The 287144-nt window shown below is 33.4% G+C and overlaps 20 protein-coding genes, 2 long non-coding RNA genes, 1 other non-coding gene and 1 pseudogene across 63 annotated transcripts; 13 read left to right on the forward strand and 11 right to left on the reverse strand.

Moving 5' to 3' along the window:
- Positions 1-3436: 3436 nt before the first annotated feature.
- Positions 3437-5769, reverse strand: LOC103503798 (pectinesterase-like). Its single transcript, XM_008468160.3, has 3 exons — positions 4938-5769; positions 4318-4690; positions 3437-4217 (listed from the first exon to the last, which is right to left on the reverse strand). The coding sequence occupies exons 1-3, from the start codon at positions 5565-5567 to the stop codon at positions 3523-3525; spliced, it is 1698 nt and encodes a 565-aa protein (XP_008466382.3). The 5' UTR covers positions 5568-5769; the 3' UTR covers positions 3437-3522.
- Positions 5770-13664: 7895 nt separating this feature from the next.
- LOC103503825 (uncharacterized) lies at positions 13665-17778 on the reverse strand. The gene is made up of 3 exons (XM_008468192.3): positions 17214-17778; positions 14788-16318; positions 13665-14694 (listed from the first exon to the last, which is right to left on the reverse strand). Exons 1-3 carry the CDS (start codon positions 17488-17490, stop codon positions 14505-14507), a joined length of 1998 nt encoding a protein of 665 aa, XP_008466414.2. The 5' UTR covers positions 17491-17778; the 3' UTR covers positions 13665-14504.
- Positions 17779-33758: 15980 nt separating this feature from the next.
- Positions 33759-40665, reverse strand: LOC103503835 (uncharacterized). 7 transcript variants are annotated; one of them, XM_051090345.1, is made up of 11 exons: positions 40403-40664; positions 40089-40245; positions 38298-38392; positions 36747-36996; positions 36318-36626; positions 36057-36227; positions 35698-35880; positions 35233-35363; positions 34683-34851; positions 34353-34482; positions 33759-34250 (listed from the first exon to the last, which is right to left on the reverse strand). In XM_051090345.1, exons 5-11 carry the CDS (start codon positions 36579-36581, stop codon positions 33970-33972), a joined length of 1329 nt encoding a protein of 442 aa, XP_050946302.1. In that variant the 5' UTR covers positions 36582-36626; positions 36747-36996; positions 38298-38392; positions 40089-40245; positions 40403-40664; the 3' UTR covers positions 33759-33969. The 7 variants fall into 7 exon arrangements, with proteins under 7 accessions (XP_050946302.1, XP_008466443.1, XP_008466452.1 ...); XM_008468221.3 differs by having other exon boundaries at positions 36318-36640; XM_008468230.3 differs by lacking the exon at positions 36747-36996.
- A 1683-nt stretch (positions 40666-42348) lies between these two features.
- On the forward strand, positions 42349-44814 carry LOC103495047 (beta-galactosidase 7-like). The gene has a single exon (XM_051089568.1). The coding sequence runs from the start codon at positions 42349-42351 to the stop codon at positions 44812-44814; it is 2466 nt and encodes an 821-aa protein (XP_050945525.1).
- A 12970-nt stretch (positions 44815-57784) lies between these two features.
- Positions 57785-57866, forward strand: TRNAS-AGA (transfer RNA serine (anticodon AGA)). The gene has a single exon. It is a non-coding gene; the product is annotated as a tRNA-Ser (tRNA).
- A 39930-nt stretch (positions 57867-97796) lies between these two features.
- On the forward strand, positions 97797-100599 carry LOC103503869 (multicopper oxidase LPR1-like). Its single transcript, XM_008468257.3, has 3 exons — positions 97797-98187; positions 98670-100127; positions 100209-100599. The coding sequence occupies exons 1-3, from the start codon at positions 98002-98004 to the stop codon at positions 100260-100262; spliced, it is 1698 nt and encodes a 565-aa protein (XP_008466479.1). The 5' UTR covers positions 97797-98001; the 3' UTR covers positions 100263-100599.
- Positions 100600-100702: 103 nt separating this feature from the next.
- On the reverse strand, positions 100703-105515 carry LOC103503880 (uncharacterized). Its single transcript, XM_008468269.3, has 3 exons — positions 103667-105515; positions 102679-103118; positions 100703-102536 (listed from the first exon to the last, which is right to left on the reverse strand). Exons 1-3 carry the CDS (start codon positions 105155-105157, stop codon positions 101066-101068), a joined length of 3402 nt encoding a protein of 1133 aa, XP_008466491.1. The 5' UTR covers positions 105158-105515; the 3' UTR covers positions 100703-101065.
- A 7180-nt stretch (positions 105516-112695) lies between these two features.
- Positions 112696-126048, forward strand: LOC103503900 (putative F-box protein At1g65770). 8 transcript variants are annotated; one of them, XR_007823750.1, is made up of 5 exons: positions 112696-114116; positions 114216-114306; positions 118355-118636; positions 118735-119516; positions 125762-126048. XR_007823750.1 is itself a non-coding variant. In XM_051090346.1 (3 exons), exons 1-3 carry the CDS (start codon positions 118492-118494, stop codon positions 120023-120025), a joined length of 1350 nt encoding a protein of 449 aa, XP_050946303.1. In that variant the 5' UTR covers positions 118356-118491; the 3' UTR covers positions 120026-120161. The 8 variants fall into 8 exon arrangements, 2 of the variants coding, with proteins under 2 accessions (XP_008466513.1, XP_050946303.1); XR_007823748.1 differs by lacking the exon at positions 125762-126048 and having other exon boundaries at positions 118235-118636; positions 118735-119574; XR_007823747.1 differs by lacking the exon at positions 125762-126048 and having other exon boundaries at positions 118735-119574.
- A 4373-nt stretch (positions 126049-130421) lies between these two features.
- Positions 130422-132842, reverse strand: LOC103503919 (BTB/POZ domain-containing protein At3g19850). The gene is made up of 4 exons (XM_008468312.3): positions 132666-132842; positions 131913-132583; positions 131246-131714; positions 130422-130970 (listed from the first exon to the last, which is right to left on the reverse strand). Exons 1-4 carry the CDS (start codon positions 132714-132716, stop codon positions 130506-130508), a joined length of 1656 nt encoding a protein of 551 aa, XP_008466534.1. The 5' UTR covers positions 132717-132842; the 3' UTR covers positions 130422-130505.
- A 10420-nt stretch (positions 132843-143262) lies between these two features.
- Positions 143263-150799, forward strand: LOC103503935 (uncharacterized). The gene is made up of 6 exons (XM_008468331.3): positions 143263-144600; positions 145772-145827; positions 146450-146680; positions 148223-148514; positions 149345-149541; positions 150319-150799. Exons 1-6 carry the CDS (start codon positions 143443-143445, stop codon positions 150473-150475), a joined length of 2091 nt encoding a protein of 696 aa, XP_008466553.1. The 5' UTR covers positions 143263-143442; the 3' UTR covers positions 150476-150799.
- Positions 150800-153381: 2582 nt separating this feature from the next.
- Positions 153382-159061, forward strand: LOC103503945 (uncharacterized). 21 transcript variants are annotated; one of them, XM_051090347.1, is made up of 11 exons: positions 153394-153549; positions 153639-153931; positions 154047-154092; positions 154508-154903; positions 155392-155491; positions 155895-155948; positions 156551-156668; positions 156771-156859; positions 158016-158080; positions 158179-158274; positions 158510-159061. In XM_051090347.1, the coding sequence occupies exons 4-11, from the start codon at positions 154569-154571 to the stop codon at positions 158565-158567; spliced, it is 915 nt and encodes a 304-aa protein (XP_050946304.1). In that variant the 5' UTR covers positions 153394-153549; positions 153639-153931; positions 154047-154092; positions 154508-154568; the 3' UTR covers positions 158568-159061. The 21 variants fall into 21 exon arrangements, with proteins under 21 accessions (XP_050946305.1, XP_050946317.1, XP_008466574.1 ...); XM_051090348.1 differs by lacking the exon at positions 153639-153931 and having other exon boundaries at positions 153382-153549; positions 158019-158080; XM_051090360.1 differs by lacking the exon at positions 153639-153931 and having other exon boundaries at positions 153382-153549; positions 156551-156653; positions 156777-156859; positions 158019-158080; positions 158608-159061.
- Positions 159062-167065: 8004 nt separating this feature from the next.
- LOC103503980 (protein HIGH ARSENIC CONTENT 1, mitochondrial-like) lies at positions 167066-168582 on the forward strand (annotated as a pseudogene).
- A 177-nt stretch (positions 168583-168759) lies between these two features.
- On the reverse strand, positions 168760-170166 carry LOC103483025 (peptidyl-prolyl cis-trans isomerase CYP21-1-like). Its single transcript, XM_051089570.1, has 5 exons — positions 170022-170166; positions 169566-169589; positions 169301-169483; positions 169124-169175; positions 168760-168907 (listed from the first exon to the last, which is right to left on the reverse strand). The coding sequence occupies exons 1-5, from the start codon at positions 170164-170166 to the stop codon at positions 168760-168762; spliced, it is 552 nt and encodes a 183-aa protein (XP_050945527.1).
- A 4515-nt stretch (positions 170167-174681) lies between these two features.
- LOC127150876 (uncharacterized) lies at positions 174682-180150 on the forward strand. Its single transcript, XM_051089571.1, has 9 exons — positions 174682-174712; positions 174823-175260; positions 175461-175642; positions 177915-177990; positions 178088-178164; positions 178802-179318; positions 179421-179590; positions 179684-179758; positions 179977-180150. Exons 1-9 carry the CDS (start codon positions 174682-174684, stop codon positions 180148-180150), a joined length of 1740 nt encoding a protein of 579 aa, XP_050945528.1.
- Positions 180151-185046: 4896 nt separating this feature from the next.
- Positions 185047-186632, reverse strand: LOC103483026 (uncharacterized). The gene is made up of 2 exons (XM_008439463.1): positions 185576-186632; positions 185047-185465 (listed from the first exon to the last, which is right to left on the reverse strand). The coding sequence occupies exons 1-2, from the start codon at positions 186630-186632 to the stop codon at positions 185047-185049; spliced, it is 1476 nt and encodes a 491-aa protein (XP_008437685.1).
- Positions 186633-195252: 8620 nt separating this feature from the next.
- Positions 195253-196146, reverse strand: LOC107990346 (uncharacterized). Its single transcript, XR_001761852.2, has 2 exons — positions 195997-196146; positions 195253-195369 (listed from the first exon to the last, which is right to left on the reverse strand). It is a non-coding gene; the product is annotated as an uncharacterized LOC107990346 (long non-coding RNA).
- Positions 196117-204390, forward strand: LOC103503988 (phytosulfokine receptor 1-like). The gene is made up of 2 exons (XM_008468414.3): positions 196117-196265; positions 202084-204390. Exons 1-2 carry the CDS (start codon positions 196156-196158, stop codon positions 204098-204100), a joined length of 2127 nt encoding a protein of 708 aa, XP_008466636.2. The 5' UTR covers positions 196117-196155; the 3' UTR covers positions 204101-204390.
- A 14343-nt stretch (positions 204391-218733) lies between these two features.
- On the forward strand, positions 218734-224460 carry LOC103503999 (putative pentatricopeptide repeat-containing protein At2g02150). Of its 6 annotated transcripts, none has more exons than XM_008468438.3 (3): positions 218734-221373; positions 221611-222971; positions 224097-224460. In XM_008468438.3, the coding sequence occupies exon 1, from the start codon at positions 218782-218784 to the stop codon at positions 221143-221145; it is 2364 nt and encodes a 787-aa protein (XP_008466660.1). In that variant the 5' UTR covers positions 218734-218781; the 3' UTR covers positions 221146-221373; positions 221611-222971; positions 224097-224460. The 6 variants fall into 6 exon arrangements, with proteins under 6 accessions (XP_008466660.1, XP_008466646.1, XP_008466653.1 ...); XM_008468424.3 differs by having other exon boundaries at positions 218734-221333; XM_008468431.3 differs by having other exon boundaries at positions 218734-221333; positions 221611-222747.
- A 3058-nt stretch (positions 224461-227518) lies between these two features.
- On the forward strand, positions 227519-232126 carry LOC103504040 (uncharacterized protein At2g02148). Of its 3 annotated transcripts, none has more exons than XM_008468467.3 (9): positions 227519-227674; positions 227813-228058; positions 228157-228280; positions 228394-228735; positions 229372-229534; positions 230474-230597; positions 230957-231022; positions 231365-231619; positions 231815-232126. In XM_008468467.3, exons 2-9 carry the CDS (start codon positions 227876-227878, stop codon positions 231914-231916), a joined length of 1359 nt encoding a protein of 452 aa, XP_008466689.1. In that variant the 5' UTR covers positions 227519-227674; positions 227813-227875; the 3' UTR covers positions 231917-232126. The 3 variants fall into 3 exon arrangements, with proteins under 3 accessions (XP_008466689.1, XP_008466691.1, XP_008466709.1); XM_008468469.3 differs by having other exon boundaries at positions 231371-231619; XM_008468487.3 differs by having other exon boundaries at positions 231745-231890.
- Positions 232127-245265: 13139 nt separating this feature from the next.
- Positions 245266-246850, forward strand: LOC103504062 (protein SLOW GREEN 1, chloroplastic). Its single transcript, XM_008468497.3, has one exon. It carries the CDS (start codon positions 245509-245511, stop codon positions 246538-246540), a length of 1032 nt encoding a protein of 343 aa, XP_008466719.1. The 5' UTR covers positions 245266-245508; the 3' UTR covers positions 246541-246850.
- A 9453-nt stretch (positions 246851-256303) lies between these two features.
- On the forward strand, positions 256304-258581 carry LOC103503127 (pentatricopeptide repeat-containing protein At5g13770, chloroplastic). The gene has a single exon (XM_008467284.3). The coding sequence runs from the start codon at positions 256500-256502 to the stop codon at positions 258324-258326; it is 1827 nt and encodes a 608-aa protein (XP_008465506.1). The 5' UTR covers positions 256304-256499; the 3' UTR covers positions 258327-258581.
- Positions 258582-263928: 5347 nt separating this feature from the next.
- Positions 263929-265765, reverse strand: LOC127151046 (uncharacterized). The gene is made up of 2 exons (XR_007823752.1): positions 265328-265765; positions 263929-264471 (listed from the first exon to the last, which is right to left on the reverse strand). It is a non-coding gene; the product is annotated as an uncharacterized LOC127151046 (long non-coding RNA).
- Positions 265766-267398: 1633 nt separating this feature from the next.
- On the reverse strand, positions 267399-269127 carry LOC103504070 (defensin J1-2-like). Its single transcript, XM_008468508.3, has 2 exons — positions 268981-269127; positions 267399-267821 (listed from the first exon to the last, which is right to left on the reverse strand). Exons 1-2 carry the CDS (start codon positions 269030-269032, stop codon positions 267649-267651), a joined length of 225 nt encoding a protein of 74 aa, XP_008466730.3. The 5' UTR covers positions 269033-269127; the 3' UTR covers positions 267399-267648.
- Positions 269128-270783: 1656 nt separating this feature from the next.
- On the reverse strand, positions 270784-271052 carry LOC103483028 (defensin J1-2-like). Its single transcript, XM_017043348.2, has one exon. It carries the CDS (start codon positions 271011-271013, stop codon positions 270843-270845), a length of 171 nt encoding a protein of 56 aa, XP_016898837.2. The 5' UTR covers positions 271014-271052; the 3' UTR covers positions 270784-270842.
- Positions 271053-287144: the final 16092 nt, after the last annotated feature.

The raw sequence follows: 287144 nt of genomic DNA on the forward strand, positions 1-287144 counted from the left end.
CATACACACATACATACATAATTGAGGATTCCCTACTCCAGTCGGGCCGGGTATACTTTTTTAACACTAAAACATAAAATTGTTCCTAGTCACTTTAAACTTGTTTAAAATTAATTAAAGATATGTGTTCACTCATTTTTCTTTGTTAAGCCATTTTAAGATCACAATGTTCACACAAGATTTTCAAAGAAACTTGCTTCGTAGAGAGTTGAACTTGAGTTGATGTTGATTATGATTAGGTGTGGTTTGTTTTATAGTATTTGTTCCTCTGATTCTCTCGATTAAATATCTATGCTTGATTTGAGAAAATGGAGCGCATGATGCTCTTGAAACTAGAGTCTTAGAAGAAAGATTGGATCTTCAGACTTCAAGGAAACTTCAATCTAGCTTGTATCTTCAAAGAATGATCAATCTTCAAGGGTGTGGTCAGCTTCAAAAGTTAGGGCGTCTACCGATTCTTGAAAGAATTCTCTCGTAAAAAAACATTTATTAAGTTCTCTGCTGGTGGGCTTTATAGACTTGAGCTTTGTTGGTCGGCTTTATGAACTTGAGCTTTGTTGGCCCATGTATTAAACTCAAGGGCTCAACCACATGTATTTGGGTTATATTTAGCATTTAACCTCTAAATTAAGGGGTTTTAACAACTATAGCCTAAAATAAAATGTCTTATTATAAGTTTGACCTAATATTGTCAAATTTTTCATAAATGTCCCAATGAACTTTAATTTTACACAAATATAAAGCCCAAACTACCCATATTTATTATTAATAATATATTAAAAAAAACTAAAAAAATGAAACAAGGAAAAGTGGACCAAAATTTGCATTTATTAGATATCATATGTAAATATGGTATGTAATTAATTCTATTATGGTAATATCATAATCAAAATTATCCCATAATTAATTTTCTTTTGGTGATTTTGTTCAAAAATTCTTCACTCCATCCGATCTCTCTCCATTCATTATTTCTTATTCCGTTCATCTCCTTCAAATTTTTTCGGTGAGTAAGGGTTTATGGTCATATACAAAATTTGTTAGAGTATATGAAAAATATATAGTATATTATGTAGTTCATGCTTCGAAAATTTTTTAGGGTATACGAAAAATATATAGTATATTATGTAGTTTCCAGTCAACAAATTATAGTATATGAAAAAATATTAGTTTATTTTGAAAAATATATAGTATATTATGTAGGTATATGAAAAATATAAAAAGTGGGAAAGAAAATGTGAAAAATTAGATGAAATTGTGATATATTTGTTTAAAATTATCTCTAAAGTGGGTGATTTTTTAAAAATATTTCTTCTTCTTTTTCTTATTTCATCGTAATTAATTTTAAAGCACAGAATAATTATTGTTCTTATTATTCCAACACAACCTCCCTTCTCACCGTTTGATCTTCATTCCCGACCATGATCCTGAACGTCTCATCTCCCGTGGCGATGATGGAATCTTACTCGTTGATTTTAGCTTACGTGATGGCTCCCACATTTACATCTTTTTCTCTGTCCCCTTGATGCCGATGATGGTGATGACATTGAAGCTCGCCGATACTTCTTTACTTCTTCTTTCGACACCGATGAAAATTGATGATGTTTTAAGTGGTGATGAAAATAATATCGATGATTTATTATACGTTAAATTTAATAAATAAAGTATTTCTATATTAGAAAAGATTTTATTTGCAAATCTACCAAAAATGATAATGTACTATTGAATATGATTAAAAGTGAATTTTAATTATTAGCATAAGTAAGGGAGTAATAAATATAATGTAAATAGGGAAACTTTCCTAAATATAACAAACTAGTGAAATATTTAAATATTTCAGGTTTGTTCTTCCATCTTTTTATCCTCTCCACGATTTTTTATTCTTTTTTTAGCTTCGATTTCTTCTTATTATTTTTTTTTAGATTTGGGTGACCAAATCTATTTATTTCTATCCTTTTTTTTTGTGTAGCCAAATATAAACAATCGTGTAACCCGTTTGTGTAACAAATTAAACAATAAAATTGAAAAAACAAATCTAAACGATCGTGTACCAAATCAAATCTAAACGATCATATATCAAATCCGTTACTAGGATAATAAATACTTCGCCATTTTCGGAATTGTTCTATGCAGTGTAAATACTTCGTCGCTTTTTTATATTTTTGAAAAGACCCCATGTAAATAAGGAAATATTTTGTATTTAATTTCAGAAATCATTTATAACTAATAATTATAATAAGGTTATAATTGTCCTAAAAATATACTAAGTCCTAATCGATTCTAATCAACATAATAAATTTTATTTTAGGACATTTAGTGAAATTTTATAGCAAAACTATGACTTTTCTCTAAATGTTTCCTAAATTAACTTTAGCCAAAATAAATAATATTTAATTGAAACAAAATAATTGACTTATTCAACTGTCATAGATGACATCATCAAAATTTGTCAATTTATGTCTTTAAATTCAATATGACATCATTATGATTGATCAATTTATATCTTCAATTTCAGTTTTAGACACATGTTAATTTTTAATTAATCCCAAATTCAATTATTTGTATTTATAACGACGTGTCAATTTGTGACTGGTCCAAAATTTCACATTCAAAATATAGAACTTCATCCTAATTGCCTTTTTACTAGAGAAAAACAATAAAATAAAGGGTAAAAACATGCCATTTTTGAAATCTATCTATAACATAATATTAATCATTGCGTTGCAAACATATCTAGTATAAAATTTCCATCGAAATCTTGAAATTTCGAGGGGTTCGGAATGTAGATATAGAAAATTTTTGTTTTTCCCCAGATTTCGAGGAAATTTTTTAAAAATGTTGAAATTTCCCAAATATTTCGAGATTTTCTTTTTGTTTTATTCTTCTCCCATTTCGATGATATTTCGAGATTTCAAAAAATTTCGAGAAATTTAATCAGTTACGTCATCCTAGTTTAAGATTTTCAAATTTGTGATACGTATAATACATGATTGTATAGTCATAGACTCATATATCAATGTCATTTTGTCAAAGGATAAACTTGTATAACCTACTACTTCTTCTAATTTCCACATTTTCAAATTTCATATTTATTTTCAATTCAAAACTTTCATTTCTAAAAGAAATTAAATTTGAGAAATCACAAAAAAAAAAAAAAACTATGATTATTTTTAAGCTCATTCAAACATTTTTTTGTTATATTTTCATATCATCACTTCACCTTAAGTCTGAACAAATGTAAAGCATGCCCCAATTAAACGTGTCGCAAGGGTTGACCTTAGCTAGTAATCGAGGTGCGGGTTTGGTAGCCCAAGCCAATCCCCCTTCTCCTAGCTAGGCTCATTCGGGTCTTTAATTATCATTTTTGGCATGTATTGTTAAGCATATTCTTTGAATTGGTGGCACCTTGTAGCCATATGATATATATGGAAGTAAATAATGAATATGAAATCACATTATATTGAATATGGAGCCCAAACCATATCGCTCCAAAATGAAATAAAAAAGAATGAAATTACATTGTTTTCAATTCTTGAGCCCTAAGAGGTAAGGTCCACCAGTGGCTGGAAGCCAAGCTCTTCCCAAAAGAAAAGGTCCAGCAGTGAATTGCATGGCTTCATTTCTTCCTATCACTCTAACTCCCTTCCACCTCACTCTCCTTTTAGTGTTAGCCCCAGGCCCTCTGTTCCCATACTCAAAATACGAACAAGTTGCCAATGCAAAATCCCCAGACCAAGGCATATATCCAGCCGGCTGAATAAAGTCCCCCAATGTCGTCTCCATGATCACTGTTCTAGCATATTCCTTCCATGGCCTCCCCAAGAATGTTGGAATCTTGAACCTCTCAGCGAATAGCTTCTGCTCAGGAACGATTCTGCAGTTATGGATCACCAATCCAGAGATTTCTTTTTTATCGGCACGACCGTTGGCCGTAACAGTGTTCTGTTGGTTGTCCATTGGACGGCGAACAATGATCAATGAGTTTTGGATGATGGTGTTTGAGTCGCCAAAGATGAAATCTACGGTACCAGATACGACACAATTGCGGTAGAATTGACGGTGAGTTTGTACGTAGAGAGTGTCTTGGTAGCCATCCATTCTACAATTAAAGAAGGCAGATCTGTCGGATTGGACTCTGAGGGCTACTGCTTGATGGCCTTCGGGGCCAGCTGTGTTGGTGAATCCCATGGATTTGCAAAGAAATCCTTCTCCGATGGCAGCTGCAAGAGGTATATAAATTTGTATTTTTAATCATCGATTAGCTAAGTTGAAAATTTAGTATTATATCATTCAACCACACATAATTTTTGTGAGACTTACCAAAAGTTGCGGTGTTTTGGGTGTTGATGCCATCACGGTTGCTTTTGCGACCGGTGACAATGGTTTTTCTTGGGCCATCTCCATACATGAAAACATTTTTCATGTCTTTAGTGACAATGATGTATTCATTATAGATCCCTGCTTTCACGTAGATTACATATCTTCCTTTTAGGGCCTTTGGGTATGCAGCTAATGCAGCAGCAATGGTCTTGTATTGTCCACTACCGTCCTTAGCCACCACTGCGTTCGGTTTCACTCGAACACCTCCTCTTTTTGCTGCCAACAACTTCCTGTCTGCCCCCGTCAACCACGTCGGGAACCCATCGTTATCTACTTCCGTTGTTCCAAGTAGCCTACGACCACTTGGTTGGACCTGGAAACATAAAATAGAAATGAAATTTTCAACTCTACTTTATTGTTGGTCCCGTAGATCCTACCACTAAAAATGTCAAATTTTATGTTTTATTAAATATGACATTTTATGTTTTATTAAATAATAGTTGTAAATGTTAAATGGTAAAGGTCGAAAATATTTATAAAATTTTGAGTAAAATTTTAAATTCAATTAATAACAAATATTAATAACTGTGAGTTTAATAGAAAGTGATAGTAATTTATACCTTTAATTGCAAGCCAAGGCTTTTGAGAATATCAGAAACAGCATCAACAATAGCAAGAGCATTACTAGTAAGCTTGGCAGCAACATCAAGACCACCTTGCATCTTTTGTTTAAGTTGAGGATCAAATTCCTCAAGTCCATCAAGACAAGATTGTTGATAAGAAATAACAGCGGTTAGCCAATTCTTAATATCAGCGACACGGTCTTCGTTAGTATGCAAATCGGGATCGCCAACAGTAGAATAAGATGCATGCAACTCATCAATAGCAGATTGTAATAAATCCCTACAATCATCAACAGTCATTTTAATTGAAGCATTATTAGCTGCCTCAACCATAAGGTTATCAGTCAAATTATAACCCTTTTTCATCTCTTCAATCGTAGCCGTAATCGCGGCTTTAAGGAACTCTTTCGGGTCATCTACCGACGAATTATGTCCAACATTACCAAGTGTAGTTTGACATTCTTGTTGGTAATCGGTATTAGAACAAATAGATGAGACAGCCTTCATTTTTGGAGACATATCCGCGGTTTCATCAGAACTATGGTTCTTGTTTACCATAGCGAAGACAGCGAGAACTACACCGACTACAAGAAGGGAAGTTACCGCCATGACCACCTTCGCAACCATTTTTATTTTTTATTTTCTTTTACCTTACTATTTTTATCCTCCAAAAATCAAAACCCGAATGCAAGAAAGCTTTCCCACCATAGAGATGGGAAAACAGTACAAAAGGTGAGGGTTTTGATTTATGTATTTGTTTTCTTTTTCCTTTTCCTTTTTTTTTTTTTTTTTTTTTTTTATTGGGCTTTTGTAGTGATCCGAATGGAGGCCGAGGGTGATGAGAAATTGGTTAGGATGAGCAAGATTATATAGTGGTAAATTTTGCCTTAAAATAGGAGCTGTCTGTTTAGGAATTCAAACACAAATTCAGGGGAATATGTATGATTTATTTTTAGTGTTTTTGAAGTGAGTTGGGATAGTCAATATCTCAAATACACCACAACTTCCTAACAATAACTATCCAATTCTAACCTTTATTGTTATCGTTTTTAGGGACATAATTAACCACATTTTGTCGTTGAATTTTATCTGTATTCACGGTATCCGTTTGATGGTTAAAGATGAATTGAAAGTTAATTATTGGAGTTAACTTGAAGGATGTCCAAATTAACGAAAAATGGAAATGTCTCTGTTTATCATATTAGGTGGAAGTATCTGGATTTAGTGGTTAAATATGAATTGTTATATAGTTGTCATCTAACAACAAATCTCACTGATTCAATACAAGTTAAAGCATATATTTTATTTTATTTTTCTCTAGTAACCAAAATCTACCTGTGAATCACATTTTCTTCTTTTATAATAGTTCAATATGTGCTTATCACATTTTAAGAACCGGTGTTATACTGCATTTAATGGTGTAAAATTCTCTACTATTTCATCTATGTTGAATGATTTCTTAAACATATTATTAAACATGTGTATTTTCATTATTGCATATCATACGAAAATACGTTTATGCTCTAAACCTCAAACATTTTGTTTTTAAATCAAATAAATAATTTTATCAACCACGATTTACTTGAACCAAAAAAACCTAGTTAATTAGGTATTGGATTAACCCAAGCTGTTCTTATGAAATAATATAAAAGAGGCACTTTATTTTTATTTATTGTAAATATTCTTTATTCAACTTTAATATATTGATATTATTTACTTTGCTAATTTTTAACTTTCAAACTCTCTCCCCCTCCCTATTCCCTAACCCCTTTCTCCTCTTTTTGTACTTCCAAATTTCAATTTCCCATTTTCCTTAAATCTTTTGTTATTTTGTTATTTTATTATTATTATCCCTTGTTTTGTCATTGCTAATTCAATATTTCACTTTTTACTTTTCTTTTTGGAGTTAGCTTATGCACATTGTAGAACAATTTGCTTAACTCTACAGATGGTGTGTTCTTCGTAGGTGGTTGTTACCTGCTATAGGTTACCTTTTGAACCAAGAATCATGAGCCAAGGGAAATAACTCAGCAAAATCAAAACAATAACAGTCAAGTGAAGTCAAAGGAGCCTAAGTACATACCAATGGACCAAAATGAAAATAAGAATTACAACTGACAAGAAGAATAGTAAAATAGAAGGTTTACTTTGGATAAATGACAAATTTTTATTTAAATTGATAAAATAGCAAAATCAGAAAATATGTAAAACTAATTGTTGGAATAATGTCTTAAATGTCCCTACCTAACTGAAAAAATTGAATCCTAAATACAATTATTCAAGAAACTACAAATACCATATAATTAAAATCAAACTCCTAACACATGATTATACCACATCAAAATCAAACTTTCATCTTGCAGAAACTATTGGAGCTTCCAGCTCATCTCCTTCAAATTTTCGTCTTGCTCCTTCTTCCCTCTGATTTCTTCCTCTTTGAACCCTCACTACAAGAAATCAGGGCTTTTCCGATGCCAAAAAGGACGTCAACACAAAGAACGTTGGGAATAAGGATATTCTCGACGCTGGACAGATGATCGTGAAAGTCGCGTCGAAGAAAACCCTATTCCCAACGCCGTAAAGGGGATCTCCTGACGCTTTCGTACAGCGTCGGGAAATCCCATTTATAAACGTTTCAATTTTGTTTTACATAGAACTGAAAACGAAAGGGAAAGGGAGAAGAGAGAAAAGAAGATTCATCGTCGTCCGTAGCTCGCCACCATTTGTTTCGTCGTTGTTGTCGGTCCTCGCCGCCGTCTGTCGTCGTTCCGCCGCTGTCTGCCACCTTAGGTAAGTTTAAATATAAAGTTTGTTTAGTTTAAATATAAGTTTTAGGGTTTTTTTTAAGAAAATTGTTTTAAGATTTTGTTTTAGAATAGATTTTTGTTTGTTAAATGTATTTTTGTATAGAATCTGTGTAATTTGTGGTTGAATTGAAATTTAGAGGATTTAGGGTTTAGGATTTATAGTTAAATTGAAAATTGAATTGGGGTGGGGGAGGGTTATAGTTAAATTGAAATTGGAAGGGTTTAGGGTTTAGGGTTTATAGTTAAATTGAAAATTGAATTTGGGGCGGCCGGAGGGTTTATAGTTAAATTGAAAATCGAATTGGAGGGGGGTGTTATAGTTAAATTGAAATTTGAAGGGGGGTTTACTAGCTAAATTGAAATTTGAAGGGGGGGGGGGGTTTACTAGCGCGCTAAATTGAAATTTGAAGGGGTTCCTAGCTAAATTGAAATTTTTGCCGTGGGTTATGGTTGGATTCAAATTGGGGGGAGGGGGGAGGGGGTATGGTTGCATTCAAATTTGAAGGGAGTTAATGTTTTGAATTGAAAATGTAATATGTGTGTTAAGATTTGTTTTGGCTATCCTGCAATTATGGTAGTCTGTTTGTGTTGAATAGCTTATTGAATGTTTTTTTTCTGTGTCCACAGTCATTATGTCATCGTCATACCCATGTAATAATTGTACGGAGACGGACGCTATGTTCCGCAGTACGTATATATGTCTCCATTATTCTTAAGTTTTTGCAATGATAGTATACAATGAACATATGGATATATGTATACTAAACTTAGTTACTTTTATCATTGTAGGATCGAAGGTGTAGAATGACACGTATACGCTTCGTTGGGAGGCTTTTTGTTATGTTTGTGTTTTTTTGTATTATGAGAACTACATTTTTTGTATTAAACTTACTAATATTTTTTGAACTTATTCGTATTATTAATTTTAAATCTTTTATTTTAATTTGTGTTTGTATTTCTTAATTTATTAATTTATATCGAATTTGTTTTGATTTAATCTAAAACGTCGGAAAAAATATTTGAGCAATCCGAATGTTGTTGTGAATGTTTGAGCAAAATATTTTAGGAAAAAAAATTAGAAATCACATATTTAAAAAATATATAAAAAGGAATTCCCGACGCACAAAAGAGGTTGGAGAAAAACGTCGGAGAGGCATTCTCGACGCCGCGTCATGCGTCGGCATAAGGTCCATCGGGAGAGGAACTCCGATGCCACTTTGGCCGACGCATGTCACAGCATCGAGAGAGGCATTCCCGATGCCGTGTTGGTACGGTATCGGGAACGCCTCTCTCGACTCATTTCTCCCGACGTTATTTTTGACGCCGTGAAAAACGTCGGCATATCCTTTTCCGACGTTTTTTCACTTTATCTGACATTTTTGTGCGTCGAGAGTACCCTCATCTCTTGTAGTGCCTTCTCAAATCACTCCTTCACCATCCTCCAATCCTTCAATTCCTTCAATCTCAACAACCCATCTCTTAGATTTCCTCGAAGATCTTGCCGCCGTTGCCTTCAGCTAGTTTTTGGATTGAAGAACATGCTTTGGCACATTTGGGATAGAACCCAGAACTCGAGCTCGTTTACTCCTTCTGGTAAATGAAAGCTTTGAATAGGAAACAAGTCGATGTTGACAAAGAGTAAAAATAGAGGAGGAGAGTAACGCATCTTTGGTGGGCTGTACGCATCTTTCATGAAGGAGATCGTCGAAAAAGCAAAGTTTTGGAATGCCATTCCGCCGGTTCTTCGGATTACCGCCATCATGCCGGAGGAATTTGCGATTGAGAGTAGGCTGATTAGAGAGAACCTTTGCCAATTCGCACAGGATTTGAAAATTCGATTTCATATAGATCTCGTCCCACTTCGAACTTTCCAAAATTTTTCTTTCAAATCGGTGAAATTCATGGAAGAAGAGAAGTCGATGATTCTCTTAATAATAAGATTCAATTAATTACAAAAATGCCATTAAGGCATATTTAAGGCCATTTAATAAATTGTTTAAAATATAACAAACCCCATAATCTTGTACATATATTTGCATCATTTAGGGATAATGTATAAAATTTGAATTCAAAATAACAATTTATAAAATTATTTTTAAATCAACAAAATTTAGGAATGAAAATGGTGTAAATGAAGTTTGTTGTTTTAGCATTATTTTAGGGATGATAATCTACAAATTTAAGTTTGGTATCTTTACTATAATTTTAGGGATTCAAACTAATTATTTAAAATTAAAGTGTAAAAATTGGATTTAAAAATAAGGTTAAAAATTGAGATTAAAACTAACTATTTTAGGGTTAGAGATATATTTCTGAACTCAAAAGGTTAATAAATATATATTATGTATAATTTATGTCTATTTTTTGATAAATAGTTTGAAAAATAAAAAAAGCGAAAGAGTTGAGAAGTAAAATTTGAATTCAAATTGACGATTTTAGGGGATAATATAAATTGTAGATTAAGATTGTTATTAAAGTTTTGTAATATGTATTATTTAATAAATTTTTGATAAATAATATGAAATATAAAAAATTGTGAATTAATTGATTTAAATCCTAATAATTAAGGGTGTTAAAACTAAAGCCATAGGGATGTTGGTGAAATCTTATGCAACAAGAAAATATTTTTTAGTTTAGTTAAGAATTACCAAAAGTGAATGTATTTACAAATAATATTTTGTTTGTTTTTTTTACCTATATAAATACTATGCAAAGAATTGCCCTTTGTAAAGGGTATGCTCAAGCAAAAAAAATTGGAAAAAAAAATATCCAGTAAGCGGTTTTGTCATATCTTTAAGGATTGTAACTAATGACATATGTTTAAGGATTGTAACTAATGACATATCTTTAAGGATTGTATGAACAATAAAATATTTTTTTTATTTAGTTAAGAATTATCGTAAATAAGTGTTTACAAATACACTGTATTCGTGATATGTGATATTTTATTTGAATTTTTTGATCTTAACAAATAATCTGTATATGGACAATTGTCATCCATGGTGGGGTAAATTCGGGCCAAAAAGAGTTGGATAATATTTATGGCAGTTAGTTTTGTCATAAATCAAAATAATATAACAATTTGCTATTTTTCTTTTTTCTATCTTCATATTTGCTATTTCTATGGATTCCCCCAGAATTATTAGCTTAACCTAATTTAGATTCATTATTTTACAATTATCTTAATTTCAAGATTTTTTTCCATTAATAAGACTTTTGAATAAGAAATTTTGGAACTAATCACATGTCATTTACTAAAATAATTGAACAAATTAAAATTAAATCCATAAAGTGACCAATTCTATGATGACACGTGGCGATTATGATCAAATTAATTATTTTCATTTATTTGGACTAAAATTCAATTGAGAGCTTAATTTAGTTCAAAGATTAAACATAAGTGCATAAAAACCTACTGGAGAATGAGAAATTTTTTACTTTAGAAGGTTTAGAGATAATTCTCCCAATATTTGAAGCTCCTGTAAGCTTTCGAATATACAAACTTTCTTCAAGAACATCAAAGAACCAGCTGAGCAAATTCTATCAACACAAGTACAACATCAACGCAAATTTAAGTTCACCAATCAGATTTCTCAAAAAATCTGGTGTGAACAAAGACTTTACTATTTTTTGGACGAATATTTATAATTAATTTTTTAAATAACTATTATTACAGATTTCATTATATTAATTATAATTTTTTTTTTAATTTTCAAAAACCGACCTTTTTAAGTACTAATTATTTAATATTTGATTTGTTTGATTTCATTTAAAATATATTTGAAGGAACATATCCTAACTAAATAGGGAATATATCTTATATAATACAAGTAAGTTAATTGTTGTTCGATCTAATACAAACATATCTTTCTTTTTATTATTTGTTTTCGTTGCCTATCCATTCCCTTTCACCATTATTTTTTCCTTCGGATTTTTCTGCCGGGGAGTTGATCGCATTTTCTAGGATTTAATATTTATTTTGTCAGTGAGCTTATAGTATTTCATTCCATTTATTCGGCCGTTTTCATACTCGATGGCTACATGGGTACATATGTTGTTCTACAATTAATTCTTTCTTTTTGTTAATTTATTCGTTAATTTTCTATTATATGTCAATATTATATTCTTAAATTAAAGTTCTATTTTCAATATATATTTTTCATATATATATATATATATATATATATATATTGAATGTGTAATGAATACTATGAAAAATATAGAATGATGTATATGTCACATATTTTTGTTACAATATGTATAACAAATATATTACATTCATGCAACAATATTATTCATATATTTAAAGTCTTTTTTCTAAATTAACATATTGAATTTTTTTTTATATTATTCGTTGAAGCCAAAATGAAACTACACCTTCAATAATACATTAGCATACGAAAAACTCAATATATACAGTAAGTGAAACAAATATATTACAGTCGTTACATATAATTTTATTACCTAAATATTATTTGATCGAGTTAATTGGATGTTCAAGATATACCAGGTTTTATTTAGAACGTTACAATTGTTTATTATATAATATGAGGTATATATATGCAAAATAATTAAATATTCATGTATATATATGAGAAAGTATATAAAGTATATATCTTAATATGATGTATGTATTATTATAAAACTCGAGCATCATAAAAAACATAGGAACGAAAAAAAAATATGTAAAAAATCATATAACAATGATAATAAAAAATGAAAATAAATAGAATTTGTACGGAAAAGAAAAAATAAATCAAATATTTAAAATTAAACGGAATTTCATAGGATTAAATAAATACATGTGTTATCTCACATTAAATACAATAAACTAAAATGAATAAGAAATTAACTCAATAAGGAAACTAATTTTCATTTTTTTTCAGTTATTACGATTTCTTTACTTTTTAAAATAAAACTAAAAAAAAACGAGTAGAAATTAATGAGATATTATGATCATTTCGACCTGACTTTTGTGTAAAATGAAAGTTCATCGTCTCTTTTATGTAAAAAAGAGTATATTAAAGTTATGATATAATTTAGTCTATATATTGGTAAAAACCCCACAAGAAATGATAATTACAATGGATAACAATTTTTAGAATAACTAGAAATATTTTTAAAAATTACAAATATAACAAACTTTATCATTGATAGACTTTTATTGTTTGATAGACTCTTATGGTTTATCAGTGATAGACCAACATTTGCTACATAGTCTAGACCAATATTTACTACATGGTCCTACAAGTAATAGACTCTTATCATTAATAGATTTTGATATATTTGTAATTTTTTAAAAATATTAGTATATACTTAATTATTTTGAATATAATTACTATATTTGTAACTATCCAAAAAAAGAAAAACTAGTATCACCAAGGACAAACACACCCGAACTAAACAACAAGGTGCCAGCATTATCAAAGCAAGCTCATCTAAGTACATCAACTCGACATCCCGCTCCCACTCCCAACCCAAAGTAAGAGGCCTAGCATTCCAACCAAACCCTTCCACCAAAGCAAGAAGCCATCACAAGTCATCTTGTATCGCCAAAGACAAACACGTCTGAACTACACCCACAACAAGGTGCAAGCATTATCTAAGCAAGCTCATTCGAGTAAATCAACTCGACATCCTGCTCTCACTCCCCACCCGACCAAACCCTTCCGCCAACTTACCCTCCTCTGAGACAAGCCTTTTTCCATCCTTGGAGGCTTCCTTCCTATAGGCCATGATCCAAGTCCCCTTGGAGGACCCCAATCCTTCTTGGATTTAAAACCTTAGGTCCACCCCACTGTGGGGGGAGGGGAGGTCATAGGCAAACCCGAGGGAAGTTCTCCCCACTTCTTGCTTGCTCTAAACCAAGGAGAAAGAAGAGCGATGCATAATAAACATAATTAACCAATCACAATCATAAACGGACGGTATGCTCATTTATTCATAACATCTCAAAAAAGTGAACCAATTCCCTTATGTCCACGTTGTCTTATAACATAAGCTTCAAAACACATAAAAGTTTCATCTGTTCTCGAAAGTAGAAAGAAGTACAGATAGTCAAGGAATACCACTGTGCCCATACAATCAAATCCCATAGCAAGAACAGAGCATAGAAACCTAGGGTAATACAAATAAGGCAAAACCATTTTATGTGCTAAGTCGATATCTATGGGGCCAAAAAAATAAAAGAAAAAGAAACCTTTGGAATGCTCCATGTTAATTTGTTGGCTGACTTCTTCAAGCTGATCCACCGGCAGTGCATTCCTTTATGTTAATATCCTTCTTGAAGTAAACATGACATGGTGACATACAAAGTCCTGAAGCAGCTTAGCTAACTTTGTGTAGTCAAAACAAAAGAACATCCAGCGCCATAGATGACAAACTTATAGCGTCCCAAAACAATCAAATGTACAACTTGCTGAGAAGATGAGAAAAACACGTGAACAAAGCAATTCCTTCCAGAAAGAAACATAAAATGGTAGTCCTGAACCTGGGATGATCTTCGTAGCCTAGTAAGGTGACTTGATTCCAAGTTTTTACAGGCACTTCAACACGTGAAAATTTTCTCCAGTACCGTAAAAGTAAAAGAACAGAATAGGCAAACCTTGAGGTTTTAAACATCTGTAGTTCCAGTAGCTTCTGGTATCATTTGTAATAATACTCCCTCCTTCAATGTGATAATATTTCGCCCTAATCAGCCTTCATAGCGGCAGTTCGAGGGTATTTTTTTTTTTAACTAAATTGGTATTTGTGTTGATCAATCAAGTTCGGTTCTTGAACTTGCATCTGTATTACCTTCTGCTAGTATAATATTAATTGGCTGCCATCCTGAAATATGATGAGTAATCCATTTCTTCATTGAGGTTATCATATGCAAAATCTGCAGCACATCGCCCAAGGCAAAATCTGTTAAGCATTCTTTCTTCAGAATCAATGCTGCTTCATATCTGCAATTCAATTGAAACAGAAGTTATTATCGAAACTAGAACCCAACAATCTAGAAAGCTGGATCAGCTCGTGATGACCAGAAATCACATCACCTGCAACGCGAAGCCATCATTGCAGAACGACCAGCTGGAGAAGCTAAACAATTACGAATCTTATCCCATATAGCTTTTGGGTACTGATTAGGATAACCACCTAGAGGGTTCACACATTTCCACAGTTTTTCTGTTTTACCAACATACAATTGCACTGCTCCTAAGTTCTGCTTCACTACCATATTATGCTCTACCGCACTATCTAGTGCCATTTTTACATCAGTATTGCAGTTTCTCAAATCTCCATATCGGATGCAGTCAGCTATATTTGCCTCAATTGGCATAATTTTTTCCACTTTCAGGGTGTTCAATGCAAGAAGAATAACTCCAATGAGGCCTTGAATGTACTCTGATGGTGGTGGTTGCCCCTGAGATCCCCAGCCATCGTTATGAGATAAACTTCTAGTAACTATGGTAGAAGATGAATGAGGTGCATACTCTACTGCATCACGGGCATGTCTTTTATTCAATGCATCATGATGGAATGATTGGCCACAATGCTGACTACGGCCTTTGTCTGGTGCATTAAAGTTAGCAGGATTTTGAGACTTAGAATGTGGTCTAAATTCACCAGTTTGTTGATGGAAATTTTGAGAATTTATAGGATAATTGGGATAATCAGATATATGTAGCTGACTAATATTGGGTGCAGAGAGTTCAGGTTGACCAGGGACTGGAAAAGAATTATGATTAAGAGAGTTAGGAGGAAAAACATTATCCGGTCGAAAAGGAGGATGGAGCTGCATGTTGTTTTGCCTCATGTGAGGAGGTTGGTAACTTGAGGAATTACCCATTGAAATATTGCCATCAGATCTAGCATGATTCAGGTGAGGAGGTTGGTGAAATGAGGAACTACCGATTGAACCATTGGCATCAGTCCTAGCATGGCTGGAATTTTCAATAAACAAGTTTGGAGTAGATTGACTAGAAGAGCCTACAGGATTGCTATTTCCAAAGAATTCGTGGGGTGCTTTCTTAAACTGCTTTGCTTGCATATGATTTGGTTGGTTTAAAAAATTAGGGTTTTTCTCTTGCATAGATGCAGGTGAGCTTAAAGCTCTGGATATAACTGGTTGGTTGGAGCTTTTCTGTACATATTTACCTTTATGTTTATTGTCGCCCGTCCTCTCGGTAGAATAAGATCTTTGGTTTCCCAAATTGACATTTTCAGGTTTGTGTACTATAGCTTGTCCTGTGTGCATATTCTGATCAAATCCAGAGGTCTGAGATATTTGAGGTTCAGAAGTAGGAATACCATTCACAAGTTGAGATGATTCAGTACTGGACATTGGAGGTCCACCAGCTACAAGACTCATCCAAAGCCAAACACTCTTTGCTGCTGCTACTAGTGGTGCAGAAGCCTTTTGTGGTTGCGCAAGAAGAATATTATATCTTCTCATTCTTAATTGATGAAGTGCGTTAGAAAAATCCCTATCACCCGAAATTAGCAAATAATTTGCAGGAGCAGGGTTATCAACTGCCCAAAACAACATATCGACTAGAATCTTCTTATCACTTGCATCTTTAACACCTGTTAGAAGAAAGCTTAACAAATTAGAGTCCAAAAAGTCCTTCAACTTTGCAGTAATTTTTCATGAATTGTTTTAAAATCAATGAATGAAGGATACATCAAGATCACACATCTATTAGATAGAAAGAGTGAAACCAACATAAGACTAATTCAAAGAACAGCACAAAACAGTACAACACGATCAAAAAACTACAAAGGCAAAATTAAAATTTCAAAAGAATTCAGAAAATCAAATTTCAGAAGAGTAATTAAAGATTTCATAAAAGAACCAGTTACCCTACTTCTACAATGCATAGCAGAAAATTAGCAAAAGAATAGACTGAATTTTACTATAAATATGGCAGTCGCAACAAAAATAAATAAATAAAGAGAGAGAAAAGAGAACACAAACATGACACAACTAGGCACATTCGGCTTATATAAGCCTACATCCATGAGCGAAGACGATAATTTTCATTATTATCCAGGATGGGATTACAAAGAGCAAGTTCAGTCACTCACTAATTAGTAATTCTAAATGAAAATGGGAATTATTTGAAAGTTGAACTTCAAAAGCAGTGCAAATACACTCTAAAAATCAACATGGAAATGAAGAATGAGAATACGAGTCCCTCATTTTTCTTTTCAATTCGTAAATTGGAGTAAGTAAGAGCAGCGTTCCACTTCCATTCATGCAATCATACAACCCACAGCGAATTGAGAATAACCCGTACATGGATTCAAGCATCACACCGGGAAAATCACATCCGATCCACAATTCAGTGGAGAAAACCAAATCCATCAAACAATAATCACAGAAATAACAAACAGAACGAACAAAAAAAACAAACAAAAGAAACCCTAGGGTTTTCATAACCTATAGAACAAGAAACAGCAGAAAGGGAAAGAGAGTTACCAGCAGGAACATGATTCAAAGCGATGCCAGTACTAGAAAGAGCCTGTTGAATAGAATTAGGAATGCGATTAGTATCCCCATAAGCGGAAATGGAAACAGGGCCACAATAGTTGATTTTGACGAGGGCAGAACTGATATTTTGGGCGATGGCGTGAGGATCACATCCCTTAGGGACCTGACAGTTCTCGATGTCCCACCAAACAGAAGTCTTAGCCCTGATGTATTGGGGCTCGGCTGAGGCGGCCGGAGTGGCGGCCGGAGCTACATCGCCATTCATGGGCGGGCAGTGAGAAAATGTGGAGGGAAAGGAGATGGAAATGGGAATGGGAAGAATCAGCCGCAGAACAGACCACTCGTCATATTATTACGGTCGTGGTGAAGAGTGTGTGATATTCATTCATTGCAAACCCTTTTTACACGTTGGTCGTGACTTCTTTTTTCCTTCTTTTTTCTTTTCTTCGTGGAAAGGGTCATCAAGTGAGGATTTTTTATCTTTTAGTCCATTTTTCACTCCAATTTCGAGTCTTATTGGTCAAACATTTTTGTTTTTTTGACCTCTTCCAAAGATACTACTACATGGATACTCTTGAAACTCAAAAGGTCAGATTACACCCAATTATTCAGACTAACCAACACCACAAATCTCATCCCCAACTCAAAAACTCCAACAACTCTCCAATCTTAATGAAAATGATGCTAATAAGATCAACACAATCAAACTCCAATCTGATTGGGAGGGGAGCTTAAAGCAAATCTATCGATAAAGACTTACAAGAATGGATCTCAGTCGAACGACTTAAGTACCTTGATGATTAGTTGAACCTAACCCTCCTACAACCAACGAACAAGAGATAAGTTAGATGAGAGATTAGTTGATAAGTTTTAAGCAGGTGAGTGTGAGATTTGAATCTCTAATTTCATTGTCACCAAGATATGTTTTATATTAAATGAGATTAGTTCAGTGAAAACTAACATAATTTTCCTTTTTTAGAGGTTCAAGATTTGATTTATTATCTCTTTGGTTGTTGATCTAAAGAATTGTTTTTAATTTATGTCATGTGGGGATGGAGAATCAAATATTTAGCCTCCATGGTAAGTTTATGTTTTTTTGTTAAATTCTTTGAATTCCAATATCATTGATTATAAAGCTATGTTTTAAATTTTTTAAAAAATGTTCCTAATATTACATTTTTATTAGAAAATACCCTTATTATTGAGAAGTTTTCCTATAAAGAAAAACTATCAAACTATTTAAAAAACAGCAAAAAAAAAAAAAAAAAAACATTAATACATATTGATAAACTTCTATCAATGACAGATTTATATCAATTTCTATTAGTGATAATATCAATAACAAACTTTTATCAATTTCTAATTTCTATCACTGATAGACTTCAATGATTAATAGTCAATGATATATTCTATCAGTTTCTATCGTTACTTATAAAATTTACGTGTCTATTAGTGATAGACTTGATAACTTGTAAACCTAAGATATTGCCTATAATCTTGAATGAAACAAGTATAAAATTGGTTAGAAGGTAGGATAAAAGGTCAATTTACTTGGTCAAAGTCTGCATAATTCCACAAGAAGTATTTAACATTTTCTATAAGTCATAGAAGTGTTTAAAGAATGTGGGGTAAGCTTAGTGAGACATTTGGGGTTGACTAAATATTTGGCTTTTTCTCATAATTTTTTTAACTCTACTTACCATATTTACTATACTGTAACCATCCTCTCTTTTAAAATAATTTATGTTGAAAAAATATTTTATGACACATTTACTCTCTAATTTGTTTTAAAAAATCCATCTATACCCTCATCCAAATGATTTTTTTTCTTTAATTTTCTACTTAATATTGTTTAAAATTCCATCTATACCCCATCCAAAGGATACTTCTTTAAAAATTTATGCTTAATATTATTCCCACTAAATGGAATTTATTATAAATTTTATATATGGTTGGGAAGAAGAACGAGAAAGAAGAGTCAAAAGATTCGTCTTACTGGGAAAGAAGCCTACTCTCTTTTTTATGGGCCTATTTAGGTAGGTATTTTCATTGGTAGTCGTGCTCATCCGGAGGAGTTTAATTTAATCAGCCCTTGTTCATTGACTCCTTCCCTTCTGGGAAGAGCGCAGTTGCTCCTCCTTTAGGAGCCTGTTATATAGGGCCATCCACGGCTCTTCTCCCTCCCCGCTCCGCTTCTAAAATCTCTGTCTGCTTCTTTTCTTCTCTTTTTGCCTTTTCCTTTTCAAGGGGAACTAGGGAAAACAGAAGCACATTCATTTCCATTTTCTGTAATTGAGAGACTTGAATATCCAAATAAGGCTTTTTGTCTGTCGCCTTGCTGGTGCCTTATCGCTCAAATGAGGATTTCTTCCTTCCCCTTAAAGGAGAGAAATGAACAAGTCCTCCGCCTACTACACCTGAAAGGTGCGAAGTAGCTCGACTAAGAAGGAGAGGCACAAAGTATTTGTGGAGAAGGAGAGGGCTCGACTGAAAGGAGAGTGAGGCGGAGTAGGCGCGAAGCGAAGCGACTGTTAAAGAGTGCAAGTTGAGCTACTAAATAAGGTGCGAAGCAGCTCGACTAAGAAGAAGAGGTAATAGGGAAAGTCTTTCATACTCCTAGCATGCCTCCACGTCCTCAGGCAATGCACCACGACTCTCATCTCTTTCTCTGTCCCGAAGGAGAGCTACTTTTAAGCAGGTAAAGAGCTAGCAAAAATAAAGGTCCAGGCGAACCTCTTTCCGGTTCAGCTGCTCCTTCGATTCACACTAGTGGGACCCAACAAACTCATCCTTTGTCAGGGAAGACTAGGTACGACGCGAAATGTAACGTCCCAAAATTTGGAATTTAATTTATTATGTTAAGTGTAGTTATTGAAATTTTGGATGTTTTGAATTAAGTGATTTATGAACATTTGATTTTATTAGACATCAAGAAAATATCTAATGGTGATATTTATTTGGGAAAAAGATTGAGGTGATTGGTTGATTTTGATTTTTATAATGGAGATTGTTGGGTTTAAATAAGAAAGAGATTAAGTGGATTTAATTGATTAAATTAGGGAAAGAGAAAAGAAGAATAATAATAAGCATATTATTATTATTATTCTCTTTAAAAAGGACCATTGGGACCCGTACAAACCACCATCCCCTTCATTGAGAAAGGAAAAAAAAAAACCCTAGCCGTCGCCACTCCACCGCCGTCAGCCGATTGCACAGCCCTAGCCGCCGTCGACTCGCGCCTATCCAGCCGATCGCACAGGCCTAACCACCGCCAGCTGTGCCTACCCAGCCAATCGCGCAGCCAAGTGAAACGCCCGTTCACCCGTGCTTCCAGCCGCCCGTCCTCCGCAGATCGAAACCCGACCCGTGTCTCCTCCGCCTGGAAGTCGTCGTCGAGCGGCCGCGTTCCGTCTTCGCCATCGTCCGAACCTGAAATCTCAACCAGCGTGTCCGCGACTCCAATACCGCGTGAAGTCGACCCGACCCGCGTCTCTTCTCCGTGACCCGAGTCGCGCCTGCACCTATCCGCGTAGAGCGTGCACGCCCCTGTCGAGCTGCGCCGTCTGCCGCAAGCCGCGCCTGCGTCCAGCCCAGCCGCTTCACCTCCAGTCGAGCCGCCAGTCGGTTTTCCACTCTCCAGTCGAGCAAGTTGAGCCGCTAAGCTCCTTTTAACCCTATTTTGACCCATATTTTTCGGTAAGCCTCGGTAAGTTTGATTTGGTTCTAGTCTATCCAGCTAAGGTTTATTTTGAACCTAACTAAGTTAATTGTTGGATTAAATTGACTATAGTTGATTGGAAGCCGAGCTGGGAAATTGTTCAACTAGATCCAAACCGAGTTCGGCCTTGATCTTGGGTAAGTCACTTCAAATGAATTTTGGACCTAAATTCTTTGAGGGTTAAATTATTAAATTGTGGTTTTCTAACCATTTAGGGCTTTCGCTACTTGGGGAGCATGATTTTACTGCTAGGACCCGTTGAGCAACCTCCAGGTAAGAGATTCTTCTACTAGACCTCCGAATTACATTACAGAAACCGCATGTATGAGTATATGGTTACGCACGATTGATAGCTAAGTATATAACTCGAGGTTATTGAGAGAGAGGCTAATATTGAAATTGTGCTTATCGGTTGACTCTATGGTTAGCATGATTAGTACATCGACGCTATCACCTTTGCCCTAATGACATAGTTTTTGTGGTTGAGAATGACGTGATATGATATGTTATGGTTTGATATGTTATGGCATGATTTGACGTAATTATGACATGTTATGATAGGTTATGATGTGATTGATGATATGTTGTGTACATGCTATGGGTAGGGTGTATGTTAGCTTCTTATTAAAGTCGTACCCACATGGGTGTCCTTCGGGATCACCACTATTATGACACAGACATGATGGAGAGAACCGACGGGGTCGCTCACGCTTATGACTGCGTATTTCGACGGGATTACCAGTCTGACATTGATATTGACATAGACATGATGTGAGTGATCTGAAGGGACCACTCACCGCCCGATCGTCTTAGGTGTCCCTTTGGGTTCACCAAAGACCAGCTTATTCCTACGGGATCACAGATTGCACGTGTTCGAGGATGTGCCAGTTTAGGGGTACCACTATTCAAGACTCTAATAGGAAGTTAACAGACACCTAGTGGGACTAGTAGTGGGTCTCTTACTAAGTATTTTATACTCACTCTTTCCATTTCCATTTTTTTCAGGCAGAGGTAGAAGTAAGGGCAAGGGCAAGCTGGCGAGCGACCATAAGTGATCGTGGCGAGCCATAGGGATCTTATGCTTCCGCTTCACGAGATAGTTCAGACCTTAATGTTTGTATTTTAGTTCATTCTTTATTTGTCATTTTATCTCTTTAAAATTTAGATAGGGTTCGAGTTAGGATTTCATTTTTCTGTTTGTCTCTAATCATATTTATCCATGCTTTTAAATGAAAATTTGAGGTTTTTGTTTTATTTTATTTTTCCAAACTTTACAAATTTATTTATCTTTTAAATTAGTAATGACTTCGACTTAGTATAAGGAGTTGGGTCGTTACAGTTGGTATCAGAGCCTATGTCCTAGGTTCTGTAGACTGACTTACAATGTGAGTCTTTGTTTTGGTTTGTTTTACCCCTATGGCTATACGGTCCGTCGTCACTCGCCGGGTATGTTCTAAGACCTTGTTAATATTATAATTATAACCTTGCCTGTTGAGAGTAAATGTAGGTAGTATAAGTGATATGACTATTTTGTGAAAAGTTTCTGCTGGTAGAACTTCAGGAAAGATGCCGCCACGTAGAGGGGGTGGCAGAGGGGGCAAAGGAGGTGAACGTACCAAGCCTGAAGAACAGCCTACCGTGCAAACTGCCAACCTCACTACGTTTGTCACTCAGACAGACCTCGCTGCCATGGAGAAGAGATATCTGGATATATTGAGGGACGCGCTAACACCTTGTCATGCTACCTAGCAGACCCAGGCCGCCCCTGCCCAGACCCCAGTAGTACCTCAGGTCGTACCAGACCGTCAACCAAGGCTAAACACCTGAGGGACTTTAGGAAGTATAATCCTAAAACTTTTGATGGGTCCATGGACAACCCCACCAAGGCTCAAATGTGGTTGACGTCTATAGAGACTATATTCCGATACATGAAGTGCCTAGATGACTAGAAGGTGCAGTGTGAAGTTTTCTTCCTGGAGGATAGAGGCACTGTCTGGTGGGAGACTGTTGAGAGGATGTTGGGGGGGGGGGCGTCAGCAAAATAACCTGGGAGCAGTTCAACAAAAGTTTCTACGCTAAGAGTTTCTTTTCCAACGTGAAGTACGCTAAGTAACAAAAGTTCCTGAACTTGGAACAAGGCGACATGACTGTGGAGCAGTACGACCCTGAGTTTGACATGTTATCCTGCTTTGCTCCCGATGTGGTAAGGGATGAGGCTGCCAGGACCGAGAAGTTTGTTAGAGGTCTCAGACTAGACCTCCAGGGTATCGTCCGAGCCCTCCGGCTAGCCACTCATGCTGATGCACTACGCCTAGCACTGGACTTGAGACTGCACGAGAGAGCTGATCCGTCCAAGGCTGCAGGCAGAGGGTCAACCCTTGGTCAAAAGAGGAAGGTTGAGTCGCAACCTATCTTGGCACCGCAGCGAGACCTGAGGTCAGGAGGTGTCTTCCAGTGGCATCGTCAGGAGCTTGCTGCTGCAGGAAGAACATTGAGAGAGCTACCTGTTTGTGGGAGGTGTGGAAGAGTTCATGGAGATCGTTGCTTGATAGGGAGCGGAGTCTTCTTCAGGTGCAAGCAACCAGGACACACCGCTGACGTTTGTCCTCAGAAACTCATTGGGACTACCCCGCACCAGCCTCCCGCTTTACAGCAGAGAAGAGTTTTTGCCACTACTCGTCAGGAGGCCGAGCGAGCTGGTACTGTAGTGACAGGTGCGCTCCCAATCTTGGGGCATTATGCACTTGTACTGTTTGACTCTGGGTCATCCCATTCTTTTATATCTTCAGTTTTTGTTCGACAAATGGGTTTAGAAGCTGAACCGTTGGGTAGTATACTGTCGGTTTCTACCCCATCGGGAGCGGTCATGTTGTTAAAGATAAAATAAAGGCATGTCAGGTAGGGGTAGCGAACCATGTGTTAGATGTGACCCTACTAGTGTTGGATATGCACGATTTTGACATGATTTTAGGCATGGATTGGTTGTCTGCCAACCATGTAAGCATAGACTGTTCCCGCAAAGAGATAATTTTTAACCCTCCTTCAGCGGCTAGTTTCAAGTTCAAGGGGGGAGGGGAACTGTAGTCCTACCTAAAGTCATTTAAGCTTTGAAGGCCAGTAAGCTGCTGAACCAGGGCACTTGGGGCATCTTGGCCAGCGTGGTGGACACTAGAGAGTCGGAGGTTTCCCTATCGTCTGAGCCGGCGATGAGGGAGTACCCCGACGTTTTTCTTGATGAGCTTCTAGGACTCCCACCCCTCAGGAAGGTTGATTTTGTCATTGAGCTAGAGCTAGACAATGTTCCTATATCTAGAGCTCCGTATAGAATGGCCCCAGCTGAGCCGAAGGAACTAAAGGTCTAGTTACAGGAGTTACTAGACAAGGGCTTCATACGACCTAGTGTGTCACCTTGGGGAGCGCTAGTATTGTTCGTGAAGAAGAAAGATGGATTGATGCACCTTTGCATTGATTACAGAGAGCTAAATAAGGCGACAGTCAAAAATCGTTATCCTTTGCCCAAGATTGACGACTTGTTTGACCAGCTGCAAGAAGCCACTGTCTTCTTTAAGATCGACTTACGTTCGGGATACGACCAACTGAGGATCAGAGACAGTGATATTCCTAAGACTGCGTTCCGTTTCAGATACGGGCATTACGAGTTCATTGTGATGTTATTTGGTTTAACTAATGCTCTCGCAGTATTTATGGACTTGATGAACATAGTGTTTAATTAAGGACTTCTTAGACACGTTTGTTATAGTCTTCATTGGTGATATCTTGGTTTACTCCAAGACAGAGGTCGAGCAAGAGGATTACTTGCATTAAGTTTTGGGGACTCTTCGAGCTAATAAGTTATATGCCAAGTTTTCCAAGTGTGAGTTCTGGCTGAAGAAGGTATCTTTTCTTGGACATGTAGTGTCCAGTGAAGGAGTTTCTGTAGATCCAGCAAAGATAGAAGTTGTTACTAGTTGGCCTCGACCGTCTACAATCAGTGAGATCCGTAGTTTCTAGGTCTAGCAGGTTATTATAGGAGGTTCGTGGAAGACTTTTCTCGTATAGCTAGTCCCTTGACTCAGTTGACTAGGAAAGGGACTCCATTTGTTTGGAACTCAACTTGTGAGTCTAGTTTCCAGGAGCTCAAGCTGAAGCTTGTGTCTGCACCAGTTCTGACAGTACCAGATGGATCTGGAAATTTCGTGATCTACAGTGATGCCTCAAAGAAAGGACTGGGTTGTGTTCTGATGCAGCAAGGTAAGGTAGTTGCTTATGCCTCCCGTCAGTTGAAGAGTCATGAACAGAACTACCCTACCCATGACCTAGAGTTGGCAGCAGTGGTTTTTGCACTGAAGATATGGAGGCACTACCTGTACGGTGAGAAGATACAGATTTTCACTGACCATAAGAGCCTAAAGTACTTCTTCACCCAGAAGGAGTTGAACATGAGGCAGAGGAGGTGGCTCGAGTTAGTGAAAGACTATGACTGTGAGATTTTGTATCACCCAGGTAAGGCAAACATAGTAGCTGGCGCGTTGAGTAGGAAGGTTGCACATTCAGCAGCGCTTATCACCAAGAAAGCTCCCTTACTAAGAGATTTCGAGAGAGCTAAGATTGCAGTCTCAGTAGGGGAAGTGACCTCACAGTTGGCTCAGTTGACCGTGCAGCCGACCTTAAGACAGAGGATTATTGTTGCTCAGTTAAATGATCCTTATTTGGTCTAGAAGCGTCTATTAGTGAAGGCAGGGCAAGGTGAGGATTTCTCCATATCCTCTGATGACGGACTTACTTTCGATGGACGCTTGTGTGTGCCAGAAGACAGTGCAGTCAAGACAGAGCTTTTGACTGAGGCTCATAGTTCCCCGTTTACTATGCACCCCGGAAGTACGAAGATGTACCAAGACTTGAGGCGTGCTTATTGGTGGAGGAACATGAAGGGAGAAGTGGCAGACTTCGTCAGTAGATGTTTGGTGTGCCAGCAGGTGAAGGCACCTAGACAGAAGCCAGCAGGGTTGTTGCAACCCTTGGGTGTACCAAAATGGAAATAGGAGAGTGTATCGATGGACTTCATTACAGGATTGTCCAGAACTCTAAAGGGCTATACAGTGATCTAGGTTGTTGTCGACAGACTCACAAAATCAGCTCATTTCATTCTAGGGAAGTTCAGTTACACTGCCAGTATGTGGGGGACAGTTATATATGACGGAGATAGTGAGACTGTATGGAGTACCCGTATCCATCGTTTCAGACAGAGATGCTCGTTTCACATCGAAGTTCTGGGAAGGACTTTAGCTAGCCTTGGGCACAAGGTTAGACTTCAGTACAACTTTTCATCCTCAGATTGACGGTCAAACAGGGAGGTTGAACCAGGTTTTGGAAGATATGCTGCGAACCTGTGTTTTAGAGTTCTTAGGGAGTTGGGACTCTCACTTGCACTTGATGGAATTCGCCTATAATTACAGCTACCAGGTTACCATCGGCATGGCACCATTTGAGGCTCTGTATGGTAAGTGTCGTAGATCTCCTGTTTGTTGGGAGGAGGTTAGTGAGCAGAGAATGCTAGGCTCCGAGTTAGTTCAGACCACCAACGCAGTCATATAGAAGATTAGAGCTCGTATGTTGACAGCACAGAGCATACAGAAGAGTTATGCTGATGAACGACGTAAGGATCTCGAGTTTGATGTGGGAGACATGGTATTTCTGAAGGTAGCACCTATGAGAGGTGTTCTGAGGTTCGAGAAGAAGGGGAAGCTAAGTCTGCATTTTGTAGAGTCATTCGAGATATTGGAGCAGATTGGCCCTAGGCTTATCGCTTGGCGTTGCCCTCATCATTTTCTGCAGTGCATGACGTATTCTATGTCTCCATGTTGAGGAGGTATGTCGCAGACCTGATGCATGTAGTTGACTTCGAGCCATTGCAAATTAATGAGGACTTAAGCTACGAGGAGCAACTGGTTGAGATTTTGGCAAGAGAGGTCAAGATGCTCCGTAATCGAGGAATCTTACTGGTCAAAGTTCTTTGGCGAAACCACGGAGTTGAAGAGGCCACATGGGAGAGAGAAGAGGACATGAGAGCCCAGTACCCCAAGCTGTTCGAGGATTAGAACTTTCGAGGACGAAAGCTTTTCAAGGAGGGAAGATTGTAACTCCCCAAAATTTGGAATTTAATTTATTATCTTAAGTGTAGTTATTGAAATTTTGGATATTTTGAATTAAGTGATTTATAAACATTTGATTTTATTAGACATCAAGAAAATATCTAATGGTGATATTTATTTGGGAAAAAGATTGAGGTGATTGGTTGATTTTGATTTTTATAATGGAGATTGTTGGGTTTAAATAAGAAAGAGATTAAGTGGATTTAATTGATTAAATTAGTGAAAGAGAAAAGAAGAATAATAATAAGCATATTATTATTATTATTCTCTTTAAAAAGGATCATTGGGACTCGTGCAAACCACCATGCCCTTCATTAAGAAAGGAAAGAAAAAAAACACCCTAGCCGTCGTCACTCCGCCGTCAGCCGATCGTACAGCCCTAGCCGCCGTCGACCCATGCCTATCCAGCCGATCACACAGCCCTAGCCGCCGCCACCCGTGATTACCCAGTCGATCGCACAGTCGAGCGAAACACCGGTTGACCCGTGCTTCCAGCCGCCTGTCCTCCACAGATCGAAACCCGACCCGCGTCTCCTCCGCCTGGAAGTCGTCGCCGAGCGGCCGCGTTATGTCTCCACCGTCGCCCGAACCCGAAAACTCAACCTGCGCGTCCGCGACTCCAATACCGCGTGAAGTCGACCCGACCCGCGTCCTTTCTTCACGACCCGAGCTGCGCCCGCACCCATCCGCGTCGAGCCGCACGTTCGCGTGAGTTGCGCCGTCTGCCGCAAGTCGCGCCTACGTCCCGGCCTAGCCGCTTCACCTGCAGTCGAGCCGTCAGTCGGTTTTCCCTTCTCTAGCCGAGCCAGTTGAGCCGCCAAGCTCCTTTATTACTATTTATATTTTTCGGTAAGCCTCGGTAGGTTTGATTTGGTTCTAGTCTATCCAGCTAAGGTTTATTTTGACTCTAACTAAGCTAAGTTAATTGTTGAATTAAATTGACTATAGTTAATTGGAAGCCGAGCTGGGAAATTGTCCAACTAAGTCCAAACCGAGTTCGGCCTTGATCTTTGGTAAGTCACTTCAAATGAATTTTAGACCTAAATTCTTTGAGGGTTAAATTATTAAATTGTGGTTTTCTAACCATTTAGGGCTTTCGCTGCTTGGGGAGCGTGATTTTACTGCTAGGACCCGTTGAGCAACCTCTAGGTAAGAGATTCTCCTACTAGATCTCCGAAGTACATTACAGAGACCGCATGTATGAGTATCTGGTTACGCACGATTGATAGTTAAGTATATAACTCGAGGTTATTGAGAGAGAGACTGATATTGAAATTGTGCTTACCGGTTGACTCTATGGTTAGCGTGATTAGTACGTCGACGCTATCGCCTTTGCCCTAATGACATAGTTTTTGTGATTGAGAATGATGTAATATGATATGTTATGGTTTGATATGTTATGGCATGATTTGACGTAATTATGACATGTTATGATAGGTTATTATGTGATTGATGAGATGTTGTGTACATGCTATGGGTAGGGTTTATGTTAGCTTCTTATTCGAGTCGTACTCACATGGGTATCATTCGGGATCACCACTATTATGTCACAGACATGATGGAGAGATCCGACGAGGTCGCTCACGCTTATGACTGCGTATTCCGACGAGATTATCAGTCTGACATTGACATTGACATAGACATGATGTGAGTGATCCGACGGGACCACTCACCGCCCTATAGTCTTAGGTGTCCCATTGAGTTCACCAAAGACCAGCTTGTTCCTACGGGATTACAGATTGCACGTGTTCGGGGATGTGCCAGTTCAGGGGTACCACTCTTTAAAACTCTAATAGGAAGTTAACAGGCACCTAGTGGGACTAGTAGTGGGTCCCTTACTGAGTATTTTATACTCACTCTTTCCATTTCCATTTTTTTCAGGCAGAGGTAGAGGTAAGGGCAAAGGCAAGCGACCAGAAGTGACCGTGGCGAGCCATAGGGATCTTATGCTTCTGCTTCACGAGATAGTTCAGACCTTAATGTTTGCATTTTAGTTCATTCTTTATTTGTCATTTTATCTCTTGAAAATTTAGATAGGGCCCGAGTTAGGATTTCATTTTTATGTTTGTCTCTAATCACATTTGTCCATGCTTTTAAATGAAAATTTGAGGTTTTTGTTTTATTTTATTTTTCGAAAATTTACAAATTTATTTATCTTTTAGATTAGTAATGACTTCGACTTAGTATAAGGAGTTGAGTCGTTACATGGAAATAGTCCGAACTTGTCCAAAACTGTTGTGTTAAGAAAATGAAAGATGATTCCTACGCTCCAGAGTCGATTTGCGCTTGCACTCCTGAAATGTATTGTTCGCTTCTCATATTGAATTGAGCCTAGAGCTGAATACCTCATTCTAGAATTGTTTTTGATCCAATCTGTAGGAATCAATAGAAAAGGCAAATCCCTTATGATACACTAGATCCGGCTCGATTATTGATAGAGTGAATAGATCTAATATCTAAACTGTTTTTTTTTTTAAAACAACAAGAATATATTTTTAAGGTATGATCATCTACACAAATGACTTTAAAGATTCTTAACAAATATTAATAAGCAATTGTCGTTTTTTTTAAAATGGTTAATTGAGTAATAACTAATTCATTTATTGTTGAATAACAATATAAATTCATCTTTGTTAAACCAAAAATGAAAATGGAGGAAGGTTTGCAATTGAACATGCTAGTTACAAAAGTATATTTCATCTTTTAGTACATCTTTTCTTTGATGATCGCGATTCGGAATTTAGAATTTGGTTCTTTCTATTTCTATTGGCTCCCTCCATCATAATTAATTTCTATTTTATTGAATTACAGTATATAAATTCAGATTTTATTCTAGCAATAATGAAAATTAATGAAGGTTTACATTGAACATGATAGTTTTAGAGGTATATTTCTTCTTTTAGTGCATTTTTTCTTTCATATGATCATAATTTGGATTTTAAAATTTAGTTTTCTCCTTCTTTTTGTTGGTTATAGATTTGAAGGTTGAAAATATTGAAAGGAACTTGAAAAACAAAACAAAGTGTAATGATACATGAATAAAGTTGTGTGGACAATATTTGGGTAAACAAGGACAATCTAACTATAACTCTAAAGCAGAAGAGATGAGAGAAAGAAGATAACGTCGGAGGGAATTGTGAGTCCTCAATTGAGAGGTTGGAGATGGTGAGATTGGAAGAGGACATACAAATTTTGTTTATTATTCTTTAGTTTAATATGATTATTCTTTATATTAAACAATTATCGTACCAACTTAATATCATTTTGAGTTTATTTTCTCATAATCTAATGATAGAAAATCACATTCCTAAAAATAATATAAAATAATTAGCTATGAGGTGGAAAGAGAAAAGAGATTTAGAGACTTAAGAACTAGCGAAAAGGAGTGAGAGATTAGAACGTTAGACTATAAAAGAAAATACAATATTTGTTTAAATCTCTTTTATTCTATTTTAGTTAGAGGGTACTATTACTTTTTATATTAAAAAGTTATCATATCATTTTGTGTTATTTCACTCATATTCTAGCAATAGAAAATAATATTATCTTGAAATAATAAAAATTAATATTATCAGCTTTTATTTTTAGATTTTGTAATTACAAGTTAAAATGTTCTTTTCATTTAGAGATAATAACATTCAATATTTTTATATTTATTGTCTTATTTAATCCATGAAAATTGACCTCTATTCTTCTACCACTTTAAAATATATTTTCATAGTAAAAAAAAAAAAAACATTCAACTTTACTTCCTATCATGAAAAATTAATTTAAACAATTTATTTTTATTCAATCAATTTGGTAGAATTCAAAGGGTTTTGAATATAAAAAGTTTTATTTATGAATTGAAATATATTTATATATGACCACTATTCATAATGCGTCAATCACTATTTTAAAATTTAATTTTACGATGGTAAAATTTCTATGTTTTGTTGTACAATGATAAATGTCGAGCTATTATCGAGTAAGAAATAAATAATATTATACTTTTAAAAATGGTAAATACATTTTTTATGTAAAAAAGAAATAAATCATTGATAAGTGAAATAGACAATAACAGGAAATATCTTCCCAACGGAAGAGGAAGAAAGATAAATTATAAGAATTAAAATTAGACTTAGAATTTTGCATGTCTAAAAATCGTAAATACATTTTAAAGAAGAAGTTTGCATGTATATATCATCATACAACCGTTTGCTCGCCTTTTTTAATTGTTCGTATAAGGTTGTCATATTTATATGTTTAATTTATTGTTCAATATATATGTTAATAGTTGAAATTTAAATGGTTACATGTTTTATTCTAATGACCAAGATAATAAATCTAAGTTTGTTATCTATAAAAATAACAACATTAAATTGTAACTTATACGTAACTATGTAAATTAAACAAAAATTTATGTAGTAGGAAACAAAAGGAAAAAAAATAGTTATACTAAAGAAGAGAGAATAAATATTTGGAATAAAACTGAATAATATATTTATAATTTAGGTAGAAAACACACGTGCATTTGCACATGGTAATGAACTAGTTATAATAATTATGACTATAGTAACTGACTCAGTAGCACTTAAATTTTCAATTCAATATCAATTGATTAAGGAATAATCAAACACAAAGTTATTAACTGAGGTTTGTTTGGTAACCGTTTTGTTTTTTGTTTATTATTTTGAAAATTAAACCTATAAAAATTCATTTGTTATATACATCCTACCAATGGTTTTAAAAAAACCAAATATTGAAGAAAAAAATAGATTAAAAAAAGGAAAATTTTTATGAAGGTAACAAAACACTAAACTATTTACGGCCCGTGTAACAAAGTTCATAAAATTAGTCAGTTTTTAAATATTCCAAGTTTGCCCTTTCGTCCTGTTCTCCTCTTCACTGCGATTTCTTTTATCGTCTTCCTCCTCGCTGCGATTTCTTTTATCGTCTTTCTTCTTTTCCTCTTCTTTTTTTTACTGCGATTTCTTTCCATCATCTTTTTTTCTTTCTTTACGTCATTTAATCTTTTCATCATCTTTCTTTTTTTCCTGTTTTTTTTGCTGTGATTTCTCTCCATCGTCTTTCTTTTTTTCTTTTTTTTTCATTGCGATTTTTTTCATCGTCTTTCTTCTTTTCCTTTCTTTTTTTTCCTTTGCAATTTTCTTTCCATCATCTTTTTTCTTTTCTTCTTATTTTTTAAGTCGTTTAAATTTGGCTAATCAAATCTAAACTATCGGGTACAAAAAAATAGCAGAATCTAAAAGATCGTGTATAAAGAATCTTGAAAAAAATCATTTAGATTGGAGTAGCCAAATCTAAACGATCGTGTAACCAAACTAAATGATAGGATTAAAAAAGTAATTGCCAAATTAAATGACCAAATTTAAACGATCGTGTACCAAAAGAAAAATAATTTGTCTACCTAAATCTAAACGATCGTGTAACCAATTTTGAACGTAACCAAATTAAATGATCGTGTAACTAAATTAGATGATAGAATTAAAAAAATAATTGTCAAATTAAATGACCAAATCTAAACGATCGTGTACCAAAAGAAAAACGATTTGCCTACCTAAATCTAAATGATCAAATCTAAACGATCGTGTAACCAAGTTTAAACGTAACAAAATTCAACGATCGTGTACTAAACAATAGCCAAATGTAAACGATCATGTAACAAATATATTACGCGTGCGTTTTGTACCAAATATATTACGCGCGTTTGTTGACGGGACATTTTTGTTATTTTACACGATGGATCTGAGTTTTTTTCATTTTCAGAATTGTTCTATACAATGTAAGATTTTGCCACTTCGTTCTATTTGTAGAAAGACCCTTACAAAAATTGTTTTTGAATTTAGAATTTGGTTAAAAATTTAATTATTATATTTAAGAAAGAAGCAAATGGTTGAAAGATATAGAAAACAAAAAATGTACTTTATTTTAAAAAACAAGAGCAATACACAAAATGGTTACCCAACAAGGCTTGAATAAATAAAGACACATTTGACAACTATTTGTTTTTTGTTTATCATTTATTAAAATTAAGTAGGTCTCCTCTTAATTTTTTACATTAGAAGAAATCGAATACTAAAGCAAGTTTCAAAAACAAAAATTAATTTATAAAAACAACTTTTTATAACTTTTAAAATTTGGCTTGATTAACGAAAACTTTGTTAGTAAATAATATACCAAGAAGTTTAGAGGTAAAATTTTATGTCTAAACTTAATTTTCGAAAACTAAAAACTAAAACCAAAAGATTTACAATCCATTTAGTAACCATTTCGTTCTTTGTTTCGGTTTCTTAAAACTTTGTTTATTTCCTCAACTCTTTACAATGATTTGCATCATTTTAAGTACAATGATTGAATTCAACCAAAATTCAAAACAAAAATAAATTTCTAAAAGACGTTCAAATTGTGGCTTAGGTTTTTTAAACCACCAACAAAAGATAGATTGCAAACAAAGAAATTTGTAGATAAAAATAGTACTTGTAGACTCAATTTTTAGAAACAAAATAGTTACCGAACGATACCAACAAAATTAAAATTTTAGAATGAACTTATTTGAAAACCACCTTGAACTTAGTAATTCAACCCATATTTTGTTTTCGAAAGGGAGGTTTCAAACCAATCACGCTTTGAAGTTCATACAACAAACTCAATATCTCAAGATTATATTCAAATGATACATTTTCATTTTCAAATTAACACCAATAACAGTTATACAAAAGCTGACTCAGTAACAAAGAGTAGCAACTTTGCAGTAACAAATTTGTAAACCAATTTCACTAAAACCTTTAACGTTGAAGTACATATGGCAACCAAAAGAAGAAGGTTACATTGGGCTGGCATTGCCATTCTAAACTGCTACATGAGAATGCACCTAAGAAATCCCAAGCTCCATGATTTTTGAATTCCTCTTAGAATTCGATTTTTGGTTCGCATCCTCCTTTTCTACTTCTTCTACAAGCTTTAGATTTGATAACGTAGAGCTTAATGAATCGTCACAAACTACAACCACTGTTTCACCAGTTGCAATATTAACCGCAGATTCTGATGTCGATGCATCAAGGATTTGGGCTGCTGTTAATTCCAACTCAAGCTTCTTAAACACCTCCTCAATATCTTCTTCATCATTCGGAATTGAGGCAGATGGAACTGAATCTATGATACCCAAAGTCGTGTTCAATCAGAATGAACAAGTTTTAAGTTTTAAGAGATCGTTTAAAGATTAGAAACTGGGCAAAATAAAAAAAACACATGTACCTATAGTATTTGCAACTTGCTTTTGTATATCAATGCTTGTTTCTAGTTCCTGCAAACTATGTTGGAGTTGATCCCAATTAACCTCGTGTTCTTTCATTACTCGAGCACCAATTTGAATAGCCTCAGAAACCTGCCAACAAAGTATGATATTAAGTATTAGTAAATCTTAGCTACATACCAAAACAAGTTGTACTAGTGGCTCAAAATTTGTATTTGTTTTTTAATGGTTTCAAGCTAAGAGTTTTTCAATTATGTCATTTTTAGAGAGGCAAAGGAACGGGCAAAACACATTCCACTTATCAAATAAGAAAGCTGAAGATGGTAACCTACTGATTTTGTCAATTCGGCATCTCCAATAGCATTAAGGACTTCCTCCACTCTGTTGAAGAGAGATGCAACTTTTTCCCGACTTTCTGTGGTGATCTTCAACTCTCTTGCATGTTTCAATGCGGCTTTTTTGTTTCCAGACTTCAAAGAAACTAATGCGGATTGTTTCGACCTGCAACAAAAAATTAGTTTAATCTTGTAAAGATAATGAGCTATCTAAAAAGTTAAACTTTACGAGCTTGTTGAAAGATGAGTTATTTGTTATATATATTATACAGTCATTACACTCATCTTACTCCCAAATATCGAAAAGTTCCATCATGCCTTCTTTTTAACAACCAGAAGTTGATTGCGGTACATTTCAAGGGAACATTTTTAGTCCATGATAAAACTGAACACTCTTGATACAGGCTCAAGTGTTTCACCCCATCTTATTGTGAACTACTCATAGACTTCTTATCAAGTTAATGATGGGATTCAATATGTATGCAACCATTACTAAAAGGATTTAGTACAATTTATAGAGAAAGTGTCGAGAGCCATAAATAGTTACACATCATAACGCTGGTTAATCGCATCAAGTTGTTGCTGAAGCTTTTCTGCTGTCCAAACTAAGTGCAAAATATCATAATCGAGAGTTGTGATTCCAGGAACTGTCGTTGCTGAAAAAGAGACCTTTACACCCTAGTTATTACAAGGAGGAAAAATAGGAATGAAAAAGAGCTCAAAAGGTGATAACTCATTGAAAAACTAAAAAAGTCGATACAAATTTAAGACCGGTAGCATGTAAGGATCCTATCATGGTACATTGTTTACATCCTTTAGCATTCATCGGAGTTTAACTTATTTATTTCTTATCTTACAACCACTTTTCCAGTAAAGTCAAGTCCCTAAGCTGGCTGGACAGCCTTACTCAAAAATCAGATCAATTTAAATTTTTATCTTTATAAATTATAAAAATAATCCAAGAATGCGCTTATATGAAGAATGAAATATGGAAAATGACATAATGACATACCTCTAGAAGTTTCGTTTTTCCCTTGGAGAGAAATTTTGCTTTACCACACTCAATCAAGTAACTCAAGATAACAGTTGCTTCATCAGGTCCTCCACAAATGTTTTGGAACTTCACCATTGTAATGATATAAGACGAGGTCCAATTACTAAGAGATAAACACTTGATAACTTCAGTTGCTCTATCCTTGACATGGAAATATTTCATATTAAACTTATATGAGTAAGAATCAAAAGTGATGAAAAATTAAGACAAATTTTAAAGTAAATTCCAAAGCAGAATTTAATGATTCAAGTCTGGAAAAAGTAGAGAACCTAAAAAGGATTTTTAAAAGAAAAGGAGAGAAGAATTAAAGCATATACTTGTAATACACAAGCAAGAATTATATAATCATCACGAAGCAAACTCTCAGGATTCTTTTTAGATGTACCCATCAAATTGCTTAGTCTTTTAAACATGTAGGAGAGTTGGCCACTCCTCGGATCCAGCATGTCACTACGTCTTATGATATCTCCCCCAGTATACATTAGATGCTGAATGAAATGGTGAACTATTCAGATAAAACAATAACTAAGTGCAATAAATTAAAAATAGAAAACAATCATCTTAGTTGAAAGAAATACCAGAACATGATCAAGGCACAATGGAGTCAACCCTCCTCGAGAAAACCATTGATTCTTTATTTCAGAAGGTTTTATAATAAGGAAGTTGAGTTGACGGGCAACTGTGAGTATCAAATCCCTCCAAAATAAGTACCTAGGTTCCCAATCAGATTTTTGCCCACTAAATGCCTTAAACCGAGCTGTAGCCACCACTTCGTCATCCCAGTCTAGGACTTTTTCCCTGATGAACTCTCTTACACAAGAGCCCTTTGATTCCTTTTCCATTTTGTTACCACTGTTCACGCCAAAGAACAGCGACGGAACTGCAACCTAGCCAAATCGAACTGTGTAAACCATGAGTTAGCAAAAATGTGTATGATAATTTCGGAAACTACCTTTACATGTTTTCAAGTAATTTCAAATTGTAGGTTAGTACAAAAAGATCCTGACCTTCCTATTGTTCGTCAAGCATCCAACACCTTCTAATCACTTAAATAAGATGCTTAACACGTCATACCCACCCAAAGATAATTCCAACTAATAATTCCATTGTGTGCAGCAAATATAATTCTGAGAGAGCATTAAGTGTACAGAGAAAAAAGTCCTTGCATTGAGAAAAATTCTCCGCTACTTGATGCCAAAAGTTGGTAACCAACAATAAAGGCATCTGGAGACTGGAAGATTCAAATCAAAGAAATTCCTACAGAAAGCGAGAGAGACAGGGAGAAAGAGAAATAAAGACAAAATCAGTACACCCCGCAACTATGAAACACCTAACCTAGTTTCCCCCATGGAAAAGGGAGATCACTAACCCATCCCAGAGTGTTCAACTTCAACAAGTATATAAATCTTTTAACACATCCTTAGAACCCAATGATAGAAATACAACCAATAGAATGGATTTTGATTACACAAGGTCATTAAACTTTTTAAATATATTCATTATTTAAGCACTCTTCCTTTGGCTTAGATATTTGCAAATTTGATCATTATATATGCTACCTGACATCACTACTACAAAAAAAAAAAAAAAAAAAAAAAGTTTACTCTATGCTTTTTACATGTCAAGTATTTGTTTACTCAATGCTTTTCAATGCATCAAAATCTAGTGTCAAGAACAAGGGAGGTTTACTTGACAGTTTTTAAGCATCAAGTAAATTATACTTGACACGTATAAACTGTCAAATATATGAGATTACTTGACAATTTTTATGCGTCGAGTAATCTGGTATCAAGAATAAGAGATTTTTTTTTACAATTTTTATGCGTCAAATAAAATTGTACTCAACAGTTTATGAACATCAAGTATATAAGATTTGTTGATATTTTCTATATGTCAAGAATTTGTTTCTTCTTGACATGCTTTGCATGTCAAGTTTTTTTTTTCAAATGAAAAATTATATATTTCTAAATATCCATATAATTTATCATGCACCTATTTTGAAGTCCAACAATGACAAACATAAGTAAAGCAAGAGAGTACACAAATGTAATAAACTGCACATTTATTGAATAATTGAATCAACTCAAACTTCCCATCAAAGAACTAATTATATTTTAAATGATCCATACATATAGTTGGTCATTACATGCTTAATTACAACATATATGTGCAGCTCAAACTTCTAAAAATAGTCTAAACTTCCCATCTATGTCCAATATTAACAAAATATACGTGTAGCCTAAAGGTATACCATATCAACACTTGTCTTTCACTTATATCCAGTATCAACAAAACCTATCTATCTAACTTAAAATATAATTAACATAATCATATGTAGCCACCCAAAAAATCAGCAAGCTACATTTGCACTTCATCCAACTCAAATCGATATATGAGCTCCTTGTATCAATTTGATATGAAACCCAAAATATTAAAATTAATACTTTGATTACTTGAATTGTATAAAATAATTCAAACAATCATTTAAACACAACATAACGAATTGTAGGTCAATATTGATCATCAATTGTTTAAGGAAAGAAAAAATCAAGACATACTTGCGGCAATGGGCAAGTCTAATATTCTGTAAATGAGGAAGATCCAGAGAAAGAGAAACATAAGTCAAAAGACTGCAATTATCAAGCTCCAAAACCTGCAATAAGTCTCCATACCATTAATAAACAATGGAGCAAGCCAATGCAATGAAGCGGTGAGTACATTTCTTAGTAACCATAGAGATTACAAATTTACAGCTATCCACTAACAACATTTAAAATTCATTTAGTTAATAAGAAAAACAAACTTTTTGTTGCCTAATTTTCTTGAAAAAGGATTAATTTTGTTATGACGTTCTCTCATTAGTGCTTTTATAGAGAGAAAAATGAACTTTTTAAACACTATATTTATATATATACTTTCATTCTCAAGATGTGCACTCAAGTTTGTTTGTGTATATAAACACCATATTCTTAAGATCAATAGTTATCTCATATTTGATAAAAAATTGATCAAGTAAAAAACAATAATAATGATCGATAATCAACCATTGAACATAAGCAAAGAGAAATCAGAAAGTTCTTCCCCCTCTGTTACCTTCCCATTTTCTATTCTTAAGATCAATATTTATCTCATATTTGATAAGACATTGATCAAGTAAATAACAATAATAATAATAATCAACCATTGAACATAAGCAAAGAGAAATCAGAAAGTTCTTCCCCCTCCCCATTTTCTTGATTTTTCATCGCTATCATTTCAAAAACTGAAAAAATATTGAATATAATTTACTACTATCACTTTTCTATTGTTGATATAACACAATCAATTTCATAGAGGGAAAAGAAACTATTATGATCTTTTCGTACATAAGCTTAACTTCCCAATGATTTTACACGAAAATTGAAGAACAAAACACCCTAAGAAGTATTTTTTGAGACATCATCAAACACCTTACAAGCATAAACCAAAAACCCACCCTATAAGTAAAATCCCCCATTTTTCAAATTTCTTAACACAAATACCATATAGCAATAATAGAAATTCAAACCCTTTCAAGGGACATATAAAACTAGAATAAGGTCAGCTTAGCAATTAGCCACTGATTTTCGAGACATTTCATCAAACATCTTAGAGCATAAACCAAAATACCCACCATGTATGTAAAAAGACCCATCTTTCAAATCTTTTCACACAGACACCATATATAACTCCAGGAGAAGTTCATTCCTCACTCAAAGAAAAGGGAAAATTAAACAAAAACACCATATGAATTAGCCTTTGATTTTGGAGACATTTGATCAAACATCTTGCAAGCATAAACAAAAAACTTGTTACATTGTGGAGACCAATTTTACCTAAACCAATGGCACAAGTTTAATTGTGCTGAAAAATCACTCACATTGGTCATTTGCACTAGGAGAAGTTTAGTCCCCATTCAAAAAACACAAAAAATTAGAACAAAAACACCTTATGAATTAGCCTTTGATTTTGGAGACATTTGATCACACATCTTGCAAGCATAAACCAAGAACTTGTTACATTGTGGAGACCAAATTTACCTAAACCAATGGTACAAGTTTATTGATTGTGCTGAAAAATCACTCACGTTGGTCATTTCAATTACAAAGCCAATTCCTTATTTTTTTACTTAACATTTAAGAAAGATTGTGGGTGGTGAATTAATCTCATTGAAAGAAGAAAACCAGTGGCAGTGAACACATCTATAAGAGAAAATCCAAGTGTACAAGGAAAATATAATCCGTAATATAATTCAATTAAAAAGTTAAAAGAGGAACATACAAAATCAATTTGTACTGAATTCAAACGACGGATAATGAATAAACAATTACCTGGTGCTTTCTGAGCCTTCTACGAGTGGCCCTGGTCTTCTTTAGGCGCAGATCAAGCGGTAAAAGCTTCTTCTTATTGTAAGCTTCCCTCAACACCGCCTTTTTCTTCTAAGAAATTACTGTCAATACTTGAGCAATCGACAATCTCACTACCTTGCTGCAAAATAAAAAACATAGAAAAATAAGATAAACTAAACAATAAGACGCATTGTGGAGGACTAATTCTCAGAAGCCACCGTTAGGGTTTCAGAAAGTGATCCACACCTACATTACGCTTGCGAATGAGGTAAAAAAACCACGCTAATAAGACTAACCTCATGTTCTTCGTAGTGAAATCGACGTTGGGGGACAAATGGATTCGCTGCCGTTGGAAATCTTCGCCGGCCTCGAATCAGTGGGCAATAAGGGAGACGCCGACCGTGGTGTGAGAACAATCGACGACCAGGCGTGCGGGAACGTTCGTGGCGCGAGAATGCCCGACGACCAGCCGTGCGAGAATGATCGACGACCTGGAGCTTGGGTGGTGGAGTGAACGACCGTGCGATTGGAAAATTTTGGTAAGAGGAAGAAGAAAGGTTTTCGGGAAATCGGGGGAAAACGAGAAATTGGGAAAAAAAAAGGGAGTTTTTTTTTTTTATTTTGAAAAAAGAAAAAAAAATATTTAACCATAAGTGTTACTTGAGATTTAAAGTGTCTGACTAAATAAAATTAATCTGCACGCTTTTAATCTATCAAGTATCAAAAAAATAAAAAAGGGTTCAAATTGACGAGTGTACATGACAATGCATCGCTATGTACACACTAGATATGTGTACTTTCAGGTCAGCTAGATTTGTGTACTTTCAGGTCAGCTAGATTTGTGTGCCTAATGGCCAACCAGTTTTGGTTTTAAAATTGCATGCATAGTAGTAATGACCCTGGTTAAGGACCTTAAAGAATCGGGTTGTTACATGAAAGATATTTAGTTCCTAATTGTATTGATATCTCTAACTTGCAAAGAAGGCGATGTGAAACTAGGTGTAATTTAATGTTATGTCGGCTCCTTCGAATTTTGTAGTTTGTCTTTGTTGTTTTCTATCTACTTGATTATATCTTCTAGTGGGCTCATTATTGAAGAGTAGGCAATAAGTTTAGAATGATATTCTGCTTTTGAAATATTATGGAAAGTGTACCCTTTGTTCTCCCTTCTCTTGAAAGATATTGCCAACTTGCACCAACGTGGTTTAAGATAAACTCTTGAATCATCACTTGGATTTAGCAGCTTTATTATTTCCCTCTATGGTTGCCATTAAAGGTGAAAAAAGGGAGATGCATCATGCTTGCAAAACTTATGGAGAAAAGGTTATCCAGAAGTAAAATTTTAAACTGACAAAATGATGACGACAAACTATCCTGTTACAACTGAACCCTATTATTTTTGGTTTTACTGTATTATGGTTTTGATGGTAATTGAAGAGGATTTCTCGATATTGACATAAATTAAATTTTCAACCGTTTATCTTTTTGTAATTTTGTTTGCTCCCTGAAGTCTTTTACTTCCTATTATTTGGTTGATCATCTCTTTTTTTGTTTCCTCTAGGGTCACTTGGATTTATTTACCTTCAATGTTTCAACCATCACACATCACACATCACACATCACACATCACACATCATGATATGTAAATTAAAGGAGTATTTTAAATAATGAAACAATATTTTCACTAAACAACTAACATCTTTAATTAATTGGAACATGAACTTTAATTAATTAGTTTTTTTCATGCTAATTGAGTGTAATGAGAAGGATTAAAATCCACATTTTTAGAGGGTTGTTAAATAAATATCTTGATATGTCATCTTTACGTTTGGTGCAAATATAATATCTATCTATCTATTTACATTCAATTGCTCATAGTATAATAGCTTAACATTATAGTTGATGGCTTACAACATGAGGCCAAATGTGAAAAATGGAAAATAGAATCCTAAGTTGTCCTGGGGAAAAGAAGACAATTTTTTGAATTGCGTACAATAGTTGTAATTCGGTAAAAGGTTATTTGAGGGATAAGGTCAACTAGAATTCTTCAATTTCAGAGGATGCAACTCATATCGAAAAACTTTTGTCAGTCGCTTTTCTATGTTTAGAATTGATCAACAACCTTGAACACAAATATAGATAGGAAAGAACTCTCACCTTATCACTATATGTATTCTATATAAATAAACACATCGATTCAGGAAACATAAATAAACCAAAGACATAAGTTGTGGGATCAAATATGTTTAAGCTTCAATGGCTTGTTGCAACTCTAGCTTGCTTGACTTTTTGCATAGGGGATAATGTTTCATATGATTCAAATGCGATAATTATCAACGGAGAACGACGTATTATCTTCTCAGGCTCAATTCATTATCCACGCAGCACTGAAGCAATGTGGCCTGATCTTATTCAAAAAGCTAAAGATGGCGGACTTGATGCAATTGAGACATACATTTTTTGGGATCGTCACGAGCCACAACGACGAAAATATGATTTCTCTGGACGTTTAGATTTTATTAAATTCTTCCAGCTCATCCAAGATGCTGGACTTTATGTTGTCATGAGGATTGGTCCTTACGTGTGTGCCAAGTGGAACTACGGAGGCTTTCCAGTGTGGTTGCACAATATGCCAGGAATCCAACTCCGAACTAACAATCAAGTCTACAAGAATGAAATGCAAACTTTCACGACAAAGATAGTGAATATGTGTAAACAAGCCAATCTCTTTGCTTCACAAGGAGGGCCAATAATATTAGCTCAAATCGAGAATGAGTATGGAAATGTGATGACACCAGCTTATGGAGATGCAGGAAAAGCATATATCAATTGGTGTGCTCAAATGGCTGAGTCTCTCAATATTGGCGTTCCATGGATCATGTGCCAACAAAGTGATGCCCCACAACCTATCATTAATACATGCAATGGATTCTACTGTGATAACTTTACTCCAAACAATCGTAAGAGCCCAAAGATGTTCACTGAAAATTGGGTGGGATGGTTTAAGAAATGGGGCGACAAAGACCCTTACAGAACTGCAGAAGATGTAGCATTTTCTGTGGCAAGATTTTTTCAATCTGGCGGCGTCTTCAACAATTATTACATGTATCATGGAGGCACCAACTTTGGAAGAACATCGGGAGGTCCATTCATCACTACATCTTACGATTACAACGCCCCACTTGATGAATATGGGAACTTGAATCAACCTAAATGGGGGCATCTCAAACAACTCCATGCATCAATCAAGTTAGGAGAGAAGATTCTCACTAACGGCACACGCTCAGACCAAAACTTTGGTAGCTCTGTAACTTTAACGAAATTCTTTAACCCAACAACAGGGGAGAGGTTCTGCTTTTTAAGCAACACAGATGGAAAAAATGATGCCACCATAGATCTACAAGCAGATGGAAAATATTTTGTACCAGCTTGGTCTGTGAGCATTCTTGATGGTTGCAACAAGGAGGTTTACAACACTGCAAAAGTAAATTCTCAAACATCTATGTTCGTGAAGGAGCAAAATGAGAAGGAAAATGCACAACTCTCGTGGGCTTGGGCTCCAGAACCTATGAAAGACACACTACAAGGAAACGGTAAATTTGCGGCAAACCTTCTTTTGGAACAAAAAAGGGTCACGGTTGATTTCAGCGACTACTTTTGGTACATGACGAGCGTTGACACTAACGAAACATCTTCACTTCAAAATGCGACTCTCCAAGTGAATACAAAGGGTCATGTGCTTCATGCTTTCGTTAATAAAAGATACATTGGGTCGCAGTGGGGGAGTAATGGCCAGAGTTTTGTGTTTGAGAAACCGGTTCTACTAAAATCAGGAACCAACACAATAACTCTTTTGAGTGCCACCGTTGGGTTGAAGAATTACGATGCATTTTATGATATGGTGCCAACGGGAATCGATGGAGGTCCCATCTATCTAATTGGAGATGGAAACGTGAAAACTGATTTGTCATCAAACTTATGGTCTTATAAGGTTGGATTAAATGGAGAAATGAAGCAAATTTACAACCCAATGTTCTCACAGAGAACAAATTGGATTGCAGTAAATAAAAAATCTATTGGAAGGCGAATGACATGGTACAAGACTAGCTTTAAGACACCTGCCGGAATTGACCCAGTAGTCTTGGACATGCAAGGAATGGGAAAAGGCCAAGCTTGGGTAAATGGGCAAAGCATAGGCCGATTTTGGCCATCTTTCATTGCTGGCAATGATAGTTGCAGCGCAACATGTGACTACAGAGGTGCATACAACCCTACCAAATGTGTGGGAAATTGTGGAAATCCTTCTCAAAGATGGTATCATGTTCCAAGATCATTTCTTTCGAGCAACACAAACACATTGATTTTATTTGAAGAAATTGGTGGAAATCCACAACACGTGTCGGTTCAAACAATCACAATAGGAACTATATGTGCAAATGCTAATGAAGGAAGCACCTTAGAGTTGTCTTGTCAGGGAGGACATGTCATCTCTGAAATCCAATTTGCTAGCTATGGAAATCCAGAGGGAAAATGTGGTTCGTTTAAGCAAGGTTCATGGGATGTGAAAAATAGTGCTCTTTTTGTGGAAAAAGCTTGCATTGGCATGGAAAGTTGTTCAATTGATGTATCCGCGAAGTCATTTGGATTAGGCAATGCTACAAATTTATCTGCAAGATTGGCAGTTCAAGCACTATGTGCACAGAATTGATGAATAATAGTGTAATATATGTGAATAAATATTAATTTTTTAACCAACTATGTACCTTTATTTCCTTCTTTTTCATAGAACATGGTTTCTTAATCACAAACGTATAAGAAACTATAAACACCTTGCGGTCTATTAATGATAGACCGTACTGAAAAATATTGGTCTATCACTGATAGCCCATAAAAGTCTCGATTGGAGTCTATCATTAAACTTTGCTACATTCGAAACTTTATTAAAACGTTTTTATGTATTTAATTTTTATTTTTAATTAAAAGAAATATAGCCATACATGCCAAACCCCTCCCCCCTCCCCCCGAAAGGGAAATAGAGGAATAAATTATGAATCTTGGGCTGTAGCGTGAAACCCCCAATCGTGACATCATCTAGCTTACTCTATCTAACCCTCTTGACGGCCAACCACCGAACGCAAACTTTATTGCCGCAAGCCACATCGAAACGTTGCTCTACTGTCGGTATGGCCAGACCACCGTTAGTTTTTTCTCTCTCACTCGAGACCTCGCCACATCCGCACGCCATAATCAGCCAACAATCGCCTCCAACCATCGTTTTCTTTTACCAGTCACCGATCGGATCACTGCCGGTCGCCCATTCTCTCCCTTTGGGAGTTTCTTTCTCTCACGTGTGCAGAAGAGAAACCCACGAAGTTTCTACCGCAATCTTACGCCGATCTGCATCCAGCTACCATGACCCACAGTTCCAACGGATTTGATTTGAGTAATCCACTTCGTTTCAGTGTTGGAATTGAAAGGTAGGAAACATTTCGAACCTTATTTAGCAAGGTTGTGCCGTTCTATATGAGTTTCTTTGGTGGTGTTGCTCCAAGTCACTTTTGAGCTCAATTTTGATGCTATAATTTGTGTTGCCATTATTAATGGTTCCGAGACAATTTCTTGACAAAGGACAGCTTGGGTAAAACATTCAAAAACTTTTTTTTATAATGAATTTACAGCTTTGATCAAGGGGTATGAAAGTTGAAATTTGTTTTGGGTCCATATTTTAGAATTTCAAAAGGGTTCGGTAAGCCAAAGGAAAGATTATCTAGATATATATTAAGTTTCAACCTCCTAGAATGCCTTTGAGATAGGAAAAATGTAATGTAATTAAATTTTAAGGCATGCTGAGAAACTTTATGCGATGGTATGTGTGGTTTATGACTGACAATTTATAAGAACGTGCTATAAAGTTATAAGTTACTATGATATGATTATATAATGTGAGACCCCTTGTTGCACGTTGCGTGTATAACTCAGTGGCAACTACCCTTCTACTCATCGCTATGTACACACTAGATATGTGTACTTTCAGGTCAGCTAGATTTGTGTGCCTAATGGCCAACCAGTTTTGGTTTTAAAATTGCATGCATAGTAGTAATGACCCTGGTTAAGGACCTTAAAGAACCGGGTTGTTACATGAAAGATATTTAGTTCCTAATTGTATTGATATCTCTAACTTGCAAAGAAGGCGATGTGAAACTAGGTGTAATTTAATGTTATGTCGGCTCCTTCGAATTTTGTAGTTTGTCTTTGTTGTTTTCTATCTACTTGATTATATCTTCTAGTGGGCTCATTATTGAAGAGTAGGCAATAAGTTTAGAATGATATTCTGCTTTTGAAATATTATGGAAAGTGTACCCTTTGTTCTCCCTTCTCTTGAAAGATATTGCCAACTTGCACCAACGTGGTTTAAGATAAACTCTTGAATCATCACTTGGATTTAGCAGCTTTATTATTTCCCTCTATGGTTGCCATTAAAGGTGAAAAAAGGGAGATGCATCATGCTTGCAAAACTTATGGAGAAAAGGTTATCCAGAAGTAAAATTTTAAACTGACAAAATGATGACGACAAACTATCCTGTTACAACTGAACCCTATTATTTTTGGTTTTACTGTATTATGGTTTTGATGGTAATTGAAGAGGATTTCTCGATATTGACATAAATTAAATTTTCAACCGTTTATCTTTTTGTAATTTTGTTTGCTCCCTGAAGTCTTTTACTTCCTATTATTTGGTTGATCATCTCTTTTTTTGTTTCCTCTAGGGTCACTTGGATTTATTTACCTTCAATGTTTCAACCATCACACATCACTCATCACACATCACACATCACACATCATGATATGTAAATTAAAGGAGTATTTTAAATAATGAAACAATATTTTCACTAAACAACTAACATCTTTAATTAATTGGAACATGAACTTTAATTAATTAGTTTTTTTCATGCTAATTGAGTGTAATGAGAAGGATTAAAATCCACATTTTTAGAGGGTTGTTAAATAAATATCTTGATATGTCATCTTTACGTTTGGTGCAAATATAATATCTATCTATCTATTTACATTCAATTGCTCATAGTATAATAGCTTAACATTAAAGTTGATGGCTTACAACATGAGGCCAAATGTGAAAAATGGAAAATAGAATCCTAAGTTGTCCTGGGGAAAAGAAGACAATTTTTTGAATTGCGTACAATAGTTGTAATTCGGTAAAAGGTTATTTGAGGGATAAGGTCAACTAGAATTCTTCAATTTCAGAGGATGCAACTCATATCGAAAAACTTTTGTCAGTCGCTTTTCTATGTTTAGAATTGATCAACAACCTTGAACACAAATATAGATAGGAAAGAACTCTCACCTTATCACTATATGTATTCTATATAAATAAACACATCGATTCAGGAAACATAAATAAACCAAAGACATAAGTTGTGGGATCAAATATGTTTAAGCTTCAATGGCTTGTTGCCACATTGAACTTTATTGCTGGCAGTAGATACCAATAATATTAATGAATTATTGCCGCAAGCCACATCGAATGCAAACTCTATCACTTTTGACTCTCACTTTAGATACCAATCCAAAGTTTTTAGCATTTAGACAGCTCGAAAGGTCAATAATAAGAATAGGAAAGGGTCTAACTAGTAGTCAGAAAAAGACGTCAACGAGTTCTAGTTCTTGTCGCGGAGCGGGGGGAATTTCTTCCTTTTTTTATAAAGGAGTCATCTCTAGCTACTATTGCTGAAAAGGATTCTTTCCAATTCTATGCACTCCCTTATTGTTTACCCATCATTTTTTTTATAGTAATGGCTCTAGATTCACGAAAGCAGAAGAGTCTCTATTAAGAGTGCATCTGCCACTTAAAAGTTGATAGCGATCCCACATAGCAATTTTAGAGCATTGATGAACCGTCTGGTGCTTCAATAAAGACCATTAATAAGGAAAGAGGGACTACCACTCTTAACTAGCTTGTCGCAGATTGGCTGTTAGTAGGTTCATTGCCTTGGCCAATCACAACTGGAGGCAATAAAAATAATCAGACTCGACCAATCCATAAAATGAGAGGTGAAAAGAATGTTGACGAATGCCCACTACATGGAGCACAATTAATGAACAAGGTCTGATTTATGGCCTCTTACACCATCTCCTCTAGTTATAAGGACTCAAATTTTTTGATCCTCCTCATTTTTTCTTAGCGACGGTAGACTTGAATTTGACTAGTAGATTTGGAAGTAAAGCCTATTCTAATCTCTGATTTATGAGAGTCAATAAAACAGAGCAATTCAATTCCATAAAAAATAAGTCCTTCAGATGGGTCTTGAGCTGTTGCGCCCCTAGCTTTATTTTAGCCCTTAACAGACTGGGAGATCTTAAAAATCAAAAAATGAAGAAATTAGACGTACCGAGTGCCAAGTCATACACCTCTCTTTATGCAATCCATCAAAGTGGTGCTTCTAAAGCATGATTTATGGCTTTGATGTTTACATCTCTCAGATAAAAGAGGGGTTCATTCTCGAGATTCCATGGCGAAGACCATTTTCCACATTCTTCAAGACAAACCAAGGAAGATGAAAATTAAGGAGCATTAGTCCCCTTTTCCTTTGTACGAGCTCTTCCCTTTGGTTGGGGTCTTTGTACATAATGCTCTTCTTGTACTGAATCTCTCTCCCTATATGTCTCTCCTCAAATTCTTTAAGCCTCCTCCTTTTAGTTTTTTAGTGGTTCGAAGGACTTGTCCATATTCATATTCATCTGTTTCTCCTCTAGAGCCATAGTTAGGAGTCTGAAGACTTCCCGACTTGTTTATATCCATATAACTTGTGAAAGTCGTCTCCTTTTTTCTTAGTAGTTTGAAAGAAAGGATAGCAGTTTGAAATTGAATCAAAACCTAGTGAAAAAGAGAATGAGCACTGGAAGTCTTCTCTTGAATTCGGATCTTATACCCTTCCGTGAGGGTGAGGATAGAAGATGGAAAGTCTCATCTTCATCCCTTTCCTTCTACTCTACCAGACCTTTACCAGCTTATTCGACCCCGTACGCAGGGTACTACTGGGAAGAAGTATTGGGCACTAGTTTTTCGAAAGAAAAAGATCACAATCCGATCGATAGACCTAGAACTACTAAAAAAATTCATTCATTCACTTATGATTTTTCTTTTTCTTTCATCTCGAGTTAATTCATTAATTCTCAAAGAACTTATTCTTAGCCTTAGACTAATATATTATTCAATCTGCACCTACAGCAAGGGATGCTTTGTGGGCTTACTTTTCTGCGAAAACTGCCAGCTTTTCTTGTTCCTCTTTTGGGCAATTGAGTGAATTATGAGGAATGATCATATACTTCTTTCTTTTGTATTCTCGTACTTAGATGGGTTGAGAAGGGCCTTCACCATGTCCAATCCCCGAAATCAAGCCCTTGTTCATTGATTGCGCTCCTTCGATCATACTTTAAGCCTTTTAGTCTCTCCTCAAATTCTTGGAGCCTTTGGCTTGATCTTCTCATTGACTTATGGGTCTCCTTTCCTTTCAGTCGAGCCCTTGTTCATTGACTTGCTTCAAAATTCTCTTTTTATGGAACTACATAGATTATTCTAATATTGGTTTTTTAACTCATCAAAATAGAATATGATCTCTTTCTGACTTTATTAAGGGAGTTAGGTTTCAAATTCTTTGAAAGTTCTATCTCCTCTATATCCAAACTCATGAAATTTCTGATTTTCATTAACAATGGGCCCACAGAGTGGTTTGGGTGAATTCTTCTTCAACATTTAAGTTATACAAAGGGAAAGCCTATCCCACAACAAATGAAATTCCATAGAGAGGTCCCACAAAAATAAAATTCCATAGGGAGGTTGACGGTAGGCTTTCTTCTTTTTAGTAGGTTTCCCACGGGATGGTAGGCAGAACACAAAGAAGGAGATAGAGAGTTGTAGATACGGAGTCTTAGTGAGACTTTCCTTTCGCAACTAGGAATGAACTCCACCCTAAACCCATTAAAAGTTGCCCTTGGTGCGCTTTCAAGGGAAGCAGTCCTTTCAGCTCTTCTTTTGCTTGATAAGTCGCTTAAAAAGCTATTATGAAGATTACTATGGTATATGATGAATGATCAATGAACAAGGAAAGTTCTAAGCCTTCATAAATAATCAGTGAGGAATAAAGTGAGGAAGGGACTCTACCCTATACTGCCGAAAGACTATGGAAGGATTAGTGATTAAGTATCGGTGACTTAGTTGACAAGTACCTTGGATGGATCGAGGCGAAAGTAGATCCACCGATGATAGAGGTCCAAGGTTCAATTTTTCCCCTTCACATGTAACATAGAACCTAGCAAATTTGAAGCACCAAGTATAGTATCACAAAGTCAACTTTTAACCGAGACGTAAAGATTACCAAGAAATGGTGTGATAGTGCTCAAATCAGAAAAGAGGGCATAATAACCACAAAGTGGGGGTTGTCCATGCATAAACGATAGAATTTTCTCCTGCTTGACCATAAAAGATCTTACCAAAAAGATACTCAGTCCTAATGTGTCATTGATGATTGAAGAAGGCAGGACTAAATCTTCTTTATGTATCTTAATTCTGTATGTGTTGTGAAAGTGGGCACAATTGCAATCTGAAAATCGAAGGCTCAAAGAATGATCGAAGGAATATCAATCAATTTCTTGATAGGACCCATATAGTTTCCTATAGCAAATATCCCTCTCTTTCCCCTGTCTTCAATGGACTAACCTAATCTACGGCATCGTCAGTGGGGCTGTGGATCAAAGGCACCAAGGACGGACAAAAAGAGTGAACCCATTCCACAACATGATAAGGCATTATTTGCATATTCAATAAGATACCTTTTAAAAAAGCCATACAAAATCTAGCCTTTACAGGCACTCAATTTCATCAAGCCTAGGCTTTCTCTTTCTTCCTTTTATTTAAGTAGGGAGTGGATCTTCTTACCAAGCCAACAGAATTTGAATAGAATGAACTAGACGCCTTTACCCAGTTCCTTCTTAACAAGATCAGGGTTATTTTTCATTGCCTTAAACGAGGGCACCCAATTTAGTCCAAGTGCCAAAGGGATCTTTCAAACTAGTGGAAGACCTTTTTTAGATAAAAGACATATATGTCCATTTCACAAGGCGTATAAAGAAGCGAAGTGGCAGTTTCAATTTTATGAACAAGTCCGACTATCCACTAAAAGTAGTAATTCTTTTCTGACTAATTGATTTGGCCAAAGAGCCTTCCCAATATAAACCATGACAAGATCAACCGACCTATATGCCCTCTTATCTCTGAAAAAAAGCTTCTTTCTCTCACTTTTGAGGAATATCGGTATACTGTAAAGTGGGCAGCTCCTTGCAACAAAAGGTACCTATACCTTTAAGTGTGTATTACTATTGGCCAAAAATTCAACTAGTAAGACATTACATTGTCTAAGGTATAAGGCCATAAAAAAAGGATGCACCGAATGTGAATGATCTGGCTTCAGACCTCTCCCTTTAGTAGAAAAAGCAGCTGAGCACCTGTTTGATCGACCAACCTTGGAATCTCAGAATTCTAAAATCTTTGAAGGTCAATGTTAGGAGAAGTTAGCATTTTCTTAAGATATGAGTTGAGGACAAATACCCGATTGAAGCTGACTCCCCTCTGGATTCATGTTCGACAGACAAAAGAGAATAAGTTGACCCCCGCCCTTTTTTATGCCTAAGTCGTAACTGTTTAGGACTATTATTCCCTTGCCCCAATTCGAACAAGTCTTGTCGAGCTGCTTTTATCGCCAAAGAAGTCTTGCTTCAATTACCCACATAGTAGGTTACCTTTCATTGATGGTGAGCGCGTACGATTGATGGATCTCTATTTTAATGGTAAAGCTAAAGAATGAAATAAAAAGAACTTATGCTACCTCTTCTTTCCTCTCCTGCGCTTCTCTCACCTTGTTCCTCAACAAGTAATATTGTCTGGGAATGATCACACTCTTCTCCTTTTCCCTACGCACCGATTTTGAGTTCATGTAAGCTTTTAACTGATGATCCAAAGAGATCATGAAAGAGGGCACTCGTTGATGAATGTGAAAATGGACTCAATTTCTAAGTTTTGATATGAATGCTACTTTAGATTGGCTAGATGAATAGTTTCATCTTTGATTTAGTGGATAAAATGGAAAGCCTATTTAGTGGATAAAATGGAAAACCTATTTAATGGATAAGTCAGTGGACCTTTGTTTTTGCTTCTATGTCTGAAATCTACCATATTCATAGTAACAAGTTCCGCAACAAGATTCATATGGTACAATTAAAAAGTCCTTCTATATATTAGTGGAATTAACAAAGACTGAGGACATCCTTCCAAAGTATATAGGTCGAGTCCTCCAAACTCATTCATTCCACTAGAACAAAGAAGGGGGGTTAATGGAATGAAAACAAGGATAGAAAGAGGATGCTTGCATATGAAAAAGACATTCGTACAAATACTCAATTGAGACTCGCCAGAAGATGGTGAATGATAGGAGATCGGGTTCGTCTCTTTACGCAACTCCTAGCCCTCCACCTGATCGAACCAAGGCCTCAATTTCACACTCAAATAAACTACAGAAATCCTCCTCCAGACATTGTCTTCACGAGCGATCCGATTTTAGTCTTTATGCTTTTATAGGTTGAGCTCCCTCTCTTGCTTATGTAACTAATGCCTTTTGGACTATAAACAGCCCTTGTTCATTGAGGTGGCCAAAACCCCATAGAGCGGTTACGAAGAAGAGGAAGCCCCTACCAAGGCATCTGGCTGGTGAAAGTCCTATCTAGAAACTATAAAAATTAGAAAGACTTTCATGCTCTCCATGGAAGAATTTGATTTGACTAAGATTCAAGGACCAACCTCAATAGCAAACTCCATCTTCTTGGTCATAAGGGAGGCACATATAAGATCTGCAGTTCGGGTTAAGGAGAAGTCGAGGTAAAAGGAAGCGTCTGCTTGACTGAGGGAGGTCTTCGTCATCAACGCTGGTAAGATGATATTCAAGCCAAATAAGGTGATTGAAATCAAAGAATTAAGAGAAAGAAATCAACCTTGGTAGAGGCTCAAGAGATCTCGTTCAAGGCCCATACTAATGAAATGAAATAAGGGAAGAGGGCTCTCTACCTCCGGCTTTCATATTCTTCTCTTTTTTTAAGAGGCTTTTGTTCCACTCCACTTCCTGACTGTTAGGTTTTATATCCTAAAACTCATAGATAGTAAATATAATCCATTGACCATTATTAATAAAGTGTTATTATTATAATTTCAATAAGTGTTATTGATTTTATTGTTAGTTTTGTCATAATAACCCAAATCCAATAAACTAACATCCTAAGTTGTTTGATAAGTCTTGAACAGTATGTAGAGACATACGGGGATCAATGTTAAAAATCACCTTAAAGGGTCTATGGTATAGGAATAAGGCTGGGTATCTTATCGTGGTAACACTATAGATACGGCTCACTTTGCATTTAATACAAACACAATGATCCAACGCGTTCGTGTAAGTGACATGCGAGTGAGGATATCCTATGCAATGAGTTTGCATAAGACCGAACCGCAAAATAGTAACCATTAGATGTAACTTCGTTAACTATTTAGGTTTCTATTTCATTTGGATGACCTAGGTAACTTAGTCTTAATCCTGAGTGTATTATGAACTCTTGTTTGCAAGGGATTATCCTTTGATTTGTAGGGTGAGAGTGGCCAGATTGTCGACTCAATATGTTTATCATTTTGGGGACAAGACCGAATGGGGAGCTATGAACATAATCACACAAGATGGAATTCACTCCTTCCTGACTTTAAGGTAAGTAGATAAGTGTTTCCTTAAATGGTGTCTTTCGGACTTGAGCAAATGACCCTACCCTCTCTATCGCATGAGAGGGTTTTCTGTTTAATGGTTAGACCATAAATAGGTTGTTCATTAAAGGAGCACTAGTATTTAAGGACTAGAAGTAACCTAGGGGTAAAATGGTAGTTTGACCCAACTGGTGTTACGAACACTTTTGAAGGACTAACTTACTGGTATTGGTCTATATCCATGGACAAAGAAATATATCTACAGTAAGAAGAGTTCAGCTGTGAGTCTTTAGTGGAGTGTATATACAGTTAACAAATATTGATTAATGTGGCTAATGAGATTAGCCAATCAATCTCATATCGTTGTTGCTTCTAATCTGTAGGTCCATTAAGTCCCTTTCCTAGCTCGTAAAGGGTAATGAGATTTAATTATATTGGTTGTAATTTGAAATGATCAAATTTACTTTGGAAATTAATATAATGTATGGTGATACATTATAATATAAAGTTTATATATTAATTAAACTTTATTATATAATTTTGGATATGATTCAAAATTAATTTATGAGAAAATAAATATTTGAATTAGTTTAAATATTAATTTAATGTGAATTAGATTCATATTAAAACTATAGGTTAAAATTTAATGTGTATATGACACATATTAAAACTATAGGTTATGAGAGAAATTTATATTTGAATATGATTCAAATTTGGATTAAATTAAATATACGATATTTAATTTAGCAATTATTTAATTGGAGAAGTAATTAATAGTTTAGGAAAGAACAAACTAGTGAAATATTTACGGCTCATGTAACAAAGCCCATAAAGTTAGCCATTTTTTAAATATTACAGGTTTGCCCTTCCATCTTTTTCTCCTCTTTATCGTCTTCCTCTGTACTCTTCTTTTTTAGCTGCGATTTCTTCCATTTTTTTCGTTTACCCAAATCTATTTCTTTCTATCATCTTTCTTGTTTTTCTCTCTTTTTTCAGATGCATGCATATCTTTCTTCCTCTTTCTTCTTTTTTTTTTCATTCACTGCATGCATCGTGTAGTCTTTTTTCCCTTCTTTTTTTTTACGTTTAGATTAGGTAACCAAATCTGATGGTGTATAAGAATCTTGAAATAATTGGTTAGGCATTTAAATTAGGGTAACCAAAACTAAAATATTGTGTATAAAGAATATTGAAAAAAATCATTTATACCAAATTTTGAAAAAAGAAAATCATTTAGATTTGAGGTAGCCAAATATAAACGATCATGTAGCCAAATCTAAACGATCGTATATCAAATTTTGAAAAAAAATCGTTTAGATTTGGAACGCCAAATATAAACGATAGTGTAGCCAAATCTAAACGATTGTGTAGCCAAATTTTGAAAAAAAATCGTTTAGATTTGGAACCCCAAATCTAAGCGATCGTGTAGCCAAATCTAAACGATCATATATCAAATTTTGAAGAAAAAAATGGTTTAGATTTGGGATAGCCATATCTAAACGATCGTATACCAAATTTTGAAAAAAAAAAAGATTTAGATTTGGGGTAGCCAAATCTAAACAATTGTGTAACCCAATTAATTAAACAATCGTGTAACAAATTAAATGATAGAATTGGGAAAACAAATCTAAACGATCGTGTACCAAATCGCATTACCAAATATATTATGCGCGCATTGTTGACCGGATATTTTTGGTATTTTACACGTTGGGCCTCTAGGCTTTTTTTTATTTTGGAACTGTTCTATACAATATAAATACTTTACCGCTTTTTAATATTTTTTAAAAGACCCCTTAGTTTAATTTTATTTAATTAAATTTGATTTAGTTAAATTAATTAAATTAAAACTATAGGTTATGTGAGAGATATTCATTTAAATATGATTTAAATAAAATATTAATTAAATATGATTTAATTAATTAATGTTATTTTAATAATACTAAATTATTATTAAAATTAATAGAGAACGTGGGTGGTTTTCCCACGTTTCTAAATTGTCTCTCAACTTCCCACTTCTTCCGTCTGAAGAAGGGGGAGTTATCTGCGTAACAAAAACAGAAGAGTTTTGTGATTTTTGTAGACTCTCCAATTCTCTCTGAAAAAAATCTCTGTACAAAAATTTCCTCCCAATTGGTTCCTACAAATCATCTCAATCCAGAGAATATGAAGGTTTCCAAGTAATGGTGTTCCCCAATTTGGAGTTTTGTATATACAGAGATGTCAACGATCGTAAGTTTTCAATTCTCTATATTTCTCTATTATTCATTATTTCTTGAAATCATGTTTAGTCTTAAATAAGGTTTTGCCAATGTGCTGGTATTTTTTAGGTTTCAATTAAAATTGGGTTATGGTCTCTGTTAATTTTCCACGCGTAAGGCTTTCATCCCTTCAATTGGTATCAAAGCCATCTCAATTTTAATTGAGAATTTTAAAAAATTTGCATTGGTTAGGTGGGATCTCTGCATTATGAATGTGGCTTTTTGCAATTGAATGTTTCTGTAATTTTTTGCCATAGATTTACTGTTTTTGATATGATCAAATGTAAAGGCCCCTGCATTTTTTGTCATTTTATGTTGTAAATCTGTAATTTAGAGTCCAATTTTTGGAATTGAAGTGTTTTTCTTAGTTTTTCAACACTAAATTTGCCCAAAACGGACAACTGGAAGGCCTCCAACGGTGACTTTTTGGCATTGTAAGGAAACAGAAGTGTAAAAAAATCCACATCTGGAGGTTGAAGAAGGGTAGACACTAAAGAGAGTGTCGTTCAACGGCTTGGCATGGCTCGGCTTGGCTTGCACGGATGGCTTGCGATCGGCCCCGATTGTTGCTGGTTCAGTCGGTTAGCGCTGGTTCAGCTAGTTGGCTCAATTCAGCTCTGGTTCTTCGTCCAATGTCAGTTCAGGCTGATTTTGGGTTGATTTTTCATTCTTTGGGCCGATTCTAGCATTTTTGGGTTGGTTTAAAGCGATTTTTGACTGGTTCTAGGTTTTTGGGTCTGGTTTGATGCTTTTTGAAGGTTTAAGATTGGTTTTGGAGCTTTGGAAGCACTTTTAGGATAAATTTAAGGCTTTATTATTGTAATTTTTGCTCTATTTTATCTTAGGGGTCAATTTTACAGGTTCAATTGTTATTTAAATGCTTTATGGATGTCATTTAGATAAATCTCACCTTCAGTTAAGCATGTTCATGCATTTTTATATATTATAAATGTTATAATGTATGGTATTAATGCATGATTGTGAATTTCATGAGTAATTTAAAATATAGTGATATTTTAAATATATGAAATTAGATAAGCATGATGCATGACATTACTTAGTTAAATATTATTTGTTATATTAAAATTAATCTCTTGTGCATGCTTGATTGATTCTTATGATTTTTTCTTTTAATATAAGTGTTATATTAATTAAGATGAAAATCAATTTGCATTGAACATAATACTTCCATAGTTTAATATAATCGTTATATTAATGTATTGTTTTGCATGTAATATGGTTTTATTTAATTATGATTTGATTTTAATTAATTAAACCTTAATATGCAAGATTATAGAGCTAATTAACTAATTTTATAATAGTTATAAAATTTGATAATTAGAAACCGTCAATTTATAATAAAGAGTTGCATGCAAACATAGGATCTTAGGATTAATTTGGTTTCATTTAAATTGTTTAAAATTAAATAGACCTAAGATCGCATTAATTCTAATAGGATTAGAATTAAGTCTTTTTTAGTTAAGTGAAACTAAGTAGGACAAATAGGATTAAAGGTTATAAGGGAACTCCTCCGGTAAAGTTCTGTCGAAGAGATGAATATATTAAAGCCATTTGAAAACAATATTAACAACTCTTATGAATTCCAATGAGTGGGCGTGCCGGAGTGGTTATCGGGCATGACTAGAAATCATGTGGGCTCTGCCCGCGCAGGTTCGAATCCTGCCGCTCACGTTTTCCCTTTTCTTATCCTTTATTTACTGACGTGGGTTAAATTCATTAAGTTAGTAATTAACTTTTAATCATGATGCTATTCAATAATAAAATATAGTAATTAACTATCAAAATGCATTATTACTAAAATAATAATCCTACTAAATATATTGAAATAAGAGACCACATGACGTAAATTTAGAACTACAGGAGAATTTGGAATAATACAAAAGTAGTTTGAGCTTCTACCTATAAAACAAGGCCACATGCTTAATCTAAATTTAGGTTGACCATCAATTTTGTGTTTATTGGTAGTTCGTCAATATATAATTTAAGTTTCAAGTAACATGATTAAAACCTCTTACTATTTTCCACCCTCTTGAGTAGGTCTTCCAATGTCTTTGATTCATCCAAACTCAACCAAATTGAATTAGGGTTAACTTTAATATATATTACTCTTTATTTGTTTATTACTATTATTTTTTCAAAATTGCTTTGTTAAATATTATCATCTAAAAATTTTAAGTCTTGAATATTGATTTATTTAGCTTTAGCGATTTCAAACTTATTATAATTTAATTTTTGATCTTTTAACATATAATTATTTAGTCTCTTTATTTTAAATTTGTAACACATAGGTTAGTCAATTTCTTTTTCACCAAACTTAATTGTCATATTTTTGTATGTAGACTTAAATATGTGTATATATAACATATTTAAAAAAAAAAAAAAAAGAGTTAGAAGCATAGTGTGCAAATGACACAATTTTGGTGCAATTTTGGAAAAATTACACATTTGCCGATGTGAAATCTAAATTCATTAATCCATTTCTTTACATCAAAAGGGCCCAATGGGCCTTTAAATTTCATTCTCCAAAAAATCTCTAAAACCCCACGTGTCATTTTCTTACTAAATTTGCATTTTTTTAATAATAATAAAAAATAAATAAAGAAACACAATTTTCCATCTTCTTCCCTCCTTCGCACCTCAACTCACAAACCCTATTTCTTCGGCCAATTCCATCCCTCAATCCAAAGTTAGTATTTTTTATGTCGTTAGATCACATAAAGGTACTACGTTTGTTTAGCAAGTTGCTAATTTAACCAACGCGAAGCAAAGACGATGAGCTTCATATTCATCATCTTTTTTGAAGCTCAGCTGGGAGGGGTAGAGCTTCCTCATACATTTATCATCATTCTCATCTCATTCTATGAAGGATGCTGGAAGAGGAAAGAAATAGGAGGATAAGGTGGACTTGCATGCTCTCGTTATTCTTTAGAAAGAGAGAGGTAGGCTTTCATTCCTTATTATGAACATAGAATAGAAGCTTATTTGCGCTTTGTACTATCAATTTTCTACTTGAATGAAGAAATTTGCTCTACTCTCAGGCTAGGTCAGTAGGTTCCTCGAAGGGGAACTCTATCTATCTATGCAATTTTTCATATCAAAGGCACAACCTTTCCGCTATCAAAAGAATGAACGTTAAATGGTCCGTGAATATGCTTTCTCGATAAGTATTGGTGAAGCTTGCCTAATCTATCTAGTTCTAGTTAAGGCTGCATTGTATATTTGACGGCTAGGAAGAATATGAGAATGCTAAAAGTAGTAGGAGTTTGGCTAGTAAGAGTTGCTCGTAGTCCCTTACTATACTAGTCAAGGGACTAAAATCCTTCTTTTCCCTTTTGCTTCAATCTCCCTTCTGTCTTCCTTCTTTAGTAAGATAAGAAAGGAAAGCCTGGCCAAACAAAGGAAGAAATACTACTTACTTAGCCTACTGATTCAGAGCTATTAAGGATAGGAGTGGACTTGCAAATGAGCTACTTTCCGCTAAAAGCCTACTTATCTCACTTTTAGTCCAGAGATAGAAGGTCATATAGTCTTCCTTCCATATATGAAAAAAGTAGTAGGAGACTACCTCTTCCTTCTTCTTATTCCGATTACTTTTTCTGTTTTAACATCCAAGACATGAACAAAGAAGGGGGAAGAGTTCTATTCTTCTGATCCACTCTATAGGAATATAAAGTCAGTGCAAAAGTGGAATTCATAAGAGCATTAACCAGCTCATGAAAAAGAATCCACGACCCAATTCTATGAGAAATTCCTCACTGCTAGCTGGCCTTTTGCCTTTTTGGAAGATAGGCTGGATGATAGACATTAGGTTTGGAAGTCTGATGCCTCAATGAACAAAGGAAGGGTCTTATACAAATTATGAATAGGAATTAAGAAAGGTTCCAAGTCAAACTTTTGAGGGTCTAGAGTGATTCCCATAATATATCATCTCAAAACTCTTGTTTTGAAAGAGGAAAGCTAAAACTCATAATTTAGAGTAGTAGATATAGATCGATGCAACTAACCCTAGTACGGGATAGGTGTTCATTCGACCGAGTGGGAAAGGACACTCCCAACTTGACCTATGGTATGGGTCGGATAAAAGGATGTGGAGTTTCCTCAGTCACTAGCTAAGAGAATGAGATCTTTCCAGAGTGGACATAATATCTAAAGAGGAATATGCTTAACCTACGGAATTGAAGGAAGTAGTTGATATGGATCCCCTCAACCTAGAGGGGAAGCTTCCAATATCTCAGAGGAAGCATAACGGCCATGGATAGGATAATTTGTCATACTTTCATGATCAATTTCCTCCAAGGTAGAGTCATTATCTCTAGTCACTATGTAAGAGAAAGCATCGATGCAATTCAAGAAAACGAAGCAGTCCTCCGGACTAGCTTTCCATTTGATCCACTCAAACAAGTCAAGAGGTCTTTAGACTTCTAACTATGGCTCTGGATGACAGACATGAATATGTCCTTATCAATAAGACCACTAAAATACAGAAATCAATATGAATATGAAACTGTGGACCTTCGGAGGCTAAAAAATAAATAGGACTAGTTCGGAGGACTCATCCATTCCAATTAGCTATCTTTTGAGCAGTAAATTCATCACCTTTGGCCTTACCCGAGATAGGGGAAGATAGGCGAGGAAAGGCCGCAAGGACTGCAGCAAGAAGAAAAGGAAGAACTTCTCCTTCCTGAATTAGTCACTTCTAACTCAGTTTACGGATGAGCTACGAGGTTTTCATCCTATCTTGGCCCCACAAATCAGGTCAATCGGCTGGTCGACTTTCTACCTTGCGCAAGGGAGTCTTTTCTTTCTTATTCAGAGGGCATTCTCGATCTTACCTTTCGACCCAAGTGCATGGAGATGAGATCAGATCCTTGGCCTTTCCACTCCTCATGATTTTAGGTACTCCTAGTTAACTCAGCATCTTCAGCTGGAAGAACCCTGCTCCAAGATGCAATCACTTTGTGAGTTCCCTAGCCTTTCTTTTACACTTTTTTTCAGTTCTTTTGCTATCAAGCCTTCACTACCTTCCCCTCGCTCCTTTAGTCAAGCTTCTAGGTGAGCAACATTTTCAACCGAGACCAGTTCAAAATTGAATATGAATATGTCCTTATCAATAAAAGCACTAGATAAAACTTTGATTCGAGCGGGGAGGGATTTTATCATTCTTTCGTACTTTCCTTTTCATACATTCCACATGCAATGACCCGACTTCTTATGATAAGGTAGGAGGTCAATATTCTTATGTGATGGTTGATGAAATTGACGGATTGAGCCCACGAGTGAAATCAAAGGCAAAACAAGTCGCCAGATCAAAGAAAGAAGAGCACATCGGTGAGACTCCCACCGACGTATAAAGAAGAAAATTCTTCTAGGTCATGCCCAAGGCAAGCAGAGGAGTCATCAGTTGATCTTGAATCTCTTCTTCTAGCTCTACGAGAGGAAGAAGGAGATGTTGGGGTACTCGTCTTGAAGCCGAGCGGGTTAATGGAATTTCATGAGTCCTCTAGACGGGCAAAGGACTGGTATTTCATTGCATTTCTTAAAGGCTAACCTTGACTCTACCTTTCGCACTTGGCTAATAAGTGATTTCTACGATTTTCACTCTCGATCTCGCATAGAAAAGCAAAGATAGCTCCAAGGTTTTTTACATTTTCCTGAAACCCAGTCTTTTTGTATTCGTCCAAGCAAGGTTGTGGATCAAAGGAGGCAGAGGTCAACGGAGCAGTTATCAGACTATATTCGGAGAATAGGTAGGTTCCTCCTTACTTACATACATAATATCTCAAATCTCAATACGAGATCGAGATCGAGAATGAGAAAAAAATGAGTGGGTAGAAGGTATGAATAAGATCTCATATACTCTAAAAATTCTTTATTTATTGTATCAATTCAGAATCAAGGAGAAAGGTGCGAAGGAAGGCTCAATTAATTTGAGGAGGAGGAGGAATTTTTCTACTTAATTTTTCCGTAACTAGATATAAACAAGTCCTTCGAACGAGTAAGATCATGAAGAAGAATAGGGGTGGACCCCTCCTTCGAGGTCTGAAATCTACCATTGAATTTGATAGGAGGACCTCATTCGTTGATTTGAAAGAAGAATGATCAGTTGTGCACGAGAAGGATTCCTAGCCTCAAGCATTCAATTCCCTGAAACTATTTACTAAATAACTGGTTGAATCGGAGGCAGAGAGAAAAATAATGGCTCAACTTTCTTAAATTTTTTGAGCCCAGAGATAGGAGTCATGAAATTCCATATTCACCTCATTGATAAGGAAGACCATAGGAGGAGTATATAGCTCAGTTAGGAGTGTGAAGACCTCTTGACTTGTTTATATCCATATTCACTTCTTTTTGGGAGTCTTTTGTATTTTGGCCATTAATCGAAAGCTAAAAAAGGAAGTTTAGGATCAGTTCCTCCCATGCAATATGACATGGCTCGCTCCTGACTCATTGAGGAAGAGGTAGGGGCAGAGATTATGTGAAGGACCCTAAAGCAAGTTATTTCATTTCTCCTAACCAAAGAAAGTTGATCTATCGATTACATTAATCTTATTCTGACTCTGATTAACTCCATGAACTGTGAAAATATGATTTGAGAATAGATAGTTCGCGCTTGAGCTCTCTCTGACCTTTCTAGCTTCTCCAACTCGAGAAAGATCTAAATCAGGTCTACCTTTCGAGACAGAAAAGAACAAGTTGAAACTTTCCATCCAGCCCCTATGTCAAAACCTAGTTCAAGATCGAATGAGCGCTGAAAGTCTGACTCGAGCTAATTCATTATGTCTTTCTTATCCGTTATATACTCCATATTCTATAAGTTTATAAAGACTTTTAGCAAGTGAACAAGAAAATGGAAAGTCTCACTCTCAGAAAGTTATCCATCTCTTGATACTTACCATACCTTTATCTTATCAACTTTCATCAAAACCATTATTATATTCTTTCTGGTCGTAGAAGAAATCAAAATTCAATTCTTCCAACATAAAGTCTGCTAGATCAGCTTTAGATCTTTCTATGTAAGAAGAACTGGAGAAGCCCACTCCGCGGTTGCTTTCGTTGAAGAAGTGGTTATAACACTTAGGCGCGAGATCATGTAAAAGACCTAAGGCCTGGCTTCTTTCTCACGTAAATTCTAAAGTTTTGAATTACTAGTCAAGCTTTCGTATTCTCATCCATAAGAGGTTCTTGAATGAGAAAGAGAAGGTTTAAAAAATTTGAGAAGCAAGAATAAGTTCATATGGTAGATTTCAGACTCCAAAGGAGGGGTCTGAAGGATAGAAGTGAATATGGATAACTCTGCCTTCTTACACATCTTAACCTTCTGATAATGCCCATTCCTTCTTTCTACCAATTGTGGCTTTTCTTTTTCTTCTCGTTAATGATGATAGCTGACTGAAAGAACTTATCGTCATACTCAGACTAAAACTCCATGGGCCTTGTAACCCTCTACCGAGATGGGCGATCAAGCCTCAACTTAGATATTATGTCACTCTTGCTTCAGGAATAGAGAATTCCCCTCCTGCAAGGGATGAGGCTTAGTCAACTGCGCTTGTAGCAAGACTCTTCTAACAAGAATATAGTGATAGAGCACTTCCTTGGGAGGCTACCATGACTAAGGACCCTTTTCGCATCAACTTATTCCCTCAAGGCATAGGGGATCTCTCTAGCTTGCATACCTGGGTCCTAAGTCTTCGATTAAAAAAAAAATTCTAAATAAAGATAGGGATGGATCAGCCCACGGAGCGATTGTACATGAAAAAGGTAATTCGTAATAGTCTCAGGCAAAGCGACTAGGCAGAGTTAGCGAGGCATTTTTTCGTTTTGATAGACGGTAGGAAGTTAGTTGCTCCACTTTAATGTGAAGAGGAATGAACTCCACCTCTTTTCAAGGAAATAAGTAGATCCACACCCACATCAAGGGTATTAAATATGCGAGAACAAAGCAAAAGGGTTTAACCTCTTATTGTAAGTCCATTGTTTTCATCTCATTCAAAAAGGAGATTATTTATGAGTTAGATTCCATAATTCAATAATTTCTTCTCCTTTGTACAGAAAGAAAAAACAAAGAGTTCCAAACCTTGAATCTTTCCCTAACCGTCTCAATAAACAAAGGCAGAAAGGGATGCTCATCAAAGTGGGCCTACTGCCCCATGCTGCAGTTTTCCTTGGAAGTCCCTATTCTCTTTTCCCTCAGATTCAGAATCATATCCATTCTACTACTATATTAGTGTGCCTATCGGCCTTAATTGAAGGTCTTAGACCTAGTCCTTTCTTCTCCAATCCCTCAAATGTAGGTATCCCTCAAAGTTCCTATTCTCCTTACCTTCGGATTAAGAGAAAGAGTCAGAAGCCCTAGATTGACTAGACTCTTCAATCAATTGTGAAATCAGATAGAACATGAAATAAGTGCAAGTAGGAAGACAAGACAGGAAATTAGAGGTCTCAAAAGGCATCAAAATAGAACCTGTTTTTCTTGTTATTTCTCCTAATAAATGATGAGGAAAAAGACAAGAAAGATAATCATAGGTATCAGCAAAGAAGTGAAGCGGGCAATTACTCATTCATTGATCATTATGATGAACGAGTCAAATGGAACGAGGGATGAACTATAGACAGGGGGAAAACTCCTAACAAAAGAAACCTACGGAAAGGAAGGAAAGCCTATCCCTTACTAACCCCTAACCCCCTATCATCGGAAGGGTACATCTACATCTGCCCTTTTGAATCCGCCGAATAAGAAATGCTACGCTAGACGCGCCTAAAGGGAAAGCTCAAATACAGTCATCAGAAGACTAAAAAAGGGTAGGATTCCTCATTTGTCCATTAATGAGTCAAAATAGAGAAATAGATCTCGAACTTGAATCAAGAGACCAATTAGGGGAGAAGCGTAGGTTAAATGGAAGAGTGCGCAAATTAGATAAGACTGACTAGCTATACCATTATGGAAGATATAGATTTTTTCTACCCTATCTTTATAGAGGAGAATATGCTTAGTTTCAAGTGTGATCGTCTCACTGACATCAAAATTCTCTGTTATGCCAGAGTCAGAAAGGTGAGAAGCCCGCTCTTTTGAGTGTATCCTCCATTTTCTCGGTATGAATAAAGCAAACTCTATTCTAAGGCTGCATAAAAGAGAAATCTGTCCTGGATAGCACTCATAGGGATCTTGTTCCCATGGGAGGAGAAAAGAAAGACCTAGCTCCCGAGGTGGACAAAGTGGAAGAAAATGCGCTTACAAAAGCAGTAAAGGCGAAAGGTGAAAGGGCACCTTGTCCCTCTTGGTCTTGAATATCTAGCTAAGTAAAGGCCTCTTTTCTTTCTAGGAAAGGAAGAAAGGTCAGGAAAGAGAAGTCAAATAATAAGCCAGAAGACTCAAAAGGAGGTGTGAAGTGACAAACAAAGCTAGATCAGATCCATTGAGGCGAAAGGAAAAACGATAAACCTTCTAAAGAAACCCTAAGGCAAGGATTACGAACTGAGACCTGTCCTATAGATAGGCTTTTTGCCTTTTAGTGGTCTGAAGGTTATGAAATAGCTCAATTGAAATGAGGGGGGGAGAAGAATTTAAGAAGCGACGGTTAAAGAGTGCAAGTAAAGAAATCCATATTCGTCTTTGGATTCTTCATTATCGTTAATGAGCTCATTTTCTTTTATTTACATAAAGTCTTCGTTCTTATTTACTCAATATAAAAAATAATGGATTTCTACTCCTCTTATAAATGATGGAAAATAACAAAGCACTACAGACATGCAACAGCAGAATTTAAAGGATCATGCTTTACTCTATATGCATCTAAACGATTTAGAAGATAACATGCATCTACGATGGACTTAAACGAAAAGCCAAAAGGTTCGATGTTCTTACCTTTTTAGTTCTGAACTTCTTCTTTAATCCAACGCTTTTTTGCCTAAATATCACAAACAAGGACAACCACCAAGCTGACCTACTATTTTCAAGACCAAGAACGGAGTTGTGGGACTCGGTTATGTAAAGAGAATTTTAGAGAGAGATGAGGAGTGAATCGTTTAGGTGTTTTTCAGAGAAAGACTCATTATTTTCTCATTCAGTAATGAGAAGTTCTATATGAAATTTACATGCAAATTTGCATGTAAATTATTTCATATCTTATCAACACCTAATCAATTCATTAACTCTTTAATGAAATTAGTGGCTTCAAATTCATAATAATTTGCCACATTTCCCATTAACCATTAATTAATAAAGTAATTAGCCAAAGGGGTATTTTGGTCATTTGACCAACTTAAGTCAAAGTCAAACTTTGACTTTTCTTAGTCAAAAGTCAACTTTTTGACTTTTTACTAATTTTCCCATCTTGACTAATTCTAACCTCCCAAGTATGAATCCAAATTCATTTCTCTAAAATTCAAATCATATTTGAATATAAATCCAGTCAAAGTTCAAAATCAACATGTGGACTTTTTTACCGTTCTCTAAACTTTTCAAGCTTTTAAATATGAATCTATATTCATATTTATTTAAATCACATTTAAACACATAACTTAAAGTTTATTTCTATCGACTTATATCTTATGTATTTGTCGGTTTCTCTCTCTTATCTTTATTCGAACAATTCAAATTACTTCAACATACTTGTTCTTAGTTGAATCCATATGAGCTAGTAGGGGAACCTAATGGAGTCATAGATCATGGGCTCAAACGATCCAAGATTAATTGGCTAAACTCTTTTAGACCATAGTTAATCAACATTCATTAACTAAAGAGTCATTTCACTAAAGACTCTTAGTTGCACTCCCCTCACTATAGATATAATTCTGTCCACCTGATATAACCATGATGGGTAAGTTGATCCTTCATAGGTTGTTCGTAATCTTGGCTAGGTCAAAATACCGTTTTACCCTCGAGATTACATCTTGCTCCTTAAGACCCACTGATCCACTATTGAACAAATTGTTTAAGGTTCAACCTAGAAACCAGAATTCTTCTCGGGCCAATGAGAAGGTGGGGCCCCTTGTTCAAGGCTTGAATTCAGTCCTTAAGGGAACAACCTATCTACTATCCCAGAAGTGGATAGGAGTGAATTCCATCTTGCACCCTATGTCTCTAGTTATCCTCTCGGTTACCCCTTAAATGGGAGCCTTATTGGGCCAGCGATGTTGAGCTGCCCTCACCTATGCAAATCTAAGGATACTACCAAATGAACAGAAGTTCATAGTTAGCTCAGGATTAAGATCAAGTTACCTAGGTCATCATAATTGAAATAGTCAGTTTATAGTTTACGGTGTTATAACTAAAAGTGACTACTTCATGGTTCTAGTCTTATGCAAACCATTTACATAGGATGCCCCCACTTCCATGTCTATACATGAACGATTCAGGATTACATCGTTTGTGCTAACTACGGAGAGGGCTATTAACCATTTACATAGGATGCCACGCATCCATAGTGTTTATCCAGAATAAGGCGTTCAACCTTATTCATACACTATAGACTATTTGGGCTATTAACCTGAACTTAATCCATGTTTATGTCTATATATAAAGTTCAAGTGTATTTGCTCAATAAAATAGCCTCGGGACCTAAATTTATTGGTTTTTAGATTATAGCGTTCAATAATAAATTCTATTGAATCAAACAACAAAGTACAAGCTTTAGGACACAAATTCCAACAATAAATGAATTGCATAGGAGGACGGTCTGAAAGACGAAAGAATAACCGCTATAAATTCATAGCGTAGGGGGATCAATGAAATATGAGAAAGAATTCTCGAGAAATTTCAAAATGAAAGAAAAGCTTCATTAAGATTCGGTCGGTGTTCACTATGAAAGAAAGATAAAGAGCTTGATAAATTAAAGAATCTTGTCTTCTTCTTATCTCTCTTTCATGCTCTGGAGATTAAGGGTCAGGCTTCCAATCCTCTTCTACTTACTTTCATTGAGGTCTTCCCTAAGAAAAATCAAAGAATTAGGATGTATGAAACTCCAATCTCGATCATTTGATCTCACACCTTTCCATCCAGCAAGCGGTATTGGCTTTTCCTCTTTTCTGGGATAAGGAGATTACCCTTTCGTGGGTAGCCATTTTTCCCTTTCCCTTGAGCCCTCTATCCCTATTGATAAGGTGTTCCTTTGAAACCATGAACGCCTTTCCCCCAACCCCCTCGAGTGAGAGACACCTTTGGCTTAGGCCTCAGGCTTGATGACCAAGGATGGTATGTCCTACGTGAAGGGATGAAAACCCTTTACAGTGGAATAATTACAGAAACCCAATTTTAATTGGAACCTTAAAAATACCAATACATTGGCAAGAAATTACAAAAATAATTTTTTTATGGTTAAACATGCTTTGAATAAAAAGTACAGAGAAGAAAACTTACGCTCGTTGACGACTCTGAATCTACCAATCACCAATTTGGGCACCACCACTTGGAAACCTTCCTATTCTCTTCAAGAGATGGTTTGTGGGAACCAAAAATTGGAATAAGGGAATGGAGAGAATTTTTTCAGAGAGAAAAATGGGAGAGCATAATTTTTTCGCAGAACTCACTCCTCGTTACGCAAAGTATTCCCACTTCTTCAGACGAAAGAAGTGGGAAGTTGGAGATAATAAGTGGGAACGTGGGAAAGCCACCCACGTTCCCTATTAACTTAATAATAATTATTAAGTTAATATATATATATATATATATATATTAAACTAATTAATTAATTTAATTAAATAATTAATTTAATAATTAATTAAATCATATTTAATTAATATTTTCATTTAAATCATATCTAAATGAATATCTCTCGCATAACCTATAGTTTTAATTTAATTAAATTAAATTAAATTAAATTAAATTAAACTAAACTATTAATTAATTCTCCAATTAATTATTTTCTAAATTAAATATCTTATATTTAATTTAATCCATAATTTGAATCATATTCAAATATAAATTTCTCTCATAACCTATAGTTTTAATATGTATCATATACACATTAAATTTATCTTATAGTTCTAATATGAATCTAATTCAAATTAAACTAATATTTGAACTTATTCAAATATTTTATTCTCTCGTAATTTAATTTTGAATCATATCCAAAATTAAATTTATATAATAAAGTCTAATAAACTTTATATTATAATGTATCAATATACATTATATTAATTCCCAAAGTAAATTTGAACATTTCAAATTACAACCAATATAAATAAATCTCATTACTCTTTATGAGCTAAGAAGGGGACCTAATGAACCTACCGATCAGAGGCTACAACGATATGAGATTAATTAGCTAAACTCATTAACTACATTAATCAATATTCGTTAACTGTGTGTACATTCCACTAAAGACTCACAGTTGAACTCTTCTCACTGTAGATGTATTTTTGTGTCCACGGATATAGACCAATACTCTTTCTCTAGCTAACAGAGGAGATAGATCTAAAGTCAAACTACTAAGTGGGATGATTTCAGAAAGACTATAGGGTCAATTTTAGTGCTCTTCCAAGAAAAGCACAAAGACAACTCTACACATTTGAATGTGTTCCTATTTCATGAGAATGCAACTCGGTATAATGCCATAAATGACATTAGGCACATTTTTCGAGAATAGGAAGAAGCTAGTACTAGGTCGCTTTTCACAAGGGATGGGGATCCCTTTGTTACTATGTAACCAAAGAGGACAAGCAATCTGATGTCTGGGGAAAGTTCTCCCTACAGCAAATAATGGCTTAGGTCAGGCTTTCAAAGACTAAGGATGGTAGGTCCTACGGACGACTTCCCCCAACCCTAAAGGGGAGCAAGATGGTTGGTCCACCATACTTCTTTGATCGAGAGAGCAAAGTAAGATGGTAGATTCTATGACAAGGAATGAACGACTCCTTCAGATGGAAGCAAGATGGAAAGAATTATAGGTCCTACAGACTATTTAGATCGGGGGGCAAGAGGGATAGAAGGGTGTTGGGGTCGGGGTAGGGCACCCCTCTCATAAATGAGGCACCTAATCTCCTAAAACACAACTCATATCTAAAAGTCTTACGGGAAGAAACACTTGAACATGCAGACTGCGACTGAGTTGGAGTTTGACAAAGAAGCTTGGGGAAGTCGATGTGGCATGTCACATTAAATCAAAATCTTCCTCCCCATTATCTCATATATTCAGAACGCCCTACTAATACAAGTCAAGGATTGGAAGGACCAATGAAGGCAAATATCCTATCCCATAGGCCTGAGTGCCCTCACAACCCAAGCACAACGACGCAATTCTCTGGGGTGCACTCTACCACTGAGCAAATAGCCCTAAGTGCGGGGCTCCCATCAATTCCTTTGAGTTTCATTCTTCCAAATGTACTAAAGGCGAGATACTTATCTAACGAGAAAAGATGTTTTTTTACTGCAAAATCGGTTCTTTTTGTTTCTTTCTTGCTACATTCTTATATATGTCAAGAGTGAAAAATGACTATTGGATTTCCTTACTCAAACAAATAAAGAGAAAGCATAGATTGAATAGGACAAAGCAGGAAGAAAGAATTGGAAGATTGGCTTCTTAGCAGACTGAAGCTCGGCTCACCTTTGGGTTACTTATAGGTTGCCCAAAGCAACTTCTTGCCTAGGAACGAAATTAGAAAGCTGACTAGCGTCTAGCCTTCGCAACGCAGATATCTAGCTTATGCAGAGCTCACCTTTGGAGGACTTCTAGCTTACTACGCGCAGAACATTATTACACATATGAGAGAAGACGATTCGAAGCGTTATCTATTATCGATGAATTTTCTAACATCAGAGTCCATACCACTGAAGGATTTCATCGCACACTTGAAATATAACCTAATTGATCCAGACTCAAACTTGCCCATCCTTTTGGGCATAGGAACTAGAGAACCAATCCAAGTCAGGAAATCAAGATTTAGAAAATCTACCATAGTAATCTTTGGAATAGTCTTGATAAAAAAGAAAAAGTGCAAAGTGCGAAATTCATAATCATCTATAATAAGTAATCGATCAGAATTGGCTTTTTTCTTATCTTGAATAGATCTTTATCTCTCTTTCTCTTATGGTCTTTTACTTCATTTCATTAAGCCTTGCTAACCCACCTTTCTGTCTTGATATGAAGAAGAATAGCTTTGTAATTCAGTAAAGCGTAAAGAAAGCTCAGATATAAAAATAAATTAGAATTCCTCTCTCATAAAAACCTTCTCAACATGACTTGACTTTCCTTCCAAGCTCAGACTAGTGATTGATCTCATACTAGTAGCCAAAGATGATTTGCGGGTTCTGGAAGAATGTGATCTCGAAGATTTGCTAGCAGCTAAGTCGTGAACAACTACCTATTCGCCCAAGAAAATCCTCTCTTTGCTAAACAAAGTAGCAAAACATACCTTCGACCAGGCCTTCCCCCATTACGCGGTACATGAATAGTAGAGAAAGGAAAGAAATGGAATCTTGAATGTGATTCCTCAAACTATTAAGGATGTGAGTCTAGGTACCTCAGGGAATCCCCCAAGGTCCACTACGTGGTATCGGTTGAGTTCTTTTTCATGAGTTAGCAAGTAGATATGAATTAGGCGAGTAGTCAGATTTTTCGTAGGATTTTTAAGGACTTAATAGATTCATTCATTCATTACGGGGGGTAGGTTCATGTTATTTGAGTAGGAAAGTTAAACAAGTTATCCTGGTTTCACACATGATTCATTTGATTCAATGTGCTCTATCATCTTTGAATAAAGGCATCCCTCCTCCAACGCCTTTCCTTCCTTTCCTTCTTCTCTCTTATTTCTTTGTTCTCTTCCCTCGTTCATTGATCTTTCTCTTTCTTATCTCTTTCTTCTTCTTCTAACCCTACTCAAAATAAATAAGAAAATTCACGCTCCATCTTTGACTTAGTGGATAAAATGAAGAAAGAACACCTTATCCATCTTTGACTTAGTGGATAAACAAGGGTCAAAACAACCGTAGGAGGAGTATATACATCTTCCAGACCTCTTTGATCCTAACTACGGGCTTAAAGAATGATCGAAAGACTTCAGACCACTAAAAGAATATTGACGAAGCAAATCTACTAAACGGAAGAAAGCATATCCAACAAGAGACAGCTTAGAGATGAAATGAAGAAAGAAAGTCGTAAGAGGAGAAAATAATGGGAAAGTACTTCGAGCAATTCGAACAGAAGAATTAGAAGAAAAGAGAACTACTCCTTATCTTTCATTATGGCGGAGGGAGCACACTAAAGAAAGCCTACTACGCCTTCTCCTAGGGCTCTGCTCCTTCTCCGTCCGACTATGAACCATTTTTACATGAAAAGTAAATTCAAAATTAGATGCGTTAGCAGTCTCGCAACAAGGGTTCCTTGGTATGCTAGGCTGATGGAGACTTTGGAAGCTCATTTGCATCAACTCTACTTTAGCTACTAATCTATTCTTTGTCTCCTTAATCTATACTTCGACTGGCGTCAAGAGGCTTTCTATGTATTCTATAAAATGCCACCGGTGGGGTAAGCAAGAACCAAAGGAGGTATCACAGTTCCAAGTGCTATGGATGAAGTATGGTGTAACCAGTTAGCATCACTATCATACGTTCAGCTCGGCAACCATGACGACTGCAGCCTTTCACACGAGATGCTACCGCCTCGTGTGAGAACCTAGGCCTTCTGTTCTAAAGTGGGTGGATAAGCACATTGGGTCCAGAAGACTCATTCTACCATCCCAAGCTCTAGGATCATCTTTAGCAGACACATCTATGTTCATTCTATCTACTAAGCGCAGGCACTTTGCGAAGGGTGAAAGATTTGTAAATATGCTTAGGCCCAACTCTAGGCTTATCCGATCCAATCCTTTCTTGGTAAGCTCTTTCAAGCCTTTTCTCAATTATTACTACTTAGAATGCTCTTATCCTTAACTAATATGAGAAAAAACCTAGCCTTTTCAAAAGAGATGCTACCTTCACTTTTAAATCTCAAGGTAATGGTCTAACCTTCCACTCTTTTTCAAAGACCGTTTCCTTTCCTATTCAAGAGAGAGAGGGCATCTTCCTCTTTATCAAGTTCTCGTACTTATGAATGAAAGGTGACCTTTCTATTAGTACTTCTTCCTATTCCACTTAGATAGAGACAGATTCCCCCCTTTCTTTGGATGTTTCCCTTCGTAGTTACTCTTATTAGATAAAAAGAGAAACATATTAAGCTAATAAAAGAGTGAAAACCTATACCTCACATGGATTCCTCTTACCTAAAGAGTTGCTTTTCTCATTCTCTCTTCGATCTCTTCACTATGCTTCATAAGAAAAAATGGGGTCTTAGACTTCTTCTTCGTAGAAGTTAACTCATCTTGCACTTGAGCTTGAAGCCAACCTTTCTTGGAGTTAGAAAGAAGAACTTATAATCCTCACTCAAATAGTTCTATCTCAGCAGCTATAAGTGGTCTTTCCTATCTTCTGACTTACGAGATTCGACGCTTGAGCTCTCTCTTACGTTATATTAATCAATCGTCTATTCACGCCTCTCCAAACGGATTGATAGCCTCTGCTTTGCACCTATTGGCTACCCTACAGCTACCCATGTCCCCAAAAGACCCGATGCTTCCTTCTTTTCTTGCCCCCTAAATTGTAATACCTTCTCCAAGCCAACTCAACTGCTTCAATTGAGACTAACGACTCTGTTAATTCCTTGTCTCTCGATTCTTTTGACCATTTGCTGTCTCACTACGAATTTGACATTGATTTCAATCTTAGCATTTCTCCTACTAATGGGAATATTAAGTGAATATATGATCTTTTATTAGAATAATAGCTTTGAGAGAAGAATTAAAACTGCTACTAAAGAAACTTGGACTACTTCTCTGTCTGCCACTCTCGAAAGAGATAGAGACTTCTTCCCTTTACTCTTTCTTATCAAATTTCATTGAATTAATTAGCCATTAGCAATAAAAGGAATCTGACTAGACCTACAGCTGACCCACGTAACAAGAGAAACGAAGCGCATTTATCTAAGAAAATCAGAGAAAACAAATCCTTCGCTTTCAGACTCCTAACTCCGCGGTCCGGAGGACTCATTCATTCCATAAGCACAAATTGATTTTTCTTCCTTTCTATGAAAACCTTGAACTTCTTCTTTGAAACTACTCCTACGAAGCCTTTTACTTTCTATATCTGATTATTCCTTTCATCTTCTTCTTCTTTTACCTTTCACCTTTTCTTCCTTTAAGTAGGCTTAGGAGATCTTGTTAGTAGGTTTTTGGCTCTGCAAGGAAAGGTGAAAATGGGGGTGGGGTGTATTCTAGGAAGGTTTTGTATGAATCCATAGCAAGAGGGATCTTAGCCTAAAGTAGAATTCTATAAATGCAATGGAGGTCCCTCAACAAAAGATAAGAAGAATTAGTGGTCCGAAGGGTCCGAAGGACTCATGAATTTCATTAAAATCAGTCCATTGATCTTTAGACTTCAAACTACAGGTTGAGGAGGACAAAAAAATTAATATGGATATAAACAAGTCCTTCGAACCACTAAAAAACTAAAATCCATATGAATATGAAACTGAGGATCTCCAAAGGCTCAAAGAATTTGAGAGGGCGTATGAGCTCTTTTCAAGGAAGAAGATAATAAGAAGTAGCTCAACGAAGAAGACCTATATAACCTCCTATCCAATAGAGTTTCTTCAACTTTGATATGGTCTCACGCTTTCCTTTCTTCCTGTGGTTTCTTTCCCATGTTCCTCCTTGCATAAGTTAGTTCTCAGTTTCATCTTCTATTCGGTACAACATCTTTCTCCTCCTTCGGGGGAGTTGACTCCTATTCTTATAGTGGAATTTCATGAGTCCTTCAGACCTCTACAACTCTGGATGACTTTTCTTATTCGACCCTATTAAAGAGCCTCCTCTCTCTATAGCTACGGATTTGTCTAGATGTTAGCCTTCTTCTGACGCTTCTTCCTATTCTGTAGGTGAATCTAAGAATTCTTCTTTGTTCTCGAATCCGTCATGTGTAAAGGTTAGGTCACTCTCTCTTTGCGTGGAATAATACCTGATACGCAACATCTCTCTCTAACTTTTCCCTACAAACTTCTTGAAACTTATACTCACAGGAACTCAGATTCATGATCTTATGGCTATGAAAGAGTATTCCTCAGTCTCTTGCTCTTCGTAAATTCTCATGAGAGAAGGTCTAGCCTTGAAGTTATGAATGAACGAATAAAAGAACACCTTATCGCTCCATATCCATACCTACGCAAGGGGAAGCAGCTTCGCTCTTTCTCACTCAAGAGCATACCGATCAACTTCAAAGGGGCATCCTCAGCAATAGGAAGAAGAGTAGAAAAGGCTACAGCCACAACTAACTACCGCTGAAAGAAAAAGATCAACCTTTTTTCTCATCCTAAATAGAGTTGGATATCAAAGAGGAAACCTCATATCTTCTTTAGAAAATGGAGGGGAACCCCTTCTAGTATCTTTGTACTCCCATTCCTTTTCTCTCCCTAAACTAAAGAGCTTCTGATAACCTTGATTCTAAGCCTACTAATTATAGTTGAGATCCTTCCTCTATTTCCTCTGATAAGAAGAAGAGAGTAACAAACTGTAAATAAGAGACTAAAATAATGCTACATGGATGAATAGGATAACGATCAATCGGCCTTTCTGGTTAAGAGATATCATGAAATCCCATACCATGGATGAGGCTTATGAAAGAGAAAAATCAAAAACCCTAGCTGATACCTCAACTCTAACCTACTTCACGTTTCGGAATGAAAGAACCCCAAGGGAATATGAATCTGTACCAGCCTAGCCAGAAGAAATATTCAGACTCAAGAGTGCTCTTTCAGTTCCTAACTTTAAGTGGATATAAAGTTTCACTCAGTTTGTATTCTCTCTTTCGGAATTGAAAGCCTCAAATCTTTCGTCAGAGGTCTCAGTGGATTCCTGAAAGAGTCAAAATTCTCCCTTTCAGTGAGTAGGACTAGTGCATTAACTATCTATTTTCATAGAGTATGATAAGGCATAATATCATCAGAAAGAAAGCAAAGCATACCCTATTATTCGACGATTCCTCTAGCTTTCCCTAGCAAGAGTAAGTACTAATCAAAGAGATGAAACAAGAGAGAGAGAATTTAACCCTTTCTCTCTCTCTACAAGACTCGAGTGGCTTCACTAGTACTCAACCTCAACAGATCGAGCCTTATTAATTGATCAAGACTAGCGCATGAAAGAGAAAGATCAACTGAAGACTAAATAGATCCTACTCCCTCTTTTAGTGCCACAGCTCTTCCCCCTTTGATCCCCTCTCCTTCTCATTCTTCTAGAAGTCCAGTTTGATCAACTCTTTCTCAAATTCTTCTCGAGAAACCTATCTTTACCATCATTCTGAATACCGTTGTGCCTTCCTATAGAACGAGAGGCTTCCCTAGTCGTCTTTATCTCTTCCTGTCTATAATTTGTGTTTCTCCTCATCGTACTCAGGTCGAGCTGACTCTCGAAGTTACACAGCCCCACTTACAGTCTCTTTTTCCTATACAACACTCTTTTCTGATTCTAACCTCTACTCTTTACCGAAATGGATCTATTACGCTGGAGGCTAGTGAATACCTCTCTGAGACTCCTAATCTGACCCTTGTTTGAACCTTCTTTCTTACTTACTCTTGGAGTTCATTCCTACTCTTGTGAAAAATAGAGTAGAGACTTGCGCGTACCAGTAAAGCATATGCTCCCACTCCTGTCCCGTGGGTTGACCCTTTCTAGCCGATCAACCCGGATGACGATTTCTTCTTAAACTAGTTGAGTTATTTCTAACTCTATTTGCCTTAGCTTTAAGAGATAGGGTCAAAGCTTACCGATCAACTGATGACGCAACTTCTCCAAAGAAGAAAACTTTTCTAATTCCTTTTTCCATGGCTTCATCGACAGCCTTTGTACATTAGGGTTGAGATTCTTATACTAACTTCCTATTTAATCATGCATTCACACTCTTCGGAGGAAAGATGAGATTTCCCTACTTTCATCCCTAAGGTTTCCTTATCAAAGTGAACACGTCAAATCCCTGATTTTAGGGGAGAAGTTCATATGGATAAAAAAGTCCTTAGACAGAAGAAAGTTTAAAGCCTTTCACAAGAGACTATAGAAGGAAAACTCGAAAGAAGGAATTGAAACCCCTAAAAGGAAGAAAAGAAAGCAAAGAAAGCACTACACCTTTGAAGGAGTTGTCTTCTTCTTATAAGCCTCTTAAGCGGGTGGAAAATTTCTCGGTGGGGATTGACTTATAAGAAAGACGGAGCGGTTCCATCTAGAACAAGGTGAACCAAGAAATGAGTACTAGAGGATAGGCAAACCTCTTTTTAGAATATTGCTCGAGCGTAGAAGGCGTAGGAAACTTCAGGATTACTAGTAAGCCTATAGAGCGGAGGAAGACTCAAATATCCTTTGATGATATAAAGTCCTTAAGGAACCTGACAACAAGGGATTTTTCTCTTTATGCGAAGTTGCTGTAAAGAGAGGTGTGAGTATGCTAGACCATACAAAGTTGGTCAGAAGAAACAAGACTGGTCCTACATATAGGCTTGATTTGAACAATGTAGATGTATCAAAGATAGAACTAGAAGAATTCGAGAAAGAATTAATCAGACTTAGAAGTTAATCTGACTCGACCCTATTTAAAATCAAGATAAAGAAATAGAAGGTGGCTAAGTCGATCTCTCTGAATTCAATCTTTCATGATCTTTTTAGCTTTCTTATCTTCTTCTTGAGTTCTGTATATCTTCTGATTTCTTGAGTAGGAACGATAGGCTTTCTTCCTTCAATTTCTTCAATCTGGGCTTTTTTCTTGGGGATAGTCTTGAATCTTTTTAGTAGATTTCGAAGGAGCACAAATCGAGACATCCTTCTACACCTCCGAATGCTCCATAGGACTTGAAGATTCCTTGCCTTCGGGATAGGTTTAGTTGGTTTGGAATAAAAAGAAGACAAAGACAAAAAGAGCTCAAATTCTTTTAGCCTTGTTCATTGAGGCGTCTGAATGGGAAGAAAAGTAAAAGTCACGACAGTAGACTCAGAGGAGGAGGGCACAAGGACGGAAACTGCAACTTCATCAATGGAAGGGGATGAAAGAGACTAAATCATATCGCGATATTTAAATTCCCACTAAATTGAAAGAGAAAGAAACTCAAATCTACAATGGGGATTCACTAGCAGGCATATACTACTAGTTTCGCTACCGACCTAGAAGAGGAAGCCTAGCATCCAGACATAGTTCAAACCATTCCAAATGGATAATGAGCACAAATGAGTCAAGGTTAAGATATTTCTATCTAAAGAAATGAAGAAAGAGTGAAAGCCTAGTGGAAGGATCATATTCTATTTTGATGCCATAGGCTTGATTTAGTAGGTTTGGATTCTTTCTTTCTAGATCTTTTCTTGGAAGTTTCCATCAATCTTTCACGCATTGAATTATCAATATCGGTTCTAGAACTTAGGAATTGTGAGCGAGCGAACCCTTGTTATCTCCCAAAGCTCTTTCTCATATTGAATTGAAGAGGGGCGAACCCACGTACGACCCATGTAGCGATGACTTCACCAAAGAATGGAAAAACATTGTACTAAAACCTATTGTTTGGAAGAAAGCCTATCTACTTTGGCACACAAAAGTCTTTAGATTCGTCATAACTTCACCCGATGAAGGCGGAGATCCCAGGATCAGAAAATCCTTCAAGGGTAGCTCTTGGTAATTCGGTCACTTAAGAAAAGAAAACCACCTCATTTAAGAGCGAGCGACCCTCTCTTTCATAGTCAAATAAAAGCCCAAAAAAAAGGTCCAGATTTGAATATGAATATGGATTTCAATTTTTTAGTGGTCCGAAGGACTTGTTTATATCCATATGAATTTTTTTGTCCTCCGAAGCTCGTAGCTAGGAGTCTGAAGACCTCTTGACTTGTTTAAGTGGAATATTAGCTTTCTTTTCACATCTCCTTGGACTGATTTATTCTACCATATTCATTTCCTTAGATTGATTTATCCATATTACGAAGGACTTATTTATATCCATATTCACCTCTTCTTGGACTGATTTATACATATTCACCTCTTCCAAGGACTCCTATTCAAGATATTTCTTTTTAGATTATAGTACTTCTTCAACGGAGACTGAGAATACCCTTTCTTCCCTGCCACTTATCATACTCCCTTACGAAAAGACACTCTTTGAGTTACTCTTTTTCTCTCTCACTCCACTTTCTAGTCCTAAACTGAGAAAGATAAGAACACTACAATAAGGAACTGCCTCTTTTAGTTCTAACCGATCAATCCCACCCAATCTCTCCTATTCTAGCCTACAATTGATGTACCAATCATGAAAGAAATTGAGGAGACCTCCTCTAGTTTGAGCATATTCATGCCACATAGTGGGCCAAAAGATCTAATGCCCTTCTGTTTGCGTGTGCAGGTCGCCTAATGGAGTTTCTCATCCATGTCTACAATTTCGTGGGACCCTATAACTAAAAGTAATCTCAAATATTAGCTTAAAAAGATGAAAAGTGTGTAAACGAAACTATTACGACTGGTGCAACCATAACTTCCCTTAAAAGAGGGACAAGAACTACTACTGCAACCACAACGAAAAAAGGTGATGGGGTTGGGTTCCCTTTGGTGGGATTCTCGAGCTACCAACTAACTGATAACCTCTGATCGTGATGTCTAGTTCATAGAAAGATTAATTCCTCAAAGTTTGTCTTTTCGATCGATTCGGTATGGGGAATGGAACGAGAAAGGGTGCTTTCATTAATAGTTACTAATGCTACTAATCTTTTCTTAGTCTCGTTCAACAAGACCTCAGTTTCACAACCCTCCATTTAGCCTCTAATCCACCTATTCTGTTTCTTGGAATTCAATGATTTTCGATTGAAGCGAATGAGATCGCCTCTTTTCTCTCTCCTTAGAAGTGAAGGCGGTCTCACTCCTTCTATCCTTACTCAAAGAGTCAGAGAAATCCAGTTAATTAAAAGTTGATCTCATAAAATGCCCTACCAAAGGTAAGGCTTGAGGCCTCGTACAATCTCACAACTGAGATTGAATTCTTAGACTTCCTATCTCAACTTTCACTTATCTTTCTTCTTCAATTCTTTGAACCTCTCCTTATCGTCTCGCAACTTTCTCCCTCGGCCATACTCTTAAGAGAATGAAGTAGACTCAACTACAAACCTTGAAGCCGGGCCTCTTGCACAGAAGTTTGATCTCATATTTTGATTCAGAAAGGTGAGATCTTTTCCGTCATTGTAGCCTACCACCTCGTCAATAGTTGTATGCCTTTGGACAAATGAAAGAAAAGAAGATGCTCAAAGAATTTAAGAAGGACTTCATCTGCAGCTTTAAATTCCATAAATGATATACTAATGTTTTGAATAGTCTTTTAGTGGAAACTCCTCCGGAGTCTCTAGATCACCATTCAAACTTGGGCTCCAGACTTTGTCTCTTATATAAATACACTTCGCATGCGTCCGTTAATATTCTTTGAACCTTACCGCATAGAAGGATCTTTTAGAGTTGTCTAGTTCTTCTCAACTTATATAGGTTTCCTTTGGAGATGTCTTGTCTTATGAATTTATATAACCTCTTAACTCAAGGATGGAATATGAACTAGCATTGAATGAGAAATGAATGAATTCAAAGAATGCATGTGTTAAGCAAATGATCATAGATCCAACTCATCCTAAAAAGTTTACATTTTCTCAATTTTTTTGTTGCAAAATGTGAGTTTAGAGACTGATCTTGTCTAACGATAATAGTCGTTTTTTGACTGAAAATAGATCTTTTTTCCATCTTTCCTATGTCAAAACCTAGCATTTTCTTCATTTTCACTAATAAGCAAATGCAAATCAGCTCCATTCATAAGTCCCGCAACAAGAAATTAATATGGTAGAATGAATATAGGTTGACTCATTCATTCCATTAAAAGGAAAGGGGAAAAGAATTTAAGAAGTGGATGGATCCGACTTTCCTTAGGGCGAAGGCATTGATCTCATAATCTATAAGTAGTTAAAAAAGCTATTCTCTTTTTGAAGTTGAGTATCAGATATTTGAGAAGCTTGTCTCTGGCTGACTCGGATGATATGCCTCCCTTTGTCTACTATTTTCATTATTTCTTCTAATCCAAACACTCCTTATCTTCTTTGATGAGATAGAATGAAGCTCTGGCCTTGTGAAATAATAGTGGAGCCCTCACACTCAGTAAAGCACTATCTGATCTTTTTAGTATGCTAGGAGGCATTCCTCCTTCATAACCTCTGCATTCAGTCCCACCTTAATTATATGCTTCCTTTGGCAAAGGAAGATCCCCTTCCACTCTATAAAGTCGGTCTCTCACCAACTCATAGGTCTTCTATCCGCTTAGTGTAAGAAGAATGAATTTCTTGATTCTAGTTCCCCCATGCTTCCTTTCTTCATTCTTTTTATGCTTTATCTCTACCAATGATGAAAGAAAAATGAAGTTTCTCCCTCTAAGTGAAAGGAAGAGGTTCACTTATCATGTGTCTACTAGCTACTTCCGCTTTCTCTTCCTTGATCCTAGTTGGTTTTGCTTTCTCTTGCTTCTCGGTCGATTCCTGCTCTACCTATGCCTGGCTTCTATCTCTATACGCTTCATAGAGATTTAGGTTATCAAACTCTTGGTCTAACTTGGTCTAAGAATGAAATATTGCTACGTGGGAAAATGAAGATTGAATTCAACTTCTCTTTCTCTCTTTATCTTGATTCTAAACTCGGATATGAAATCAAGGGCTCACCCTTTTCTCCTAGCACTTCTAATCCTTGTCAATCTCTTCTCAATTAGATCTCTCCTCTCCTTCTACAACTAGCCTATAGCTCGATAAAATGGAAGAAAGATAGTTGAATCACATTCAAGAAGCAAATGAGTGAGAAAGAATCACAGTGAATTGAGGGAAAAGCCTCTCTTTTTGCCTTAGGAAATAGCAATAGAGAAACTTCTCCAGCAAGACAGAATCATGAGGGAAGAATTGGAACAATAGCCACGCAACATCTACAACCCCATCTCTTAGGACTTCTCGCCCCATTACAAGAGGGAAAAAAAGCCTCCTCGATCGACTACGAATGATATTCCACTTTCTTTCATGGAGCGGGTCAAGTCCTTTTAGTCGATCCCAAAACCTCACTTTTGAGCTACTCTTTCTCTTCTTACTTCAAGAGAAACCTTATTTGCAGTCCTATAAATTTCTCTCTAACCTTGAGTACTATAAATCTGACAAAACCTCAGATGGTAATGGCCCGCCCAGGCCTCGCTGTCGATTCTTTGGTTACCTCTGAGATAGATGCCTCCGCCTGAGAATACGTGATTTCTCTTATGTATCTCCCTCTTTTGATTTTATGCATCTTAAACGCACCCTATTGATTCAAAGAAAATGAGAAAGAGCTAGGGCAGTTAGTTCCAATTGTACTTCCCGTCTACAAGGACTTTGAAGTTAATTCGTATTCAACTTCCTACTTTCATCCTATATATTAGTGGACCTCTGAAAAATTAGAATTTCGAATCCCAAAAAGGTAAAGTAGGTTAAAACTCCAGTACTTGCACGAGTATTTGCTTCTCAAATTCTTCTAGTTCCATCTTTAACTTAGTGGATCAAAGAGCTTCGACCTGTCTATTGATAAGGACATATTCATTTACCTTTTGAGCTAAATTCAGAGTGCTAGCTTGAGTTATACACCTTTCTTTGGAAATGGATATGAGCCAAGGATCGATCTAGCCATCATACGACTGTATATATATCTTTATTCTCAGTGTCGAAGGTCTCCATTTCTCGGCCCTCGTTTCATTGACTCCCTTGGGATCGCAGAGGAAAAGTGGGAATACAGTTATCGATGCATTTCATAGATTGAAAGAGAAGCCTTTATGCATGAATTGAGTCAGCACTCGAAGACCTTCTTTTGCATCCACTCTCTCGCCTTCTTTCTTCAACTACTATATTAATCAATAGAAATGTTTGTGAGTGCTCCGAGAATAGTTTCAAATGCTAAGTTTTTCACCAAATGGTTTTTTAGGCATTCTTTTAAGTCAAATACCACTATGGAGGGGTTCGAGCAGGCACGGTGATCTATCTTAACTTCCTTCCCTTTCAACTTTAGTTGATGAGCAGCCTCGTTTAGCTAGACTTTCTTCCCCCCTTTGATTTAAGGGTTGCTTTCTAGTTGTCGAAAGCTTTTTTACCATTTAGAGACGTAAATAATGGCTAAAACCCTTTATCATAAAAAGGATAGATAGACGAGAAGTAGAAAGAAGTTAGGGGCGGTGATAAGGAAAGATGGAAGGCTTTAGAGCCCCTAAAAGACTCTACTTGCATAGGTCGGATGGGTTCAAATAAGAGAAAATATCATTGAGCCTATATGAGTGCCAAAAAAAAAACAAAAATAGCCCAATTAACTTTGGCTTTGGTTGACTATCTTAGGAAGCTTTTATTTTTCTTTCGTGCCTCCAATTTAGCAGTGATTGACAAATTTGCATGGAGGGTATTGTGAGCTCTTTTCTATTGTTAAATATCTACTTTCATCTTGTAGTCAATCCTTAAAATTTTCTCAATTCATGTTTATGTAATATTGAATGGTTGTGAAACAAAGTTAGGGGTGGAAATCTTGGAGGAATGTTAGGATGAGGATTTAGGAATTAATTTCTCTTTCTTAGAAGAATCTTAATCTATTCAAAGGTCTTCTTTTTTATTTTCAATCATCTGAGATAATCTTGCTAGTTCTTTAATTCTTGTTGGAAATTCTAGGATACTATGAGGTAATTTTTGCTTTCTTAATAGGTTTTGTTGCTTGTTTTCATGCCTTTGTTGAAAATCCCGAGGTTTTTTTTTATTGTTCCCATGCTTGGTTTATCACAAGAACTTCTTGAGTGTTTCCTGGTTGATTATCAACTATTCTACCTATTGGATCTAAAACCCAAATGTCCATACCGAAAGTGAAATCTTCTTGTGGAAGAGATTCTTCCACGCTAATTTTCCATTTACCATACAGGTGGTCTATTTTGGAATTCAATGGACTCAACTTGAGTTACTCTCCACCTTACAGTCATGCAAATCTCATAATTCACAAAAGTTTTCCTCTTTTGTTTCAAGTATTCGAAGAAGTTGAATTTCTCTCTTTCTCTTTCAGTTGTACATAAGAGAAGGGATAGAAGATTTCTGAAGGTAAAATGATTAACAAGTAGAAGAAAATGAAGAGAAAGGTTAGGGAAAGAAGAAAGAACACAGAGCTTAACTGGTTTAGCTAGGTTTATCTTCTTTATTACTTTTTAGTCTGTGAAGAATTTTACAATGAACTCCTCTCAACCCCATTTCTGACTTCTTTTGCATGTAGAAATTTAAATGATATGCTTCAATATTAGGCCTGATGGTTACATCAGAAAATAGGTATTTTGTTTTCATTTTTTTCTTTTTGTTTAACCAACTTGGTCAGCATGTCGAAGCATTGCCAGAGGTATGGATCTTGATAACTTAGGTATTTTTTATTTATTTATTTTCGGTATCCACCTTTACAAGCAACATGAAAACCGCTACATTGGTCTGCTTTTCAAGTATATCAAATTCAATTACATTAAGGCATCATATGAATTTTTTGTTTAATGACTTGGTCAGCATGTTGAAGCATTGCCCAAGGTATGGATCTTGACAAGTTCGATTTCTCTTTTCTCAATTTCTTCTCTAATGAAGTGATACCTAATATTTATATGTTTTATTATGTTGTGAAACTAATGATTCTTAGTTAGATAGATTATGCTCTAGTTATCACAACATATTTTTATTTTTCTTGTTTGATTTTGAAATCATTCAATAACCCTTTATTTCTCCAAGTTTTAAATCTCCACACCACATTTGACTTATTTGTCAACTAAAGAAACTCCATGAATATTGATTGAGATATTAGGATTGCAAATCATGAATATTACTAAATTGTCCCCTTAGCTGCATGGCTTATGGCCACATGGCGTTCCTTCTTGGCTGCATGTCAATCTCTTTAGAGGTTCTTGACATTTCCTAAACGCCTAACTTATTTGCCTAGCATACTCTTGGCCATCTAGCCTTGTCCTATAGAGGTTGTCTTGATGTCTCTCGAAACATACCACATCTCAACCTTTGGTCGTCCAACTTGTCTCTTCTGGACTCTTTTGGCCGCCTAAAGTATGCAACATGCCTTAGCCAACACTTGGCCAATCTTAAAAAATTATTTAGGCCTTCCTTTGTTACGATGACTTTTTTCTTTTGTCATCTTAAAAACGACACATCTTCCATAACACTTGAACTTAACCATCCAATCTTATTAAAGTTCATTTCTAATCTATCTTGGAGCAACAATCTTAAACCATCTTTCTCCTAACCTCAACCTCTAATCTCCTCTTGAGTTCCTTAAATGACTTTGGGATTCTTGGCTTTTAGGGTTTACATGCAAGATGCACGTCTTCCTCCTTGAAAATATGTATAATAGTGTGTGGAGGGGAGTCAAATATTACTTGAAAAACAAAGGTCCAGGTGACTGGTCGAACCTTTTTTATCCACTAAATCAAAGATTCTACCAGTTGACAATCGTCCGCGTCGAACTCTGAATAACGGGGCTTTTTAGAGTCTGAGTGGGAGATTGAGCTAAAGCGAGAGGTTTCCAAAGTCAATATGGTTCATAGAAAAGAATAAGAAGAAAGAAATCAATGAACAAGGGGTTGATTTTAGGTTAGTGGTCTGCGCCTATCCAACCGTTCCAAGATGGTACAATCTCTTAGATTAGTCATTCACCACCCACTAGATCCAGGAATCCCATCGCCTCAATGAACAAGGGTCTCAAATCGCTCGATGGATTGGCACTCTTATAGGCTTAATGATATTCTCTCTTATCCAAACTTATCCGACCTATGCAAGTAGTGCCCTTCAAAGGCTCTAAAGCCTTATCACGCCTCTAACTTGATTTCGACAGGTTGAAAGGTTACGACGTTTCGACGACAGCAACTGGAAAAAGATTCCGACGGCGTTGCGACATTCCAAAGTTGGACAGCGGTGGTTGGAGAATTCACTCAATACGGCAGCGGTTTGAGGAGTTATTTCTTAATACGCGCTGATGGTGGTGACTGAAGAATTGACTCAATACGACTGTAGTTTGATGGCATTGTATGGTTGCGGTCGCAGTTCAACAACGGCTGGAAAATTTACGCGGTGTGCCAATGGAGTAAGGAATCAATGGTAAGGGTTTCTCTTCGCTTCAGATGTTACACGGTGCATCCGATAAATTTCAACGACGGCTGGAGTAAGGAATCGACGGTAAGGGTTTTTGGATGTTATAGCTATGGATGGTGGTGGGTAAGAGTAGAAGATGATGGTGGATCGACGAGATGGGTATCTCGCAAGATAAGATTTCTTGGCTGCATAAAGTGCTTCACTTTAGAGAATCGAAATTGAGAGATAGGAAGAGTGAAGATTTTGAGAAAGACGAAGGAGACAAGAGAGTGAGAGAGGAGGGGAGGAGGAGAGAGAGAATTACCCGTTGAGAAGAAAGATGAGGAAGAAATTTGAAATGTGAGAGAAGCTGTGAAGGGAGAAATGAAGAGTTAACCAAGAGAGATGAAGATTTTCTTGAAATTTGAAATAGAGTAACTCTCATTGTATCGTACAAAAATTTAAACATTTATTTGTAAACATAAATGAATTTAAATGTTTTGTCATTTTTGGTTTAATGAATGTTTCGGACCTTCTCTAAATTACATTTTTTTTTATTTTAATTCAGAATTTATAGGTATAAAAATAGAACTAATTTAACAGAAAGAAATCTACATGTTCTTAAACTTTTAAAAATATTCAAAAACACTCTTACGATTAGTTTGAAATGAAAACCGTTAAATTTTGTTTCAAGAATACCTTTAGTTTAAAAAGAGTTCAAGAATATTTTTATTAATCTAAATTTTATACCAATTTTCTCACTAACTAAAATAAAAACTAAAAATTTAAATTTTAAGTTAAAATCATAGTCTTAAGTTTATTTTACTATCAACACACAGTAATTGATCACAAACAGAACCAATTTTTATAGTTGTTGTAATTAATACAGTTAAATGTCAAATAAAAAAGAAAAATTTTCATAAATATAACAAACTACTAAAATATTTACGGCTCGTGTAACAAAGCCCATAAAGTTAGCTATTTTTTAAATATTTCAGGTTTACTCTTTTGTATTTCATTCTCCTTCTCGCTGCGATTTTTTCTATCTTTCTTCCCTTCTTCTTTTTTTTCACTGCGATTTCTTTCTATCGTCTTTCTTCTTTCCCTCTTCTTTTTTTTACGTCGTTTAAATTTGGGTAACCAAATCTGATTTCTTTCTATCGTATTTCTTCTTTTTCTATTTTTTCGTTATGATCTCTTTTCATTGTCTTTCTTCTTTTCCTCGTCTTTCTCATTTTTCTCTTCTTTTTCCCTGTGATTTCTTTCCATTGTATTTCTTCTTTTTCTCTTTATTTTTATGTCGTTAGATTAGGGTAATCAAATCTAAAATATTGGGTATAAAGAATCTTGAAAAAAAAAAACGTTTAGATTTGAAATCGTTTAGATTGAAGTAGTCAAATCTAAATGATCTTATAAAAAAAATAAACGATCGTGTACCAAAAGAATAAAAAAATCGTTTAGCCAAATCTAAACGATCATGTACCAAAGAATCTTTAAAAAAATAAATGATCGTGTACTAAAAAAATATTGAAAAAAATCGTTTAGCCAAATCAAAATGATTGTGTAACAAATTTTGAAGAAAAAAATCGTTTAGATTTGGGGTAACCAAATCTAAACAATTGTAGCCAAATTTAAATGACCAAAGCTAAACGATCATGTAACTAAATCTAAACGATCGTGTAACCAAATTAAACGATAGAATTGAAAAAATAAATTGTTTAGATTTGGCTATCCAAATCTAAACGATCGTGTACCAAATATATCACGCACATTATTGACAGCAGTTGACGAGACATTTTTGGTATTTTCTATTGTGGGCCTATGGACTTTTTCTGCTTTCGAAATTTTTCTATACAATGTAAATATTTTGCCACTTTATTATATTTTTTAAAAGATCCCAATAAAAAATGTATTTGATTATTAACACTCTTTTGTATGACTAATTACAGTAAGTTTTTAGAAGAAATTTTCGTTTTAGAATTTTGTGAGATTTTGTGAGATTTTGTGGAGTCTTATGTTTTAACCAAGGTTTAAAATATCGATGTTAATGGATATATCAAAGTCTTGATTTTTCGATTTCAATGGTTATTTTTGAAAAAATTATTTAAAATATTCAAAAAATAAAATGATACCATTAAATAAATATTTTACTATTTTCAAATAAGTAAACATGTTTATTATTTATAATATATTTACATTATATTTATATTTGTGTCATTTGATGTTTATTTTATGTGGTCGTGGTGGATTTTTTAGGATGTATTGAAAATATCGATTCACCGCTTCTATCGGTATCGAATCCATGGAAATGTAAAAGTATCAATAGAAATATCGACATATCGATGAAAATTTAAAAGTATGGTTTTTATTATCAGTGTAAAAATTGGTTTAATGAAAATATTTTTGAAAGCTTAAGGAATATTTATGGAATTTTTCAATAATTCATGAACCTTTTTTAAACAAAACTTTTCAATAATTCAAGAGTATTTTTTAAACAAAATTTTAGCAACTTTAATTCAAAACTAAAGACAATGGTATTTTTGAACTGTTTTCGAAAGTTTAAGGGCATCTTTTAACTTTTAAAAGTTTAGAAACATTTCTGACATAAACCACTAGGGGTATTCTAACATCGACAACACAAACAACCCAGACTATCCATCCTAAATTTCTAATATTATTACAAAATATATTTTTTAACTTATAGATATGTTGAATTTTGATATTATGAAATTTTAGTAATTGATATGCGTTGTAAACAAATTTTAAGTTAATCAAGAATACACTCCATTTACAAGGAGTCCGAAAAGATATTAGTTGTGTTTGAAAAATCATGAAATGATTATCTGTATAAATCGATTGTTAATACACGACCGATTATAGCTTCCACAAAAATGATAATTATAAATCATCAATTATAGCAATTTTCATCTAATCTTTCATAACTTTGGTAAAATATTTCACAAAAATAACACCACCCATAAAATCAGTCAAATTTAGCGTATCTCCTCCTGCTCCTTTATAAAACTAAATTCATTTGAGAAATTGGACTTTCTGTCTCTCTTTAAATAGCTTAATTTGCTATTAAATTCTTCAAAACGTGCAACGTACAGTGTACATGTATTTCAGTCAAAATTAAGATTCATCACTCGAGAGGGTGTGGCTGAACTAAGATTTATGAATTAGTCATAAATTTTCATAGAACAAAGTCCTTTTTAAAAAAAAGTACAATCAAGTGAAATGTTACATAAACTTCACAACATAGTTAATAAGATAACGCAATATTACAAGATATTGTTTACACATATACCGGTGATAAAAGTAAAATTAGATTTGAACGTAAATTTAAACTAAAGTTATTCTATTCACTAGAGTAATAAAATAGCTAAAGAGCCCAATAGAACAACAAATGTGTTAGTACTTTGACACTAGATGCTCAACCATTTGAAGAAAAGTTCCAAAACCACGGATAAAATAAACCATACTAAATCACAAGGAAAACAAGAGAATGCAAACAAAGCAATGGAAAAGCACCCTTCAAAACATCTGACTGATTTATACAAAAGTGTAAATTACAAGACACCAATACAATGCTAAACATTCTCCAAAACATGATGCAACATACAGTTCATTAATACATAGTGGATGCTATGAAGGCTAAAGTATCAAACTCCATTAGCCATTAAGTTTTGCTATCAATGGTTATTGGTGCTACCTCTTGCTTTCCACCTGAATTCTGCAAAAGCCATAATTATAATGTTTTATTTCCAAAAGGGTTCGTTTCAAAATAAAATAAAATTGAGAAATTAGCTATTTGGTTTTGTAACTTACAACGGACTTTGCATGCTCCATCTTGTTCATTTTTGTAAAAATGTTGTCATAAAATTGTGCATCTCTCTTGTTGTATTCCCTCACCTTCTCTTTCAATTGCCTATATTCAATTTCATGTCCCTGCATTAACAGTATACACTACTACAAAATCTGCTTTACTTGACACTAGTAACTTTTACATACTTGACGTTTTTATTAAAAAAAACATCAATTATTGACCATTTTAAAGAAAAAACGTCAAGTATAGTTTTAAAAAAGTGGAATTTTCATGGAATTTTTTGAATTATTTTATGTTAGCTTTTACTTGACGTTTTTTTCGCGTCAAGTATAATGGCGATTTTACTTGATGTTTTTTTCGCATCAAGTATAGTGAACATTTACTTGATACAAAAAAAAATGTCAAGTATAGTTTTAAAAGGCAAGTTTTAACAAAAAATTTCGAACTATTTTATGTTAGATTTTACTTAACTTTTTTGTCATGTCAAGTATAGTGGAGGTTTTACTTGACGGTGTTTTCACATTAAGTATATGGAGATTTTACTTGACTTTTTTTTTTTTTTTGCGTCAAGTATAGTTAACATTTATCTTTATAAATTGAGAGTAGTTTGTGGAGAGACATGAATAGTCATACTACTTGTATTATTATTGTAAACTATGTACACATATGACTTATTGTTGAAGAATGAAATTACTGTTGACTAGAGAGTTTATTTTGTTGATGAATCTGTCTTTATTTGAATGAATGTAATACAAAAAATGGAAAATGGGAAATGAGAAATGTAAAAAGTGTCAAGTATACTACTTTACTTGACATATAAAAAGAGTCAAGTATATTATCTTACTTGACATGTAAACAACGTCAAGTATACTTGACACATAGAAAGGTATAATATCTTAGTTGACATGAAAATGACAACAAGAAATATAATACTTGACATTTTTTTAGTGTCAAGTAATAGGACTATACTTGACAGTCGATTACTTGGCGCTTTTTAAAACGTCAAGTATAGGTTTACTTGACACTATATAAACGTCAAGTAATCCAATTTTTGTAATAGTGATAATGATAAATAGCATTGTGTTAGACCTCCAATTGTGTTGCAATACAGTCGAAGAAAGAAGAAAGATAGTGCACATGTTATTGAGGAGGAAGGCACACTATGTGTTAGTGGGAGTGAGGGCAATACAAGTGGGGACCATAGTAGCGTTAGGGAACCATAGTTAGTTAGAGGAAAGAGGTAGTTAAATATGCCTAGTTTGGGAGAGAGAAGGGGGATAGTTTGTAGGTAGATTTTTTGCACTCTTCCTTGAGAGAGAGGATAGACATTAGGATGTAAATGGGTTGGGTTGTCGAGTTGCATTATTATTATTTTTTTCATTTCTAAATTTTAATGTTTGTAAATGGAAATCATCAAGCAATATAAATCAAATATGTTTTGCATCAAGTGAAGCAAAAAAAATTCTCAAAACTCATAAAAAAAATTTAACTTTTATTAAATAAATAAATAGTAATAAAGTTATATATATATATATATATATATATGCATATACATGACATGTACATGCATATGTATATACATACATATATATGTATATATTATATTAATTCAGGTTGGGTTTGGTTGACTGGAATTTTTTAAACCCTCCAACACGAGACCCAACCAACTCACATTTTAAACTAACCCAACCCAACCCATATAACCAAAGGAGGATGATGGAAACCGAATTTGAAAAGGGGGAAATACAATACATACGCCTTCGAAACGATGAAGAAAAAATGGTGAAAGACGAAACAATGAAGATGAGAACAGTGAAGACGAAAATGGTGAAGACGAAAACAATGAGAAACGAAAACGATGAAGACGAAATTAATGAAAGACGAAAATGGTGACAGATGAAAACAGTGAAGACCAAATCGGTCAAAGACAAAAACGGTGAAAACGAAGCAAAATAACCAGCGAAAATGAGGGAATCACACTCGGACTAAGGGAGGGTTGGGGAGGGATTACGTGGGATTGAAGGGGGAGAGGGAGGTTGGGGGAGTTGAAGAGGGATTGAGAGGAAAGAAAGAAAGGGAAGACGAGTTGAGAAGTGTAGGGAAGGGTTATGAACCCTAATACAAAGGTTATGATAACCCTTTCTGCAAATATGGGTTGGGTTTACATAACCCAACCCCACATATAAACTGAGGCCAAACGGCCCCTAAAAGTAAACCTTTTGAATGGATATTGTAGACTTGAAATTTGAATGTACAACATATATATATGTCACCTTGCAAATAACAATTTGTTTCCTTTGCATATTGAAAAACAATATGAAAAATTGTCTAAATTATGGAGAGATGAAAAAAGAAAAAAACAAACCCAACCTAACCCGAATATTTTGGGTTGGGTTTTGACCCTTGCATATTGAACCGATAGGGTTAATTTTTTGTTAGCCCAGATACTTTGGGTTGGTCCATAATTTTCCTCCAATCCAGCCCAACCCGACTTATGTACACTCCTAGTTGGTGGTGGGGGTTGTGGTTGTCAGATGTAGCAAGAAAGTTAGTCGACAACAACCATGGTAGAAGTAAGAAGGAATTTTCATAATTTTATGCATTGTTTAAATTAGGGAGAGGATCAATCATTACAAATTCAAAAATTAATTTTCTAAAAGTTGATTTCAATTATTGGTTTCCTAATAAATTATTTCATAAACTTTTTTTTCAAAATTTATTTTGAGGGGTTGTAATTTTAAAAAAATACTAAACATTTGAAAAGTTAAACCAATCACACCTTAAAACATGATCTTCATTTTGTCGTGTTTGCTTTCTAACTAAACATTACAAACTAAAAATGAACAGTTTCTAGTTCTTACTTTTCATTTGCTTTATGATTTGTGATTTATTACGTGTTGAGCCCCTCACTTATAAGTCGGAGTCTGCCATCGTAAAGCAACTAAGTTAGACTACTAAGGAGCTATTTAAAAAAAACTATAATGTAATTAGAATTAATGAAAATTAGAGGAGTGTTAGGAAACTCAAGTTATCAAAGAAAGAACAAAAATGAAATCGTGAAGCATGAAAATAGTGAGAAAGGTGGTTGGATTGATAACTGTCAAAACGAAGTGAGTTTTAGATTATGAATCGGGCCTAAAACTCTCAATCCAAACATGAGTTTTGAATTACCATGGAATCAATTTGAAGGTTTTATGAGAGAGAGTATTTTTAAGGGTGAAGGGAAGCTTGCATATTACATCACACTTGCTCTCTTTAAATAAAGGAGAGGAGAACAAATACAAGGATAAGATCTTACAAAGTACATAATCATACTAATTAAAGAAGATTAGGTGGAAGAGTAAAAGATAAGAAATAAAAGACTGCCTACTTTAGAGTACAGATGTGGCCTTGCAAAACAACCTCAACTAACTAACATAACAAGGAGTTAGAATGGAACTACGTAAACCTTTAATAGTTATGTCTTTAACAATACTACATTATAAACTCATTCTATTCTAGACCACCAAACACTTCTAGTGTTTATAGAAAAAGAATAACGTTAAAATTATTAAGGCATGTTTGGAAGACATTTCAAAATGTTTAAAATCATTTCAAAACATGTTTTTAATCATACGAAATTAATGTCGATAACATTGAAAATTGCATTTAAAAGTATTAGAATTAAATGATGACGCTCTGATCTCGTCTACACTCGTTGTCATTCTAGGCCCTACGTGGGTTACTTTCGGTTCGCTTCTCTCGATCTTGTCTCTTTTTCGAGTTGACTAGCATAAAGGAATTTTGCACTGATTTTGCATCAAGCCTAACATATTCCAATTCTTAAGTTAGTGTAGGAAGTGTATATTTCAGCTACTCTTTCCTTTTAGATCATTGAATGAGATTATTTATAATGCTCTTCCTCTAATAATTGCCTGTAGTAACATGTAACTTTACTAATATCGAGGTTGTTTTCTACGGTTGAGGTTATTCCGATTGGTATATAATTATTATATTCCTTGATTGACCTAAATGTCTAAACTCTAACTTTTCACTTTTGGTTTATTCAAATAAAGGAGGAGAAGAAGAAGAACCTTTCCCTTTTAGAAAGCTCGTTTCCTCATGTCTCCTCTAATATTTCTTTGGCTTAAGCCTGCTCTATAAATCTTGCTTTAGAGTACAACTCTTAACATTAAAGTATTAAATTAATTTTAAATGATAAAAAAAAAACATGTTTCAAAGTTGACAAAAGCAAATTTAAAAATATCAAAATCATTCCTAAAGATACACTAAATTTATGACAAACATAGAAGTACATTAAATAAATAAAGTTACTTGTTGAAGTCCAGCCAGATTGTTCATCTTTATCATCTAATATTAGGTTTTCCCACTTAGAAGAGTATTTTTATCCAAAACACAATTAAATCAAAAGCACTTGTGAAATGCTAGAGATTCAAACGAAGAGAAAGAAAAAAGCAATTATTCAGTACAACAATAGTTTTCATTTCTTATATAAAAAATGATATATTGTAGAAGTTTTCATAATAGCATTTTGTTTAAACACTAATTTATTCAAAGAGTATGCTTGACACACTCTTAAAAGCACTTAATATTACAATAAGCACTCGTTCCCAAATTTTAAATTCTCTACATGACTTTTGTGTGTATTTATTTATTTATTGGAAACAACTCAGCATACACCAACCCTTCCATATGGACAAATCACAGAGATTTATTCAAATATATAATGATGTTATTCATTACATTACTTTTCATTCAGTATTTTAGGCATTTAGTCCACCAGTTTTTACACCATAAGCAACCTATAATCCCTAATAGAATATTAATTATTCAATTCAGAGAAAAAAATATAATGAAACTTTCAAAATATGATTATTTCAGTGATTTGAGGTCGACAGTTAATTAAAGAGTGTGATTTTTAGGTTGGTATTTGATTAATGGAAAATTTATTTCAAGTAAATTAAAAATATTTATAGATATAGTAAAATTTTGATGTTCTTGAACTTTAATATGTTTATTAATTTCATAAAATTTTAAGTTTTGTCATATTTTATAATTATTTTAATTCAATTAGCTATATTATGAAACAGCTATGATTATATATATTACATGTCACATTATTTTGTGTGTTTGTGTTTTTTTTTTTTATAATACCTAATATTTTCTAGAGGTTAATGTAGTATTTTTCATATGTATATATTAAAAAACAGATAACCTAAATATTTGAAAAGAAAGTAGATTTAATATAAACTTAGAACGTTTAAGGGAAAAACGTTACATTCCAATATGGATTATTTTTTAATATAGCAAAGAAATTGAAACTATTTACAAACTATTATAAAATCTTCAATTTCTCTATAACTGATTTGATGGTTTTTTTTTTCTTATATATTTTGTAAATAGTTTCAATATTTTTTATAATTTTTCTTACAAATATATTATTTTTTTCTCTCAATTTGTTTCATTTTAGCTTCTAGATATTTAATTGTCTAATTTTAATCTTCTAACTTTCGATAAATCTTAAATGGAGTCCTCTGTTAAAATTGATCAACTAACCAGAATACTTTTTCATTAAAAAAAATTAAAATAAGTGAATATGTTTCAAAGTTTATAATAAAAAATTTTGATATAACAATTTCTTTTTTAAAAAAAAAACAACCATAAACTAATATTTAGATCTAAATTTAAAATTTATATAAAAATATAATAACTAAAATTGAGGAATTGATAAAGATTGAAATTGAATGACTTTTGAAATTTATTTTTTATCTTTCTGAAAAGTTCAATAACTAATATCTTTTGGAATTTTCTAGTTAAGTAATTGAATCTTATTTAATTTAAAAAATTTTGAAAAAAAAAAAAACATTATAAATATCTTTCCCACTAAAGCATACTTTACCAATATGTCACATACAAAAGTTTCAACAATTTCCTCCTTACATTTTTCCTTTTATCCTAGAAAAAGTATTTGGTCCAAAAATAGAAGAAAAGGTTTGCATTATTTCTTTATGTTTATTAGTGTTATCTAGTGAAGTGTATAACTTAGGTTAAATTAATTTATTGATAAAGCAAAATTTGCAATCAAGGGAAGAATGGGACTCTTTAAATAATGAAATTTTCTTTTTACAAAATAAACATAATTTATGTTTAGGAAATTGTTCGCTATGATAAGGTCATAACAAAAGAAGAAAAAAAACTACCATTTTGTTACGATATATAACTTTTTGTTTATTAAAATATATTTTTATATTATTTTTTTCAATTACTAATTTTTTCAAATGATTCGGATAAATACTAGCTCCATTCTCTCAACTTAGAAGAAATTTATTCAATTTTAATTTCTATGTTTTTAATTGTCTAAAGATTATTATTTCTCGTAATTTCAATAAATCTTATATTTTGTTTCTAAATTCAATATTTATCAAAATTGGTTAAATAATAACAAATAATAATCTTGCATGCAAGTAAATAAAATATATGAACATTATTGTTTATCGTCAACTCCAAAACCCAATCGTTGTTGCGTCCGATAAATTCACTATCTTAACAACAAAATTTGATACAACCTTAGTGCTAAACCACATTTGTGGGTTCCTCTCCAAATTTAATACAATGTTCCAATTCAAGCATAAAACTCGTCAATAAAAGAAATGGAATCGATAGAAATAGGACAACAAGTGTATATATATATATATATATATATATATATATATATATATATATATATATATATATTATATTGTTCCAATACCAATAGTTGTCTTTTTAAGGGGGAGATAAGAAACGTTTTAAACTTTAATTGAAAGATGGATTTAGAATTAATTGAAGAACTAATTTTAAAATGGTAATAAAAATAAATAATAAAACGTTATAGGTGACAGAATGATTTTAATAAGTCAACAATAAAACATTTGGCATTCCTGCTTCTGCTCAAACATCTTATTATTCCAAACATCATTGAAATCAATGGATCCCATAGTTATGTTGACAATTTCACATTTTGTTTTCTCATATTATATTTCAACGAAATTTTAGAATATTTTGAGAAAATTTTTGTTCTTTTAGAAATTATCTATGTTAGTTTACTTAAGATAGACACAAATTGTGTAGGGTCACATGTTAATATCATTTACATCCAAAGATGTAACTTTGTCAACGTGCTATTTCTTCTTATTTCTAACTTTTCTCTATTCTTCAACTTCATTTTCAATCCAAAATTCATTACCAAAGAACTGGCATTAAGAAGATAAAAAACCACACAAACAAACCTATGATTATTTTCAACACAATTCAAACATTTTATACCAAATCTCCCCATCATTTCACTTCAAAATTGAGCTAACATGAATTTTTATTTCTTTTACTATTTAAGTTCTAATCTATTTCATATTCCAAGCCAAAATGGTCAATTAAAATTAAAATATATATATATATATATATATATATATATATATATATATATATTTGTAAATAATAAAACTATTGAAAAATATTTTAAAACAATGATTGAAAATATTGTCTATTATTGGTATGATTTAAATTTTTATTTATTTTTCTTATATTTGAAAATGTTAATCAATATAAACCATTAAAAAGGAATGTATAAAAGAAGGAGACTAATGAAAAATCAAAAGGAAAAAGGTTAAGCGAAGACAGTGCCAACAAGGCGTTGTTATGCACTATCTCTCTCTCTCTCTCTCTCTCTCTCTCTCTATCTATAAAAGTAAAGCTCAATCACTTCCTTTTCCCACTCTCTCACACACAAAACCATTAATACAATAAAATCTCCATTTACAAATCCAATTCCAAATCTAAACCCCCTTCATTCTTCCAACTATGATTTCCCCATTTCTATTCATATTTTCTTGTTTATCATCAACTGTATTTGGTATTTCCGATGAGCTCATAAGCCCGAGGAAGCTGCCGATGTTCGTGGATGACCTCCCCGATATGCCCAAACTCCTCGGCTTCCATGGCCAACATCCTAATCATCTTCAGATTGGCATGTTCCTCAAAACATGGGTAATTTCTTTCACTTTTCAATATTTCTTTATCTCTTTTTCTGATGTTTTGGTAAGTCATATTATAAATGGGTGTTTTATTATATTTATTATTATTAATTTCTCTTCCTTCATTCTGCTTTGAATTATTGTGGGATTTGGAATAGTATACGATTCTACCGTATGAGACATTATTTTTCTTAAGAGAAAAATAAAAATATCTGACTTTGAGAACTTGTATTGACTTGTTAATGGGAAATTATTGCAGACATAAATTCAATTATGATATATGATGATGATTCCAAGGACATAATTCTAGAACAAGGAAGGAATTCACTTGTCCAGTTGTCTTATAGTATTGGGTCATCATTAAATACTCGACAAAACTTTTTCATCTTTTAAATTACATTTTAGGGGTTTTCCAAAAACAAAAAATATATTATCTTTATTCGATGGTTTAGAATAATTTGTTGATTTTATTGTGTTTTGTTCTTTCAATGGTAGAAATTTCACCGAGATCTTCCCCCTACTCCTGTTTTTGCTTACGGAATTTCCAAGGACTCTGCCACAGTTCCTGGTCCCACAATTGAGGCCATCCACGGAATCTCCACGTATGTGACGTGGCAAAATCACCTCCCTTCAAAACACATTCTTCCATGGGACCCCACAATTCCGACCGCCATCCCCGCTGGAAACAACGGCGTCCCAACGGTGGTTCATCTACATGGTGGCATCACCGAGCCGGCTAGCGATGGCCACGCCACCTCATGGTTCACTAATGGCTTCAAGAACAAAGGACCTTCGTGGACCAAGAAAACATATCATTATGCCAATCAGCAACACCCTGGCAATCTTTGGTACCATGATCATGCCATGGGGTTGACTAGAGTCAACCTTCTTGCTGGCCTCGTCGGAGCTTATATAATTCGCCACCCCGACGTTGAGGCCCCACTTCGGCTCCCTTATGGCCGTGAATTTGACCGATCGTTACTTGTCTTTGACCGAAGCTTCCTTTACAATGGTTCTATTTTCATGAATTCAACAGGCAACAACCCCTCTATACATCCTCAATGGCAACCTGAATACTTTGGCGACGTTATCGTGGTCAATGGCAAAGCCTGGCCACGGATGAGAGTACGACGCTGCAAATATCGATTTCGCATCATCAATGCTGGCAATGCTAGATTTTACAGATTCTTCTTCACCAATGGTCTTAAATTCATACAAGTGGCATCTGACTCGGCTTATCTTGCAAAACCTGTAGTATCCAAAGCTATCCTACTAGCACCATCTGAGATTGCTGATGTGGTGATTGATTTTTCAAAATCAACGACTAACACGGTCATCCTAGCCAATGATGCAGCCTACCCTTATCCGTCTGGCGACCCCGTCAATGAAGCTAATAGCAAAGTGATGAAATTTTACATTTCAAAAAACAAAGAAGTTGAAACACAGCATGTTCCCAAGAAACTAATACAATATCCAAAACCAGATTTATCTAGCGCATCATATACTCGGTACATTGCCATGTATGAGTACACGAGCGACATTGACGAGCCAACGCATTTATACCTTAACGGGAAACCATATGAAGCGCCTGTGACAGAGAAACCAAAGGTAGGGAGCACAGAGATATGGTATGTGATCAATCTAACGGAAGATAACCATCCATTACACATTCACATGGGGCTATTGGCCGCATTGGAACAAACGGAGTTGGTTCACCTAGAAGAATTTAAGGATTGTATGACGAAAAAGAACGATGCAGTGAAGTGCAAAATCAAAGAACATGCACGTGGAAAGAGAATAAAGGTAAATAGTCATGAGAAAGGGTGGAAGAATGTGTACAAGATGATGCCTGGATTTGTGACAAAGATACTTGTGAGATTTTCCAATATACATTCCAACGCATCATACCCATTTGATGCAACCGCAGAACCCGGCTACGTGTACCATTGTCACGTAAGTAGCAAGTTAATTTCTTCTTTGACTAAAGTTTTTAAAGTGAGAAAAGAAATAACTAGTGTTGTGTTGTGAATGCAGATCCTGGATCATGAAGACAATGCTATGATGAGACCATTTAAGTTGGTTTACTGAGAAAAAGCTGCAGAGACAAGGACCAACCCAACTCAACCCAACCTAAATGAATGTTTGAATTATGGCTTATTAATGAATTACTGGTTAGCTTTTGTACTGTACCCTACCCAATAAACATAACAGAAAGCCAATTAAAATGGAGAATGCAATCCACAAAAAGGTAGATCATGCTAGTGTCTTACCTTGAGCAAGCGTTCCCCTACATGAAAACCCAAAATCCCAAACGCTTGAACCTAGCAAAAATAATACAGAAACCAATTACAGATGAAATTCAATACAATGTGTATTTGTTCAAATGTCAGTGCCAATGAAATAAATGTGAAACACATTCTATATTGATTTGTTTAGCCAAACCAACAAGCCGTTCGTGTTCTCCAATATCATTCTTATTAAAAACAGAACTTTTTCTTCTGAGATATAAATGTAATAAGAAGAAGACAAGTCTCAACACAAGAAATTATACATGTGGCCGTATGCATCGTAAATACAGCTCTAGTTTACATATGCAACTTTTAAGCCTCTGGCATAATAACCCAACTTAAAATCCTAAAACCACTCAACTACGAAAAGAAGAAAAGAATTTATCGGCCTCCTTGGGTCCACTTAGAAAGAATACAATTTGAGCATAAACTACAAATGTATTTACTAGTTTTGTATATCTACTAAGGGTTTCCAAAAAAAAATACCCTCCCCCCTGCAAAAGAAAGTGCCCGAGCATCTTTCAAGTGTGTCTACAGCAAAACCAGATGAAATGATCTGGATAGAGTATTGCCAAGATGATAGTGAAACTAATTGGTTTCGTCCTATGCAAGAAACAGAGCCTCCAAATAATCATCAACGTAAGCCAAGCAAGGCCAGTGATCAGTTCGAATTCGGACTAACGTTGAAAAATCCGAAACTTCCATCTGAAAGAGAAGGTGAAACCTTGGTGGAAGAAATATCAAAATATGGAAGTGACCCATGTTTCTCTTATAACTACTGACAAGACTTCCCATTTCATCTTCATTTGAAAAATATGTAAGACGTAGTGGGCCTCTGTCAAGATCAGGTACTGAAGAGGTCGCTTGTGAGAAGTTCTCAGATGCCATGTCCTCCCAGATGACATTCTTGATAATATTTCGATCCTTCACAATTTGAATGAGCTGTTCACCCACAACGCTCACGATAAAAGGAGCCAGGTAGAGTTCAGCAGCCTCAATTAAAGAAGCCACTGAGACTTCGAGTAGTTTGACTGATCTGGTTCCCCCAATAGCTGCAACTCCCTTGCCTCCTTTCAGTGAAAATGTCTCCCGCCCAGTACTGGAAGACGTCCCACATGCCTCCCATAGGGCATTGAATAAATCGGAATAATAACCAGGGATTTCATCCATTGATACATCTGACGGGACAACAGCTTTAAGAAACAAATCTTCAAGTCCAACCGTGATACTCTCAAGCGGACCACGAATGATCTGGCCACTTCCTGCTGTAGATTCAATTGAGACATCAACAAATCCTGGTGTGGGCTCCCTTGGTTCCAATTCAACTGCGACCAGAGCCTTAAATCTTTCTTCTTTTCCATAACCATTCTGTATAGGAACGATGTCCAATGAGGAGACCCCCCTCGAACCAGTATCTTCATCCCCAGGAGACTCTCCCAAAATAAAAGGTATATGACGGGATGGAATAGGACCAAATGATGCAGAAGAAGAAAACTTGAGCACAGTTGCATACATTGCAGGATGATTACCCATATCATCCAATTTCTTAGCAAATGTATCACTTCCCCAAATACGATTAAATGGCTCTGAATCAAAACTTAAACTACAAAATATTGTAACTTTAAGCCCTGGCATATGTCTGTAGTCGGGAATGCATGAAAAATGTCTCCTTAATATATCCAAAATCCTGGAAATCTTGGAGTCCATTACACGCAAAGGCTCCTGAGGTAGATTAATTTTTTCAATATTAGATGAGAATTCAGTCACCCTTTCTTCAACCACAGTTTCAGTGTCCATGATACCCTCAGGAAAACCAGACTTGTCATTTTCAACTCCTAGAGTTGATAGAGATAAGGACCAAGAATGTTTTACAAGTAATGGAATTTTTCGTCTTAAATGTATATAGGATGAGATGTTTCTGCACTTCTTGAGATCATGAGAAAGTCGTGGAGACTGGACATTGTATAAAGCGCCAGAATGAAGAGTCTGTGAAATGCCGAAGGGTTGATCTCCAAGTTTTAGCAAGTCCCTAAGCTTCTTTCCAGGTACACAAGTCAGCATACGCAGGTAGATCCTGAAATATACCAAAAATTAAGAAAGATTCAACGGAACAGTAAGTAAGTCTGCATTACTATCTACATCGTTTCAAATTGTGCAACAATCTGCATAAAAAGATGGAAATTGAAAGAACATGAGACAATCTTGAACTTAAATACCTTGCATTATCACGAACTTCCAAGTCAGGAAAATATAGGCAAGTAAATGCAAGCAGATGAGACATTTTAAGGAACAATCGAGAGCTTTGGTGATGCATCAACAATGTCCGGCAAATGCCAAGTACCTTACTTCCAAGAGACCAAGATTTTATCCCCGTATCTGGTCCATGTTTCTCAACAAGAAACAACATGAACTTCGCAAAAATTCCTAGCAATCCACTGGGAGGTATCGTATCATTTTCAGCCATTCTATTGAATACTGAGAAACAAGAAACTAATTGGTAGTTGATTGCAACTTTCGGAAGCAAATGCTCGTCAAATTTCTGGAGTAGGTTCTCTCCTAACCATCTGTGTTTTTGACACCCTAACAATCGGTCAGCAAAAGCAACAATGACGGGAACCAATCTCTGACTTTCCAATATTGACTCCACAAGCATCTCCTGCAAGGTAAATATTGAAGACATCAAAATACAGTTGAGTTTCTTTTTCAGTTGACCACCACTCCCCATCCTAACAAATAAGCAGAAAGAGAGAGAAGCCTTCAGCTCTTTCTCATGTATGTAAAGGCCTCTAATGGCTAGGAAACGATTACCTCCCCCAACTCCTCTAGATGGAAAATTTTTCATACATGCTTTAAACTTCTACCCCATTAGAGAAAAATTGAGGTGGTTTCACACGCTACAACACCAGAGAGAGATATCCCTAGAATTGGATACTGTTCTATTAGCTCGTGATTCTAAACCTCATATATATATTTGCAAATGATGTTCTATATGGTTCACATTTTTCATAGTTCAGACAATTCTCCAGTAGAACAACACTCAGTACATAATACTGGAAAATAGAAGTTTAATAAGAGTAATAAATTTAACATAAGAGTAGTAAATTTTCTTGAAATTTAATAACAATTCACTTTGACTTACTACTTAGTAGTTAAGAAAATTGTAAATTTAAACAAAACAGCAACAAAAATATAGCAGCGAAGAACCTGCAACATATGGAAGATGTTGGAATCCACAAGACTTTTGATGGTGTTCGAGTCAGAGACAGAATGAGATGACGACCCAATCAAGAATTTATGGAAGGCACGAAAAGCAACAGCAGTTTCTGTGCTTCCTGAGGGTAGCCATTTGAAAGCTGATACGCATACCAGACCATCTTGAAGAAGCTTCACCACTGACTTCCCAGATTCTGAATCTTCGCCTGAAACAGTCTCTGCTTTGTGCACTGTGCTACGAATTGAAGTAAAGGCAAGAAGGTCAAGCTTCAAAGCTTTAAGAGCAAGCGGATCAAACACTGCAGGATAGAAGCTCAAGCCCATTTCAGCAACAGAATTTATCTTTTTTCCAAGTGAACTATCAATCCTGAATAAACCCAACAACCAATGGAGTGCAAGCAAACGGAAAACCAGATGTTGCTGTGTTTCTTTAGAGATCGACAAAAGACGGCGAGCAATCTCGCGTTCTTGCTCATCAAATGCATCTAAAAAATGCAAATACATCATCAAAACAACATGGCACAGTAATGGATCAAAGGAATATATCATTCCAAAGAATTGCACCTTCAACATTGACGCCTGCAACTCCAAAGCTGAAGCTACAGGCATTATCATAGCCATGAATTCCACCATAGCAGGCGGAGTGAGAATTTGTGGTGATTCAAGCAAGAACGCTATTGCCCTCCTCAATTCCTTAGAATTCAATCCAGCTGAAACCTCTCGAATTGAACTCGAATCTGGAGCAAGAACAGATTGCGGAACGTTGAAAGGAACCAAAGGAATAGACGTGCTGAGTATCGAGACGCTTGATCTTTGTGCAACGATATTACTGATGACGGTTGTGAAAAGCAAAATATAGCTCTGGGATGAGTGCGTGCGCTCGCTTTGGCACAAACTCCATAGATGTCCCACAACATGGGACAGTAAACAAGGGTAAGCCTTCTCCAATTCCCTCAAGCACTCACACGCAATTGCTCGAGCCTGCCTATCAATCCCATGATTAGGGCGGTTAACAACAGTAAGCAGCAATTCAGTCAAGCTCTCATGCAATCGAACATCGAAATTCCGCAAAGCATCAACGGAAATGAAAATGGAGGTAGTGGAGACCATAATTTGCTCCTTGAGAGAGAACGTGAAAAGGCCATCAGAGTTCGGAGATTGTAAAATCACACGAAGGGTTTCAACCAAACGCTCGAGTATGGATTCAGACAAAACAGAGTCGGAAGAATCGGGAAAATCAGAAAAGGAAACAAATTCATCGATGAAATGGAGAAGCTGAAGCTTGAGATTAAGAGGGAAATCCCGCTTGAGGATGGAGGAGAGAACCAAGTCGATAAGAGAAGAAGCGGTGATGGAAAATTGAGAAGACCATCGGTGAAGACGAGGGCCGCCGCTGTGGAAGTCCTCGATGAGGGATTCCCAATCTTGAAGGGGAAGGGACTTCAATGGCGGTTTGCTATTGTCGGAAGTATGATCAGTCATACTCTAATTCTAATTGGTCGTGAGGTCCAGTTTGGTTGATTATCGATGAGAGAAGACGATGGAAAGGCTCAACGGAGTTAACATAGCGACGATTCCAAAAGAGAGAAGGAGAAGAAAGTGGAGGGAAGTTTGATGAGGAGGAACGAAATCTGAAGGGGGAAAGGTGCCATTGTTGAAATTTGAGAGGAGAAAATTGTGAATATTCCTACTAAATCGGATATGTCACCGTTGTTTGGTAAGAAAAGAAAAAAAAAGAAAAATGGACGGACGGCGAGTTTTGGAGGGCACGGTGGTGGTGGCGATTGAGTTAAAGGTGGAATGAGGATGGGAGAATCGTAGGCCAGCAGTTGCGAGGCCTGCCCCAAAACATAGCAGATTTCGACCACTAAAGCTCTAAGCCCAAAACAATATAGAAGGGATGTTTTAGAATAGGTCCATAATAACAATTTTAAACTTGTCATTTTGAGGTAAAATTTAAAAAAAATACAATAAATAAGAATTTGCAAAAATCCAAATTATCTTTGTTAAGCTAAAATAAAATAAATACACTTAAATTAAAATTGAAACATAATTATAGCTAGGGGTGAGTATGGTAGGCTGAAAAATCGAAACGAACTACCGAAAAACGAAGTCGGGCAGTTATAACAGTACATTGGCGCTCAGGTTTCGGTTCTAGAAACTCAAAAATCGAGAGGTCGGTCGGTTTGAACCGACCCATGTATTTTAAATAATATATATATACTATATTATATAATTATAAGTTTAGGTTTAAAAAGAGAAATAAAATAATGTAATTCTTCATTTTTAAAATCTTTTATCAAAGAAAATTTTACTCCAACCATAAACCACATAATATTTGTAAAAGGAAATTCAAAGGTCAAACAAAAAAGAAATTGAATCTATATATTTCACATTTCAAAAAACAAAGGAAAAAAGGAAAAGAAAAAAAAAAAGAAAGGGAGGAAAAGAAAAGAAAGTAAGAAACATAGGAGGAAGAAGAAGAAAAAACCAAAACCGATCGACAGACCGATCGTCGGACCGGCCGGTTTTGTTGGAAGCAGCGACTAAAGTCGGTTTTACAACATATGTACCGACTTTAGTCAAGTCGATTTGGAGGCGGTTTGGTGCTCGCTCACCCCTAATTATACAGGGGATACTTGTCCAATCAAAGTTAGAACCTTTCATCTCCATTTTCCAGGCCCGTTGCAATGATCTTCATTTTCCATTTTTGTTTTTTGATTCTTCATCTTCCATTTTACGATTCTCTATCTTCCTTCGTCTCTCATCTTCTTCAAGCGAACAAACCTTAATCTTTCCACTTTTGAGAGGGCAAACCCCAATCTCCACCCTCCCTTTTGCAAGTTACCATTCCATTGGCTTTAGTTTCGTCTTCAACTTCATCGATCATGTATTTTTAAGAAGAAGAATACAAACATTTGAAACACGCAAATACTATCTTCATTTTCCAATACAATAATCATGCTTGGGGTGGAATAACAAAAGCCTTCACTCCAAGAACAAAGATACAAAAGTTGTATCTTCTTTGTCAAAAATTTTAGTTGATTTTTTTAAAAATTATTTATATTATTTAATTAATAAGATGCAGATGAAATTTAGGAGATTTTATCTAAAAATGCAATATCTTAGCCTATTTTGTTGGAAAAAATTTAAATTTTAAAAATAAGTTAAGATCTTAATATGAAAATTAATTTTAATTTCCAAATTAAATATTCAAATTTAAAAAATAAATTAAGATCTAATCAGAAAACTAATTTTAATTTCTAAATTATTAAGGGTCGAAAGATTCAATTTTTTTTTGAAATAAAAAAGGTTGAGATTTAGGTAATAAAAAAATAATAAAATGGTTATTTTGAAAAAAAAATGAATAGAGTTGTTTTAATCTTCAATAAAATGGTTAAATCCCGAGAGATATTAGGAAGAGGTTATAATAGTGGTTGTATACCTAGTTAACACATCGAAATTAATTACAGACTCATAAATGTATATCACCAATTAATTACACTAGAAAGTTTTTTTATGAGAACACATATATTGAAATAATTACCGTTCGCGAATGTGAGTATTTTGGTATTGTATAAAATACCATGAATATGTGACACTCTGATCGATTTGCAAATATTTTGAGATTTAATCGATTAATGTTATTTTAATATAAAATCTATCGTTGATATTCTACGAACTAAAAATTAATAATTTGGTTATTTTGAAACGAATAAGATTGAATGAAGTTGTTAAAATATTGAATCAATTAGTTGAGTCCCAAGATATTGGGAAGAAGTTATGATATGAGTTGCTATATCTTTACCACGTCGAAAAATAATTAAAGACTCATAAATGCATAACATAGATTAAAATAATTACATTAAAAAATGTGGAATTTTGGTATTGTATAAAATACCATGCACGTGCAAAAAAAATGTCATTTGCTAAAATCAAAAGAAAAAATGGTTTTACCATTTTCCAAAGTGACCCCTAAAAAGCATGTTATATCCCTTATTATTCCTTTAGCAAAAAATTGTTGCAAATATTTATAATATACCAAAAGTTACTTGATAGACATTTATCATCTTTCTACCCTCCACTAAATTATCCAATCATATTTTGATATGTGGCAAAAAATTATTCATTTTTTTAAATATTTTAATCATTTGTAGTGTAGGTGATGCACGAAGATATTATCCATGATATAGTTGCAATTAATTTTGGGGTTTTTTAAAAAATATAACAAATTGATAAAATATTTACATGGTATAGAACAATTTTGAAAATGGAAAAAGCTCGCAGTCTCACAATGAAAAATATAGAAAATTGCCTAATCAATAGGCGATTAACCAGCCACTCGCACGTATTTAATTCTTCTTCTAAATGATGTAAGAAATAATACGCAATCGTGTAGTTCATGATACACGATTGTTAGTTCATGATAAATGATGGTTTTGAAAAAGTCATAATAAAATGATCGTATAGATTATGATACACAATCGTGTGTAGTTCATGATACACGATCAAGTAGTTCTTGATAAATGATGGTTTTGAAAACCTCTAGTAGACGATCGTGTAGATCATGGTACATGACCGTGTAGTTTATGATAAATAATCGTGTAGTTCATGATATACGATCATGCAGTTCACAATAAATGATGGTTTTGAAAAGCCCTATGGCAAACAATCATGTAGTTCATCTCTGTCTATGACACATTGAAAAAAAATAAAATAAGATTAACGATTGATTAAAAATAAAGATAATAATAGTATAAGTATAATGAAAAAGAATAATAATAATTGTAGAACAATGATCATGATTTAAAAAAATATAAAAGAAAAATTACAGAAGAAGAAGAGAAGGTTATCGTTATTGTGAAGAAAATAGAAAGAAAAAAGGGAAAAATCGAAAAAAATTCAAAAGTAACAAGAACAAACTTAAAATATTAAAGAAAAATAGCCAGTTTCATGGGTTTTTTATTTGATTATACATACCATAAATATTTTGGTGCTATGTTATATTTATAAAAATTAACCATTAAATTTTGTACCTTTTCAAACTTTTAAAAGTTATTTTCGTTCTTAAATTTTTGGATGAAACATTTTTAAATATAGCAAAACGAAATAAAATATTTACAAAATATAGCAAAAATTTGTATTGTCATTATCTATCTTGATGAAGTCTGAAATTTTGCTATATTTTGTAAATATTTTCAAGAGTTTGATATTCGCAATAATTCTCTTTTTTAATAGGTGAATTACTAAAATATTTTCTTTTTGAATTACTATTTAGGCATGGTTTCAAATATAAGAAAATGATTTTAAAAATATAGCAAAATTTTAGTATTTATTAGATAAACTCAAATAGAAAATTTTACCCTTTAAAACAATTCTCCTACCATCTATATCTATAGTATATATAAAATGATGAAACTGGATAAACTTTTTAACCTCATTTTACCTTTCATTATAACTTTTTTAATATTGCTTTGGTGGCAATTTTGTCATTCATATAGATTTAATGTTTGTGGTCATTTTCACATTTAACAGTTACATCTCGTTAACTTTTCATCTCCTTATTATAACTTTTCTCAAAAATTTAAAATTTTTTCTCCAATTAATTAGGTCATTTAAATTTATTCAAATCATTCACATTTCTTTCTCCTTAATCTTATATCTCCCAACTCTTCAAATTCCCTTATCTCATATTAACTTTTTTGTATCTCTTTCAACCTTTCAAATTCTTCATTTTCAAATCTTTGGGTATAAATATATTATTCTTTTGTTTTCATTCATGTTCACATATCACAACAAAATGCTAAGGATGAAAAAGAAATCAAATCATGCTTTTCTATTCTCTTCTATTTTTTCTTTTATTTTGTTGTCTATTTTTTTGTATAGAAGTATGCTTGTATATATTACTTCATTTATATTATGCTTGTGTATATTTTTTCACTTATGGGTTTTTTTTTAGTACATAAGAAGTTGGGGAAACTTGAACCACCAGTTTCGTGGTTGAAATGTACCTATGTCTATGTTTTTCATATTTAAATCATGTAATTATATTGAAAATCTTTTTTTCATGTAACCATGACAATCTAATTGCTCATGTTTTTTTTTTCATTTAATGTTTTTTATTAAAGTTATTTAATTGATGAAATGGTTGAGTGACGTATATTTGGATTTTGTTAAAATAAAGTAAATACCGGCACATACTCAATCTTTCTTTTAATCTTCTTATTTCCTACTAAAAAGAAGAAAGCCTATGGTTGGTACTCATTCAAGACGAATCCCCTTTCTTTCTTCCTCAAGATCTCATTCCTATTTCTTTTACTCTAGAAATTGAGTCTACTTTTCTTTGAAGGATACTTGATATAGGGTGGAGCAACGACCTCAATGAACAAGGAGCCTCTCTCCTAGGCTAACTATCCCGATTCCCCTTTCTTTGATAAATAGCATACGATTGATAACAAGATCTATCTCCTAAAACATAGGCTTCCTTTGGCCTGAAATAAATGTATAGGGTTTTCTCTTTTAGGGGTCTTTTTGACTCAAAATTCTAGGAATTATGGAGCAACGTAATAGACTAGTTAATAGCAGTTTTCGAAGAGTCAGAGGCCTAGGAAAGGGACCCCGTTGAGTTGAGAGCTTTTCAATAGCTCGACAACTAAGAGGGAACGAGATTAGATCTCGGAGTTTCAACCTTAGATTAATAAGTATAATTATCTTTCGAATCTCCATCCGTTTGTCCTTTCAAGGTTATCATATCTATCCTTTCAAGGTTATTGTATGTTTTTGCTTGACTTTGTTTACGAGTGGAAAGGATCAGAATTAGAGCTGCTGCTTGGGAACGAGTTGGGTAGGCCAGTTGAGTCCTTCGGTACGACTGGGGCTCTTCTTCCATTTTATTGATGCAATTTACGAAGTATACATAAAGGTAATAAGATGTATAAAGCAAGAAATACTAAAGTGTTTCCTTTAATTTTTTTTACCTCAAATTCATTAAAAAAAAATGATTTCACATTTATAATTTCATAATTTCAAAAGAAATATGATTTTGGTGGATGTTTTGCCATTTTATTGTAACTTTTTCTCAATCTTGCTTCTGGCAATTTTTTCATTCACATAGATTTAATGTTTGTGACCATTTTCACATTCAACAAGATAGTTAACTTTTCGATCTCCTTGTTAAAAAAAGGTTTTGATTCCATAACCGATACTAGTTAATGTTCTATGTTATTAAGGTCATAATGTAACTTTTCCATCTTTCATAACTAATATTACATAATGCTTTTATGTCATTACACAACTAACAATCTTTCTATCTTCCACTTTATTTGAATATATATATATATATATATATATATATATTAGATGGTTAAGTTGTAGCGTATAAGCTCAAGATGTTAAGAAACGAAATTTAAATTGTGCAAACAAATCAAAGTAAAAGGATTATTTAATCAATGGAAAAACAAAGAGACATAGGAGAAGAAGAAATATTGAAATGACTGTCCCAATTTTACGGAGTTAAATTAAAATATAATTTTTTCGTATATGATTTTCACGTGTATCAAACGCGTTGTTTATTAGTTTAACTAAAAGACAAAAAAAAATATTCTTGTAAAAATAATAGCAAAATTTGGATTGATTCTAGTCAATATCTAATTGCATAAATCACCCTTAAACCATGGGGTTGATTGCAATAACACTCATGAACTTTGAACGTGACCAATTATGTCCGATTTGGTTTTTTATTGGTTGCAATCAACCCTTTGGATTTATATATAATTTTTATATATATAATGAACTTGCCATATACTAAAAGAAGAAACTTGCATAGAAAGAAGGATTTACCTTGAAGTTGAAATTTACTTTTAGAAAATCAGACTGAATTTGAGTTTTGAAAAAATCTCATTATCAATCTACATTTGCACCTTGAGAAGGATTTGTGTCAATTAAGATAATTGTGGAAGTCCGATGGTTGTAGCAAAAAAACACCCAAATAACCAATCACTTTAATTCGAGATTCTCAAATTTGGCTGTAGCAAATCCATTTATACATCTAAGTATCAGGTTTGTGTCTTTCTCCAATTTAAAGTATATATTTCTGTGACATTTTTACTGTTTGGGTTATTGGTAAAATCCTTATTTTTTCACCACTATACTTCTTTTGTTACATGGCTATGAAATTTTATAAATTTGGAGTTTGAACGTGAGTTTTTTATATTTCCACCACCATTAATTTTATAATTATTCTTCCTTAGAGATTGAGGAAAGTAGAGAAGACTATTAATATTTGTTATATTGCATCGACATTAATTTGAAATTCTTTTAAGTGGGTTTATTTTATTTAATTTCATTTCCAAGTGCTGGATATAGATATGGTTAAAATTCACATGTTTAAAAGCCATTAACACCTCTCGAATTATCTTTATCATTCCACAAAAGTCTCAGCCCTCCTTCAAAATCCATCGGTAAAACTAGATATAATGAATTTCTACACATTCTAATACACCTACCTTCATCATCATTGTATCCATAGTTTTAGATATGGATATGGTATCAAAATTGCATTTATCAATTTTATGCATTTGCCCCGATAAGAGATGCTTTTCCATTGCCATGGAAGACAAATCGACCCTCGTAATGTATACTCACAGTTTGAAGGGGTGAAATACATGAAATATAATATATATATATATATATATATATATATATATATATATGTATAGAGTTTGAAATTCTCAAATCAAAGTGATTAGTTATTTGGGTGGGTGGGTTTTTTTTTTTTTTTTTTTTTTTTTTTTTTGAGAGTAGATGCCCAACTTCAAGGTACGTAAATTACAGAAATTGATGATTAAACAAAAGGGGTGATTGCAACCAATAAACAAAAAAGGACCACAGGAAAATAATTGATCACATTGAAAATTAAAAGATTTCAAGAGTGGGTTATGGAGTTTTGGGTGTATTTCCAGTTTCTACTATATTTATAAAAAGAATATTTTTATAAGAAATAAAAGGACTACACTACACTACACTATACTATATCTCAATTTCCCATCAATCATTGAATTACTCCTATTTATTTATTTGTTCCAAAAAAAAAAAAAAAAAAAAAGGAATTACTTTATTTATTTATTTATCTAATAATCAGGAGGATTGTGTCCACACAACACTGACGTCAAAGTCAAATTCCTTCCGCCAATTAAAAATGGACGACGCCGGAGTACCCTGGTCGGAACTCCCCCCGGAGATCTGGCCAGCTGTCGGAAAACACCTCCACACCTACATCGACGTCCTCCGATTTCGCAGCGTTTGCCGCTCATGGCGCTCCTCTCTTCCTCCTTTCACCCAAACATCTCCTCCTCTTCCTCTCCGATTTCCTTCTCCATACATCTCTGCCAATCTATCCGTCGATGCCTTCCTCTCCCAAACCATCATCTATCGTCTCGCTCCTCTCAACCACGAACCAAGCCCCAACGTTTCCTCTTCGTCTTCTCCCCCTCCCCGGAACGGCCGTCTAGTGAAGGTGGAGAAATCGGAACTAGGTAAGATGCGGTTTCTTCATCCTCTGTCCAAGCAAATAATCCGATGCAACTTGGAAGATCTTTCGCAAGGACACAACGAATTGAACTTACTGGATCTTCGAATGGACGAATTGGCCGTATCTTATTCGCTCAAGTACAGCGATACCACTTGTGTTCCTGGAATCTCTAAAATCGTTGTATTCCCAAATTCCTCTGGATCAGACGTTAAAGATTGTACCATAATCGCAGTGTTTGAGTGCGGGAAGTTAGGGTTTGCCAGATCTGGTGATGAGAAATGGACTCTAATCGATGAACAAAATTTCCACTACGACGATGTAATTGTCTACAATCAACAGTACTACACAGTCGATAGATGGGGAACGGTTTTCTGGATCGATTCATCAATGCGATTAGTACAATTTTCTCCTCCTCTGATCGGTCTCGGCCACCACAAACACCTAGTGGAATGCGGCGGCGAACTTCTCGTAATCGATCGGTTCCTCGACAAAGAGCGTCATTTTCAACCCGCAATCGCCGCCGTGGACGACGCAGAACAACAACAACATCATTTCATGATTCCAGTTCAACGGCCACCTTACAGTTCATTACCAAAAGCAGTTGATTTCAAAGCTTATAAGCTGGATCAAGAATGGGGGACATGGGTGGAGCTGAAGAATTTGGGAAATCGATCGATTATTTTGGGGAACGATTGTTGTTTTTCGATCGAAGCATCGGAGTTTGAAGGATGCAAAAAGAATTGTGTTTATTACACGGATGTGACAGAGGACGCATTTTCTAAAAGAAGTAGGAGTCGTGTGTTTGATGTTGAAGGAAAAAGGATTGGAAATATATTGGGATATCCTGGACGGATGATCGGGATCTTCAACACGCCGCCGATATGGCTCTCGAAATCTATTCCTCCATTGAAGGTATTGTAGTGAAAATTTTGATTGTTTGAACAAATTAGGATTTGAATTTCATTTGTGGGTATGAAATTATTTGTGTGTTGATGTTAATCATTGGTGCAGGATATCTTGTTTGGTTCTACACATCGCCATGAAAATTAGCAGTAAGAAATTGGGACCGACGCTCTTATTTCTGATGTTTTTATTTATCACGGTGAGTTCATAAAATTTGCTCTATACGTAACTGTTGTAGATTTTAATTATTGTTGTTATTTTTGTTTCATAGAAATCAATTGTGGGAAGCAAATTAATATTTCGTCACTTTCAGTTTTAATCTCAAAATTTGATAGCAAACTCATTTTTCGGATCTTAAATTGAAAATTTAAAATGTATTGAACATTTTATAAAACTATAAAAGATGGTATATAAAGACGGTAGGAAATTGATTTTTTATTTTGTCTATATATATTATATATATCTATTTTGAGTTCTTTTAAAATATTTACACTCTATACCATTTTGAAAAAGGAAAAAGTCACAACCTCAAATAACAAAAATATCCCCGCGACGTCACACACACTTGAAAAATGATTTTGTAAGCAGTCTAAACGATCTTGTATCCACCATAAACGATCTTGTATATAGTTTAAACAAACCAAATCTAGATGATATATTAGTAATGATGGTATATCTTTGTTTATCCAAGATAAATAAATAACTGTTTGGATATTGATACATAATCGTTTAGATCTTGTACCAATATCATTTAGATCTTGGACTAAGAAAAAAAAAAGGTGAAGAAGAAAGAAGAAATTTTGGATGAGGAAATGAAGAAATTGCAAACAAGTGTAAATATGAGGAAGAAGAAGTAAAAATATGAAGAAATTAATAAGACGAAGACGAGAAGAATAACTCGCAAAGAAAAAGAATTAAAAAAGAAGAAAAAGAATTGAAAAAGAACTGAAAAATAATATTATATAATAAATAAGAAAATATGAAAAATAATAAAAATGAAAATCTCAAAATTTTCCACTTTCTCTAAGTTCTTTAAAATTTCTCGTGTCTATGTAATCTACCAAATACCACTATTTATAAATAATTTGACAAACATGAGTAAATTACATGACTAGTAAAAGATGACATCTTTAACACACATGTCAAGGGTGTGGGATGATTAAGAGTGTGCCACGTGACTATGGACACTAAGGGCTCATTGGATAACATTCTTGTTTCCTGTTTTTTGTTTCTTGTTCCTTGTTTACTGTTTTTTTTTTTTAGAACAAGAAACAAGAATGTTTTTTATAGTTGTTTCTGTTTCTTGTTTCTCGAAAAAAAAAATAAACGGAAATAGAATATGTGTTTGATAACTATTTTTTGTTTTCTGATTTTTTTCGAGATTTATTTTTTATTTTATTTATGTTGTTTAATTCACATCTAATTCAATTAAACATTAAATAAAAATATATGTCCTTTATTAAACATAAAAAAATAAATTTATCAAAAATTTATTCATCTAATACAAAAGAGTACCAGTGAACAAATAAAAATAATAACATAAATATAAAATTGTATCCATTTTTCAAATGTTGCCAAAATTTGATTGGCAATATCATCTCTCGCTCAGGCCATTTTTCTTAGATGATGTCGACTCACTCCTTAATCTATCAATTTTAACAACCTTATCGATATTTTGTGATATCTAGAATGCAATATTAATTTTAAAGTAAATTATTATTTCCTCAATATTCAGAATTGAAAGAAACAAAACAAATCAAAACTTAACCTTTAACTCTACTTCCTATAATACTTTACAGAAAAACCCACAACAAAAACAAGATAAGCGCAAAGAAGAAGACGAAAACTATGGATCCAGCGAAGAGGAAAAGTCGGGCAAAAACTTTGTATATGGCGAAGAGGAAGAGTCCGATTTGTAAAGGAAGACAATGAGAGACAAAGAGGATGGTTAATTAAGGAAGACGGTGGAGATTAGAGGAATAAAAAGAAAATCACGTAGAGATAGAAATGGAAAAGGAAAAGGAAACAAATAGACAAATACTTGAGAAAAAAGGAAAATAAAACCAATAGAAAAATAATCAAGAAAAAGGAAACGAAAACCAATAAAAATAACTGAAAAAAGAAAAGGAAATCAGTAAAAATTATTGAGAAAAAAATGAAACAAATAGAAATAAATTGAGAAAAAAAATGGAAACCAATATAAATAATTGAGAAACGGAACAAAAGAAACTACTTTTTTTCTCAATAATTCTTTATAAAATGAGAAATATTTCTACCTTCTTTAAAAGAGAGAAACAAGGAACATTACTAAACATAAAAAAAATGAAACAAGAAATGAGAACGTTGCTAAACGACCCTAAGCATACTAATGGGCATCTATACGTAAATTTCACTCGATTATCCAATCATTTTGACATGTAAATTTTTTTTTTTAATTTTAGTCCTTTTTAGCGTGAGTGATGCACCGAGGCATTATCCATGACTTAGTTGCAATTAATTGTGCAAATTCATGTTTGCATCTTTCTAAACTTTTAAAATTATTTTCTTTGTTAGGTTATTAGGGAGAGAGCATTTTTAAATATAAAAAATGAACAAAAATATTTATAAAAGAGGAATCCTTGAAAATGGCAAATATAAGAATGGAATTTGTCAAAATAGCAAATAGTTATTTTATTTTTATTTATGGCAAAACCAACTACGTGGGTAAATTTTCCACTTTTTTCGATCGAAAATGCCCCTTAACGTATCAAAACTGTCCTAAATCAAATACAGTATATTTAAAGAACCTGAAAAATCAAATAAAACATAACATAGCCAATTACAGTGTATCTATAAATACACCCACTTATGTTAATTATTAACCAAATCAAATAATTATTATATTATCACAAAGATCCCTAACCATGTTTAATTGATTTCAATATCCCCTAATTATTCCCATTTTTCCCTTCAATAATTATATATTCAAACTTTAGCTACCGATTTTTCCTTCAATAGCTATTAACGCAATGAATAGCTTATAGAATTTTAATGCAATGAAGTATTCCTTCCTAAAACGATGATAAACATGATGCAATATTTAACCATTTACGAAAAAACATTAAAGAACGTAACCGAAAAGCATTTACAACAATCAAAATTCAAATCTATAAAATTCAAATTTCAACTGCACCAATCTCCTAAAATTATGACAAATATAATGGGAATACTTATCTTTAGATTCAAATCTCAACTATCCCTAAAATGATGTCAAATAAATTGTCATCTATATCTTTAATGTTACAAACAAACCACAGTTCGTTAATGGAAATCGAAACACAATCTCAAATCTGAATATATTACGAAAATACAAATTTCACCAAAACGTTCATGGCCATTAAAACATAAATTTTAACGAAGAACGAAGCAAAACATATTCTTTTTGAAATTTCAAATCTTTATATTCTAAACTACTTTAGAAAATAACTAACATTGCCTTCCCAACATTATATTCATAAGATTATGCTATATACATTATATTCATAAAATAAAACAATAATTTAATATTCATCCCTCCTATATACAATCTACCACTTAATACTTTATTCGATAAACCTGTTCCCTTTGAATTGTTTTGATGGCTTTGCAACGAGTGAAGACTGTATTCCATGGTAGATGGATTGAGTCATGCCGATATATTGACTATCGCCTCCTTGATGTACATGTTCCAGTTTCATCCTCGTTTCAAGAATTTGTAAATTGTATCCAACATAGACTTTTTCCAAATTCAGAAGTTTCTATCTGTAGTTTGACCCTTTACTGGAAAGATGGCAACAATTCGAAACTCATTCGGATTGTGGATGATAAGGATGTGTCTTGGATTATGTTAGTTTTATCAAAATTGCCGGACAATGATCTACTCATTGTTGTCGACACCGCACTTGCTACGGATATTGGAAATACCCCTTATATGAGCAGCAAACTACCTAGAACCGAAGACTCACGTACTGAAAATGTAATTATTGATTTCAATGCATTTGAATCACCAAATACTGTTATACACATTAGAGTTGGATCCATGTTTAGACAAAAATCAGTTTTAAAAAAAGCTATTTATATGCTCGCTTTGAATAGTAGCTTTGAATTAGTTACTGTTAGGTCCAACCGTACATCATTCGACATTAGATGTAACGATCCATCTTGCCCCTAGTATCTACGTGCTTCGGTATTAAAAAAAAGTGACATTTGGATAGTTCGTAAATTCACAGATACACATCTGTGTTCTGTTGACGTCGTGAAGAATGACCACAAACAAGCAACATCCTGGATTGTATCTAAATGTACGAAATTAATATTTAAAACGAATGATAAGGCTCCATGTCGTCCTTCGGATGTTATAAATTATATGAAGATTCACCACGGTGTGAACATAAGTTATGATAAAGCTTGGAGAGGACGTGAAATTGCTTTGAATTCCATTAGGGGTACTCCGGAGGACTCATATGCCATGTTGTCTGCCTTTTCGGATGCACTGATCCGAAACAACCTAGGTATCAAAACTTTCAATTACCCTGTATTTTAACAGATACCACAAGATCCATATAAAAATACAATGTAATTCTAAACTACTTTATCTGACTGTTTTTAGGTACATATACGGCTGAAGAAGCAGATGATGAAGGTTGGTTTAAATTCTATTTCATGGCACTAGCTGCTTCAATTGATGCATGGAACTATTGCGTACCAGTTATTTCTGTTGATGGTGCAGCTATGAAGAACAATTATCTTGGTACCCTCATATCTGCTTGTATTATTGATGGGAACTCTCAAATTGTGCCACTAGCTTTTGCTGTCGTTGATTCAGAGAATGATTTGTCATGGTCATGGTTTTTTCGAAACCTTAAAACCGTTTTTGGGGAACATAATGAGATGGTAATTGTTTCTGATGTTCACAAAAGTATAGAAAATGGGTTTAATGTCGTTTATGAAATAGCTGAACATGGATTATGTGCATTCCATTTGTTGAAGAACTTGAAAAAGAACCATAAATCACTTCCCATGGAGGACTCATTCAATAAATGTGCCAGAGCGTATACACCACTGGAATTTGAGTACTACATGAGGCAACTCGAACAACTATCTCCATCAATGAGGCATGAGTTGGAAGCAGTGGGAAGACATAAGTGGGCCAGGGCATTTTTTAGGAGAAAAAGATACCAGGTTATTACAACCAACATCTCTGAAAGTATGAACGCTACCTTGAAAGAACAACGAGAATTGCCTGTAATTGGACTTCTAGAATCTATCCATAGTTTGATTCAAAAATGGTTCTATGAACGTCGTACCAAATGGAGTTTCCAACGCACACAACTTTCAATATATGCAGAAGATATGATTCGAGAATTCTTGGCGCATAGCCGCTCAATGAATGTAAGTTATTTAATATTCAATAAATGCAGTAAATGTGTAGTGAATTACTTTTTTTGTACATGATATTTGTTGTATTGGTTTGACAGATATATCCTGTAGACCAACATGAATTTGAAGTCCACCATCGTAAGAAACAATTTGTCGTCAACATTTTAAATTGGACATGTCCATGTCGTCAATGGGACCTTGATTTGATCCCTTGTTCACATGCATGTATAGCATTGTCCACAAGGAATCTTAATCTCCATTTATACACCGATAAGTTCTACTATGTCTCAAATTTGATAAACCTGTACAAGAAGGGGACGCGTCCTATTGGTACTGTAAACCAAATTAGGAATACCCACCAAGGTGGTAATGATGGAATACTTCCACTACAGGTTAAACATCCAGCTGGAAGACCCAAAAAGAAGAGGTTTACTTCATTCTTAGAGAAGAAAGCCTCTGTTCGTTGTAGCAGGTGTGGTAAAAAAGGTCACAATTGCAGGTCTTGTAAAGAACCCATTTAGTAATAGCGATGTTTAAGAAGTAAAAGGGATAATTAGTTTATATTCATAGTTGTATTTTCTTATCAAGTTGGTTGAATGATTCGTTCAAATAAGATCGTTCTTTTGTTCACTTAAATACAAAGTATTTAACCACACTGTATTTGGCTATTTTAAACTCAATCACAGTTATGTTCAAAATCCAATGTAATCCAGCTTACATAACAATTATCAAATAAGCATGAATTTATAAGTTTTGTAAAAACAAATACCTTAGTTCAACGAAAACATGTTAATTCCAATATATTCTAGACCCCTAACAAAAAAGCATAAAATGAATATTTCAAGCTTGACTTAGATGCAGATCAAACGATGGCCATTCTGAGAATGAATTCTCTTTATCTTTTCTTGGTTCAACTACTTTTCCTCTTAAAGCATCTATCCATATTCCCGTTGAAACTGGTGTAACCTCTCTATACTCTTTAGCATTTGATCTTTTCATTCCTAACCCTTCCTTTGTGTTGTTTAGCTAAAAAAAATCCATGAATAGGATAACAAGTTATAAATTACATATAAACTAGATCGTATGCTTACATGTTTTAGAACAACCCTTGCTGTTGCTGTATTTTTTGCCATATTTGAAACCCTATCATTACTCGGCATTTTGCCTATAATCTACAAGTTATTGGCAAACAAGTCTCTATACTAAGTATGTTATTATCATTTTCGAAATGTTGAACCGTCATTTATACTAGATATGTTATCACCTTGGCCATCTGTGGTCTATGTTTAATTTTGTCAAATGTTGGTTGCACGTTCCTCAACATTCTTGGGATTGAATTCAATGAACATTGACCCGTGCATTCTTTAATATTTCTCGGGTATTAGTTAAAGATACCATTCATATACAACAATTCACAACGTCCCGAAGGAATATGTAGTCACACCAAACCTACAGCCATTCACATACTTATATGCCAGATTTCAAATACAGTTGAAATGTTATCCCAATTGCCTAGATAGAATAACTATATACTCATTCAACATTACACCTATCCATCCATTAACTGATCTTCATAATGTTAAATGTTTCACAGCAAGCCATTCAATCATATTCATAATGATAAATGATATTCAATGATATCCCTAATGATAATTACCCAGAAGGGGACCGTAACCAACACATACATAGTAATTTCCAGCACAAAAAACAGTGGCAACTTGTAGATAACCCCAAAAAATATTCATGTCATTGATCCCCATACACTTAAACTAACAGGCAGCCTACTACCACAGTTAAAGCTACAAATTCAATGTAGTTTATACCACAGTCATTAAACATACACAGTCATTTAGTATAATAAACATATAGAGATCCACAACTATACCGTTCTTCTCCTCTGTTCTTTTTTCTTGATCTCATCATATATAACACTCTCATCAATTGACCGTATCAGCCTGTTTATCTCCTCATTTGTTTCCTCCAGGACCTATTACAAGTATGTACATATTAGTCTATAATATGTATTATACACATTCTCAACATTTTGATTTTTTTCTTTACCTTATACTGCGAAGACTCTTTATCTCCAGCTCTTGGTGGTGTCTCTGATTTTGCCACTTTAGATTGACTACCGTCGTGCCCTCTTGAACTCTCTCCTTGACTTTCATCCATAAGCCTTTTTCCATCCTTGTCTTCATCGTCATCCCTTTTTCCAAGCACAGTTCGATTTCTTGTATCCAAGTTCAAATCTTCAACATCATCTTCTTCTTGGTCCTCCTCCACCTTGTCAAGGTGCTCTTCAAACGCCCGTGCTCCCTGCGCAACATATACAACCAAATACATTGTATTTGGTAAGACTATTTACAACCAGATACACTGTATTTGTTAAGATTTTTTACAAATACAAACCAGATACACATATTATCAAAGTCTACACATCATGCTTACCATAAATTCATGCCTCTTTGTTGCTTCCATTATTCCATTCATCTTCTGCACTAGTTCTTCAAACCGATTATTCATTTTCAACTCCACAGATTTAAGAAACTCAAGAAGACCTTCCACACTCGTCTCCATCCTCTGTTGGCTAATCTCAGTCTTCTCTACCATTTTCCTCAGGACATTAATCTCACTTGTAGACGACATGTCTCTATTCAACGAAACAGAGGCTATGTGGTCAGAATTCTTGTTCTTTCGAAGCTCATCCTCTGCTTCTTTGAGTATGTCTTTTTGTGTCTCGATGAATGGTGCGAAGAATGCCATTCCCACTTCATCTAGGGTTGCCAGCATTGGAGACACTTCAAGCTGTTTCAAAAATGAAGAAAATACAGTATAAACAAAACTATTATGAATATATAAAGTACTACAAATTACGAGATCTACATACCGTTGGCGAATAGAACACTTTCTGTTTTAAGTCCTTCCATTTGGGTTGTGTGTCAGCTGTCCAATTTATAATCCTAGGGACTTCATTGGAGATCCTCGTTGCAAAAAAGTTGGGCGGAGTACTTAATGTTGGGATTACCTCGTAAGCCCAAGCGAGAATGGGGAAAATAAACCCCCCCATAGAAATGCCCGTTTGCCCCTTGCTACAGACGGCCCTATTCATGAAGTCCACTAAGAGTTCAAAAGCAACTTTACCCCACGGGTATCCATCAAATACTTCATCATCGTCTACCATAATGATATGATCTCAATCTACACTTAGACATTTTTGTTTGGGATCAAAAAACTCTCCAGAAAGTACAGCTTGGCCATTTTTATCCTATCATCATCAGTTCCAGCGGTACTTATATTGAACATAACATTCAAGTACTGCCTCGTCACAGTTTTAAGATTTTCAAAATATACCCCTTTTAGCCGCCCACCACCCTTTATATCCTCATGGTTAATATCAGGAATCTCATGACATCTTAGCCCTGTTATAAGTGCAAATTCTCTCCATCCAAACCTCAGAACCCTTCCTCCTATTAGAAATTGAAGCTGACTAGTCGACTTGGATTTGCACATTCGCTGAATAAGGTGCAACAACAATTGGGAGGATTGGTTTGTTATGGAGAGGTTTAGAAAGTGCCCAAATATCCCCTCCCTAAATCTATTAATAAGCCTATCTCCAAGATTTTCCTTAATTTTCTCTATTACTTTGCTCTTAATGTGTAGATTGATTTTTAAAGGCTCGTTTCTTCTTTCAGAACACATTAAGTACACCGAGTCCTAACATGATTTGAAAAAATCATCAGTAACCAGGCATATATCTATCACACATATCTCATATGCATTAAACCGATAAATACACCATAAACATAAAAGACAACCAACATATATAATTGAATAGACCATCAATATAAAATAACATACAGAACATTTATACTTTTCACTACCAATTTACACATACTCTATAACTAACTACATCTCATTCAATCAACTACCTAACATACAAAAGACAGAAGCCACAAATACAAAACACATACAACCCAAGTACCATACATTACATATGAAACACTACAAATACAGAGTATCTAAACTTAATATATGAAACAGTCTATGTTACCTTTGATTTCTTCGGATTCATTGGAGCTTTTCCCTTTCTCCTTCTATCTTCTCTTGCCTTTTCTTCCTTTTTAACAGCCTTCACCTAGTTTATAAAACTAAGATTTGAGCTATGTATGTAAAATAACATACACCAATATGAAATTACTTGCTTACTTTCTTTCCCTTTTCTCGAGTCTTGCTCCTTTTCCTAGTATCTGGGGGTATCTCACTCGTTGATGAATTCGAATCTTCACCCACTGCGGTCTCGCCTTCCTCTTCTTCATCCTGTTCTTCTTCATCTTGTTTTTCTTCGTCTTCTTGATCATCAGCTTGTTAATCTTCTTCCACTTCTTCGTCTTCATGTACTTTCTCCTCCTTTTCGCTTTCGCTTTTCGTATCATCCTGTTTGTCAAATTTACAATTAATATATATAGCACATAATTCATCCATAACAAATGTATGACGGTTATACCTTTCCTTCAACCTTCTTTTGTTTTTTTCCTTTCCCCCTATAAACTCTCTTCCTCGAGACCTAAACAGGGAACAATATAAATAAAAAGCTTATTTGAATTACAAGAGACCACAAGTAATTGAAGAATAGATTTACACTTTACCAAACTCTTAATCCGTTGTTTCTTCTGGACAGTGGCTTCCTCTTTTTTCGTTTCAGTTCTCACCCTCTTTTTTGAAGTTCCTGGACTCTCTCTTTTGCCCCCGGAACCTTCTGCCATGATATCTTCTGTTCTCTGACATTTATAGAAAAACATATAAACATCTATAACTTGTTTGGTAATTACAGAAAACATTCATTTGTACCTCCTCAGAAGAACTAGATAGGTTTTGAATTCCGGTTGGCAATGATTTCCTAGAACCAGTGATCCCCGCGGCTCGTAACCGATCACTTGTCCTTGTTTTGATTTCTCCCCTCCCCTTTTTCATCTTTATATTCTATAAAATTAAAAAAAATTCCAAAAACCAATATATTTATATATAACTTCAGAACAGATCCCAAGTAACACTCCTAAAATAAAGGGCGTATCTGTTCACACTTTATGCCCTTTATTTTAGGAAACAAAAATCATGGAATTAAAATATAAATACGACATTCTATGCCATTTGGAAGCGGGTGGGAAGCAATTTGAAATTTAAACAAATTTTAGAACCGGAGAATTAGAACTCGGTATTTTTTTCACACAGCAAGAATCCAAAGCTTGAATATGCAGAAAACACATACATACAGAAAACAGAGCAAGAATCCAAAGATCAGAAGGAACAACTCACCGATACTTTGCACAATTCGCGGTGCAAATCGATTGAAAGAAGAAAGGCGTGCAGACGGCGGAAAAACGACGGTGCAACAGCGACTGTGGAAGATAAATTGACTCTGAAAAAACCAAAAAGGAAGATACGGTCGGAAAACAAAGGGCGTGCAGACGGCGGAAAACCGGCGATGGAAAAGCGACTGTGGAAGCTAATATACGGAAGAAGACGCAGGGGTGAAAATTCGAAGGAAGACTTTAAGCAAGTGAAGGAAAACCAGGGTTTTATTTGAGCTGGGGAGTGGTTGCATGCAGAAGATGTGATATTTTGCAGAGAGATGGTTTATTTATTTCGGAGGGAAAATAGAAATTTGAAGGCAATGTGTATTAAGTATAGAGTATTTGCAATTCTGCCTACTATTGTATTTAAAAATCTATATTTTAAATTAGATAGGGGCATTTAAGGCATAGTTGTCTCATTTATTATATGCAAATTAACTGTTTTGCTATTTTTACAATTAAAATTTTTTTTGTCATTTATCCAAAGTAAATGTTAAATTTTGCTATTCTTCTTGTCGCCCCTTTATAAAATATAGTAAAATTTCACACTTATGGCTATTGATGTATAGAATCTGAAATTTATGACATTCGCAATAGTTCCCTTTTTTAATTGTTGAATTGCTAAGATATTTTCTCTTTGAATTATTATTTAGGCATGATTTCAAATATAAGAAAATGAGTCGTGTCCTTTAGCAAAACTTTAGTTTTTATTAAATAAACCAAAATAGAAAATTTTACCGTTTAAAACAATTTTCCTACTATTTAACTAAAAGACAAAAGAAAATATTCTTAGTAAAAATAATAGCAAAGTTTGGATAGATTCTAGTCAATATCATTTCACCAATAATTGCATAAATCACTCCTAAATTATGAGGCTGACTTAGAGATTGTCCATTTAATCTGTAGGGACCAACCCCGAATGAGGCGGGGAATCCCCGAATACATGGAGAATGGAAGAGGGAGGGGACCCACCTTGAACATAAAAAAAAAAAAAGCGAAGAATGTTTCCGGGAACCCAATTGCCGTGGAATCCTCACGAAGAAATTTGTGGGATGGTAATGGGATAGGAAGCGGGGATGGGGATGAGAAGTGACATCCACGTCCCCGCCCTGCCCACGACCCAACCCGCCCTGTATACATCTCTAGGTTGATTGCAATAACATGCTTGAAGTTGAATGTGATTAATTATCTCCCATGTGTTTTTTATTTGTTGCAATCAACCCTCTGCTGAGTCAATTTGTTATTTATAAATAATTTACGTAAGGAAACTTGTCATATACTTAAAAAAGAAAAAAAGAAAGAAAAGTTTAACTTTTAGGAAATCAGAGTGATTTCGAGTTTTGAAAACATCTCATTATGTTCCACGGCAATCTAGATTTGTGTCCATTCTTTGAGTTGTGAAGATAATTGTGGATGTCTAGTGGTTGTAGCAAGAAAACACCCAAATAACCAATTACTTTGATTCGAGATTTTCAAATTCCGCTGTAGCAAATCGTTTACATCCAAGTATCATCTGCAATTTAAAATTAAAAAATTGGCAAAATCCTTATTTTTTTCACCACTGTACTTCATCTTTTTAGTTATGTGGCTATGAAATTTTATAAATTTGAAGTTTCTAACATGACTTTTTTATATTTCCACCACCATCAATTTTATAGTTCTTTTTCATTAGAGATTGATGGAGGAAAATAGAGTAGAGCAACCGATTGGAATAATAGAGGTAAGATCCAACAATGAGAACTCACCAAGTGAAAGCGAGCTGATGAAAAAGAAAAGAGTCCGCCATTGAAGAGGAATAAAAAGCTTGAAGTTCCAATCTAAATGAAATATCATTTTGCTCATTGCCCAACAATACCAAAAATAAGATGTTTTGTTGTTAATCTGAAAACAAAACAACCAAAAAATGGAAGAAAAATATATGTATCAGATTGAAATTTCTGGAGATAAAATATATACTAAATGAATGCTTCTAAACATCGATATTGTATATTGCATCTACATTAATTTGAAATTCTTTCAAAATAGGTTATGGTAATATGGATTCATTGTCCATACTGTATCTATGTTAATTCACAACCCCTCTTGGCATTTCACCGTCACTCTTGCCGAATCATTTTTAACATATACCAACTTATGTGCATTCCTTATCGAGTATTATGTCAAAGCAGCTCTTAACTCACCTAATGTATCAAAACATCATCCCTAAAGATAAACTAATCTCTTCCTTTAAAATAGAAGTGTTACATTCAGGATACTTTTTTTTTTTTTAATTTAATTGTACATCATCTTCTTTACATTGAACCGGTGAGCTCAAGTGACTAAAAAGTAAGGTTTAACTCATTAATAAAGTCCTCCAAATTCTCTTCTTCTTCCTCGTTAATGTGAGCATCCTCACTATTTTTATCCCACTCTTCCTCACCTTCCACATAAACTAATTTTTATTCAAACAATTAGGCATCATCCGCTACACCTTCATTGTTTGCTGTCCACTACTATCACTGCTATCACTCTCCTCAACTTCATTCATCATTACCACATGCATTCTCATGACTTTGTTGGTTTAGTTCCAAGGTTGGTTTTGTTCGGAGTTTCCTTATGTTTACGCCCTAAATGGATTGGTCTGCTTCGCAGGAAGAAAATTCGTTTATATTAACGATATAATTTCAAATTATATTTTAGATTAGATTTTTTATTTTCAGCACAAATTACGTTTTGATAAATTTTTTATTGCTTTTTATTTTAAAAAATTCTACTTTAGTGGCCGTACAAATTATGTTTTGACGAAGAAGATATTCTGGCAGAAAGAAAATCATTTGCTTTGCGTCGGATGGATGAAGACTTTGAAGAGTTTGAAGGAGACGAAACTGAAGGTTCCAATGATTTCTGCATCTGCTGGAAGATTTTGAAGGTTTAAAAGACTTAGAAAGTTTGGAAAAGACAAAGTTTTGATGATGATGATTTTTTTGCTTTTAGGAAGAAGTTAGGATTTTAATAGGTATTAATTGATCTGATTGTTGATTAGTGGTAGAATTAGTTTGATTACTAATTTTTCTTTTTTATTCATAATAAACATTTGATTGATTGTTTGGAGAGAATTATCCATTTATATCCCACTACTCACATGTTTTAGTGTTTTGGATTGGATGTTTTTATTTTTTTATTTTTAAATCAAATTTTAGATTTTAGTTTGTTTTAATTTTGTTTATGGTGTTTAATTTTTCTAAAAGTAGCATATTTTTTTTAAAATGTGTCACATGGGGGGTTATTTTTGTTTATTAAGCTATCTAAAAGATTCTTTCAATTATGTATTTGACTCCCTTGTACATACACACCAAGTGTATCATCCATCTTTCAAAACTCTTGTCCAATATTTTGGTGCTTCGAAATTGGGATGTTTTTTAAGTGTAATATAATTCAAAATACACGTTTTCATCAAGCGTTTTGGACTCGATTTGTAATACGAAACTTATTTCGTTACGAAAGTTTTCACATTTAACAATTTTTCTTATTGTTTTCATTCTACGACACTTCTCTAATCCTAGTGATTCCAATGACTCTTTATTCTCATCTAGCTTTCAAGTAAAGCAAACATAAAAAGAGTAACTTATTAATTTGGGGTAAACCTAATCATATTTACTAATTTTTTATCAGAAACCAAATTTGCCTATCATGGTCGTTTGATTAAACATTGATATAATTGACTAACATATTTAATGTTCGAATCTTCTACTATCACACGTTGTATTAAAAAATGTCAGAAACAAGTAGATTTTATTGATAATATAGAAACCAAGATTAGATAATAAAAGATACAACAACTAACTAGAGTCATCACCGATTTCAAAGACCAAAATAATATAATTTTGATCATTTTGTAAGTTTAAAAGAATTATTAAAACTGACATTTTAGAAAGAAAATACAAAAATGGTTTAGCTTTAAAGGAAAAGAAGAAGAATGTATTTAATGTATGTTTTGTAGGGAAGAGAGGGGAGCCTCATTAGTGGGCAATTTGCAAATAATAATAATAAAAAAAAAAAAAAAAAAAAAAAAAAAAAAACATTATATTTTTGGTTATGGTCCCTCCAACTACAAACATCAACAAATCACTTTTTCACAAAACAATCTACGATTTCAAATTCATCCAAATTCCAAAATCACCAAACATTATTTATTTCTTCTTTTATTTATATACCCACCAACATTATTTTTGAATGATTAAATCTTGTTTGTTTTCTTCAAATTTCATGTGTAGACTATATACTATGTATATGTATGTTTCACTAACATATATTTAACGTCACTAAAAATATTTTTAAAACTATATGATTTAAATATTTCATACTAATAAATTACTTATTTATATATTATATGTTTTCAAAATAGAATTTTGAAAATTATGTCTCCCTTATTTACACAAATTATTTTACTCACTTATAACATATGATCAACTAAATTATTTCTTTTTCTTTTAAAAAAGAAAAAGCGAAAATTAATCTAAAAACATACCGTATGTTAAATCCATCGTTAACTTATTGAAAGTGTACTAAAAAGGATGATTATAATAATAATAATTTGATTGTTATATTTGTAAGTATTTATTTTCTATTTTTGAGAATGAGATGTAACATTTTTTTAAATATTATATGAAAAGAGCCAAAAAGTTGATTTGGATGTATAGTAATTATTGGAAAATATTTAGACGTCTCTCGCAGACATTTTCTTCAATTATAGACACTTTTTTTTGTTTTTAATTTTTTTTAAATTTTTATTATTCTTTGTTATTAATAATGGTGAATATTCCAAAAAATAAAATTAGAATTAATTAATCAAAAGGAAACTACTAAATCAGCTTCATATTGGCCAGTGGTTTTGATTACAACACAAAACAATCTGATTTTATTATCATTAGTTAATTTTGTTTTGCAATTTCCTGTCCCTCATTCAATTTAACAACTTTGTCCTCTAACTCCTCTCTTTCTCTTCCCTTCTCTTCCCTTCTCTTTCCCCTTCACCAAGATTCTCCCACTTGAACTTATTTATCACTTAAAACTAATTAAGAATCACATTTTAAAACTAAATCACTTCTTTCGATTCTCAACTTGCCTTTTCTTTTTTCACTCTTTTCAAACTTTGCTCAAAGGATCTTCTCTCCCTCTCTCACTCTCACTCTCACTCTCAACCCATTTTATAATTTACTCTCAACCTATTTTATAACTTAAGTAGTTGTACGACACTGTTCGTTTTGAATCTAACGCAACGTGAATTTGTTTTCTAGTTTGTAAAAAATAATCTTTATCACACATTAAATATTAGAATGTTTGAAGTCGTGAAGTTTTACTTTGTATGCATCAAATTAACGTTATTTAAAATTTTGACCCAAATATCCTATATTAACTTTAAACTCTAGAAGTACTTGTGGTCCTTCATTGAAATTATTCACTCTCTTCGTGGATTTTTGGATTTTTGTCAATTTCATAACAAAATCGATTCAATCGACCAATTTCATAACAAAATCGATTCAATCCAGATTATCAATGAAAAGATTTGATGAAAAAAGATATAATGTTGTGGAGGGAATGAATTATTATTGATGTGTACATATATAAATATAAATACAAATACAAATAAATTATATATTCATATACATACTTAACAAAGTCTTGGTAAAGCCCTATGGTAAGTAGGTGGGGAAGTGATGGCACTTTGCCTAACCAAACTTGACATATTACTTTTCATTTCTCTACAAACTTTCTCCAATTCCACTACTCTCCATTGCATCCTTTGCAAATTTAGTTTCATTTCTTGGTTGTTGTCTTGCCCTGTACTGCTGCTGCATCCTTCTGACTCGAAGCTACTGCTTGATAAAACCCTTTGACACTCACTGTAATACCCACTACTGCTCTGATCATCCTCCTCCCCGGTTGCCGTCGTCAACGCTTCCTCTTCCCCTGAACACCCACCTCCCCTAGCTTGACACTTCAAAGCCTCCACTGCTGTCCTCGGCGGCACTCTTGGGTTCTTTGCCAATGCCTTGCATGTTTCCAAGCTCAACTTCTCGTGGTTTAGACATCTGCATAGCCTCGACCTCTCCTCCATTGAAAGATTGGGATGAGACTGAAACACACAATAATACAAAATAAGACCCAATTAGTGGAGATCGAATATTAATTAGCAACGAAGTAACATGAACTTCTTGACTCGCCTGCTCTTTATACTATGCTAAATTGATGGTTAATTCGATGGCTCCCCTGCTCTTTACACTATGTTAATGCTAAATCAATGGTTGACTAAAAAACTTATGAAACCGAATTTAACATCATATCATCTCACATATGGAAAAAAAATGATACAAAAAATTGGTTTATGAGGTTAATTCTAAATCTACTCACCTCTAGATAGATATCAATTGCTCTGTAAACTCCATCAAAGCAGTCTCTAGCACAGTCCGGTAAGCTCTCAGCAACACCCAAGAATTTGGAGATTTTGAGGTTTTGATCGGGAGAAATCTCCCCCAAATACTTATCCACAAGTTTCCCCACCTTCTTCAGCTTGTGAATAGAGTAAGCTCCATCGCTGTTCACAAATACTCTGATCAATCTTATCACTAGATTCACATCATAAGTACATTTATGGTGGCCGGAGATCAACAAATCATCCAATTTGGCTTGATCCAGCATCCCACCAATCATTCTCTCCAACCCATTTCGACAATCTCTACTCAGACCAAAACCAGACACCACTCTCAACACCCAGAACAGTCCCCGGCAAGAAAACATACTCTTCCCCACCATTACCACCCCGTGCACCGCCGTGTCGGCTAACCCGCTGTATTCCCCCCTCGGTCGACCACTCCCATACCTGTTAATAACAAGAAACAACCATTCAAACAACCTTTCAATCTCAGCTTCAACATTCAGTGTAGGAGTTTCGTTTAACACATGTTAACCAGAGATTCTCAATCAAACACTCGAAACGTTTCATTCATTTATAAGTTCTTGAGTTCAATCATAAGGTTATGTGATTAAAAGGGGTTGATGCAAATTAATCAAAACGTACCCAACAGTGTTCTGAGCAGCGGTTTTGAGGTAATGGAGGAGAAATTTGGTGAGAATCAAACTGTTGTTGCTACTTCCGTAACTCCCCATTCCTTGTACGACTTTTTCAATGATCTGAACAGGCAATAACGACATGTCGTCGAACCACCATGATTTGGTAGAGACTCTAGAACTACCAGACGCATTGTCGGGAGAAGAAGAAGAAGAAGATGAAGAAGGAGTGACGAAGCTCGCATTGGAATTCTGAGCAATCTTAGCCAATAAAGCACAAACAAGCTTCTGCAATAGTCCCGAGGAATCTGCAAAAGCGAAAAAGGAGTCGCAACTCTGAAGGCATAAAATCAAATCACTCCATGGCCAATAAAAGATTCCATCAAGAAAATTCTCCGTCTGCCGGATGAGGTTACCGGCGGCGACATCCTCCGTCATTCCGAGGAAGACACCGCAGCAATGAAGTAAAGCAACGTTAGAGACAGTGATTTCGATTCGAGCGTGGTTATAACAGAACCTAGAAATAAGCTCGAACGCACTCCATCCTCCAGGGAAATCATCGATTTCAATGGGGGAATTGGAGAAATCATCACCGTAACTGGACGTCGTTATTCGCCTTCTGGCTCGTCTATGCTGTTTGATAATGCGGCGGAATCTGGAGGAGTAAGCCGAAATGATTTTCTGCAAAAGTAAAGAGAAAGGGGATGAGAAAAGAGGGGGGGAATTATGAGAAATGGAAATGGGGGAGGAAACTTGAAAGTACCTCGTTGAGGAAGAAAGTGTGGTGAGGGGCGATGTGGATTTGAAGAGTCATAGCTGTTGAGGTTGGTTGCAGAGCAACAATGGCGGGGAGAGAGAGAGAGAGAGAGAGAGAGAGAGAGAGGAAATTCAGGGATGGAAGAGAAAGAGAAGCATATTTGTGGGGAGCAACGGAGAAGGATTGGTTTGTAAGGTTTTTTGTTTTTATTATTTTTAATTTTATTAATATATATTTCTACACTTCCCGTGAGCATTATTTATTTGTTTATTTTATAATAATTATGATTTTAATTATTAAGATTCAAAAATCCCGTGAATAATTCAACCAGTCTCCAAATTCTTAACTATTACTAATTTACTATTCCCCCATTCTTAACCAACTTCTAATCCTAAATCAACTAACTTATGTTATGTCCATGTTAAACTACTTTTTTATTTCACTTTTACAAATTACAATTACTGGAGGAACAAAATGCTTTTATATTATTATTATTATTATTATTATTATTATTATTGACAATTTTGAGATACATGAAGGTTTTGCCAAAAATGATATTTGGTTTGTTTGGTTTATTGAGGAAAAAATGGGGGAAAATGATAAAAGGGACAAAAGGGGGAAGAATTGAGGTAAAGGAAAAGACAATGAAATGATTTATTTTTATTCATTATTAATTTAATTAGGGTAATATACAAAAATAGTGGGATATTTATTTAAAAGGAAAAAATATATATATATATATATATATATATATATATATATATATATATATATGTAATATGTGTAAGTAAAGGGTGTGGGGGGATTGGGTGGTGACTGGTGAGAGTTAGAAAGAAGTATTGAGATTTTTGTCATTTGAGTAAACAACATGGGAGTGAGAGTTTAGGGACACGTGAACACTGGACCCCACACCCCTTTCCCTCCTCCCCCTCCACTTGTCCATTCATTCAGAGATAAGAACCTATTGCCACCTCATCTGCCACGCTGTCACCTCCCCCCCCCCCCCCCCCCCCCCCATTTATTATTATTATTATTATTATTCCATTCCGCCCTTTCACATCTTCCCCCTAAACTCTTTCTATGGGCCCTTTTAACTGGGTTTTTCAGGCCCAATTTTCATTATGGTGGGTTTTTCTCTACTGGATGCCCTCTTTCTTATATTTCATTTTAAAGTTTTTGGTTTTGTTATTTTAAAAATTTGGTTTAAGGATTAGACTGATTAAAAAAAACAACATATTTTGTTCTCTCTTAATTCATGATCAATTTTCATTTTCTTATTTTCCTACATTTCTAAAATATTTTCAATATTTTATCACTGAAAATAATCTATATTTACTAATTAACATTAACCTTTTTTTTTTCCCTTTTTTGGAGCCCCTTAACATTAACCACTAATATACATGTATTTGACCACTCAACTAATATAAAAGTGCTTAAATTATGTTCTTGTTTCTTTATAAAAATTCCACCAAATTTTTCCCTTTCTTTTTTTTTTTTTAAAAAAATAGTTTTGAACTCTTTTGATACATAACATAGTCAATTAAATAAAACAAGAAAAAGCTATTTGACTTGTAAAGTGATAGTAATAGAAAATTAAAAAAGAAAAAAAAACTTTTATAAATATTTTAGTTTATTTAAAATAACAATAATATTTTTATTAGGTTTTGGCATGGGAGAAGTATAGGGTTAAATGTGCATAATCCAATATATAAAAAAGCAAAAAGTATTTGTAGTTGGAGGAGGGTCCATTGGAAATTGAAGTAATTATGGAACAAAAATAAGAGAGAGAGAGAGAGAGAGAGAGAGGAAGAAAGGATGGAATGGAGAAAGCAATATTGAATTGTGTGGTTGGTTGGTAATTGGTAATTGGTAATTGGTAATTGGGATTGCATTTGGAAAATGATTTTGGTGACTTATTTGACTTTGATTTGATGTGTTTGAGATATTAAGATTAATACAATCAACACGCTTTTCCCCTTTACTTTCCACCACCACTCACGCTTATCTTTTCATCCCATTTTCCACTAATTGTTCTAAAACACCTATCCATTGTCTGGGAATCCTTCTCAAATCAAGACTATCATGTTTGTGACACCTTTCCCATCCTCCTTCTACTAAAACTATAATAACCATCCTTAGATATTTTGTTATCTTCAATTATATACATTTGATCTTATTTCAAAATTCAAAATTCTCATTTTTTACGATTTTTATTATTTTACTTTTACTTTTTCGTTATTTTTATGATGTTTACTATTTCTTTCTCAAACTAAAATAGTTCACCTCTTAAACACAAGTTATTATAATTAACTCAAACATAATAACATACAACTATATTAACCAACTCATTGTCCCAAACATTTTTCCATTTTGCATATAGACACATTTTTAGTGTATGAACATCAAACGTATATTAGTAGGGTATCAACTATCAAGTATATATTAATAGTGTACAAAGAGTATTAAATGTATTACGTGTATCTCTACTTTTTGTTATTTCATAGGTTGAGCTTATTTGTTGTCATTTTATCAAAGTAATAAATATGGGTTATAGACCTAACATTTAGAACTTATTTTACCAAATCTTATAAGGAAATTTAGATACAAGGTTGATTTGTAGAGACTGGAGATGATAATAACGGACAAAGAGTTTTTTTTTTTTTTTTTTTTTGTGATTTTATAATAAAACCTTTGAGTTGGTCAGGACTTAGTTTAGTTTGGGACATATGTTAATTGGTACGTCCATGCATAGCAACAAAAATCTAATAAAAATAGGAAGAGGAAGAAAGAGGAGAGAAAGGTTTGTGAGTAGAAGAAGAGTGGGTGTGGGATAAAGGTTTTGAGTGCATACATTTTGTTTTGGTTTATTTGTTTAAAAGGAAAAGGAGTTTAACTTTTTTGGGGGAAAAGTTCTTATTTATTTATTTTTCTTTTCCTCAGCTTTTATATTAAAATTTTAAGCTTTCAAAGGTATTTTAGCTTTTTACCCTCCAATGTCATTCACTCTTACAACATTTATCTTTTCTTAAATATTCTCACTTTCATTTTCAACGATCATGATTTAACATAAATATTGATTTCTATTTATGATATTTTACTCTACTTATAAATATTTTAATTCATTTGGTTATATTTAGAATCATTTTTTTTATTGATTTGTTAAAAAATAATAATTTATTTATTTTATAATTAAATCAAACCATATTTGAAAGCGAGGATTTTGACTTTAAACCATCAATCCGGTTGAAGTTACATCTCATGTCTTAATTGTTGATTTAGCAATTTCATTCCTTTATTTATTTATTGTTGAAATTAATATAAGTATAAGAAAGAGATGCATAGAATTATAAGGTTCACATTAAATTTTATTTCATGAAACTAAAAATTAATCTAACGATCAACCTATGTATATTAGTTCAATACTCTTTCTCTTTCACATTTTTGAGTTCTATGATAAGTAATTAATAAATAGAATTTTAGTAGTAACTGTGTACATGTTTTTTATTTTTTTATTTTTTTATTTAAATAATGACAACTTTTTTTCATATTATGAATAAGTATCATATTTTAAAATTTTAACCCTTTTGAATTTAAAAGAGGGTTATTTATTTAATTTATATTGATTTAAAATTATAAAGACCTACTGTATCTAGAGTTTACCATTTTTGTTTTTAAAGTTTAATCAACTAATTATTAATTAGGTAGTTCCCTAGCTCATGATATATATGATGAAATCTATGGAAACATGTTGACGTACAATTTGTTTAATTTAAAGTAAGTGTTCAAAATATCAAACATAATAGATGTATTCTATAAAAATGAGTAGGGCACCCAGGAGTAGTATAATTGAGTTCATAATTTGTAGGGGCTAACAAGCTTTAACATTTATGAATTAAAAGAGAGTTAGAATATTATTTGAACCACCACATCACTTCCAAATCCCTCCTACAATCATCTCTATATACTTATATCACTCCATCCCACATCTTTCAAAAACAATATAATTAATCTTAAAGTTTCTAAGTAACATTTGTAAGACTAATATTTAAGTTCATACCAACGTCTTTAAAAAAATGCAAATATGTAACATAATCTATTTGTAATAAGCCCAAAAAAAAAAACTTTGAATCTAAAACTGTAGTATTGGTTTCTAATTCTATGTTTAGAAATTTATTCAATTTTGGTCCATATACTTTTCAAATATTTAATTTTAATCCATATAATTTTAATGAATCTTAAATTTAGTCCCTCAAAATTAAAATATATTAAAATTAGACATTTGGAAAAAAGATGGATAAAAACTAAAGACAGTTTTATTGTAATGTAATTGGATAATGATTAATATAATAAGCTTAAAATTTTGAGATTTAACCTTCAACGACTATTAAAAAATGACATTTTATTGCAATTTTTGTATGTGGTTAACAATAATGATAATGTGTGTTAACGTCATTTATCTCCTTCTGACTTTAAACCAAACTCTTTTTCTTTGAAAAATATCTAATTTTGACCCCAACTTTGATTCTAACACTAATATTTTTTAATTTTTATGTAGTTTTCGTTTTTGTGTTTTCTTTTCTTTTCTTTTCTTTTCTTTTCTTTTCTTTTCTTTTCTTTTAGATATTTTATGTAATAGCTTTTGTTATCATCTCAATTTTGATTCTTCAACCCAATGTCTAAATATTTTTAAATTATTATACGTATTCCACGTCAACTCTTCCCAGCTGCCATGACCATGACCCCAATTTTAATTATTATTTTTCTTTTTTGTTAAAATAATTAAATATAATTATCAAAATCACTATAAAAAATTACATATATTAAAGATTAATAAATTAATTTGTCTTACGAAAAATGTAGGCGGTCGATATTTGTCTGGAATCACTTTTATGTTTGCAAAGGCAAATGTTACATTTGGAGTCATCCTACTTTTTATAATTATTTTTAGAAAAACTATTTTATACATTAACTCTGTTCCATAAATTTTAAACTTAAATACAGTCGCATTTTAAAATTACAGCATAATTAAATTTTAAATTTTTTTATATTTTATAAATATTTTTAATAATTTTACTAATTTTTTTTATTAATTTTTTTAAAAATATATTATTATTCTATATGTGTATATATTGATATTTAATATATGAAGTTTTAATAACGAACTATTCATACTTTTCATAATTTAAATTACAAATTATATTTTTAATTGTATATATTGAAACTATATATATGGGGAAAGGTTAGAACAAAATTACATATATAAAGTTTGAAATGAATAAATGTTATTCCAATTTGTGTACAAAGAAATTTAAGGAAAAGAAGTAAGATTGATGCTACTTATTTTACTCTACTTGATAACAACATTATATTTTAGAGTTAATTAAAATAATTATTTTGAGGAAAATTGTCAAAAATAGCACAGTTATGTTTCCACCTTAAAAAACTAGTACGGTGAAAACTCGTTACAGTTGTTGTTCTTGGTACATCTCTCGAAGATCGACCATCAAAAATTACAAAAAGAAGTAATTCTTCTAATGTTATGGATTGGTTTAGCTTTCTTATTAAAATCTCGGCAAGTATTAAACTTGAGATCCTATAATTCTTCAAAAAAATTATATAATTATTCCAAATCATATAGCAAAGTTTAACTAATTTTTTAAATTTTCTCAAAATTTGACGATTCTATCAAATCTTATATTAATTTTTTTTACATTTTTTAAAAATATTTATCCTAATTTAAAAGTTCTTTAAATTCTAATCCTAAAAATATGAACCTTTGACAAATCTAAATTTGGCCACACCACATCGCTCTTGTAAACAACATCCAAGTCACCACAATTCTCTTTGATTTGAAAAAATTACGTGAATTCTAGATATTAATCTCGAATAAAATAACACCAAGATTCTATATGTTTGGGTTTTCTAGGTGAAATCCCGAGCATATTTAGCATCTAAATTTGATATGTTTGAGTTTTTCCAACGAGTTCTTAAACAGATTAACGTCGAGATTGATCTATATATATTCCAAATCTTATCCAATTTTTCGCAAAATTTGATCGTTCCAAAATTTGAAAATGTTGAATCAATTTTAAAAATCTATATTGTCATTTGAAATTTGGGGAATTCATATAATTTTGTGAAAAGAAATTTGCTAAAGATTTGAAAAATGTTATAATATTTAGTAAAAATAACCAAATTTGGAGAAATTTCAAAAAGATAAGACGATTTAGTATAAGATTCAGGAAGAATACGTTAAAAAATAAAGTTAGCAAATCTCGATGGATATATGACGAGATGTAGATAAGTTAGAAAATACAAAATAGAAAATAGCAAATCTCGATTTTGACGTCGGCGTAGCTTCTACCTACGTATTTCAAGATTATGTCGATGCAGAGCTATGTCGACATACGCCCTCATTCTCGTAGTGAAAGAAAAGAATATATAAGAGTAATATTTCCTATATTCTATACAAACCAGTATGGTATCAAAGCTCTAGGTTTTATCTTGGGCTTGTTCAACCACTACCTCCGTCAATGATTAGCCATAGGCGGAGGCAGACCTAAATGTAAATTTGCACCCGTCCTCTTTTTGTTTTCACTAAAAAAACCCATGTCGTTTGCAATCTAGTTAATTAGGGTTTATCTGAATATTTTAAAAAATTTGCCGCCAAACCCTCTCTTCCATCAAACCCTGATTAAGTCTTCCTCAGTTTCGACGACACCCGCCACCAGACCCACTTCCTCTGTTCCACGACACATAACCCAAATAACCCAGTTTTGATGAAACCCACGTAAGAAACGTTCTAGACCTATCCCATCTGCTGCCACCATCACACGAAGCTTCACGCACCTACCGTTGCACACGCGCGAAGCTTCATGTTCCGTTCAGATCTGTTGGCCTCCGACTATTCGGCTTTCAGATTCGTCCGTCGGTCCCAGATTCATCCAAGTTTCTAGCTCTGACGTTGTGAATCCTACGACCTGAAGCTTCCTCCCGTCCATGGTGAACTCAACGTGAAACCCACGTCGTCCTTGACACCTCCTCCCTTCTAAGACACTCAGATCCGCCATGAAACCCAGTTCAGCTTGCCCCATTTTGTCGCTGTTCTCTGAAGTTTTCCTTCAATCTGTATCTATCCGCTCCAGACCTGTCTAAACTTGTCTGTGTTCACGTATCAATCCGCTTGTCTCTATTCGGGCATCAATCAGTCTATTTTTTTTTTGTTTAATTCTGTCTATAGTTCAGTTTTTGTCTAACCATTTTCGTTTGGTTTAAAAAAAATTATATTGGTCTTTGTAGTATAGAATCTTTGTTCTTGTCCAAAAGCGTCTTTGTTCTGTTTTCAAATCAGTAGTTTAGGATCTGTGTTCTTGCCCAGAAGTTCTTGTTTTGTTCTTCTTAGACTCTGTTATGTATCTCTATACGAGGATCTATGTTTCTATACCAGAAGGGTTCGTCTCCAGCCTAGAAGTTCATTGTGTTTTTTGTTCTTCGTGGGTTTCTAGTTCTATCCTAGGTCTATTGATTTGATTTAAGAAGTTTTCTTAGCAAATTCAAGTTTGTGATAACTTTGAGTTTGAGGATGGGTATTGACATAATTAGAGTGTTTTTTTAAAAATATTATTCTTAGGAAATACTATTTGTAGAAATATTGTTCTTATGTATTCTTTCCTTTAGTGTATTCTAATTTGGGTGTATATAGGACTGTAATATTTAATTATTATCGATAGAAATATCAATATTCTATACAAATATATATATATATATATATATATATATATATATATATATATATATATATATATATATATATATATATATACATATTACAAACAGAACATAGAACATAGAAGACAATAAAGATTTGTAACCATCCTTTCTCGTTAAAAAAGTTGGTAACCGAAGTAATTCGAATATTCTGAGACTTTATCATATACAAGATATAGAGTGAAGTTTTTCGTGTAAAAATCTCTATAACACAAATACTTGTGATTTAGCCAATAGTAGTTTTATGAAATTTCATATGTTTCGAGATATCATTTTCTTTATTGATGAATTGAGTTCTTGTTCTAAAGCAAGATACGCACATCTTTCCTATCTAGATTTAGTTTTAACAACAGATTTAGGTCAGTTTAAACTTTTGAATCTTTATGTAGGGATGAGCATTGATCGATTAGAGTCGGTTTTTTGGCCAAATTGTCATTGACTCAACTATGATCGACAAACGATTTGGGTCAGTTTAAGTCTTTGAATTTTTTAAAAAAATGTTGTTAGTCTGAATTTTTTTCAAACTGACATCGACCGAACCCTCCTTTGACTGGCTAGTTTCGATTTAGTTTTTCGATTTGTTATGTCCAACCCTATGTTTGCGCATCATATATAAAATAATGAAAATATCTTAAAAAACAAAAAAAAAAAGAAGAATGTATCATATGACAAATTGTGGTTTAATAGGAGGATAGAAATGGAGAAAAAGAAGTATTGTTGGGATGTTTAAATGCACACAAGTCATTGAACAAGATGTCAAAGTGGACTTGTTATTAAGATGTTGTAGGAGGTTTAATTGAGTTGGGATGTACTAAAAAGACAAAAGTATTTGAAATGAATAAGAAAACAGTAAATTAATAAGAATATATATATATATATATATATATATATATATATATATATATATATATATATATATATATATATATAACAAGGTATTTATAAAACGTGATTGCAAACAAGTGGAACGTGTTCAACAATATGAGACTGTGTATCATAAGAATAATTCAAATAATCCACAATTTCCTTTTTTCAAATGACTAAAGATTGGGTCCAGAAAATACACAACAATTCTCTTCTCAGCTTATGTAATACGCTGAATCAAATCCTTTATCCAATTTCAATCTTTTTTTTTTTTTTTTTTTTTTTAAAATTTTTGATGCCCTTTTCTTTTTCCTTCTTTTTATTTGAATAAGTAAAACCCTTTTTTATTTTTTAAATCAAACAAATAATAATAATCCCTTTTCTTTTACTTTTTCATCCTTCTCACCCTAATAAAATAAAATAATTTCAAATTAGGTTCTATTGTCTTTTATTCTTTTGTAATTTTTAATTACTTACAATTTCAATATCAAGAACGATTGTATTCTTATATAAAAAAATGCACACCAACGTCAAGATTCATAATTCATATATATGGACTTGGTGTGTTACAAATTGGTCATCTAAGTGGAACCTCTTCAAGTAGCCACCAAGACGTATAATACCCCAAATTTGAGATTAGTAATGGTGAACTTTTTTGTATGGTTGAAAGACAAGCCAAGTGGAAGCTAATAGGCATGTAACAATCCAAGTTTGAGAGGGGATATGAATGAAATAAGATTATGTCCGAATGAGAAAGATCCCAATGACATGAAAATATGATTAAGAAATACTTAAAAGAATTGAAAGTCACTATCCCTAACAAATTTGAAAATATAAAGATGCATAATGTTATAGAATATCAGCTTAGAGAATATTAACATTTTTGTTCTATATTATTATATATAATATTACAACTTTGGAAGTCAAATTTAAATCTAAAAATTAAAAAAAAAAAGTCGTTTTCTTTTTGTAATTTGAACTAAATTTAAATTTGAAGGTGAATAAATATTAAACTTTAAAAATTATAGAATTAATAATAAAATTTAGAGAAATTGTATAAATGAAAAGGAAAAGTCTATAATATCTCTTTTTATATTCTGAATATGACAATTAATTAATAATATCAATCACTTTTAAATTTATTATTTTTGTAATTTAAAAAAAATGTAGTAGTATTGACCGTAAAATTTTGTTGGCTGTTTTTTCTTGGCGGGCGCTCCTAAATTTTGCCTAAACAAAAAAGTAGGGTTAAAAATTTTTTAATAGAAAAATAGTGAAACGAAAGTGAGAGCAAATGAAAACGGGATTGGTAATTGAGACATCCCTCCAATGTTTTTTCTTTTGGTTTTAAAAAAATATAAATTCCGTGGAGTGACGTTTGACGAGAGCGGAGCGGCATAACGATACCAAACCGGGTATCCTCCCCTTCGGTTTTCACGTCAAACCATAATCTTCCCATTTATTTATTTTTCTAAAAAAAAAAAAAAAAAAAAAAAAAAAGAGCAGCATTTGGACTATGAGATTGCCACTTGGTGATTAAAAGCAAACAAAAAACACCATTTTTGTCTAAACTTTGATCATAACTCATATAATTTTTTAAAATCTTTGTTTCAATTTTTAACTAATTATCCATTAATTTATAAAAACAATATATAGCAATTTCCATAAATACATTAATGTTATATATAAAAACATTTGTGTTATATTTGGGTTAAAATTGGAAACTTTGGTTTTAAGGTGAGGTGGTTAAACTGATTTGTTTTTGGTTAAACCCTACAAACCTTTTAACAAACATTTTCTCAATGTGTTTTTCATCATCACCACAACTCACGTGACTCTGGTTAGGCCCCACTCCCCCCGGTTCTCAAGGGGTTTATTGTTCTCCCTCCCTCCTTCCTTCCTTCCTTCCTTATGCCCCTCCCTGTCCCTCTCTAACCGTCTCTCTTCTATTTTCTTCCCGAATTAATTATATATATATATGTGTGTGTGTGTGTGATGTTAGTTTGGTTTATTTTAATTTACTGAAAACTCTTGTAGAGCTCTCCCTGGGCCTCCCCTTTGACCTCTTCTTCCTTTCTCTCCCCTTAAAACGTTAAACCCCCCCTTCCTCTTTCTCTCCATTTCCACTCTTCTTCTACATTTCTCTCTTCTAATGGCTGTTGACGTTCATTCCTCTGTTTCTCAAGAACCCATCTCTTTTCCTAATGGACTTCATGATTCTCCTACACACCCACATGGAATTATCCATCCTATTTCCACCCATTCTGTTTCTCAACTTCCTTTCATCGATGATTCCGACAATCCCAAGCTCACCCCTAAGCTTTCCATTCCTCACACTTTCCATAAAAATCAAACCAAGCTCTCTGATGTTGAATCTCCCTCTTCCTCTTCTTCTTCTGCCTCCTCCTTCGATACAGAGAAATCAGAGGATTTTATTTCTACCCATCATAACGGTCATATTCCTGTTCGTCCCCACCACGAATTGAAACCCAATAATGGCGAAATACGCGTATTGGAGCCTCATTCTCAACTTCCTAAACCCGAGGCCCCACCTGGGATTTCCGTTTCCTCCGCCGAAGAACCACCGCACAAACGGTCGCAGAGTTTGTCTGAGAATATCTCTGTCGACATGCCCTCGATCGGGAAGTTTATACGTGAGAGAAGCAATAGCTTATCCGCGGCGATTTTCAAGCGGATTTCGTCGCTTAAAGATGAAGACCAGGACGATGAGGACGACAACGGGAAGTCCCAACCCGGCGTAACCGAAATCAATCTCTCCGGTCTAAAAGTCGTGGTGAAATTGAAGAGCGATGAAGAGAGAGACAGAGAACTAAAGGGAAGAATCAGCTTCTTCTCGAGGTCGAATTGCAGGGACTGTAAAGCGGTTAGGAGTTTTTTCAACGAAAAGGGATTGAGGTTTGTTGAGATCAACGTCGATGTTTTTCCCCAAAGAGAGAAGGAGCTGATGAAGAGGACGGGAAGTACACTAGTGCCGCAGATTTTCTTCAACGACAAGCTCTTTGGGGGTCTTGTAGCCTTAAACTCCCTAAGAAACAGCGGCGAATTTGACCGGAGAATCAAAGATATGCTCAGCCATAAATGTCCCGACGACGCACCGGCTCCGCCAGTATACGGTTTCGACGACCCAGATGAAGGATCGCCGGACGAACTACTTGAGATCGTGAAATTTCTGAGACAGAGATTGCCGATTCAGGACCGTCTAATCAAAATGAAGATCGTCAAGAACTGCTTCTCCGGCAGCGAAATGGTGGAAGCGCTTATTCACCGCCTTGACTGCGGCCGTAGAAAGGTATGCTCTGTTTTTTCTGTGCTCTGTTTTCTGACCGTTGGATGAAATGAAGATGACAAAATACTCTTTTTACCACACCCTCTTTTGAAATCCTACGGTCATTTGAAGTTGCCGTCTCATTGTTTTGTGCTCCGTGAAGCACCTGATTATCTTTTCAATTCAAAATTTTTAAGTTTCCCTTAATAATACTATATATGTGTGTGTTCTTAAATTTGGAAATTCAGTTTTTAGTTAAGGAATAAATATTTGAAGCTTAAATGTCCAAATCCTCGCCCCCCACTCCTTTCCTAAACTAAAAATAGAATTTGAAAATTTCAAATTCACACATAAAATCTCTCAACTTTGGATATATATTCGTGTTTTTTTATATAATATCAACATTTAAGATCAGATAAATATAATAGTATATTGTTCAACAACGTATCAAATAAACTCATTAGACATTAAGAAATTGGAACAATTGTTAATACTATAGTTTATTTATTATGTGTCACGGTCGCATATTTAAGTTAATTTAGTTTTAGAAAAATTTTCCAATAAAAATATTATTGATTTTGGGAGGGGATGTGGTGGAAGAGGCCATTAATGATGGGGGCAACTAAGTAAACAAGAAATTATAAAATTGAAATATGGTATAGTAAATTGTGGTAATTAATAGTTGGCTCTTTTCTCAAAAATGGATCTTATGATTGTGGGAATTAATTCCATTTAGTTGCATCATTACTTCTATATATTGCTTTTTTAATCTACTCAAACCATAACATAGAGTAATAGTAGAGAATCTATAGTACTTCTATGCCATGTATTCATTTCATTAATGTTTTAATGTTACTTTACTCTAAATCATTTTAAAATAACGTCGATGTGACCTTTTATGGTAAACAAACGTAATATAATTTGTTTTTAATGATATAGATGGGGTGCTTTTATAATAGCCTTTGGTTGTAAGGTTTGGGAAGAATGTATGATTGAGTTGAGCAATGATAGGGAGTTAGGCGTTTGATATTCTGTTACGCTACATCTGTTTATAGTTGATCTAAAAAAGAAGCATTAGGGTATTAAAAACTTTAGCATAAATTTCAATGGAGGACTTAAAAGAAAAGTAGTGTTTGTCACCGGTAGATTGGAGATGAAATTTTTAATCCGATTTGTGAATTAATGAATAATGTAGGCTGTTGAAATTGGAAAGCAGATGGCCCAGAAGCTCTTTATCCATCACGTCTTTGGGTAAAAAAAATCTCTCTCTCATCTTCAAAAGTATATTTCTTTATTTATTATCAAAATAATCCCAGAGCAATATAGTTTAACTTTTGTTTTGTTTTAAATTGACATAGTTTATAAGACTTTAGTTACATGGTTTAGTAACTGTTTCGTTTTCTTTATTCTTGAAAATTAGCCATATTTTCTCTTCTATTTAGTACAATGATCGAATAAGGGTTGAATTCTTGGTCTAACTTCCAAAAGAGAATATTTGAAGGTTAATTTTAAAATACCAGAGATCAAAGAAAGTGCCTTTGTTCATGTTTCTAAGTGCAAAAGAAAATTAGACATTTAAATTTTTAATTTTAAGTTTAATATATGTTTGAATTTAAATAAAAACATGATCGAATAAGTGAATGATTTATTCAACATAAAGTTAAAAAATGAAAAGGCCTATTTGACGGCTTTTAAAATTAAAAGTCTTATTAGACACATTATATAAATTTCAAATTTCAATAAACAAAAATTCAAAAATCAGAGACTAAGATAGGTTAGATTTAACATAACACAACAAACAGAACATTTTTGATTTAAACCTTTGAATGTCTTTATGATCTTATTTGATGTATAATAATTTTGTTGTGAATAGGGAAAATGAATTTGAAGATGGGAATCACTTCTATAGATTCCTTGAGCATGGGCCATTTATATCTCGTTGCTTCAATTTCAGGGGCTCAGTTAATGACAATGAGCCCAAGCCCGCTGCCATTGTTGCACAAAAGCTCGCCAAGATCATGTCCGCCATTTTAGAATCTTATGCCTCTGAAGATCTCCAACATATTGATTATCTCACCATTAGCAACACTGAAGAATTTCGAAGGTACAATTTTCAAACTTTCCACATCTTTTTGTGTTTATTTTCTTTCCCTATTTTTCATTTGGCATTAAAAAGAAATTAAGAAGTAATGAAAAAATTAAAACAAATTCATTTCTATATTTGGCTTTGTGTGCTATTAATGTCGAGCATTTATGTCTGGTTGTGATCATAGTTAACGTAGGAACTGATTACTTTATTTGATTATTATTTTGTTTTTACTGGATTTAAATTGGGTTTTAATTTTGATGCATTAATAAATGTATTATAACTTAGTACCATTATTGTTACGATTTAATGGCACATCTCTTTGATTTTGACCTAGTTTCATGGAACTAAGGTATGATTGTGAGTGATTTGAAAATTGTTTATGTATATATATTTAAAGTTATTTTAAAAACATGTTATAATCATTCACTATCAATTATGATAATATGAAAATCATGTTTAAAAGTGTTAAATCCAATATCATGATTGAAATTATTAAACAAGTGTTACAAGCACACAGTGATTTTAGCATTTTAGATCACTCTCTAGAAAGTACAAAGTACCTGTAGAAAATGACCAACAGCAAATATGCATAGGCGATTTATGAGATTTTATTCTAGAATAATGGTCAAATGGAAAATTTTGAAACTAACATTGAATTTGAGACAAAAGCAGAGGTTTAAGTTGGTGATTTAACATCAGTTCAATTAATAAACTAATCGTGTAAATTTAATTATAATTACACTTTTGTTAATAAATGAACATAGAGATAAAATAATTATATATGCTTTAAAAGAAAAAAGGAATGTATTACTGAATACACATTATACACAAAAAAACCAATTTCTTGTAAAGGGCTTCATCCATCTCATCCTGTTCTCAAGTTTCCCTTTCTGCATACCAAATGTTTCATTTGTCTAAACGAGCACAATCATTTTGTAGACATGAGGGCCTCTATTTGTAACATTATTGTTTTTTTCGTTTTTCATTCTTTCCTGAGATGATTGTACTTGACCTAAAATTGAGGTTTTAAATGAAATTTGCCCTACTTTTTAAAACTCAAGTTTTCCTTTTTAAAAAAATCTTTTTACTTGCATCATCATCAATGAAACGAAACAACCTTATTGTACACACGTGGTGGGCTCTTAACTCTTGATTTTTCGATTTTAGCTCTCTTGACTTCAATATCACAACTTTGGTTATTTGCTTTCTTTAATTAAAAAGAAAAACAAGAGCTAAAAATCATCAGCAAGACAAAAATGATAAAAAGTGAGAATGAGAGCAAGAAAGAGTTGGAAGAGAAAATAGAGTGAGCGAGGAGTGGGAAATCCTAGACCTTGAGGAGCGAGAGTAGAGAGAAAACCCAAACTCGCATAATTGTTCCCATAACTGTACAAAAAAAAAACCTTTATTTCTTTCTAAACAATAATAGTAAACAAAGAAACAATATCACAAAAACGTTATCAAGCTGAATGAATATAAAAAAAGATTACCGTTCTTTTTCCCCTTCATCACTTCTAAAAATGTTTCCTCCCGTCTCAAACTTCTTATGCATTGCAGGTACATAAATGTAATAGAAGACCTTCACCGCGTGAACCTCTTGGAACTATCACAAAATGAAAAATTAGCTTTTTTCCTAAACCTTTACAATGCTATGGTGATTCATGGGTTGATAAGATTTGGACGACTAGAGGGTGTAATTGACAGAAAATCCTTCTTCTCGGATTTCCAATACTTGGTCGGTGGACACCCATATTCACTTATAGCCATAAAGAATGGGATTCTCAGAGGCAATAGGAGGCCACCTTATTCCTTTGTTAAGCCCTTCAGCAGTTCTGACAAGCGATTGGAGGTAAGTAAAGTTTATCTTATCATTTCAACTTTTGAGGATTGTGATCTGTTTTTAACCTTCGGCTGATACCTATTCCATCTCTGATACTTTTGTTCTGATGCTGTTTTCATTAGTTGAGATCCTTACTTTTTTGCTCAACCCCTTCATTTAGCACTGTTTCCTTGTCTTTTTCAAATCTAATCATTTAGTTCCTGAATCTATAAATTTATTACTTATGATATAATTCTCATCTCAACATTCCTTCTAACTCGTGCACTAGAAAGATTAATATTTAATTGGTGCATGACTTGGACACTTGGAGGATTATGACATTTAATTGGTACATCCATCGTAGAACTCTCATCTCTCACGACATCAAAAACTTTTTCTTTTGTTTAAAAAATTCGTCTTTTTTCATAAAAGTTGCAAATTAGTTGATACTTGAAACAATGTAACAAGGACTTGAAAGGAGACATGGACACTTCCAAGTCCAATTTTTCATCTAAAATTTTAAAGAAGTTTTACATGAGTGGTAGTATTTATTAAATAATTTAAACATTTATAAACATTGAAAGATTATTAATACAGTTGGCAAAACATCTTTTATTCAAAGTTATATTCTCAATTAGTTTGTCGGCACCATATGTTACTGTTTCTAAGAAATGATGCTCTCCCAAATCTAGTAGTTTTGTTGATAAGATAGATATGTAAAGAAGGTGGTGGTTGGAAGGTTTTCTATTCTTGGTTGGGTTTATGATATTTGTTTTTCTTTGTTGTCGAATGATGAATATAATGGATAGCATCTTTTAAAAAATTCTTATCATATTGTGAATATGAAATACAAATGTCAGCTTGCTTATGGGGAAGTGAATCCATTAATTCACTTTGGACTGTGCAATGGCACAAAGTCAAGCCCAAGAGTGAGATTCTATACTCCTCAAGGAGTAGAAGCAGAGCTAAGATGCGCCGCAAGAGAATTCTTTCAAAGTGGAGGAGTGGAGGTTGACTTGGACAAAAGAACTGTTTATCTCACTGGAATCATCAAGTGGTTTGTCACCTAACTCACTCTTCACTTTCTTTTTCTTTTCCATTTATTTCTTTTAGTTTCATTTTTACCCCCAAATCTTTTAATTTATTTCAATTGAATTCTTTTCTGAAGCCTTAATGTCAATACTTCTTAGCGGTTATGGACATAAACTTTAGTCTAACTAGCATGTGCCTGCGTTTGAAGCGTATCAAACACTTGGACATTTTGTCATTTGTTAAACATGTATCAGACACATTTAATAGTGCAACAAATGTATTAATTATGTATAGAACACTCTTTGAGTAGACTAAAAAGACACATGTATGACAATAATAAAAACTTTTGAACGAAAAATACCTCAAACCAAGTCTTTTAAGCATATAAATGCGTCAATCATGAATGTGTCTTCCATGTATCTTAAATTCTTAAAGGATGATGTGCCACCGTGTTTGTATCGATCGTGTTGTATCTGCATATATATTTTTTAAGTTGAATCTAACTCAACTACACATGCTACGTACACCCAGAGTGATTTCAATCATGTCCGTAGCTTAGGTATTTTTCCCTAACGTGTTAAAAGTTTCAATTACAACAAAAATGGCCGACAATGAAAGGTTTTCTTAACCTTGGAAATTAAAACTTAAAAGTATAGAAGTTGAAAACTGTAATAATTAACAGAGGTAATCATAGTCTACTGCAATATAGTACAAGAATAATGTATTTGTTTCTATATATGATGATGAGCATTATGAAAAAAAGAAAAGAAAGTAGTGATGGAAATTTTGTTGGGTTCTGCAGGTTCAGTGTGGACTTTGGGCATGAGAAAGAAATCTTGAAGTGGATAATGAAGTTCTTGGATGCCAACAAAGCAGGTTTTTTAACACACCTTTTGGGAGATGGAGGTCCAGTCAACATAGCTTACCAAAACTATAATTGGACCATGAATTCTTCTTAATATGTATTCATCTAGATCATCACTTTAATTAAATGACACAAATATCCTCAAAAGGATTTTGTTTGTGGGCTTTGTCATGCCCTTTCATTTCCATCCATTATTGTAAATAATATTATATTATAATAGCTTTCTTCTTCCTTTTCAGTGTCACCCCCTTTCTTAAGTATTTCTCAGAAATCCCAAAATTTCTTTTGAGAATATATGTATGGGGGTGTTGTTTTGTTGGGGTTTGGGGGTGGGGATAAGGGTAGAATGGAAAGTTGATGAGACCTTCATTGTTTACAAACCATGTTATTATATAAATTTATATATTATTTATGAGAATGATTTCTTTTTACGTGTAGTTGGATTTGAATTTTAACTTTATTATATCTTTTCTAGTGAAAGGTTGAAGGTTTAAATCTTTCATTCGACTCAATATTATTTTTTAAGTCAAATTATAAGAAAATATTCACCGACTTGGTTAGCTACTTGTTTAACCATTATGTATATTATCGTTCTTTCAAAATAATTGTTTCAGATGTAAATTTAAAATAGGAATATGTTTGAACGTTGAAGGAAAATTAGGATGTAGAACAAGTATATGTTGGTGACTTGAAATGATATAAGTGACGTTTTGATCTTTAACTTTTGTTTTAAATCATTGTCAGATTTTTCCCAACCACAATCGTTATTTCTAATAATAACTTAAAGAGTTTATCTTTCAAAAATATTTTTAAAATGTTTGAAAAAAGTTATGGGTAGTAATATAACTTCTAAAAGAGTAAACATCTTTTCGATTGTCATATAGGTTGCAACATTCAAAAGATATCTTTATCTTTGTATATATATATATATATATATATATATTCATGTTCATAACCAAAAATAGACATTTTTTAATAAATACATTTTATAATTTTAGAGATAAAAATATGTACTAAAATATAGAGAGAGAAGTTTGTTATGCAATATATAAATTGTGGCTATAACATAGCTCAAATATAATATATATAAACGCATCAATTTAAAGTTGTGTACTTGTATTCCATTATCATGTTTATATAGACAACTAATGTGGAGCAAATTAGATTTACTTATTAATTTATGATAAGCTTAATATAATTTACTTCTTATTTAACTAAAAATAAGAGATGACATGGCAGGACCTCTTCTTTTGGTTTTGTTTTTGTTCTTTTTAGTACCACTTTTTCAACATTTCCACCTACCATACATTTTGATTAATCCATCAAACTTTAGTATTTTTTTCTTTAACATATCATATAGCCCCCTTTGTTAATTATATAAGTCAATCGCAAATTTACGTACAGTACAATTGGTTAATTTAAATATATACTTTCAACTTGTTTAAACCTCCTCACACTAGACATCATCGTTTATATATATATATATATATATATATATATATATATATATAAAGCATAAAAGTAATTATTGAAAAAAGGTGAAGTCAAATATCACTATATGTATTAATATATATATATATCTACTTTTATATTATAGTAAAGTAATATATTATTATACGTATGATCAATAATAAATATAATAATTAAAATGCAAATAAAGGAATTAGTGACATTTTCAACTTTTTCACACAATTGTTGTAATCTGATTCAGCTTAAAATTATGTAAATATATTTTTATAGCTTTAGCTAAATTTATCAAATGAGAAAAAAAGGATTGGAAAGCCACCATTTTCTCCCTTCTTTTTCAAATAATAATATTGTGAAACCTAGAATATGAGAAGTAATTGACATTCCAAACTGTAAAAACTACCTTAATCAGTTCATCACTAGGATTAAATGACTTTGTGATTTAATTTATATTCTCATCAACATCTTTTTTTCTTTTTTTTTTTTACAATAAGCCAAGAATGAGTTCAAACATTGTTAACAAACCATAACTATGCTCATTTGGACCAACAATTCTTTCAAATAATTTAATACAATAAAATTTGTGTAAAGACATGCCCTAAGTCCAAAAAGGAATAGAAGCCTACACAAAGAAGAAAATATTCTAAGTGAATTATAAAGGAGAAATGATCGATATGAGCTTAATCATCATTGACACTCGACAATTTTGAGAATCACACTTTATTCTAACATGAATAATATTGCAAATATCTCCAAGTAGAAAGTCCAAAGAGAAGTTCTATAAACAGTACGACAACAAACAATCTCATGGTACAAACAATCCCTTTTATGTTTAGTTGAACTAATTCTAATAGGGTAGAGATCAAAGAAGTGGTTGGGAGAAGTGCTCAACACCCACCCACAACCCACAAGTGAGTTTGTCAAGTAAATGTTCTTTTGAAGAGATAAAAGAGAAAAAAACATCCATACTTACAAAACAAATAAACCAAATATCAATGAAGCTATATACATATACAAACCTTATTATAATAATAACAAAAAACCAATTAAAAACAAAAGTTAAAAAAAAAACAAAACAAAACAACATTTGCAAAATGTTTATATATATGACTCAAAATCCTAACTGAAAAGAAAAAAAAAAATCAAAGCTTTATTGTTAAAGTGTTGATAATAAAGAATAGAGTATTTATTTAGAGCCGAAAGTGGAGGATTAAGATAGATGTTTTCATTTTTCATATATATATATATATATATATATATATATATATATATATATATATATATTTTATGAGATGAAGATGATAAATATTCTGTAACAGTGAGTGAGTGAGGTGAGGATGCTGAATGAAGGGTGAAGGGAAGGAAAGATTAAAAAATGGTGAAAAAGAAATGATTGGTTTTTAAGGGTAAAGTAATTGAATTTAAATTAAAAGAGACTAAAAATGTTGGCGTGAGACAACAGCTACTTACATAGTTTTATCACAAATGCCATCACTATATATAATCCACTTCACAACACACAATACCCAAAATATTCATATTTATACCATTTTAAGAAATCATTTTTTTTCTTTTTTTTTTTTTTTTTGAAATAAAAGCTAAGGTGGAGAGTCCACAATAATTGGCATCAAATGCATATGGGGATTCGCACTGTTGCTGAATTCCAAGATCTGCAACAACGTATCCATTATTTATTTGCAAGTAAGAAACCCCCCCCTCTCTTCTTCCTTTTCTCTCTCTTCTTGCTTTACTTTTGTTTAAAAATTTGAGCTTTTTTTCCATTGGTGGAGCTTTGTGAGGATTGGAATTGAATGACCCAAATGACCCAAATCAAAAAGACAAGAGGAGGGGCTTCCTTGGATTTTGGTGGCTCATAAAGCCTACCAATTTCAATTGTTGAGACTACTTTGTTTCTGTATTTTCTAGCTGTAACTGTAGCTGTAGAGTTCAATTCAAGCCTTTTTTTTTCCTTTTTTTCCTCTTTCTACGTTTTGTAAAATGGATTTCATAATATAATTTTAAAGCTTTGTATTGCCAAACCCAAAGCCAATCAGGGCTTCGTCGGAAAGTTGCACCTAAAAAGGTAACCCCCACCCTTCACTTAGCTTTTTTTTCCCTCTCTCTCTCTCTGTCTGTCTCTATTTCTCTCTCTCCTTTTTTTTTTCTCTCTGTAATTTCTTTCCATTTTGTGCTTTTAGGGCTTCTATCCTCTGCCATTTCGATCGTTACCCAGATGAAATCAACGTGAGTAGTTTCTTTTCTTCTTATTTTTGCTTTTTTATGTCCTTTTCCTTCGACCCCTTTTGGGGTTTTTCAATTGGGTTCTTGTAATTTTGCTGTTTCATGGGGTTTAGCTTTGATTGTGGAGTTTCGAGCTTCAAAAATGCTTTGTATTTTGATGGGTGTTTGCGTTGTGGGTTTGTTTCTTGCTGTTTGTGGGTTTTTGTCGTATCAATTTTGCATTTCCCCTTATTATGTTGTCCGATTGTTTTGGAATTATGACCTTTTTGCATTCTTCCTTTTCCTTTCTTCTGCTTGGGATGTTTATTTGTTTGCGAATTATTATAGATACTACTTGTGTTCTTCCTTTTTTTGCAGTAATTTCTGTCTTCTTTGAGTTTTATAATTCAATTGTTGTGTTGTTTTCCTGAATTTATAGGTTGGATATGCTTCAGCTGAGATTCCTGTGAGAGTTACTGTAAATAAGAGGATTAGTAATCATGGCAGCAGAATCCAACACGGGGTTTCACCGCGACGAAACCTTAAGTTCGGCTTTGAATCGGCACGCTATATCTTTTCAGTCTACTGCAACCACTAGCAGCTCAGAGATGATGACAATGGGGAACTATTTTGGGGTCAACAATGCGTCGGCCATAATGTTTTCGGGGAATTCTAGCGCCGTCAACAATAACAACAATCATCCTGTTATTAGCCAACCAACCAATTCATCTGGTTCTCTGCTTCTTGATACGGTGCCAGGGCTCAAGCATGATGCTGGGTTGGCAGTCGAATGGTCTGTGGAAGAGCAATTCAAATTGGAAGAAGGTCTTCACATGTGGGTTCTTTCTTTTTATTTTCTAACTGATGTTCTTATCGGATTTGTTGGCTTTAGGATTATCGAAATTTATGCGAAGAGTTATCTTGGAAGGAAATTTTCAGTGTTATAGAACTCTGGACGTCTTTGTTTTATATCAGGTCTTTTATGTTATAAATTGAACTTGAGATAATCTAAACAATGATACGTACAGACAGCAACAAGATGGAATTTATATCAGAATTGGAAACAATAATTGTTTTATATTATCCCCTTACATGTGGTTTCTTTTCCCTTTGAAGTTCTTTTATGTTTAATCAGTCATTCTTTCTGGACTGCTTGATACGTTAAAGTTCTTCTCTTGTGTAATCTGTTTTAAATTCTTGTTGTATCGATAAAACTATAGAGACATCAAAGGTCATACTTTCTATCTTCCATTCTTTCGGTCTTAATTGCAATGATCAACTTTCTTTTACAGTATTTTCTATAATGTTCTTGCCATTTGTTAGGTTTGCTGATGAACCAAGCATTTTGAGGTATATCAAGATTGCTGCCACGTTACGTGATAAAACTGTCAGGGATGTTGCTTTAAGGTGTAGGTGGATGACTGTAAGCACCTCAATCTTATAAATTACTTCTCTGTATTATGACTGTGACTTAAGTATGAGTTATATTTTAATAGAAATTATTTGGGATTCATTAGTTTGTGGATAATATGGAATTAGGTGTCTTTAGGTGGCACAACTCCCAAAGTTTTCCTTCACTTGAATGTAAAATAGTTTCTCTATTTAGTTTATAGCAATGCTTTTGGAAAGCAACTTTTTTTCTTATTTAGTTTATTTGTTAAAAACAAAGGGAGTTCTGTTTGTTGCCAAATTTCATGGTACCAAAAGATCTTATGTTACTGTTGCCTTTTCTATTACATTTTGTGAAAGCTTTTTCTGTGTAAAATACAACTGATCTGCCCTCTTCAAGTTCATATAGTAAGTCTAACTAGCAAACTTCTTTACAGAGAAAACGAAGAAAGCCTGAAGAACACATTGGAAAGAAAGTGAACAATCGAAAGGTACTTTAATGAAAATTGATGTGTGTGTGATGTTTGTTCTGCTAGTACATTTATTTTGATGTTTGTATTTACCATCATTTATTTTTGTATTTTCGAGAAGATCAGAATGACTAGCACAGATGAAATTGCTGAAAATCTTATAAAATCTTGTGTTTTAACATTCAAATTTTGACAATGACAACATACAAGGTTACATGGGTTCCATGAAATTCTAGAATCATTGGTTATTCATTCCTATGTATTCCTTACAGTTTACTGCTTTTGGTTTATGCCGATGCCTGGAGCTTAAAACTTTTCAGAACAAGGCTAGCTTCTGTAGCTTTTATGGATACATTGCCATTCTTATCTGGCAATATTATCAGTTGTTAAGTTGCACAATCTGTTCAAGACAATTTCTTTCAGTTTATTTCTACATCCATACTTTCTTCAATAGTTCAACGTCTAAACTAATTATAGGACACTAAGTTGAACTGTAGGTTCAAATCAAGAATTTTTTTCAAGTTTCCAATGGAAGTGATATTTTTGTTAGAGTTTCCTCTAAATCTTTACAATCTCATATTGATTTGAAGATCCAATTTCCTAATGCTTTTGAATGTGTTCAGGATAAGCTGGTGGAGCCATCTTTAAAAATGAACACACCTTCAGCCCCTGGACCCAGCATGGGTGCATATTCACATATGATGCAGCATGTGAACAGAAAAGAACGTATGCCTTCTGAAGGTTAGCTGTTTTTGAAATTTTCTTCCTCAATACTTCTTTATAGTTGCTCTTAACAACTACCAATTTTTCAAGTTTCTATTGAGACGTTTCTTTCCATCAAAGTCTCAGAGATTAGCAGTGCAGCTGCACATCTTTTGGAACAGAATGCTCAAGCTTTTAGTCAAATTACTTCCAACCTTTCGATGTACAAGGTGAATATCTATTGGGTTTTAGTGGAGACTATTTTCTTCTAGAACCATTTGCAATTCATGTTAGTTGTTAATTTTGAATGGGAAATTATCTGGTCTTAATATAATACTAAACTGTCACATTTCACCTGCCTAGAACAAGTTTACTCAGTATTCTGAACTTTACTTCATAAATTAGACTCCATATAATCTGAAAAAAGATGAAGGGCCCACCTGTTTTTTTATTCTTAATTTCCCTTATGATGAAATCACATGGAAGGATCTTTGTCTGTTAGCTTATCATGTAGCACTTCTGTGGATGCTAGTGTACAATTGTTGCTTGCTAATAAAGGCATGAGAAAGAAGTGATGGAGAGGACTTCTTGGATAATTTTGCAGGGTTGCTAAAATTTCATGAATGCAAAATGTCGATACTATACTCCTGAAGGAATGCACTTTTCTGTCACTTTCTGAGACACATAAATGATACCTCGGTATTAACTGAATATATCTCCTAAATGAAGCTTAGAAACATCCAAACTATTTTCACAATTCTGATAGTTCATTGCTGTTGATTGCATCCTATCAAAGGAAGGGGGATAAGGCAGTGTTTTAAAAAGCTTTTCCGGGCACACACTTAGGCTCAAGGCCCAAGTTTGGCACCTTGCCTTGAAGAAGCAAGATTCACAACAGAAGGCACATGCCTTTTGTGAATCCCCTAGGCTCAATGCCCTGGACGTTTGGACTTTACCATTATTTTTAAAAAATATTAATAACTAGGGTTTTTTATTTTTTATTAACTAGAAATGTCAAATTTACTAAGCCAACGCAAACTTTCTTGTGTTTTGATGTTTTCTGTTTTATATTTTCACTTCAACAATTTTTTTCTTCTTAATGTAGTACTCTTATATATGCATCTTACAAAAGAAAAAGTCCACACCTTTTTTTGTATGTGTGTGTTTTGCGCTAAGACTGTTGTGTTTTCACTTTGAGCTTTAAAAAATTCTGGGGCGGGGGGGTATGTTAATGCCTTATTGCTATGGTCTAAAATGTCTTCTGTTGATGGTTTATTCTTGTTCCTCAAAATAACCACTGGCTGATACAAATGTAAAGCAAATCTATGTCATGAAATTATAGATGCTCAAGTTTTTTATTGGGTTATGATGTACTATCTTTTCTAGCAGTTGCAGGATAACATTGATCTTTTCTGCCGGACAAGGAATAATATTATTGCTATCCTAAATGAGTAAGTGGATATCCATTTTATTTACTTGAAAGTGATTCCTACAGACCCAGTCTTTAGGCAGAACTATCAATTGAGACCTTGATTTCCAACTCTTGCAGCATGAGGGACTCTCCAGGCATAATGAGCAAAATGCTACCACTTCCTGTATCTATAAATGAAGATCTTGCAAATAGAATCTTACCTAGCACAACCTGGTAAGATCTTTAACAAATATGTTAGCCAAATGGGTGCAAAGTGGCACAGAAATTTCTGATTCTTGGACTGTATTTTCATCAGACTTCTATTGAGTCAGAACTTGGTTTAGCATGTGTTCGGATTGACTTTATAAGTGTTTTATAAACACTCGAAAAGTTAATCCAAATAGGCTGTTAGTTTAGGATTAGGAACGTATAGAGATGTCTATGTAACACTTTTATTTGGCTGGTGTAGGATGAAAGAAAATGAAGTTAGGAGGAAAGGAAGTGTTAGCCCAAAAAAGAAAGAGTGATTTCTGATGTAATCTTCTGTTTTTTGAATTGGTTGGTCAGAATTGGATGGCTCCATTCTTTTGGCCCTTGGTTGTGTTTTATGCCTACACCAGGGCCATTGCAAAGAAATACGAACAAGAAGAAGATGATGAAGACGACGACAATGATGATGTGTATGGCTGATTGGACGGTTAGCCCCTGATGCCCAATCAGACAAAATCAAATTGATGGCTGAGAAAAAGTGTTTGATCTTTTTTTGATGTCATGTCTGTGAGCTCCCCCAGCACACAAATATTAAGAGGGAAGTAAAGTTTCAGTCAGCTGCAGATATATTGGTTGGGAGATTTGAGTGAAAAGGGAGAGAAAAAGAGAGAGAGAGATAGAGAGAGAGAAGGGGAAAATATTGGATCTGCTGCTTCCAATTTGTACTATTTTAGGCATTTTACCTAAAAGAATAAAATTGTTGTGCAAAAATATTTGATATGAAAGTATAGTTGGATTGGAGGAGCTGAAATGATTGTGTTACCATTAATTGCATTTCTGTAGTTATCTGTTTGTTGGGAGGCTAATTTGGGCATTTGGGTGAGATGACCATTGCAAAAATAGAGCTACACCGCACCTTCTTCAATTATTTGATTCTTCCCTCAACTTGAATATTCTCTCTCTTTCTCTCTTGCAATCATTCACAAACATTTTATACACACATCATCCCTTGTTCTAAAGGTTATTATACTTATTAAGTCCTCCAAGTTTTTTACTTTGGTCAATTAAATTTACCTATCAATTTTAGTTTTTGGATTGATTGGCAATTTAGGATGGTATTAGAGAATTGAACGAGGTTAGAATGAACGAGATTAGAATAATCTTAATTGAAAAAGGAAATTTAATAATATTTTTGGTATAGCAAAGGTGAATAGTAACTGCCAACAAACTAACAAATATGGTTCACTTTCATTACTCGATACATTTCCTTCCACAATATTTTAGAAAAATTTCTTACAATATCTTTTTAACTTTAGATTACTCATTCAATCATAGATATTAATATTAATCATAAATACTTAATGGTCTAAAATTTTGGGGTCTTTTTAAAAATATAAAAAAGCGGGAAAGTATTTATACTGTATAGAACAATTTCGAAAATGGAAAAAGCCTATAAGCCTATTGTGTAAAATACCAAAAATGCTCCGTTAACTAGGCCATCAACAATGCTCACGTAATATATTTGCGATCGTTTAGATTTGGCTATTGTTTGGTACACGATCGTTTAGATATGACTACAATTTATTTTTCCATTCTATCGTTTGATTTTGTTACACGATCGTTTAATTTGGTTACGTTTAAATTTGGTTATACGATCGTTTAGATTTGGAATGATTTTTTTTTTCAAAACTTGGTACACGATCATTTAGATTTGGCTAAACGATTTTTTAAAATTCTCTTGCTACACGATCGTTTATTTTTTTTATACAATCGTTTAGATTTGGCTAAACGATTTTTTAAAATTCTTTTGCTACATGATCGTTTATTTTTTTATACGATTGTTTAGATTTGTCTACAAGATCATTTAGATTTGGCTACATGATTCTTTATTTTATTTTTTTTGGTAGACGATCGTTTAGATTTGTCTACCGATGATTTATTTTTTTTACACGATCGTTTACATTTAGCTACTCCAATCTAAATAATTTTTTTCAAGGTTTTTTATACACCATTTTAAAATTTAAACGATGTAAAGAAAGAATAGGAAAAGAAGAAAGACGATGGAAAGAAATCAGAACGAAAAAGTGTAACGCCCCAAAGTAAATAATTTCAAGTTTAAGTATTCTAAGTTTAATGTTGAAATTTTTGTAATTTTGGGTGTTATTTGGTTAATTGGTTGATTTATTTGATTTATGAAGATTGGATTTTAATAGATATTAGGAAAATATCTAATTGTTTTAGTGTTTGGAGTTTATGAATTAATTGGTTGTATTTGAAAAAATTTGATTAATTATATATTTGATTGTATAATTAATTAAATTTTGATGGTAAACTAATTATATTATGTGGATAATATAATTAGGTAGGGATATTTATTGGGTAATTATAAAAGGGAAATTGTATTGGGTGGCACAATAAAAATCTAATTTAGCAATATCAGCACTAACCTTTTTAATTTTGCAAATATAGCAACTTTTTAGTTTTGGTTGATATTTCTTATTTTATTTTTTTCATTATTCCAAAACTGCCATTCTCTGCTGTTTTCTCTTCCTCTTTCGTTTCTTTCTTTATCACTCCTTCATTCTCCTTCATTCTTCATTTTCTTTTGCTCTTCTCCGTCGTTCTTCTTCACGGTTTCTCCTATTCGCCTACTTCTCTTCTCCTCGTCTTCTTCTACCTATTCTCCACTATTCTTCTCCACCGTCCTTCAGTTTCGTTCTTTTAGATTTTTCCCTATTAGTCGGCTTTTTTTTTTTTTCATCATTTCTCCTTGTCATCTTCTCCTATTCTCCTCATGTTTTTCCGGGGAAAACAAGAATTATGTATGTATTTCTTCCCCTATTTTTTAAGCCCTAATATTATTTATGTGAATTAATCATATATTATTTATTAAAATTAGGGCTACGATTTGTTCTTCCTCATCTCTTTTATTTGTTTTTTTTATTTGTTCCTAATATCTTTTATCGAAAGGAGCTTCGTTTATTTAGTTACGTTTGGTTATATATATTTTTAATTTCTATCAGTTTTTTATATAAGTGGTATGATATACTTATATTATATGTATTAGTTGACTGATACACTTACTATGTGTTTTTTATTTTTCCAAAATTGTTGCAGTTCATTGTAGTAATGGTTAAGTTGGCAGTAATTATTTTTCAGAGTGGTCAAAAGGATGAGCAACATTACTACGTGGATTACAAAACAAATTGTGTTTTGGTTGATGGAGTGATATCATCATTTGATTCTTTTGTGAACTTGATTCATACTGAAATCCAAGTTTAGTTATGTATTGAACTTTTAGTTTTAATTTATTGACTATAGGTGATAATGATGTTCAACATGTTCTTAAATTGTAAACATACCATAACAACTATATCGACAATACATAAAGTGTATCATGCTTAGTCCATCAGGTGTATTTAATTGATTGAGTGTATCAACAATATATAGTGTTTCAAACTAATAATATGTATCAATGAAGTTTAGCAAGTGATTAAGTGTATTAAATCTATCAAATATATCAGCAAACAAACAAGTGTATCAATGATATATAAAGTGTATCATTCTTAGTGCATCAAAGTGTATTTAATTGATTGAGTATATCAACAGTTGATTGTATCAACAACATATCAAGTGTATCAAACTAATAATATGTATCAATTAAATTTAGCAAGTGATTAAATGTCTTAAATCTATCAAGTGTATCAGCAAACAGTAACAAATGTATCAACGATATATAAAATGTATCATTCTTAGTGCTTCAAGTGTATTTAGATTGAGTGTATTAACAACATATCAAGTGTTTCAAACTAATAATATGTGTCAGTGAAGTATGAGAGAGTAAAAAAAAAGTGTATAAGCAGTACTTCAGCAAAACAAATCAGGTGTATTAACGATATATATTAGTGTATCAACTGTATATATTGATATCAGTAATGACTGAAGGGTAGCTTCGTAATTTTGTATTTTTAAAATGCGGGTTGGGTTTCAATTTTGCTATTTTTACAAATGTAAAAATTATATGCTATGGGTCTAATTTATGATACTATAATTGTCATATTCGCAAGAGCCCTATTATAAAAGGTAGCAATTTTTAGAATAATCATTAAGTATGTAGCAATATTTTAAAAAAATTGCAAATATAGCAAAGTCTATCAATGATAGACTTCTATCGTTGATAGATCCTTATGGTTTATCAGTGATAGACTAACATTTGCTACATGTTCTATCAGTGATAGACTTCTATTATTGATAGATTTTGACAGATTTTGCTATATTTGCAATTGTTTTTTAAAATGTTGCTATATACTTAATTATTTTGAATATAATTGCTACATTTGCAACTATCTCATATTTATTTTTGAAAGATAAAGATGATTGGTTTGAAGAGGGAAATTTCAATTTAAAGAGGAGATTTGGTAGGATTTAAATGAAGAGAGAGAGTGTGAAGATTTTGAGAAGGAAAAAAGAAAAAAAAAAGGAAAATAAAATGAGTTATTATTAAATAGGGCATTGGGATGCATGGAAACCCATCATCTTCTTAAACCACACCCTAAAAACCCTAAATTTCTTTTCATCAACCTGCCGTCGCCGCCTCCATCATTTTCTCGACCAAGTCTTCGCCGCGTTTCGTCTCCGTCGTGCAGTCGCCGTCTTCGTCTTTGAGCCGACATCCTTCCTCAACGTTGCATTCTTCAACGTAAGTCAGCCGATCTCCCGACCCATTCGAGCTGTCTTCATCAATCTGTCGGTGTATCCGTCTTTGTCAGTCTCTTAGTCTTCTCCTCCGTCATCAGCCGTTCGCGCTGCATCGTGTCGTCTGCCATGTAACGGCTCTGTTGTCAAGAAATCTTCGGTCGACTATCGTCACACACCCGACCCGTGCCGCACGCCTGCTGAACCGAGTCGTGCCTTCGCTAAGCCTAACTCGCGCGTCGTGCCGAGTCTCCCTGTGCGTGCCTCCTCTAGCCGTGAGCCACAAGTCGCGAGCCGCACACGTGTCCTTCAACCGAGCCAGGCCTTGAGCCTACCCCTACCTGAGACGATTTCCTCTTCTAGTGATGAGCCGCGCCTTCAGTTGAGTCATTTCCCTGTTGATCCGAGCCGCCTGTTTTCCTTCAACTGAGCCACCAAACTTATTTTTGGCTTTTTACCTATTTTTGGTAAGTTTGAGTTGAGTTTTAGTTAGTGCCCAACAAATATTGATTTTTGGACCCTAAATAATTTAATTATGGATTTAATTGAATTATTTTTATGATAGATCAATTGGGAGTTGTACTGAAGAATTTTCCTAAACCAAGGATAAATTTGGATTTATCTTCAACTTTGAGTAAGTTGAAATAATTGGAATTTGGTTCTTAGGCGACTGTTAATTAATTTATTAATTTTTTAGTTATTGGGTTCACTTGTGTTTAAGACTTGACTATTGGAAAGCTTGACCGTGACTGTTAGGATAATTTTGGTTTGAGCTAATCTCCAGGTAAGAGATTCTACTACTAGACCCTTGAAATGAATTTAAGAGACCGCATGTATTTTCTATTTATGCGTTAATGTTAACTAAGATGCATGATTTAATGCTATTGATAATGACTGTTATGACGCTGGGTAAGGGTGAGCATGGTGGATCGAAAAACCGAAATGAACGACCAAAATCGAATAAACCGATGTCGGGCAGACGGAAAATTAATATGGGCGATGGGGTTCGGGTATTAGAAATAAAAAAATCGAATACCGACAGTCGGGTTTATTTAAGCTATCGGTCGGTCTGGTAAACTGACAGAACCGACTCCCTTATTTTTTTTTTTTAAATATATAATATTTATAAAATTAGGTTGTTTTTTTTTACTCCCCCTCATGCTGCGTTTGCCCTTCGATAGTTCGACTCCATTGGCCTTCGCAAATCTCTCGTTTTCCCTTAGTTGGCCGTGGACTCCGTTGGCCGTCCATCGTTCATCCCGTTCGTCGGTGACTCGCACTCCATTCGCTCGTTTCGACTGTCGCACTCTGTTCATCTCAGCTTGTCCATTCATCAGCCATCGCACGCAGACTTCCAAGTTCGCCACCGTTAGCCGTCACACTGCACTTTGTTGTCTGTTTATCGGCCGTGCAAAGTTGCTAGGTAGTTTTTTTTTTTTTTTTTTGCTAAATCTTTAGATTTAGCAAATTATGCCAATTGCCAAAGGTATCTTTTTTTTCCAAAATCTTCCCTGCCCCTTTCAATTTCCTCAATGTATACTTGTATACTATATAGTGTATCCCTTTTTCTTTTTCTTTTTTTCCTTTAATTTTAAATTCCATTTCAATTTTCTTTCTTAAACTCAATATTTATTCTCCTCCAATTCAATTCAACGTTAATGAAATCAAATATTTTAGATATATAGTTTTGTAAGCAAAGTCATGAAATACTGTATAGGCATTTGGATTCATGATTGAAACTTAGTTGTTTGGATGTAATAAGTTACACTTTTAATTAACAAAGTTAGTCTTGAAAAGATATTAATTAACAAAGTTAGCCTTCAAAGATATACTTTCTGTTTTAATTTTAGAGACGATTGCAAATATAACAACTATGTCCAATGAATTAGTAGATACATCATGCTTCATAGTTCATACTTAAGTATGAACTATGAAGCATGTATCTACTAATTCATTGGATGACAGTTAAATGCCTAGTAGAAAAATGGCTACGATGACAGTTAAATGCTGTCATTAAAAGCTTTTGTGACAGTTTTTTGCAGTCATTGATGCGACAGTCATGGAAAGTATTTTATGACAGTTCTCCAAACTTTCACGAAATGGGATTTTCACGACATAGAATAAATGCACGAATTCAATATCTTATGACAGATTATAACCGTCATTATTCATTTTTGATGACAGTTAATAACTATAATTGTTTATATTTTATGACATCGGATAACTGTCATTGTTTACATTTTATGACAGCGAATAACTATCATTGTTAATATTGTATGACAGATATTAAATGTCATTATTTATCTTTTATGACACTTATTAACTGTCATCATTTAACTTTCCATGATATTGATTAACTGTCAATAAAACTTTTTCGATGACAGTTTTTTTTTTTTTACATTTAAATTTCATAATTTTGTTTTTAGTCACTGTTTTTCTTGCACTATTTTTTATTGAATCTTGTTTTTCATGTTGCCCTGCCATTACACATACCATTACACAGACTAATACAATCACATATGGAAAGAAACGGTGAACGCTTTAATATAAAGAAACATACACTTTATAATATCGCTTTAAGTGTTGGTACATATATGGTTTGTTACGAACAAGCTATTTAAATAACTACATTTAAACCATAAATTTTCCTACCAAATCTACAAAAATGCCTATATATCAATGAATTGCCGCAAATATCGCTTCGCTGCTCCAATGGATTCTGGCAAAACCTAGTAAGAAAATATAAGGAAACAAAATTGATTCAACAATACAACACATTCACTTCAACAACACAATACACATTCACTTCAACAATACAGCACATACACATTTCTACAATAGTAACTTCTAAGCTTGACAAAATTATGCTACTGTTTAAGCCGCATAATTTCATCACTAAAAATGAAATCTACAAATTCATCCATATGAAAAAGAAGAAAAACAGAATCGCAAATACCAAATTCAGCCCACAAACTCAGCTAAATGAATTACAAAACTTCACACAAAGTCTAAAACAAAACATATTACAGGCAACACATAAATACAAATGAAAAATGAAAACATATTACAGAAAACACATAAATACATGGAAGCAAATGAAGAAAGTATTAAGAACAAAGAGAAAGTGAAGAGCTTACTTCTTCTATTGTAGATAGCATATGAAGAAAGAGATGAAGCAAGAGATCAACTGCAAAAGGAAACAATGTGTGCCAAGGAGTACTAGAACCAACATGAAAAATGGTGGTCGTTGTCAAGTTACTATGATATTGTAGAAGGAGAAGAAAACAATGATGTTAATCCTACTATGATATTATGTACATAACTAAAAAAATACTATTGGAAAAAAATAATTGATTAGGAAGGTTTCACCATCAACACACTATTTAAGTGCAGATAATGGTTAGTATCACCTTAAGAAATGAGTCAAAAGCTGATATCTACCACACAACCTTGTGCTATAGGTGTGTTCCTTTCTATACTCTTTGATTTTCAAATTGGATTAAAAGGCGTGTATAATACAAAACTTTTGAAACGGTACTCTTATATATAATCAAGATGAGTGGGAGAATAATTTTGAATGATTGTAATAACTTTTGACATAATGAAATTCTTTCCTCTATTTCTTTATGGGATCAAGGCGGGAATTGACCACGAGAAAAGACAAATGTAAAGGGATACAATCTACCAAGTTTACCATCAAAATAATGAGTTTTTAGTTTACCATCAGAGTACAATTTGATGAAATAGAATATGGTCCAAAGTTAATACAATCTAACAAATTCACCATCAAAATTCAAAACTTTCCAACAATAAACTTCAAGGATAATGAATGGTTGACGAACAAACTAACTAAATGAACAACTTCTCGTTTTCTCTTTAAAAAAAGAACCAAAAGTCAAATACACAAAGTCCAATCATGAAAATAATTTAGAACCGACCGTTAGTATTATATATATATACCAATGGTGATGAAACTGGAAATTTAAGCCTATATGTTGATTAAAAATTCAAGAATCAATAATTATATAATGAATTCAGCATAACTTGAAATGATGAAAGTCAACCAAAAGCTTGCATTTTACGATCTTGATCATTTATAAAATCTTTTGGTTTTTAAGGAATGGATCCAATCTTACAAGGAAGAGGCAAAGCTGAAACAAAGAATCTCTTTGCTATTTCAAAAGATGGAAAGGTTAATATTATCAACCATGTTGCCATTTCCTTAACTCATAGGATGTAACCTCACATTTACTAGGCAAAAAAGAGTTTGAAATTAACTCATTTATTCATTCCCAATCTGCAAGACGGTTGATGTTCGAGTTGCCAAAGATCTCTTAGAAAAGGGTCACCTCTATTTAGATGTCAGGTTGGTTTATATATAAATATATATAATCAAAGGTAATGAAGCTAAATAACTGAAGAGATGGTTTTGGTTGCAGGACAGTTGAAGAGTATAACAAAGGCCATGTCGAGAATGCACTAAATGTTCCTTACATGTTCTTAACCCCAAAAGGTATCAACAAGTGGTCAAGTACCTGTATGGTTTTGTTCTAAAAGTAAGCTAAAATCTACATTTTTTAGGATGTTTTGCACTGCTAAGCATTGATCTAGATGCATTTTCTTAGCTTAACTCTTGTAGGTTTGATCCTATAGAATCTGACAGTTTGCTAATGAACAGGTCGAGTTAAGAATCCTGACTTTCTAGCACAAGTTACATCCATATCAAAGAAGGAAGATCGTATAGTAGTGGTAAGAAGAAAAAGAAAAACTATTCCTCAGTGTCGCCACTTTTATATCCCAATGCAGATCCAATAGTAAAATTGAAATAAATTGCAAATTATTTACCTATTTGTGCAGGCTTGCAATAGTGGTGGTAGAGGCCTTCGCGCTTGCGTTGATCTTCTTAACGCGGTAAGATTTGAGATGCTAGAACTAATTTGCAAGGTTGACTAGATCTGCAAAAGAAAAGGATAAGTAATAATGAGATTTAGTGAGAAATTTCAGGGTTTCGAGCATGTGAATAACATGAGAGGAGGCTATTCTGCTTGGGTTGAAGTGGATTTGTTGGTGAGAAACCACCTAAAGAACTCAAAATAGCTTGCAAGTCCCGAGGTTGAGTCTTTGAAACATACTACCAAACTTATCTTCATTTATGCCATCCTTTACAAAAGTTGATCATAAATTCCATATTTCAGGAAGTTAGAGTACTTCCAAGGAGTTGTTGTAAGCTTGAACTCAGTGAACAATGTTTTAGTTCCAGTATTTCTGAAGGTTTCACTATCTGTTGTACAAAAGAAAAAGTCTCAGAAGTTCAAATTTCTTCTTCTTTCGGCTCCAGTATAATATTAAAACTTTTATGATAGCGCTTGAATACGAGCGCTTGAATTGCACTCAACAAATATTTATGCCTTCAACAATATTCTAAATCATCTAGAAAATAGATATGTGTATATCTCAAACAACAAAAGAAAGGGAATAATTTCAGGATAAGTTCTCTAGAGTCTAGATGGTACTTTTGTCTTGTAGATCAATCATTTAACCAATATTGATGCAGAGAAAAATCAAACTACAACATCAGTGGACTACAAAAGCTTAAGCTTGATAAAACTTGGGTTGGTGAATGGTACATACATCTAAGAGAGTCTAAAATCTCTTGTACCTTGGGTTCAACATGACTTCTATAATATTGTTTATACATACAAGTAGACATCAGGGGCATATCAGCAGAAACTTGAAAACCATAGAAGGAAAAAAGAATTAATAAACGAAAATTTTCTGTTGTTAATAGCAAAACCACATTCATGCTTTCTCATCTCACTTGCTCTTGGGTATCTCCCTACTGTTAGCAATGGTAACCTTCTTTCTAGGTTTCCCACTATAGGTTCCTGCTCCGCCTTCAATTGCATATACGTAGTCCATTCCTTGGATAACCTTGCCAAAGACGATGTGCTCTCCATCTAACCTGAAAATTATACATATACGACAGCTTGCATCATCTAGGACAATTTAGCATTGATCAAGCATCTGGATCTCAAAGCATATTATTAGTTCAACTTCAATCTTCCTTTTTTATAACATAAGAACTCTTCAAAAATAAAAAATTAAAAAAAGTTGTATTCAATACTCTCATTTTCAACAGGTCAAAATCATCAAATAATATTTGGATAGAAAATAGTACCAGCTGGACTTGATGGTGGTAATGAAAAATTGTGAGCCATTTGAATCAGGTCCTGAGTTTACCATAGAGACAACACCTGTATAACAAGCAATCCATTTATAATGAAGATGTGAAACTATTGAGTCAACAAACTAATAATGAAGTTAACAAGCCATTTGAAAGCATTGGGTTCAAGACCTGCATGTGAATGTTTTATTCTGAAGTTCTCATAAGCAAATGTACCACCATAAATTGATCCATATCCTTTTCCATCACCATATAAAATATCACCACCTTGAATCACGAAACTAGATACGATACGGTGGAATGGTGTTCCTTTATAATGGAGTGCTTTCCCACTTGTAGTTTTACCTTTCTCCCTTGTATTTAGAATTTTAGAGCAAGTTCAGAAAATGAGAAAACTAAATTAGGTAGAAGGTAAAGAATACAAGATTCATCATACCTGTGCATAGAGCCCTGAAATTTTCTGCAGAGAAGAGCACAAGTTAGAATTTAAACAAAAATCTGATCATAATGTCTAAACAGCAGGATAATCGCCACAACACAACTTCCAATACCATTTACAAGTTCAATATATGCCCTTATGATCCAACTAAGTTGAAACAGCCAGAAGCCCACATATAAGTTTTGGTTTAACCAAGTGGATTGACAAAAAAGTTGACACGAATCGTACAGGAGAGCAAACAAGAGATTTGGACGATGAGTAGCTCAATGGAAGCCTAATTCACAAGTTCACGAATAAAACAAATAAATAAACAATCGGGAACTAAGACACAGAGAACCCCCCATACAAGAATCACATTGAATCGAAACGAATCCACCAAACAATAAACTCGAAGAAACAAAAAATGGCATATAATTACACATTGAACACGAATAAAAGTACAACTAAAGCTACCATTTATAGTCAAATTATCAGCAATCAGATCCGAAACAAAATCAGGAATAGGAATCCTCAAAAGGGAAGAAAACATACTTGATTGTGAGTGAAGAGCGTGAAAACAAGGAAAATGAGAAAGACGATCAAGAGAAGGAGGCATCATGGTTGATACAACAAAGAGAAATGGGTGGACGTCGTTGACTCAGTTGGACTTTGAAGACTCGGCTGGACGTCGAAGCTTCGGCGAATGTTGAAGACGACGGCAGCAGATTTTTGGATGTTGAAGACGACGACAGCAAATTTGGAGAGGCATGGAAGACTTCGAGAAATTAGGTGTGAGATTTAGAAATTAGGGCATGAGAATGTGGGGAATTTTGAGATTTTTTATTTTAAAAAATTATTTTATATTCTAAACCTTTTTATGACAGAAAATAACTGTCACGAAAAAATAAAATCCGAAAACAGTGTTTTTTCCCGCCAAAATAGGGCTTTTTAACCTTTTATGACAATTGTTTTTCTTTCCTCTCAATTTGAATGCAAATGAAATGTCATAGAATGTCATTTTTCTTGTAGTTATAGGGTAAAACAATTTGCACATCAAAATACATAACTATGGAGTTGAAAAAAAATTTAATTTTAATTTTAGTTAATTATGGAGTTGAACAAAAAATTGTGAAATGGTTCCATCATTTAGTTCTTATAGAATTTATTCTTTTTTTTAATGGAACCTTTCCTTTGGGTTTCTTTTATTCTTCCCACACAAACGAAAATGGAATATATTTTTTTAGTCTCATTATAGTTAAATCAAATGGATTCAACGGATATGAAGTTAGAGTGTGATGGGAGCTGTGAAACTTCAAAAATCGTAAGGGACGAAGATACGGATGACAAATGTAAAACCATTGATGTTGATTCATATGAGAGAAAATGTTCCAAATCCCTCGAAAATAAGGAAGAATGTCAAACAATCAATGGTTTGGGACCACTTTGAGAGGCTTAAAGGTGATCCTAATGACCATCATGCTAAATGTAAATATTGTGGAGTTGTTTATGCATGTCATTCTAAACGTAATGGTACTGGAACTATGAAGCATCATTTAGAAAATTGCAAAAAGTACCCTTATAAAAAAAAGAGAGACCAAACCCAAATGACATTAGCTTTTAAACCTAAAGACAAAGTTGGGGATAATTCTTCACAACTTGTATGTGAGTCATTAAGTTTAGAGGGTTGTTGGGAAGCTTTGGTTGAGATGATAATAGTTGATGAATTGCCCTTTAAGTTTATGGACGGTAAGGGGTTTAAGAAGTTTGTGGATAAATTAACATGTAGAAATCATACTAGATTTGTTGTTCCATCTCGATTTGCTGTGGCTAGAGATGTGCTTAAGTTGTATGTTAATGAGAAGAATCGTTTAAGGGACATGTTTATAAAAAATAAGTATAGAGTTTCTCTCACCACTTGTTGTTGGACATCCACAAAATATTAATTACATGGTTCTAACTACCCATTTCATTGATTTTGATTGGAAATTACATAAGAGAATACTTAGTCTTTGTCCAATTGAGAATCATAAAGGTGATATTATCGGTAAAACCATTGAAAATAATTTGAAGGATTGAGAGATTGAAAGGGTAATGACTTTGACGGTTGATAATGCAAGTTCGAATGACACTGCTGTTACTTATCTTTTCAAGAGATTCAACAAAGGATTATTGTTTGGTGGAGAATTTCTGCATGTTCGTTGTTGTGCCTATATATTGAATCTTATAGTAATTGATGCTTTTAAGGAACATAATGATTGTATTAATAGGATTCGATATGGCGTGCGATTTATAAGGTCTTCTCCTGCTCGGTTTTTGAAATTTAAAAAGTGCATTGAACTTGAAAAAATAGCTTGTAAGAGTTATATGTGTCTTGGTGTTCCTACAAGATGGAACTCCACATATATGATGATTGAAGTTGTCGTTAAGTTTGAAAAAACTTTTGCTAGATTAGAAGATGAAGATGCCTCTTATAGACATGATATGTCACTGAATAAGGAAGATTGGACAAATGCTAGGATGTTAATACGGTTTTTAAAAGTATTTTATGATGTGACATTGAAGATTTCGGGCTCTTTGTATACTACTTCAAACTTGGTTTTCCATCAGATTACAGTGGTTCGGAATTATATACGTTTGAATGCAGGTAGTTCAAATGCATTGTTAGTTGGAATGGCTAATAACATGAAGGAAAAATTTGAGAAATATTAGGGGAATAATAAAAAGAATAATTTGTTGTATGTTGCTATTGTGTTGGATCCTTGAAAGAAATTAAGATTTGTACCTTTTTGTTTGAATTTTTTTTTTGGTGCCGAGGTTGTTGAATCCATGGAAAATGTAGTGGAACAATGTTGTAGACGTCTCTTTCATGAGTATAATATTACTCAAAGTGGGAGTAGACAAGGATGTCATACTACTAGTACAACTAGTACACAAACTGTTTCAGACTTGGATGCTAATATTGATTTTGATTCAAATGAAAATGTGGGTGAAGATTTTGTCTATGACACGATTGTTGAGGAATTTGAAGATGATGCTACTACACCTTTCGAATAGGGGTCTTCGGAGATTGATATCTATTTGTTGGAAGCCAATGTTGGGACCAAAGGTGATTCTGACATACTACAGTGGTGGAAGATGAACAGTGATCGATTTGAGGTTCTTGGTCGTATGGCTAAAGATATTTTGGCTATTCCAGTTTCTACTGTAGCGTCTAAGTAAGCTTTTAGTATTGGAGGGCGTGTTGTTGACTCATCACGCTGCTCATTGGCTCCTAAAACAGTGGAGGCTCTCATATGTACTTAAAATTGGCTAAATTATGATCCAATAGATCTTTAAATTCAACATGAATTGGAAGAGACTTCAAAATTTGAAGAATGTATTATTCAAATCTTTACATGATATCTTTTGTAGTTGTAATGTGTAACTTTAGTGAAATCTTAAATTATTTAATAAATTCTTGATTGATTATGTAGGATTCCGAGTGGTTATGGAGAACGAAAAGGAACTTGAAGACCTTCCAGATGTTGATAAATTGTCAATTACCGAGTAGGCGATTACTAACTAATTCTGATTAAAGACTTGTAATATTTCTATCGACTGGACTATCATAGTGTTTGTTTATGTTTGTTTATGTTTGACTATTTGTGACTCTTAATAGTAATGTGGTGAAGTGAATTGAACATGGATGTATTTGTAACTCTTAATTGTATTTTTTATTTCACTTTGGTAGTATGTTAGTTTACATTCTTATTTTTATGTTGTTTATTTTATTGATTTGTGTAAGAATTATGAACTAAGAATTGAAATAAATAGAACTAGATTTTATTTTTTTTACATAAGTATATGGTTTTAAGACAATATAAATATATATCATAGAGAGTAGATACATAGATTTTTCTATTGAAATTAAAAAGAGAAATAAAACATAATAATGTCATTCTTATTTTTTAAAATCGTTAATCAAAGAAAGCAAGAAACACATAGAGGAAGGAAGGAAGGAAGGAATTGAGGGGAAAAAAACTGACCAAATCGATCGACGGTTGGATCGACCAATTTTGTTGGAAACGACGGCTGAAGCCGGTTTGCCAACTTCTGTGCCAACTTGTAGTAGTTCGAGACCGTTTAGTCAGAAAACCGACCCCGACCGCCTGATGCTCACCCTTAACGTTGGGTGATTGATGACGATGGTTGTTAATATGTTTATTTACGGGTAGTATATTGATGACGACGACTGTGTTATGTCTTTGATGACAATGTTTGATTAAAATGACAAGATCGTACTTATGCCATGCTTATGATGATGTATGTTATGTTACATGCTATGGTTAGGTTGTGCTATTAACTTTAGCTATTAGAATCATACCTGCATGGGAGTCCTTTGGGATCACCATCTTTTATGACTGTGTGGTCCGACCGAATCACCAGTCCAGTATGACATAGACATAGACATGATTATAAGTGACTCGACGGGGTCACTCACAGTCCGATTGTCTTAGTGTTTCCTTCGGGTACACTAAAGACCAGTTGTCTTAGGTGTTCCTTTGGGTTCACCGAAGACCAGATATGTTCGAACGGGATCACAGATTACACGTGTTCAGGAACGTACCAGTTTAGGGGCCCACTTTACAGGACTCTAATAGAAAGTTAACAGGCACCTAACGGGACTAGTAGTGGGTCTCTTACTGAGTATATTTTTACACTCACTTTTTCTTGTTTAATTTTTCAGGTAGAGGTAGAGGTAAGGGCAGAGGGAAGCTGGTGAATGACAAGAAGTGACTGTGGCGAGCCATAGGGATCTTTTTGCTTCCACTTTCTGACATTGATCAGATGCACTTTTTACTTTGTTTTATTTTATTTTATTTTATTTATTTATTTTTCTTTAAAACTAGATAGAGCCGGAGTTAGGATTTTATTTAATTTTATCTTTACGTACATTTGTTTATGATTCTTAATGAGTATTTGAGGTTTTTTTTATTTTCTATTCTTAAATTTAAGAAATTTTACTTATCTTTCAAATTAGTAATGACTTTGGCTTAGTATAAGGAGTTGGATCGTTACAGTTTATATCAGAGCCTAAGTTTTAGGTTCTGTAGGCTGACTTACGATGTAAGTTTTTGTTTTTGTTTTTACCCCTATGGCTAATACGGTCATTCATCACTCGCCAGGTATGTTTTATGATTAAGATGATGTTATGTTTATAACCTTGCTTGAATTAAACTAGATAAAGTATGAATGTTATGGCTATATTGTGAAAACTTTTGCTGGTGGAATTTAGGAAAAATGCAGCCACGTAGAGTAGCACGTAGAGGTGGTAGGGGAGCTAGAGGAGCTGAACGTACCCAGCCTGAAGAGCAGCCTGTCGTACAAGCTGTCAACATTACTGCAGCCGTCACTCAAGCAGACTTCGCTGCAATGGAGAAGAGATACCAGGATATGTTGATGGATGCTTTAGCACCATTTCATGCTGCCCATCAAACCCTGACCGTCCCTTCTCCAGCCCCAGTAGAATCTCAGCCCGTGCCAAACCAACTGTCAATAGAGGCCAAGCATCTGAGAGACTTTAGGAAGTACAATCCTAATACATTTGATGGATCCATGGATAACCCCTCCAAGGCCCAAATGTGGTTGACTTCTATAGAGACCATCTTTCGGTACATGAAGTGTCCTAATGACCAGAAGGTTCAGAGTGTAGTTTTCTTCTTGGAAGGTAGAGGTACCATCGGTGGGAGACTGCTGAGAGCATGCTGGGTGGTGATGTCAGAAAGATAACCTGGAAGCAGTTTAAAGGAGAGCTTCTATGCAAAATTCTTCTCTGTCAACCTGAGGTACCCAAAGCAGCAAAAGTTCCTAAACCTGGAGCAAGGCGACATGACTGTGGAGAAGTATAACGCAGAGTTCGATATGCTAATGTAGTGAGGGATGAGGCTACTAGGACCAAGAAGTTCGTTAGAGGACTAATACTAGATCTTCGGGGTTTTGTTCGAGTCTTCAGGCCAACCACCTATGCTGATGCACTGCGCTTGGCAGTGGATATGAGTCTGCACGAGAAAGCTAGAAAACAACAAAAACAAACTACAAAATTTGAAGGAGCCAACGTAACATTAAATTACACCTAGTTTCATATCGCCTTCTTTGCAAGTTAGAGATATCAATACAATTAGGAACTAAAGATCTTTCATATAAAAACCCAGTTTTTTAAGGTCCCTGACCAGGGTCATTACTACTATGCATGCAATTTTAAAACAAAAACTGGTTGGCCATTAGACACACAAATATAGCTGACCTGAAAGTACACAAATCTAGTGTGTACATAGTTATAGGTAGAAGCGTAGTTGCCACGTATTAAGTTATACACGCGACGTGCAACAAGGGGTCTCGCATTATATAATCATGTCATAGTAACTTATAACTTTATAGCACGTTCTTATAAATTGTCAGTCATAAACCACACATACCAATGCATAAAGTTTCTCAGCATGCCTTAAAATTTAATTACATTTTGTCTGTCTCAAATGCATTCTAGGAGGTTGAAACTTGATATATATCCAGATAATCTTCCCTTTTGACTTACCGAACTCTTTTGAAATTCTAAAATGTTGACCGAAAACAAATTTCAACTTTAGTACCCCTTAATCAAAGCTGTAAATTCATTATAAAAAAAGGTTCTTAAATGTTTTACCCAAGCTGTCCTTTGTCAAGAAACTGTCTCGGAACCATTAATGATGATAACACAAATTATAGCATCAAAAGTTTGCTCAAAAGTGACTTGGAGCAACACCACCAAAGAAACTCATATAGAACGACACAACCTTGCTAAATAAGGTTCGAAATGTTTCCTACCTTTCAATTCCAACACTGAAACGAAGTGGATTCCTCAAATCAAATCCGTTGGAACTGTGGGTCACGGTAGCTGGATGCAGATCAGCATAAGATTGCGGTGGCAATTGCGTGGGTTTCCATTCTGCTTACATGAGAGAAAGAAACTACCGAAGGGAGAGAAGTGGCGATCGACAGTGATCCGATCGGTGACTGGTAGAAGTAAACGACGGCTAGTGGCTGATTATGCTGTGCGGATGTGGCGAGGTCTCGAGTGAGAGAAAACACTAACGATGGGCTGGCCATGCCGACAGCAGAGCAGCGTCTCGATGTGGCTGGCGGCAATAAAGTTTGCGTTCAGTGGTTGGCCGTCGAAAGGGTTAGAGAGAGTAAGCTAGATGATGTCACGATTGCGGGTTTCACTCTACAGCCAAAGATTCAAAATTTATTCCTCTCTTTCCCTTTGGGGAGGATAGGGGAGGGGTTTGACATGTATGACTATATTTCTTTTAATTAAAAATAAAAATTAAATATATAATAACGTTTTTAAAAAGTTTCAAATATAGCAAAGTTTAGTGAAAGACTCCAATCGAGACTTTTATGGGCTATCAGTGATAGAGCAATATTTTTCAGTATGGTCTATCATTAATAGACCGCTATGTGTTTGTATTTTCTTACACGTTTGTGATTAATAAACCATATAGCATGAAAAAGAAAGAAATAAAAGTACGTAGTGGCTGATTATGCTGTGCGGATGTGGCGAGGTCTCGAGTGAGAGAAAACACTAACGATGGGCTGGCCATGCCGACAGCAGAGCAACGTCTCGATGTGGCTGGCGGCAATAAAGTTTGCATTCAGTGGTTGGTCGTCGAAAGGGTTAGAGAGAGTAAGCTAGATAATGTCACGATTGCGGGTTTCACTCTACAGCCAAAGATTCAAAATTTATTCCTCTATAATCAAGTAGATAGAAAACAACAAAGACAAACTACAAAATTTGAAGGAGCCAACGTAACATTAAATTACACCTAGGTTCATATCACCTTCTTTGCAAGTTAGAGATATCAATACAATTAGGAACTAAAGATCTTTCATGTAAAAACTCAATTTTTAAGGTCCCTGACCAGGGTCATTACTACTATGCATGCAATTTTAAAACAAAAACTGGTTGGCCATTAGGCACACAAATATAGCTGACTTAAAAGCACAGAAATCTAGTGTGTACATAGCTATAGGTAGAAGCGTAGTTGCCACATATTAAGTTATACACGCGACGTGCAACAAGGGGTCTCGCATTATATAATCATGTCATAGTAACTCACAACCTTGCTAAATAAGGTTCAAAATGTTTCCTACCTTTCAATTCCAACAGTGAAACGAAGTGGAGCTTGCTGCTGCAGGAAAGACTTTGAGAGAGCTACCTGCTTGTCGTAGTTATGGGAGATCTCATGGAGGTCGTTGCTTAGCAAGAAGTGGAGTTTGTTTCAAGTGCAAGCAACCAGGGCATACAGCTGACTTTTGTCCTTAGAACTGCTTAAGACTACTTCGAACCAGACTCCCACTTCCCATCAGAGAAGACTTTTTGCCACCACTCGTCAGGAGGTCGAGCAAGTTGGTACTATAGTGACAGGTACGCTCCCAATCTTGGGGCACTTTCATTTGTATTGTTTGACTCTGGGTCATCCCATTGTTTCGTATCCTCAGTTTTGTTCGGTAAATGTGTTTAGAAATAGCATCGTTGGGTAGCATACTATCTGTTTCTACTCCATCAAAAGAAGTTATGTTGTCTAAAGATAAGATAAAGGTATATCAAGTAGAGATAGCAAACCATGTGTTAGATGTAACTTTGTTAGTTTTAGACATGCGAGATTAATACGTAATTCTAGGCATGGATTGGTTGTCTACCAACCATGCAAGTATAGACTGTTCCCGCAAAGAGGTCATTTTTAACCCTCCTTCAGCGGCTAGTTTCAAGTTCAAAGGGGCAAGGACTGTGGTCCTACCCAAAGTTATCTCAGCTATGAAAGCTAGTAAGCTACTCAACCAGGGTACTTAGAGTATCTTGGCAAACGTAGTGGACACTAGAGAACCAAAAGTTTCCTTGTCATCTGAGCCGGTGGTGAGAGAATACCCTGGCGTTTTTCCTGATGAGCTTCCAGGACTTCCTCCTTCCAGAGAGATCGATTTTGCTATTGAGCTAAAGTCAGGCACTGCTCCAATATCAGAACTCTTTACAGAATGGCCCCAGCAGAGCTGAAGGTTCAGTTGCGGGAGTTACTTGACAAGGGTTTCATATGACCTAGTGTATCTTGGAGAGCACCAATACTGTTCGTGAAGAAGAAGGATGAATCAATGCGTCTTTGCATTGATTATAGAGACTGAATAAGGTGACAGTCAAGAACCGCTATCCATTGCCCAGGATTAATGACTTGTTTGATTAGCTGCAAGGAGCCACTGTTTTCACTAAGATCGATTTACGTTCAGACTATCACCAGTTGAGGATTAGAGACAATGACATCCCTATGAATGCTTTTTGTTCCAGATATGGACATTACGAGTTCATTGTAATGTCTTTTGGCTTGACAAATGCTCCTGCAGTATTTATAGACCTGATGAATAGAGTGTTAAAGGATTTTTTAGACACTTCTGTTATAGTTTTTATCGACGATATCTTGGTCTACTCTAAGATAGAGGCTAAGCATGAGGAGCACTTGCATCAAGTTTTGGAGATTCTTCGAGCCAATAAACTATACGCTAAGTTTTCTAAGTGCGAGTTCTGGCTAAAGAAGATGTCTTTTCTTGGCCATGTAGTATCCAGTGAGGGAGTCTCTGTGGACCCAGCAAAGATTGAAGTTATTACTAGTTGGCCTCGACCATCTTTAGTCAGCGAAGTTCCTAGTTTTCTGGGTTTAACAACTTATTACAGAAGGTTCATAGAAGATTTCTCTCGAGTAGCCAGTCCGTTGACGCAGTTGACCAGAAAGGGGACTCCTTTTGTTTGAAGCCTAGCATATGAGAGTAGTTTCTAGGAGCTTAAAAAGAAGCTTGTGACTGCACCAGTTCTTATAGTGCCAGATGGGTCTAGAAGTTTCGTGATCTGCAATGACACCTCCAAGAAAGGATTGGGTTGTGTTTTGATGCAGCAAGATAAGGTAATTGCTTATGTCTCTCGTCAATTGAAGAGTCATGAACAGAACTACCCTACCCATGATCTAGAGTTGGCAGTAGTGGTTTTTCCACAGAAGATATGGAGACACTACTTGTATGGTGAAAAGATACAGATTTTCACTGACCATAAAAGCCTAAAATACTTCTTCACATAGAAGGAGTTGAACATGAGACAGAGAAGATTGCTTGAGTTAGTAAAGGATTATGACTGTGAAATTCTGTATCACCAGGTAAGTCAAATGTGGTACCTGATGCTTTTAGTAGGAATGTGTCACATTCAGCGGTGCTCATCACTAAGCAAGTTCCTTTGCTTAGAGACTTTCAGAGAGTTGAGATTGTAGTTTCAGTATGAGAAGTTACTTCACAGTTGGCTCAGTTGTCAATACAGCCGACCTTGAGGCAAAGGATTATTGTTGCTAAACTAAATGATCCATATTTTGTTGAGAAGCATCGCCTGGCAGAAGCAGGGCAAGCTAAGGAGTTCTCCATATCCTCTAATGGTGGACTTATGTATGAGAGGCGTTTATGCATCCCAGCGGATAGTGCAGTTAAGACAGAGATTTTGACTGAGGCTCATAGCTCCCCATTCTCTATGCATCCTGGCAGTAACAAGATGTACTAGTACTTGAAGCAAGTCTACTAGTGGCGAAATATGAAGAGAGAAGTGGTAGACTTCGTTAGTAGGTGCTTAGTATGCCAGCAGGTGAAGGCACAAAGACAGAGGCCAGCAGGTTTGTTGTAACCCTTGAGTGTGCCAGGGTGGAAGTGGGAGAGTGTGTCGATGGACTTCATTAAAGGACTGCCTAGGACCCTGAAGGGCTATACGGTCATTTGGATTGTTGTTGACAGACTCACGAAGTCAGCTCACTTTATTCCAAAGAAATCCACTTATAGTGCCAGTAAGTGGGGACAGTTATATATGACTGAGATAGTGAGACTGCATGGAGTGCCTGTATCTATCGTTGTTGACAGACTCACGAAGTCAGCTCACTTTATTCCAAAGAAATCCACTTACAGTGCCAGTAAGTGGGGACAGTTATATATGACTGAGATAGTGAGACTGCATGGAGTGCCTGTATCTATCGTTTCTGACAGAGATGCTCGTTTTACATCAAAATTCTGAAAAGGACTTCATCTTGCATTAGGCACGAGGTTAGATTTCAGTATAGCCTTTCATCCTCAAACTGATGGTCAAACAAAGAGGTTGAACCAAATTTTGGAAGACATGCTGCGAGCTTGTGTTCTAGAGTTTTTAGGGAGTTGGGACTCTCATTTTCATTTAATGGAGTTCGTCTATAATAACAGTTGTCAGGCTACCATTGGCATGACACCATTTGAAAAAACTATATATGGCAGGTGTTGTAGGTCTCCTGTATGTTGGGGTGAGGTTGGTGAGCAGAGAATATTAGGCCCTGAGCTAGTTCAGACTACCAATGCAGCCATATAGAAGATAAGAGCTCGTATGTTGGCAGCACAGAGCAGACAGAAGAGATATACGGATGAACGACATAAGGATCTCGAGTTTGATGTGGGAGACATGGTTTTTCTGAAGGTAACACCTATGAAGGGTGTTCTGAGATTCGAGAAGAAGGGGAAGTTAAGTCCACATTTTGTAGGGCCATTTGAGATACTTGAGCGGTTTGGCCCCGTAGCTTACCGTTTGGCATTGCCTCCAGCATTTTCTATAGTTCATGTTGTATTCCATGTCTCTATGCTGAGGAAGTACGTCGCAGACCCAACACATGTAGTTGATTTTGAGCCATTACAAATTAATGAGAACTTATTTAAGACTTGACTGTTGAGAAGCTTGACCGTGGCTGTTAGGATAATTTTGGTTTGAGCAAATCTCTAGGTAAGAGATTCGACTACTAGACCGTCGAAATGAATTTAAGAGATCGCATGCATTTTATAGTTATGTGTTAATGATAACTAAGATGCATGATTTAATGCTATTGATAATGACTGTCATAACATTGGGTGATTGATGACGATGGTTGTTAATATGTTTATTTACGAGTAGTATATTGATGATGACGACTGTGTTATGTCTTTGATGACAATGTTTGATTAAAATGACATGATCGATACTTATGCCATGCTTATGATGATGTATGTTATGTTACATGTTATGGTTAGGTTGTGCTATTAACTTTAGCTATTAGAATCGTACCCGCATGGGTGACTTTCAGGATCACCACCTTTTATGACTGTGTGATCCGACGAGATCACCAGTCCAGTATGATATAGACATAGACATGATTATGAGTGACTCGATGAGATCACTCACAGCCCGATTGTCGTAGCGTTTCCTTCGGGTACATTAAAGGCTAGTTGTCCTAGGTGTTCCTTTGGGTTTACTGAAGACCAGATATGTTCCTACGGGATCACAGATTGCACATGTTCGAGAACGTGCCAGTTTAGGGGTACCACTTTACAAGACTCTAATAGGAAGTTAACAGACACCTAGCTGGACTAGTAGTGGGTCCCTTACTGAGTATATTTTTATACTCGCTTTTCTTGTTTAATTTTTCAAGCAGAGGTAGAGGTAAGGGCAGAGGGAAGCTGGTGAATGACAAGAAGTGACCGTGGCGAGCCATAGGGATCTTTTTGCTTCCACTTTATAACATTGATCAGATGCACTTTCTACTTTATTTTATTTCATTTATTTATTTTTCTTTAAAACTAGATAGGGTCGGAGTTAGGATTTTATTTAATTTTATCTTTACGTACATTTTTTTATGATTCTTAATGAGTATTTGAGTTTTTGTTTTATTTTCTATTCTTAAATTTAAGAAATTTTACTTATCTTTCAAATTAGTAATGACTTCGGCTTAGTATAAGGAGTTGGTTCGTTACAAAAAGGAAAAGAAGAAACACGATGGAAAGATTAAACAACGTAAAAAAATTTAAAAAAAGAAGAAAGACCATAAAAATACTAAACGATGTAAAGAAAATCAAAAAAGAAGAAAAGACGATTGAAAGAAATCGCAAAATCAGAAAATAAGAAAGGCGATGAAAAGAATTCGCAATGAAAAAAAGAGAAAAAGAAGAAAGACAATGTAAAGATTTAACGATGTAAAAAAAGAATTGAAAAATAAAAAAGATTATGGAAAGAAATCGCAGAAAAAAAAAAGAGAAAAAGAAGAAAGACGATGAAAGAAATCACAGAAGAAGATGAAAGAAATCATACGAGGAAGAAGATGATTTCATTGCGAAGAAGAGAAAAAGATGAAAGGGCAAACCTGAAATATTTAAAAAATAGCTAAATTTATGGGCTTTGTTACGCGGGCCGTAAATAATTTGGTATTTTGTTACATGTAAGTAAGTTTCCCTAAAATTTTCTTACAATCAAAATTAAAATTATCATATCATTAATATATTTTGGTTTAAAATTATGTCACCATTCCTTTGAGTAAGCAAGGATTTTATAATTTCAAAGGATTAAAATTGAACATTATTTAACGGTTAAGGATAAAGATGTTTCATTATGATGAAACATACAGACCAAACAAAAACTAAAACTGAAATCTTTGCCTTTATTAATAAAAGCGTGTCCATATAATTATTGTTTTTTAGTCTCCAAACATTTCATCAATATAATTTGAGATCTATCAATTTATTGTTGTTCTCCCGACGTTTATTCTGTTATCAACGTATATTCTTTTTCTTTTAAATCATTTTAGTTTACTATTCTTTATTCTCCTAACATTATGAGTAATGAATTTCGAGAAGATATCAATTGCATATGATTGCTTGGTGTATGAAAATTTAAACCATAAGAGACCAATTATCTACGATAAGCACTATTTCAAAACTTCCTATTTGCTACCCTATTTACCATATGCTATGATATTCATAATTTTTTTTTATTCTTTGCTATTGTGATTACTATTTTATTTTAAAATTAAAATAATCTACGCCACAAACACATACTATTATAACTCAAACTAAAATAATCTACATCTCAAACATAAACTATCATAATTCAACTATAATAACTCACCTCTTATCCCAATTAAACATCTCCTAAATGTCTATCTCGACACATATTTGCATTAGGATCATTTTATATCTCAGGTTGGAAAAAAGTTTCATTAACACCATTGCCTAAAAGTTATCCCAACCCATATATAGTTGCATGGTAATAGCCTATAATTTTAATTTTTAAGATTTTAATACCTACAAAGGTTATTCCAAAAAATATATAGTGGTATAAAGTTTGATATGTTAACACAAAAAAGTTGTTGGGTACATTACATTACATTGTCGGGACAAAAAATTTCATGTACATTATGATTGATATTTCTGTCTGTGTATTATTAATTAAATTTGAAATTTTTCTATATTTTATGAAAAACAGTGAGATAATCAATTAAGTCTTCAGTTGATACTAAAGCTAATAACAATTGTAATAGCTAGAAGGACAGCAGAAGAGAATAACACATGAAACTTTGTTAATCCAGTTCGGCTAATATTGCCCACGTCTGGGGAGCTGCGTACAGCCCTGATGAGTAATCTTTATTAATATTCACTTGAGTTAATATATATCGATACAGCATATGGTACTCCGTTGAATAATATAACTTAATAACATGCGTCTTGACATCAGACTCCAGGCTCCCTCTGAATTACTTATCTTCACGATGTCTAGCTTCAGGCTCCCCCTAAACACATGAGTGAATATCTTTGGCAACGTCTTTAGATCCCTCTAAAGATCCTCGTGATCATACCAATCACTTGTTTCGTCTGTTACTCATCATTATTGTTACTACAATCAATATGATGACCTCATAGATATAAGATCATCGTACCTTTGGAACCCAGTAGCTTCTGCAGACGACAACTGGCGTGAACAATCTTCTTCAACTTGTGTTTTTCAGTTTTTCGTCACACGCGTAACAACCACGTAACGTCCTATTTATACACATATATAATATATGTATAAATCTTCTTTTCTCAACAAGATTCCTAGAATAGTGGAAAATCTTTTATCTCTTAAATATCTCATCTTTTAATTCATTAATTAAAGGTATTTAGTCAAAGATATTCCATAAAATCTTTTAGACAAAAACTCTAACAAACTCCCCCTTTGTCTAAAAATAATTTCTTTTCTGGTTCAACTGTGTCGCGCATTCGAGTGATAACAATGTGTCATAAACCACAGACTTCAGCACTGATGAAATCATTTCTCAAAATACGAACAAAATGTTTTCAATTTCTTCAGTCATCAAAGAAAAAAACAACAAAACAACTTCTATTACTAGAAGACAGACAGCACACAGAGTAAACAATCCTCAAAACAATCTTCAACCGAACAAAAACAAACAACAAAAACAGCAAAACCAGCAACAATATCAGCCTGCACCATCACTACCAATCACCACTAACAATATCATCCTGCACCATCACCACCAATCACCAATATCAGCCTACACCATCACCACCAATCACCACCAACAATATCAGCCCTCACCATCACACCAATCACCACTCCCCCTTTGAACCAGAAAAAAATACATCAATCAGTATTAGGGTCCCCTCGACTTAAGGAAGGAGCAAAAGTCTTCAGATGACGAATAAGAGAGTCGATTTCCAAACGCCGTTCAGACATCAAATTAATGGTAGTAGCTAGTGAACGAGACTCGACTGTAAGGGAATTAAAAATTCTGTAAGCCAACTCCTTATCAATAAAGAACCTATCAGTAGCTTCATCCCAGTCTATCGTATCAAACACTCGAGGCCCTCGAGATAGATGCACATCATGATCTATGTCAGGCACATGACCCCCCTGAAATAGTCTGTAGCTAAGTGATAATGTCTTAGGATCAGGGCCAGGTGCATCCGAGGTGGTCAATACAGCAGCATTTAAGTGTAGCAGTAAACCAGAAAAGAACCTTGGTAGAGCAATTGGAAGCTTGACTCCAAATGATCCAACGGCTGATTATAGATAAATGGACCAGTGTCTACCCTGTCATCATTGTAGATGTGATACAAGAAAGTGCCTAACGCAACAGAAACACAAGAGACATGGGATGAAGGAAACCAACTGGCAATACCAATCTTATGCAGTATGGCATACTTAACACTTAGAGCAACTGCAGGTATACCATTCACAGGCCACGAGGATAATGTCCCTCCAGGCAATACAGAAGCCAAAACATTAGTTGACGGGGATGATGGAGAAAAGTTAATCGAAACAGCATTTCCTAGAAAACCATTTATCACAGTAGAGGAAATTGTAAATTTGAAACCCTTAATATGAACCATCTGATAATCCAGGCTACTTGGGTCATTGAAATCCGCTGGCAAATTAACTATAAATTCTCTAATAAGTTGAGGATAAAACGAGCCCACATCCAAAATAGTTTTAGACAATCCAACCTTCTCAATCAGATTCATAATGCTCACACATGAATGATATTTGTCTGAAATATTTACGTCGTTAGCTATCCTTCGTTGCACAATAAATTTCCAACGTTGTACATTTTCCTCAAGATGAAATGATATACCATCAACAATTGGGACTGATGGAATATTGAGAGGAATTTTCTTTCGACCAGCTTTGGTAGTAATGTTTCGTCGAAGTTGTTGACCTTTCTTCCTAGACGGCTTTGGTTCTGTAGGAACTGATAGAGTTTCTTGTTGAGCACTTGGATCGACAGTATCAGCAACAGGAACTTCGTCATTATGATCACCAGGGGCGACAGGCTCAACATCGTCGACATTATCAAGAGGGGTTTCTTCACTTCGAGCTTCAGTTCCTCCTTCAAGTACGCTAGATATAGCAGGCGAAGCAACATGTGAATTAGATGGAGCAGCGATGTCCGAAATAGGAGACAGAATTGGAGAAGAATAAAGCGATGGTTCTGGTTCTATAGAAGACGTTTGACGAAGACCAGGGGTAGGGACGAACACACCCTCAGACGACGAACTCTCTTGAGAGTAATCAGATAAGACATGATCAGTAAATTTTTCAGGAACAACATCAGGTGTAGTAACCTTCTTCACCAATCGGGCCAGAGGAACATCATCTAGGTCATCAGAGTCAATGTCAGAGAGATGAGCCTCAGATACTGCTGGTGCAGTTTCGGCATCTTTTAGCATTCCTAGAAACTATTTCTTCGTGTACCGATTCAGTCTAACCACTAGGAATGTCTGCATGTGCTTTTTCAGACGGAATTTTATATGGTCTTCGTGGCGGAGTGCTTTTGAATTGCCGGCCACGAACTCGTATGCCATGTACAACTGCTCTTGGACTCAGAGCTTCAAGCACTTCCTCAGTGGACTTGTCAGTGTAAGTTCCCCTATGAGTGTTCACCATTGTTGAATCTTCTTAAGAATAATAAACTTCAACCAAAATCACAGTTGAGTATAAGAAGATAAAGAAGTCTGACGATTCGAGAATGAAACGTGTAGCTTAAAAAGTGCTGAAGCTTTCGTAATTACTCTCTCTTACCAAGAAGGATTACCACATAAGCCGAAGAGACAGGCATTAATCCCTATTTCGGTGCAGACAAGCCCATCATTACGGAACGTGCAAAAGTGCTCCGTCATTTTAGCTAATTAAGGAGCTATATTTTCAAACTCTTAAACAAGCACGTAAATGCTCAAATGTGGTTGCGTCTAGGGGTTTAGTGAAAAAGTCAGCCAATTGTGACTTCGAGAGAATATGTTATAATGTAATAACCTTATTTCAATGAAATCTCTAATAAAGTGATGTCTTATATCAATGTGCTTAGTGCGACTATGTTGGACTGGATTTTTCGATATATCTATGGCACTCATATTATCACAATATAAGGTCATAACATCTTGGATAATCCCATATTCATTCAACATATTTTCATCCATATCATTTAAGTACACCCACTCCCTGCAGCTATATACTCCGCTTCTGCTGTTGATAGAGATACACAATTTTGTTTCTTACTGAACCATGAAACAAGATTATTCCTAAGAAAGAAACATCCACCAAAAGTGCTTTTCTGATCATCAGCAGAACCTGCCCAATCTGCATCACAATATCCCACCAGTTCAGAGGATGTATCGTAGGAGTACAGAATCCCGAAATCAGTTGTTCCATGAACATATTTTATTATTCGTTTAACTGCATTTAAATGAGAGGTACATGGATCTGACTGATATTGAGCACATATTCCCACAACATAGGCAATATCAGGTTTGCTTGCTGTCAAATATAAAAGGCTTCCAATCATGCTTCTGTACAATTTATGATCGACTACAATACCTACCGTATTCTTGGTAATTTTAGCATGAGTCGCACCTGGAGTCCTTTTGTACTGTGACTGATCCAGACCAAACTTCTTGACTAAGTTCTTGGCATACTTTTCTTGTGATATAACATTGCCTCACTTCTCTGAATCTGCAAACAAAGAAAGCAGGATAGTTCGCCTACTAGGCTCATTTCGAATTCTGATTTCATTATGTTAATGAAATTATTTACAAGTGTTTTAGGAAATCCACCAAAGATGATGTCATCAACATAAATTTGAGCTACAATAAGATCAGTGCTGGTTCTATTTATGAATAGTGTCTTATCAGTCTCACCCCTGGAATATCCTTTTTCACCAAGATACATTGTTAGTCGTTCATACCAAGCCTGAGGAGCTTGCTTTAACCCATATAGAGCTTTATTCAGCTTGTAGACATACTGAGAAAATTCAGAATCAACAAACCCTTTTGGTTGTGCTACATAGACTTCCTCATTTAAGTATCCATTCAAAAAGGCACTTTTAACGTCCATTTAAAAAAATTTAAATTTTCAGAAACATGATATACTGAGCAAAAGGCAAATAGCTTCAAGTCTAGCCACAGGTGCAAAAGTTTCATCGAGATCAACATCTTCTACCTGTGCATAACCTTGAGCCACCAAACGGGCCTTGTTCCTTATTACACACTCAGATTCATCAATTTTATTTTTAAAGATCCACTTAGTTTCTATGATGTTTGCCCCATCAGGTTTAAGAACCAAAGTCCAAACGTTGTTACGCTTGAACTGTAATAACTCTTCTTGCATGGCATTTATCCAGTATTCATCCTTGAGAGCATTCTCAACAGATGTGGGTTCTATTGCTAACACATAGCATAATCAGCAATCATTTTCGTGTAATCTACCTTTTCTTTTATTTTGGTTGTAATTCCAGCCGATGGATCGCCTATTATGGAGCTTGAAGGATGATTCTTTTTCACATGTGCAGAGGGGACAAGCACATTTTCATTGTTTATAACCTCATCAGTTATGTTTGAATTGGTCTTAGCACTGTCTGGCTGCGAATCACCTTTAGGCATTTCATCAAGAGTAGAAGTAACATCAGGTGTAACATGGGTCTCATCATCCTCAATATTAAACTGATTGACATTAGACTCAAAATCATTAACCACAACATGATTGTTTCCATGACTGTTCCGGATTTAATATTAAAGACTCTGACGATCGACTATTCTGAGAATAATCAAGAAAGATCCCTTAATCAGGCTTCACATCTCACTTCCGATGATACTCTCTATCGGCTAAAATGTAACAAGTACTTCCAAAAATATGAAAATACTTAACATTTGGTTTCCTTCCCTTCCATAATTCATACAATGTAGTTGTCGTACCAGATCGTGTAGTAATCCTGTTATGAATATGACATGCTGTGTTTACAGCTTCTGCCCAAAAATTCAAAGGCAAATTTTTGGCATGTATCATAACTCGAGTCATTTCTTGTAACGTTCTGTTCTTCCGTTCAACTACTCCATTTTGTTGAGGAGTTATGAGAGCAGCAAATTCATAATGAATTCCTTCAGTCTGACAGAAGTTATTTAGATCTTCATTATCAAATTCCTTCCCATGATCACTACGGATCCTGATTATCTTTTGCCCCTTTTCAGGTAGCAAGTTCAAACATAGACTGATACATAGTTTAACAGTATCTGATTTTCCTTTTAAGAACCGAACCCAGGTGAATCTGGAGTAGTCATCCACAACAACTAACACATACTTCTTTCCCCCCAAACTTTCAGTTTGCATGGGACCCATAAAGTCAAGATGTAGGAGTTGAAGTACTATGATTGTATAACATTCCTTTAGCCTTCTGTGGGAAGTTTTGGTTTGCTTTCCAACTTGACAGTCACCACAAAAGAATTTGTCATTCATGTCTAACGAAGGAATGCCTACAATTGCCTCATTCCTGATAACTTTATCTAAACTTTTCAAGTTGATGTGCCCCAATTTCCTATGCCACAACCAGGTTTGATCAATTTAGTTAAGTGACATATGTTTGAGCCATTTGAACTTCAATGATAACAGTTATCTCCTTCTCGTCTGCCACTCATGAACACTGATTATTCTTGTCTGTAACTACACAGCCAGTGTTGTTAAAGTTTACACTGTATCTTTGGTCACATAGTTGACTTATACTAATCAAGTTTGCCTTCAGTCCATTCACATATCTAACTTCATTTAGACAGGGTAGATTACTTTTGTCAATGTTTCCTTTTGCAATAATTTTTCCTTTGGCTCCATCTCCAAAAGTGACATGACCAGAGGCACACTCTTCTAACTCAGTAAAAAAAGATCGATTGCCAGTCATATGTCTTGAGCATGCACTGTCGAAGTACCAAGCATCAACATGGGTTTGAACTGTTGTAAATGCAACATTGCACTTCTCAGAAGTCTTCACTCTCCAGATCATGTGAGTTCCCCTTACATTATTGTTCCTTTTGGTGAGCCTACACTGATTTTGCTGGTTTATAAGTTTTGATTTCTGTTGATGTCTCCTATCTCTCAATAATTTGTAGCAAAATGACCGTGTATGACCTCTTCTGCCACAATAATAACAGACCCATCTGGAGAATTTAGCACCTGTATTGGGACTTAACTTTTTACAACTTGGGTCTGTTGTTTCTTGTACTGAAGCTGGAACAAATTTTACTTCTGGCGTAATCTTGACACCCCTAGATGAAGTATCAAATCCGAGGGCATATTTACTTGAATCGTTTTGCCCTGAATTCAGAATTGAGTCTAAGCTGTTAGTTCCAGAATTCAACATTTTCACAGACTTAATTATCTGATCATACACATTCTAAACCTCTTTCAACTTTACTTTCAGAGATGATATGACTCTCATCAATCGTTCATTTTCGTCCATCAAATCTTGAATTCTTTCTTTTTTAATAGCTCTGGCTTCTGAGTCTTCCTTCCTCAGCATTTTGAGTTCTTCAAGTGTTAGCTCTTCATCCTCATCAATATTGAAACACTCACTATCAACTTCAGAATTGATTTCTGTAATACACGCGGTGAAAGCATTCATACCATGATCATCTTCATCATCATCTGAGTCCTCATCAGACAGGGTAGCACAATAATTTTTCTTTTGTCTTCTGAGATAAGTGGGACATTCGGCCTGATAATGACCAAATCCTTCACATTCTTTACATCTAAACGACCTCCCTACATCCTCCTTTTTCTTACCATGGTCGCTATTTCTTCTGTAAGAGAAGTTATTAACCTTTCTTCTAGAGTTCTCACCATCATGTCTTCCAGTTTTTTTAGTTTTTCCAGCAGTATTCAAACTTTTGAACTTCCTGGCCATCTTAGAGAATTGCTTCGTCAAGAGAGCTATTGACTCATCTTGATTAGTTTCATTACCAGACTGATTTACAGTGGTCTCCTGATCATAAGTTGATTTAAAGGCTATCCCCTTACCTTTCTTACTTTCTATATCAGACAGCCATTTCAAACGTAAGTAGCGATCCAAATAACTCGTCAAGTTTTAACGTCGTTATATCTTGGGCTTCTTCTATGGCAATGACCTTCATGTCAAGCTTTCTGGGTAAAGAGCGTAACACTTTGCAAACAATTTTAGACTCAGATATCTTTTCACCAAGTAGTAGCGAATCATTAGCTATCTCCAGGACCCTCTCATTGTATTCAGAAACTGACTCATCTTCAGTCATTTTCAAGGCTTCGAATTTTGAAGTTATCAACTGCAGTCTGGATATCTTCACTTTAGAAGTTCCTTCATATGCAACTTCCAATATTTTTCGAGCTTCTTTAGCAGTAGTGCAGGAATTGATAAGTTTGAACACGTTTAAATCGACACCTTTGAAGATAGCATTTATGGCTCTTGCATTTCCAACTGAAGCTTGTTCTTCAGCATCTGTCCAGTTAATTTCTGGTTTTGGCACTAATACTTCATTCACAGTGACCATTGGAGGTTCATAACCACCAACAAGTACTCTCCATGCTTTTCCATCCAAGGTTTTAATGAAAAATATCATGTGAGGCTTCCAATAAGAGTAATTTTTACCATCCAGTACAGGAGGATGTGAAGCTGATGGTCCCTCTCTGATTATCTCCATGATCTAATAACCCGCTCTAATACCAATTGAAAAAAAAAGTGAGATAATCAATTAAGTCTTCAGTTAATAGTAAAGCTAATAATAATTGTAATAGCTAGAGGGACAGCAGAAGAGAATAACACATGAAACTTTGTTAACCCAGTTCGGCTAATATTGCCTACGTCTGGGGAGCTGCGTACAGCCCTGATGAGTAATCTTTATTAATATTCACTTGAGTTAATATATATCGATACAGCATAAGGTACTCTGTTCAATAATATAACTTAATAACATGCGTCTTGACATCAGACTCCAGGCTCCTTCTGAATTACTTATCTTCAGGATGTCTAGCTTCAGGCTCCCCTAGACACATGAGTGAATATCTTTGGCAACGTCTTTAAATCCCTCTAAAGATCCTCGTGATCATACCAATCACTTGTTTCGTCTGTTACTCATCATTATTGTTACTACAATCAACATGACGACCTCATAGACATAAGATCATCGTACCTTTGGAACCCAGTAGCTTCTGCAGACGACAACTGATGTGAACAATCTTCTTCAACTTGTGTTTTTCAGTTTTCCGTCACACGCGTAACAACCACGTAACATCCTATTTATACACATATATAATATATGTATAAATCTTCTTTTCTCAACAAGATTCCTAGAATAGTGGGAAATCTTTTATCTCTTAAATATCTCATCTTTTAATTCATTAATCAAAGATATTTAGTCAAAAATATTCCATAAAATCTTTTAGACAAAAACTCCAACATTTTATAAATATTTTAATTCATTTTACTATATTTAAGAAATGTCCCGAAAGAGAATGTACAACAAAGTTTTCCATAAAAAAAGTTAAACATCAACTCTATTCCCAACACAAATGACCCTATAACAATAAATCCAACAAAGAGACAAGGAATCACGTAAAAAAATTGTAATGGAGATATAACACAAATTTCTAAATATAACAAGTTCTATATTCAGTTTTTGAAAGTTATCGATATTAACTATATCACTAAAAGAGAATATCATTGTGATAAAGTCTATAATTGATAAATTTTATTATATTTCTAATTTCTTTTTAGAAAATGTGTTATATACTTAATTTTGCGAAAATTATTTATTATTACATTTTATGAGAGTTTCTAGTTAAACACTTTTTTAAAGTTATTTTTATTATTGTCAAATAAAAATAAAGAAAAAAGTATCTTCTTAGTTCTTTAAGTTTTGAAAGATGCTTGTAATCTTTGATATTGCTTCAAATCTATTATTTGGTTCATGAGTTTTAGTTGGATTGGAGGAGCTGCCAATAATTGCATTTATGTAGTTATCTGTTTGTTGGAAGCCTAATTTGATCGATTGGGTAACATCTATTAATCCATTGGTTGATTGATTTTATCGAAGGCAAAATGTGACCAAAACAACATGTCAACTTTAGAAGTTACAAGATTACTTTACAAAACTTCTAAAGTTAGAATCTGTTTACAAAACTTGTAGAGTTACATCTCTGAATAAAAAATATTTAGTGGATAAAGAGTTATGAAATATAAGAAATCTATGAATTTTTGGAGTCACAAGCCTAAGTAGTTATATAAAAATTAATGTTTTTTTTCTTTTTTTATTTGTGGTGAGATCCACCAATTCCTTAAACCTAGCTAACAAAGAGTTAAATTTCATAACTTTCTTCTCTTCAACTCTAAGGGTCAAACATACTTTTGGAGTTACATCTAGGAGTCTATGTTTCTGCATGTAAAATTCTTGAACCTTTTAAAATCATATATTAAACGGTAATCAAGTTAACTCTCGACTATTTAGCTTTTTGCAAGCCATAAGATATAAGATTTTAATATTGAATTTGATCCATTCGGTCATTTTTGTAAATACGTAAATCAAAACCAAAATAAACTAAAAATAAATTAAGGGTTTGAATAATCCTATAGACAACAATATAATATTCAATTTAAATATATGAATATAAAGATGGAGATCGAATCTCTCTATCTCTAAAATAAAAAATATCCATCATCACTGGGTCAAAAAATGAGTGCATGCATATTCAAATAATACACTAACCCACACAATAAAATTTAGTAGTTATAAATACAAAGGTGCCAATTATTTTGACGCGTTAGTCTTTGTGGTCACCATTTCATATTTTATTACCCTTTGCTTTCTTTAGAATTGAAGTATTTAGTCCTCAAAAATATAAATATTTGTGTCACTGTTTTGGTATCAAACAAGCTAATTTGATGTCTTCAATAAATTAGTATAAAGTTGGACAATGTGTGTATATCTTTTCTTTTTAATAAAGGCACATAGACTTGTGTACCGAATGAAATCTCAATTTCTCTATTTTCTATTAGTTCACAATATTTATGATTCATTCTTTAATGTGAATTTAACTTTTGTAAATAATCCAAATTTTGCATTTGAAACGTCAATTTGACTCAGCTTGATTCCATTATGATTTTTTGGGGTATTTTCTTTTGCAAGTACTTGGAATCTTCTACCCATATGATATGAAAATGTTAGGTTATAAGGTATCCATCTATGGCCTTTTTTTCTTTTTTTGAAAACTAATGTTGATATTCTCGGAGATACCTAAATGATGTTGAGTAATCAAGACTATGGGCATGGCTTCTTGAGAGATGCTCTTACATGAGATGGGCAAAGTTATTATCATTGCTTGAAAAATTTGGGAGGTAAGGTAAGGAATAAGTTGTTCGAGATTCACGGTTGATTTTGATTCCATATGAGAATGACAATTACTTAAGAAGCAAAAGATTCGGGGTATTTTATTTTTTCCTTACCGTGAATGGTTCTATTTTTCTTAATTTATATCTTGTGATTTTTTTAGCAGCTTCCATATTAGAAAGGCAAACACAAATAAGGGAAACACAAGCTCGTAAAATAAAAGGAGAAAGAACCCTAAATTGTAAACCTTTATTCTATTGAATTAGTTGAGAACATGAACAAAGAGCAAGAAAAGGAGGAGGACAACAAGCACATGAGAGTAACGCATAAAAAATGGTTATCCTTGTTTCCAAAATAGGGATCAAACTAAACACCATTTTGATCATAGAATTTGGGTTATTAGTACATCTTATTATGCTGTGTTATGAAAATTGAACCAATGAATAGAATTGTATTCTTGGTCGATGATTTATAAATATAAAGTATGAAATACAATTTATTTTTAAAACTAGAATGTAATTTTTTAATCTCCCACTGAAAACATAAAATATACCCATGGCCTAAGAAGCACGGACATTTCATATTAGAGGTGGTATCGATGATACTTGGGGGACACGGATTCGTTCTGACACGTGTCCAATCTCCAATGTACCAAATTCCATGTCTTTTTTTAAAAAAAAAAAAATTCGAACAAGTCTCAAATTCGTCCGAACACACTCGCTTCTTTCATCTCCATTCTATCATAACATTGAAAATCCAACCTCTTTGCTTTATCTCTCCTGCTCTCTACAACCTGTCATAACATAAACATCAGAGGAAAATAAACCAATAGGAGAGGGAGGAGACCGTTGCTCTTCATCGGAAAAATTCATTCTTAAATTCTCGTTGAAAAAAAGAAGAAAATCGTTGCTCTCCAATATGGACTTTTATTAGTCTTTATATTTTATTCTTTTGTATAGAAAAGTAGTCACTTTCCATTTTCTATTGTTAGGTTGAATTGCTAACTTAAGTATAAGTTTAGAAGGTTGAATATTTTGTACTCCTAATACTTAAATATTAACTTGACAATTAACCATAACAGGACGACATTTTATAATTTTTTAGTGCGGAACATTTAGTTTTTTTTTAGTAAATGAAGAATATTTGGTATTTTTGTGACAAATTTACCTATATTATAAAAAAATTAAATTTAAAAAATAGTGTATCCCTAACATGTCCGTGTTCTATTATTTTAGAAATTGGGTAACCTATCGTATCCATGTCTGCGATTTATAGTTCATAGGCCTAATATTTTTCATGATCCAGAAGGGCTTCCCAAGAGACAAAAATATATGAAACTAAATGCCAACCAATTTAGACAAATTCAAAGATAGAATTAAAAGTCATAACAACGACTTATCCATTATACACATTTACTTACCCTTCGACTTGGGAGTTTTGAAGTTCTTCATACACCACTGCTGTCTTTTCCCCTTTATACGCCATGCCTTTTTGCCATCCCCGTATGTGGAGAAAACTAGATTTTTCCCCCATAATCCACAAGCAACACAAAGTTGTTTGTCTTTCAGCTTTATCATAAATGGGTATAACAATTTTGTTCTTTTTTCGCTCCCTTTGCTGTTGCTTCTTCTTTTATGCTCAAGTCTTCGTCTCCATTGATGCAAAATGCCACCCTGATGATTTGAAAGCCTTGAAAAGCTGTTTCTTTCAGTTAGTTTAATTGGTGTTTAGTGTTTCTTTGTTTTTTTAGTTTGGGCGATGGAGGGAGGGGATGAGAGAGAGAGAGAGAGAGAGATAGAGGAGAGATAAATGATTTTTATTTTTATAATTAAAAAATACTTTTAAGCAATATAAAATTACCTAATTAATATATTAAGAACTTTTTAAACCTATTTTACAAAATTGAGGGCCTAACATGGTTAAACTGAAATCTTGGGACCAAATGCACTCTAATTAAAAAATTATCGATCAAAAAGGTATTTTCATTGTATGTATAATAATAATGGTAGAAATGATCTATAAAGGAGAGTATGGGTTAAGGAGTGAGGTATTACCGTCTTTATTGATTGTTATATTAACATATCAAAATCAAAGAGAGAAGAATTAGATTCTTTCAAATTAATTTCCTTGTAGATATTAAATTTTGGGTGAGAGTGGAAATGGATGAAGAATTTAGCCCTCGTTTGGAATTGAAAATTTAATTTGTTTTTATTTTTAATAAGAATTTCTAATGAATATATCAAAAGGAGCTAGCTAAAAAATGGTAAAGATGGAAAAAGGAAGAAGAAAGTGGATGATGAGACCGAGAGTAAGGAGATGGTAATTTAGGATTTAAGGTTTAGAGGCGTGAAAGAGAAACTAACGTAGAGGAGTGGTGAGCGTGAGGAAGAAAATTTTTATCATTTAAGAATTAGATTTCTATTTAATTTTAAATATTTAAACATTTTTTTTTTTTATCAAATATGAAAATTGAAATTCAAATGGCAATCCAAGATTTGGAATGTAAATTAGAAATTACAATTTAAACAGGGAAAAAAAGAATCGTCAAAAATATATTTATAAGAAAAAAAAAGGCCAAAATCGTTTGACCGAGTTGCGCTGACATGGTGGCCACATACCAACCACATGGGCTGTGACTAGATTAAATAAAATGTTATCCACAAAGCAGTATTACTTTTATGATCGGTAAATTTGAATAAATATCGTATTTTTTAAAAATAATTATTGATATATCCTAGTTTTGAAAATATTTAGAAGAATACGATAGTTTTAGTCTCTCCAATCCAAGACATTCTCTTTCCAATGTCTTGGTCATTGCTAATATCTAAATTTCTTGTCTCCCTTTGTATTCATTTTAATAGTTTTGTCAAACAAATTTAAATTTTGTCTCTTCAATATTAAAATTTATATGAATATTTCTAAATAATTAACGTTTAACATAACTAATAAAATTTAACAAAGCTTCATTAATTAAATATAAATTTAAACCTTTCTAATTTACCAAAATCTAACCACACTTAAAATAATAATAACAAAATTATCTTTAATTATTTAACAACAAAATCTAACAAAATTATGTTTAATAAAATTAATAAAATTTAACAAAATTATGCTTAATTAATTAAACATAAATCTACCCGTTAGATTTAACAAAATCGAACAACAATTAAAACAATAATAACAAAATTATCTTTAATTATTTAATAAAAAAAACTAACAAAAATTAATTAAACATAAATCTATAATCATTCCCTTTAACAAAATCTAACAATAATTAAAATAATAACGATAATAAAATTAAAGAAAAACATACTATGTCACCGATGAGGGAGATCTCCTTCTTCGTTGAAAAAAAAGAAAATAATTTTTGTGAAAAAAGGAGAAGATAAGTAGTGGTTAATTCACCGAAAGAAAGAAAAGAAAATATGCGGGAAAGAAGAAGATTGGAAAGAGATGAGAAATCGTTTATACCAAATTTTGAAAAATAAAATTTTTAGATTTGGAACCCCAAATAGTCTTTCTTCTTTTCTTTTTTACATGGTGTATAAAGAATATTGAAAAAATTGGTTAGACATTAGACTAATCAAAATTAAAAACCGTGTATAAAGAATATTGAAAAAAATCGTTTATACCAAATTTTGAAAAAAAAAATTAGATTAAAAAAATTTTAGATTTGGAAGTTCAAATCTAAACGATCATATATCAAATTTTGAATTTTTTTTTAGATTTGTAACCCCAAATCTAAATCTAGAAAAAAATGTGGCTTGAAATTAAACGATCGTGTATCAGATCGCGTATATTATACGCATTGTTGATAGGTCTGGTCTTGAAGACTAAACATGTTTTCTTTTTTTCTTTTTTTTTAAATAAAGGTAGGTCTAGTCCAAACCTTTGTTTGTTTTTTTATTTTTTAAATATAGGTCGGGCTGTTCAACACCCCACCTATTAAAAACCACGATATTATAATAAATATTTTCAAAACAACCATACATATCTAAATATTTTTCTTATTTACTATATTTAAATAAAAGATCCTACAAATCATAGGACCTTTTTTATGTATCATATTTTTGTCATTATTTTGAAAAATGGGTTTTTTAAAAAATATAAAAAAGCGGCAAAGTATTTAGAACAATTTTAGAGAACAAAAAAAATTCCAGAGGCCCACCGTGTAAAATACCAAAAAAAACTCCGTCAACTACGTCGTCAACAACGCACACACGTAATATATTTACGATCGTTTAAATTTGGTTATCATTTGATACACGATCATTTAGTATGGCTACAATTTATTTTTTCAATACTATCGTTTAATTTGGTTAGACGATCATTCAATTTCGTTAGACGATCGTTCAATTTGGTTACATTTAAATTTGGTTACGCTCCTTTAGATTTGATCATTTACATTTGGATTTGGCTATTGTTTGATACACGATCTTTAGATATAGCTACACTTTATTTTTTTCAATTCTATCGTTTAATTTTGTTACACTATGGTTTAATTTGGTTTAATTTGGTCACTTTTAAATTTGGTTACACGATCGTCCAAATCTAAACAATTTTTTTTCAAAACTTAATACACGATCATTTATTTTTTTATACGATCATTTAGATTTGTCTACAGGATCATTTAGATTTGTCTACACATTTAGATTTGGTTATCCAAATTTAAACTAGAAGGAAAAGAAGAAACGCAATGGAAAGAAATCACAGCAAAAAAAGGAAAAAAAAATAAATACCATGTAAAGATTAAACGACGTAAAAAGAATTAAAAAAGAAAGAAAGATGATGAAAATATTAATCGACTTAAAAAAGAAAAAAAAGGACAAATTAGAAAAAAAGAAGACGATGGAAAAAAATCGCAATAAAAAAAAAAAGAAAGACGATTGAAAATTTAACAATGTAAAAAAGAATTGAAAAATAAGAAAGATTATGGAAAGAAATCGAAAAAAAAAAAAAAAGAAGAAGAAAGACGCTAAAGAAGAAGACGATTTCAATCGAGGAAAAAGAGAAAGGTGAAAGAGCAACCTTGAAATATTTAAAAAATGAATAATTTGATGGATTTTGTTACACAGGCCCATGAATAATTTGGTATTTTGATGTTTTGTTAGATGTATGCTGTATTATTCTTGAACCTCACGGTATAGTATTTACCTTTTGATTTCTTTAGCATTAAAATATTTAGTCCTAAAGAAATCAAATATTTGTGTTACTGTTTTGGTATGAAACAAAGTAATTGGGTGTATTCAAATAAATTACTATAAAGTGCATAGCAGTTCGAGGATGGGTATTTACTTTTATAATAAAAGCACATAGACGTGTGTAAGGTGTACCCAATGAAATCCAAATTTATCAATTTTCTATTAACTCTCAATGGTTTTTATTCATTTCTTAATATGAAAACTATTGTCTTCTATCATTTAGATTTTCGTAAGACATTCCAAATTTTGCATTTGAAATGTCATTTTGACTCAGATTATAAAAATGATGAAGAAAGGATTCCATTTTGATTTTTTTTTCTTTGGTGTTTTTTTTTTTAATTTTATTTTATGATTATTATTATTATTATTTTGCAAGAAGTACTTGGAATCTTCTACCCATATGATATGAAAAATGTTGGATTATAAGTTATATATTTATGGCCTACCTTTTTTGAGAACTAATATTGATATTTTTTGTCATACCTAGATGATGTTGAGTAATCAAGAGTTTTGGCATTGACTAATTGAGAGAGATATCGTGCAGAAGATAAGGAAAGCTATTATAATTAATTGGATAATTTGTAAGGTGAGGAACAAGTTGTTGTTTAATAGTGAATGATTTTGATCCCATAAGACGATGCATTAACAAATACTTGCATGACCCTATAAATATGAAAATGGTTGAGGGTGGAAAGGGTGTTGCGGGGGCCTAAGCTTCTTATTCTCATTTCGAACTAACTGGTTGGCTCCGTCCTTTGCAAGCGATACACATGGAAGTTGAATTTTGATTTCACTCGAAACCCCAATTCTCACGCTAAGGGTTTTGGTTGGGAGATACACAATCATTTGTGACAAGTTCATTTAGCTGTCGTTGCAGAAAATTCAAAGTTCCTAAGGTGCAGACTCTTTGCAACGGGCTCTCTGAAGTGCTGACATCCAAATTGCAACTCATACAGATCGAATCTAACTGTTTGAAGGTGGTCGAGCTAATTAATGAGAATGGATTAGATCTAACTGGAGTGTTTTTCTTTTTTTAATTGAAGAAGCAAAAGACTTGCACAAGTTTTGATTTTTCCCACATTAGATGGTCTCACAATGCTTTAGCTCACAACCTAGCAACAATTTCTGATATTTTATTTTTCTCTTATCGTGAATATGGTTCTCCTTATATCACATATTCACCTTATATCTTATGATGTTGTTCTATAGTTTCTTTTGCCACATTGTTTAAAAAATGAAGAATAACTTTTTGCTTAGCGCTTTTATCATAGAGATAAACACGAGTTAGTGAGCATGGAGAAGGTGAAAGCTCAAAAAATAAAAGGAGAGAACCCTAATTCGTGAGAGCTTGATTACGTTGAATTAGTTGAACTTGAGTGAAAATGCAAGGGAAGGAGAAAAACAAGCATGGGAAAATAACACATAAAAAAAGCTAAACATCCTTATTTTCAAAATATGGATCAAACAAGACATCATTTTGATCAATAATTGAAGTTATTTGTATCTCATCATACCATTATGAAGATCGAACCAATGGACCGAACAATCCACTTTAGTCAATTTAACTTTTACACAATTTACTATGACCTCTCTAATTTTGATTGTGTACTTACTTGTTCTATATTACTTTGTAGAGTTGAAAAAGTGTCTAAATTTAGTCTCTATAGTCTTAGTAATCTACTAAATCTCAAAAATATTTTCTACTGTTGGTTGGAAGTTAAGCTTAAAAAAAATTCATCTATTTTCAGTTTAACAATGGTAGACCTAAAAAATCAAACCATTCTTCTCAACTGAAAGCTAATGTTTTATCTCCTGACAATTGGCCCTCTATTCACAACAGAAAAAGTACTAATGGTTTGCAGCCAACAACCCAATAAACAATATTTTTTTCATCCAGAAGGCAGAGTAACAGGTAGACAAAAATAATATATAAAAATAAATGCCTATCAGCAGTATAGACAAATTCAAAGGGTGAATCTGAAAGTCATAACAACAATGACTTGTCCATTATAATAATAGAAATATTTACTTACCTCTTGGACTCGGAGTTTTGAAATTCTTCATTTCACACGTCTGCTATCGTTTCCCCTTTACACGCCATGCCCTTTAGCCATCCCGTTTATCTGGAGAAAACTAGATGCTTCCCCCATAATCTACAAGCAACACAAAGTTGTTTGTCATTCAGCTTTATCATAAATGGGTATAACAATTTTGTTCTTTTTTCGCTCCCTTTGCTGTTGCTTCTTCTTTTATGCCCAAGTCTTCATCTCCATTGATGCAAAATGCCACCCTGATGATTTGAAAGCCTTGAAAAGCTTTGTCAATGGCCTTCACACTCCAGTTCAAGGTTGGGATTATGGCTCTTCTTCTGATTGTTGCAGTTGGAAAGGAGTGACCTGCAGCAATCCACCAGCTTTGAAGTTGAATGATTCTAATGTCTTCTCTAGAGTTGTGGGTTTGGAACTTCCAGGTGAGAGATTAAGAGGAAATGTTTCAGAGTCTTTGGGAGATTTGGTTCAGCTCAAAACTCTTAACTTGTCAGACAACTTTCTCACAAATTCTTTTCCATCGAATCTCTTCTCCTTGCAGAATTTAGAGGTCGTCGACTTAAGCTCCAATGATTTCTATGGATATGCGCCATTTAATATCACCTCACCCTCCATTACATTTCTAGACATTTCTAAGAACGAACTCATTGGAGAAGTTGACCCTGGTTTCTGTCATATTGCAAAACAGATTCAAGCACTGAAACTATCTTCCAACAGATTACATGGGAAAGTTTTGCCAGGTTTTGGAAATTGTTCGTTCTTGGAGGAACTCTCTCTGGCTTCCAATTTCCTCTCTGGGGATTTGCCTCAAGATCTGTTTGCCATGTCCAAGCTCAAAGTTCTTGACCTTAGTGATAACGGGTTTTCTGGGGAGTTGAGTTTTCAAATTGGGAACCTCTCAAATCTAGTCTACTTGGATATTTCATTCAATCAATTCTCGAGATTGCTTCCGGATGTCTTCTTCAACCTCCGAACGCTAGAGCAATTCGCTGCATCATCGAATAACTTCACAGGCGTTTTGCCAGTTTCGTTAGGCAATTCACCAAGCATTACAACGCTAAGTCTTGACAATAATTCCTTCAGTGGTTCAATCGATGTTATTAATTGTTCAGCCATGGTTCGTTTGGTCTCTTTGAATCTTGGCTCTAATCATTTCATTGGCCAAATTGGAAGCCTATCATCTTGCAGCCAACTTCGGACTGTAAATCTTGGCAAAAACAGCCTCGATGGTGATTTCCCAGAAAGCTTCAAAAATCTCAGATCACTTTCCCACTTCTCAATTTCACGAAATGGCATACGTAATCTCTCGGCAGCACTGACAGCTCTTCAACATTGCAAGAACTTGACTGTGTTGATTCTGACACTCAATTTCCGTGGAGAGATTATGCCCACAAATTTAAACTTGAGATTTGAGAATACAAGACTGTTTGTAATCGCTAATTGTAGACTTACCGGTTCAATGCCGCCATGGATGAGCAGTAGCACAAAGCTCCAGATTCTGGACCTGTCATGGAACTCTTTAAGCGGAGAAATTCCGTCTTCCATCGCTGACTTGCAATACCTCTTCTACTTGGATTTGTCTAACAACTCGTTTTCGGGTTCAATCCACAGAAGCTTCACCCAATTTCATAGCCTCGTCAATCTCAGCAACTCATTAAAAGGGGAAATATTCGAGGGATTCTCGTTTTTCAGTAGAAAGAGCCAATCAGCAGGACGACAATACAAGCAACTTTTAGGGTTTCCGCCATTAGTGGATCTCAGTTACAACGAGTTAAGCGGAATCATTTGGCCGGAATTTGGGAATCTGAAAGATCTACATGTATTAGACCTGAGCAACAACAGATTAACAGGACAAATCCCAAGTACTCTAGCAAAATTAATGGATTTAGAATTTTTGGATCTATCATACAACAATCTAACAGGAAGGATTCCATCTTCATTGGCAAATCTAAATTTCCTTTCAATGTTTAATGTGTCTTATAATGACCTTGAGGGTCCCATTCCTTCCGCAGGACAATTCCATACCTTTCCAAATTCGTCCTTTGTGGGGAACGATGATCTCTGTGGGTTTCAAACTGTTCCTTGCAAGGAAGAATTTGGAGCTACAAGTGAAGAGAAGCCGATTAGTGAAGATGAAGATGTGGATGAAGGTTTGAGGTCTCTTATCAAAGTGCCATTGGGTGTGGGAGCAGCCGTGGGATTCGTTTCGACGGCAGCCGTTTGTTTCTTCTCCGGCGTGGTGTTTCCGAGGGAAAGGAAATGGGTACGTCGATGAGTTGTTTGAAACAGGTCAAATTAAGGGGAATCTGGGGGTGGAAAAAATCATCAAAGTGATGGTTACAAAATGATTGTTATACTTTTAAATCCCAAAAATCTGTTGTTTAGAACTAGATGTTGGTCCCAATAATTTTAGTGGAATTGGCATAGAAAAGAAAAAAGAGTCCAGATTGGTAAGTATATTGATAGGAAGGAGCTATATTGGGTTTGGTAATCTTGATAAAATGAAAGCATGTAAATATTAGAGTTGGGTTATGTCATCCTTTGGTAACATTCATATTTCTTGTTCTTGTTTTCGTTTTTCATTTTCTCAAATAACCTCACAACTATTTCGTTTCCTTTTTCTTTTATTATTATTATTTTAAAAAATGTTCCTACAAAGTACAAAATGGGTTTAAATAAAATTTAAAAATTGGTTGTTGTTTGCCTCAGTGGGGCATCTCCTATTGTCTTCTAAACCCTTAACCAAAGTTTAGAACATTTGTAGTTGGTGATTTTAGGTAACATATAAGAAGGAACGCAAATTGGATAACCCAATTAAGAAGAGCTCCATTTAAAACGGAGGGTAAAAAAAAGGGGGATTTTCACTTCTACAAAAGGTAAAAAAGAAAGTCTTAAAAAAGAGGTCAATTATAAAGAATTATATAGGTTTTGGGTTAGTGGGGCAATTTTCCTTTTTTTTTTCTTTTTTTTTTTTTTTCTTTTTTCCTTTTTTTATAATGAACTTTTGCCCGACCAATATTAAAAGAAAACAGTGATATCGTCCATATATTTTTGTTTAAAACTAATTATAAGTTACCATCCTTGGTTAGATTTCTGTTAAGTCACCCATGCTTCTATTACCTTCAACTAAAATTAAGCATTATTCAAATCTTAAACAACATAACTGTTACATTCTTAACCATAACAACCAAACAATAACTAAATTACAAACCTAAGAATCAAAAAAGGTATTTTTTCCAAAATTTAACAACAATCAAATGGTACAAACATTAATTTAAAATATATGAGTAAGTGTGTCAAAAGGTTTCAAATGAGATCATGTATTTGGAACAAAGACTATTTAAGATTATAATAACTCAAATATTGCTATGGCAATATTATTTAAACATTTCCCTTTAGTTATAGTAAAACCTATTTCAAATTTTTTATTTACTACGACATTTACTACTTGTTACTATTTTACATTCGTCAATTTTTTATTCTTTGTTATAATATTTATTATTATTTATTATTATTAAATTAAAATAGTTTACCCGTCAAATGAGTACTATTATAAACCACCTATAATAATCTAAAACTAATTTTTATCATTGGTCAGAAATGTCTATTAATGATCATAATCGTAACAATTTCCGTATGTATTTATAAAAAAAAAAATTATAAAACAATTCATAATACAAATTTTTATGTTTGTCTTTACTATACTAAAAAGTGGGTAAGATGAAAAAGAAAGATTGGACCATTTTATCCAAAATTTTATTATATATTATATAATTTCAAAATTGTCCCTATTATCTCCAGATTAAGAAAACCTTAAAGGAAATGGTGACCAAGTTCAAGACCTCGTTCCTATGATGTGACCGTTGGATATCTTTACTATTTTGGTAATTATTTATTAAAATAATATTATTTTAATAAGTTAATTCTCTTTTCTCTTCTTTTCTTTTCAATAAAAAGCGTTAGATCCGATTTTCAACTTAATAAAGATGATCATTCTTTTCACTAATAAGCATTTAAGTTGAAATGATGAAAGATATAATAAACCTAGATATATTTAAAATTAAGTAAAATCAAAACAAATATGGTGTCTAACCGAGATTTTAAAATTTTAAAATAGAAGAAAAAATTTGTTGGTATCCTCAAATTAACTTTTCATTCTATTAGCTATAACCGACCGATACAAATACATTGTGATTAGCTAATTTTGTTAATTTATCTCCAGATTTCAAAATATATTGATTTAAAACAAATGGTGCATGAATTATAATGTATTCAAATGGTAAGATATACACAGATAACAAAAGCAAAACAAAAATATTTAAAGAATACAAACAATTACTCTTAGAAAATATATTAACTATGCAAAAACATAATATTTTCCAAATAAACTCAATTTAAGTTAGAAAAAACCTACAAGACAATCTTTAAAATAACTATTAGTCCCCAATAATTGTAAAAATGCTATTAGTTCCCAAGTATCCTAAAAAAAATGTGTTTGGTCAAATAAAAATTCATAGAAATTGGGAAACCATTTTCAATATGATCAACACCCCGGCCCTAAATACCTTGCCCCACAAATTGACTTGTATAAAGAAGAAATAGCATTATTTTGTAAAACCTAGTGTATTTAAAAGAAAAAGAAGTTTGACAAATGTTAAGAATAAAGCCAATTTATTAGTGCAAATTGCAAAATACCTTTTATTGAGGTAGGCAAATGGGTCACGAACATTTAGTCTACATGGAAGGAGAAAAATAGCTTTAACGCGTAAGAAGTTCGTTACAAAACTATTATTGAGAATAAACTTTAAAAAGTAGGATATAACACTTTCTTTAGAACTGGGGTTATTTTAAGAAATATGGTTTTTTTTTTTGAAATTATTGACAAAAATAGGGTGAGATGAAAAGAAATTGCAAAAATAGGGTGATGGGGCAAAATATTGTCAAAAATAGAGTGAATCTGGAAATTTGGAAGGAAATCGTGTATGAGGTACACGATTTACTATGAATTCGTATACCTCATACACGACTTGCATGGAAGTCGTGTATGGGGTACACGACTTCCACATCAGCTTGGACTTGTTGACCGTCCAAGTCCCGTCCAACGTGGCAAGAAGTCGTGTATTTGTTTTAATTTAATATTATGTTGTTATTTTTATTATTATTATTATTATTATTATTATTATTATTATTATTATTATTATTATTATTATTATTATTATTATTATTACTACTACTATTATTATTATGTTTAGTGTTGTTATTATTATTATTATTATCATTATTAGTATATATTATTATTATTTTTATTGTAATTATTATTATTATTATTATTATTATTATTATTATTGTTATTATTATTATTATGTTATTATTATTTTTATCAATATTATTATTATTATTATTAGAATTAGAATTAGAATTAGAATTATTATTGGATGACAACTCAAATTATGTTTAGCAAATACTTGTGTTAGTTTCCTTTATGAAGATTTTAATATAATTTCGGTGTAAACGATATGTTATAAATTTCAATTGAATCGAGATAAATTGTTTGTGTACTAAATGTGTAAGTTTTCAAGAGTTTATAGTCAAATTTCTCAGTAAAAAACTACCATACTTATAAAAAGGTTAGACATTTAAAAAATTAATTAACAATGTCTTATACATTTTTAATTGAAATTAACAAGAATTCAAAATTAATTTACAAACTTTTAATTATCCTCATCACCCTCTACGACATCATCGCCTTTCCGTCGTCGTCTACGTCGCATGCGTCTACGATCTGTGTCAGCAACAGTAAGTCGTCGAGTCTGTTGAATAATGTGATCTACGCGCTCTGTGGTTCTATCACATATTTGCCCTAAAGCTTCTATATCGTGTTCCACGGAGAAAGTTTGTACTTCGTCAACAAAATCATACTGAAAGATTGCAAGTAATACAAACCAAATTATTGTTTTATTTTGATTAAATGTATAAAACAAAGCATATTAAATCCTTACCATGCAATGATAGAAAGCGCCCTCTTGGGTGATAAAGCGTCTGGTAATCGACCTATACCAAACAAAATAGTTCTCTGATACCGTCGGTTCGCTTGTAGTGGGTGCTTCAACCCGAAAATCATATCGCGAATTCCACACTCCGATATGTTCCGCATGAATCCGACGCCAATCTTGATCATGTTTACCCCTTAAATCTATTTGATGCAACCTCTAATCTGTGTAGCTAATCGCTGGTGGCGTTTGCAACATATTAAACTATCGCGATACGCGATCTGGTTGATGTTTCTCGACCAGATGGAAACAAATCAATGGACCCACGTAAGTCCAAACCGCTTGACCACTCTGACATCTAACAGGAAGCGATGCCATAATGTCGGGCGTGTATGGTGTCCAATTAATCTATTCAAAAAACAATCGTCAGTAGTCAACAAAAAATAAAATTATAGAACATTTGGTTAATATTTAACCTGAGATTGACTCAGCCGATCAAATGTCCATCGATATATGAGCAACATATTCCCTGACTGTTCAGATGCAGCTTGAACACCGCTCCATCTAATTTGTGAAATAAACAATTAATAAATTATAGATAGTGCAAATTCTATTAAAAAAACAACATATATATTAAATAGTACCTGAAACTCAAAGGTCGACCATCTGAATGCTGCAACGTTCTCTGTGGAGCTATAATGGAGAATCTGTCGTATGCCCATACTTGTAGCAACATCAATGGGCCAGCGATCTCTAAGGACTGTGCATTACTCGCTCGACAGAGTTCCCTATATAACCATGCGAGAGTCGCAGCGCCCCACGCATACGTACCAGCCTGGTCAAAATCAAATAAGAATTGAAGAAACATACAGTGGACCAGGGTGTTTGACTTATCAGCGAAAAGAAAGTCCCCAATCAACTGCATGATGTAGGCACGAGCATATCTCTGAACGCTCACAATATCAGCATCTGGTGGCAATTCTTCGAACTGTTCTGCCAACCACGGAAGACTCAGTCGCTGATCTTTCATGTCAGGCGGTACGACTCCCAAGTAATCATTGCAGATAAGCATCCAATTATACCTTAATGATCCTGTTAGAGGCTCCCCATCCACTGGCAACCCCAACTGTACTGCAACATCCTGCAGGGTGATCGTGCACTCCCCACATGGCATATGAAATGTGTGGGTCTCTGGTCTCCAACGCTCGACCAATGCAGTAATTAAATGCCAATCTAACTGCATGAACCCAACCTGGGAAACCCCGAGGAATCCAGCAGCCTCTAAGTAGGGTGCAATACGCTGGTGGAAGGGGATGGTGCGCTGAGACGCTGCCTCTCTCCTCCGACAACTCAACACGACGGTGGAGGAGGTATCCCATATGCTCTGTGATCTATGGGTCGCCTGTAGATATAGATGACTATCATCAACTGGACCAGGATCCATTCTGCAAATAATATAAAAAATAATGTCATTAATTACACGAAGAAGAAAAGCAAGACCATTATGTAATTGGAGTAAAACAAAAGTATACATTAAACCCTAATTTACATTTATTATGAAAGTATACCCAAATGTATATATAAAAATACAGAAGTAGTTCATTAAAGCTTTCTGAAATTACATAGAAGCATTTACATCAAACAATTGCATCATCAAACAATTACATCATAAAATCCTATAATACATCATAAAATTAGTGTCTTGAAGAAGAAGATGCACGTTGAGGACAGGTACGTCTGTTGTGTCCTTCGACTTTACAGATAGTGCATCTGAGTGATTGACCAGACTCTTTCCAATCCATTTCATTATGGATCCTTGTTGTTCTTGGTCGACCGGGTCCTTTAAGTAAGTCTGCATTTGGGCGAACTTCGGTGAATGACAACTCAGGCCAATAATCTGGGTGTTGGATTGGATGGAATCGACCGGCATAACATTGTTTGAAGTTCGACAACAAGTAGCATTCATCAATGTATGCTGCATACGTCAAGTGCATGTAATTACAAACTGCAATTACATGGGAGCATGGTATCTTAAAAGATTGCCACTTGTTGCACGAACAGGTCCCTTCCATCAAACTCACTACCTGTGTGTGCTGGCCTTTATATGGAGAAATCATACTCATACCCGTGTGAACCTCAAACGTCTGGGTTTCTCTATCAATGGATGTCACTGAATGTGCAGAAGCCCATGTTTCCCATCTTTTTAGCTTTTTCATCACATATTCTGTATAAACTTCGCCACGGTCAACTGCTTCACTTATCTCAGCTCTTCGGCGTTCAAAATACAGAATTGTGCGATAAAATGTTAATCTAACCAAAGATGTCATGGGTAACATACGAGCTCCTTTAAATACCCCATTCATACATTCAGCTGCGTTGCTTGTCATCCACCCATATCAATACCCATTATCGTGAGACTGTGTCCATTTTTGTAGATCAATATCTTCAAAGAATTCAAGACACTCTGGGTTCAGTTGTTTTATTTCTTTCATGTTTCTTATAAATTTGCGCCTTTGGTGTTGATTACCTGCCCTAAACACCAAATCTTTTAGTTGCTTCGATTTGTATTTATTATTGAAGTTGCTAGCAACATGACGAAGACAATATCGATGGAATGCTCGTGGTTCACTCCAACCTATCTCCTCATTATTAATGGCAGAAAGAATGCCCCTATGCCTGTCGGAGATCAAGCAAATGCCATCTCGATCAGTGACGTACTGGCGCAATGCATAAAGAAACCATGACCAACTGGACGCGTTTTCCCCTTCCACAATAGCAAATGCAAGAGGAAATATATGACCATTTGCATCGATAGATAGGGCAGTTAACATTTTGCCTTTATACTTTCCATACAAATGGGTTCCGTCGATTTGAATTAATGGCCTACAATATTTGAACCCTTCTATTGCAGGACCAAATGCCCAGAAAATGCGTCCAAATATGGTTGTCCCAGGTACATCAGATGGAAGAAAAATCCAATCAACTCGAGTTCCTGGATTATAATGTACAACGACACTCAACCAGTACGGGAGCTCATTGTACGATTTGTCCCAATCACCGAAAACAGCAACCAAAGCTTTCCTCTTCGCTTGCCACACCCGTCTGTATTTAACCGTGTAACCATACTGTTGTTTTATCATTTCCATGAGCACCGACATAGTAACACTAGGATTAGCTCTAACTATGTTTTGAATTTCAATACTCATAAAATTAGAATCTAGTTGTGAGTGATCTTGTGTTAGGTTTGAGTACAGACATGAGTGCTCTCCTTCCAGTCGACTGATCTCAAACAATCCGTGGCTTTTACGCCTACTTCCACGTAACCTCCAGTTGCAACCATTACTCCATTGTTTGCATCGAACAGACAAAATATTTTGGTTGGATTCGACTACAACAATTTCGTAGTGTTGGGTGACACAGTACTTTTTTACGGCTAATTGAAGATCTTCCTTGCAGTCAAATAACATTCCCTTCTGAATCAAACATGATGTGTCTACAAATTCATCCCTATTTGCCAACGTAGACCTTTGTTCACAAACAGAATTCGTAATATCCCAATCTATCTGTGTAAATATCTCAGAAGGGATCCTTTCATTCTCTTCTTCCATATTTTCTTCATTACCAAATAGTTCGTCAATTTCTACATCTATATCACTATCTCCGTGATTACCAGGTTCAAGAATAACTAAATCTTCAGGTCGCAACGACATATTTAATTAGCTGTTCAATATGAATAACTCCATCAGACCTTCCATTACTGTTATTGTTATTATTATTAGTATTGTAATTAGTATTGTAATTATTATTATTATTATTATTATTATTATTATTATTATTATTATTATTATTATTATTATTATTATTATTATTATTATTATTATTATTATTATTATTATTATTATTATTATTATTATTATTATTATTATTATTATTATTATTATTATACTTATACTTATACTTATTATTATTGTTACATTACCGTAATAATAATAATAATAATTATTATAATTATTATTATTATAATTATGATTATTATTATACATTATTATTATTATTTATATTATTATATATTATTATTATTATTATTTATTATTATTATTATTATTATTACTACCGTAATAATTATTATAATAATAATAATAATTATTATAATTATTATTATTATTATAATAATAATTATTATTATAATTATGATTATTATTATACATTATTATTATTATTATTATTATTATTATTATTATTATTATTATTATTATTAGTATTATTAGTATTATTATGATTATCATTATTATTATTATCATTATCATTATTATTATTATTATATTATTATTATTATTTATTATTATTCTTATTATTATTATTATTATTTATTATTATTATTATTATTGTAATTGTTATTTTTATTATTTATTATTATTATTATTATTATTATTAGTATTATTATGATTATCATTATTATTATTATCATTATCATTATTATTATTATATTATTATTATTATTATTTATTATTATTCTTATTATTATTATTATTATTTATTATTATTATTATTATTGTAATTGTTATTATTATTATTTATTTTTATTATTATTATTATTACTATTACTATTACCGTAATAATTATTATTATAATAATAATTATTATAATAATAATAATTATTATTATTATAATAATAATTATTATAATAATAATAATAATTATTATTATTATTATTATTTATATATTATTATTATTATTATTATTATTATTGTAATTGTTGTTGTTATTATTACTATTATTATTACTATTATTATTATTATTGTAATTATTTTTTATTATTATTATTATTATTATAATTATTATTATTATTATTACTATTATTATTATTGTAATTGTTGTTGTTATTATTATTATTATTATTATTATCATTATTATTATTATCATTATTATTATTATATATTATTATTATTATTTATTCTTATTATTATTATTATATATTTATTATTATTATTATTATTATGATATATTATTATTATTATTTATTTTTTTTATTAATATTATTATTATTACTATTACCGTAATAATAATAATTATTATTATTATGATTATTATTATACATTATTATTATTATTATTATTATTTATATTATTATTATTTTTGAAAAGTATTATTATTATTATTATTATTATTATTATTATTATTATTATTTATATTATTATTATTATTATTATTATTATTATTATTATTATCATTTTAATAATTGTTGTTATTATTATTATTATTAATATATTACTATTATTATTATTATTATAACAACATAAAAACAACATAATAATAACTATTTAATATATAACAAACTAAAAACAATACATAACTATTTCAATAATATTCCTAAAATATATAACAACCTAAAAATAATATACAACTAATAAAGAAAAATATATATATAACAACCTAATAACAATACATAATTAATAATAATTATTCCAATAATATTCTAAAAATATACAACAACCTAAAATCAATATATAACAAATAAATACAAATATATAAATATCTAAAAATAATATATAACTAATAAATAAATATATAAAACATAATAAAACTTACCTCACACTTTGATGGAGATGGATGGAGAAGAAAGGTAGAGAAGATAGTTGAGGAGTAAAGGAGAAGAGGAAAATGGAGCAAAGTTTCGGAAGATAGTGAAGAAAAGGAAGAGAGGAGAGGGAAATTTGTTGAGAATGGAATGAAGGATGAAGAAATGAAATCGGGTGGGGGGTTTTTATAGGCGGGGAAGTCGTGTAAGTGGGACACGACTTCCTGCATGAACGACACGTGGAAGTTCACGTGAAGGAAGTCGTGTACGGTGTACACGACTTCCGCACTACCAGACAAATTGGCAGTCAACGTTACTGTTGACTGCCATTTGTCAGTCTGCAGTACGGAAAACGTGTACGTGGTACACGATTTCCCCGCTAGCCGACAAACTGGCAGTCAACCTGACTGTTGACTGCCACGTGTCAGAAAAACGTGTACGTGGTATACGACTCCAGTCAGAAGTCGTGTACCGCGTACACGACTCCAGTCATTTGTCGTGGCCCCCGTTCACGACGCCGACCCAAATCGTGTACGCGACCCACGATTTTGGTGAAGTCGTGTACCGGGTACACGACTTCACTACGAAGTCGTGTATCGGGTACACGACTTCACTACCCCATTTTTAACAATTCTTTTCGATTGGCCCTATTTTTGATAATATTTTTATAAACTACATTATTTAAAAAAAAATCTTAGAACTGTCAATCCAACAAAACAAATCGTTCTTGATCTTCCATTTTAGAAAAGACTCAAATTGTGTGCACACGAACAAACATCCAAATAAGATTAATTAAGTTTAATTTGAATTTGAAATGAAGTAATGACATTGGCATTTAGCATTAAATTACACTTATTCATGTACAATTATAGTGTATTAATTCCAAAACAACAAAATGATATCTTATGTATTTCATCACCAAATTTACCAACACAAAATTTTGAACTGGACAACATAAATCTATCATGTACATTTGACTTATCTTTCTTTATAATAAGCAACAAAGATTTCAATTAAGCCCATACCTTACCAAACTGGAGCATTGCAAGGTAAAACGTTCCTTATAAATTGAAGCATAATTTTTAGTCCCTTATATGTAGGACTGTGTTGAGCAATTTTCTATAATATCTTTCCTATCTGCCATGGATTTCGTCAATACTTGAGTCGTCTCTAAAAAATTCTACCAATTACTTGATGGAAATTAAATTACAAGGCAGCTCAGCAACTCATCCTTCACAAGGTTTCGTCACGAGGACTTAGCCAACAACACGGGGTTAGAAGGCCCCTATGCTGGTCGACAATTCTTCTTTCAAAACTGTGGATCCTCAAATTTAATCTAAGACTGATAAGAGGAATGACAAAATAGGAGATTCACTTTGGATAATTAAATGACAAATTTAGTTTTATTTTTAGCATTTGAATCATCCAATCAAATCGTTATCCGTAGCATCATTCTAGGGATAATGTATAAATTTTGAGTTCAAAATATGTTATACAACATATGCTATACATTCTATCAAATATTATAGATATAATATAAAAAGAATAATATTGTATCTGCAAATACACTGTAACTCTATATAAAATCAAGGCAATCAAACCCGACTAATTTAATCAATAAATTGATTTTGTTAAATTAAAAAAAAAAACAATAAAACAAATTGAACAAATTGAATATGTTCAAAATTATACTTTCCTTTATATTTTTCAAACACATATTTTTAAATAAGTTAATGAAATATATTTATTTACTAACCATAAAAATATTTCTAAGAAGCTCAAAGAAATATATATTTTGGATTAAATTGAATTTATTAATTCTTTGTTAATAAATTAATAAATTTGGAGATTGCCAAACCAAATTAAAACTAATAAATTTGAATAGTTATTTTTAGCATTTGAATCATCCAATCAAATCGTTATTTGTAGCATCATTCTAAGGATAATATATAAAATTTGAATTCAAAATAACAATTATGTATCATGTATTATCTATGAAATTATTGTTAAATCAGCATAATTTAGGGATGAAAATGTTATAGATGAAATTTGTTATCTTTAGCCTTATTTTAGGGATGATAATCTAACTTAAATTTAAGATTAAAGTGTGAAATTTATATTTAAAATTAAGGTATAGAATTTGAATTAAAACTAATGATTTTAGGTTGAGATATATATTTCTAAACTCAAAAGGTTAATAAATATTAAATATGTATTATATATTATTTATGTCTATTTTTTAATAAATAGTTTGAAGAATAAAGAATGCAAAATAATTGAATTTATCTTTGATATTATCTTAGAGATACGAGATAAAATTTGAATTCAAATTGACGATCTAAGGGATGATATAAAATGCAGATTCAAATTGTTATTAAAAATATGTAATATGTATTATTTAATAAAGTTTTGATAAATAATATGAAATCTAAAAATAGTGAATTAATCGATTTAAATCCTAATAATTCGTAAATTTTGTTGAGACTAAAGCCATATATGTTGGTGCAATCTTTTGCAGCAAGGGAATATTTTTTGATATAGTTAAGATTTAACAAAAGTGAACGTGTTTACAAATACATTGTATTCGTACTATGTCGTATTTTGCCTGGTTTTTTTTACCTGTAAAAATACACTATATCTGTATGTGAGTAATTATCCTTTATAAGAGATATACTCGAGCAAAAAATAAAAATTTAAAAATTATTCAACAGTCAATTTTACTATAAATCAAATTACTTTTGAGATTTACTATTTTTCTATTTGTTATCCAATATTTTACTGGGTTTATGGAGTATTGGAGTGGGCTCCTTATTTGGACCGCAAGTTAGCATAAGGAGAATTCGTGGAAATTGACAAATATAAGAATGGAAATTATAAAAATAGCAAATTGTTATTTTTTTTATTTATGGCAAAACTAACTGTTTGAAATAGTTTCCTACTTTTTTTGTCTGAAAATTACCCCATCAACGAATGAGAACTGTCCAGAGTCAAATACAGTATATTTAAGGAGATCGAAAAATCAAATAAAATATCACATATCCGATTATAGTGTATTTGTGAACACACCCACTTATAAATAAAAAAAAATTATTATATTCTTTCAAGGATCCCTAAACATATTCAATTGGTTTCAATATCCCCTAATTATTCCGATTTTTACATTCAATAATTATATATTCAAACTTTAGTTATTAACGCAATGAATACGTCCTAAAATTTTAATGCAATGAATACTTCCTGAAATAATGATAAATATGATACAATAATTAACTATTAACAAAAACATTAAAAAAGTAACGAAAAATCATTTAAAAGATTCAAATTTCAAATCTAAAGTAAAATTCAAATTCAAATTCCAACCATTTCCTAAAATTATGGCAAATATAATGGAAATACTTGAGTTTAGAATCAAATTCTAACCCTCCCTAAAATCATGTTTGTGATCTATCTTTAATTTTGCCAACCAACCGGAATTAAGGGAAACGAAAATAGAAGGTTCACCGGAAGACAATCAACCAGAATTAAGGGAAACGAAAATTTGTACTAAAAACAGAAGGTGGAAAGTGACGATGCGAGTGAAAAATAAATACGAGTGGAAAGCCATTTGAAAATTTGAAAAATGTTAGAACCGGAGAAAATTTGAAAAAAATTTGAGAACTCGGTATTTTTTACCGATACATGCAGAAAACAGAGGAAAAATCCAAAAGTTGAAGAAGGAACAGAAGCGTGAAATGAAACAACTCACCGATACTTTGGGTGGTGCAAACGGTGGAAAAGCGACGGTGGAAAAACGGAAGAGAAAGCTACGGTGGAAATGCACCGGAAAGCCTTTAAAAAACGGAAGAACAAATTGAAAGCCTTTACATAAGATGGTTTATTTTTTTTGGAGGGAAAATTAGAAAATTGAAGAGAGTGCATAGTATGTATTAATTACAGGTATTTGTGGTTTGTTTTACTATTGTATTTAGGAGTCTATAGTGTAAAGTAGGTAGGAGCATTTAAGGCATAGTTATCCCATTTATTATGTGGAAATTAACTGTTTTGCTATTTTGACAATTTAAAAATAAAATTGCCATTTATCAAAGTAAACTTTAGATTTGCTATTCTTCTTGTCGCCCCTTAGCATGATAGGGGAATTGATTAGAGGATTTAATATATATACGATTTTAATTTTTCTTCTTTGAAAAATATTAAATTTTTAGTTTTAGGTTTTTAACTCGATATTGTATTTTAAAATATTAGTATTTTTAATTTTTTTAACCATTTCATATAAATAATCGTTGTTTCTTTTATAAAAATTTAGTTTATGAACTTTTTTTTATTAAATAGTTACCTAGTTTACAAATATTTAAAAAAGTTAAGTTGAATTTCGAAGAAAAATATAATTTTTAAAAACTTGTAATTATTATTATTTTTACATTTTGGTAGGAACATGACTTACTTTAAAAAATGACAAAAACTAACTCAGAATTTTTATTTATCTTTTAAAATTAAAATTAAGTTGATAACAGTTATTTACATACACAAACTTCGATAATTTGTTATTATTTTTAAGTATTGTTTTACTGAACCAAAATTTGAGAAATTATAAAAAAGAAAAGAAAAAAAGAAAAATTCAAATGATCGTTTTCTTCTTTAAAATTAGAATTTAACTGGAAATTGTAATTTTATTTAACGTTGAAAGTTTGAGGGGAAAATAAACATTAGATTTAATAAATATTATAAAAATTTATAAAAAAATAATTTTAATAAAAAGTGGAAAACAAATAGTGTCCAAATGAATGCTATCTTTTTTAGCACAAGAAAACTTAAAGATAGGGAAAATTTTTACTTTTTTGAAAAAGGATTATTTGGGTTGAAATTACTTTTTAATATGATTTATTAAAATAAACAATTAAATTGATTTATTGGATGTATATTAAAAAAAATATAACAACACTATTATTATAATCCTTTTTTGAATGCATACTATCGTTACACTACCTATTATAATCATTCTATCAAACACATATTATTATAACACTATCTATCGTAACTTTTCTCCAAACGTATATTATCAAAGCACTATCTATAATAATCATTCCCTCTAATACACACTATCATAATATGAAAATAATAAGATTATCATAACATTAACTTTCTATAATAAATCAACCATTCCCCGATGACCCTAAATGATTAAAAGTGATTTAAAATACTAAAAGAAAAGAGATACAGTTCGCTAATATATGGATGTTCGGGGACATTCTTGGTATATTCAGAAACCGCCGGTTCGATTCGAGTCGAATCACAGCGGTCCGTTTTAGCCATCTATGCCCATAAACCCTAAAAACCTTACGACTTGGTATTGTATTAGTTTTAACATGAGCATCCCTTGCTTTAAAGAAGATGATGAAGCTTTCCGTTGAACTTCTTCTTCTTGCCTTTCCTTCACTCCTCTCAGCGATGTTACTCTTCTTTCGCACTCTTTTCCATGTTAGTCGCAGAGCTTCTTTTCGAGTAATCTCTCTATCTTCTAATTCTTCGCATCCGGATTCCCTTTCTTTCAATGTATTTAATCCCTCATCATCTTTAACATCCATAAATGCTTATCGCATTTCTCGTCCTTTTTTCTGGTTCACTAGCTTTCTTTGTATATTTCGCCTCCCTTTTGTTAGTTATTCGAATGCAAATAATTCTATTGAATTTTTAGACATTGGTTCCCTTCGTAAAATCATACAACAAGATCTCTGGAATGATCCTAAGATTGTTGTTTTATTTGATTCAGCACTAGCTCCCATTTGGGTCTCTAGGATTTTAGTTGGATTGAAAGAAGATCCCAAATTAGCTCTTAAGTTCTTCAAATGGGCTGGAAGCCAGGTTGGGTTTCGCCATACCACCGAGTCTTACTGCATTATAGTTCACTTGGTGTTTCGTGCGAGAATGTATACAGATGCTCATGATACTGTTAAAGAAGTGATTATGAAGAACCGCATCGACATGGGTTTTCCAGTTTGTAATATATTTGATATGTTATGGTCGACTAGGAATATTTGTGTGTCAGGATCAGGGGTCTTTGACGTTTTATTTAGTGTTTTCGTAGAGTTGGGTCTGCTTGAGGAAGCTAACGAATGTTTCTCTAGAATGAGGAACTTCAGAACTCTTCCCAAAGCACGCTCTTGCAATTTTCTTTTGCATAGATTATCAAAGTCAGGTAATGGCCAGTTGGTGAGGAAGTTTTTCAATGACATGATTGGAGCTGGGATTGCTCCTTCAGTTTTTACCTACAATGTAATGATAGATTACTTGTGCAAAGAAGGGGATTTGGAAAATGCTAGACGTTTGTTTGTGCAGATGAGGGAGATGGGCCTTTCTCCAGATGTTGTCACATATAATTCTTTGATTGATGGCTATGGCAAGGTTGGTTCATTAGAAGAAGCTGTGTCTTTTTTTAATGAAATGAAGGATGTAGGTTGTGTTCCTGATATAATTACCTATAATGGGTTAATCAACTGTTATTGCAAGTTTGAGAAGATGCCTCGAGCTTTTGAGTATTTCTCTGAGATGAAGAACAATGGGTTAAAACCAAATGTTGTAACCTACAGCACATTGATTGATGCATTTTGCAAGGAGGGAATGATGCAAGGTGCCGTCAAACTTTTTGTTGATATGAAAAGGGCTGGTCTTTTACCTAATGAATTCACTTACACTTCTCTGATTGATGCCAATTGTAAGGCAGGTAATTTAACAGAAGCATGGAAGTTGTTGAACGATATGTTGCAAGCAGGAGTTAAATTAAATATAGTCACTTATACTGCTCTAGTGGATGGCCTTTGTGAAGATGGAAGAATGATAGAAGCAGAAGAAGTATTTAGATCTATGCTGAAAGATGGAATATCTCCCAACCAGCAGGTTTACACTGCATTGGTTCATGGCTATATCAAGGCTGAGAGAATGGAGGATGCAATGAAAATATTGAAGCAAATGAAAGAATGTAACATCAAACCGGATTTAATACTCTATGGCAGCGTTATTTGGGGTCTCTGTAGTCAAAGCAAACTTGAAGAAACTAAACTTATTCTTAAAGAAATGAAAAGTCGGGGTATTAGTGCAAATCCTGTTATATACACGACAATTATAGATGCTTATTTTAAGGCTGGAAAAAGCTCTGATGCAATAAATCTTTTTCAGGAGATGCAGGATGTAGGTGTTGAGGCTACTGTAGTAACATACTGTGTACTAATTGATGGTTTGTGCAAAGCTGGTATCGTTGAACTGGCAGTTGATTATTTTTGTAGAATGTTCAGTCTTGGTTTACAACCTAATGTTGCAGTTTATACTTCCCTCATTGATGGTCTTAGTAAAACCAATTGCATTAAATCCGCCAATAAGTTGTTTGATGAAATGCAATGTAGGGGTATGACCCCAGATATAACAGCTTTCACTGCTCTAATTGATGGAAACTTGAAGCATGGAAATCTTCAGGAAGCTTTGGTTTTTATTAGCAGGATGACAGAATTAGCTATTGAGTTTGATTTGCATTTTTATACTTCCTTGGTTGCGGGATTTTCAAAATGTGGTGAGCTGCGTCAAGCAAGGAAGTTTTTTAATGAGATGATTAAGAAGGGCATACTTCCCGAGGAGGTTTTATGTATCTGTCTACTGAGAGAGTATTGCAAGCGTGGACAGTTGGATGAAGCCATTGAATTGAAGAATGAAATGCAAGGGATGGGTTTAATTACAGAAAGTGCAGCCATGCAGTTCCCAGTCTAAAAACTTGAAGAGGAGATCCAATCCGATCATCTTTGTTTTTCTGGAAGCTGAGTTTGTATTCTAGTTGCAAGCTTATGTGATATTTAGTCAGAACTCAGAGTTATGATGACTCGAGCAACCCACCATTCAAATGGGTTCCCTGTTTGATGGGAAGGCAGGCCATGTGTGATACATCGGACATCGATTTTGTAAGCTCTTCCTCTTATACAAAATTTTCCGTTTGATAAGGTACAGCCTTCTAGTCTCTAAATGATATCTGAAGAAAAATCTCATCATGTCATGCGCTTCAGTAATCGCCAATCTTGTATAAATGTTAGCCACACCACAATCTTCCTCATCCTCTTAGCTATGAGATCCATGTATGCAACTGTTGAAAGTGATAGCCTTTTATACGAGATTAATGTGATTACTATGCATGATGTCCTGCATGTCTTCTGTCAACTAATTTGGCATGCCGGTTTCCAGGTCCAAAGAGGATTCCAGTGGCACGGTATATGGATTTCCATGGAATGGAATCATTCTACTTAAAATTCCTATCTGTTATTTTGCTGATGGAAGCATATTCATTTAAGTTTGACGCTCAGCATGGCTTACTATGAGCAAGGTGTTAACTTGACTCTTTCATGCTTGTTTATATTTGAAATTTGATGTTCAGCACCGTGAGCATATGGTCACCTATGGAATGGGTGAAATTATTAAGAAAAGCTGCCTCTCCTCATGGGACTGGAGGTTCTGACAGGATCCAATTTTTATCTGCTGTTCTTTCTTTCCCTGCGGGGGTGGTCTATTCTTTCCTCCATTGAGGACTGGACTGTAGGTTCTTATGGAGATTATTTAAAATCTTAAACCTGATCCTACAGAAACTCTCTGAAATGCATCCTTGGTTCTTTCCAATTGTTCGTGAGCATTTTCTTATTTGGAGTTCTCATGAGTGGTTATGATTTTTGCCAACAAATCTTCCTAGTGTGGCAAAATTCCTATGAAACTCAACGTTCCTCTGATGATCTCCTATTCTCAATTCTACGTATACACCAAGTCCACCAATGACGTGATTCGAAGGAGGAAACCTCAGTTATCTTCTTCCTTAAATGTATGGCGATTACCACTCCAGTGAAGCCACCGATCATTTTCATTGGTTACCTGTTTGCTCACAGATGCAGGACCTCTCTCTTCCCTTGTTTGGTTCTTTAGATTGGTTGGCTATGAGCATGAACGTAAGTGGGGTAGGTCTTTGGTCAACTCTTTGAAACTTACATGTCAACACGGGATAAAATTGAAAAGCAAAACTACAACAAAATCTTTAACCAAACAGACAAAGTCAATGAACCAAAATCCCCATCTGAAATCGACAACCTAACTTAAGGGTTCGGGCTAGACAATCAAATCTATAAAACATTTCACAGATTCAGAATTGAAGTATTTCCGGTATTGAAACTGTACAGAATTGAATAGATTTGACACGAGTACCATGGGGCCTTAGTCTGTGATTGGGTGGATTATTGTACAGCCTTTCATCCGTTGGACCATCAGAAAAATACGAAGGTCTTTCAAGTCTGTGTAGGGGGATTCTTGTATATGATTATAGGACCCCTTTTGGTAACGGTAATATTCTTGTATCCTGTTGTAGTTGGAATTCTATTGAATTTTTATAGCCATTCTACTACTAATATGGTTAGCAACTGGACAAACTTTTTTAATTCCTAGTTGATTGGGTGGCATGAAAGATGCTTTTATCTCCTCCTCCTTCTTACTTGAGTGAAAACTCGGTGGCTTTTTTTCCCTTTGAATGATAGTTTCCTTCATGAATAAGTGGACGCGTCTCTGTGGTATGTATATTCTAAAATTTATATATCCCTTGAAGTAGGGTATTTTACTTATCTCCTTCATGAATAAGGGGATGCGTCTCTGTGGCATTTATATTCTAAAATTTATATATCCCTTGAAGTAGGGTATTTTATTTATCTTTCATAAACTCTATAATTACTCTTATGCGGTTGTTCACTTGTTCCTATTTCTATTTCTTGACATAGTTTGTTACAGCATTGTGGAGGGAGTGAATTCTACTTATCACTTACGAAGGTTACATAGGTTTATAGCATCGTTAGGAACCAAGGTAGTATGGGATGCCTTTTTTCCACATTGGTTAAAATGTGATTACCAATGTGGTACTTAAGTGACTTGGTTCTCCCACCCCAACAACTAGCTTATGGGGTGTGGTTCTCCAAGGTGCTTAAGTACCTAACAATGGCATTAGAGCCAATTCTCGACATTTTGGAGTGAAACCAGTGGAGGGTTTTGATTGGGTGTGGTTAAGTGAAGTACCATTGGAGTAGTAGCCGGTAGGTCGACTTTTCAAGGATAGGGTATTGTTAGGAACTAAGGTAGTATGAGATGCCTTTGTCCCACATTGGTTAAAATGGGATGACCCATGTGGTACTTAAAGTTGGGCTCTCTTATCCCAACAACTGGCTGTTAGGGTGTGGTTCTCCTAGGTGCTTTAAGTACCTAACACATATCGAAGGTGCTTCCCCTTTTTAATTTGTAACACATCAGTTAGGCATTTTGAAGGTGCTTCCCCTTTTCAATTTGTAGAGCAAACTGCTTGTCAGTGCAATCTTCAGTTCTGTACAGTGATTTTTGGCGCATCCATTCATTTAAGTTGTGATGAAGCAACAACTGAGATCTGCCACAATACCATAGTAATGCTTGACTTAATGATGTCTTTGCAAAAGCTTCAGAGTTTGGTTACTGTTTCATGTCTGTTCTTTATCCACTGTCAGGAGCCCTAGCATAGGGAACAAAACACAGTATAGCTTGGGTACATGAAGAAGTTTACGCCGTTCTGATCTTTTGAATATTTGTTAGATTTATTATGTCATGTATACATCTGTTTTACTGTTAAAGTCACGTGATGAACGATTTCCTAGCGTATGTTTCTTTGGATTTCTCAGGTGGTTGATTTGGGGGAGAGCTTATTTTGGCACATCAATTGTAGAAGGCATTCGTGTTGATGGCTGCCATATTGGTGTTGGAAGGAGCAGGAAGCTGCAAGCTGCACAATAAAGATGTGGCAGAATGAAACCTATTAAGGTTAGGTGATATGCATTGATTCTCTATGTTAAAAAATCTCCACATTCCACATGATTTTAAGAAAAAATCAGAAGGGAAGCATGGAGAATAGTGTTACTTTCCCTAAAACTGTAAACAAGAAACATGAAGGTTCCAACATAAGTAACACTTGTATAATGTGTTGTTTATCGACTGCATAAATCCCTAAACCAAATAACTTCAATTTTAGAAAAATTGCCGCTGCTACGTTTTGGTCTTGTGTTACTGCAATGTATTATTCGATGCAACTCAAGATGTGTTACCTATTCGTTTGGGATTTAGCATGTATCCCCTGGATTACAGTGTAATGTATATAGGCTAGAAAAACAACTAGATTCACTTTTGTTGGTGTTCACTAATGTGTAATGGGAATGAGTTGAATTGTAATAAAAACTCAATGGTGGTGTCTATTTTTCTAAGTAATGGAGATGAAATTTGAAAGATCATCAAAATACCCCTTTATATTTCTAATTGATCTTGCGAACTATTCATTTGATATCCAAACCATAAAATGTAGGATCTCAAAAAAAGTAATAGTGATTGTTTTAGATTTGAAATCTAATTGAAATTTTGACGTTGTAGATTTATGTTTTCAAAATAATCTTTTTATTTGAAAAAAAAGTGATAACAAATATTTGTAATAGATATTGTTTAGATGATTAAAATTAAATTTGTAATCATAAAAATCTATACAACTTTTTGGTTTTAAGAAAATGACAATAGTCTTACAATGTGTTTATGGATGAAATTGTAGGTGTAGGCACAAACTTCACAGATTTTGATGGATTTGTAGATAGTGCTTAGACGATGAAGAAGCATGGGAGCCAATTCTTGGGATGTGATCCAAAAAAAAATTAGTAGTTGGTGTTAATGTAAAATTTTGATGAAAATTAAGAGAAGGTGAGGGACTCATGGACAGTCGTAGAATGGAGAGAGAGAGATTGAATATAAGGTTTGATCTACGCCTGTGAGTTCCTTTTTTAAGAAAAAATTATGGGAAAGCGAGAGAGGGGGGAGAAGGGAAGCATGAGAGTGGGAGGGAGTGCTCAAAAAATGAATAAAATGATAAAACGATCAACGGAGGATGATAGGGTAAATGGTGTAGAATGAGAAAAATCATAGTAATTTGCAATCGTAACAAAAGCAATTGATTAACCGACTAATTCCTCGCTTAATGGATTTACGAAGACAAGTTAATTGACGGATTTGATTTATTTGGTGTATGGTTTCATCAATTAACTAATTTTTTTTTGCTGTCTAATCTTATATAAACTTTTTTATATAATATCCCTACTCACATCCTAATCCTAGTATATTATACCATACAATGTACTATGTATTGAGCATATAATGCTTCTTCATACTTTGATGGCTAGAACCACTTCTTCATTTCCTCATAAGAATGTATCTGTCTCTTGCCTTGTTTTTGGCGGTTAACTTCAAGCTGATTCCACCATGTCAAGGCTCCACCTTTTAATTTCAAAGCAACTTATCCAACCTTCTCGTGCTCTGGTGTTCCAATTTAGCTGAAATTTTTTCAATATTTTTAATCTAATCTAAAAAAGCTTCAATATTATGGTTACGGTTACCATCATAATTGGGAGGTCAATCTTCATCTTATATTCATGTGATTATTGTCTCTTCTTCTGTGAGTTTTGTTTCTTTATCTTCTTGCACTGTCAAAATCATTATTTCCATTTTCTTCACTGTCATGTTCTTGGAGACAATCTTGAAATTCAGGTCTGTTCTTGCATTTCTTGATTTGATTCTTAATGATTTTGTTGTTGAAACCTCTTCTTCCTCGTCTTTCCCAATGTTGTACAACTTTTAGTTCATCTTCTTAGCAAAATGGAGGTAGATTTAAAGCATCTAGTCTCTAAATTACCATATTCAACGTGTCACAATTCCCTCCAACAAAGCTTCCATGGATAACAAGTGTCTCGAAGTGGTTCTTGGAGAGAGTACGGAAGTGTCTTCCGCCTCTTGATTTTGAGCAGGCTGCTCAACTACCACTGCTCAACTACCACCGACTATACTTCTCATAGGATAGCCATAAGTCCCAAAAGCATAAATGCTCGTATACCAATTTGGTGTGAACTACCACAATGCTCGTCTTTTTTTAATAAATAAATTGATCTCCAGCTAAGGGAGTGCCATTATTTATAAAGCTAGTAGTTACGGTGGTAGTTTTAGATAACAAGACTAAAATTATCTTAACCATAAAGAACTACTTTTAACAGAAGTAGTTATTTAGAAAGAACTACTTTTAACAATACTAAAGTAGTTCTTTAGTATTACATCAAAAAGGTTACAATCTTGCTGTTCAAAACAAACGTTATTGCATCCTACATATTGTCTTTCACCTCCTTAAACAAAATATTGATGAACTAGTCAACTGTTAAATTCAATGTCCATATCTACATATTAACCATCCAAACACTATCTTTTTTAAGATGGAAAGTTGAACAACGATAAGCTTCTCTTTCACAATTTTATTTGTTGTCTCAATATGAAATGATAAACATATAACTTGGTTTGGAAACCTATCTCAAGCAACAATGATCAATTGTCTAGCCATGTTGGATAAACAGAAAAAGAAAAAAGGAGAGAGAGAGAATCAGTCAAACACAAAGAACACAAATGTAACTTCTATAAAATACATGATACTCAATACTCGATAATCAATAACTCATTTGAATAGGATTTCTTGATGCTCAACCTTTCTCTTTCAAACCATCCCTCTTTTACTAATCTTAATAGTTGCTGAGAAGATGAAATTTGTTATAATATTTTGCTGTATTTGTAAATATTTTAGTTGATTTTATTATATTTAAAAACAATCCTAACAATAACAAGTAAATAGAAGATAGAAAATAAAATGAAATTCTTTAACTCAGGCTAGGGGTATAAGAATAATCCGATTAATCTACCCAACACATATTATATGGGTTGGGTTAGTTTAAAATGTGGGTTGAAAATTTTGATTTTATTCGGATTTGGTTGGTTCTCAAGTTGGAGGATTGAAAAATTTGGGTCAACCCAACTTAACCCGAATAACGATCTTCTACTTGCATCAATATGTGCATCAATATGTCATAAAAGACTTCCTCGACCTTGAAAACCATATGTGCCCAAATGATGGACTCTCTTATTGGATGATCATGCTCTATCTCTAGATATGCTCAATACCATCCATACTTTTTAAATTCTTAATTACATACTTCAAACGTATTCTATCACTTTACTTTACTTCGATCGTTTTATCGAAGGCAATAATTTTCCCTACCATTGTTTGTTACTGTTATTATTATTATTATTATTATTTTGGTTTGGGAGGAGGTGCGGATATGAGAGTTAGGTCTCCAAACTGTGTGTACTCATTTCAGTCGCCTCTGAAGCTCAGCTCCGGTCTCAGCATCGGGTATAGCCGTTTAATTCATTACATTTCTTCTCTTTTTGGAACTCCCTCTTCTTCTTCTTCTTCTTCTTCTTCTTCTTCTTCTTCCAATTTCACTTCAATCCATGTCTTCTTCTCATCTTCTTCTCTTTCCTGTCTCAGGCAATCATCTTTACTCTCAATGGTTTTGCTTCTTCAGTTCCTCTTTCTTCTTCTTTCACCGATATGACTACAAGAGTTCCAGTTCAACCTTACGATCTCCCAACACCCAATTCTTTCATCGGTAGCACTCTTCATGATCTCAACACTTCAAATGGAAGCCCTTCTGATATCGAAGCCATCAGCGACGTTGATCGCGACGCTGTCACTGATGATCGCTTGGACGACGATCAAGATTCCAGTGCTGTTGTGAGTGTTACTTACATTTCCTTTGATTTTTATAGCAAAATCTAATGGGGTAGATACCCACTTCATGAATCTTGACCAATTTCCATTTTTATTATTAGGACTGTATCCACGAATCTTACAGAAGCTCTTTACCTATTCATACTGTGGGAGTTGAAGAAGATCGCTCAAGTCTTGAGAATAGTGGGTCTTCTAGGTTGTCTTATGACTCTTTAACTGTAGAGGGTAATGTCCACATTTCTGAAAAGGAATTGTTCTGGATTTCAATCTCTGCTAAGCCTTATGGGACTTTTGTTTAGACAGATTATTGATTGATGTAAACTGAGTTCTTGGTTCAGATATTTCACCTATCGAAGGAGCACGAGCAAGATTTCTGCAGATCATTGTGGATCATTTTATTAGTGATCATGTTCTTGAAGTGACTGAGTCTGAAAATGATTATATCTCTCAGTCTGGACAGGATAAATTGACAAAGAGGAAGACTAATGAAGTCCAGTATGAAGGGGATCCAAAATTTGTCTTACCCTTGATGTATGTTGCAAATATGTATGAAACACTTGTTAATGATGCAAACATAAGGCTTGCTTCCTTGAGTGGCATCCGTGATAAAACTATTGGGGTAGCCCTTGAAGCAGCTGGGGGTTTGTACAGAAAGCTGGCTCAGAAATTCCCCAAAAAAGGTACGCAATTTTAATTTTTATCAGTGTTTCTGATGAACAAGATAACATTCTTAGCGCCAATGCCCAACGGTTATCACTATCTTTCTTTCTAATGACTGGTTCCTTGTGGGAGATTTTTGCTGGGGAAATCAGTATGGAAGACTTTCTTGAAATATATGGTTTGCTTGGGAACTACTCTCAAAATGACTTCCTATATTTTAGAGTAAAAGTTGAAGAAACGGTATTTGGATGACTGTCTTTTAAAACCTAGTTGTCTTGAAAAAATGGAGTTGATGTAAAAAGTGAACTATCAGCCATGCAAGTAGTTGTTGCTAATTCTTTTGTAATTACCCAACTAAGTTGATTTACAACAATTTGGATAATCTTTTGTAACTAGCCCCTTAGGAGAGGGATCTGTCTTCAGTCTTCCCTCTTCCCCATGCCTCTAAGTTATTTTTTCCTTCTCTTGTTAATCTTAGTCCCTTTCTCTACTGCATTGTTTGTTGTGAAGTGTGCGATACCTGTAAAGTGGATTCTTTATTGAGTGGCAAGCCAGGAAACTAGGTTTTCTAGTTGCTTTGAAATTGTTTAGAGACAGATTTTGTCATTTTAATTAAAATACTTCTTCTATCGTAATTAACATCATGTCGCTAACAGGCCCTTGCACATATAAGAGAAGAGAACTTGCAACTTCTCTTGAAACAAGGACTAGGTTTCCAGAACTGGTAGTTCAAGAAGAGAAGCGGGTTCGTTTTGTGGTTGTTAATGGTTTAGACATTGTTGAAAAACCCAATAGAATGTCGATTGAAGATGCTGAATGGTAAGTTAAATCTTATAGTCGACATAATTTCCCATTAGTGTAAAATTTTCCATTATCATTGATTTCATCTCTATCGGTTTTTCTTCTCTGAATTCGTTTAATGCATAGATCGTAATTTTTTTTCTTTTGCTGTACTGTACCAGCTCTTTTGCCTGGAAAAATACTTATGCCTGGGTTCCAATTACGAGTAAGAAAGGGTTAAGCAAGGGCTTACTTGAGACCATGTTCATAGGAAATTGATTGTTATTTATATCCAAATACAGAAACTTAATGCCATCATGCTAAAAAATGTAACTCATCTGTGTATGCAAACAGTTCTCAATGATTAGAAGAAAAATACTTGATATCAAAACTATATAACTAATTCTAGATTATTATTATATTATTATAAGATAGTTTTTTTAAAAGAAAAAAATTATGGTTTTCTTGGAGAAAAACACAAACTATACAATTTTTTCTTTGGACAAACTGAGGTTGATCAATCCATACGATTAATTTGCATGGCGTAACTCTCAAAATGTTGACCTAAGATGATCGTGGAAAATGAGGCCCACCGTTGTATGGATGCTGTCGTATCTAAGCATTTAACCACGTTAGGAACCCAGGACAATGGCAGTGAAGTATGCTGTACGTAGAGTTCTCTCGCTCAGTATTAATTGTTTTTTGTTTCAAGTTCTAACGTCCTGGTGGACTAGAGAAAATGAACAATTAAATCATTTCTATCGGATTGGATGCAACTCAAAATTTTAACTAGAATCTTTTTCTTCTATTGCTCGAATGATGTTGATGATTGTAAGACAAAGCAAACGTATGTATATTCTTTCAACTGAATCTGATCTTAAAAAGCCCTGAAGTTTCATAGGTATTGTTGCAAATCATTTTATTTCTATTGTCATTTTTGGTCAATAATTATTGATTAAATTTTGCTCCATTGTATAGGTTTAGACGATTAACAGGTCGCAGTGAGGTAGCTGTATCTGCTCAGGACTACAAGTTCTATTCACCAAGGCATAAATATAGGCGAGTTGCAGCAAATTCTGTGTCCAGCATTTCCAGTTTGAATGTAAGCGGCATAGTAATTTTTTCCATTATATGTGATCTATCTTTATATGGGAATATTTTTCGTAAATGCATTTTGCAGGCAATTTTCTATATGATTCCGTATATCATGGCTGTAGCTATGGTATTATCGAATTGGTGTCAATCAAGTTATATAATTTTTCCTAGCATTTTGTCGATAATGATGATTGATATATGAAGTGTAATTAGATATGCATATATATATATATTTATACTGTAGAACTGAATTACAAATGTTAGAGCATAGTATTTTTGTCTCCATTTAAAAAATGAAAATGTTAGAGCATATTATGCCTCATGGAATTGTTGGTGGAGAAATAATGCCTGATGTATTCTTTTCAGACATTTTCCAGCGGTGACAATTCTTCTACTCTGACTGGTGGTCAAGCATTCCGCTCTCCGGGTGAAGTAAGAATTTCATCCTCACTCAATCTTGTGATCATTAACCTATCTGTTTAACCTATGAATCCTCTTACAACATTCATCGTTGCTTGCGGATGGACGAAAATCTAGTTTTTAGCTCCCATTGAAAAAGGGGAATATATATATATGTATGTACGTATGTAAATCTAATGTCTTTGCTTCAAGAACATTTAATCAAGGAAATAGTGGGGTCGTGGGGAGGGGGCGGGGTGGGTGGGGGTTTAAGAAATCTTCTCAAAAGGGAAGTAATATATATATTGTGCTTTCTTCTTTTGTTCTAACAACTAAAACACTATCTTTTCTTTCTTGTCCGTGATCTTAAATCAGCAACAGACACCCTGCAAACACCATATCCAACAACTGCCTCATCAGCCTCAATTTCAGTCTATCCATCAGAATCATCATCAGTCCATGCACCAAAGTCAACATACTTCCCACTTTGCTCACAATCATCAATGTGGTCAACCTTCACAGTTACAGGATATTTCCCATACTCATCATTCTCCAACGTTGTCACAACACATGGCTTGCTTGCAACCTCTTTCAGGTGGTCATGTTGGTGGGCGCTTGCATCATGGGCTGGTAATTCCAACCCTCCCCTATTTTATTTTCTAAAGTACAACTGTGGTTGGGGTCGTATCAATTATTATTGATCTTATATCACTTTGATTTATTGATTGATATTAATTTGTGTGCTATAATATCAGATTGGAGGGGAAGTGAGTTAAGTTTGTACCATCCGGTTAACATTTATCTGATATACTCGTACATGTGCAGCCATCCAGTCCAGCCAAGTTCTGTGATGAATGTGGAGCTCCATATTTAAGAGAAACTTCTAAGTTCTGCTCAGAATGTGGTGTCAAGAGGTTGGGAATTTGATGTGTATTGTATAATGATCATTATTGGTCTCTAAAAAGAAAAAAGAGAAAAAAAACTCAATGTTGTATTTGTATTTGTATTTAGTTTTCCTCAAGTTAGTCCACATTGAGTTTTCTGCTATCTTTGTACATATTTAGATCTCAAGTACAAATGCCCATGTACTTACCATACCCATCATATTTTCGTTATATCTTAAAGGGGCGTTTGACACGTGGATTCTAAGAATATTAAGTTTTGACTTAAGTTGATGAATTAGGTGCTATGTATATGGATTTTATTAAGAAACATTTTTTCACATAAACTTACTTGAACACAACCCTTTTTATTGGTTGTAAAAGTGTCCTCAAGTTATTGGGAAACGTCGTTTCACTCTTGTCCTAATAGGATAAATTATGTTACATTTTACTTACTTTGTTAGCTTAAATAAAAAAAAAATCAATATATTAGGTTCTATTTGAGCCTCAAGTTCGAGTGGGTGTAATGGACTATTACAGTCCACTCTATGTCTGGCTGGTACTATTTTAAATCTAGAATTAGGATTATTTTGATCTTTTTACTGTTCCCCACTCCTACCTTTTACTATTCCTCATTCTACCTTTATTGTTCCCCTCTCCCTCTTCTCTTCATCTTCCTTCTCCCTTCTCCCTTCTCCCTCACTTTGTTTCCTTCTAAAATTCGGTACCAGCAGCTTTCTTCTACTGTTCCGCTTCTCCCTTCTCACTCACTCGTTTCCTTCTATTTTGACCATACTCTATTTCCTTCTAAAATCCGCCATGGTGGACCTCAAAACCGCATAGACTGAGAAATTCTGGTACTGGCGATTGGGATACAGCGAGGAATTTGAGGGGGTGTTTGGTAGATCTAGAGAAAGGAGGAGGAGAAGGGATTAGGAAGAGATGGAGGCGGCGGCGGCGGTACTTCAGAATGAGAGCGAGAAAGAGAAAGGGTTCTTCTTTGTTGATTGGCAGGATGTTGAAGAAACTGAAAATTCCAAGCTTGAGGAAGCTTTTGAGGCAGCAATGGCGACTGGTGAATACTATGAAATGCTTGAAGAATTATCATCATCAGGAATTTCCCCCAAACTTATTCACTTCCAAGCTTTAGCTAATTAGTAATCAATATGGTTTGGTTTTCTTCTTAATTGCTCTTATAATTGTTGTGTTTGATGTGATTTCCCACTGCTTTTGAAATTTGAATGTTAATTAATAATCAACAACTGAAGCTATTGACGTGGAGTTGAGAGATGACTTGGAGCGTTTGAAAAAGATCAGGTGATTCATATTTGCAATTATATGTTTTTGCTTTGGTTGAGCACAAAATTTGGGCACTTGATGGACTATAACTTTTTTGGCATTTGACTTCATTAGTTGTCGAACGTGTTAAGAAATGGTGTATTGGTAGGTAATGTGCTATTAAGAAATAGAAATTGGTACGCCGTCTAATTTGGTGAATCTATTAAGTTTCGAGTACTTAGGTTTATGAGAATGTATAGATTGATTGTCTTTGATGCTATATCCTATCCAACATGTTGCCAAATTTCCCCTTCTTTTTGTGATTTCATTGTCCAACTCAAACTAGATTTTTGAGTCATTAGACTAATATGGTCTTGTTACACAAATTCTAAAATAAATCTTTTGGAGGAACCAAAATGGTCTGAGCAGTGGTAGATTCAGAAAATTTATTGATAGAAGATTTATAGTTCAATCAAAATAATTTATAAGTGAGCGGTTTTAAAAGTCTACAATAACATAACATTGTAACGAGAATAAATCAAGAAGATATTGATATGTAATAACAATATCAATGTCGAAGAAGACGTTGAAAAATGAGCAAAAAAACAAAGTTGAAAATTTTGAAAAGTTAAAAAAAACTAAGTTGAAGTTTTATAAAAATAAATAAAATAATAAAATGAATGAAGTTGAATAGCCCAATAGTTTTAATTTGGGTGGGGAATGTGAAGAGTGAATAATTATTGTTTTTTGGTTGAAAATTGAAGGGTTATAATTTGGAAAAAAATAAAAATCTGGAAGGGGATTGATAAACAAAATAATCATTAAGCTACTTATAGATATTAAGAATTAAATAATTTTATTTATATATATATTATATAAAGACGATAAAGTTGAAGGGGACTGAGCCCCTATATACTAAATTCGTTGGTGGGTCTGAGGCACTATCGAAGTCTTCCGTGGATAGCACACTAAGACTACCGGTTGTTGAGGGAAGATTGTTGGTGCCTCCAAGCAAATTTTCTATTGGATGCAATATTTTAGGTTAACTGAATTAGTTGTTTGAGATTGAGTTTAGAACTTTTTGGATTTGGCTGAGTGGTTTCTTAAGCTTTTCTCTTAGGTTATATTTCATATCATCATTCATTTTTGCTCCTTATAATAGAGATTGAAATCTCAGTTGAGCTTATTTTTCTCCATTATCTACTTTACATTGTGTTTTGGTGTTTGCTGTTGGTTAAGTTATAGTCATTTGATAAGGTCGTGATTAGTAACCATTTGACTTATATATATATTGGGATAATTATGTTGGAAAATTCTCATTCCATCTCTAAATTTCTTGTTTTGTTTGAATCCATTTGATTGTTATTTACTTTTGAAATTTGAATGTTAATTAATAATCAACAACTCACACACACACACATATCTTTACTCGTATTTTCTTAAAAGTTAGTTGAAAAATAAAAGACTCAACTGATATGTTTGTTAATAAGTTCATAACTTTAATAAGTTAATCTTGCTTTGTTAATTCTTTCTATTTTAAAAATTGTATGCGATCTTTATTGAGTAAAGATTGCATAAAAATTTGAGATAATAACACATTTAAAATAGAAGTTACAAACTTTCCTTCCTATATGATAAGGATGACTCATTTATGAAATTCAATAGATTTAAATTATCCTCGATTGATATGAAGATCTAATAACAAAAAAAATTGATATGAGACAAAGTGTAAAATTCAATAATAAAAAATTGTCTTCTAATATACTTCTTGAATTAAAGAAAGTTTTTGGAAGATCCTTGATTATATGATTATTTAATTTCTTCCTCAAATTTATGAAATGAATATCCTAATTAACATGATTCAATGAAATTAATTTAAGGGCTAAATTTATGAAATGAACATCTTAATTAGCAAGATTTAATAAAATCAGTTTAAGAAAAATGTGTATTTCATGCTATATGTATGCATGATAAAAAAAAATAGTGAAAAACTAAGTTTGAAGTTAAATTAATTACATGAACATCATAATTAACAAGATTTAATAAAATCAATTTAAAAAAATGTGCATGTGATGTAAAATATGTATGTAGCAAAAAATATATATATATATATATTGAAATATCATATTATAATTGTCTCTGCCTCAAACACAACTTATAATGACACATATTATTATAGTCTCTACCCTAAATACGGTTTATAATAGCATATAATATAATAATATGCATTCCAAACATATACTATAATAATCTGCACTTCAAACACATACTATTATAAATCATTTCGTGCTTCACCTTCTCCATAGGTTCAATTTATTAATATAGATTTCGTTGAGAGAAATCTTAACAATATGGTGTTATTTATCGAAGAAAATCTTGTCCCAAGATCTAAAAAGAAAAAAAAAATTCGTGTTTTCTTAAGTAACTAATAACTAAACAAATGTACTCAATTGTTGAATTTGTAAGGTCTGACCATAGAAATTGAAAATTTCATTCTGACTTGGATCTATTTCAACCCCCTAGTGACTAATCAGTCAAATTTGTCCATAAAAATCATGTTTTATTTTAATTTTGTTTAATTTTGTTTTTAAGTTTTAAAATGTATCAATTAAGTTTCTACATTTATATTTTCGAGACTCATTTGTATTTGACTAGATTTTTTTTTTTGTTGATGAAGTTTATAGTTCCGTAAAAGTAATCTTAAAGGAAATAGTAAGAGTAAAGTTTCAACCTAGATCTTGAAGGGGGTTAGAAGAAAATTTTGTCATTAGATTACCTGCTAGTTTTCGTATTACAAATACTATAAATTTGAGGAGGTTCTGACCCCTAGATCTATACTGAATGCGACAGTGACATGAGCTATAGATATGTTGGGTTTCAATTTTGTTGGTAGAACCACGAGTTTATTTCAACATATCTCAAACATTTAACGACTAAATTTGTAATTTAATTAGAGTTTTCTTGAAAATACAAACTAAATCATGTGTTTAACCATTCATTTAGATTCATATTTTTAGTGTCTTGAAATGAATAAAGCATACGATTACCTATAAATTTGTTCTTTTGTTATTTTTTTTACTAATATTTGAAAAAATCCGCCCAAATTTTGAAAACTAAAAGTAACGGTTTTTTAAAGGACAACATCATTAGAAACATTTTCAATGTTGGAGATTGTTGAGCGTCTTCACCATTGATCATCGACCATCTTCACCAACGCTTCCTAGACTCTTTTCCATGGGTTTGAATACTAAAACACTATCCAAGCTCATGGATTACTTATCTTTTTTTTTTTTTTTTTTTCTGATTCAATTTAGAAAATTCGTCGGCCAACTCCAAACATCACCTTGGTGACCATTGTCGGCTAACCATTGGGTGTCATTTCTGACAACTCCGCCAACGAACTTCCGGCCACCAACTCCGACAATTGTTGCAAACCTTGAAAAATTAATAAAAATGATTTAATTTTTTTAAGTCATTCCAAATACGCATTTGATTTAATCAAAATATTTTTTAAAATACGCATTTTTTTCATTTTTCTATTTTCTTTCTTCTTGAGTTTTTTAATAATAATTATAATTAGATCATCATTTAATTATCTATTTTCTCTCCTTTGTTTAAAATTAATCTTTTCTTCATTTTAGGAGATTTTCTTTATTTTGTTATATTTTTTCGAGGTAAAAATTGATGATGTGATCTTAAGTATAAATCAAATATTAATATATTTGTAATATACTAGAAAAATTATATATATATATATATATATATATATATATATATATATATATATATATATATATATATATATATTAACCTGATTTATTTTTAGTTTAATAACATTTTTCATTTTTTTTCGTTAGTTAGTTTAACTGGAATACTTAAAGACTTATTTGGATTGATTTAAGAAAAGATTGTTCGTAAAAAAACATATTTTCATTTCAACTCTTTTGATAAAAGATTTAAAATACATTGCACGTGTATCATAGAAATGCAACCATAACTATGGCTAAATGTAACTCTATTTGATTTTTGTTTTTGTATGACCCTATTTTGGTTGTTCTTATTTTGAAACCTATTAGACTTTGTTTAATGTTGCTTAATTGAAACTTTCGTAAACCTCATTCAATCACATGACTTATTATATTTTGTGAATGATTTATAATATTCCTAATTAGATCATTCATTTCATTGCAACTTTAATCACAATTATTGTCATTGAATATTAAAAATTTTTATTTTTACATTATTGTTATGAAAATGAAATATAGGTACAAAATATGAAAAATAAATTAATTAAAAATTTGATACACGATAAATTTATGAGAGATAATTTACAAAATAAAAAATAAAAAATAAAACTAAACAGATTAGCTAAAACTAAGAATTCAAAACAATATTCCAAACACAAGCATTAGAAATCTAGATTTCCAAATTCTGCACCCAAACCCTGTGATTCCCATGCATCAGAACGCCATCAGATAGGCCCACACACATGCATTCAATTTTCAGACATTTGATTCCAAACTTGCGCGCCAAACGTTCCCTTACCTTCATCTCAAATTCAATTTCATTTAAAAGCTGCAAAATCCGCCATTGATGATCTAAAAGAAACCTCATTCAAGTCTATTGCTACTGCCACAGTAGCTTCCATATTGTGTATATCATCCTTAAATGAGCGGAGAATTGTCTGAGGCCGTGGCTGAACTCTCTTTAAAAGCTCATTTCAAAGAGTGTTGAACCCAATGTTTCACTTTCATCACACAACCCTTTGTTGTTTCAAAGTAGAATTGTAAAGCCATTGTTTGAAGCTGAACTACTCCAGGTTGTTATAATGATCAGAGAAATAGAGATTGAGGACTGACCTGAAAAATAACATATGGGGGCTTCTTTCTAACATGTATTTGATCTACCAATTCTCTCTGTTTTTGTGTTTTGATCAAATTTAGCCATAATTTTAGCCAATTTCAAGCGGCTTCCCCTTTCATTTGTTCAACTTCACTGCCCTTTTCACCTCACCTTTAATTCTTCTTGTGTTGGCTTCATTTGTTTGGGAAAAAGTAGTTTACGTATTAACTTATTGTATATGATCTTCCATATAGTTGCGTTATGAAATCGACAAATAAAGATTAACAGAAAATCGACACATAAATTTACATGGTTCATTAAGAGTGTTTGAATTAGATAGTGTATACATTGCACCTCTTCAAACAAGTTTCTTTTCACCGTTGAATGTTGAACGTTATTGACTTATAATTTTGTTAGTGCATTACCACTTCCCCAAATATTCCAAGGATGAGAGTTGAATTTGAATATATTGAGCATGGGATCAATAAAAATCTTGGATCATTGAGTAATTTCTTCCAACTTGTACACATTCTCTCTAGTCTAATATTGCTCATGGGAAGAAGAAGAAGAAATAAATTTGTAATAAATAAAATAAATTTTGTAAAAGTAAATAAATTTGTAATAAAGATATTTTAAATATCGTAAAATAAATCAAAATATTTACAAAAGATAGTAAAATTTTAGATTAGTGATAGAAAATTTTCAAATTTTGGATAGTCTATCCGTATTAGCAATTGATAGAATCTAAAATTTATAATATATAATTATATTTACAATACTCCTCCTTATATATCCATATTATATAAAAATAAATGTCTCGTTAAAACCTTACTAGAAAAAAATCTGATGGAAAAAAAATCCTAGGGAAGGAGAAAAAGTACATCATTTTTATACATTAATATCTACCTCATTAAAAACCTTCATAAGAAAACTCAATAGAAAAAACCACAGTCTAGGAAAAAATAGTGCAGTATTTCTATTACTTAAAGGACAATATTTCTACTTCCCTTTATGAATACATCACTTGAGTTCCCTGCATTCCAATGTTGTACACCAGCTTTTCAAATGTTGATGTAGGTAATACTTTTGTGAATAAGTCCGCCAAGTTTTCTTTAGAAGAAATTTGTTGAACACTGATGTCACCATTTTCTTCAAGGTCATGTGTATAAAAGAGTTTTTGTGAAATATGCTTTGTTCTATCTTCTTTTATATACCCTCATTTGATTTGTACTATACATGTAGTATTATCTTCAAATATTGTTGGTAAAAGAGTTTGTTGGTAAATTTTTACTGAAAGACAAACCGCATGTTTTTCAATTATGATGAGTCATTGACCTTAACCATACACATTCTCTACTAGCTTCATGAATTGCAAGAATTTATGCATAATTCGATAAAGTGACCGTAATGGTTTGCTTTACAGATCGCCAAGATATAACAGTTCCTCACATGTAAACATATAACCTGTTTGAAATCTTGCTTTGTGTGGGTCAGATAAATATCCAGCATCTGCATAACCAACTAGATCAAAAGTTTGATTTGTTTGAATAAAACAAACTCATATCAATTATCCATCAAAGATAACGAAGTACATGCTTGACTTCATTCCAATGTCTTTTTTGTTGGAGAAAAACTATATCTTGCTAATAAATTTAATGAAAAAACTATATATGGTCTCGTTTTATTAGCGAGATACATTAGTGCACCTATTGCACTAAGGTATGATACTTCAGGATCAAGTAATTCTTCATTATCTTCTCGAGGTCAAAAGATACCATTTTTCACATCTAGTGATCAAACCACCATTGGAATGTTCAATGAGTGTGTTTTGTCCATGTATAATCTTTTAAAAATCTTTTATGTATATGTCGATTGATAAATAAAAATTTCATCGGTTAAATGTTCGATTTGCAAACCAAGGCAAAATTTTGTTTTGCCAAGATCTTCCATTTCAATTTTTTTTAAGATATTCTATTGCCTTTGAAAACTCTTTAGGAGTTCTAGTTATATTTAAATAGTCAACATATACAACTATAATCGCAAATACTGACTGTGATTTCTTAATAAAAACACATGAATAAACTGGATTATTTTGATAACTTTCTTTCAATAAATATTCACTTAAGCGATTGTATCACATTCGTCCTAATTGTTTCGATTGAACATGATTCTCTAGAGTTTGAATTATATGATCCAAGTATCTTAAATCCTTCAGGGATTTTCATATATATTTCACTTTCCAAACATCCATACAGATATGCTGTAACTACATCAATAAGATGCCTATCAAGATTTTCACTAATTAAATATCTTAATGTAAAATCATCTACAACAGGAGATTATGTTTCCTCATAATCAATGCCCGGTCTTTGAGAAAATCCTTGTGCAACAAGTCGTGCTTCATATCTAGTAATCTCATTATTTTCATTTCTTTTACGCACAAATACCCATTTAAATCCCACAGGTTTTACATCTTTAGGTGTATGAACTACAGGTTTGAAAACTTCACGTTTCGTGAGTGAGTTCAATTTTGCTTGGATGGCTTCTTTCCACTTGGGTCAATCCTTTCTATTACGATATTCGTTAACTGATTTAGGTTCATAATCCTCATTTTCATGAATGATATTATGTGCAACATTATACACAAAAATGTTATCCACAACTACATCAGTTCTATTCCATCTTTTTCCTGTCATGGTATAATTTATTGAGATCTCATTGTTATCTTCATATAATTGAGTCTCTTCAACATTTTTATCATTAGTCATGTCCAGGACTTTTTCTTGAATATTTCTATTGTCAATTAAGTCATTTCGACTATTGATCACTTTTCTTTTTTGAGGATTTTTATCTTTTGAGCCTATTGGTCTACCACACTTTTTGCAGCACTGATTCATTAATTATACCGACTTGCTGAGTTGGGATTTCAATTCTAGATGGAGCATTTGCAACTGGAATATACGACTTGGTCACTTTCTTAGTATTTATAAGTGCATCTGGCATTTGGTTTGCTACACTTTGTAAATGAATTATCTTTTGAACTTCTAGTTCACATTGCTTTGTACGAGGATCTAAATGAGACAATAACGATACATTCCAGACAATTTCATTTTTTAACTTCTTAATTCCTCCCCTTAATGTTGGAAAAGTTGTCTCATTAAAATGACAATCAGTAAATTGTGCAATAAATACATCCCCGTTAGAGGTTCAAGATATTTAATAATTGATGGGGATTCAAATCTGACATAATTCCTAACCTTCTCTAAGGTCCCATTTTAGTATGTTGTGGTAGGGAAATTGGAACATATATTGCACAACAAAAAATTCGCAAATAAAAAATATTTAACTCCTGACCATAAGCTAATTGTACCGAGGAGTATTTATGATAAGATGTAGGTCTTATGCGTATAAGTGACGCTACATGCAGAATAGCATAACTCCATATAGATAATGGAAATTTTGCTCTCATAAGTAATAATCTGGCAATCAATTGTAAACGCTTGATAAATGATTGTGCCAAACCATTTTGTGTATGAACATGAGCTACATGATGTTCAATATTTATCCTAAGTGGCATGCAATAATTATTAAATGCTTGGGATGTAAATTCACTAGCATTATCAAGTCTAATAATTTTTTTATTGTATAATCAGAAAACTGTGCTCTTAATTTGATTATTTAAGCAAGTAATATTTCAAATTGAAGGTTTCGACTTGATAATAAATACACATGTGACCATCTATTTGATGTGTCAATTAAAGCTATGAAATATCTAAATGGTCCACTTGGTGAATTAATGGAATTAATGGGTCCACATATGTCACCATGAGTCCATTCCAAAAATTGTAGGTGACTCAACTCCCACTTTGGCTGGTGATGACCTAATAATCAATTTTTCTTGGGAGAAAGCAATAAATGATAATTCATTGAATTGAAGAATCTTCTTGTTCTTTAGTAAATGTCCATGAGAGTTTTCAATAATTCTTCTCATTATTATTGATCCAGAATGACCTAATCGATCATACCAAACAGTAAACATATTTAAGTTCATGAACTTCGGGTTCATGGTTGCATATGTTTCAATTACTCGTATATAAGTATAATATAATCCATAAGAAAAAGCCGACAGTGTTTCCAATATACGCTTCTCATATGAAATAATAAATGTAATATAAAGATATTCTATATTATTTTTATCGTTAGTTTCAACATGATAACAATTTTGACGTATATTTTTAAAACTCAATAAGTTTCTATTTGACTTACTAGAGAACAAAGTATTACTAATTGCGAATTTTGTTCTTCTAGGCAAAGTAAGGTTTTCTTTACCAAAACCTTTAATCAAGTTTGTAGAACCTGATATTGTATTGACATTTGCTTCAAGCATTATCAATGTAGAAAACTAAGTATTGTGTGCGTAGTTGGACTATCTACCAAACATAAGTATTCATTGTTCATCTTTGAGTCGGCCAAAAGATGAGAAATATCTATAACTCTTCATTTAAAAAAAACGATTACAATAAGTCTCTTGGTAAAAAAAAAAAAACAAAAACAAAATTAACCTTGAAATGTAAATAATGTAAATAAACCAGTAAATGTTAAATAAAGAAAACACTAAAACATAATGCAAATATTAGTTTTGGATATTATCATAATTAAATGAAGTATTTGCTACTATTTCATTAATATCAGTTTTCTCTTCAGGAAACTCAAAGAATTCAGCAACATCCAAATGAGTCATGTTGGAAGGGTCAAATATATCATCTTGATAGGTAAAGTTTACTTCTACATTCTTCCCTTTTTCCTTTAATGAAGCTTGATAAAGGTCGACTAAGTGCTTGGATGTACGACAAGTATGAGTTCAATGACCATTCATACCACAACGGAAGTATTAATTTTCAACACTTTTAAGTTTCTTATTTTGTGGAGTCTTCCTTCTATGATCATTATTTGTGGTTTTCTTGAAATTTAAATGATTATTATCACGTAAAGCATAATTACTTCTTCCTCTACTACGGTCACGACATCAGCCACGACTAGAAGCACGACCTCGACCTTGACCATTATTATTTGAAAATACAACATTCGCTTTAAGGAATGGTATTGCTCCAATTGGTCGAGATTCATGATTTTTATTAATAACTCATTATTTTGTTCAGCCACAAGAAGACATTATATGAGTTTAGAATACTTTTTAAAACCTCTTTCTCGATATTACTACTGCATGAGCATATTCAAGACATGAAATGTTGAAAAAGTTTTTTCTAGTATATCTTCATTAGTAACTTTTTCTTCTCATAACAATAATTTTGATCAAATTTTAAATAATACGAAATTACAATCACTTACTGATTTAAAATCTTGTAACCTTAAGTGCATCTAATCATATCGAGCTTTAGGAAAAATTATACTTTTTTTTTATGATCATACATTTCTTTTAAACTTTGTCATAGTTTATAGGGATCTTTTACCAAGATATCCAATCTTTAGTCCTTTATGAAGATGATGTCGAAGGAAAATCATGACTTTTGTCTTTTCTTGACTTGAAGTCGTGTTTCCTTCTTTAATCGTTTCTCTTAGATTCATGGCATCCAAATGAATTTCAGCATCAAACACCCACGATAAATAATTATCACCATTGATATCAAGAGCTAGAAATTTTAATTTGGTAAGACTTGACATGCTAAAACTATAACAAAGAAATTTACTTATATTAGAAATTTAATAAACATATCAAACATGCATTCTAAGATAACTTAAATAATTAAATAGCATACTATGCACATGATACAAAAATCAGTTGGTCTAAGATGTAATAATTCAAAACATGCATGTTAATGTACAATAACTAAAGTTACAAATAGAATTACATATACATATTATGGAAAATTAACAACAATACACACCAAAAATGTTAATTTTACAACATACTTATACATAACATGTTAAAACAACATACTTAGGTAAATTGATAAAAGCATTTAGATCATAAAAACAATTACGAAACTTATACTAATAGAAAGTAAACAATTAAATTATAAACAAAAACCATAAAGAACCCATAAACTATACATAAATATTAAAATAATTGAAATAAGAACCAAACATAAACAATCACATAAATCATACAGAAATTAATATGAACTAAACCATAATCTTATTATGAATTAATAAGATTTTTAACAAACAATAATCATGTAAACATAATATGTAAAATTACAACATGCAATAGTTATAAAAGATTACACTCTCAAATATTTAAACTGTGCATGATGTATACATAGATTATTACATGCAATGTTCATAAACACCAAAACATACAAAAAAAAAAAACTAACTAATATGATAACCTATCTTTTGTAAATGATAAAATTGTAGAGATTCGTGCTAATAACGTGTTATAAAATAAAGAATCAAGAAACTAAATAAGAATAATGTAACAACATAAAAGATGAATAGAGAAGAGAGGAAGTAGAGAACAATTGAACTCAATTGTGGTGTGTTTTACTAAGACACCACACAACTCTATTTATAGTACATATTAAGGGTGAGCAGCGGGCAGTCGGGGTCGGTTTTCCAACCAAACTGCCCCCGAACCGACCACAAGTCGGCAAATAAGTTTCAAAATCAGCTTCAGCCGTTGTTTCCAACAAAACGGTTGTTCCGACAGTCGGTTGATCAGTCGATTTTTATCTTCCTTTTTTCCTTTCTATGTTTCTCGTTCTTTTCTTTTCTTTTCTTTCTTTATTCTTTTTCTTTTTTCCTTTGACTTTTAAATTTCCTTTTACAAATATTATGAATTATGGTTTATCGTTGGAGCAAAAAAATTTTTGATAGACGATTTTAAAAATTAAGAATTGTCTTATTTTGTTTTATTTCTCTTTTAAACCTAAACTTATAACTAGATAATATATTATATATATTATCTTTTTTAAAAAAAATACATGGGTCGGTTCAAACCGATCGATCTACCATATCAACCAAACCGACCAACGACAACTCAATTTTTTAGTTTCTAGAACCGAAATCCAATCACCGATTGTACTATTCCGATTCCGACTGTCTGACCTCGGTTCGTTCGATTTCGATTTTATAGTCCACCATGCTCACCCTAGTACATATCATGATGTAGGTTACATTATGGAATTCAATGAGATGAATGTTACATCGAATTAAACGAGAGTTATATGAAAATTGGTAACCATATGTGTCCATTTATAATATATAACTATATTTATAATAAATATATTATATTGTATTGAACCAAGTGGAAGTAGCCCTAGCAGATAACAAAACGACGTAGTTCCGATTGTCGGAATCCGAACGGCGTCGTCACCGGAGGTAGGTTTCGATAACTTGCAGTGGAACAGTCTTCGGAAACTTTCATTTCTGTCCCATTCCAAAATCTCTCTTTACTTCTTCTCGAAACTACCGTCTGCCAAACTCAACGACCTTCGACCAAATCCCTCTAACCACCCATAAACCCATTTCTCTCTTTCTTCCTCCGTCGCCATACCCATGAGCTCCACATTTGCTTCCATGTCTTCACCTTCTTCTTCGTCTCTTTCATCCATCTTCAATTTCAATCCATCCAATTCTAAAATGGTCTCATTCTCGAACAATCTTCGTTTTGCTGCTCCCCTTTCTCGCCATTCCATTTCTGTGCATCCGTTTAGGGTTAGGGCTTCCTCTGTTCCCGTTCCCAGGACCCACCACCCTGTTGTTCAATGTCTACGCAACTACGCCAAAGCTGCGATTCTCATCGGTGCTGCAGCGACCATGGTTGGGAAATTCTCGAATTTGCCTGCCAGAGCTGAGACGCCTGCGGCGGTGGCTGAGGAAGCTTCAAGAATGGAGGAAACCACCCCAGATAAGCGGATTGTTGAGGATTCAGACCAGGACGGGAGGCAATCCTCGCCGTTAAATGACTTTCTCGAATCGAACTCTGAGGCTGTCGAGGCCCTCAAATCTCTCCTACAGCAAAAGCTTGAAAATGGTGAGGATGAAGAAGCGCTGAAAATTTTGAAGCAATTGGTATCTGCTCTCCCGTCGGTGACCGAGTGGAAATTTCTGATGGCTAGGCTGCTTGCGGAAATGGGCAAAACGGAAAATGCAAGAGAAGTTTTTGAAGAGATTTTGGCTGTCGATCCATTGTCTTACGAAGCATTGTTTGAAAACGCATTGTTAATGGATCGTTGTGGGGAAGGGGAAGCTGTGCTTCGGCGATTGGAAGAGGCTTTGAGAATTGCTGAGAAGGAACGCAAAGCTAAGGAGGCCAGAGATGTGAAGTTGATAATGGCTCAAATACAATTTTTGCAGAAGAATGTAGAGGAAGCTTTGAAAAGTTACAAAGAATTGGTGAAGGAAGATCCAAGTGACTTTAGGCCTTACTTCTGTCAAGGAATGATCTACAGCTTGCTTGATAAGAATACGGAGGCCAAACAGCAATTTGCCAAATACAGGGAGCTCTCACCAAAGAAATTTGAGGTTGATGGGTATCTAAGAACTCCATTGTCAAGGATGAAAATCTTTGGATCAGATGAAAACTAAAGTTTTGATTGAGTGTGCCTTCTCTTCCTCCTCACAATCATCAGATAAGAGGGCTCTGAGTAAGTAAACTTGAAGTTTTGCTGATTTTTGTTATCTTAGTCTTAGTTTGATCTGCCTTCTGCATGATGCGGGATAGAATATTTAAATAACTTTTCCTAGTATGCATTTGTTTTGATGACATTAGACTACTCATCAAATTAGTTGGAAACTTGGAGTACATGCAGATAGGCTGTTTGTAGCTTTATTATGTTGCAATTTGACTTATGTACTTCAATCAATTAATAATATTTATAATACGTTTGTATTGCTACTGTTGTTCTTATAACTTCTTTAGGATGTACAGATTGAAATAATTCTTTCCATTCATCATGAAAAGAAAGAAGCGTTTAAATAAAGAACATTCAACTTAATCATCATCCTTATTTAGTATGTACATATCTTGCGAGAAAGGTCAATCTTCCAAGAAAATATGATTTCATTAAAAAACACAACATCCAATCATACTTATCATCTAGTTGAGTTCCATAGATTTCTCTGCCTAATGTTAAATGGCAGTTGCAAAAAAGGAAGGGTTATGAGGATACGGAAGAGTATACTTGTTCAAAGGTTTAGATCTGATATAGTTTCTTGATCTTTCATGGAGATTAGTGTGACAACTGACGATACGTGTCATGTGAACCGAAAATGAAAGTTGAAGTATATTCTTCTTGCAACCCATCTGATCCAAGTTCTTGTTTGAATTGATTTGAGAAAAACATGTTATTAAAAAATCATTTTTATTTAAACACTCTTAAAATAAACGGTTGAAAGTGTTATTAAACACTTGAAATAACACTTGAAAAGTTAAACTATACATGCTTTTAGTTTCTATTGATCATTCTCAAGTTTGGATGATTCTGTATGCGTTCTGCATCGCTTTTAAGCTTTGTGTAGGGGTTCATTTTTCTTTTCAAATTTGAGAAGGACAAACATATAGTTCCAGTGGATGATTCGAGAAAGAAGGTTCCACAAGCAATTATTGGTAGAGCTCATGAAAACTCATCACTGGTTAAAGGATACAATACAGTGCTAGAGACCCGAAGAAGCACTCCATTAGTAAAGCTCACTGTCTCAAAGTGAACCTACCAAGATTCACAATTACGAATCTTGGGATGAGCTTAATGTCTTCAAAGTTTGAGCTTTGGAGTCGGTAGGCTCGGATGGATGGAATGTCAATGATGGAAGTTCTGAGATGTCTGAGCTTTTAATTTTGAAGTTATACATAGGAAATGATGGTGGCTGATGCCCATCTGCTGCTAATATGTAGGAGTGTTAGTATAGATCTTCAGTTTTTTTTTTCTTTTTTTGGTGAATGTTGGGGCCAGAATCCTCCGTCTTATCTTTGAAGTCCTATTATCATTATTTTGTATTATTATTTAGTAACTTTTTGTCACCTCTTCTCTGCTTTGTTCTATTAAATTGATATATCATTTCTCATTTTTTATTAAGAAAATACTTTATATTTGTTGAAATTTTGAAATCTTAGACCTTGAACTTTTTTTTTTTTTGGCGAATACTATGGTATCGTATAGTATAACTGAATAGTTCGATTAAAAATTAAGTATAACTAAAAGGTTATTTCCAAGTCAAACTTAGAATGTCTTTTCAGTTTTCAATTCTGGTAGAAAGCAAGATTTTTTTTTTTTTAATTCTAATATTCCCTTTCTTTTAGCATATGAAAAATGGGAAAATTGCTACTTTTGACCTAAAAAGTTGTTGGGTATCAAAACTAAAATATATTAAAATTTTATTTGTTCATTTGTGAGCAACACGATGACAATGATTGTATTACTATTTTGTGTGTGTAATCAATTCTCCAATCGAACGTATAGTTTGTTTTTAGAAGGGTTTTCCACTTGATATTGAACAATTTTAAAGTTAAGGTATTACATTGTCATCATCCTCTATATAATCTTAATTATAACTAAGAAATGCAGCAAAAATATGAAAACTAAAATTAATGGAGGTACATTTTGTTATATAAGTATATAAATAAATAAATAAAGGGGTTTTTTAGAAAAATATAACAAATGCGATAAAATATTTACACTGTATAAAACAATTCCGAAAATAAAAAAAAAACTCACAGACTCACAATGGAAGATACAAAAAATGTCTCGTCAACCACGTCGTCAACAATGTGCGTAATATATTTTGTACACGATCATTTAGAGTTTGGTACACAATCGTTTGGATTTGATCGATGAGATTTGGATAGTTAAATTTAAACAATTTATTTTTTTAATCCTATCGTTTAATTTGGTTAAATCTAAAAATCTTAAATTCTTTTGTCCATGATCATTTAGATTTGAGTACACGATCGTTTATTTTTTTTTTTACACGATCGTTTAGATTTGATTACTCCAATCTAAACGATTTTTTTCAAGATTCTTTATACACAATCCGACTATTTTTTTGTACACGATCGTTTAGATTTGAGTACGTTATAAAAAAAAGAAAAAAAAGAAGAAAGACGATGGAAAAAAAATCACACTAAAAAAAATAAAAAAATAGAAACGATAGAAAGAAATCGCAATGAAAAAAAGAAGAAAGACGATAGAAAGAAATTGAGGAAGGAAGATGTAAGAGCAAACCTGAAATATGAAAAAGAATGACTACTTTTATGGATTTTGTTACACTAACCCTAAATATTTTAGTGATTTGTTATATTTACGAAAATTTACTATGAGATAGGCAAAATTAACAAACGGATGGAAGATTAGAAAAAAAAAATCTACTTTAAATTTGATTAATTGCTTAATTGATATAGAAAATATAAATGGTACCCTAAATCACAGAAGAAGATTAAATTGACCGGAAAAAATAAGCCTAAATCAAAATGAATTGAAACGAACAATACTAAAGAGAATTAAAGAAGTTGGATAGAGCAACAAAGAGAGAGTTTAAGAAAAAAAAAAGTCTAACATGAACGTTAAATCATTGTACTATATAAAAGAAAACACAACATAAAACAAAATAAATAAGTAAATAACAACACTTGTGATTGGCATCAACTTGAAAATTTCACAACGAAGAAAACAGAACTTAAAATATAAGTTAGAAATAAGGGATCTTTTCAAGAATATAAAAAAAAGGGCAAAATATTACACTACATAGAATAATTCTAAAAACGAAAAAATCTAGAGGCACACTGTGTAAAATATCAAAAATGCCCCGTTTATCACACCGTCAATAACGTCCACGTAATATATTTGCGATCGTTTAGATTTGGTTATTGTTTGGTAAGTTTAGTTATGACTCCAATTTATCTTTCCAATTCTATCATTTAATTTTGTTACACAATCGTTTAATTTGGTTACGTTTAAATTTTGTTACACGATCATTTAGATTTGATCGTTTAGATTTAGGTACACGATCATTTAGATTTATTTTACACGATCTTTACTTATTTTACACGATCGTTCTGGCCACTCCAATTTAAATGGTTTTTTCAAAATTCTTTATATACGATCTTTTACTTTTTTTTTACACTATGGTTTACATTTGGCTACTCTGATCTAAATGATTTTTTAAAAGATTTTTTATACACGATCTTTTATTTTTTTTACACGATCGTTTACTTTTTTTACACAATCGTATACATTTGGCTACTCCAATCTAAATGATTTTTTTTTTCAAAATTCTTTATACACGATCTTTTAGATTTTGCTATTTTTTGTATACGGTCAAACGACGTAAAAAAAGAAAAGAAAAACAATGGAAAGAAATCACAGCGAAAAAAAAAAAAGAAAATAAGAAATACAATGGAAAGATTAAACAACGTAAAAAAAGAATCAGAAAAGAAGAAAAACGATAGAAAAAATCGTAACAGAAAAAAAGAAGAGGAAAAAAAGAAATACGATGGAAAGAAATCGCAGCAGGAAAAAAAGGACGATGAAAGAAAGAAATCGCAAGAGGAAGACGATGAAAGAAATCGCGAGGAAGAGAAAAAAGATGGAAGGGAAAACCTTGAATATTTAAAAAATGACTAACTTTATGAGTTTTGTTACACGAGTCATAAATAGTTTGATGTTTTGTTACATTTATGAAAGTTTCCCTAGAAACAATGTACTAATAAAATAATATTTCCAAACAAATGAAGGTTTGTTTTCAAATATATCAAAATGTACAAAATGTGATGAAAACGAAACAAGATAAAAGGATCGGATTTTATTCTAATTGCATCTATACACTAAGAGATTAACATGCATTAAACACAACCCTAATTACACTAGTCAGGGTTCAAAGTAAACATACCTTTGAAGCTTTTTCTGACTTATCCAAATTTTCTCCCGAACTCGAAATAGACCTCCACTAAAGTTTACCCGCTAATCTTTGGACTAAGAACCGGGTTATGGGATCCGTTAATTAAAGGAATTAGAGAGAGATGTGGAAAATTTGGAGGGAATTAAGTTGAGATAAGTTTTATTTTGAAGAGAAAAATAAAATTTGAAAATCAAAATGACCAAAAAGTTTCTTCAATTTGAAAAGAAGACAATTTATAATCTAATTACATGCAAAACTGCATGTAATTGGTTGGCCAAAATCTCAACACCTTGCATTCCACTAACATTTAGTGGAATTAATCACCATTTCATTTTCTCTTAGTGGGCTTGGTGTCATCACCATAAGTTTCCACATAGCCCACTAAGAGTTAGTGGAATTATCCAACAAAATGTTGGATTTTTTCACTAACTTTGGTCAAGGGGCAAAATGGTCATTTGACCATTCTAGTTAAAGTCAAACTTTGACTTTGTAAGTCAAGTCAAAAGTCAACATTTTCATTTTTTACCATTTTGTCCGTCTTGAATAATTCCAACCTCCTGAGCATGAATCCGCATTCATTGTTTCCAAATTCAAATCACATTTGAATATAAAGTCGGTCAAAGTTTGACTTTTCAAAGTCAAAAGTCAACATTTTAACATTTTACAACTTTGACCAGTTCCATTAAATATGAGCTTTTGAATATGAATCCCTATTCATATTTTTAATATTTAAATCACATTTAAACATAAAGCTCTTGCTCAAAACTATAACCGATGACTATATCACATGTAGTTGTCGGTTTCTCTCTCTTTACATAATTTGAACAATTTGAATTATTCCAATATGTTGTTCTAAGTTAATTCCGTATGAGCTATCAGGGGAACCTAATGGACCTATAGATCATGGGCTCCAACGATCTGAGATTAATTGGTTAAAACCTTTTAGACCAAGCTAATCAATATTCGTTAACTAACGAGTCATTCCACTAAAGTCTCGTAGTTGCACTCACCCCTCACTATAGATATATTTCTGTCCGTATGATATAACCATGATCAGTAAGTTAATCCTTCACAGGTTGTTCGTATTCTCAGCGAGATCAAAATATCGTTTTACCCCTGAGACTCCATCTTGTTCCTTAAATCCCATTGATCCACTATTGAACAATTGGTTTTAGGTCCAACCTAAAAACCAAATCCCTCTCGGGTCAATGAGAGGGTGGGACCCCTTGTTCAAGACTTGGATTCAGTTCTTAAAGGAACAACCTATCTACCAACCCTAGAACGGGTAGGAGTGAATTTCATCTTCCACCTTATGTCCCTAGCCATCCACTCGGTCTTACTCCTGAAATAGGAGGCTTATTGGGCTAGCGCCATTGAGCTGCCCTCACCTATGCAGATCTAAGGATAATACCGTTTGAACAAAAGTTCATACTTAGCTCAAGATTAAGATTAAGTTACGTAAGTCATCATAATTGAAATAGTCAATTTATATAGTCAACGGTGTTATAACTTAAAAGTGACTATTTCTTGGTTCCAGTCTTATGTAAACTCTTTACATAGGATGTCCCAACTTCCATGTCTCTACGTGAACGATTTAGAATCACTTCGTTTGTACTAACTACAAAGTGGGCCGAATCCATAGCGTTTTCAGAATAAGGCATCCAACCTTATTCATTCATATACTATAGACCGTTTGGGTTATAAACTCGAACGTGATCCACGTTTATGTCTCTACATAATGTCCAAGTCTACACTAGATAGCCTCGGAACCTTGGTTTATTGGATTAAAAACTATAGTATTCTATTTTCACTAATAAGTCCTCAATAACTACTTTATTGAATAGAATATAATTTAACTACAAACTACGAGTTTTAGGACATCAATTCCAAAAAAATGTTTCTGTTTATTAGTAATATACCAAACCTTGATAAAATTTGTCTATCAATAATAGATGATAGTATTTTATGAGAGTCTATTACTATTTACTTTGATGGATAGTGATATTTTAATGTATTTGTAAATATTTTTTAGTAATTCTATCATTTAGAAGGGATTTGAATTCAAATCAAGTATCCAAATAAATAGAAATACATGAACGCATTTGGTTATCAACGCTATAATATGATAAAAAATAATTATTGTTTTGGAAGAGTAGTTCTTAATAATGTTAATATAACAAAAAAATACTTAAAAACCAAAAATATACTTATGATTTTATTTATTTATTTATTTGTTTTGGAAAATTATCTAGAATAGAATGAAGAAGAAAACTATTTATGCTTCGTAAAAAATCAATTATAATAAATTTTGTCTTTTAGTAATTGTTTTTAGGAAATTTAAGAATCCCTATTTTTAATGTTTTTTTTATAACTAGTTTGATTTTTTTCTAAAAAAATTGTTACTCATAGTTAAAATTTGAAATTATTATGACATATAACTAATAGAACTTAAATAAACTATAGAGAATTTGATAGATTTTGTTATATTTGTAAATAATTTAAACTTTTTGCTATATTTGAAAATTCTCCTAAAAGCCTTATAAAAATATAAATAATTTCATTTTAAATCTTGACAATTTGGTCGAGTGGTCTAAGGTGCTAGATTTAAGCTGTAATTTGAAAGGGCGTAGCTTTTTGTTGTTAATCTCAAGAGACATTTTTTCTATATTTTGGTTCATCTATATTTAATATTGAGCATCTTCAAATTGAACAAAAATATTATTGTAATAGATATTAAATGATTGTAGTTGATAGACATTTAGTTATATTTGCAAATATTTTGGTTAATCTATATTTGAATAGAGGTAAAATGAACCAAAACATAGCAAAATTTTATATTATTACTTGATTGACACGGGTAGAAGTCTATATTAATAGATACTTATTAATAGATACTAATAGAGACCTACATTGATAGACACTTAAAAAGCGTTTGTCTTTTGAAAATCTAGATAACTAGAATCTTAGATATCCATAATTATAATTATAGATATATAGAATTATAGATATCTGACATCTTCAGATTAGCATGTTTGTGTTGGTATTTATATTCTAAAACTCGTAGTTTGTAATTTTAAATAATATTTTATTCAATAAAGTGGTTATTGTGGACTTATTAGTGAAAATTATTATTATAATCTTGAATCAAATGAACTAAGGTTTTGAGGCTATCTGGTGTAGACTTAAACTTTATGTATAGACATAAACGTGAATCAAGTTTGAGTATATAACCTAAATAGTTTATAGTATATGAATAAAGTTGAACACTTTATTATGGGGACTCTATGGATGTAACCCGCTTTGCGGTTAGTACAAACAATGCGATCTTGAATTGTTTATGTAAAGACATGGAAGTAGGGGCCTCCTATATAAAGACTTTACATAAGACTGGAACCATGAAATAGTCGCTTTTACGTTATAACATTGTTTACTACATAAAACTTATTATTTCGTTTATTGATGACCTAGGTTACTTAATTTTAATCTCCAATCTAACTATGAACTTCTATTTCATACGAGATTATCCTTAGATCTGCATAGGTGAAAAACCTCCCATTTTAGGGGTAAGACCAAGTAGATAGCTTGTGACATAAAGTGCAAGACAAAATTACTCCGGGCCATTTTAAAGTCAGTAGATAAATTTCCTCTTAAAAATTGAATTCATGTCTTGAACAATGAGTCCTACCCTCTCATTGGCTCGAAAGAAATTTTTTTACAGGTTAGAGTTTAAACCAATTGTTCAATAGTGAAACAGTGGAACTTAAGGAACAATATACAATCTTAGGGTTAAAACAGTATTTGGATCCAGCTGATATTACGAACAACTTGTGAAGAATTAACTTACTAATCATGGTTATATCATATAAACACAAATATATCTATAGTGAGAAGAGTGCAACTACATGACTTTAGTAGAATGACCCGTTAATTAAAGAAAGTTGATTAGAATTTAGGCAGCTAACCTCAGATCGTTTGAGTCCATTATCTATAGGTCTATTAGGTTATTCTACTAGCTCATATGAATAAACTTAGAATATTATGTTGAATTAGTTCGAATTAGTAAAGAAGAAAAGAAATTTATGTCTAAATGTGATTTGAATATCAAGAATATGAATGTGGATTCATATTCAGAAGCTCACAAATGATGGAAATGGTCAAAGTTGTACAAAGTCAAAAGGTTGGTTTTAGATTTTGAAAAGTCAAATTTGGACCAACTTTATATTGAATTATGATTTGAATTTCGAAAAAAAAGAATGAGGATTCATGTTCGAGAGATCAAAATTAGTGAAGGAGGACAAAATGGTAAAAATTCAAATTGTTGACTTTTGGTTTGAAAAAACTTTGATTAAAAGTGTAAAGACCATTTTGCAATTACTTCAAAAATCCAACATTTTGTTAGATAGTCCCACTCTGAGTGGAATAGTGGAATAAGTGGCTCCGTATGATTTGAACACCTAGCCCATTAAAACCAACTAAAATATAGTGGATTGTGAGATGTTAGGTTTTGGTGAGTTATTACATTCGGTTGTTGCATTTAATTTCTTTATTTAAGGAGGGCAATTTCATTTGTTAAAATCTTTTTGGTCCATTATTGTTTTTACTTTCAAATTTATTCACCAAAAGTTTTTTTTCTAACTCTAAACTCTAATCCAAATTAATCTTCAAATTCTCATCTCCCTCTCAATTCCTTCACACATTGGATCACACAACCTAATCTTAAGTGAAGAATAGCGGGTCAACATCAGTGGTAGTCCAAGTTTAGTTCGTGAATAGACTACGTGCATGCAAGAAAGGTATGTGTCTCTCTAAATCTTAATTCAATTAATTAGATTTGTGCATGTTAATTTTAATTAGATTAGATGCAATTAGAGTAAACTAGATTTGTTTATCTGTTGGCATGTTTAATTTTCTATCAATTTGTTTAGTAGGAATATTTCAAGTACTGTATTTATCTTGCGTAATGTTTCAAGAATGTCATTGCGACTATTCATTAATTTATAATTAATTTGATATAATTTGAACTTGTATAACCTATTTGTTTTTCTTATTAAATTGACTTTTTTAAATTAATATAATATATATGTTATTTTTCTAAACAAAATAATATATCATAATTTAAGATTTTTTTGCGATAAAATTTAAATTAAATATATTGTTAGCAATAATAACAATTATGATATAACAAAAAAAGATGATATATATATATATATATATATATATATATATATATATATATATATATATATATATATATAAATGTGTGTGTGGTTGACTACTCATTTTAATTAGATAATACAAATGAATATTTATGTGTGTGATATATAATTACAAGCCTAAAAAAAATTTGAAATACAGCAAAAGAAACTAAAGAATAAAGATGTAGAAGCAGATGAATATAAAGTTGGAGAAGCAAAACCACTATGTATCATTATATTATATACCACACAAAAGCTTGGCAGTTTTCATGGAGGAAAGGAAACGCAAATGCTTACATGGAAAATCCCTTAACCCTTCTGCCCGAAAGCTCCCCACTTGGCACAAATTCAGTGGCTTACAAGATCTCGAACCCAACTTCCTTGCCGATAAGCTATATACTATCATTATGAGTGGCACTGTACTCTTCTTCCTCCCCTGTCCTTCGGACCTTATCTCCCATGGCCGTCTCTCCCTCCCCCGACTGCTCATTCCCTCCATCAAACTCTTTCAGAAAATCCCATTTCATCCCCACCTCTAATTTCCCTCTCCTTTTCTCTCTTCCCACTTCAAACCTTCCATCCCTCCATCTGAATTCCTCCGGCTTCCCTTCCCCAATCTTAGAACAACCCTCCATCGCCTTACCCGACATCCATTCAAACTCCAATCTTCACGATTTTCAACTTCCCCCGCTCTCCAACGTTGAAGATTTGAACGATTTCTTATGTGGGTTGTCGCAAAACCCCGGAACCGAGGATTTGATCTATGACTATTATGTGAAAGCCAAGGAGAGGGCTGGGTTTCGACCTGAGAAATCGACATTGCGGCATCTGATCAGGTACTTAGTTCGACTGAAGAAATGGGATTTGATTTTTTTAGTTTCTAGGGACTTTGTGGATTTTGGTGTTTGCCCTGATAGAGATACTTGTTCTAAATTGGTTAGTAGTTGTGTTAGAGGTAGAAAATTTAAAGTTGTCAAGGCTTTGCTTGAGGTTTTTGAAAGGGATAGTGATGTTGCTATGACCGCTTTTGAAGCTGCCATGAGAGGCTACAATAAGCTTCACATGTACAAAAGCACTATCATGGTTTTCCAGCGGTTGAAATCTGCAAGAATTGAAGCAGATTCTGGATGTTATTTTAGGGTCATGGAAGCCTATCTTAAACTCGGGGATTCTGAGAGAGTTATGGAACTGTTTAATGAAGTGGAGAGTAGGATTTCGAATTTAACGCCCTTTTCGACCAAGATTTACGGGATACTTTGCGAGTCCTTAGCGAAGTCGGGGCGGGTTTTCGAGTCGCTTGAATTCTTTAGAGATATGAGGAAGAAAGGGATCGCAGAAGACTACACTATTTACTCTGCTTTGATATGTACTTTTGCTAGCATCCGGGAAGTTAAATTAGCTGAAGATCTTTACAATGAAGCAAAAGCCAAGAAGTTGTTGAGAGATCCTGCGATGTTTCTAAAGCTCATATTGATGTACATTCAACAAGGATCATTAGAGAAGGCACTTGAGATTGTTGAAGTAATGAAAGACTTTAAAATTGGAGTCTCTGACTGTATTTTCTGTGCAATTGTCAATGGTTACGCCACGAGAAGGGGCTATGACGCTGCAGTTAAAGTTTATGAGAAGTTGATCGGAGACGGATGTGAGCCAGGACAAGTGACGTACGCCTCAGCAATCAACGCCTACTGCCGTGTCGGACTCTACTCGAAAGCAGAGGACATTTTTGGAGAAATGGAGGAGAAGGGATTTGATAAATGTGTAGTAGCTTACTCTAGCTTGATATCAATGTATGGAAAAACAGGGAGATTAAAGGATGCAATGAGGCTATTAGCAAAGATGAAAGAAAAAGGGTGTCAGCCAAATGTTTGGATATACAACATATTGATGGAGATGCATGGGAAGGCCAAGAATTTGAAGCAAGTTGAGAAGTTATGGAAGGAAATGAAGCGCAAAAAGATAGCACCTGATAAGGTTAGCTATACAAGTATCATAAATGCTTATGTCAAGGCATCAGAATTCGAGAAGTGCGAGCAATATTACCGGGAGTTTCGGATGAATGGGGGCACCATCGATAAGGCAATTGGGGGGATCATGGTTGGGGTGTTCTCAAAGACGAGTCGGGTTGATGAGCTGGTGAAGCTTCTGAGGGACATGAAGTTAGAAGGAACAAGGTTGGATGAGAGGCTTTATAGGTCGGCATTGAATGCTTTGATGGATGCTGGGTTGCAAGTGCAAGCAAAATGGTTGCAAGATCATTATGCTGGAAAATCAGGCTTTGTTTGAACTGTTTTTCATTGGTTTGGGATAAAGCCTTGGAGTGAAATTTTTTCCTGATGCCCAAGAGATTTACTTATTTGTAAGTAGTTTTTCTTTCTCTATAAGTTTTTGATTTGGTCTCATAGTTTTGAGTTTAATTTTACTTTGATTTTCATGGTTGTATATTTAGACCTCACAAATTATTTTTTAGAATTATAGATTCTGAATATGTGAATATGTGACATTTTTTCTATTCAAGTGAATAGTTAATTATTATTATTATCTTCTGATTTTACCGATTGCATTAGAGTTACGTAGAAATAAAATGTGAGCAAAATAATCCGATTTTTGGATGGTTGAAAAGACCAAACGGATAATTTGTGGTGTATAGAAAATTGACATTGAAAATAGTAAATTCATGAATTTAAAAGAAAAATAGCAAACTGTTAAATCATTTTGATTTATGATAAAACTAATCTTTTTTTTCGAAATTACCTTCTACGAATGACAATTGTCCATATACAAATGCAGTATTTGTATTCGTTGGATCAAAAAATCAAACATCAATTTTTTATTTTTCGAATTATAGATTCTTCCTAAAATCATGCTAAAAATAATGCAATACCCATTAATTTCATCTTTTTTATTTTTTAAATTATTTACCAAAAACACATACATACGTTAAGTAATTTTAGATTCAAAATTGACTTTTTGTATTTTTTTTAAATTATTTACAGAAAAAATATACATAAATTTATTAGTTTTATATTCAAAATTGAATCCCTTTCTGAAATCACGTAAAAAATAATGCGATATCCATTAAGTAATTTTAGATTTAAAATTAACATTTTTTATTTTTTAAATTATTTATGAAAAAATATACATAAATTAATTAATTAAAGATTTAAATTTAATCCCTTCTTAAAATCATGCCAAAGATAATGCAATATCCATTAATTCCAGCCTTTTCTATTTTTTAAACTATTCCTAAAATAATGAATATCTTTTTAATACCCGACCGCTACATCAAACTAAAACCCAAGTGCTACAGAAAACGCATAGCAGAGTAAAAAGAAAAACAGATAACCATTATTGAATCTACGAGTATACAACAACCATAAGTCATGGAATATATGGTTCCCATCATAATTTTACTCCATACAAATTGTATGGAGTAACATAGAAATATAATGTTTGAATTTGTAAAATACAAATCGTACACCTTAATTAATTAAGATTATTGCTTTGAATCCCTAAAATTATGCCAACAATAGTATTTGTTATATATCACACCATAAAATTACAAATTGGTTTTAACTTAGTTTAAATATCTAAAATTATGTCAAATATAATGTTTGAGTCCCTATATTTAGTTTGTATCTTATATGAAACAATAATTTAAAATACATCTCTCATATGCTACAAATGACAATTGTTTATATACAAATACAATGTATATGTATTTGTAAACACACCCATTTATAATAATTCTTAACTAAATCAAAAAAATATTATATTGTTCCAACAATCCCTAATATGCCATTAGTTTCAACATCCCCTAATTATTAGGATACAAAATACAAAATACAGTGTATTTAATTTTAGATTCTTAAATTGAATTCTTATAATTATGCCAAAGATAAGAGACAATACATTAATTTTACCATTTTTATTTTTTAAATTATTTACGAAAAATATATATAAATGAATTAATTTTAGATTCAAAATTAAATTCCTAAAATAAAATCATGTCAAAGATAATGGATAATCTATTAATTTCACAATTTTTTATTTTTTAAATTATTTACGGAAAAAATACACATAATACATCAAGTTTAAATTCTTAATTTGAATTCCTAATGTCAAAATTTTGAGGTAAAAAATTCAACATTATTATGATAAGTTATTAAGATTTTATTTTGTTGGGTGTTAAAAGTTATTTAAGTTTGGAAACGAAAAGAAAAAAAATATAGATTTTATAATATTATAACATAAAAATAATATAATATGAATTATATTATTATTATTATATCTTTTTTTAAACCCTAAATTCATCATCTTCTTCTTCATCTCAACCACAGCCCCCTCCCCCCACTCTCATCTTCTTCTTTTTCAAAATCACACGGTCGCTATCGCCCCTGCCACTCTTCTCTCCGTTGAGATCTCCGACGACAATCTCCCTCCGTACGTCGAAGCCGCCACCCTCACTTTAGTTCTCTGTCAAGCTCCTGTTCGTCGTTAGCCCAAGCCGCTACGGCCTGAGCCTCTCCCTTTTTGTCAGTCATCTCCTCTGCGTCGCGACGTTCAGATCTGAAGCAAGCGGACTGTGTCTGCTTCAACTCATGTTTGTCCGAGAAGCTTCGACTGTCTTCACATCTCCACGAAACCAGCCGCCGCCATCATGATCTCCCATTCGCGTGGAGCTCGTTGCACCTTTCATCCTTCTCCGTAGCACGCTACCGCACTAGGGCGCGCTCTCCTTGCCGTTGAAGAAGCCTTCGTCCTCGAGCAGTCATGTCCCAAGCCGCACGTCGTCCGAGCCGATCTCATGGTTACCTGAGCCGCTTGCACCATCTGCTCCCTACTGAACCGTCCGAGCTGCTTTCTTTGTTACCCGAGCCATGTAGGCTATTATCTTCCAAAGTGAAGAAAGAGATGCTAGAGATTTTAATTGTTTTCCAAACTCACAATCCCAATGAATGGGATGTGAAATAATGGGGCATAGTTTGTATTAATTATAAGGTATTTGTGGATTCTGTTACAAATGTATTTAGAAATCACATTTGTCAATTAGGTAAGGACATTTAAGGCATTGTTCTCCCATTTATTATTTAAAAATTTTATGTTTTGCTATTTTGTCAATTTAAAAATAAAATTGTCATTTATCCAAAGTAAACCTCTAATTTTGCTATTCATTTTTGTCGGCCCTTGAAAATATTGTAAAAGTCTTGGAATCAAATTGAAATAAGCCCAAATCATGTATCCCAAATTGAAAACTTTAATCTATAATCTATACTATATATAAAAGGATGGAAGTGAAGAAATTTTCTAGCCCCATTTTACCCTTTCATCATAACTTTCTTTTTATTTTGTTTTAGTGACAATTTTGTCATTCACATAGTTTTAATATCTATGGTCATTTTCACATCAACAAGATAAAAATTACATTTTCTTAACTTTTCATCTTCTTATTATAACTTATCAAAATTTTAAAATTTTCTTTCCAATTAATTATGTTATTTAAATTCATCCAAATCAATTCACATTCCTCTCTATCCTTTTATCTTCTATCTCCAAACTATTCACATTCCCTTATCTCATATTAACTCTTTCGTATATCTTTCAACTTTTTAAATTCTTTTCAAATCTTTGGGTATAAATATATCATTCTTTGTTTTTATTTCATTCATGTTCACAGGTTACAACAAAATGCTAGGGGTGAAGAAGAAAAACAAATCAAATTATGCTTTTCTATTCTCTTCTATTATTTTTTCTATTTTTATATAGAAGTATGCTTGTGTATATTCATTCATTTATAGGTTTCTTTTTAGTACATAACAAAAGTTGGGAAAACTTGAACTATTATGTTTGTGCTTGACATGTAGATATGTCTATGTTATTTATGTTTAAGTTATGTAATATTGAGAATTTTTTTTTTGTAACCCTGAGTATCTTACTCATGTTTTTTTTCTTCATTTAAATTTTTTTATTAAAATTATTATAAATTTTGAGATAGTATATTATGATATTTTTAAATTTATTATTCATTTTTCACGTATTACGATGTGAATGTAAAAAAGATATAAATATGAATATATTGAATGACTCTTCTAATTTTATAAAATTAAGTTAAAACTATAACTTTTTTGTGTGTGATTTTCACGTGCATCGCTCGCGTTGTTTACTAGTATATATAAAAGGATGGAAGACGAGAAACTTTAAAGTCCTATTTTACCCTTTATTAATAATTCTCTTTTAGTCTTGCATTAGTGGCAATTTTGTCATTCATATAGATTTAATGTTTGTGGTTATTTTCACATTCAATAAGATAGAAGTTACATTTTGTTAACTTTTCATCTTCTTATTATAACTTTTCTCAAAATTTTACTCTCTATTAATTGTGTCATTTAAATTTATCTAAATTCATTCACATTCCTCTCCCCTTTAATCTTTAATCTCCAACTATTCACATTATCTTATCTTTTATATCTCTCGAAACCTTTTAATTTTTTCCTTTTCAAATATTTGGATATAAATACCTCATTTTTTCATTCATGTTCATAAGTTACAACAAAATGCTAAGAATGAAGAAGAAATCAAATCATGTTTTTCTATTCTCTTCTATTTTTTTATTTTGTTGTTTTTTTTGTATATAGAAGTATGTCTGTGTATATTTCTTCATTTATAGGTTTTTTTTAGTACCCAACAAAAGTTGGGGAATCTCGAACCACCAAACTTTGTGGTTGGCATATATATATGTCTATACTCTTTATGTTTAAGTCATGTAATATTGAGAATCTTTTTTAATATAATCATGGAAATCTTGCTATTCTTTTCTTCATTTAATCTTTTCTATCAAAGCTATTTTATTAATGAAATGGTTGAGTGACTTATACTTTAAGGGTGCGTTTGGGGGAAGGGTTGATTTAAGGAAGGGTTAGTGTTATGATAAAACTAGTGTTATGAAAAAACTAGTTTTATCATAACCCTTGTTTGGGGGAAGGGTTTAGAAATGTAGTTTTATGATAATATGTGTTTGGGGGAAGGGTTAGGTGGGAAGAGTTAATGGGGATTTTATGATAAGATGTGTTTGGGGGAAGGGTTAGGTGGGTAGGTTTACGTAGAATTTATGATAAAATTTATTTGGGAAAAATGTTATGTGGGTTGGGTTATTAATTTTTTTTTTATGTAGTAATTTTTCTAAATGACATTGTAAATATGAGAAAAAATTATTATTGCATATTTTTTTACGAAAGCGTCAAACACCTCTTATTGTAAATAATTTGTTGACAAATTGTACATGTTTATATGGAAACTAATAATGTATATTTCTTTTCTTTTTTAAATAAGATAATAATATATATCTTTTCAAGATAGGTAACACTTCATTCAAACATTGAAGGAATGTTTCTTAGACTTCCATATAATGATTATGTCTTTCTTGGCAATTTTTCTTTTTTTTTTTTTTGGACAAAAATTTAGAGGATGTTTGGACATTGTAATGAGATTGGAACGCATTGCAATTCAAAATTCATGTTTGAATCGAACACTTTGAGTCTAATATTATACCAATTTCAATTACATTCTAATTACATTCTAATTCGTCAAATATTGACCATTTTCATTGATTTTCTTATGTGTATTCATTTTGATTATTAGTCCTCCCTAAATCTTTTTTCTTTTTTTGTAAATATATAATGAAAACATTATTAATCAACTAAAAAGAAAATATACTTCAGGCTGGTAAAAAATAAGAATAAACAGACTTCAATGAGTCTAATTAGGCATACCAATTCAATTTTTTTCTCTTAATTAATTAAGATTAGCAGCAGCAATTCCCTATTTCAAGATCAACTACCATTTAAACTTTAATCAATCAATAATAAGCAGAATAGAATCAACCAAAATATGAAAATTAAATTACGTAAATTTCAGAACTTCAATGTACTTCACATAAAGCTACAAGAAAGACGATGAGTTCCACAGAATTTGGGTTCTTCACCCATACAAGACACACAACTACCAATCAGAATTTCATCAAATCAAACCCAGAAAATCAAACCAAGTGATATTACACTATTTAGTAAATTGGAATGTCATTAAAAAGGATATCCCAGAACCTAGTTAAAAATCATACAACTTCTTCTCTAACCGTCGACCTTTTGGCTTTACTAACTGCACTAACTTCATTCTACAATCTTCATTCTTTCAACATTCTCAACCACGCTGTACAAACCATAAAAAAAAACCACTCCCTATACACGATACCACTTCTTAATAATACAATTACCTCCTTAAAAAAAAAACAATCTCAGTCCAATTCTACAAGCGCAACAATTCCACCCTCTTCCACAATCGCATCCTTTCCCTCTTGAATCCCAGCCAGGCTACTCAGAAGCATATATATTCAAAATCATAGAGCTCTTCACGATGGAACCCCAATTAGCCTCAGCTGCCAATTGCACAACATAACAACTCATAACAATTAGCCTTAGCTGGAGCATCTCACTCACTTTGAAATGTACAATGATATGTCCACAATGTAAGCCAACAAAGCAGGTAACAACAACCAAAATGGAATCCTTATTTTCTTTATAAAACCCTTTTATAAAAAAAAAATAGTAAAACAAGTCCACAATAAGACCAATGTTCTTTCATCCAACCCATGCTATTATGAGAAATCTCATTCGATGATAACATAAACAAAAACAAAATCATTCCATTCAATTAAAAAACACCAACATGGAGTAGAAAAGAATTAACAAAGAAAATCAAAACAAAGAAGTAAAACAAAAGCAATTGTGGGTAAGAAAAAAGAAAATGCTTACCGCAACAGTGATACCGCGAAACACATCAAGCGAAACAAGACGATGGCATTGGTCGGAAGATCGGACAATAGGTCTAACAGAAGATGAAAATTGGGTTCATCGATTTTAGAAGAAACAAAAGTGGTTAAGGGATTGGCATTATGAATAGGAAGAGGAGATATGGAATGTGAACCATGAAGAGCATATCTTAACATCTTCATCACTATGATTACAGTGCTTAAAAAAGAGAGACAAGAGTAACAGAATCTTGATTTATAAGAATAACGAGATCACAGCTCCTTTAATATGCTTATAATTACCCATATTTTTACGAATTGCCATTACAACAAGAACAACACCACCATATACCAAAAAAAAAAACTGAGTGGAAAGTTTGAAAAAGAAGAAGATGATGAAAAACAGAGAGATTGAAGAAGAGATTAAAGTTAAGAAAAAGGGGAAGAACAAGAAGAAGGGTTAAGCATTAAGGGAAAGAATCACCTCATTAGACTCATCGGAATCGGAACCCTCATCGGAGGAATCATCATCTTCGGAGTCATCGTTTTCTTCCTTGCTTGGCTCAATAGACTTGGCGTCTATGCATGTCGTCCATCTTCTCTTCAACAAAAACTTTTGTAGATTGGGAGAGGCTTAGAGAGATGTAGAGATGGATTCAGAGTCATGAAGCGAAGGGGTTTTCGATCGAAGGGGGATGGATTTTTGAGCTAAAAAACGAAACCGGCAATGGAGGAGTAGGGGGAGAAGAAGAAAGAACAAAAATTGGGAGGAAGAAGATGGATGGAAGGGAGTTACAACACGGATTTAAGGAGGGGTTAACACGGGTTGAAGGGAAAAAACGAAGAAGAGAAATCGGGTTTAGGGGGCAGATGAGAATGAGGGGTTTGAGGATAATACGGGTGTTATGGAAACCCTAAAACTAGGGTTTCCATAATCCTAGTACCAAACAGGGGTTAGGTTAACCTAACCCCACAGTGTTAAATTGCCCCCCAAACAGCCCCTAATTGTTAAAACAATGTAAATATTGTTGAAATTTATAAAGTATACATAAAGGTAATAAAATGTGTAAAGCAAGAAATGTTAAAGTCTTGAAATTTCATTCAAAAGAAATATGATTTTATTGGATGTTTGTACCTTTTCATTATAACTTTTTTTAGTCTTGTTTTAGTGGCAATTTTCTCATATACATAGATTTAATGTTTGTGGTCATTTTCACATTCAACATGATAGAAGTTACACTTCGTTAACTTTTTATCTCCTTATTAAAAAAAAATGTTTTGATTTCATAACCGATATTAGTTAATATTCTATGTTACTAGGGTCATTATTGTAACTTTTCCATCTTCCACGTCGTAACTAATATTACATAATGCTATCTTCCACTTTATTTGGGTATCTATTATTATACAACCAACAACCTAATCTTTCACTTTATTTGTATATATATAGATTAGATGGTTAATAGATTAGATGGTTAATAGATTAGATGGTTAAATTTCAAACATAAGACGTTAAAAAATAGAATTTGAATTATGCAAACAAATCAAATTTAAAATTCGATCAATGGGAAAACAAAGAGACATAGGAGAAGAAGATGATGAATATGGAGAATATTGAAATGATTGTTCTAATTTTATAAAGTTAAATTAAAATTATAATTTTTTCGTGTGTGATTTTTACGTGCATTGCACGCGCTGTTTACTAATATCCTAAAAGAGGTCGGTTATAAAAGTATATACCACTGAATTTTATCTTTTGTTTCAAATTTATCTATTTTCTTAAATGTTGTAATACAATACTACTCCTTCATCTTCGTAATAGTTTAAAGTTTCAAAACTACTAAGAGTAGAAATTCTTCAAACATTTGGTAGAAAATTTATCTAAAACAGCATGACACTTCAGATTTATGTCCTTAATCATTCTTAAGATTATATATTCCAAATGTAGTTTTAAAATGTTATCGAAAGATCTAGGCCGATTTTAGGATAATATTACCACTCTTGAAAGTACGCAATATTTTTAAAATAAATGGCAAAGATCTTGGAGTATTGCAACTTTTAAGATTATGGATACTTTTGATACCAAAGAATAACTTTTATCCTAAAATTTTACTGCCACAATCTTTCATCTTTCATCATATTTGCAAAACGGCATTTTAGATATGCTTTAGTTTATTGTCAAAAATTGAGACATGCAACGATACGAGGATCGATTATCCTTAAATTTCTACAACATTATTTCAAGTCTCAAGCCTCGATTCCTATCAAAATTCTAAATGATTTCTATTCCAAAGGTAGTTTTGAAACTCTTATGAAAAGTTGAGGACTTCCAAGTAATACTATAACTTTTAAAAATACACAAATATTTTAGAACAAACAACGAAACTTAATGATTTTTCTATTTAATAATTTAAGACGGACGTTACTCTTTTTGCTAGCATTTTGAAACCATATAAATGGCAATTTCACTTAGCTTCCGTTGAATAAGTTTTAGTGAGCCTCTCTTTACCAAAAAAAAAAAAAAAAAAAAAAAACATCTCAAAAGAGACCAAACATCAAATAAATACACAGATATATAATATGAACTAAACATTACATTAATTCAAACCAAAACCAAAGCAAATAGGAAGTAAAGCTTGCACAACAAACAAAAGCTGCAAAACTTTAAAAAAGAAAAGGAAACAATGACAGACAAAATAGGGCAAATTTTATTGGTTTAAACGCACGCCCAAAGAGCTCCCAGCTCCCATATGGAGTGTCTACTTTTACTGATAGACAACTGATTTTAGATCATTGACATTCAACTCAAACACAATGCTTTGTGCAGAAGCAGCGGCGACGGAATCCCCGGCAATGGCCGCCGTGGAAGCCCTCCGTTTTGCAAACATGGCCACAGTTGTTCTTACTGAAGCACAGCCCCTTGAAGCGATGGCTTGGAGATTCGCATGTTCTTGCCTCTGTTACCATCGGCCCCATCCCTGCCACCAAATCTCTCATTTTAGTCCAACTTTTTCTTTTTTCTTTTCTTTTTTTCTCTTTCACATATATAAGTATTTAAGTATGTGACGAGTTAGTGTTAATAGACACGTCTTTGTTACATTGGAAAGTTCAAATCTCCATATCTCATTCACATTTGTTTTGCTATAAAAAAACTATTGACACGGGCCTTAATCAGTTGAATTTATATTTATTTGTAGATTTTCATACATCATTAAATTAAAAACACAAAATAATAATTATGATTTATTTTTGCATTTGCATTTGGTGGATTGAGTGGAGTTAATAAGTTTGTATTCGATGTAAGATAAAATTACTAAAATTTTGTAAAAATCATATTAGAAAGGAAAGAAAAGTTATTCCATAAAAGTGAAAATTAGATATGGGTCCAAATGTAGAGTTTTTCCATAAGGTGGAAAGTAAAAAAAATTAGATAAAAAATGTAAAATAATATCGACAACCGATCAAGAGATAATGAGTTTAATCTATGGTTACCACCTAATTAAATTTCTATCCATTTAAAAGAAAAAAAAGAAGAAAACAAGAGTCCTGATCCTAAATATAAAAAAAAAAAAAAACAGTGGATATAGAATATTCTACATCTACAATGTTTTCCTTGTAGATAATTTTCATTGTTTATTATATATGTGTTAAAGGAGAGGATAACCATAATTTAAAGATATATGACCAACAACTCTCTAAAATATTTATTCAAATAATTAAGCATCCATATTGCTTGCATATATTTCTTTTCATTTTTGTTTTTTCTTATTCCATAAAAAAATGTGATGAAATAAGGATAAAATTGTACTTTAAATTTTTTTTAAATAGAATTAACGGTATAAAACACTACAGAAAAACCACTTTTCCATCTTTTATGAACCACAACACTTATGAATGTAGTAAAATATCACTGTCTAGAAATAAATAGAATGATTGAAATATATATACACATCTATTTCTCTAATAGACATTGAAGGACGATAAGATAGATGTCTATCGATAACTATTAGTGATAGACTTTGTGACATTTTGTTATATTTGTGAATATTTTTAATAAATTTGTCGCACTTTTGTTTGTTTGAGTTGAGAAAGAAGAAAGATAGAAGATAAACCAGAAAAAAGAAATGGAAGAAGAACCTGTGCCAAGAAGCAGGAGGAGCAAGAAAATTGCAGCAGAAAGGAACTTCATATTATAAATATTGAGAGCTGAGAGATGAAAAAAAAGAGATTTTGTGTGTTGAGTGTGAGAAATGAATATGGGAAAGAGGTTTATATAAAACTTTGAAAGGGGTCAACAGGGTATTGCATTAGAATGACCCAGAACAAAAAATAAAAAAAGTGAAGATTTAATGAGTCATATAGCACTAAGTTTTGTCGCAACATATGAGATGTTTGGTCCTTAAATATAATCCATATGTGATTTTGAGCTGTCTTTCAATTCCCTTTTGTAAACACACTGTTGTAGGAACAACCTAAGCAAATGAGCTTTTATTAAGCTTTAAGAAAAAGCTGAGAGCTTTATATAATGTGATCACTTCATATTGCTTTAATTATCGTCTAAACCTCCTCTTTAGATCTCAGAGGTTTAGATCTCCGATTCATTTAGATACAAACGTTTTCACCTACTAATTTGGTATAAATAGCTCAACTCATTTATCGAGTAACTTTATATTTATCGACTTTTTAGATTTTATAATAACTGCGCGCAACTCTATACTACTCCAAACACAAACTTATTCATAGTACTGTGAACTTATTTGATACTACTATGGAGATCCATCTCAAAATAAACTGAAAATGAGAGAAGTGTAGTCTATTGAAATTGAATCTTTATGATTTTTGAAATGTGAGATTCTCAATATATCATCTCAAGAGATGATGCCTATTTTCGGTTCACTAATTTGATCGGATCATGATTTTTTTTATTTAATTGAACATCCGTTTGGGCTTTAGGAGCTTTGATACCATATTTTGATAGTATGAGATTTCAATTCATGGACAATTGTTTTTTAGATGGAACATCATATGTACTATCAAATAAGTGATGATATTAAATTTACACCTTCGTCCATCAGCTTAAGTTTGAAACTCGATCGATGTGATTTTAAAATGGTATGAGGAGAAATAAGGTGCTATGTTGGGCCATAATTATTTTTGATTGATTTTGGATTTTCCAGATAAGTTGTGTGTGCTTTTAAGTTTTGTTGTTTTCCGATCAATTACTTCTTGGAGCAGCAGTGTAATTGGAAAGTCTTACTCACTCAATTTTGCATCGGTTCTCTTCTTTATCTTGATCAGTTGCTCTTATTAATATGGAATCACACATATTTTGTCTACATTTCTTAATTTAGTTCTCATTCTCACTGTATTTCACTACTTTGGAAAGGGGTGAGGATGAAGAAAGGGAACAAGTCAAAAAAAAAAACCTTTTCTTTTCTCATAGAATAGGCATGTGGGAGAGGAAAAACGAGCAACATCAAACAAACGAACCACCTAACTACAACAAGCAGCAACCAAAACACGATTATATTTTAAAACTTATCAGGACACACACTTTCAAATTCAATACATGATCTCTGCATGTAAACAAAGACTTCAAACTTTGTAATAATTAAACACAATTTTACACACTCAACAATATTCCTTAAGATTTTAACCAAACGGTACCATTTCTTTTTTTTTATTTGTTATATTTTCTGTTGTTTATTTTGGTGATACCAATGGGAGCTTTTCTCCAGCCTTCTAAACGCACAAACTAAGCATATCCAAATTAAAACCACACACAAATATTATTGATCTCATTGCATTAATGTAATAAAACCAGAAGATCGATCACAAACACATAAAAAAGATTACAAGAGAAAAATATAAAAAAGTAAGCTATGGAACAAAAGACGATAATGGCCATTGGCCAATTTTATTGTTCATAGAAAGTTGAAAAGGATAGTCTAGTAGAAATAGACATTTATTATTTAATTAGTTGGGTTATCGGAGAGATTTCAAACACAGTGCTTTGTGCAAAAGCAGCGACGGCGGAATCCCCTGCAAAGGCCACCGCTAAACCCCTCCGTCTTGCAGATATTCCCACAATTTGTGTCACTAAAGCATAGACCCTTGAAATTGTGGCTCGGAGATTCGCATACCCTCGCCTCCGCCACCATTGGCGCCATCCCTTCAACCACAACATATAGTTAATTAAATCATGGATCCAACTCTTCAAAAGTTTTGAGTTGATGGAGGTCATGTGGTTTATATTTAGTATCATGATATCAATATTCTAAATTTCAGAGAAAAAATATTAAAAGATATTTATATATAAATATACTAAAATAAATCAAAATATTAATAAAATATATCTAAATCTTATATTCATTGTATTTGAGTTTGAAACTCAAATTTTATTTTGTAAATCCTTTTAAAAAAAAGTTTTATCATTTATTAACTAATTTACTTTAATAAGACAACGAACACAATCAAAACTTTATTTTCAAACATATACTAAAAAGAAAATTATTGTAAATGACGATTCGATTGTAAATATTTACAAAATTCAAATTTCATCGATTATAAATATTAATAGATCTAGGTTATTTTCTATTTTCTATTAACATTAATTAATAAAAGTGTATTGATATCTACGATCGAACACAGTAACCCAATACTTGCATTTATCCATATATAATAAATAAATTGAGTAACCCAACAACCATGCAACACAAAATTGAGTAACCCCAACTTAAAAAAACCTAGCTCCCTGAAATTTCCTCTCCCATAAATAAATTGAAACAAAGAAAAGCACATAATAATTGATGAAAACAAACCAGTGCCAAAAATGAGAAGCAAAAGGAAAATCGCAGCTGAAAAGAACTTCATATTTAGAGAGCTGAGAGAGAGAGAGAGAAGAGAGGATTTAGTTTTGTGATTTAGAGTTTAGTTTGGGGGATGAAAGTTAATACAATTAGTAGGGTTTATATATATAAGGGTTTAGATCAGAGCACAATGAAATTGCATATTGATGGAACAATACAGCCAATAATCTTCCAAATTAGAATTGAATGATATCCTAAAAAACACAAAAGTTGAGAGAAGTTTCAAAATAAGGCATATAGAGCACACAAGGTTTTGATTAACTTTTATAATTCAATGTCTTTTACTTTTTGCCACTAAAAAATTCTATAATGTTCTTTGATTAATTTAGAGTATACTACAGCAATTAGTTTTGGACTAAATCATTATATATGGATGAGTAAAGTTTAAAAAAGAAAAACCAGATAAAGAAGTTGGTTTTTACACTAACCCACCTTAAATAAAGATTAACCCTGGTTTCAAACTCTAATAATGAAATATTTATCACGAATTGGTATCTTCTCACTAATCTCGTATGACAATCTAATCTAACTCAAATAAAAAAAAAAAAAAAAAAAACTTATAAGATATTAAATCATATACATGGATGAAAAAGTGAAGCATTGATCTTTTGAATATTTACTCAGGGGGCCGAATGCTGTTGGAGGGAAAGAAAATTAAGCTAAAATTTAGAATGGAGAGAGTAATTAGAAGAAACTTATTCGATTGAATGTTTTAGCAATTAGGTTATTCAATTGGAGCTTTTTCTTTTAGTTCCTCTTACAAAGGGTAGAGGACGTACATGTGTCAATAGATAACTCTTGAAAATATATACTCTCAAGTAAAATTTGCATTATCTTTTTTATATTCCTAAAACCATAATTATCTTTTCATGTTCCAAAAAGCCATACCGAAGAATTCAAACAACTATTTGGAAATTGCAAATTACATTTAACACATGACATGTTCTTTTTTTTTCCAAGTAGTTTCATCTTTACCCTTCAACTTTGAAATTGTTTCATTACCCTTCATCTTTTAGTTTTTTTTTTTTTTTTTTTTTTTTTTTTTAAAAGAGAGTTGATAAAACTTGATACATAAGATCAGTTGATGGGTAAATATTGATTTGTTGAAATGTCTTGAATTTGTTATGTGGTATTACGAACAACATAGTATGAAGTAACACTCGTCATTTCTCATATTTGAGCATGTATATTTATTTATGAGTTATTTGTGATTTTGATCCTAAGATTTAGAAAGTGTAATATATGAATTTTCTAAGTTAGCGATGTTGATTTTTGTATTTCGAAAAAATTCTCTCTAATAATTATTATTATTTTTTCTCTTATAAATATAGTTAATTAATATACTATTAGTAAACTATATATATGTGTGTCAATTTTTATACGTTTTTTTTGTATTGTTTAATTTTGATTTGGTAACATGGAAATTAGAGTGAATATATAATTAGTGTTTGAGTTAAACTATTGTAAATCGTACATGTTACATTTTAAATAGATACGGACTTGGTTCTTTTATTTTCCTAGAAGCTGCCGACACTCTCTTTCCCAATCTTTAGATGAGTTCCTGATCTTCATCCAACAAAAGAAGCATATCCTACTAAAAGAGAAGCATATCCTTCTGTGCAATCTCATTGGTGTGCCTCTCTCAGAGGCTGGATCAAAATGATAGCATGTTCCATGATGGTGGCAGGCATGCGACTCATTCGTGAGAGAACACTCTTATCTATCATTATCATTTCTATACTATCTTCATTTTTTGAGTTTTTGATCGTTTGACTCGTTTTGTACTATTTCTTTTGCTCTCTTTTATTATATTATGGTGTATGATGAGAGTGCTAGGAGATATATTAACATAATTAAAACGTTCATATAATTTAAATCCTTTTTTACATCGTAAATATTGTTAAAAATAATATACTATATATAGATTTCTAAAAAATTTAATGATTAAGAAAAAGTAATCTAAAGATGGATACAAATTTGAAATATTTAAAATTCGATTAAACTGTAAAGTTTTAAATATGTGTTTAATTGATTTCTAAATTTTAAAAAGATATCAAAGTTTAAAACGTAACTTTGTGTGGTAAAAAAATTAAAAAAAGATAACAAAGAAACCAACCAAAATGAAGAAGATTTGTCAAAAAGAGTGTAAAGGGAGGGTAATGAGGCTATATGTGTTAGGTAGGCAAAAGTAAGTTTCGTAGGCTTTTAAGGTGGCCAGCAGAATTTTGACAACCATCTTTGTTATGTATCTAAAGTAACAATCTACCAATAGACTTTGGTTACAAAATACAAGTGGCCCTATCATGTTGGCAATTAAACTAATTACACAATTCCTTTCCAAATGCAACTTCTCTATCAATAAGGCAAACAATAGTTGCCACACGTTGGCCACTCATCTTTCAAATACAAAACAAGACTTTGAAAAGAAATTAGGTAAATGAATCTGATAAGACTACTTTGGAATACATTACTCTCTCATTTTGTTCACAAATTAGTGATTATAGTTCTATGATGATTAACACTTTTTTGTTCTTATTTTTTATATTTCACTTGTGCTAAAAGCAAAATTCTCTTTTATCCCTCGTATATCAACACAACTTAAATTAGCTACTACCTAGTAGATCGCTAATAATAAACTTTTAATTTAGTTCTCTTATTTGATTATTTTCTTCCATTGTTTTAATAAATAATAACAAAAATAAGATTGACAAAAATATAGTTGGAGAATTGTGGATCTAGCTAGTACAGAATGTCTTAATTAACTCGTGTATTAGGTCTATGATTTTTAGCTCTAGATAGTTATCTTGTTCTAGATTTTGTCACATCATATGCCACGTTGGAGATTGTGGATAGGGTCCACTATTTTGTGGGTCATAACTTCACTCCTTCCAAATCTTGATTCTACTAGCAACTTTTTCTCTATTTTCTTCCTCTCTAGTCATTGTTTTTTGTTGAAAAGCCGACCACGTGAGAGAGACATTTTTAAAAAACACTAGTATATATTAAATGGAAGAACGATAAGTTTGAAACATAAGATGAAAAATTATTAATTTGACACCTAATATGAAAAATGATTAATAAAATTATATTTAAATAAACACGATGAGTTTGTTGTGATTGTGAACAATGGACTTGTTTAAAATATATAACTTTATTGGATAAGTAAAACCAAGACCCACGATCAACACCTAAAGATTGTAAACATAACTACAAAATTAATGAATATATTCTTGGTTCGTTCCAACCACAGAAACTAATAGTATTGTGTCACACAATATCAATCTAAAACATCATTAAGAAAGGTTAATAGTCCAAAATAGAATCAGTCCATTCAAAAATATAACACAAAAGTATCTAAATCCAAAATAATCTAAATAAATACGAAATTATGAAAAACCTTTTAAGTATTATACATCCATAAATCTCTTCCTCTAAAAAAAACATTCTAGATCTACATGAAAAAAAAAACTTTAGATATCTCCCACAAAACAATTGATGGTTGCCCGTAGTTACCGGAGTAGAAGAAAATAAAGAGAGTTGCAAGAAACACGATACAAAACAAATACGAGGAAGTAGTAGAGTTTTGGGAGCATGACAACTTACATGGAACTCATGGACACCGTCCACAATTGCCAACATGACATATTATGGCAAAATTTTGGAATGTAACATCATGTGGAGCTTTAAAATTACGGATCACTAATTGTACTGCCATCGTTATATTTTCTTTTTAATTTGATATTTGTCATTACTTAGTATATCTAAAAAATTCATGCTTTATTTAGAAGATGAAAAACAATAATTCATATCTATTGACATTATCTAACCTATTTACAATAGGAAGAAGGACGAATCATGATATGAAAATACATAAATCGGTTTATTAAAGTACAACCTACTTAGCTATATCATATCATATGGACTCCTCAATTAAATATAGGAAATATATTGATACAATTCTATCTGGTATAGCATTACCTTCCAGAGAGATATTTATAGAAATACATGATTCATTTATTAAAATTACCTCTTTTAGTTTCTATATTTTGAACTTTGTTCTAGTTTCTCTCATTCTAATAAATATGATATGTTTGGTAGAAAATTCAGATTACGTTTTATGTCTTCGGATTTACTAAAGTTCATATATGTGTCTGACAGATAATCCAAATTCTCTTTTCTGAAGTTATTTTCGTATTTTGTGATTCAAAAATAGTGCATATTCTAAAAAAAACATTTTTATGTTTTCAAAATACTTGAATTTTACATTTTAAAAAGCATAATTATATTTATAGATCAAGCTTACATTTTAAAAAGCATAATTATATTAAATATCTATAAAAACATTTAGAAACAGAATGTGTAATGTTATAAACTCAATTCATTATTTTAATATTATATATATTATGTAATGTATTATAAATTATATACAACCGTAGTGTTGCACCGATGAGTGTCAAAGGCCTCAAATTTAAGCCATCCTCACGACGGTGCATACGGGAGGCCACTGTGTGCCCTATCTGTACAATGATCCCGCATTGGGGAGAGTTGTGTGTGTAGGGGGGGGAGGAATAATGCATGATGCCTAGGCAGACGTGCCCTCGGCCAGAAGGCTCTAGCCGCAACTTCCGTTCAAAAACTTAGTGTGGTTCACAAGATCCTACAATTCACACCAAGTATCGCATTTCGTTACATTCTTTATTGATGCGAGAGTCGAGAATAATACACAACAATAAAAAATATTAAATTTTAGGTTAAATGACAAATTTTAGTTTATTAATTAGAATTTAGTCGTTCTTATGATTTGAAAAACTTCATAAATAGTCCATACGAGCGATGTTAAACTTCAACTTCATCCAAACAATAAGAACTAAAATTGCAATTTACCCATTTTTAGACATAACTTATATTCATAAATAAATTAATAATAACTTATTATCAACTAAATCGTAGTGGATAAGTATAAGACTATCCTCAAACCTTTAAAAATGATTAAAAAGTACTTTATTTTTGGATGGAAATTATTACAGCTTTGTTTAAAAATACATTTGAATTATTGAACATTTTCAAAAATACACTTGAATTTTAAAACAATTAAAAAAAAAACTATACTCACAATCGATATATGAACTACAATTGTAAATTTCTTGTTCAAAATATAACTACAAATTAAAATGTCTTTATCGTTGGTATAATGATATATTTATTTGAAGTTGTTAGAGTTTTATGAGATTGATAGTATTTGCTTTATGGCTTCAGATATCGAAAATGTTACTGCATTGTTGTCGTTTTGAAAAATAGATGGTCTATCGAAATAATGATTCTACATGATACTCTCGTTCGTTTAGTAATTAATCATTTTGTTTTTAAAACTAATTATCATGATTTGTATTTTAAATTAAGCCTATAAAACGAGAGTGTTCTCCTCATTTCTTATTTTGATTTGCATATTTCTTAAGTACAAAGGTTGAATTTCAAAGTTACTCTTAAGCTTGATTTAGAAAAAAAAATCAATTCATTACCAAACATGACAAATATAATTTTGTTTTAAAATTTAAAAAAACTTCAATTAAGTTTATCACTATTTTGACACGTAGAATATATTTTAAATTTAGAGTTATTTCTACTGCAAAATCTTAATGATTTTTATTCATATTCTAATTACGAGAATAATAGTTTAACGTTTTTAAAGTTTAAAGGTATTTTTGAAAATTTTTGGAAAATTACCAAAAATAGGTTAAAAAAAGAGCTTTAAATGAATTTTGGGACAAGTTTTCAAAAGAAAGACTTTTAGGACAATTTGGGTGTGAATGGACAAAAATGCCCTTCATTTCATTTCCCTCTTCCACGTTTGCTTTCCCTTCTCTCCACAATCGATTCCTTCTCTTTCGCGTATAGTTCCATTTTCCTTCTCTTTTCTTTCGCGTAGAACACCTGAACCTACTCCGGCCATCGTTGCTTGCCCATCGTCACTTGCCCATCGTCGCTTTCCCATCGTCGCTTGCCCTTCGTCGCTTGCCCTTCGTCGGTCGTTGTCCAGTGCATTTTGTCGCTCCTATTCGGACCATTCAATCAACTTCGAGCGTTTTCTCTTATTTGGGTGAGTTTCATGTCTAACCGATTTTCAATTTATCTACTATAAGTAAATGTTTGGTTGGGGTATTTGGTGTTATTTTCATCCGTAATTGTCTGGTTTTTGGAATTGGACTTATTTGCCGTAAATTAGTTTAGTCAAAGTTTGGTTTTAGGTTCTTAGAAAGTTCAATGGGTAGTGAAAAATGAATTGAACTAGAGGATGAGGATTTAGTTGGATCAAATAGAGGAGGAGTAAGCAATAGGAATAGAAGGAATGAAGGTTTTTTTTATCTCGCACGTATTTTTTTTTTATCTCGCACCTATCTCGCACGTATCTCGCACGTTCCAAACTTTCACTATTTATTTCAAAATCAACTTGGTACACCTCCTAATCCATTTAGAGCTATTCTTTGCATGTTTAGTAACTCTCTTAGGCCCTCATGCTTTATCTCGCACACATCTCGCACGTATCTCGCACGTTCCAAACTTTCACTATTTATTTCAAAATCAACTTGGTACACCTCCTAATCCATTTAGAGCTATTCTTTGCATGTTTAGTAACTCTCTTAGGCCCTCATGCTTTATCTCGCACGTATCTCGCACGTTCCAAACTTCCACTATTTATTTCAAAATCAAATTGGTACACCTCCTAATCCATGTAGATCTATTCTTTGCATGTTTAGTAACTCTCTTAGGCCCGCACACATCTTCCAGTTTTTTTTTTTATTTCTTTACATCTTGCACGCATCTTGTAGGTTCTTAAATTCAAATCAATTTTTGAAGATACAAAACTAACTAAGGTAGTTTAAGGATGGCACATGTTCGGATTTTAGTGCGTCACGGTGGTGCATGGGATGAGGAACGAAGAAAATATGAAGGAGGAGTGTTAAAAGGCATTGTTGTCCCTAAAGAAATAACGCACAAAGATTTACAATCTGAACTATATGACCTTGCAGAAGTTGACCCTACAAAGTTCAACATAAAGATAAGATGTATATGTGAGATCAAAGGGGAAAAGGAAGCTCCTCCATTTGAGTTAAGCAATGACCGTGATTTGAAGTTTTATATTCTTAGTGAAAATCCATTGGAGGTCCCCCTATACCTATCATTTGAGCCTACAAGCAATCGAAGCATGAAAGTATTAAACAAAGATTACAATTCAGTATCTGGGAGCAACCAAGTTCAAAATTTAAACCCCCATCCTCCAATTGGAATGGATACATTAGATGAGAATGAAGTTGATATTGGTGAAGTTCAGGTTGGCTTGTGTGATAACATGATAGGGACCAATTCGACTATATGGGAATCATATGAGTCATATCATTCAAAAGATGATACTTTTACATGGGAGTCAGTTGAGATGTACAATGAATTGTTTGACATCCCAGAACAAAGAGATGCTCTTACAAAAGATTGCAAAGGAAAAGGTAAAGTTGACTACAACTCCTCTAGTCAGAAGTTGAAGACAAAAGGAAGTGGCTGGTCGGAAGAAAGCTCTACAAGTGAAGAGTTGGATGTAGGACAAATCTTTTTTTGCAAGAGAGATTTGTCAATGAGATCAAGTGTGTTGGCAATGAAAAAAAAATTTCAGTTTGTAGTAAAAAAGTCTACAAAAGAGGTTCTTTTCGTTAGATGCATCGACAACAAGTGTGGTTGGAGATTGCGAGCGGTTAGACTGAAGAATTCAAATATATTCAAGATTAAAAAGTATGTGAAAGTTCATTCATGTTCTCTTGAGTTTTTGAATCGTGACCATAGGCAAGCAAAATCTTGGGTTGTTGGATAATTAATAAAGTCCAAATTCAAGGGACCCGGTCGCATATACAAACCACGTGATATCATAGAAGACATGAGGCAAGACTATGGCATAAATATGAGTTATGAGAAAGCATGGCGTGCCAGAGAAAATGCATATGAACGAGTGCGAGGGTCTCCTGAAGAGTCATATAATCTTTTGCGTAGATATGGTGAAGCACTCAAATTTACAAATCCCTAGGATATTGAACATCAAAGTTTAACATATTTGTTTAAATGTTGTAGGTGTGGGCTTATGAAGTACTCTCAACTGCAAATGAGCACCTGGCCACAAGAAAAGTAAGGGATTAATCCCTAGGATATTGAGATGGAATTGTACGCAAGCTCCATATTACAAAATGCTGCAGAAGAACATATTCGACAACAAAAATGTAAGTAAAACTTGTCAGTGATCGTTTAATATAATTACACGATCGTTTAATACAATTACATTGCAGACTGTTGTTCAACCTAAACTGAAGATGTCAACCCAAGAGAAGGCTTTCATGGAGAGTCGAATTCGAGGGGATGATAACATGCAAATGGAGGACGATGAATCCATTGGAGCAATGAACAACAAATCATTGGAGCAATCAGACTCATCTCCACAAAGAGAACAACTGTCACGCCAAAGAGAACAAAGTCAAACAGTGGCTGACGAGTCTGAAATGCATCCAATCACCAAGAAGAAACATTTCAGATCAAAGAAGTCCAATGACAAAGAAGAACAAAGTCATTCAAAATCCTACAAGAAACTGAAGAAGGAAATAAAAGAAGTTCGTAAGGATTTATCCACACTGACTTCTATAGTCTGTAGGATGGATGGCACAATCACGAAGCAGTCATTGGAGCTGTATGAAATGAAGCAGATACTGGAGAGATTGGTCCAGGTAAAATTTGTTTTCATAATACATTAGTTACATGATCGTATAGCTTTGATAGACGATCGTTTATCAAAGTTACTCGATCGTTTAACTTTGACAGATGATCATTTATCAAAGTTACGCGATCGTTTACTTTTATATACACGATGGTTTAACAATACATTATTTTTTTAATTTTATGTTCGTTTTTATTTGTTTATTAGAATCAAACTGAAAATCAAGGAAATGATCATACTGATCAGAATGACAATGAGTATGTTGTTCAAGAACAACATACTGAACAACAACCTACTGAAGAACAACATACTGAACATCAAGAGGAAACCCAAAGGTTAACATTTCATTCATTGTTTACTAGTTTATAAATACCTAACAATTGTATTTTTTTTTCTTATTCTCATGTTTTTTCTCATTTTGTTTAGGGAACATCAACAGGAATGTGGTAGTGATATAAGCATAGACGGTAGGGATGCAGACTTGCTAATGACTATAAGAGATATATCGGATAGTCTAAGTCATCAAATTCAGAAAGAAACAGACCTGCCACAAATGATTACTACCCTTCCATTTGTGAGCCAACCTCTTGCACTTTGTGAATTGGCTCCATTGGATCAAACTGTACAAATTGTAAATGAAGAATCTCAACTGGTATGTATACACAACAAATTTGTAGTCGTTTGAATTAATAGTTTGTTACTTGTTTAATACGATTACATTGCAGGAAACAACAAAAAAACAGGTTGAGATTAAAAAAAATGATGAAGCAGTTACTTTGGTTGAAAAAGAACCAGTAACTGTGCCTGATAAAGATGAACAAGAAAAACCAATAAAGAGAAGAAAGCTATGTAAAATAGCAAATAAAGAGGTGCAAGATGAAGATGAACAAGGTAATCCACCCACAACATCTGCTCAGATCATATCAGAATCTACAACACCTGTCCCAGATGTGGAAATCAGAGAAGTAGATACATATAATCCGATGTGGAAATTGGATCCAAAATTATGGAAGGAATACTTACAATGGAAAAGATCAAGAAAAACAACCCATGAACAAAGGAAAGTAGTCTCCACAACCAGAAAGAAAGACTTTTTCAGACAGCTTGAAGAAAACACATGGGTACATGGAGACGTAAGTACTCTTCCCAAACGATCACTTATATTAACTAAATGATCGCGTCTATTAACTAAACAATCGCTTCTATTAACTAAACGATCGTTAAGTTAATATTACACGATCGCTTACTAAGTAAACGATCACATGTACATTTCTTAAGCGATCGCTTACTAAGTAAACGATCACATGTACATTTCTTAAGCGATCGCTTATACTCTCATTTCATTCACTAAACGATCGTTTATTTTTTCTTTGTAGACATTGGTTTTTCAGACAGCTTGAAGAAAACACATGGGTACATGGAGACGTAAGTACTCTTCCCAAACGATCACTTATATTAACTAAATGATCGCGTCTATTAACTAAACAATCGCTTCTATTAACTAAACGATCGTTAAGTTAATATTACACGATCGCTTACTAAGTAAACGATCACATGTACATTTCTTAAGCGATCGCTTACTAAGTAAACGATCACATGTACATTTCTTAAGCGATCGCTTATACTCTCATTTCATTCACTAAACGATCGTTTATTTTTTCTTTGTAGACATTGGTTTTGCTATTATCCCACTTGCAGAATAAAATGTTGCATCTCAAGCACCATTGCAAGCGTTCTTTTAGAATATTACATTCCTCGTTTCTAGTAAGTTGTTATTCTTTAATTTTTTTTTGTATAGAAGTTAAACTGCATCATTATATTCTGACTAAATTTTTTGACTTGTTCTTGAAGCTTGGAATCAATAAACCAGACTGCATTGTTTGGAACCATATTTTCGATACTCATCTGGTGACACCAGATAATACGAAAGCTGAATGGACAGACCCAACAGTACACCTAACTATATGGACAGAAAAAGATGTGGAATACTATTTCAACACTGCTGTTGGTGATTACAACCACATACCAGGGTGGGGAGATGTCAACTACGTGATTACCTGCATCAACATAAAAGAACACTGGTTTGCTATTGCAGCTGATATGAGAAAATGTAGGATCTACGTGTTCGACTCAATGCCAAATTATGTTGAGCAGAAACTTGTTGATGAAGCTCTTCAAATGCCTGCACGATGCATCCCCTCACTCCCGATTGCAATTGGAGTCAACCTCCATTCAGATCATTTCACATATGGCCCTTGGCCAATACGCAGATCGAAGGCCACATTACAGAAAGGGCGTTCATTGGATTGTGGAATTTTCTGTGCTAAATTTGTTGAATGCCTTGTAACTGCTAGTGACCTTGGTTGTCTAACTGTGCGAAACATGAAACTGTTTAGACAACAATATGTGCTGGAACTTTTGGCCAATAAATACTTTTGCTAAATAAAAAAATATATATTTCGTTCTTGTACTTTTGAGTTAATATTTGTATTCGTTTATATAATTTTTTATGTAATTTTTGTAGAGAGAATAACATATTATAATTTTAAACTTTGTTATAAAATAAATACTTTGTGATATTTTCAATTAAACGCGGCCAAAATTGAGAAATAATATTTGAGTTAATATTTGTATTCGTTTAGATACATATCACAAAATATTTGTGTAGAGAAATACTCATCGCGCACATATGTTTAAGCGATCGTTTAGTAAAGTCTAAACGATATTCTTAATAAACGTCAAAATATTAAGCGATCGTTTAGTAAAGTCTAAATGATCGTTTGGTAAAGTATAAACGATCTTCTTAATAAACGATGTCTAAACGATCTTCTTAATAAACGTCAAAATATTAAGCGATCGTTTAGTAAAGTCTAAACGATCGTTTGGTAAAGTCTAAACGATCTTCTTAAAATCATAAAAAAATTAAGCGATCGTTTAGCTACAAGTAGTTTTGCAACCTAGAGAATAATCGATACTACTAATTGAAATGCCAATTGATACTAATTGAAATGCAACATAGAGAATAATCGAACGGCCAATTGATACTTGTGATTTATGTAAATATTTCAATACATAGGAGTGTTGGTCTATAATTGAAATGCTAATTGTTTTCTAAAGTAGGACATGTTTTCTTGACATAATGTATCTAAACCAACACCAGCAGCTATGTACTCAAAATACTTAATTGTGAATACGCCACAATCACTATTATTTCGTTGAAGTGGAATTGAGTCAACAATGACAACTGGCCAAGGTTCCTTGTATGTCGATGATCTACCTCTCCTATCAAAGAAGCCAGTACTATCTAACAACTTTGGCACCAACTGTCGAATGGGCAGTAATATGTTTGTCATCTCTTTGGCAGTTGTAAGTGACGGAAGTGAATCCCATACCTTCACTTGACAACTTACCAAATCCAAGCATAATAGAACCCAATGGTTGCCATGGACATTGAATGGAGAGTAAACGTAATCAACACTTGCCCAAGGATCTTGGAAGTCCTCTTTTGACCCGACAACATAGTCAACCAACCTATACTCTTCATCCCAGTCAAACGAGCGATTCTCTTTAATACATTCTTTGTATAGGGGCCACTTCGAAACTAAAATGCGCTGCAAAGAAAAACATACGAACGCAAATATCAGACCGAAGGACAAATATCAAACGCAAATACATACATAAAGTAACGCGACGATTCCAAACCATAAAGATTGTGTCTGCAGTTGTGAAGTTCTGAGAAGAAGGTATCCCGGCTGCCTTAATCTTCAAGCGAATGAAAAGAAAAAGTGCATCCAAATGCTAATAGAAACAAAAGTAAGCAGTAAATGTATAGAACCATAACAATGAAAAAATTATAATTGCATAAATGATAAGATAATCCCATACCTCATCCGCCAACCACCGGCGACACATAAACAAGTCTCTGAAAAAAGCCTTCGATTTTTTCCCATGAAAGGTTTCACGCAGCTCATCGCCTGTACGCTTGTCTGTAATCCAAGCTCGAAGTCTATCTAAATGGACGTCAAGTATTTTGTGCATAGGATCATAAACAATTGGTTCATACTGAGAGGTGCTGGTGGTTGATGTCACAGACCGCTTAGGTAGAGTTGTGAATGGGGTTGATAGGTAAACACTTGCATGCTTCCTACGGGCGGGCCGAACGTGTGGTCGTTGAGTGAGAAATGGTTCTATCTCTGTGACGTCCTCATCGTCAACGACATCTATTGGCTCCTCTAAACCAATATCAACCTTCTTCTCCAACACACCTTCGTCGCCCTATGGAAGCTCATAATGCATTAGTGTGGATAATGATAGAAATTAAACATCAATATTAGCAAGAACATGGAACCAAACCTTCTTTTTAACTTCAATGTGTTCATCCTCCTTTGGCATCCTCAACCAATTAGGGGTACCGCCTGTGTCAACATCTTCGGTCTTAGCATTATCCACTTCTTTACTTTCTAATGTATGATCTACTAAGCCTTCGGACACCTTGTGGTCCCCTTCGTCACCCTATGGAACCTCAAAATGAATTAGCGAGAACATGCAATTTAACGTATGAGTAATTACCAAATATGAAACAACTAACGTAAATACACTTAACAGTTTCATTCCTAACCTTTCTTTGAAGTCCAATGTGCTTCAATATGGTTGACATCATGCCCTTCAATTCGTCAATATCTGATTTTATACTATTAAGTTGCCCTTCAACAACCGTTACTCGATCTTGGAGATTCCGAATAGCCTTTTTCATCTTAATCTTGGACTTATGTTTCTTACTCTTTTTGAAGTCATCTTCATCATTAACAACTTCTCTTACTCTTTTTGAACCACCATTCTTCGACTGAATAATGGTAGATGAGCGGAAGTTTTCAAAAAGTTCACCTGAAGCAATTTTCAACTGCTCCTCTTCAGGTGTCATCTCAATGACCGCCTTAATTATAAACTGCAAATAGAAAAAGGCAAATGTATTTAGGACAAAGAAATAAGCACAAAATCATGCGATCCTTAAGTAAGTTACTATTGCTTGCTACTTACCATTGGCGAGTCAAACACCTGGCTTATAGTTTGGGACTTTGGTGATTGTTGGCACACCCACCTCAACATTCGTGGTATGGCATGATCGTTTACTTTATCTACACCACATCCAATGATGGTTGGTATAGACTCATATGCCCAAACCTATTCGACATTTGACAAACAAGTTTAGGAAGTGCCACAAGATATATATAGATATATAAACAAGTGGTTTCACAATCATTTGAAAACAACTATACGATCGTTTAACATAACTAAACGATCGTTAAAAAAACAACTATACGATCGTTTAACATAACTAAACGATCGTTAAAAAAACAACTAAACGATCGTTTAAAACAACTAAATGATCGTTTAAATAACTAAACTATCGTTTAAAATAACTAAACGATCGTTTAAAAGTTTTGAAGTAAGAAGTAAGAAGTCACATACCTGTAATGCATGCGAAAATCCATTGATAGTATATTTTTTTGTCTGTGTTGATTTCTTCTTTCCCTTGGCATATTGCTTGTCCAAGGCTCTTTTCAAGGTACTTAGCGTGCGTACAAAAACAATCCGACCCCAATTATAATTATTAAATGTATTCCAATCATCAGCAATCTTGAAAAAACCAATGTCCACTTTGGTTCGCCTATCTTTTCCCAACAAAGATATCTCTATAAAGTAGACTAAAGCTAATTTCACAATATCATCGTCATCACCCTCGTATTCCAAAAATATATCCTCTAAGTCGCTAACATAAACACACTCCTTGTCTTTGAAAAACTTCTCCAACAGTCGACTATTCCCAACCAACTGAATATAGTCCTCTTTAGGACCCCATAGTCCAGTTATGATGTTAAACTCTCTCCTACCGAAAGTACAAACAACGCCCCCTAGTAAGAAACTTATAGAATCCTTTCCTTCATCTTCCACCTCCCTTAACAGTAAGTAGTGGATGAGTGGCCCATTAAAGACAATATTTAAGTCCAAAAAGTGCCCAAACTTTGTTTTCCTAAATAAGGCTAATTGATCGGGTTTGAGTTTGACCTTAATATTATGTGTTGTCTTTTCCAAATGAGACAAACAACTTACTAGGGAATAAAAATGATGGGAAGGATTAATCTTGTACAAGGGTCCGTCGGTCGATGTCGAAGTCGATGTCATGATTGAAATCTGAAGAAAAAGGAACAAATTCCAGCAAATAAGTCGATTCCAAAACCAAACATTTACAGCAAATATATTGAAAATGGGTTACAGATAAAACTCACTGAAATAAGAGAACATGCTCAAAAGTTGATCCTTAGGTTCGAAAAGGAGAAGCGACGAAATGCACTGGAGGACCGACGACAGACGAACAGTCGGAGTATCTTCGAAGAGCAGAGCGGGAAATTTCAAAAGCCAACGAAAGGAGATGTTTTTTTTTTACTTCAGGTGTTCTATGCGAAAGAGAAGGGAAAGCGAACGTGGGTAGGCGAAAAATCAATAGAGAGCGATAGAAATTTAATGAAGGGCATTTTTGTCCATTCACACCCAAATTGTCCTAAAAGTCTTTCTTTTGAAAACTTGTTCCAAAATTCATTTAAAAATCTTTTTTTAACCTATTTTTGGCAATTTCCCAAAATTTTTTAGTAGTTAAAGATTATAAATTTGAAAGTAGGTGTGAAGTT

The sequence above is a fragment of the Cucumis melo genome, chromosome 9 (assembly GCF_025177605.1).
Source record: "Cucumis melo cultivar AY chromosome 9, USDA_Cmelo_AY_1.0, whole genome shotgun sequence".
Lineage (NCBI taxonomy): Eukaryota > Viridiplantae > Streptophyta > Magnoliopsida > Cucurbitales > Cucurbitaceae > Cucumis > Cucumis melo.

What these genes read in the sequence shown, in the direction of transcription:
- LOC103503798 (XM_008468160.3), bottom strand. Translation starts at nt 5,567, where the DNA reads ATGGTTGCGAAGGTGGTCATGGCGGTAACTTCCCTTCTTGTAGTCGGT. An exon ending in GCCTTGGCTTGCAATTAAAG is followed by an intron (nt 4,691 to 4,937) that starts GTATAAATTACT and finishes TTATGTTTCCAG; the next exon opens with GTCCAACCAAGTGGTCGTAG. An exon ending in CCAAAACACCGCAACTTTTG is followed by an intron (nt 4,218 to 4,317) that starts GTAAGTCTCACA and finishes TACCTCTTGCAG; the next exon opens with CTGCCATCGGAGAAGGATTT.
- LOC103503825 (XM_008468192.3), bottom strand. Translation starts at nt 17,490, where the DNA reads ATGAATGGCGATGTAGCTCCGGCCGCCACTCCGGCCGCCTCAGCCGAG. An exon ending in TTTGAATCATGTTCCTGCTG is followed by an intron (nt 16,319 to 17,213) that starts GTAACTCTCTTT and finishes TTCTTCTAACAG; the next exon opens with GTGTTAAAGATGCAAGTGAT. An exon ending in ATGATGGCTTCGCGTTGCAG is followed by an intron (nt 14,695 to 14,787) that starts GTGATGTGATTT and finishes ATTGAATTGCAG; the next exon opens with ATATGAAGCAGCATTGATTC.
- LOC103503835 (XM_008468238.3), bottom strand. Translation starts at nt 36,581, where the DNA reads ATGGAAAAGGAATCAAAGGGCTCTTGTGTAAGAGAGTTCATCAGGGAA. An exon ending in TGTGCCTTGATCATGTTCTG is followed by an intron (nt 36,228 to 36,317) that starts GTATTTCTTTCA and finishes CATTTCATTCAG; the next exon opens with CATCTAATGTATACTGGGGG. An exon ending in GCAAGTTGCAAATACTATAG is followed by an intron (nt 34,251 to 34,352) that starts GTACATGTGTTT and finishes TGGGTATCATAG; the next exon opens with ATTCAGTTCCATCTGCCTCA.
- LOC103495047 (XM_051089568.1), top strand. Translation starts at nt 42,349, where the DNA reads ATGTTTAAGCTTCAATGGCTTGTTGCAACTCTAGCTTGCTTGACTTTT.
- LOC103503869 (XM_008468257.3), top strand. Translation starts at nt 98,002, where the DNA reads ATGATTTCCCCATTTCTATTCATATTTTCTTGTTTATCATCAACTGTA. An exon ending in GCATGTTCCTCAAAACATGG is followed by an intron (nt 98,188 to 98,669) that starts GTAATTTCTTTC and finishes TTTCAATGGTAG; the next exon opens with AAATTTCACCGAGATCTTCC. An exon ending in GCTACGTGTACCATTGTCAC is followed by an intron (nt 100,128 to 100,208) that starts GTAAGTAGCAAG and finishes TTGTGAATGCAG; the next exon opens with ATCCTGGATCATGAAGACAA.
- LOC103503880 (XM_008468269.3), bottom strand. Translation starts at nt 105,157, where the DNA reads ATGACTGATCATACTTCCGACAATAGCAAACCGCCATTGAAGTCCCTT. An exon ending in ACATCTTCCATATGTTGCAG is followed by an intron (nt 103,119 to 103,666) that starts GTTCTTCGCTGC and finishes TTTACCTTGCAG; the next exon opens with GAGATGCTTGTGGAGTCAAT. An exon ending in GAAGTTCGTGATAATGCAAG is followed by an intron (nt 102,537 to 102,678) that starts GTATTTAAGTTC and finishes GGTATATTTCAG; the next exon opens with GATCTACCTGCGTATGCTGA.
- LOC103503900 (XM_051090346.1), top strand. Translation starts at nt 118,492, where the DNA reads ATGAAGATTCACCACGGTGTGAACATAAGTTATGATAAAGCTTGGAGA. An exon ending in ACTGATCCGAAACAACCTAG is followed by an intron (nt 118,637 to 118,734) that starts GTATCAAAACTT and finishes GACTGTTTTTAG; the next exon opens with GTACATATACGGCTGAAGAA. An exon ending in CGCATAGCCGCTCAATGAAT is followed by an intron (nt 119,517 to 119,602) that starts GTAAGTTATTTA and finishes TTGGTTTGACAG; the next exon opens with ATATATCCTGTAGACCAACA.
- LOC103503919 (XM_008468312.3), bottom strand. Translation starts at nt 132,716, where the DNA reads ATGACTCTTCAAATCCACATCGCCCCTCACCACACTTTCTTCCTCAAC. An exon ending in ACACTTTCTTCCTCAACGAG is followed by an intron (nt 132,584 to 132,665) that starts GTACTTTCAAGT and finishes TTACTTTTGCAG; the next exon opens with AAAATCATTTCGGCTTACTC. An exon ending in CAATTGATATCTATCTAGAG is followed by an intron (nt 130,971 to 131,245) that starts GTGAGTAGATTT and finishes TGTGTGTTTCAG; the next exon opens with TCTCATCCCAATCTTTCAAT.
- LOC103503935 (XM_008468331.3), top strand. Translation starts at nt 143,443, where the DNA reads ATGGCTGTTGACGTTCATTCCTCTGTTTCTCAAGAACCCATCTCTTTT. An exon ending in TTTATCCATCACGTCTTTGG is followed by an intron (nt 145,828 to 146,449) that starts GTAAAAAAAATC and finishes TGTTGTGAATAG; the next exon opens with GGAAAATGAATTTGAAGATG. An exon ending in AACACTGAAGAATTTCGAAG is followed by an intron (nt 146,681 to 148,222) that starts GTACAATTTTCA and finishes TATGCATTGCAG; the next exon opens with GTACATAAATGTAATAGAAG.
- LOC103503945 (XM_008468352.3), top strand. Translation starts at nt 154,569, where the DNA reads ATGGCAGCAGAATCCAACACGGGGTTTCACCGCGACGAAACCTTAAGT. An exon ending in TAAGGTGTAGGTGGATGACT is followed by an intron (nt 155,492 to 155,894) that starts GTAAGCACCTCA and finishes ACTTCTTTACAG; the next exon opens with AGAAAACGAAGAAAGCCTGA. An exon ending in CCAACCTTTCGATGTACAAG is followed by an intron (nt 156,860 to 158,015) that starts GTGAATATCTAT and finishes TATCTTTTCTAG; the next exon opens with CAGTTGCAGGATAACATTGA.
- LOC103483025 (XM_051089570.1), bottom strand. Translation starts at nt 170,166, where the DNA reads ATGATGCCTCCTTCTCTTGATCGTCTTTCTCATTTTCCTTGTTTTCAC. An exon ending in TTTCAGGGCTCTATGCACAG is followed by an intron (nt 169,484 to 169,565) that starts GTATGATGAATC and finishes TTCTAAATACAA; the next exon opens with GGGAGAAAGGTAAAACTACA. An exon ending in AATAAAACATTCACATGCAG is followed by an intron (nt 169,176 to 169,300) that starts GTCTTGAACCCA and finishes TGGTAAACTCAG; the next exon opens with GACCTGATTCAAATGGCTCA.
- LOC127150876 (XM_051089571.1), top strand. Translation starts at nt 174,682, where the DNA reads ATGGCTAATACGGTCATTCATCACTCGCCAG. An exon ending in GGTCATTCATCACTCGCCAG is followed by an intron (nt 174,713 to 174,822) that starts GTATGTTTTATG and finishes GGTGGAATTTAG; the next exon opens with GAAAAATGCAGCCACGTAGA. An exon ending in TTTCTTCTTGGAAGGTAGAG is followed by an intron (nt 175,261 to 175,460) that starts GTACCATCGGTG and finishes ATGCTAATGTAG; the next exon opens with TGAGGGATGAGGCTACTAGG.
- LOC103483026 (XM_008439463.1), bottom strand. Translation starts at nt 186,632, where the DNA reads ATGCTAAAAGATGCCGAAACTGCACCAGCAGTATCTGAGGCTCATCTC. An exon ending in GCATAAGATTGGTATTGCCA is followed by an intron (nt 185,466 to 185,575) that starts GTTGGTTTCCTT and finishes ATCTATAATCAG; the next exon opens with CCGTTGGATCATTTGGAGTC.
- LOC103503988 (XM_008468414.3), top strand. Translation starts at nt 196,156, where the DNA reads ATGGGTATAACAATTTTGTTCTTTTTTCGCTCCCTTTGCTGTTGCTTC. An exon ending in CACCCTGATGATTTGAAAGC is followed by an intron (nt 196,266 to 202,083) that starts CTTGAAAAGCTG and finishes TGATTTGAAAGC; the next exon opens with CTTGAAAAGCTTTGTCAATG.
- LOC103503999 (XM_008468438.3), top strand. Translation starts at nt 218,782, where the DNA reads ATGATGAAGCTTTCCGTTGAACTTCTTCTTCTTGCCTTTCCTTCACTC.
- LOC103504040 (XM_008468467.3), top strand. Translation starts at nt 227,876, where the DNA reads ATGACTACAAGAGTTCCAGTTCAACCTTACGATCTCCCAACACCCAAT. An exon ending in CCAGCATTTCCAGTTTGAAT is followed by an intron (nt 230,598 to 230,956) that starts GTAAGCGGCATA and finishes TATTCTTTTCAG; the next exon opens with ACATTTTCCAGCGGTGACAA. An exon ending in CATTCCGCTCTCCGGGTGAA is followed by an intron (nt 231,023 to 231,364) that starts GTAAGAATTTCA and finishes ATCTTAAATCAG; the next exon opens with CAACAGACACCCTGCAAACA.
- LOC103504062 (XM_008468497.3), top strand. Translation starts at nt 245,509, where the DNA reads ATGAGCTCCACATTTGCTTCCATGTCTTCACCTTCTTCTTCGTCTCTT.
- LOC103503127 (XM_008467284.3), top strand. Translation starts at nt 256,500, where the DNA reads ATGGCCGTCTCTCCCTCCCCCGACTGCTCATTCCCTCCATCAAACTCT.
- LOC103504070 (XM_008468508.3), bottom strand. Translation starts at nt 269,032, where the DNA reads ATGAAGTTCCTTTCTGCTGCAATTTTCTTGCTCCTCCTGCTTCTTGGC. An exon ending in CCTCCTGCTTCTTGGCACAG is followed by an intron (nt 267,822 to 268,980) that starts GTTCTTCTTCCA and finishes ATTTGGTGGCAG; the next exon opens with GGATGGGGCCGATGGTAACA.
- LOC103483028 (XM_017043348.2), bottom strand. Translation starts at nt 271,013, where the DNA reads ATGGCGCCAATGGTGGCGGAGGCGAGGGTATGCGAATCTCCGAGCCAC.